The sequence below is a fragment of the Eucyclogobius newberryi genome, unplaced genomic scaffold, assembly GCF_026437365.1.
Source record: "Eucyclogobius newberryi isolate DKJ021-1_F unplaced genomic scaffold, fEucNew1.0.hap1 SCAF_19, whole genome shotgun sequence".
Classification (NCBI taxonomy): domain Eukaryota; kingdom Metazoa; phylum Chordata; class Actinopteri; order Gobiiformes; family Gobiidae; genus Eucyclogobius; species Eucyclogobius newberryi.
Genome location: NW_027315823.1, coordinates 33847661 through 34136018, shown reverse-complemented (window position 1 = coordinate 34136018; position 288358 = coordinate 33847661). Strand labels below are relative to the sequence as shown.

General features: G+C 41.1%; 10 protein-coding genes and 1 pseudogene across 15 annotated transcripts in view; 5 read left to right on the top strand and 6 right to left on the bottom strand.

Moving 5' to 3' along the window:
• The window catches only part of LOC140366087 (uncharacterized), a 3027-nt gene extending 1988 nt beyond the window's left edge, over window positions 1–1039 (top strand). For both annotated transcript variants that reach the window (XM_072452761.1, XM_072452760.1), the window contains one exon: window positions 50–1039. In XM_072452761.1, the coding sequence (XP_072308862.1) occupies window positions 50–936 (887 nt within the window). In that variant the 3' untranslated portion in view covers window positions 937–1039. The remainder of the gene's footprint in view (window positions 1–49) is intronic.
• A 28802-nt stretch (window positions 1040–29841) lies between these two features.
• Window positions 29842–90460, top strand: LOC140366086 (zinc finger protein 385A-like). Its single transcript, XM_072452759.1, has 8 exons — window positions 29842–30241; window positions 54526–54671; window positions 61073–61183; window positions 86327–86474; window positions 87132–87413; window positions 88482–88663; window positions 88934–89020; window positions 90036–90460. Exons 1-8 carry the CDS (start codon window positions 30232–30234, stop codon window positions 90252–90254), a joined length of 1185 nt encoding a protein of 394 aa, XP_072308860.1. The 5' UTR covers window positions 29842–30231; the 3' UTR covers window positions 90255–90460.
• Window positions 90461–106908: 16448 nt separating this feature from the next.
• On the top strand, window positions 106909–109252 carry gpr84 (G protein-coupled receptor 84). The gene is made up of 2 exons (XM_072452758.1): window positions 106909–106971; window positions 108064–109252. Exons 1-2 carry the CDS (start codon window positions 106952–106954, stop codon window positions 109208–109210), a joined length of 1167 nt encoding a protein of 388 aa, XP_072308859.1. The 5' UTR covers window positions 106909–106951; the 3' UTR covers window positions 109211–109252.
• Window positions 109253–118965: 9713 nt separating this feature from the next.
• On the bottom strand, window positions 118966–179894 carry stat2 (signal transducer and activator of transcription 2). 3 transcript variants are annotated; one of them, XM_072452752.1, is made up of 23 exons: window positions 179890–179894; window positions 131660–131791; window positions 131426–131570; window positions 130825–130920; window positions 129999–130091; window positions 128944–129022; window positions 128769–128848; window positions 127961–128112; window positions 127461–127619; window positions 127028–127117; window positions 126889–126948; window positions 126674–126694; window positions 126496–126589; window positions 125193–125237; window positions 125022–125105; window positions 123621–123933; window positions 123487–123539; window positions 123319–123404; window positions 122686–122822; window positions 122102–122290; window positions 121548–121602; window positions 121306–121385; window positions 118966–119939 (listed from the first exon to the last, which is right to left on the bottom strand). In XM_072452752.1, the coding sequence occupies exons 2-23, from the start codon at window positions 131788–131790 to the stop codon at window positions 119737–119739; spliced, it is 2445 nt and encodes an 814-aa protein (XP_072308853.1). In that variant the 5' UTR covers window position 131791; window positions 179890–179894; the 3' UTR covers window positions 118966–119736. The 3 variants fall into 3 exon arrangements, with proteins under 3 accessions (XP_072308853.1, XP_072308852.1, XP_072308854.1); XM_072452751.1 differs by lacking the exon at window positions 179890–179894 and adding an exon at window positions 132054–132264; XM_072452753.1 differs by lacking the exons at window positions 121306–121385; window positions 179890–179894 and adding an exon at window positions 132054–132264 and having other exon boundaries at window positions 119737–119939.
• Window positions 135894–137234, bottom strand: apof (apolipoprotein F). Its single transcript, XM_072452750.1, has one exon. The coding sequence runs from the start codon at window positions 137213–137215 to the stop codon at window positions 135980–135982; it is 1236 nt and encodes a 411-aa protein (XP_072308851.1). The 5' UTR covers window positions 137216–137234; the 3' UTR covers window positions 135894–135979.
• Window positions 142736–143917, bottom strand: LOC140365783 (NF-kappa-B-activating protein pseudogene; annotated as a pseudogene).
• c1galt1lb (core 1 synthase, glycoprotein-N-acetylgalactosamine 3-beta-galactosyltransferase 1, like b) lies at window positions 160676–169697 on the bottom strand. The gene is made up of 4 exons (XM_072452756.1): window positions 169440–169697; window positions 165953–166617; window positions 161076–161288; window positions 160676–160970 (listed from the first exon to the last, which is right to left on the bottom strand). The coding sequence occupies exons 1-4, from the start codon at window positions 169660–169662 to the stop codon at window positions 160911–160913; spliced, it is 1161 nt and encodes a 386-aa protein (XP_072308857.1). The 5' UTR covers window positions 169663–169697; the 3' UTR covers window positions 160676–160910.
• On the bottom strand, window positions 171710–182552 carry os9 (OS9 endoplasmic reticulum lectin). Of its 2 annotated transcripts, XM_072452754.1 has the most exons (15): window positions 182364–182550; window positions 181264–181446; window positions 180317–180380; window positions 180136–180212; window positions 179361–179459; window positions 178058–178259; window positions 177635–177766; window positions 176900–176979; window positions 176765–176819; window positions 176599–176681; window positions 175837–176010; window positions 174763–174970; window positions 173724–173894; window positions 172823–172932; window positions 171710–171917 (listed from the first exon to the last, which is right to left on the bottom strand). In XM_072452754.1, exons 1-15 carry the CDS (start codon window positions 182505–182507, stop codon window positions 171780–171782), a joined length of 1920 nt encoding a protein of 639 aa, XP_072308855.1. In that variant the 5' UTR covers window positions 182508–182550; the 3' UTR covers window positions 171710–171779. The 2 variants fall into 2 exon arrangements, with proteins under 2 accessions (XP_072308855.1, XP_072308856.1); XM_072452755.1 differs by lacking the exon at window positions 173724–173894 and having other exon boundaries at window positions 182364–182552.
• A 1233-nt stretch (window positions 182553–183785) lies between these two features.
• Window positions 183786–209413, top strand: b4galnt1b (beta-1,4-N-acetyl-galactosaminyl transferase 1b). The gene is made up of 12 exons (XM_072452749.1): window positions 183786–183947; window positions 191477–191568; window positions 195385–195610; window positions 196883–197059; window positions 197524–197630; window positions 197700–197737; window positions 204420–204600; window positions 204899–204991; window positions 205210–205397; window positions 206346–206486; window positions 207912–208149; window positions 209068–209413. Exons 3-12 carry the CDS (start codon window positions 195393–195395, stop codon window positions 209283–209285), a joined length of 1599 nt encoding a protein of 532 aa, XP_072308850.1. The 5' UTR covers window positions 183786–183947; window positions 191477–191568; window positions 195385–195392; the 3' UTR covers window positions 209286–209413.
• A 3794-nt stretch (window positions 209414–213207) lies between these two features.
• Window positions 213208–273266, bottom strand: arhgef25b (Rho guanine nucleotide exchange factor (GEF) 25b). 2 transcript variants are annotated; one of them, XM_072452748.1, is made up of 17 exons: window positions 273032–273266; window positions 271026–271130; window positions 245405–245673; window positions 244395–244499; window positions 236492–236616; window positions 236353–236419; window positions 235338–235441; window positions 235165–235234; window positions 228496–228585; window positions 228296–228388; window positions 228166–228216; window positions 227896–227973; window positions 225090–225284; window positions 224106–224286; window positions 214520–214719; window positions 213943–214020; window positions 213208–213419 (listed from the first exon to the last, which is right to left on the bottom strand). In XM_072452748.1, the coding sequence occupies exons 2-17, from the start codon at window positions 271087–271089 to the stop codon at window positions 213342–213344; spliced, it is 1848 nt and encodes a 615-aa protein (XP_072308849.1). In that variant the 5' UTR covers window positions 271090–271130; window positions 273032–273266; the 3' UTR covers window positions 213208–213341. The 2 variants fall into 2 exon arrangements, with proteins under 2 accessions (XP_072308849.1, XP_072308848.1); XM_072452747.1 differs by lacking the exons at window positions 271026–271130; window positions 273032–273266 and adding an exon at window positions 266921–267232.
• Window positions 273267–276166: 2900 nt separating this feature from the next.
• Window positions 276167–286962, top strand: ankrd33ab (ankyrin repeat domain 33Ab). The gene is made up of 4 exons (XM_072452745.1): window positions 276167–276516; window positions 279760–279889; window positions 281132–281272; window positions 285926–286962. Exons 1-4 carry the CDS (start codon window positions 276253–276255, stop codon window positions 286753–286755), a joined length of 1365 nt encoding a protein of 454 aa, XP_072308846.1. The 5' UTR covers window positions 276167–276252; the 3' UTR covers window positions 286756–286962.
• Window positions 286963–288358: the final 1396 nt, after the last annotated feature.

The following is a 288358-nucleotide window of genomic DNA, read 5'->3' as shown; positions in this document are numbered from 1 at the left end:
TTATTTTTATGTATTTTATAATATTCACTGGTGTCTTTGTTTGTACCAGACCGTCCCTCCATGGGTCTGTTGGAAGATGAAGACGGCGAACACCCACGCCGCGAGTGGAGCCCAAGCATGGGCCACGAGGAGCGCATCCCTGTTCAGATCAAGGACAAACGCGACCATCGACAGAACCCAGGCCCTGACCCTCACCCACACCCGCACAACCAACACAGCTCCTCCTGCAGCGCCTCCGAGAACCTCTACCCCCCGCAACGCCCAGAATACCCACAGGAGGCGCCCCACTCTTCTAATCTACAGCAAGGAGTCGAGAATAGGGAGCGAGACGTTCCCAATAGAAACCCAGTTCGTAAAATCGAGCCCAATACTAACCCTACTCCACAGCCTCTTGCGCCTGTCAACCCAAATTGCTCCAACAATGAAAACATTGACATTATTGGCGTTGATAATGGAAGCGGGATGGTGAAAGGTAGATCAACCACTAGGGGGCAGGCTTCTCATATGAGTAACCAAGCGGCGGCCAGTAACAACGTGGAATGCCCCCATCAGAAGTCGCCAATTCAGGGGCACATGTCGTCGTTTTGTTGTAAAGTGTGCGGCGAGGCGTTCAGTCACATGGGGCATCTGCACGTCCACGTTCAGGTCCACACCCGCGAGAAGCCGTACAGATGCGGCGTTTGCGGTAAGTGTTGCAGCTCGTCGGGGCGGTTACAGGAGCATCAGCGTAGCCACACAGGAGAGAAGCCGTTCAGATGTCAGATCTGCGGGAAAGGCTTCACGCAAATGGCCCACCTGAAAGTGCACATGAGAATCCACACAGGCGAGAAACCTTACAGCTGTCCAGTCTGCGGCAAGTGCTTTAGCCGCTCAGACAAAATCAAGCGCCACCTCCAGACCCACAACCGTGATGGGCAGTACTTCTCAGGTCAATAAAGGAGTCAATGTTAGTGTTACGCCACTTGGTGTTAACCAGTGTGGGTTTTTTTTATATGGCGCCTTTTTTGTTTTGTTTTTACTGCAAGAAAACCAGAAACGGCACACGGTTCCCACCGCACCATCACTCTGTGCCATTAGGAGAAATAGGGCTGGGTGACATAGTAAAATGTATAGTTTTAGATTTAGTTTGAGGGAAATCCCACGTATGATCATGTTTTATAGTCCTTTTTAGTAAGTAATTAAAATGTATAAAAACTTGGATTAATATTGCGCTACTGTCGGCCATTGTTAAATTAACTTTCCACACAAAAGTATTCATAGAAATTATGTCCTTGCTTTGGTGATGCTGGTTAATGCCATGAATCCAAATTGTGCACATGGACTACACTTGACAAGTTTAACCCTAATGATGATGGACACATTTACCTTCTGGCACAGTAAAGTCAGCTTTTACCGTACCAAATGTCCATCTTATCTAAACAGGCACCAATTTCAATCTAGTACCAGAGATGGAAGTGCATGGTTACATAAAAGTTCACAAACATCTAACATACTGAACATGATTTAATCAGAGTGTGTGAGTTCAATTCTCGACTGCTGTCAAGTTAGTGCAAAATACTGTAATTTAGCCTTTTACAACTATGTTTTTAAAAGAAATGATTAAAATGTGATCTGCCGCCCAGCCCTATTGGAGAGAATTTCAATGCCCTTAATGCCAAGCTTTCTATTTTTTTTTTATTTTTTATGGTTGGTACCGTTTGAGACAATAACTACTTTTTCGATTAGTCTTCCTTGTTATTTTTGACACTTGACACACAGTAATAACTCCAGTGTTTAGCAGCACAATGTGTATCTTTATATCTGTTTTTTTATTTTAGACTCGCGGGTTTAGCAACAGTTTAGATGATATTTGCATGGACTAAGTGTGTAATTGATGGATGGACACAGTTGCCAGTTTTTATGTAGATGAACTTGTCATTATTTTGTTACAAGACGTTCTGGCACTGGTCACAAATGTATTATTATATTTTTAGATTTATTGTAACTATTACATTACATTGGCTTACAATAAAACGTCTGTACGTCAAATATAGCATCCTGAGTTTTTTTAGGCTGCATTCACTCTTACACAACATGTCAAGATTCCGACTAAACAAAGACAAGTGTGAACTAATTAAAATCGAGTTTTGATTATGCCGTTTTTGAAAGTGGAGTGTCTATTACTTTTGAGTAGATTATTCATGGTTTTACAGAACTAACCAAATAATTATATAGATATTGCTCCAAGAAGTAACTCGGATTTCACCCCATTTTTCATTCACCCAATTCAAATTTTTTGCAAAACATACTACAGAAAACTAACAGACTTGCGCTAAGAATCAGAAATCTATAAATTCATATGATCAAATTATATTCAAATAATTTATTCTCTTGAGTCTTTGTGTTTTTCCAGCTCCTGCAAAAAGATAATCACTACTATTGCTTGTGTACTATTGCTACTACTTCTGAAACTATGACTAAATGAGGGATAGACAACAATAACCTTAGTTATACCGTGGTTTGTCTGTTTTACCTTTAACTGAATTAATTCATCAAACCTAATCTGGTTACAAAAACTTGCAAATGACTAAATGATCAGACACTGACACACAGCAGGGAGGGAGTTTGTTTGAGTCTCCTGGTTAATTAAAGACATTAGGCAACTAAAATGGTTAAATAATGTCAGTGTTTATTTTAGCTTTTTATTTTTTGCATCCAGAATAATATGGGGAAATAATTTGATAATTTATGTCTAAAATAGTCTCTAGATAAAGATCAGCTTTTCAATTTTCAATTCAATTTATTTTTGTAAGGCCCAAAATCACAACAACAGTCGCCTCTGAGGGCCGAATCAACAATGTCTGTGGTGGCGATGGAGTCAGACAATGTCTGTGGTGGCGAGGGACGATGTCCCAGGGTCCTCTGTCCTTAGACTCTCCTCGGCCAGGAAAAACTACAAAAAAACCTCCTTGGGAAAAAGCGTAGAAACCTGGAGGAGTTCCAGTGAAGGAGAGCTCCGACTCTCACAGACGGACACGAGGAGACTAGAGCTGGACCCACTCTTCAGGAAGATGAGGGACCGTCTGAGTTGAGCTGGACCCACTCTTCAGGCAGATGAGGGACCGTCCACACGGGGCAGGGACCACTTCACCAGGAGAGGGGCATCTGGGTCTACAGGTCCTCAGGAGTGGGAGAAAAAGAAAAAGAAGGCGGTGAACAGTTTGCAAGTGGAATTAAAAAATAAATATTGTTTGATAGCATAAGTAGTCAGAAGAAGAGGATAGTGCTCAAGCTGCCATACTTCCCCCAGCACAGTTGCTCCTAGGGCAGCGTAACTAAAGCTGTGGGTTTATATTTCTGTTCCTAACTGGTCTGACCATAAGCGATTTCAAAGAGGAACGTTTTAAGCCTGGACTTAAATGAAGAGACTGTGTCAGCATATTTAACATGGGTCGGGAGCTGATTCCATAACACAGGGGCTTGGTAGCTAAACGCTCTACCTCCTACAGTACTTTTAGAGACTCTTGGGACCACCAGAAGGCCAGCATTCTGAGAGCGAAGAGCTCTGTTTGGATGATATGGTTCTATAGCATCTTTGAGGTAGGATGGGGCCATGTCATTTATTGCTTTGTAGGTCAGGAGTAGAATTTTAAAATTGATTCTAAACTCGACGGCAAGCCAGTGAAGAGACTTCAGCACTGGCTTAATGTGCTCTCTTATTTTTGTTCCTGTTAGTAATCTTGCTGCTGCATTTTGAACCAGTTGAAAGCTTTTTATGGAGCTTTTAGGGCACGCTTGCGAGCAGGGAGTTACAGTAGTCTAATCTAGTCGTTACAAATGCATGGATAAGTTTTTCAGCATCACTTTTAGGCAGGATTCTTCTGATTTTGGCTCTTGTTGCGCAAATGGAAATAGGCTGTTTTACAAGCTTGATTTATATGAGCTTTAAATGAGAGCTCCTGGTCAAATAAGACTCCTAGATTTCTTACAGTAGAACTGGAGGCTACACTGACATTGTCCAGTGTGACTATCTGAGTGTCTCGTAGATGCTTAGGGCCAAGCACAATGACCTCGGTTTTTTCAGGGTTAAGAAGCAGATAGTTAAGCGTCATCCAGGTTTTTACATCCTTCTCACAAGCAAGTCTGTCTACTTGATCGCTCTGATCAGGTTTCATTGATAAATACAGCTGAGTGTCGTCTGCATAGCAGTGGAAGTTAATGCCATGCTTTCTGATAATGTTGCCTAACGGCAGCATATAAAGAGTAAACAGAATTGGACCGAGTACCGAACCCTGTGGCACACCACAAGTTACTTTAGAGCAAGGTGAGGAGCTCTGGTTTACATTAACAAATTGGTACCTATCAGATAAATAGGAGTTAAACCAGCTGAGGGCTGTTCCTCCGACACCTACATCACATTCTAACCTCTGCAGTAGAATGTTGTGGTCGATGGTGTCAAACGCTGCGCTGAGGTCCAACAGAACCAGGACTGAGACCAGTCCATCGTCAGCGGCTAATAACAAATCGTTTGTGACTTTAACTAGTGCAGTTTACTGGCTCTGAACCCTGACTGGAAAACTTCAGATAAGTTATTGTCCTGCAGGTGGCGACAAAGCTGTTTTACTACAACCGTTTCAAGGATTTTAGAGACGAAGGAAAGATTTGAAATAGGTCTGTAGTTTACCAATAGGTCGTGATCTAGATTAGGCTTTTTCAGAAGAGGTTTAATGACTGCATGTTTGAAGGACTGTGGAACATAGCCACTTTCGAGTGAAGTATTTATTATATTAAGAATAGTGTCTATAATTCGGGGGAGAATGTATTTGAGGAGTCTGCTTGGAATGGGGTCTAGGACTCAAGTTGAGCTTTTAGAGGACATAATGGCTGAAGTTATCTCTGCTTGATCAACAGCTGTGAACCTTCTAAATTTACAGGTGGATTTATTTGGGACGTTAGATTTACAGCTTGGGCTAGTTCAGGGCGAATAGCGGGGGTAATTTCATCTAATTTATCTCTGATCGTATTGTTAAAAAATAGGAGGAAATCATCAGAGTTGAGAGAAGCTGGGATTGAGGGCTCTACTGCACTGTGACCATTTGTTAGCCTGGCTACAGTGCTGAAAAGAAACTTAGTGTTACTTTTGTTGACTTCTATTAGATTTGAATAATATCTGGTTTGGGCCTTACAGGACAGCAGGCAACTTTTCCATGCTTTTAGGGGTTCTTCTGTGTGGGTGCGGCGAAATAATCCTTCTAGCTTTCTAATCTTTGTTTATGTGAACGCAGTTCTTCATTGTACCATGGGGAGGCGCGCTTTGGCCTAATGACCTTCTGTTTTAACGGCGCGACAACGTCAAGAGCAGACTTCAGAGAATTCATGGTCAAGTTGACAAATTGATCACTTATACTGGGACTAAAACTGTTCTCAGCAGGATCACATGACATGATCACTGAATATTGGCTCTATTATTTCTTTGAATTTTGAGATAGATTTTTCAGATATTGTCCTTTTCATTATAACTTTATTCTGTGGGGCTGGATGATCTTTAAGAATAAACTGAAAGGTAATTAGGAAATGATCTGACAATATAGGGTTTTGAGGGAAGACAATGAGGTCACTAATCTCTATTCCATACGTTAGGACAAGATCCAGGGTGTTCTTATGGGTGTGAGTCGGTTTATTTACATTTTGAGTGAAACCAATGCTGTCTAACAAGGCGCTGAAGGCATTACTGAGAGCGTCATCACTCATGTTCATGTGGATATTAAAGTCTCCAGCTATAACTATTTTATCCCAGGCTAGCACTAAGTTTGATATAAAGTCAGAAAACTCTGTTAAAAACTCTGAGTAGGGACCAGGAGGTCGGAAGATAACTATGAACAAAACTCCTTTTTGGTTTATCATATTTGGACATGTGATCGACAGCATAAGGCTTTCAAATGAGTGAAATGCATTGTTAGTTTTAGGGCTCATGAGTAGGCTTGAGTGTGAGATCACTGCCACACCACCACCTCGGCTTGTGCTCCTGGCAGTCTGAAAGTTAACATGGGTGGGTGGTGTGGACGCATTTAGTCTGACGTAGTCGTCTTGTTGAAGCCACGTTTCAGTTAGAGCTAGAAGATCTATGTTATAGTCATTAATTAATTCATTAACTAAGAGCGATTTGGAGGAAATTGCTCTAATGTTAAGCAGTCCACATTTTACGTGTTTATTAATTTGGATATTTGTGATTGTTATTTTCCTTAAGTTATTTGGTCTGACGCCTGAAATAGTTTTTCTGAGATGTGACTTTTTGGCATTATTTGTACGAGGGACACGAGGGACACACACAGTCTCTATCTGTCTTGAATCTGAACACCTCGCATGTGACAGAGCGGGCGAGAGTTCAGCGACAGAGGAGCGTCTTAAACTGCTGCTCTGCACCTGGGGCTCATACCTAGATGGTCACTTAACACGACTAAGACTATTGGTCAAATTCCGAACTAATAGGGATGTACCCTCCGAAGTCGGATGGATGCCATCCCTGCGTATGAGCCCGGGCTTACCCCAAAACGCACTCCAGTTATCAATAAAGACTACGTTGTTTTGAGGGCACCATCTAGATAACCAGCTGTTGAATGCTGAAATACGGCTGTACAATTAAGCATTGATCCGATTGGGCAGGGGACCAGAAAATATTAGTGTCTGACATCGACTTCGCTAATTTACACACCGCGGCTACTTGAACTTTGAGCACCTCTGATTGTCTACGTTGGGCGTCATTACCGCCTGCGTCGATCACCATTCGACGGAAACGGTCCCTACTCTGCTTTAAGATCCTAAGATTTCCTCCGATGTCACCCATTCTGGCCCCCTGGTAACACCTAACGCTAGAACTCCAGATTACAAGAGTTTCTCTAGTGTGTTCAACGGGCGTGTGATCGTTGAGGGGAGAAAACCTATTATAGACGTGAAGCTCACGGTGCGTTAAGGTTCGACATTTAGCGCCTTGTCCCCTCCGAACTGTCACAAATTGGTCCCTATTCTGTTCCTAGTCCCGGCTGCACGGGAGACGCTGAGGGGCTGAGCTCAGCCTTACTGCTACTGCTAATGCTAATGCTACGCCCTGTAGCGCGGTCCGGTAGCCCTCGAGCTAACACCTGACTGTAGCTGGACTTCAGCTCCTCTAAACAGCGGATCCGCGCTTCTAACTTCGTAACCCTGGCCTCCAAAACTACCACTACACAGCACTTCACGCACCTATCATCAGAGAAGGAGCCAGGGTTCTGACTCAATATATGACAGCTTAAACAGGTAAAGGTAGGTCCAGCCATGACGCTAGCGGCTTTTATTGTGCAGTTCTACATTTCAAAACCCTTGAGCAAGTTAAAATCGGAAATTCCAAGAGTGATGGCATCATAAAAGTAGTGTTACATGTTCACACATCCTATCACATGAATAGATCAAATGCTTGAGTTGAGTAAGCTTGAGAATACTTTCCAAACGTACATTTGTCCCAGAGTTGGTGCGACTCTTAAGTGCTCCCAAGTGGATAGAAAAATCCTTCTTCAACATTGACCACAAGGGGTCAGCATTGGACCACCTACAGGATGTGACGCCATTATCTGTTTATGCTTCCACGTGTGGCACAGAGAGGCTTCCAGGTTTTTCGATTGGTTTAGCCAAGTTTCTGAAATGGGTTTAAAATAAAAGATTACAGGGGTGGGTAGAGTAGCTAATATAACTCAAAAGAGAAGAATGTTACTACTTCAAAATATTGGATAGGACAAAACAGGAAATAATGTACAAAAGCTGGTACTTGCAAAGGATAGACTACACATTTGTGGTTAACAGGGTAGTCCCAAAACACATGATAATGATGAGCCCCTTGACAACCACATATTCTCCAGCAGTTAGCAGGTCCCGCTGTGTAGTGAGCACTTTGACATGGAGTTATAAAGAAACATGACACAGTTTTACAACAGAATTCCCCCCAAACATGTGATTTTGTGATCCTCCACTGGGATGTACCTATATTTTCCCCTTCTTCATCTGTCGAAGCAAAATTACCTTCTGTTTCCCATTCATTTTTAATATAATTAGTAGATTGGATGTCCAGATTATTAATGCCTTGATATAGTTTATATATTTTTCCCCTTGTGAGATTTCACTCAGAGGGTTACAATGATCATTACTTTGTTTAATTTATTGGTTATAATAACTCCTTATTTGTAAATACCTATAAAAGTCATGTTTCTCCAAGTCAAATGATACTGACAACATGCCAAAACTTTTCATTTGATTTTCTTTCATGATCTGGTAAAAAATAAAACGTTATACCTTTTATCATACAGACCTTATATCTCAGATTGGTGCTGTTTGGTGTAAAACCTTGATCATAGGGCCTAGGACAACCAGTTTGAGATTTTAACATCTTTAATTTGTATGTTTTGATTACCAGGTCGTAAGAGCAGATTTTATCCAGGGAGCAGTAGCATGCTGTGACTTTTATGGATGTGGAAGCAGCCCTGGGTTATTAAATATTCATCAATATTTAGTGGATATAGAAAAGTGAAACAAAGTTTATTATGTGAGAGTGGGCTTTGGACTCAGCTCTGCCGCATGAAGGGCGAACACCTATCCTACTGAGCTAAACTCCCATACCGTATTAAAGTGCTAAATGGATAAAAATAATCATTACACAAATTAGCATATTATCTTATTGAAATATAGGACCACAGTGACCACTCAGACTCTCTGAGTCAAATCATGGCACTATTGAAAGAAAATTAAACATATGGGAATATATCTTGAATTGACACTGACAATGACGAGCCACTCTGTCCACTCTTGTTTATTGTATTTTTATTTTATTATTTATTTATATCATATGTGTGTGTGCATGTGGGGTGTTTCTTTCATTCATGTATTGTTATTGTTTGTTTTTTCTTGTTATTGTCCTTGTTGTACAGTATGTAAAATAAAAAATGTTTATAAAAAAAAAGAAAAAGTTCGAGCACCAGATAGAAGACCAATGTGTTAGAGAAAATGTCAATAACAGCTAATTGTTTTTGGAATGAATAAATGCTTCATACCAAATCGGAAAAGTTACATAGTGCAACTTTTCTGTATACCATGTCCAAACAATTGTCTTGTATTTCTTATTACAGAATGTGGTCAAATAATTCCTAGACTATTATGGCCGTTTTTAATTTTTTCTTTTTATTAAATACTTATTAATAATCCTTTAAAATATATATATATATATATATATATATATATATATATATATATATATATATATATATATATATATATATATATGTATAGGCAATCATTTCTAGCTAACATCTAATCATTGGAAACATGAACAGAGCCTTAGCTACAAACGAAGTTTTTAAAAATTATAGTTTTTAAAGGTCCCATATCATGCAAAATTGACTTTTCAGAGCTTTAACCTTCTTGCAGTGCTATTGGTCCTCATATCTGTGCCCAGATAAGTGTTTTTTTGATCGATTCCTACAGTCTTTAGCTAGAGAACAGTCTCTATCCTTCCCCTTGGATGAGCAGACGGCCTACTCACCAGGACGAGTAATCCTGGTGAGTGCCGCAGCACGCTTCCCTGTTTCAGCCCATCCTCCTGTATTTGTAAGTCTGTTTGTTGAAACTTGGCGCTGCTGTTGCTTCTCTTCTCCTCTGCACATGCTTGATTCCCACACAGGTTTATTCAGTGTGGTTTGAGCATAGATCCATGGATTTGAGACTGTGTGGTCCTCAGAGCGCATGTGCAGACCTCTAAAAGCAGCTGCTGTTCTAAAAGCTCATGTTATAGAGCGGAGCATGAACGGGCCTCTCTGGCCACAGACTGAGCAGCTGCGGCAAAATAAGAATCATGCTTCCTACACAGTAATGCCCAGCGGCCTATGGCGGGGAACAGGCTCATTTTAGAAGAATTCATATACAGTCATTTTATATTTTAATGGCCATTCACTAATTGCCTTGATTGCTCTAACCGCACGCCACTGCCAGAGAGTAAGGCCTGTACAGGAACCTCCAGCACCACATTACTCTCAACAACTTCTACAATTACACATCAGCTACTGACACCAAATCTTAAACATAGTACATTTCATTACAATTCTACTAAAATGTATTCAAAGCAGTTAAGTCTCTGATGAGACTGTTTCTATTTAAAATGTCAATGTATAGGCTTTATAAATACACTAGATTTTCTGGTCCAAAGGTTTTATTTGACGGAACAGCTGCAGAATGACCATTGAACCTTAATTTATTACAACAGTGTTTCCTCTATTTTACTGTTGTGTTTGCATGGTAGAGTTAATCCTGTTTTTTCTGCTACTGACTCTCGGGTGCTGAGAAAATTCCTGTTTTCACCTACCCCCTATCCCCGCCCACATCCCTGTACTTAGTTGAGATTATTTATAAATGTACAACTCTGAGTGACACATGTAGAGTTCTAAAATGTCATGTAGCCACTTTTCTAAAATAATGTAAATTACTATCTGCTGCATGTTACATTGAAATCACACCCTGGACAGGGGCCTGCCCCCCACAGGGCCAACACAGAGACCTAAACACACAGACAATCATTCACTCTCCCATTCATTCACTAGAGGCGGTTTAGAGTTGCCAATTTTACCTAACACATGCATGTTTTTGGACTGTGGAAGGAAGCCGGAGAACTCGGAGAGAACCCTCAGTGACACGGGGAGGACATGCAGACTCAAACATGTGATGTTGGGTCTGGCCCGGGAATCAAACCCACGATCTCCTTCTTGGGAGGCGAGAGTGCTGCTAAATAAGTATAAAATATAGCAGTGCATTTTGACGTTTGACTGGGATTTGCACATGTTCAGTGAGCAGCATTTGGCGAGAGTCTGACTGGAGCAGAGGCCGAGGAGTGGGAAAAGACATTTCCATGTGAACGAACAGATCTGTAATGAGGCTAATGAAGTCAGCAGATTGCGTTTGATCAGGAATCCCCCTCTGCACGTCTACTCGGTCCAGCCGCAACAAACTCCTCCATGAAAAGAGTCCAAAACAGGATTAAGCACGATCGAGTCTGCTGCTTATGTGTTCAAAGGATCAGGGGCTGGAGAAGCCAAAACTGGAATGTACAAGAGCTTTTATCATTGAACTGGAAGACACAGGGCTGTTCTTATTATCCAAAACATTTAAAACTCTGGATCATACACAACGCCACTATGAAGAAGCAAAAAAAAATCTTCTGTTATTAAGCCGTTTAAGATCAACATTGTGGTTTGTAATAAACAAAATGTGAAATGATAATCTTTGTAAAAAGATTTGTTAAAAGATGATCATTTCACGTTATGTGTTTTGAATGTTTAGCAGTTTAGCATCTGTTACTATTTGCATAGTAACAGATGGGTCAGGGTTAGTTCCGGTCTTGGGTCTGGTTCAGGGACTCTGAGGACAGAGCCGTCAGCAGATCTACACAGTGCTACAGTTACAGAGCAGGACGAGGCTCAGGATGATGGATTAGATTGTACTGTGATAGGGTTTATTTCCTGGAGGCAAAGCCACAACACGCTTCACTCATTGAAAAAGAATTTTGTCCAACAAATACATTTTTTAATCCACTTTTCATGTCTTTCCAAGAGCAAGGAAATGGAAAGAGAAGATTTCTGTGTGTTATTTCAAAACATTTTAAATAATTAGAAGTGAGAGATATGTTCTCTATCTGCTCTAATTAAATAGTAGGTAAAAAAACACTGGCAGCTTTTACAGTCAGTCGACATTTAAATTATCTTTGAGCTGTGCTTTGAGAGGATTGTTGTGAATTGAAAGATTTTGTCTGGACACTTACACTGAGCCAGTATCTCTGAGCTGCAGAAGGAAGTCCTCCAAACATGATCTGGATATAAACGTCCCTGAGGGAGATGTGGTTGTCAGACAGAAACAGAGGACTCAGCAGCAGTGGATGTGCAGAACTCCTCTTTAAGTGTTCTGTAAAGATGAGGCCCAGCTGCTCTGTCCCATCTGTGAGTTCCCTCTGCACACACAACACACAGTGGTGTCTGTGGAAGAGGCAGAGATGAAGCTGAAGATGAAGCTAACTTCACACTTTCAGAGACAGAGCTATGAAGAACAGCAGAAAACCGATGAGCGCCTGAAGCAACACTCAGAGGATCAGGTCGTGTCCTGCACCTGTCAGATCAGAGCTGTGTTTCAGGAGCTGCATCGGTTCCTGGAGGAGGAGAAGGAGAGAGCTTTTCACCAGGCGGAGAGGAGCAGCTCCGACAGACACAGCGCTGCAGAGTCTCAAAGAGAGACTTTGAGCTCCAGCATCCAGGAGCTGGAGCAGCACACACAGACACATTGAACTTCTTAAAACTGCCACAGAAACCCACAACAAGGACCCCAGCATCACAGAAACCCTGCCATGCCCAAAGCAGGACTCCTCAACCAGGCCCAAGAAGACGAGGAGTGTGTTCCACTACAGCCCTGTGATTCTGGACCCAAAGACCACAGAAGAAAGTCTGTGTCTGTCTGAGGATCTAAGCAGAGTCAGACATATTGTGAGGTCCTTGATCATCCAGATCAGTCACATGTCTCCATAGAGATACACAGTTTGCCATACTTTGAAACAATTCAGGTAAAGTAATAACATCTCCATAGAGACAAGCAGGTGACAGATCCCCTAATGCAGGCATGTCCAAACTAGGGCCCGGGGGCCAAATGCGGCCCTCAGACCAATTTTTGTTGGCCCTCCAGCTTCCTGCTATGTTGGCCCAGACAACAAAAAGCTGTACTTTTTACTGTGAAATTTGGAAAATTCAGGCATATTGATGTTATACCAACCCACTATTAATGTTCTACGTATAATTAAAGGTGTGGAGGCTCATCGCAATTACGTCAAATGCAAAATTTCGAATGATTCACTTCACTTCGTCATTCAACAAATTCAACCTTGTCAAGTTGTTTGTGGCCCTCTGCACCGTATAAGTTTCAAAATGCGGCCCTTGGTGAAAAAAGTTTGGACACCCCTGCCCTAATGGAAAGGGTACATAGTACAAATTTAATATTGATTTTTTTCTCCCGCATATCCACAACAACTGGAGACAAAATGGCTGCCTCGTCCTTGTGACTGACACATTGTCGTTTCATAACTGATTAGTGAATGTATCTGACGCACCAGAGCGACGAGAGCCTTGTCACACACTTACAAATCAAACAGAAATAATAACAGACATCTGCAGCGCTCCTCACATTTCAACCCTTTTACTGAGCTCACATCTGGGTCCCATATCAACGACCTGCCACCTCTCCCTCAATGTTACCGGCTCGAGTCCCCTCCCACTTCAGAGGGCAAGTCAGGCCAAAGAATATATGGAAATGTGTCCTTTGACTGTGACCTCTGAATGTGTCCTCTGAATGTGACTTCTGACTGTGACCTCACAATGTGTCCTCTGAATGTCCTGTTTCTTCATGTCCTGAACATGTGTCATTCAGCTTCAGAATCATGTGCAATACTGTCATAGTCATGTGCAATACTTTGACATAATGTCAATCATCTTGGTGCAATATTCTCTGTCCATATAACAGCTGTAAATAAGAGTGTCACTATTGTTATTATTATATAGCATAAGAGGTTTTTTATAAGATGTTTATAAGAGTTTTTCTATAAGAGTGTTTTTATAAGTTTTTTTGATAAGTTATCTGTTTTTTATTATTTACTTCTGTACCTACTTTGTGTTACAACACTGAAATTTCCCCATTGTGGGAAAAATAAAGGCTTATCTTATCTTATGTGTCCTCTGAATGTGTCCTCTGACTGTGTCCTCTGAATGTGTCCTCTAACTGTGTCCTCTGAATGTGTCCTCTGAATGTGACCTCTGAATGTGTCCTTTGAATGTGTCCTCTGACTGTGACCTCTGACTGTGTCCTTTGAATGTGTCCTCTGACTGTGACCTCTGACTGTGTCATCTGAATGTGTCCTCTGAATGTGTCCTCTGAATGTGTCCTCTGAATGTGTCCTCTGAATGTGTCCTCTGAATGTGTCCTCTGAATGTGTCCTCTGAATGTGTCCTTTGAATGTGTCCTCTGACTGTGACCTCTGACTGTGTCATCTGAATGTGTCTTCTGAATGTGACCTCTGAATGTGTCTTCTGAATGTGTCCTCTGGCTATGACCTCTGACTGTGTCATCTGACTGTGTCCTCTGACTGTGACCTCTGAATGTGTCCTCTGAATGTGATCTCTGAATGTGTCCTCTGAATGTGTCCTCTGACTGTGTCCTCTGGCTATGACCTCTGACTGTGTCATCTGACTGTGTCCTCTGACTGTGACCTCTGAATGTGTCCTCTGAATGTGATCTCTGAATGTGTCCTCTGAATGTGTCCTCTGACTGTGTCCTCTGAATGTGACTTCTCGTACAATGCGTCAGGAGCAGATGTGCAACTAGTGAAGAGCCTCAGTTTTGGTCATTTATCTGGAAAAATCAAAAGCTCTAAGGAAATCTACTGAGACACAGGAAGAACAAGCAAACCCTTTTCATCTGAAGTGCTGTGAATGAAGTATCATCAACGAAAAAATCGGTGTCGTAAAGCTTTGGGCTTTGATGATGATGATGTTTTTTCCACAGAAGTTTACACTGACGGAATTGTAAAAGTTGTAAATAGATAAAAACGTGTGACAAAAGTAAATAATTATTGATTTTATGTTGTTTTGGTCTGGATCCAGTGACGTTTTCCTTTGTTTGTGTGTCAATTTTTGCATAAAAAATATAAATAATATTTTTGTTTCGACTCATCCTTGAACCGACACCTTAACGTGGTGGAGGGGTTTGAGTGCCAGAATTATCCCAGGAGCTATGTTGTCAGGGGCTTTAAGCCCCTGGTAGGGTCTCCCAAGGCAAACAGGTCCTACGTGACGGGTCAGACAAAGATCGGTTCAGAAGCCCCCTATGATGACTAAAAGAACAAGGCCGTCACCGGGGCCCCATCCTGGAGCCAGGCCTGGGATGGGTGCTCGATGGCGAGCGCCTGGTGGCCGGGTCTTATCCCACGGGGCCCGGCCGGGCACAGCCCGAAGGAGTGACGTGGGGCCGCCCTCCCGTGGGCCCACCACCCGCAGGAGGATCCATAAGGGGCCGATGCAATGAGATCTGGGCGGCAGTCGACGGCAGGGGCCTCGGCGACCAGATACACAGAGACTAACTCTGAGGACATGGAATGTCACCTCACTGGGGGGGAAAGAGCCTGAGCTTGTGCGGGAGGTTGAGCGATATTGACTATATATAGTCGGCCTCACCTCCACGTACAGTTTGGGCTCTGGAACCCATCTCCTCGAGAGGGGCTGGATGCTCCACTTCTCTGGTGTTGCCCGCGGGGAGAGGCGGCGGGCTGGTGTGGGCTTGCTTACAGCCCCCCAGCTCAGCCGCCACGTGTTGGAGTTCACCCCGGTGGACGAGAGGGTCGCGTCCCTTCGCCTTAGGGTGGGGGACAGGTCTCTCACTGTTGTGGTGGCCTACGGGCCAAACAGCAGTGCAGAATACCCGGCCTTCTTGGAGTCCTTGGGAGGGGTACTGGACAGTGCACCGACCGGGGACTCCGTTGTTCTACTGGGGGACTTCATCGCCCACGTGGGCAATGACAGTGACACCTGGGGAGGGGTGATCAGTTATTGGACTTCTGTGCTAGCCACGGATTGTCCATAACGAACACCATGTTCAAGCACAAGGGTGTCCATCAGTGCACATGGCACCAGGACACCCTGGGCCGGAGGTCAATGATCGACTTTGTTGTCGTGTCATCTGACCTCCGGCCGCGTGTCTTGGACACTCGGGTAAAGAGAGGGGCAGAGTTGTCAACCGATCACCACCTAGTGGTGAGTTGGATCCGCTGGCGGAGGAGGAAGCCGGACAGACTTGGCAGACCCAAGCGCATTGTGAGGGTCTGTTGGGAACGTCTTGCGGAGCCCTCTGTCAGTAGGGTATTCAACTAACACCTCCGGGAGAGCTTCTCCCATATCCCGGGGGAGGCTGGGGACATTGAGTCCGAGTGGACCATCGCGGCAACCCCCGAACCCGGTGGTGGACACCGGAAGTAAGGGATGCCGTCAGACTGAAGAAGGAGGCCTATCAGGCCACTCTGGCTTGCAGGTCTCCTGAGGTCATCGACAGGTATAGGCAGGCCAAGCGAGCCGCAGCTCGTGCTGTCGCAGAGGCAAAAACCCGGGCCTGGGAGGAGTTCGGGGAGGCCATGGAGGAGGACTATCGGTCGGCCCCAAAGAAATTCTGGCAAACCGTCCGGCGCCTCAGGAAGGGGAAGCAGTGCCTCACCAACACCGTTTACGGTGCGGGTGGAGACCTGTTGACCTCGACTGGGGATGTCGTCGGACGGTGGAAGGAATACTTTGAGGACCTCCTTAATCCCTCAGTCACGTCTTCCGAAGAGGAAGTAGAGACCAGGGACTCAGAGGCCGGCTCATCCATCACCCAAGCTGAAGTCACTGAGGTTGTTCGCAAACTCCTCGGTGGCAGGGCTCCGGGGGTGGATGAGATCCGCCCTGAGTACCTAAAGTCTCTGGATGTTGTAGGACTGTCTTGGCTGACACGTCTCTGCAACATCGAGTGGCGGTCGGGGACTGTGCCTCTGGACTGGCAGACCGGGGTGGTGGTCCCTCTGTTCAAGAAGGGGGACCGGAGGGTGTGTTCCAACTACAGAGGGATCACACTCCTCAGCCTCCCCGGTAAGGTCTATTCCAAGGTACTGGAGAGGAGAATCCGACCGATAGTCGAACCTAGGATTCAGGAGGAGCAGAGCGGTTTTCGTCCCGGTTGTGGAACACTGGACCAGCTCTATACTCTCCATTGGGTGATGGCTGTCCGGTCCCTGTATGACCGGAGCAGGAGCTGTGTTCGCATTGCCGGCAGTAAGTCAGACCTGTTCCCAGTGCATGTTGGACTCCGCCAGGGCTGCCCTTTGTCACCGGTTCTGTTCATAATTTTTATGGACAGAATTTCTAGGCGCAGTCAGGGGTCAGAGGGTGTTCGGTTTGGGGACCACAGGATCTCATCTCTGCTGTTTGCAGACGATGTTGTCCTGATGGCTCCATCAAACCCGGACCTGCAACATGCACTGGGACGGTTTGCAGCCGAGTGTGAAGCGGCTGGGATGAGAATCAGCAACTCAAAATCCGAGGCCATGGTTCTCGACCGGAAAAAGGTGGCTTGCCCTCTCCAGGTGGGTGGGGAGACCTTGCCCCAAGTGGAGGAGTTCAAGTATCTTGGGGTCTTGTTCACGAGTGAGGGAAGGATGGAGCGTGAGATCGACAGGCGGATCGGTGCAGCGGCTGCAGTGATGCAGTCGCTGCATCGGATCGTTGTGGTGAAGAAGGAGCTGAGTCGAAAGGCAAAGCTCTCAATTTACCAGTCGGTCTACGTTCCTACCCTCACCTATGGTCATGAGCTTTGGGTAATGACCGAAAGAACAAGATTGCGGATACAAGCGGTCGAAATGAGTTACAATTGAACAATTAAAGATAAATAGAGAACTTTATTGATTGTGGAGAAATGAATCTGCCAAGGCCGCCCATAATAGAAAAAAAAACTGCATATAGCAAGAAAAGTGTGCAGATGCATTACCCCCCAAAAAAGAAGAAAATATACAATTTGTGGTAGAATAATTACACTTCTAATGTCCACTATCGTATCAAAGGAACCTGTCAAGCTGCTGTGCACACTTTTATATTAAGTCAAATCAGACATTCTGGGATGAATCAGGGTCATTCAAAAACATTTTAAAAGGACTTTTATATTCCGTAGATTCCACTTGGACTTTTTGTTTTCCCTAAACCGATTGTTTTGTGAAATTAACTTCAGCTTTCAAAGAAGAAGTGTCAAAACCCAACAACTGGTCAAACTGGTGTCATCCTCAGACAACAGCTTTATATTTAAGAAAATCTGAAGTTCCTCTGCGCAAAACCTGATCACACTTAGAATCAGAGTCAATCAAACATGCGCGTCTCAGCTTTACAAAGAGTCCAGACATTTGTTTGTTCTCCAAAAGGTGAGAACAAACAAATGTCTGGACTCTTCAGTTTTCTCATTTTAGTCAGACATTGAGAGAAAAATCAGACACAGCATGAACAAAGAAATATGTAACTTAATTAAAACGCCATAATGGAATACCGTGTTTTCCGCGCTATAAGCTGCACTTAAAAGCCTTTAATTTTCTCAAAAAACAACAATGCGCCTTATAATCCAGTGCGTTTTATGTATGAAAAATTATCAAAAATCGACCATTCATTGACAGTGCGGCGTATAATCTAGTGTGCCCTATAGTGCGTAAAATACGGTATAGTGTCTAAGCCTGAATCATTCTTAATAAGTCTTTGTTCATGCTTGATTCTAGCGATCCTCAGTTTGTGATTATTAACACACTAATACTGAAAGTATCCCTCTCCTGCACCCGCTGGAGCTCTGTGTGCCTGTGTCGTGCCTGTGTCGTGCTTGCGTCGTGCCTGCGTCGTGCTGCACAGTTGTCACATATTAAGTTGCCCTCGACCGGAGCGGCAGAATTAGCAGAAGGAATCTCGTGCGCTTGTTTGCCTCGACTCCCCAGAGGATAAAGACCACCGGCCGAGAAGCTCTACAGACAAAAACAGGATTCAGATTTGGTTTAAAGGTCTCAAGAGTCTATTTTGGGGGGGTTTTCCGGAGAAGGAACAGTGACAAACTTCTGTTCAAGTCAGCAAAAGGTGGAGAGAAACGAGACACTTTCACCGATGGACATTCAACACTTTTTGTGACAGAAACTCGAGTAACTTCAAAACATTTCTGAAACCATGACTCTAGCAAAGTCTCGCGGTCTGAGTTATAGTAGCCTTTAAACGTATGATATAAGTGTAATGATATGATTAGTGGAAACAGTTGTTGCATTTTACTTAGTTTGATTCCACACTGATTTAAAAGTCAGTTGCAGATTTTGCTCTGTAGACTCTTTAAGCGCTATTATAACTATTTTCTCCTCATTCCACTGCAGTGATACTGTTTTGTAAAAGATCAGCGTGTTATTTTTGAGCACTTCTTCCACCTCGAGCCGACGACGCCTCAATGTTGTGACAAAACCTTTAGAATTGTCAATCTGAGGAACGCCTCTGTGACTTTTGGACAAGACTTGAAGAACTGCAGCGACCAATGTGGAGCTCAGGTGAGTAAAAATATGATTATAATACATACGAGGAACGTGAAATGTGTACAAAAAGTAAGAAGGTACCACTTTATAATAACTACCCTTCGATAAAGTGTGACAATCCATAATGACATTTTTAGGGCTGATTTAAGCTTTGTAAACACTTACTTAAAGCGTCTGGGTATTAATTATGTATAAAGTAGTTCAGCAACAGTTTTAAATCACTTTCTACATCACTGCTCTGTCAAAACAGCAAGAGAACAAATGCTCGACTCCATGTCAAAGGCAGAAATAACTTGTATCTCACGTTGTCAGAGTCACAGCTGAACTGTGGCTGAACTTTGTGGCGCCTCGTTGTTTAATGCTTGCGTAAACTATTTGTTCATTATGAATTAAGTCCTTGTTCATGCTTTATTAAGGCTGTTAGAAGTATTGTTATAGTTAAAAACAAAAAATAAAGAGTTGAACATTTGTTCTATATTAACTTTTACAGGGAATACTTTTTACTCTTACTTTACTACATCTGATCGCTTGAATCTGTGCTTTCTACTCCACTGCATTTATAAAACCACTAAAACGCAAAAATTACTTTTCTTTACAGTTTGAAAGACCTGAGATAATATCTTATGGCTCACGTTTGGCACGTCCACGTCCCAATTTTGGGCAAACAAAAATATATAAATAAAACAAGGAAATCAATTCACTTTCTGTTGAGTAAAAATCAGCACCTTTTTAAAATCCAGATCACTAACTTTGAACCCTTAATAGTTTTCACAATCGGTCTGAAATACTTTTTTTAACGGTAGTTCAATACTTTTAGATTTTTTCATTCCATATTTTTGTATTCACTTGAATAATTCTTAGCTCCTCTATCTAGACATTTACTTAAAATCTATATGACATTTAAATATTTGTCCCCAGTTAGACAATTTTGATCAAGTTTATAATTGCACTTCCTGGTTGGACATGAGCAGCAAATATGACATAGGAAGCGGTAATTTTTCAACTGTTACCAAGCAACCATACTGTAAATAAAAGCCATATAAAATACACAGTTATGATTTGACAAACATTCTCATTTTGTTGAATGAGAATTTAAAGAAAAGTCAGAAAAGTGTGTCAGTTTAGTGTAAATTGTCTCTGTGGCTGTGTCCGAATGTCCACACTGTTCCCTACAGAGGACACTATTTAGGGCTCACGCCATTAGTGGTGTCCGAATGTCCAGCAGGTGAAAAACTTGTGTACTCAAAATTGAATGAGAAAAAAAGTGTCCAGCGATGGTCACTAGACCGGTCAATATAGACCACAATGCATTACGAGAGTCGCAAAAACAACAGCGGCAGGTCTTTAACTGGACACAACAGACTGAATGAAGCAGAAGAGCAGTTTAAACGCACTGTTGACTCGAGAATATGAACAAAAACACACAAATAAATCATTACACCGCAAAGTTGCTAGCATTAGCTGCTTACCTTAGCTTGAGTCACCATCACTGGCAAAAAGTTGAACAATCCAGGCCGTTTGATGTTGAATGTGAGATCCGTGATTTGTATGGGGATTATTAGTCCATAAATATGTGCGTGCATGCCAGAAGGATTTGACCAATATTTATTACACACATCTATTTTTATCTGAGTTTTGTGGACTTTTTTCACTAAAACGTCGTGAGGAGTGAGCTCAGCGTCCGAATCGCTCTGTGATTGAGTGAACTTTGTAGTCTGCTAAATAGTGCAGGACTTTCTAGTGAATGACAGGTCAGGGGACGAGTGGACGTTCATACACAGCCTGTGTTTTCAGTGACACGTCTCATATATTGATGACATCACAGAGGGATTCTGCTCAGCTCTAGCCTACATCCGTCATTTCAAACTTTTATTTTTCAAAATTTCTTCACAACCTGCAACTTAATGGAAATAAAACTATGATAAAAAAATTAGCACAAGTGTCCTCACACAAAACTAAGTCATAATTAGAAAAACAGAAGAATGTGTCATGTAGACTTTAAGTAATAAAACAAGCACTTCTTCCACCACTTCTTTCTTCTCACTTTGCTGAAACTTCCGCAAACTCATGTAGTCTTTGATCAGGTTCAGTTGAAGCGTATTTAAGTCTCATTACTGCGATATCGGGCAGCGGAGTAAAGCGATTGTGATTGCACCAGCTGCTTTGAACTCCTTTGTCTGTGATAGGTCTTTTATGGAGGGATCGCTTGGGCTAACGTTAGCGCTCGCTACCAGACGCTTCGACCCGCTCTGACCTTTGACCTTTCACATGCGTTAGTCAAAGAGAGTAACAAGGAGACGATGAAAGAGAGACAAGAGCGATCGCCGTACGGAACATGGAGGATGCCGTCCCCACTAATTAGTTTAAATGAGAAGTACTGTGAGGAATGACTTAAAAATAGCTCTGTCACAATATATCGACTTATGGTTCAGTAAACATAAGCTGGAACAGTGTTTTTTTGGGGCTCTGTATTTATTTAGACAATATCGTGATTATTGTTTTGAAGATGTGCAATATCTGAATATTAAGTTTATCGTTTATAGCAAAAACAAATGAAAAAGAACTGATTAAAAAATAAAAATAAGCTTTGTTGTAAACTTTTTATTAAAATGTTGTGTTTTGAGTGATATTTTTGTGACACTTTACATTTATCTGATAATTCAACCTTAACTAAAGCCTTCAAAACATGTTTGAACATTTCTGTTGGATTGACTGAATATTGTCTGACATTGTTTTCGAGATTTTTGTGTGTGGAAAATGTTTTGTAATATTTTTGTATTTGAGCCGCTGAGAGTCAAATAAGTAACTTCTACGTAGGCCTACGTAGAAGTTACGTTTTTTTAACTATGTAATTCATTTAGAAATGGTTTAGTGCTGATCCCAGCACTAAACCATTTCTAAATAGTTCTATCAGTCTTTGTTGTTATTTCAATATTGGCGTTTATCATGATATTTTTCTAGAGCAATATAGAACAGAATACAGTATGGCATTAAATGTAACTATTTAGTCACCATCAGCTGTATCTGAGGGCCGAATCATGGAGTCATCTAGTAATTTCCTAACATTTCATATCCGCAAATACATAGAAACACATTTCATAACGATGATATTGAAGTAAGAGCGACGAAGAGGGAATATCCTTTATGATCATTAAAATAGACCACAATCTAGTTTGGTCGTCTGTAGTCAGATTGTTCTTTCATGGCTCTATATGTAGTGTTTTTGTTTTGGCCCTCAGGATGAGAAACCGACCCACGTTTTGTGTTTATTGCAGGTTTTATCTGGTCTCTTGTTGCTCTTCCAGATTGAATACATTTAACACAACCAAGACGCATGATACGGATAAAAAGTGAAAGAGGGTGACTTATCTTCACAGCTGTGTTGTATTTTGCGTTTGAGAAAAGGTTTAATTAGATTAGTTCATATTTGCCATTTGCAGTTAAAAACCACATCGAAGACTAAAAAGTGCACAGCAAAACATGAGATATCACGGGTTTAGTCAGAGCTTTCAGCCACCAAAACCGACGCTCAGAAACAACAAAGTGCAAGCTCTGTTGTGTTTCTGGGTGCGACACTTCACACTTGGCCCTCGTACATGAATTTAAAATTATTAATTATTAATTATTATTAATCCTAATCATTTGGCAATATCTTCAAATTTTGAATATCAATAGTCCTTCCTGATTTACACTTATTGTAAAACCTATTTCGAATCGCCCGAGCATGAAATGCAGTCTGACTTCCCTTCCCCAGCTCACTTCACTCTCTCTTTAGTAGCTGTCTTGTACCCATAAATGCCAAGTTTGTCCATAAAAGTTTACAACGTTTTTCTAACAATATGCAGCAACGTTATCCAAGTATTTATGACTTTTTCGAGGTAGAGCGGAGGGTATTTTAAGCCCACAGAGTGGATCAGGATCACTGTCCAAGGAACTTATTTTAACCCTAGAGACACAGCTGCCTCGTGTCGGGAGATTTACTGCACAACAAGCTGCAGCACGAGAGGCGTTTGTGGTCTGTGCAGAAACAGATGGGAAAATGCACTATTTACAGCTTTAAGTCCCTCTCTCAGATGCGGACGGGACATGACATTCTTTTATTAGATTATTATACAGTGAAAAATAAATAAATAAATATTCAGAGGAAAATCAAAATAGGGCTGTGTAATTAATCAGATTCAGATTTTAATTGGATATTAGATTAACTGTTTCAGAACCCTGCGACAAGTTGGCCACTGTCCAGGATGTACCCCGCCTAAGGCCCGAAGTCACTGGGATAGGCTCCAGTCACCCGCGACCCCGAAAGGGAACAAGCGGTAGAAAATGGATGGATGGATGGATGTTTCAAACCATAAATATATATTTTTTTTACATGAGACATTGAGAATAAACTGGACTACTTTTATTTTAAATGGCTCTGATCAAATGTCTGTCTTGTTGTTGTTGTTGTTGTTGTTGTTGTTGTTGTTGTTGTTGTTGTTGTTTTATGGCGGTTGGCATCCAATTGTTGCATTACCGCCAGACTTTATTCCTCAGACTTTTCGTAGTCCTCAGACTGGTTGTTTTCTGACCATGTATTTAAAGGTTGAATGGACGATTTTTTTGGCCCAAATCTGAGTCTTATTTCCTCGTGTCGTGGACTGCCGATTAGTCCTGCCATGTATCAATCATAAAACGCACCTACTGCTCACCTGCAGCCGCGTGCGGTTCGTCCCCACGCTTCCGCGTGTCTAAGCGCATTGATCTATCATAATATAGTTCCCTCAGTGTACGGGACAAAATGAAGACGGAAAAAGACTGTTTGAGCTGACTCTCTCTGAAATCTACGGGAGACGAGAGACGCGATGTGATCCGTCGCGCTAATAAACAAACGCACGTGTGTTATCAGTCCGCACAGGGGAACCTGCGTTCTCAAATTGCCAAAAAATCGTCCATTGCGCCTTTAAGATTGAAAAGCATTTTTTAAATTGGAAAATCTTTAAAATCGTGATTAACTTTATTGCCATAGTAGTATAGCCCTAAATCCAAGGTAATCTGATTGTTTATACAGTATTAGTGACAAATGTTACTTTAAAGCAAGGGTGTCAAACATGGGCCACATCTGGCCCGCCAAATGTTTTCTAAATTCTATATATTAACCCTTCGGGGTCGACGCCCGCGCCAGCGCGTGTGAAAACATGGTCGGCTTTAGGACCCTGTAGCCGTTGACGTCATACGGAAGTGGAGACCCATAGCAACATCTGAGTTTTTGTTTTATTTGAATCCACCAGATAAAACCAAAGTTATGAACGTTTCAATTCCATTAAAAATTTTGAGTAGTTTTGGAGAGTTTTAGTATTTCAAGTATTTCATTGTCAGTAATATAGTTGTTGTGAAGCAAAATGAGGGGCACACTTCATGTTGATCAAGTTTAGACCTGGTTTAGACCTGCTTTAGTCCTGGTTTAGTCCTGGGTTAGTCCTGGTTTAGACCTGGTTTAGTCCTGGTTTAGATTTGGTTTAGTTCTGGTTTAGACCTGGTTTAGACCTGGTTTAGACCTGATTCAGACCTGGTTTAGTCCTGGTTTAGTCCTGGTTTAGACCTGGTTTAGACCTGGTTTAGACCGGGTTTAGTCCTGGTTTAGACCTGGTTTAGTCCTGGTTTAGACCTAGTTTAGTCCTGGTTTAGACCTGGTTTATACCTGGTTTAGTCCTGGTTTAGACCTGGTTTAGACCTGGTTTAGAGCTCCTTCTGATGTGGCTCTCTGTCATTTTGGACAGAAACTGTTTTGAGAAGTAGCGCGAATAGAAAAACGCCTGAGGATTTACCTACTTTTTATTGTAATTAGTTGTTTATTGCTTGTATATTTCACAAGAATACTTGTATTTGTATTATATGTTCATATTTGCACCTTGTGGTTCAGTTTTAACCTTTTTAAATGCTTGGTTGAGCATGTTTGAGGGTTTTACAATGAAAAAAACATAATTTTTCTAGACGGACTTTGTGTTTTCTGTGTGTGTTTAGGTCCAGTATGTTGAAATAGTATGTCAAAGTGAAAAACTAACTAACTGATCATATAGGTGAGGTTGTGCTGAAAAAAAGATACCCAACATTGGTCTGGTAAACATTTCTTAATGTAGTATATCAGGGCAAAATTGAAGGTACCCAAAAACGGCCAAAAAAGCTCCGGACCCCGAATTTCCAATAACCTTTTTATTGCTAGAACAACAAGTCCATTATCCTTTGCAGTAGCCGCCCCTCCGCCGCGCTGCTCAGTGCTGCTGTGTGCTTCTGGCGCAAGATCCAATGGTTGAGAAGTGCCGACATGTGTCTCGTACTTTACAGACTTGAGCAGAGGTCTGAGTGGGGAAAGAAACTTGTGGAAGAAAGAAAGGAGACAGTTTTGTGGACGTTAGAGTTGTGCTAAAAGTGGCACTAATGTGGAACTAACAACAATAACACAATCTTCTGTGATGACAGCTCTGTGAGGAAAACATCCAAACCAGTGCCAACCTGGACAGATCTGGTGTCACAGGTAAAAACACAGGTCAGAGTGTAAAGTATGAACATGACAGAGTGAGCACTCATCTGATTCACACACTTAAACTATAAAAATAGTGAGCTCATATTGCATTTGTGCAGCAACAGCACCAGGTCTGAGTTATCAACATTTCATATCAAAAATAATATCACAAGTCCATGTTCCTGTTCCTGCCGCTGACTCTCACCTGCTGGATTTGTGCTACAATGTCCAAATATAACTACAGGTATTACTAGGCTTTATAAAGCTTTATATCATATTGTATTTCTAATATTTTTTATTTCTTTATTTTTTTCGTTATGTCTGGCCCCTGACCCAGCCCGAGCGTCGAAATTCGGCCTGCGTCCCAAAATGAGTTTGACATCCTGGCTCTAAACTCACACAAAATGCAGCCTGTGAAATGTTTGCATCAAAAGTTCTAAATGCAAAAGATATACTATACTATACTATACACGATGTGTTCCATACATGTACAGGAATAGAATTAAATGAAGTAAACATTTATTACATTTTTGAACATCATTTTTTTATTTTATTTAAAGACTTTCATTTGTGTTTTCAGATTCAGTCAAACCACCAAAACCCTTTTCCAGACAAACCATAATCGATTTTTTCCCCCCTTGATATATTTCAGATTTTAAAGAAAATGTATTTGATTTTCTAGGGTAATAGTCTATAGTAAACAATGTATTCTTAAACATTAACTATTGACAATTGTTTTTACATTGTGCACAACGTCTTAAGTCTGGTCTTTACCTGTCCCTCCCGATACACTCCGCCTCTCGGCCTCTCAGCAGAGGCAGCACATATGTTGGATGGGTGTCACCTGACGCCCCTGGTCCTGTTTCAGTTTCCCAGAGAGACATCTATTAAAGTCATGCTCGTCCTAAGCAGACAGACACATTAGCACCTGGGCCATTGCTCTCAACAATACACCAATGTATTATTCAACCAGGCTCTACTAATGAGGAAACACTATACCTGCTTCACCGAAATGTGCTGGGTTTAAGAGGACATGGGAAAAGGCAAAAACAGCAGCAGACAAGAAGTGCAGATGGCTTTGACAATGTAATTTAAATGTTGGATTTTGTCTGTGTGGGAACCAATTCAAGACTAATTTCCCTTGTAAATTTTTTATGACACTTAAAAGTATTTCAAATGTGTACTACTTAACTTTTCTGGTCTGTCACTTGCTTTACTCCATAGAGATGTTATTGCTGGAATGTTCCACTCTTTTGGTTATCAAAAATACCTTAAAAAAACATGCATTATTTTTACATTGAGTGGGCGGCCCTCTCCACAGATCTGACCACAGACTGTATATATCAGTGAACAAAGCGGCGTACTGATATCGTAGCTAACAGTTTTAGCGGCTAATGTGGAGTTACATGTTTGAAAATCAGAGTGCGTGTTTCATGGTAACCGCAGAGCCAATCAGGAGCGAGCTTGTAACAGGTACATGCCCCTTTCCGCACACACACTGCTGGTTTCCATGGGGCGGGCACCTAGCTGGAGAGGACCTCGGGCAAAGAAGGCACCGGATTGGTCAGTTATTATTGTTCATATTTTAATTTACAAAGACAATAACAAAATAAAAACATTAGGAACATGTAGAGCTTTTTAAAAATAGAAAGAAAGAGCCACAGATGTTTCAATAGAACGTGAACGGGAGCCAGAGCTGGAGGAGCACTCACTTCCTTTTTGGAACGTGTGGGTCAGCAAGCTACGTCCACTCCTATACAGTCGAAGGGTCTGACCTGTAACTTTTCCCTGTCCCCATAGAGAAACATGACTTATACTTTTACATGTATTGCTTTGGTCAATTGTACAAACAACACTACAATCAAACAAGTAAAAAATCCAACAAACAGAAAATAACAAAAACTCACTGGACATGCATTAAAATATACAAAACATAACTGTACATTCTTCAAAACATACACATATTACCAACAAACAGTTCTATTGTCAATCATTATTATTCTAACTTGTAATTCTATTGCCACTCTCTTAAAAGTGAACTTCATGAACTGAAAGAGTTTCATCTGTTTTAGTTCATCGCAGCCACTGTTGAACGCCTTTCTTTTAGATATGTTCAGTTTAATGTCATATTGTGGAACATTCCAGGCAAAGCAATAACATCCGTGTGGAGATTTACACTAAGCCTGTTGTTGACGTTGTAAAAATTTAGAAAGTCGAGGTGTTAATGACCTTTTCCCATTGAAGTCTGACATTTGTTGTTTACATGCGTGACCTCTCCCAGAATAAACCCAAAGGTCGTGATTATGTGATGTCATAACATTCTTAAGTGCATTTATAGTTTAAAATGTGAACTGGAGCAGGTCAAAATGAGGCTAAAGATTCAAATGGGAACAATACAGAACAAGAACAAGACATAGAGAGGGAAAATAAAGCAAAAAGTAATAATATGAATCATCAAAATGTCTGGCAAATGTCACTTATGTCCTCTTCTACAGGAGTTTTACAGGAGTTGTATGCCCCAGATACATAGTTCTAAAGTAAAATTGGAAGTGATTAGCAGTGCTTTATTAATCTGTGTTGCACAATCTCAAATATTTAATGCATCTTCAATTAGAGTTAATTAGAGACTATTATTCACAAAAACTAGCACCAAGTTTAACGTCACTCTCAGAATTAATGATGATGATTTTTTAATTTTTTACATTGTTGTCAAGAAGTGGTGATATTATTCGATATCACTGACATATTTGTGATCAATAAAAGAGGGAAAGTTTGGGAATTATATTGCTTTAAAATCTTACGTTTTTTGTTAGCCTGTACTTTACCCAAAAGACAATGGTTTTGAGAAATTTCTTCAACATATTATTCATCTTAAACATGCACTAATTTTCAAATAAGATAGTCCAAACTCTCGTGATTTCACATTATTATGGATTGTAGGTGGAACTCTCTCTTTGTCAGGTATTTTATTTTCCTTCCCCTCATACGGCACATCATGAAATATTTACAGTAGGTGTAGTTTATGGTTAAACCTGTTCCTGTGGCTGTCCATCTTTCACTTTTCCTCTCTTCACTTTTATTTTCAGTCCGACCACAGCGCTCCTCCGCTCTGTGCTGCCTGAACACTCTCTGCACCTGTCAGTCTCCCTTTGTCCATTTTACCCTGCACTTTGTCTGGAATAGCAAAGACTTAAAGCTTCAGCTTTTCCATTCAAGTGCAATTGTGGCAGTAATAAGTACAAAATATACCCTCACATCGTTTAAGTCCAGTTTTAGGTTTATTAACCGTAACCTCTCTAATGTCATTTTTACTGAGCCCAGCTGAGCTCATGTTTTTGTACTTTTTAGACTAAATGTTAATTAAAAATACATCAGATATCGATCATATCCAGGCACTGTATAAAAAGCTGTTCTTTGGTTATTGTGAGCACCAAAGAAGCACAATATCTCAAAAGTGTCCGGTGCTTTTTGCATTGAGGGGGAAGGGGAAACTAAAGTCACTATTATCCCCAAATTTCAGCAAACTCACTCTTTTCTCCCTTCTGTTGGGGTCCATTGATACACAAGCAACAAATGAAATAAACAACATGTATATATGTCTATACAACAACCACACAATAGAATATGTGCATCAACATTTTCAAAAATCAACAGAAAAAGCAACTGAGATTTCAAGTCACATTTACTAGGATTATTATTTGATCATTTATGTCTGTATGGCATTGCAGTTAGTGAGCATTGTTATAATTTTTGAAGCCTTGCACGCTCCACTTCATTTGATAAAACACAAACATGTATCTATGCAAAACAATACATTAAAAAACGTACATCTTATGTCACCAGTTAACGATGCAATAGCAGTTTGACAGGTCTAGTATGAATGAAACTTCATGTAATTTTAAGCCCACAAAACGGCCCAGTGAAGTAGATTTTGTTACGCATAGACAAAAGGACAATGGGCTTTGAGTCAATACAAACAGCTGAGAACACGGCGGAGGAGCAAGAGCTGGAACTGCACTGACAGAAGCATTAGAATCATCAGTGAATCCAGTGCAACGGAGGGAGCACTCATTGGCTAACGCTTCTGCCAATCAGAACGAAGAAATACAAGGTGCCTTTTGGTTATACCCAACCCCAAAATACACAAGAGAGAGAGAGAGAGAGAGAGAGAGAGAGAGAGAGAGAGAGAGAGAGAGAGAGAGAGAGAGAGAGAGAGAGAGAGAGAGAGAGAGAGAGGGGAGAGGAGGGGTGTGCTGCTGAAGAGGTCTCCTTGCTGTAGTCTCTGGTGCTTCCTCGAGTGAAAATAGCTGGGAATAAATTAGCCTCGCACCAGATAGAGTGTCTAGTGCGTACAGTGAATGGGGCTGCAATAACTGTGTGGGATTCTGAGCAAGACGCAGAGGAAATTCAGACGAGAATCCCCCCCAGAAGGCGACATGATGAGGGCAAGCAGTGCGCATTGGATTTGGACAGTTTTGTGAAAAGAAGAGGTTAAGCTTGGTGGCTGCTGCTGTGTTTGAAGGAGATCTTGTGTGTATACAAAAGAAAAGACCATAAGAAAAGCAAGAAGAACGAAAGAGACGGACTCAACATGATCCTGGGTAAGATCTCGTCACAAACTTCCATCTTTCGTCTTCTGATTCGCACAAAAAAATGACTTAAACTTGTGCAGCTGTGTTTATCTGTGTTCATATCGATCACCTTGTAACACATCATTCAAATGTTTTTATTGCACAATACTTTTCTACATTGCCATAGTAAAAGGCAAGGCAAATGTATGAATAAAGCACAAAGCATGCACAAGCCACCCAAAGTGCTTCACAAAAAGACAAATATACATTACAGTAAAATAACTCACAACAGCTTGCCATACAGGACAATAAAAAAGATGAATATTTAGATTTGTTTTTATTGTATAAGTTGTATTAAAACACTGCACACTGACTGATCTAACTGCGCAATTGTTTTTACTAGAGCAAGTCAATGATTTTGCAGCATTCGTATCCAATATTAGATGTTCAAGAGGGAAATGTGGACAATAATACAATAATGATAAAATAATAGGTAAATGTAGTGCTGCATTACCACAAGCTTTTGCAAAAAGTAAATTAATTTCTGAATAAAAAGAATATATAATTACACAAGCAATTATCTTGAACAGAAACAAGTTTGTAGTTTATTTTATATTTAGTCGATCACATATTCTTTTGCATGGCAATAAAACTGCTGAGACCTAATTTATACATATGGATAGACGTGAGCTTGTCATTCAAGGTTAAAACATTGATGGCAATGTTTAAAAGTTAATCGTGTTGTACATGTAAGATTCATTCTTATAATAAATGATTAAATGTGTCTAAATTAGATTCAGTGGCTGTCCAACTTCTTGCACCGAAAATCTGCAGCTTTATGGATTAGTTTCTTTATTGGGTTTAATTAAGGGCTGCGCAGTATTTCAATGTATATTATACATAGACGTGCAAAATTAGATATCGCAACAAACTAAACAAAACAAAATATCGCAAGGATCTTCATCAGACAGAAATATACTGTTTTTACAATAAAAGGCAGATTTTATTCATGATTTTCCTTATTCAGTATAAAGTAGCCTTGATTTAGTCCCGGTTTTGTTGCAGTTAAGTTTTGTTTTGAGCTTGACAAACGCATTAAAGTAATATAATGTAATAAAACCAAAATCATTGCATCAAAAGTCAACTAAAGCATCGCAATAATATCAACATCGTAATTTCCAATATCATGTAGGTATAGCGCTAGTTCTATTAAAACACTGAAATGGAAATAAAAACAGGGCAGAACCAGGACTAAAGAGACAGACTTTCTCCTAGGACTAAACCAGTACAAAACAGGTCCAAACCAAGACTAAACCAAGACTAAACCAGGCCTAAACTGGTAATAATCAGACTTTGTTCACCATTCTGATGCACAGCCTGAACTTGCCATGAAAATGTACAATACTTTTCTACATTGCCACAGTAAAAGGCAAGGCAAATGTATGAATAAAGCACAAAGCATGCACAAGCCACCCAAAGTGCTTCACAAAAAGACAAATATACATTACAGTAAAATAACTCACAACAGCTTGCCATACAGGACAATAAAAAAGATGAATATTTAGATTTGTTTTTATTGTATAAGTTGTATTAAAACACTGCACACTGACTGATCTAACTGCGCAATTGTTTTTACTAGAGCAAGTCAATGATTTTGCAGCATTTGTGTCAAATATTAGATGTTCAAGAGGGAAATGTGGACAATAATACAATAATGATAAAATAATAGGTAAATGTAGTGCTGCATTACCACAAGCTTTTGCAAAACGTAAATACATTTTTGAGTAAAAAGAATACATAATTACACAAGCAATTATCTTGGACAGAAACAAGTTTGTAGTTTATTTTATATTTAGTCGATCACATATTCCAGGAATATGCTGTGAGTTTCATGTTGAGGCAAAGCAAATTATTTTGTGTAAAAGGATGTAATGAAATAATGTGCAGCACGCTCATTCAACATAAAATATTCACATGGAAACAGGTGGCATAATGTATTCGAATAGGGTCACCTTTTTGTGTGTGTGTGTGTGTGTGTGCTGTGTGTGTGCTGTGTGTGTGTGTGTGCTGTGTGTGTGTGTGTGTGTGTGTGTGTACGATATATAAAAGTAAACGAAGGAGCCCTGAAAGAACCTCATTAACTGATGGGTCACTTCTGGCAAATACTTAAACTTAACAAAATGTCGTCGAGAAACTGATTGAACACTGAAGGAAAATCAAGCGGTTCCCGTCTCCATTAGTTTCCTCTTAAATGTGTCACGGTGACGACACGATCTGCAGCTCGCTCGCCTTTGGTGTCGTCTCAAACAATATCATATGCAAATTAACGCACACGAGGCCATTTGCTGCTGTGACGCCAAAGGAAAAAGACTCAACTCTTCAGCTCCAGTACCAATATCGATAGTTACAATACAAACAATACCTTTCAACACAAATTATGTGTCAAAAGAGTACAAGAAGAGCTCAACTGGTGAATATTCTTTTGGCGTCAAGGAAGAGGCTCAGATTTTTCGACATGTTGGAACTCGCAATGTCACAGTATATAGTGTTACAATCAATAATAATAAAAAATTTAGCCGCAAGCGGCAATGATCGGCCCTCGCTACGCCGCCGCCACGCCGCAAGAGGAGGGGGGGCTAACGCGCCCCAATTGTCCTTTTATTACGCCTACTGCTGAATCTGTGACGCTGTCACATCTTCTCCCCTTTGTTTTACCATCAAAAAGCAATTTTATTTTGAATTCTTGGCAAAATGTGCGGCTTTGCCGCACAGACACCGTGACTCTTTGAATAAAAATGTGGATAACTTTTGATGGTCCACCCCTGAAGATGAGTCTCACCAAATTTCAGGTTAATAGGGCTGACGCCCTAAGAGGAGTTTGTGAAAGTCTAAAGTGTAAACATGTTCTGGCGATTTCCCCATTGGAATAACATGGAAGGTTTCGGTCATCGTTACGGCAACGCCATAACAATTATGACATGGGTCTCATTGACTTTTTTGATGGGGATGCTAAAATTGAGTTCTGTGTCAAATTTCATATAATTTCGCAAAACTAAACATTTAACCTCCATATAAAATCTGTAGGGGGCGCTGTGGCGCCAAATTAATTTATTTCACTTCGTGTAGGTTTAGGGCAAAGAGTTTAACAACTGATTCTAATTTGACGCAATTCGGACTTTATCTGCGCAAACGGCAGAAATGTAAAATTTGGGAGATTTCTGAAATTCTTGCTACAGTTTGCGGCTTCGCCGCACAGAGACCGTGAGAGGTATCAATGTAATTTGGATAACTTTTGATGTCCCACTCCTCAGTAGCATTTTCACCAAATTCCAGCTTTTTAGGGCCAACGCCCTGGGAGGAGTTCGTAAAAGTACGACGTTTGGAAAAACTCCGAAGTCATGTTTAGCCATTTTTGAAGCAATATGGCCGACATTTGGTTGGTATTTTTTACTTCTCTTGTCACCATCTACCTCTGCGCCAAATTTCATGATTCTACAATCAGATTTTTTTGGGGTCATTTCCCATCTCGCGCCAATTTTTTAATTTTAGAAAAAGGAAATAGCCAGAATGTAGAGAGGCACGATTTTTAGAGGTGTACTATTTTTTGTGACTTTTCGTCAATGTTCACTGGGTGAAAAATAGGGGGGTTGGTCCCGAGAAGAAGAAGAAGAAGAAGAAGAAGAAGAAGAAGAAGAAGAAGAAGAAGAAGAAGAAGAAGAAGAAGAAGAAGAAGAAGAAGAAGAAGAAGAAGAAGAAGAAGAAGAAGAAGAAGAAGAAAGAAAGAAAGAATAATATTCCGATGCGAAAACAATGTTTCCCATTTTTCAAATATCATGAACTATACATTTTCGGAAAGCGCTCGCGCTTTCCTACCTCATGGTGTGGGTCTCTGGTCACTGACGGGTACTTTCGTTAATTTTGAGTGGGCTCCGCCCACTTTGTGTTTTTGGCCCTCTATACAGTAATAATGTTCAATTTTTGCATTACATGCTTATATGCACGGAACATGCAAGAGATGGGGAACGTATTCGTGACCTACTTAGCGCAAATGAGTGCTTCGCGGTCGTCATCCCAATTTAAAGTGCTCGTTTAGTGCATACTTTTGCACGGGCTTCGCCCGTTTACAACGGTAAAGTTCCATTTTCCTACTACTAATTAGTATGCACGGGGCGTGCGTGAGTGAAGGAGTGCGTTAGTGAGTGTTTGGAAGTGGGCGAGCGCTTTGCGCTCGATTTCGTGCGCACTACGTGCGCACTTTCGCAGCCGTGCTTCGCACGGCCTTACGAGATTAATAGGCCTCTCGCCAGCTTGTGGCGCTCGGGCCTAATTATAGATTAACCGAATAATCTTGACATCACTTCTTGGAACTGAAACCTAATCCAGCCCATATTTCCGACTTCCATACTTCCAATATTTTCATTGGAGCAGGTGAACCTAATAAAGAGGCCACTATAGCTTCTGTCTGTTATTTACCTTTGAGACCTGCTGATTAATTAGATTAGCCGTGGTAGACTTCGCACACTCGCTCTCCATATTTACCCTCTTCGTTTGGTGTTTGTTCGCTCTTAGCTTCGCCGCAGTTTCTTGTGATGTGGTGGTTGACTTGATCTCCTGCTAATCCAGCCTCTGGGCACCACCAGACTCAATGTTACTCGAGCTCGGCCCTATTCATTTCAATAAGATTTGCACGTCACAGAAATAGTGCAGCTTTATTATCCACATGCTCGGTTTTCAAAGTCATGTATACAATATTTGAATGATCAATGTGAATGGAATCGCAACTGCAGCTGAATGGTGAGGAAATGTTGCTAAGGAAGTGTTTTGTGCAACTAAATCTCATCAGAAGGTTCAAAGATCCAGAATGGAGGCGACTGGATGCAAAATGAAATAAACACTTTTTCAATATTTGACAGGTTAGATATGTCTGTTAGTTTGCAAAGGATGGAAAAAATAAAAAAGAATCCTCAAAAGTGTATGAGAAGTACATTTTGTAGATAAAATGAAAAACTATTGGGTCAACATTTCTTTATTAGTCCAGTACAACCAAGAAATCTAGAAAAAGAAAGAGTAAATTAAAAATACAATTGATATTTTCTGATATTTTCTCCATTAATCACATTATGTTCCACCTCCTCACCGCCAAAAATGTAAAATGTTTTTGTTTACAGACTTTTAAAGAATAGATAGAACACAATAGGGCTGCAAAATTAATCAAATCAAAATCACAATTTGAATTATTGTAAATCTAAATCTAAAACCTACTAAATGTATTTTAAACCTCACAAACATGTTCTCAAACGTTAACACTGTTGATTTGAATACATACATATATTTTTAATCACAGCAGAACATTTTGCAGCCAGCGTGCAGGGCCATATCAGCAGCAAGGAATGAAAAGAAGATAAGCTGAAGCAGGGGCAGCGGGGGACGCAGCAACTTATGTGATTTTTATGATAAATATTTCAAGATATCGTGGTTTGCGGTCATATTCTGTTTAAAAATAGACCGAGGCTTCTTCTATTAATCAAGGACCACACTCAGCAGAGAGAAGAGAGAAGTCTGAGGTGAAGGGTTTTCAAATAGCACAGATGGTCGCAACTTCAACTTTTATACTAGTGGTGATTTGTTTGTTTGTTTGTTTGTTTATGTCAGATGCCCTTCTTGTCTTAACCAGCCTCATAAAGTGATTGCAGTACAGTGTGGGTCAGTGAAAGAGTGAACTTCTAAACTGTAAAGTGCACTCCACCTTCTTGTCTTCATGGAAATGTTATTGCTTCGCCTAAAATGCTTCACAGTATGGCATTAAACACTTGTATCGCCATGGAAACAACTGGTTAAAGGTAAATTTTGTGGTGAGCTAGTTTTGGTTTCAGCAATAAAACTCATGTGAGCCAATAAATGCAAGACAGATCACTTAAAACTGGGGTACCTGCCTATTCTGTGTAAAGAAATAAGTGCATTTTGTGTTTTCCCCAAAGGTATTTATTGTGAAAGCAGAACTTCAAAAGGCTAATAATAAAGTATTTTCTTCTGGTTTTGGTGTGTGAAAATAAAATCCACGAAGACAGGTGACAAACTGCTCACCAGAGGAAAAAAAAAAGTCACAGTGCAGCTTTAAATTTCTAACCTCACCACAGTGGGTTTTAGAGAGTATAACATTTCACAATTACTGGTACTAACATAAAAACAAAGAGAGCCTCGGGGGATGTTCAACGGTCCAACTCTCTGCTGAAGTTTCCAACATATATTTAGAAGTTAAGTAAAATATAGCTTTTTATAGTCAATTTCAAAGTATGTCTCGGCCCTTGAATAACCATCAATTTATTTCAAAATCAGCTCAATGTCTAAATGAGTTTGATGTAGAAGACTGAGGAATAACTCACTGAAGTCTGCAGTCTCAACAACCTTCAAATACACTTTAAACTCAAATCTAATGATAGAGACTAGACGAGCGGTCTTGGTTTGGTCTTGTTTAGTCCCAGTTCTGCTGTGTTGAATGTACAAGTGTGATCGCAGATTTACTTCATTTATATTCATGCCTGGCAGTTTTCATCATTTAATTTAACTAATGTGTAACTACAGAGCTATTAACAATATCAAAAACACAACATTGACAGTCTGTTGTTGTTGTTGTTGTTGTTGTTGTTGTGTTACTTTTGATGACGGTTGGCAGGCACTGTAGTTGTACGTCTTCGAAGTATGTGTTTACGCTATACTGTAAAAAAAAAAAAGGAGACAGAAAAAGAAAGAGAAAGAGCTCGACAGTTTGGCTTGCCTCAGTTTTAAACTAAATGAGCTCTTTATGATGTTATGATGTCACATGAACTCAATCTAAAAAAGCAGCTGAACCTGTTCTCGGATTCAAACTTAACCTTTTGTCTGAGACGGCCGTGAAGGTGAAGAGTATTGACATTTGGAGCGAAGGTCTGTCTGTGTTTGACAAAATGACTTGCTTTCCTTTTGTCTGTGAAGTAGGAAAAATCTATGGAGCTCAATAAATACATTCCCCTAGTTTCCTCACGGGAGCGTCATGTCCTGGATGTTTACATCTCCAGACAGAGACAGGTTTTAGAAAGGACTAGAGTGAAGAGAGGGAGGCATATTTATCTCCTTTATCCAGTCTTAAATATCATTATTATTCTCACTTTTTCAGTACCACACCATGATTTCTTTGTGATCCATAGAACACAACAATTGCGATTTTTGTTGTTGACTGAAAGACATTCAAAATATTATTTTTTAATTAATTAATAATTATCCCTGAAAATGGCAAAAACGTTTATTCTGAATCTTGTGTCCTTGTTTGGTCCTGGTTTGGTCCTGGTTTGGTCCTGGTTTGGCCCTGGTTTGGTCCTGGTTTGGTCCTGGTTTGGCCCTGGTTTGGTCCTGGTTTGGTCCTGGTTTGGCCATGGTTTGGTCCTGGTTTGGTCCTGGTTTGGCCATGGTTTGGTCCTGGTTTGGTGCTGGTTTGGCCCTGGTTTGGTCCTGGTTTGGTCCTGGTTTGGCCCTAGTTTGGCCCTGGTTTGGTCCTGGTTTGGCCCTGGTTTGGTCCTGGTTTGGTCCTGGTTTGGCCCTAGTTTGGCCCTGGTTTGGCCCTGTGTGGGCCCTGGTTTGGTCTTGGTTTGGCCCTAGTTTGGCCCTGGTTTGGTCCTGGTTTGGCCCTGGTTTGGTCCTGGTTTGGTCCTGGTCTGGTCTGGTCCTGGTTTGGCCCTGGTTTGGTCCTGGTTCATTTTGTGTAATATTGTAGTAAGTCCTGGTTTATTCCTTGTTTATTCTTGTGTCATAGTTTTTTATAGTTCTTGACTTGCATGAACACAGTAATTAAGATTTAAGTAAAGGTAACATAACTATAAACAATGTATTTATGGTCCTGCAGCCATTAAAATGCACTTTAGGAAAGCAAGGACAACGTTGCCCTGAAAATCAAGCCGTGGCTCTGTAAGTGACACAGAATTCGACGAGTTTCTTAGCCTTACGTCTATTTAGTGGTTTTGATGATCGAGGGGCCCAAGGGCAGAGGCTAAGTATGAAATGCCTTTGTTGCTTGGGTTTATGTTGTTTGGAGACGCGAAGTTATGCGGACCACAGCGCCGCGCCTTCACCCAGACTCACCTCGGCTAAAGCCGGAGACCACACTGCCCCGGAGTTGAGGCCAAAAATACAACCAGGAATTAGACTCTACCAATCATTATGTCAGCACGCAGTATAAGCAAGCCTTAATTGAATATAGGACCAAAAAAAAGCAGCTTAAAATTAATTTAGCTACTGTATATCAATGGGTTAGAGGGTCAGGGTTAGGTGAGAGAAGAACTCAATTTTCAAGGGGGCAAAAAAAAAACGTAGCATAGAAAAAATCTACTTAAGTAAGAGTTTTGAAGCATCTGTTTAAAAGTGTACTTTAAAATGAAAAGCAAAAGTATTTCATACAAAATTTGAGAAAGAAAGATTTGTGCTGATCTTTGGTCAAATGTTTGCAATTCCAATAAATTTCCTAATTTGTCAAGTGAGTTTTATATGCTTTAGTTTGATCAAAGTCAGCGCTTGAATTCAAATCCTTCTCGCTGGATGTCAACATGAACGTGCTAAAAATATCCCCTCAAACCAAATAAAAGTACTTTTACTTTGCAGTCAAGCTCGAAAATAGACCGGAGCAGAAAATATGATCTACTCAAATAGCTACAAATTTTTACTTAAGTACATTTTTACCTATACATGTAATTACTGGATTTTAGAATGATCATTTGAATTTAATTACAAGTTGATGTTGTGAATTTTTTGTACATGTGTGTGCTCCAATGACCCCATGTCATCTCACATTATATCAATAGAAAAACATGTTTCTTACATAACTGATTATTCTGAGTTAGATCGTATTAGTCCATTTAAGAACGCTAAAAACAAATGTATCGGAAAACATAAATTGTAAAACCTGTTGCTTTGCTGTTATATAGTGCACTTTATAATCCAAAGCTGGTTGATGTGTTTATTGACTTCACATTTATCAACTCTTTTGTGCGGCTGGAGTTTGGGCGCGCTCAGGTTCGTGTGGGCAGCAGGTGAGCAAACAGAATAACAGTTGGCTTTGTTGACATGCTAAAGGACAAAGCGTTATCATTTTGTGCTTTTCTTCATCTGTTTTGACCTTTACTGCTGCTAACTAACTGGAATAAAGCTGCAAAATAACGTGCTTCTGGATCTAACCAAAAAGTTGAGGAAAGAGGTAAAATAAGTAAAATAGGTCTTATGTTTCTGTTTGAAGACAACTTTAAATCTGATCTCAAGCCAGGTGACCACACGGTTTTGTCTGTTTTACTTAAGATTACTGATCGTGGAGAATCTTAGGTCGTGGCTCAAAATCGTGGCTCAAAATTGTGGCTCGTCGCTCTGATATCGAGACTGGGACAAAGATTAAACGTAGAACCATTGTGCAACAAAAGACGAGCTGTGAGGTGTATCAAATGTGTTTTTACACAATCTTTTTACAAATCTTTGTCGCACAGTGAGCGCTCCTCTCTCTGCGTCTACACAACCTACCCAAACATGTAACCGCAGGTAAACACAAACATGTGACCGTAAATGAACACAAACATGTGACCGGCAGTAAACACAAACATGTGACTGAGAGTAAACACAAACATGTGACTGTGAGTAAACATAAACATGTGACTGTGAGTAAACATAAACATGTGACCGTAGGTAACACAACATGTGACCGCCAGTAAACACAAACATGTGACTGCCAGTAAACACAAACATGTGACCGTAGGTAACACAACATGTGACCGCCAGTAAACACAAACATGTGACTGCCAGTAAACACAAACATGTGACCGTAGGTAACACAACCATTTGACGGTCAAAAAACACAAATCATGTGACTGAGAGTAAGCACAGATATGTGACCGGAAGTAAACACAATCATGTGACTGAGAGTAAGCACAGATATGTGACCGGAAGTAAACACAATCATGTGACTGAGAGTAAGCACAGATATGTGACCGGAAGTAAACACAATCATGTGACTGAGAGTAAGCACAGACATGTGACCGGAAGTAAACACAATCATGTGACTGAGAGTAAGCACAGACATGTGACCGGCAGTAAACACAATCATGTGACTGAGAGTAAGCACAGATATGTGACCGGAAGTAAACACAATCATGTGACTGAGAGTAAGCACAGATATGTGACCGGAAGTAAACACAATCATGTGACTGAGAGTAAGCACAGATATGTGACCGGAAGTAAACACAATCATGTGACTGAGAGTAAGCACAGACATGTGACCGGAAGTAAACACAATCATGTGACTGAGAGTAAGCACAGACATGTGACCGGCAGTAAACACAATCATGTGACTGAGAGTAAGCACAGACATGTGACCGGCAGTAAACACAATCATGTGACTGAGAGTAAGCACAGACATGTGACCGGCAGTAAACACAATCATGTGACTGAGAGTAAGCACAAACACATGTTTTCTTGGGAAGGGACCCTCAAATCCTCCTTTACATATGCAAAAATGTAAATGCTGAATGAATGTGACCTGCTCCATCAAAGATCACAAATCAGTTTTTCTCCTCAGTCCACTTCTGATTTCTTGTCTTTATTTTATTATATTCCATAGTTATGTCCAATTATTTGAACAGTGTGCCGTTTGGTCGGCTACACCAACGTTTTGTTTAGGGCCTCCAAATGTCTTATCTCCCAAGTATGCATTTTTTTAAAAAAGATTTTACAAGCACATAACACCACTAGCATGTAGCGCTAGCCTCAGTTAGACAGTGCAGCTCAGTGACTTCACCATACGGCGCTAGAGCCTGATGTATGCTCAGACAAACTCGTCGCACAAACCTTTACACTCAGGGGTCCCCAACCACCAGGCCGGGGACCGGTACCGGTCCGCAACGCGTTTGCACAAGAACTGGAAATAATCTATCAGTGACAGCATCTTCTCCGACGTAACTTTGGCCTGTCCCTCATGACAGTAATAGGCTTGTCTGAGGATATATCATGAAAACCCTTATAGGAAATTGCCAATGAAATCCATTAAATATAATGGCAAGTATATTATATCTCTTCTCTTGTCCTGCGTGATAACATAACTGATACATGCGTTATACGTGACACGTCATCGCGGATGCGTCGCATCAAACGCGCTGCTCAAAAGTAGACCCAAAAGCTCGCGAAAATGAGTAAAAAACAAAAGTCTTTGGAGAGCGTTTTTGCAAAGGGCAAAAGGCCAAGTGAGGAGCAGAAGAGGAGCCAGACGATGATTTTGGAGGATACGTCTCCTGGGCCAGCATTCTGCAACTGCTACGCGATCACCTGTTTTTACTTTGAGTTTGAGCGCTACCTCCCGCGCCGTGACGGCAACAAGACAAAACTACGGAGCAGACAGGACTTAACACACTGCGGGTGTCATTGTCTCCATAACTCCTAGATGGGACCATCTCATTGCACAGAAACACGCGCAGGGCTCCCACTGATTCGGCGTGTGGTGAGTTGTAATTTTTATGCACTTATTTTGCCATTTTTATCTGATGAGCTTCCACCAGTCAGAAGAACAGTGAGGACACGTGTAACTGTACGTTATGTTGTTGTTGTTGTTGTTGTTGTTGTTGTTTTATGGCGGTTGGCATCCAAGTGTTGCATTACCGCCAGACTTTATTCCTCAGACTTTGTCGTAGTCCTCAGACTCCATCGCTCAACCTGCTTTTAACGTTTTTTATGGCTTTATGATGAGTAAGCTAGTGCGTCATCAAGTACTGTGCGCATTTGTTTTTTTTTTTTCAAACTAGCCAACCACAGTCTATTTACAGCCCATTACGTCACAGACCGCCATATCACACTAACGGTCGCCAACCATGAAATGTTTAGAATCATACCTCATATAAAAATATATATATATATATTTCTACATTACTAATCAGGTCTACACTTAAGGCGTTTGTAAAGCTAAACCGCTTACTTTGGTTACTATGACACTGATGCCAGAGGTTACAACGGCAGAATAACTCATTTAGATCAGCGAAATAAACTCATTAACTTCATAAATTGACGGCAACAAACAAAAACTCTCTGCTAACAGAAGAATTATCTTGACCCTTTGATCTAACGTTAGGCCTACGAGAGATTTCAAAACAGCACTAAGTCGCTTAACTATAACCAACTCAGATATTAAAAAATAGCCTTGTAAAAAGATAAAAACCCTATCCATATATCGACATTCTCTTAACAAATAAAGCTGACTAACCTAATAAAAAACAAATGTATAAAACCTGCGCCTCAAAGGCAGTTGTCGTGTACGTTATGTTACTCCAATTCGGATATTTTAGTATGGCACACTTATTAATGACGCGTCTTTTCCGAGCGGAATCGAATGGAAGCCTAAGCTCCGCCCACTTCCGAGCAAGTTAACCTGACCACGATATAAACTGGCACACCGGTCACAGTATATTTTAGTAGTTTATTATTTTAACTGACCCACTTTAACTAAAACAAACAGTTTTCAATAAAAAAAAATAATAGTAGATGTAATACAAGTATCATAATTTCTAAATTACATCATGAAATCATCTCGCGACCTCTTCCCACTTTGGGAACCACTGTGTCAGTGTGACATCCGTAAATGTTATAAGAAAAACAGGCTTTAAAGATACTACGTTTTCCTATGCGTGTCATCTGCTTGTCTCCATGGAGATGTTATTGATTTACCGGGAATGTTTCTACAGTCAGGCATTAAACTCATCTGAAAAGTTACACAGCGCACCTTCTATAGTATAGTAAATTATAGTTTTTGCTCATACATTTTTAGATGTCATAAAACAGTGCTTTGCTTTCAGTTATTACTTTAAACGTAACTGTGAGTGGTTAGCACTCTTGCCCCTTGAAATCTTTATTTTGCTGGTATACTAATAGACCTATGTTATTGGTAATTTCTTTAATTATCAATAATTTAGATTTGACCTTGACCTACAGTAACTCTTGTTTACAGTAGGGTTGCTAGGTAACAGCTCCTCCATCTATGTCACATCTGCTGCTCACGTCCAACCAGGAAGTGACATTATAAATATCACCAAAATTGTCAAAATGGAAAAAAAACCCCTCTAACCTGTCATATGCACTGAATATCCATACAAAGTGTTATTCTATATTTCATTGTAATATTTATTTCAAATCCCCTCCTAAACCGGAGCACCCCACCCGGGGATCAGGTTGACAGAGCAGGAAACATGACCTGACGAGGCGACAGGTCGTGGGCGGAGCAGCAGAAATAGCCTTAAACTGTTCACTTTCACTTAGGACATTTCATCTGACAGCTCGATGTGAACTCCCACAACCCACAACCCACTGCACAGGGACCAGCGGCGAAATATCTGAAAAACGCCCCAAAACATGACATAGTTAGAGCAGAGAAAGTAAATATCAGGGAGACGTGTGTTTAATAGACCACAGGCAAGAACTATCACCAGAGAACACTGTTTATCAAGCGGAATAGTGACATGATGGAAGAGTTACTGTGCTGCATCAAGCTACTTCTATATTGTAGTATTCATTTCTTCTTTAAGGGGGACATATTATGCTAAATCAACTTTATTGAGGTTTAGCCTTGTATCAACAGTGTTTCCTCATCATTAGTTTGATCAAAGTTGTGTTTAGATTGATTCATCATCCATCCATCCATCCATTTTCTACCGCTTGTTCGAGTTAATCCTATTTTGTCCTGCAAAAGAGGCTCACGTGCTCTGAATCCTGTTTTCACCTACCCCCTAGCCCCGCCCACATCCCTGTAATTGGATGTGATTGTTCGAAAAAGGAAGACTCAGAGTTACACATGAAGAGTTCTAAAATGTCATGTAGCCACTTTTAAAAACATAATTGACAATGTAAATGACAATCTGGACAAAACAAATAAATTCAACCGAGATTGGACCAAGTCTTACAAAATAGAGCTAGAAACTACAAAATACTGCATTCTTCAAAGAAAAAAATAATAATTGTTGAATCAAATAGTCGGATAAATACAAGATTATATTAACGATTGCTCCTGTTGATTTCACCTGAGACACAAAGAGCTGAAGAAAGGCATCATTTTTTTTGTCTGCGGTAGTTTTTGTCACAGATGGTTTTCTCTGGACATTAACCTGAGCGTTAACCCAGCTCCGCAGCAGCAGCAGCAGTGTGGTCACCTTGGGCTCACCTCTAAATGCACAGACCCCCGAGACATACACACAAACACACACACACACACACACCCGACAAAAGCTTTCTCTCCATCTCCTCGCTCACACCATTTCACGCACTTAATCAACCAGCAAATGCCTCGGGGTGTTTTTGTACTGGAGCACCACATCAAAATTTGGAATAAACTGGGACTAAAACCGGATTTTAACCAGGACTAAATTAAACCAGGACTAGAACAGGATCATACCATGTCTGCACATGGAGTTAACAGTTTAAAACACATAGTAAAGGTTATAAACGCTGCATTTGTTCAATATTGTTTGTCTGATTTGAGGTTTAGTTTCTATTGGAGCTGCAATTCCTGTTCACATAGATTTAATTTGGACATTTATATTAAAGACAGGATCCACTATTTTACTGCTTTGGGAAAATAAGAGATTTGGCCCAAAATGAGTACATTTTAGTGTAGCAACAGCAAAGTAAAAGAATAGTATCATTAAGTGCAAGACAAATAAGAATTCATACATTTTAGGGGTTACATAAACCAACCAATTGCATAATATAAATTCAGACTAAACCAGGACATAACCATTTCCAATACAAGTTCAAATCCAGGATCATATCAAGACTTTACTCTGGAACAAGCAGCAGATTTTCATGGGCATTTTTCATATTTTCATCAAAATGACCATGCAATATTTTTGAACAGTATGTGAGTCTTAGTCATTCGGAGACGGGGGTAGGTAGAGCACTTGTGACTCAAACATACATGATATACAACTGTGAGTGAAGATATGGATGAGGGAACACGGGGCAAAAGCTCATGAAAGTAAATTCTGTTCATCAAATTTACAGCAGTATTTCATTTTACAACCATCATTTGAAGTTATTATTGAAATGGTTTGCGGTTGTTTTGGGAAATTGTGCTTGTCGCCACCACCGTTTGAGAAGTGAATGTGAGTGTACATTTTTGATAGTCGCTGCAAGTCCCTGGGCTCAGTTCAGAACGTCTGCCTCTGACTTGGGGGGATCAGGCGCTGCGCAGTAAATTGGATTTCACACACACACAGCCCTTCACGCCGCAGGCCTCATCTCCGCCATCTTCACAACAAACTTTTAAACTGTGTTACTTTAAAGGTTATAGAGCCACGGCTGCATCATAGCAGCCCCGGGGGACTAGCCTCCTGTATACAGATATTTACAGAAATGTCAAGGCCAAAACCTGCACCACTCATAATGTCCTTTGTCCTGGTACCGACCGCGAACAACAGCAAAGCATTTCAAGTGCAATGTGACAGGTTAAACGGCTCGTTTCAATTAAAAAACAATACTAAAAGTTCCTAGTTTGACAATTTCCTGCTTCCTGGTTTGATATTGATTGCATTGAAAATAAATGAGGTAATTCTATATCTGTTACCGAACGCAACTAGACTCTAAACAAAGGCCAAAGCTCGTCTAATTTACATAATAATTATAAAGTAAAATCTGTTTTTCCCAGAACAAATCAAGCATTTGTTGAGACCAAAGCGGTTTTCCTGCATTGAATTATAAAGTGTTTTTCTCTCTGCAAAGCAAGAATTGTGTGTTATTCATTGCTCTGGGCTCAGAGAGTTGTGAAAAGTGCTTATAAACTCGCACAGATTATTTAAGATGCTCAGAATGCATTAGGTCAGTGAGCGATACATGTTGACAGCTATAAACAGTTTAAAATTAACTAGTTCCGCTTGAAGCCGGTAAATATCAGCAAAAGCGCCTTTAAATGTATGTGTAATGGTGACACGTGACCTGCCTTCATATTAGTGCTAGCTGCTATGTACACAAACTTAAACTATGGCTGATGTAATAATCAATATGACAACAAGCTAAGCCTATACATATATCGCAGTAACAGCAAGTTTCTCCATCAAACAGAAGTTTTCTGTTTCTGAAATTACAAAAAGGCGAATTTTTATTTATGATTTTCATTTTTTCAGTCCAAATTACCATTGATTTACTGTTGGGGTTGTTTCTGTTATGTTATAACAGAGTGTGACATTACATTAGGGTATGAATATATTTGGTTTGATATAGATTCAATTACTACGCCAAAAAGTCTGTTCAATTATAGCAAAGATATGATTTGAATATACTTAATTTCTTAACAGCCATATCACATATTGCAAAAAGGAAATGTCAGGTTTTAAACTAGGAATGGTTTTGAATTAGTTTAGAAGTAAGAAAGTCCATAAAAAGTTATGTAAAAACAATTTTTAAATACAGTATAACACAGTATAGACGTAAGCAGGCAGAAATACTGTCCTTGCATTTTAGTTGGAATGTTGTGTATTGATGACATTGACTTGACCAATATTTACCACAGGAACTATCCCACCAAACACAGTAATTATGATTTATTTTGTCTTTTGCGTTGTGTTGTCACGCTGCTCTTCTTTCTTCTTCTTTATATACGGCTCAGCTAATTGTATCATGGGTGTTTTTCTATTAAAATGCTTGATAATAAAGCGTATGGTTAACTGACACTCAAAGGTCCCGCAGATTATGCCAATATGCTGTTAGCTGATTATCCAATTTCCCAGCATGCCTTGTAGATGATAATGATCACACCTGCATGAAGGACAAGGGAGCAATTAACATGTTTTCTAACTGAGTGATTGTCATTCTGCTGCAGGAGAGGATCGGCTCGTTGTGTTTAAAACTGTCAGTAACAATGCCATTCACAGACTTTTGTTTAGGATAAGAGCATTTTTGAAATATATTACACTTATTTATTGAACACTTTTAAACTTTTTGGGTGGAGGTCTGCTACCTGTTCTTTGCTTTTAATAAGAAAATAAAAAATCAAATCAAATAGCAAATTGTCATTAATATAAGGGGATCTTTTTTGCCATATCTATCCAAAATAAACTCGCTAACGTTTCAATGGAACTGAACAGCCAAAAAGTAAAATCTACCATCATTTGTCGTGTTGGTATGTTGGCGTCAAGATATGTTTAAAAAAAGCTCCAACTACAGTATGATTTTGCCAGTGAATAATACAACGTGTGTCTGCTGAAATAACCCGGTGCTGTGCGTTGTCGAGGTGCAGAATACTGAGAGGTTCCTGACATTGGCTTTACCTCTGTGATCACTACAGATGAATTGGTTTAATGAATTGCCAATTTGGGAGGCCGTAGACACAGCATACCGGCGCGTGCATGTTGCCGCGTGAACCCTCGGCTTCATCAAATCTGTTGTAGTGACGGGTTTAGAGACGACGAGCGGCGCAGCGGACGGGACATTTATATTAAGTCGTACCTACGTGGGAAACAAAAGGCTTGAGCTGAGACGAGACGATCTTTGTGAGGGCAAAACAAAAGTCCTTGTCTAAATAAATGTCTGCGTTCAATAATAAAGGTGCACTATGTAACTTTTCTGCTGCTGGTTATGGGTTATCACCTGCTTCTTTCCATGGAGTTTAGAATGTGCACACAGTGTTAAACTTATCTATCCTACATGTATTCTCACAGTAAGCGTATCGCCTCACCACAGATCTGACCTTTAACTTTGCCTTTGTGGCCCTGTCTCCATGGAGATAGTTGATGCCATACTGTGAAACATTCCAGGCAAAGCAATAACATCTTCGTGGAGACAAACAGACCTTTCACTTTCTTTTGTTTTCATCAATAGGTTTAATTTGACGACATCATCGGATTATAATTCTGCACCATTGCGAGATAGAGTCAACGATACTGCCTCCAACCACAAGGGGTCAGTACAGGAAACAGTGAATTCTTGAGCTATAGATCCTTTACATGATAGCGCCCTTTACATGCTAGCGCCTGGTTGGCTTTAAAACTGGCAAGCGCCACTTCCTGATCCAGTCAATCCTTATGGGGAATTAGCCAAGTCTCGCTACAACAAAACAATAATGAATAAACACAAAGCGGAGAGTGAATTACAGATGGATAATCACAGGCAGCATTAGGACCTTCACGTACCAGGTAAATACTTCACCAGGAGACATCTGTGTTTGTAAAAGTAAGTGGTGAATGTAAAACACAGTAGGTGAAAAGGGCCTATGTTGGGCTTTATTGATGATTCACCTTTTTACAACCATAAGAGCCACTTTGAATGTATGACAAGAACCAGACAAAAACTTTACATTTGGACTAAAACCAAGTCAAATCAATCACAGTTATATCCAATCGCAATGAAAAAAACAAAAACGAGTGGACCCTGAAGTACCACAAATCCATCGTCTGAGACTGAGAACAAAGACCCCAGAACCAAAAGATCCCAGGGCCGTGTCATAAGCTACAGTATTCATGGATTTCAGTTTCCTCTTCTTCAAGGTACCTTCTTGAGAACTTTTGGCCAGCAAAAAGATAAAATATGTAGTTTTGACTTGTTACTTGTCATGACGACAGTTCTAATTTTCTTTATATCACTCTGAAATTGATGGATAGAGTCAATACTGTCTCTATTTGCGGTTGCGTCCAATTTGATGTTGTTCTAATTTTATGCAGCACAAACTCTCTGTCACAAGCCAATGACCAAAATCCAATAAGCCATTACATCCAGATTGATCTTTTCTCCAACCAACATTTGCATTTCTAAAGAGAGAGAGAGAGCGAGAAGAAGAGAGAACGGAGAGGGGGAGAGGGAAAGAATAAGAGGAAGAATGAGAGAGTAAAGAGAAAAAGAGCAAAAGAAAAAGAACAATGTGGAGGAGAGAGAAAAGGAGAGAGGACAAGAGAGAGGAAAAAGAGAGATATATATGTAAAGGAAAGGCGAATAAGAAAGAGAAAGGGGGAATGAGAGTAAATGAGAGAAAGACAGCAAACAATGATATGGAGAGGAAAAAGAAAAAAGTAAGAGAGAGGGATGTAAATAGGAAAAGAGGGAATAAGAAAGTGGCAGGGAAAAGAAGAGAGAGTGAGAAAGAGAACAAGAAAAAGAGAAATATGGAGAGAGAGAAAGAGAGACAAAGAATACGAGACAAAGAAATGGAAGGAAGAGAAAAGAAGAGATAAAAATGAAAAGAGAACATATGGATAAAAGAGAATAAGAGAGAAAGTGAGCCAAAGAATAAAAGAAAGAAAAATGGGCAGAAAGAGGGGGGAAAGAGAGAATACGAAAGAGAAAAGAAAAAAGGAAGAGAGAAGGAGGAGAGAGAGGTGAGAAGAAAAGAGTGAAAGACAGAAAGACAAAGAGAGAGAAGAAAAAGGAAAAGAGAATAAGAAAGAGAGAAATCGATAAAGAAAAAGAGTTAGAGAGTAATAAAGTAAGAGAGAGAGAGGGCTAAAAAGAATTACAATAAAGAAAAAGAAAGAGAAAGAAAGACGGCAGGGAGGGAGAAAGAAAGAAGAAAAAAGAGTGAGAGTAGAGAAAAGAGAGAAACAGAGCCCGGCTGTTGTTGGGGCGAGACTGGGACTTGCTCTTCCTCTCGTGCGTCTGGATTTATAGAGTTTGGCGGCGCCTCGACACATTCACACTCCTCTTTATGTGTCCAATCAAGGCTCCGTCAAGCGTGGCCGCCGCACACAGGACGGCCCTTCACTGCTGATCTGAGGCCTCTAAAAAACACTCTCACCGGTGCGGGGCAAAGCCAAACCCAGAGCGTGTTAATCGATCGTGAACACTGAAGCAGGTCGCGTTTGTTTGTTTGTATGTTTGTTTGGGTCGGACCTGTTCGGTTTAGCAGGGCTAAACCGATCGGTTGTGGGTTTATTTATACCTAGTTTACAACTTTAGTCTTGGTTTGGATCTGGTTTAGTTTAAAAAATATTAGGGGAAAAAGTAAGATAGAGAGATTAAAAAGGAAAAGAGAAAAAGAGAGAAAGGTGCATTGTTTTGGGATGGTTTTGATCTGGAGCGACCTCATTTTAGTCCTGGTTTAGTCCTGGTTTAGTTCTGGTTTAGTTCTGGTTTAGTCCTGGTTTAGTCCTGTTTATTTCCGTCCATGCCCTGGCTTTGAGGTCATTTATTGCCTAGTTTCGTCTTCTATGACTTGGTTTAGAGCAAGACTAGATCTTATCCTGGTTTAGAAATCGGTTAGACCTTTCAGTCGATAATTGTCCTGATGTAGACTTGGTTCGGTCCTGTTCTAGTCCCGGTTTAGTCCTGATGTAGACTTGGTTCGGTCCTCTTCTAGTCCCGGTTTAGTCCTGATGTAGACTTGGTTCGGTCCTGTTCTAGTCCCGGTTTAGTCCTGATGTAGACTTGGTTCGGTCCTCTTCTAGTCCCGGTTTAGTCCTGATGTAGACTTGGTTCGGTCCTCTTCTAGTCCCGGTTTAGTCCTGATGTAGACTTGGTTCGGTCCTGTTCTAGTCCCGGTTTAGTCCTGATGTAGACTTCGTTCGGTCCTGTTCTAGTCCCGGTTTAGTCCTGATGTAGACTTGGTTTGGTTCTGTTCTAGTCCCGGTTTAGTCCTGATCTACTAGTTCAGGTTTAGGTTCAAGGTTTGTCCAAGTTTAGTCCGCAATTTTGATGTTTGGAGTGGACAAATCAAAGTAAATATGCCAGGTATTTTTGGTTGATGGTAAACTATTTATTACGGTAAATTAACAAATCATTATGTTTAAAAATAGCAAATAAATGACTTGGGTGTAGAGTCCGTTGTTAAAAAAAGAACATGCAAGTCAAGGGCTGAAGAAAGTGTTTGTGTTATGACTGGAGAAAGAATAGGAATAATGTGGGCCTCGGTTTGACCTTTGAAATGTGTAAAATGAGCTGCAGATTTACCAGAACCATGTTTAAAATGATATTTGATACAGCTCTTATTGTCTCATGAACGTGCACTCTGCAGTTTTAATCCGTATGTTTGGGTTTTGTGAGCGTTATTCAGGATCACCTAAGAAATTATTGTGTATTTCCACGTTTTTGTCGCTCTCTAACTATCGCCCTAGGCCACATTTTATTTTTTAATTAAGTGTAATCACAGCAAGTAGAAGGTGTCGATAATTACTACATCGTGTTACGGAGCTCCATGTCTTTACTTTTTCTTCACAGTAGAATTTTTGTCACCTTTTTATTGCACATTAATGAATAATTAACTTTAAGGACACACTACAGACGCTAATGCTTCTTAGTGTTATTTTTTCCTTACAATATTTACATACATATATTTATGGAGAGGCGAGTCCGCTCACAGCAATAAAAAAAACAACAACACTGTAACTGAATGAAAAGATATGAGTTTAATGCCATAAAACAAACCCCCCATCTGAAAAGTTACATTAATTATTTAAGTTTTTTCGTATTTATCACCGGTAGACTCTGGTCTAATGTGTCAGCGTGAGACAAATCTCGCTCCGATGGTGTATAATTGTCTTCCTTTCTCTGTGATGACTGCTTAATTTCTGTCTCATCTCCAGAGAAAAGCCGGGCACTTGTCAAACGGAAACATGGGAAGAATAAGCTATTTCTGTGACGTGCAAAGAGAAGAGATGAGGCTGCGATGGGGGGAAACGGATGAGCTGCCAGGGACGGGGAGAGAGGGAGAGGTGAGGGAGGCGAAGGGGAGAAAAAACACACATTCTTTCCCACAATAGGTTTCAGGATAATTTATTTGGCCTTTATTAAACCAAATCATGCATGGACAAGGCCTAATTTTCATCCACACAGAGTTTAGACCAGACATGTATGAAACTATGGCCCAGGAGCCAAATGCGGCCCTGAAACCAATTTTCCTTGGCCCTCATTCTTCCTGGTGAATTGGCCCACATTGTCCTGAGAAGCACTTTCCACAGCACGTTTCACATTTTCGATAATTATAACTTAAATAACAATGAAGCGCAAGACATAGGGTGACCAGACGTTCCCTTTTACCCGGGAAAGTCCCTGTTTTGAGCCCTGTGTCCCATGTCCCAGCAGATGTATGCAAAGCCATTGATTTGTCCCAATTGTCCCAGTTTTTGAGCCCTTTGAGACCTGCCAACAGTGAATATATTGGTGTATCTTTAACAAGAAAATAAATAAAATCCGTCTTTAGAATAACCAGAACATTAAAATTGCACTCAGAATATATACGGACGCACAAGTGAGCCATAAAAGTGGTGTGAATGAGCCATGAATTTACAGGGAGCATTAAAATGTCCCTTTTTACCCTCACTATTTACGATTTTATTATCACCCCCCCATTCCAACCCGAGTATGTCCCAGTTTCTAATTTTAAAAATGTGGTCAACTTATGCAAGACAGACCTGATATTTGAGACTTTTAGACTGAATGTGTGTGTGATCTGCACTTAAAACATCAGATAAATGCTACTTATGATTGTTCAACTCTAAAATGAGCTGATTCGAAAATTAACCAAAACTTGCTGCCGTGGTATCTGCAAACAAGTTATATTTCTGCACTTTATGGGGGTAAATTTTACATTAGTCACGTTTTGTGCAATACTTGCATATATTTACACAGAGGGAAAGGGGAGATGGGGGAGATGGAAGCGGAGAGACAGATGGCGGTGTCAAAAGGCTATTGTCACGAGTTTGTTTCCTTCATGGCGTTTGCTTCATTCATCACTCTCCTCTTCTTTCCCTGGGATTCTGTAGCGTCGCAGCAATATTAATTTTGACATAAATGTTGTAAGATTGTGTCAGAGGAGTGGGTTTTCTAAGTGTTGTGTCTTTTAACAGTTTTAAAGGTTTTTTCGTGTGGTCCGGCTGAGCGGTTAAAGCAGCAGCACATTGTGGATCTGTTAAGATATCTGATCTATTGCGAGCTTAAACCTATCATGATCCATGGTCCATTGGAACTGCAGCAAAAAAATACGTATTGGTCAGATTTTTGGCTAAACTGGCAACATATTTGTGGACTCACAACAGCAAAATATATATATATGGATATTGAGAGATTATACAGACAATCTTTTATTTATTTCATTATCGCTTGACACACTTATGATGGGTTGAGTTAAACTGTGTCTGATGTTTGATTTGATGTTTTAGGTTTTGCAGGCTCTTTTCAGACACAACGTTGACATATGGATTTGTTAAGAGTAATTAGCTGTAGACATCTGATGACTGTAAGTGTTGTAGAAACTGGGAGAATGAAGGCGTAGGAGAGACGTAGCAGAAGTGAGAAGCGCTGGCACACTAAGGACGGAGTGAGAAAAGCATGGAATAAGTGACAGTCCGCTATCTTTGCTCCCCAGCTGTGAGACTTAAGCTGCTTTACTGCTCTGCCCATCAGAGAGGGGGAGAGAAGGAGAAAGAGAGGGAGAAAGAGAGGGGGAGAGAGGGAGAAAGAGAGGGAGGGGGGAGAGGGAGAGGGAGAAAGAGAGGTGGAGAGAGGGGGGAGAGAGGGAGAAAGGGAGGGGTGAGAGGGAGAAAGAGAGGAAGGGAGAAAGCGAGGGGGAGGGGGGAGAGAGGGATGAGGGAAGGGGGAGAGAGAGGGAGAGAGAGGGGGGATAGGGAGAAAGAGAGATGGGAAAGAGGGGGAGGGGGAAGGGGGGAGAGAGGGGGGGAGGGGGAAAGAGAAAGGGGGAGAGTTGGGGGAGGGAGAGAGAGGGGGAAGAGAGAGGGGGAGGGAGGGGGAAGAGAGAGGGGGAGGGAGGGGGAAGAAAGAGAGAGAGAAAGAGAGGGGGGGTAGAAAATGAGAGCGAGATGTGAGAGAGAGAGGGTGAGAGAGAGTTTGGGGGGAGAGGGGGAGAGAGAGAGGCAAACAATAGTGAGTGAAAAGGAAAGCGAGAGTCATGCAGTGTTCCAGTCGTCCTTGGAGGTCGTTCTCTCTCTCGTGTTCCAGTTGTTAAGTCGGAAAAACTTTGAGCTGAACATTACAGTTCATAAACATTAACAACATTAACGATTCAAATAATAAAAAGCAAGAATGTCCAAACACAGGGCGCAGCCATGTTGGATTAAATAAAGTCATTTCTACACTTCTGTGGTTTATTTGACTTTCACCTGAACACCTGAACTAAGACATGTACATTTTTGATGGCTTGCAAGTTGCAAGAGGGATTCGGTTTTATTTTTCAAAATGTCTTCACAAACTGCAACTTCAAGGATGTGAACAATATTCACCACAGGGGCAATCTTACCAAACCAAACCAAAGTCATCATTAGAAAAATATCAACTCGTTTGTCGTGTTCTTATTTTAGTTTTAAACTAAACCTTCCCCTCACATCTGGTCTTTGACGCAGGAGGAGTGAACCGTCCTGGGCCGGTCCCTGCCTTCCTCCGGAGCCCCGCCGTCCTGAGTCCAGCTCTGGATATGAAGCCCTTTCTTCAGTTTCCCCTGGAGACTCCTCATCCCGCCTCCATTGGCCTCTTCCACAACTTCAGCACTGTGAGTCGACACCTCAACTTTATTCCACTCACCCACTACTCCTTCCACTCTAAGATCTTGCTTTTTTTTTTTTTTTGCTATTTATTACCATTTCATTTCCATCTTGTTACCATCTTATTACAGTGTTGGTGTAATCCCTCATTTGTCCAGGCGTGTTCCATAGTAGAAAAAGCTTCAGTTGTAGTCATCTGGACTCAGTTAGAAAAAATAGACGTTTCGACTCTCATCCAAGAGTCATTGTCAATAAAAGAATTTAGATCGAGAACTCCAAAACTCCGAACTCGGAGTTCTCGATCTAAATTCTTTTATTGACAATGACTCTTGGATGAGAGTCGAAACATCTTATTACAGTGCTATAATGGAAAGTGCTACCTAATTTATAAATGTTAAACTGCTGAGTAACTGTGACCAAGAAGTCTAAAATCCTGTGTAAGTTTAACTCTATTTTAGTTTATCTCATTAAAAACAAATTACACTGGTTTTCTATTTGAATTTCCTGAACATAAACGATACAGAATGTTAATAACTGCAACTTTACATAGTAATAGTCAAGATTTCTTCCTTTATTTTCTGACTTCTCACTGACATTAGATCTAAAAATACTAATGGTTTGAACTCTCTATAACCAAACATAAGCAACATATTATAATTTTCAGCACATGTTAATTTGCTTTTCAGCTGACGGATGGAAAAATACACATTTCTAGCTTCAAAATTGTATTTGAACTGCTTCACATAAAGTATTTGTGTTGTGTCTGTTGATACAATTAAAAACTATTGTGGGACCAACATTTTTGTGTGTATTTATACTCTCAGTCTCTGTCACAATCTCAAATAAAATAAACAAATTATGCAAAATACAACTGTAACTGTCTTTAGACCAGGCTCTGATATCACCAATCGTGAAAAAACACCTTGTTTTGTCATATTCTGTGGTCAATCCCAGTTTCTCCATTGAAATCACATTACACTTCACTTTTCCCTCAGGAACTTCAATGTTTTAAAGCTCCTATTAGCGCTGAAGAACATCTTGACATCACACGAGCACAATCTAACCCTGCAATTGCACCATTTGAAGGAATTATACAGATGTTATATAATATCATATTTTCAAATATCCCTCATAATTTGCTATTTTGCTCGCAGCGCATGCACAAACCCATCTTCCACGCCGTCGTCTTCACAGTTTGTCTAAAATAATAGGCTGACGGCTGTTGACTCTTTCTTCGCGGTGGTAATTGAGCCAATGCCGGGCGAGTGTTTTACTGCAATAAAATGACTTACAGCTAATCGATGCTATAGGCCCACACTGCGTCCCCCGCGTCAGCACTTTCAGCTCCTCTCATTTCCAGATTGGGTTTCACGTGAAGGTCAACGCGGCGACACACCAGGACGGCCGCAGGAACACACTGTAAAAACACATGAACCTCAGGCACGGCTGAAGCTGCGGCAAAGCTTAAGAAAACCAACTAAACACGGTCAAATTTAGTGTTTTCATGTTGCTGAATGTTACGTTGTCACGATCTCAGATAAAGGGCTTAGTGAGACACGGTTATTGAAGCAGAAAATACACAAACATTTCCCCTGATCATTGTTTGTTAGAGATTGCCTCCACAAACACAAAGATGCACCAATTCAGCTTTTTGGGTTCCAATGTCAAGACTTTGGCTTTAAAGGAGAGACATTGTGCTTTTTACAGGTACTTAGTAATGAACTGTAACATACGTAGATCCTCAATTCACATTTTGTTATATTTAAACAACAATGTTGATCTAAAACAGCTTAACAATAGAAACAGGTCCTCTTCAGAGAATCTTGACTGTAACAAACTGCACATTTTCATTTACATGTTTTAATTTCATAAAAGTGGCAACGTGACATTCAAGAGCTCTACTTGTATCACCCAGGGTCTCATGGGATACCCAGGGATGTGGGTGGGGATAGGGGGTGGGTGAAAACAGGTTTCAGAGCACTGGAGCTTCAGTTGCAGGACAAAACAGGATGAACTCAAACCTGCAGGAATCAATCACAATGCAACGTTGAGGAAACTAAAGATCAGGAAACATTGTTAAAAATGTTTTTTGCATAATAGTCCTCATTTAAGGGTACGTCAATAGCCAATATCAATCTAAACTAGAGCTTGACAGAAAATAGCATGTATTTCCTTGAAACAAAACGAACCTTATGTAATGACTTTAGTCGCTGTAATGAAACATTTCTATTATTTATTTCCTTAAAGTAACTACAGAACAGCTTTGTATGAGTGGAGCATATGAGTTAATTTTCTGGGCTATTCAATTGCTATTATTAAATCAGTTCATAGGCCAAACCAAATTCAGCTGATTTATTTGGGGATTGGCGCTATACTTGAGATCGTTATTATTACAGAATCCGTGGCTTAATTAGCTGCCTATTGTCTCTAAGCTACAACCTCTTTAATTTTTGTCTCTTTCCAAAACTGTACAATAATAGATTTTATGGGATGTCATGTGAAATCCACCACAAGCTCCAACTTTTTGCTTTGCAAAAGACCTTAAAAAACAACTTAAATTATTTACCGTTCGAGATTAAGTCAAGGTCTCGCGACATAAACAGCTCTGAGGCAATTTTAGGTTTAACTCAAATGTACATCAGTTACTGCAGTTGTAGTTCTTGTACGTCTCAAAAGATCTTTTCATAATTCAAAACAGAGGTGATATCCACGTTGCTGTTGCAGAAGAAAAGGTCCTGATGGAATGTGAACCATGAGACAGCAACACTCGCCTTTAAGACCCTCAGCACTGCTGCCAAAATCTATATGTTCTCCCTCCTCGGGACAAGCTGTTTCTCTACCAAGTTCTTAAATTTCTATATTCCACATTCAAACTGACTCCATGTTCCACTATGTGATCTAAATTTGTAACTAAACCATGTTTGTTAAACAGATGCCTTAAGAGCTGTAAATGTGTAACGTTTATGCCATATTTGCCATAAACGTTACACATTTAACGTTTATGGCAAATATGGCCATAAACGTTATGGCTATATGTATTTATTGACTACATTGTCAATCATCATTACCTGCTCATGATGAATTTATTGACAATGTTGTAATATCTTGTTATGGTCACATATGTCGTTGTGCTAGTTTAAGTAAAACATTTCCAAATTAGTATGTTTGCTTGCAGTCTTCAGGTCCCTCCCACTTAAAACCCCTCTCACTCTGTTGTCTTGCTGGACTTTCGACCCCCAGAACTCCTGGTCTGTGACCTCTAGGTGCCCCTCCCCCATGGGGGTAGTGTGGGCCCCTTTGTCAGAAACTTCGGCCCGCATTCAGGCAATGGCAAAATTGCCATTTCTAACGAAAGCACAAGTCAGCAGATCTCTAAATCTGCTCCTGAAAACACCTTCTCGGAACCATGCTGCTTTGTTGTTCTCTTCAACACACATGCGGCAGACGGCTCTAAGTGTCCCAAAAAGCCAGAGGAGGCCCTGATCCTTAAAAATAATAATTAACAAGAACTAGATAATATGCAATGGCTGAAGCCATTGCTAGTGTCTGCGTTCTTGTATAAAAGTACAACATGTGTGTAAGAGGACTACATGTGTGTAAGTAGTACTGGTGGTACTACTTAAGATAAAAAGTCAGATTTAATTGACAACAAATTACATTAAAGCTGCGCTAGCTGCTTCCCGCACGACCCCCTTCCCACCCGTGTATGTTTTCTGCTGCGTTTTGCGGTAATTCACCGTTGATGATTGCATAGTTTGCGATTCAAATAGTAGTTTGTCCTGACAAATTGCAAGATTGTGCTGAACACAGACCTGAGCAGGGAGAAAGAGAGAGAGCCTCGGTGACCTGCGACCTTTCATTGATATTGAGGGGATCAAAAATACCCTAGTTGTGGCAGAAAGAATAAAGTCTAAAGAATAAAGTCAAAAGAATTTAAAGAATAAAGTCTAAAGAATAAAGCCCACCCGGCCCCACCGCGCATCCCGGCCACCGTCGCCGTACAGAACGGCGCTGGTGCACAAAGGAACATGCGGTTGTGGCGAGACCGTCACCCCAGTTCAGGAACTATGCTTCCTGTTCCAAAGGAGGAACTCATGAAACTGAGGGGGAAACCATCGTCTTACCCGGAGATTGTCACGTTATCCCGACGGAGATCCTAATTTTTCCCCTCCATCCTTTGTTGGGAAATGGGAGGTTTTGTCTATAGGAGTTTTTGTTTATAAGAGTTCTTCTAATAATAGTGTTTTTTAAACTTCCTATAATCTGTTATCTGTCTTTTTCCTCTGTATCTACCTGCGTTGTATCAATGAAATTTCCCTGTGTGTGGACAATAAAGGATTATCTTATTCTTATCTTATTCTTATTTCAATGGGGAAAAAGTACTACCGTATTTTGCGCACGAAAAGGTGCACCGGATTATTAAGCGCACCATCAGCTATTTGTGTACCATGTGTACTGGTCCATACATAAAGCGCACCGTACTATAAAGCGCATAAGATAAACAAAACAGACAAGTCAGAGTCAGTTGAGCTTTATTAAACGCGTTCAACTCATTCAGATCAACATTGTTCAACATCAAAACACACTATGCTATCGCTAACAGACACGTTAACATATCCAAATCAATTCCCAGTCAAGATCACTTGTAAACACGTAAAATACAAACACAGAACACACTCTGCTACCGCTAAAAGACACGTTAGCATATCCACAACAACTCCCAGCCTCGTTCAGTTGCAACACGTAAAATACAACACAATACACTCACTTTTTCAGTTCATTCCTCGTCCTCAAATCCTTCAAATGCCGCCGTGTGCATCCCGCATAGCTATGACCAGACGTCCCGATTTACCTGGGACAGCCCCGATTGTTTACGTCCCGTGTCCCGTTTTAATGTCTGCTGGGGCGCATAATGGTAAAAGCAGCCAAAGCGCAGATGGTGCTCCGTGCTAAAATCTCTTTGGTCAGTGTGATCCCGCATCTCAGATCCATGCGGCAAATATTTTGCGGCAAGACTTTTCCATTGCTCAACCGAAAGTGTCAAAACAACAGAAGTGCTGATCCGAAGCATAAACAGCACTGATATCATCCATTATCGGGGGAAAAATAGTTTATATTTGGCGCTTTTGGCAGTGCCTAAGATTTGTCTTTGAGTACAGATGAAACTTGGCTGAACGTTTACACACAATTACTCAAAGTGATCTTTTGTGATTGTTATTTTAACTGAAATATTGGTATCAGAAAATATTGGAGCAAGACAAAGATCCGATATTGGTGTTGGCTGAAAATAGAAATTCATATTGGACCTTCCCTAGCATGTACAATTAAAAGTATATGTATATAAATGATTAATAAATTGTTCACGCACTTTCAAGTTTGCAAAAGCCTGACAATGAGGCACAGCGTTGATAAGATCTAATTGCAGAAAGACCATATTTAAACATGTGTGTTGGGGTAGTGACCTTGACTGTCTGACAATGACCTTCAGTTTTGTCGCACACAGCAGGTTGTTGAGTGCAAAGCCTGTTTAACCCTCGGACCAGAACACATCAGTGGATCTATGAAGCCTGTAATCACGAGCACAGCATGAAACAAACCATTTGAACCGAGCCCAAGAGCACAGCTGCAGCTCAAGCGCCCATCGCCGCACGCCCCTCAGTCTGCTGGAGAACTGTTTCATGCATGTGTAAAAATAAGCTTAACTTGAACCTTTTACAATTTCGTGCATTATTCATTAACTCCACATACTCTACTTCTGAAACCACAGCTGCTGCATGTGGCTGGACCGAGGGCAACGAGGCACGATTTTATTTCCACCGATACAGATTATTAAACTTCATGATTAAGGCTGCCACTATTATTTTAGAGGTCGACTAGTCAAAAGATTATTTCTATTGTACATCGAGACCTTTTAAATGCATTATCAATCTAATAAATGTTGAAATCTGATGATTGAAAGATTCTAAATAGAGAATATTTACAAATCAAGTGCATTTTGATTTGATAATGCTACAGTCTTTGTAATAAAAATGTCTTTCCGTATGTGTTTTAGAGTCTGTATAGTATAATATAGTTCATAGATTCACTTTTCATTTTTGTAAACACAGATGACCTTTTCTCTGATATAATTTGCTGTGATTCGTTCGTGTGGACAGCATTCTACGGCTTCATTGGCATGGCACACGGGCAAAAAGAAACAGAAACAGGATAGATATGAACAATTATTGGTGCTAAATATCGGGAAATGTTTCAATATTGGATCGACATTTCCGATCGACAAATGAAAAAAATCTGTGGGGTGAACTTCACGAGCGCAAGTACAGACTGTGTGGAGTTGTCATGAGAACCTTTAAAAGAAGCACGTTCCTAAAGCTGCTCCTGTTCCTGAATGCTGGATGTCTCTCCTCAGATGGACCCGGTGCAGAAGGCCGTGATGACGCACACGTTCGGACCACCGCTGCTCAAAACCAAACGACCGATCATCTCCTGCAACGTCTGCCAGATCCGCTTCAACTCCGAGGTACAGAAGACACGGACACACAAATACTGCCCCATAACGCTTTAAAGTATGTGCTGTGTTTGGCCGTTACAAGGCAACAACATGTATCGCAATATCTATATAATTCTTTGTGTATTGATCAATCACAATTTGCATTTTGATTCAACCTTTTCTTATCAAAAACAAATAACTGTGACTTTCAGTTTGAATTTCATGAACATTACAAGACAGTGACGTTTGAATGAATAAATTGTAAAAAAAAATCCTTTAAAGTCCACAGTATACAGATGGATAGCAGTCTGGTTTTCATCTTTCAAAGTTCCGCTGGGCGTGATTGACAGGTGCATTAGCCAATCAGAGAAAGGCACAAGTGTCAAAACAAATATGGCTGTTCTTTTTTGTGTACATGAAGTCAGAGGGGCCGTCCTCACGTCCAGCTTTGCAAGTCATTTTTAGAAACGGTCTTGAACTGATTTGACTTTGGGTTAAGGTTAGTTTGCATGAGATACAGAATGTCAAGTCCTGCTCAGTTTCAGCTTTCTGAGCTGTAAATGAAAAAAGTTGTAAAAGTATTTTGATTCTTAGTTTAAGAATAAACTCTATCACATATATAAAGTCAACATAATAATATAATAATAATAATAATAATAAATATAGCCGCAAGCGGCAATGATCGGCCCTCGTCACGCCGCCGCCACGCCGCAAGAGGAGGGGGCGCTAATGCGCCCCAATTGTCCTTTTATTACGCCTACTGCTGAATCTGTGACGCTGTCACATCCTCTCCCCTTTGTTTTACCATCAAAAAGCAATTTTATTTTTAATTCTTGGCAAAATGTGCGGCTTTGCCGCACAGACACCGTGACTCTTTGAATAAAAATGTGGATAACTTTTGATGGTCCACCCCTGAAGATGAGTCTCACCAAATTTCAGGTTAATAGGGCTGACGCCCTAAGAGGAGTTTGTGAAAGTCTAAAGTGTAAACATGTTCTGGCGATTTCCCCATTGGAATAACATGGAAGGTTTCGGTCATCGTTACGGCAAAGCCATAACAATTATGACATGGGTCTCATTGACTTTTTTGATGAGGCCAAAATTGAATTGTGTGTCAAATTTCATATAATTTCGCAAAACTAAATATTTAACCTCCATATAAAATCTGTAGGGGGCGCTGTGGCTCCAAATTAATTTATTTCACTTCAAGTAGGTTTAGGGCAAAGAGTTTAACAACTGATTCTAATTTGACGCAATTCGGACTTTATCTGCGCAAACGGCAGAAATGTTAAATTTGGGAGATTTCTGAAATTCTTGCTACAGTTTGCGGCTTCGCCGCACAGAGGCCGTGAGAGGTATCAATGTAATTTGGATAACTTTTGATGTCCCACTCCTCAGTAGCATTTTCACCAAATTTCAGCTTTTTAGGGCCAACGCCCTGGGAGGAGTTTGTAAAAGTACGACGTTTGGAAAAACTCCGAAGTCATGTTTAGCCATTTTTGAAGCAATATGGCCGACATTTGGTTGGGCGGACGACGTTGCCGTAATAATATTTTTTACTTCTCTTGTCACCATCGACCTCTGCGCCAAATTTCATGATTCTACGATCAAATTTTTTTTGGGTCAGTTCCCATCTCTCAATGCATTTTTGGTACATTTGGGGGCGCTGACGCGCCAATTTTTTTTTATTTTAGAAAAGGGAAATAGCCAGAATGTAGAGAGGCACGATTTTTAGAGGTGTGCAAATTTTTGTGACTTTTCGTCAATGTTCACTGGGTGAAAAATAGGGGGGTTGGTCCCGAGAAGAAGAAGAAAGAATTAAAGCCGCAAGCGGCATCCAACGGCCCTCGCGGGCCGCCGGCCTTCCGACTCTGCGCTTTCGACTTGATAAAGATGGCGCCCTTATTGTGTGTTGAATTAAAAAAGAACTTGACAGACGGAGACACATTGGACATGGCCAATCCAGTGCAAATCAACACAAGTGTCAGTCAAATTTGCTGCGCCGCCGCACAGAGACCGTAGCACTTAGAATATAAATATGGATAACTTTTGATGCCCCGCTTGTGTAGATGATATTTCCCAAAGTAAAGCTTGATCGAGCTATTGCCCACGGAGGAGTTTGTTAAAGTGTGAAGCATAAATTTGAACATTTCATAGATTTAGCGTTTTTCCCATTTGTGACAGTATATTTGCAGCTCCACGGCACAGAGACCGTAGCACTTAGAATCAAAATATGACTAACTTTTGATGCTTCCTTTGTGTAGATGATTTCCCCCAAATATGAGCTTGATCGGGCAATCGCCCTAGGAGGAGATTGTTAAAGTGTGAAGCGTAAAAATGTGGTCATTTTAGAGATTTCGCTGTTTTCCCATTTCTGACATATATTTGCGGGTCCGCCACACAGAGACCGTAGCACTTAGAATAAAAATATGGATAGCTTTTGATGCCCCGCTTGTATAGATGATTTTCCCTAAATATGAGTTTGATCGGACAATCGCCCTAGGAGGAGTTTGTTAAAGTGTGAAGCGTAAGAATGTGGTGATTTGAGGGATTTCGCGATTTTCCCATAAGGATAACATGGGATATTTCTGTCATGGCTACGGTTACGCCGTACAAAATATGACTTTGTCTCTCATACTTTTATGATCAGGATGGCAAATTAGAATTTTGTGCAAAATATCATGTCATTTGGAAAAACTCTATTGTTTATAGGCCACTCTGAAGGCCAAATAGTCAGAATTCTGGGAAACGTTTGAGGCTCCGTCGCACAGAGACCTTAAAAGCTATCCTTAAAATTTTGATAACTTTAGATGCCCCACTTGTCTAGAGGACGTACACCGATTTTGAGGTCGGTGGGCAAAACGCACTAGGAGGAGTTTGTCAAAGTTTGAAACAGAAAAATGTGGATATTCGAGAGATTTAGCGGTTTTCCCATAGGGATAACATGGGAGATTTATGTCATCGCTACGACTACGCCGTAAAAATTAAGGCATTTGTCTGATTGGCTTTTTTGATCGGGACGCCAAAATAGAAATTTGGGTAAAGTTTAGAAAATTTTGGTAAAACAAATTTTTGACCTTCAATGTTAATTTAAAGGTCACTCTGTAGGGGGCGCTATCGCGCCCATTTCAATTTTGTCAGCCTAAACTGGTCCAAACTAGAAAGTTTAACAACTGATTCAAATTTGGTCCTAATCGGACTGGTTTTGATCAAATGGGAGCAATTTTTAGATCTGCAATATTCCAAAATAAGTTGTCCAACTTTGCGGCTGCGCCGCACACAGACCGTAAAAGGTATCTCAAAAAATTGGATAACTTTAGATGCCCCACTTGTCCAGAGGACGTACGCTGATTTTGAAGTTGGTGGGCAAAACGCCCTAGGAGGAGTTCGTCAAAGTTTGACGTGAACAAAATGGCTAACACAGCGTGTTTTCATTTTCAAAGGAAGATGGCGGCCATAGGGTAAGTCTGGGGGCGTGGCCACAATGATTTTTTTTGTTTGTCCTCACGAGAGGAATGCGTGTCCCGAATTTCGTAGCTTTACGTCAAAGTTGACCTCGGGGCGTCTCCCATAGGCGCAATGTATTTTGACTTTTGTCGGTGGCGCTGTCGCGCCATTTTTTACCGAAAAAAAAAATGGCCCAGAAAAAATTAAATTTTTCGCCGATTCTGAATTTTGGGCAAAGTTTGGTGAGTTTTTGAGCATGTTCAGGGGGTCAAATTAGAGTTAAAAGCGATGAAGAACAAGAAAAATTAAAGCCGCAAGCGGCATCCAACGGCCCTCGCGGGCCGCCGGCCTTCCGACTCTGCTCTCTGCATTTTACAGAGTTGGCGCTAACGCAATTGTCTAAGAACTAAGACAGTGACACATTGGACATGTACAATGCTGTGCTTAACCAGTGCAAATGAAGACAAATATCGGTCAAATGTGCAGCTCCAGCGCACAGAGACCGTGACACTTGGAATAAAAATATGGATAACTTTTGATGCCCCGCTTGTGTAGATGATTCTCCCCAAATATGAACTTGATCGGATAATCGCCCTAGGAGGAGTTTGTTAAAGTGTGAAGTGTAAAAATGTGGTCATTTTAGAGATTTTGCGGTTTCCCCATAGGGATAACATGGGATGTTTCTGTCATCGCTACGGCTACGCTTTACCAAATATGACTTTGGCTCCCATACTTTTATTTTGGGAATGGCAAATGAGAATTGTGTGCAAAATGTCATGTCATTTGGAAAAACTCTTGTTTATAGGCCACTCTGAAGGCCAAATAGTCCAAATTCTGCGAAAAGTTTGCGGCTCAGCTGCACAGAGACCGTAAATGTTATCCATAAAATTTGAATAACTTTTGATGCCCCACTTGTATAGAGGAGGTACACCGATTTTGAGATCGGTGGGCCAAACGCACTAGGAGGAGTTTGTTAAAGTGTGAAGCGTAAATGTGAACATTTCAAGGATTTGGCGTTTTTCCCATTTGTGACAGTATATTTGCAGCTCCACGGCACAGAGACCGTACCACTTAAAATCAAAATATGGATAACTTTTGATGCCCCGTTTGTGTAGATGATTTTCCCCAAATATGAGCTTGATCGGGCAATCGCCCTGGGAGGAGTTCGTTAAAGTGTGAAGCGTAAAAATGTGGTCATTTTAGAGATTTCGCTGTTTTTCCATTTCTGACATATATTTGCGGGTCCGCCACACAGAGACCGTAGCACTTAGAATCAAAATATGGATACGTTTTGATGCCCCGCTTGTGTAGATGATATTCTCCAAATATGAACTTGATCGGACAATCGCCCTAGGAGGAGTTCGTTAAAGTGTGAAGCGTAAAAATGTGGTGATTTGAGCGATTCTACGATTTTCCCATAAGGATAACATGGGATGTTTCTGTCATCGCTACGGTTACGCCGTACAAAATATGACTTTGGCTCTCATACTTTCATGATCAGGATGGCAAATTAGAATTTTGTTCAAAATATCATGTCATTTGGAAAAACTCTATTGCTTATAGGCCACTCTGAAGGCCAAATAGTCAGAATTCTGCGAAACGTTTTCGGCTCCGTCGCACAGAGACCGTAAAAGCTATCCTTAAAATGTGGATAACTTTAGATGCCCCACTTGTCTAGAGGACGTACACCGATTTTGAGGTTGGTGGGCAAAACGCACTAGGAGGAGTTCGTTAAAGTGTGAAACATAAAAATGTGGTAATTTGAGAGATTTTGTGGTTTTCCCATAGGGATAACATGGGATGTTTCTGTCATCGCTACGACTACGCCGTAAAAATTAAGGCATTTGTCTGATTGGCTTTTGTGATCGGGACGGCAAAATAGAATTTTGGGTAAAGTTTAGACAATTTTGGTAAAACTAATTTTAGACCTTCAATGTTAATTTAAAGGTCACTCTGTAGGGGGCGCTATCGCGGCCATTTCAATTTTGTCATCATAAACTGGTCCAAACTAGAAAGTTTAACAACTGATTCAAATTTGGTCCTAATCGGACTTGTTTTGATCAAATGGGAGCAATTTTTAGATCTGCAATATTCCAAAATAAGTTGTCCAACTTTGCGGCTGCGCCTCACACAGACCGTAAAAGGTATCTAAAAAAATTGGATAACTTTAGATGCCCCACTTGTCCAGAGGACGTCCGCCGATTTTGAAGTCGGTGGGCAAAACGCCCTAGGAGGAGTTTGTCAAAGTTTGACGTGAACAAAATGGCTAACACAGCGTGTTTTCATTTTCAAAGGAAGATGGCGGCCATAGGGTAAATCTGGGGGCGTGGCCACAATAATATTTTTTTTTTGTCCTCATGAGAGGAATGTGTGTTCCGAATTTCGTAGCTCTACGACAAAGTTGACCTCGGGGCGTCTCCCATAGGCGCAATGTATTTTGACTTTTGTCGGTGGCGCTGTCGCGCCATTTTTTAACGGAAAAAAAAATGGCCCAGAAAAAACAAAATTTTTCGCCGATTCTGAATTTTGGGCAAAGTTTGGTGAGTTTTTGAGCATGTTCAGGGGGTCAAATTAGAGTTCAAAGCGATGAAGAACAAGAAAAATTAAAGCCGCAAGCGGCATCCAACGGCCCTCGCGGGCCGCCGGCCTTCCGACTCTGCGCTTTCGACTTGATAAAGATGGCGCCCTTATTGTGTTGAATTAAAAAAGAACTTGACAGACGGAGACACATTGGACATGGCCAATCCAGTGCAAATCAACACAAGTGTCAGTCAAATGTGCTGCTCCGCCGCACAGAGACCGTAGCACTTAGAATATAAATATGGATAACTTTTGATGCCCCGCTTGTGTAGATGATATTTCCCAAAGTAAAGCTTGATCGAGCTATTGCCCACGGAGGAGTTTGTTAAAGTGTGAAGCATAAATTTGAACATTTCATAGATTTAGCGTTTTTCCCATTTGTGACAGTATATTTGCAGCTCCACGGCACAGAGACCGTACCACTTAAAATCAAAATATGGATAACTTTTGATGCCCCGTTTGTTTAGATGATTTTCCCCAAATATGAGCTTGATCGGGCAATCGGCCTAGGAGGAGTTCGTTAAAGTGTGAAGCGTAAAAATGTGGTGATTTTAGAGATTTCGCTGTTTTCCCATTTCTGACATATATTTGCGGGTCCGCCACACAGAGACCGTAGCACTTAGAATCAAAATATGGGTAAGTTTTGATGCCCCGCTTGTGTAGATGATATTCTCCAAATATGAACTTGATCGGACAATCGCCCTAGGAGGAGTTTGTTAAAGTGTGAAGCGTAAAAATGTGGTGATTTGAGCGATTCTACGATTTTCCCATAAGGATAACATGGGATGTTTCTGTCATCGCTACGGTTACGCCGTACAAAATATGACTTTGGCTCTCATACTTTTATGATCAGGATGGCAAATTAGAATTTTGTTCAAAATATCATGTCATTTGGAAAAACTCTATTGTTTATAGGCCACTCTGAAGGCCAAATAGTCAGAATTCTGGGAAACGTTTGCGGCTCCGTCGCACAAAGACCGTAAAAGTTATCCTTAAAATTTGGATAACTTTAGATACACCACTTGTCTAGAGGACGTACACCGATTTTGAGGTTGGTGGGCAAAACGCACTTGGAGGACTTTGTTAAAGTGTAAAACATAAAAATGTGGTAATTTGAGAGATTTTGTGGTTTTCCCATAGGGATAACATGGGAGGTTTCTGTCATCGCTACGACTACGGCGTAAAAATTTAGGCATTTTTGTGATTGGCTTTTGTGATCGGGACGGCAAAATAGAATTTTGGGTAAAGTTTAGACAATTTTGGTAAAACTAATTTTTGACCTTCAATGTTAATTTAAAGGTCACTCTGTAGGGGGCGCTATCACTGCCATTTCAATTTTGTCAGCCTAAACTGGTCCAAACTAGAAAGTTTAACAACTGATTCAAATTTGGTCCTAATCGGACTGGTTTTGATCAAATGGGAGCAATTTTTAGACCTGCAATATTCCAAAATAAGTTGTCCAACTTTGCGGCTGCGCCGCACACAGACCGTAAAAGGTATCTCAAAAAATTGAATAACTTTAGATGCCCCACTTGTCCAGAGGACGTACGCCGATTTTGAAGTCGGTGGGCAAAACGCCCTAGGAGGAGTTCGTCAAAGTTTGACGTAAACAAAATGGCTAACTCAGCTTGTTTTCATTTTCAAAGGAAGATGGCGGCCATAGGGTAAGTTTGGGGGCGTGGCCACAATGATTTTTTTTGTTTATCCTCACGAGAGGAATGCGTGTCCCGAATTTCGTAGCTTTACGCCAAAGTTGACCTCGGGGCGTCTCCCATAGGCGCAATGTATTTTGACTTTTGTCGGTGGCGCTGTCGCGCCATTTTTTAACGGAAAAAAAAATGGCCCAGAAAAAATAAAATTTTTCGCCGATTCTGAATTTTGGGCAAAGTTTGGTGAGTTTTTGAGCATGTTCAGGGGGTCAAATTAGAGATCAAAGCGCTGAAGAAGAACAAGAAAAATAATAATAAATATAGCCGCAAGCGGCAATGATCGGCCCTCGCCACGCCGCCACGCCGCCGCCACGCCGCAAAAGGAGGGGGCGCTAACGCGCCCCAATTGTCCTTTTATCACGCCTACTGCTGAATCTGTGACGCTGTCACATGTTCTCCCCTTTGTTTTACCATCAAAAAGCAATTTTATTTTGAATTCTTGGCAAAATGTGCGGCTTTGCCGCACAGACACCGTGACTCTTTGAATGAAAATGTGGATAACTTTTGATGGTCCTGAAGATGAGTCTCACCAAATTTCAGGTTAATAGGGCTGACGCCCTGGGAGGAGTTTGTGAAAGTCTAAAGTGTAAACATGTTCTGGCCCCATTGGAATAACATGGGAGGTTTCGGTCATCGTTACGGCAACGCCATAACAATTATGACATGGGTCTCATTGACTTTTTTGATGGGGATGCTAAAATTGAGTTGTGTGTCAAATTTCATATAATTTCGCAAAACTAAACATTTAACCTCCATATAAAATCTGTAGGGGGCGCTGTGGCGCCAAATGAATTTATTTCACTTCAAGTAGGTTTAGGGCAAAGAGTTTAACAACTGATTCTAATTTGACGCAATTCGGACTTTATCTGCGCAAACGGCAGAAATTTTAAATATGGGAGATTTCTGAAATTTTAGTTACAGTTTGCGGCTTCGCCGCACAGAGACCGTGAGAGGTATCAATGTAATTTGGATAACTTTTGATGTCCCACTCCTCAGTAGCATTTTCACCAAATTTCAGCTTTTTAGGGCCAACGCCCTGGGAGGAGTTCGTAAAAGTACGACGTTTGGAAAGACTCCGAAGTCATGTTTAGCCATTTTTGAAGCAATATGGCCGACATTTGGTTCGGGGGACGGCGTTGCCGTAATAATATTTTTTACTTCTCTTGTCACCATCTACCTCTGCGCCAAATTTCATGATTCTACGATCAGATTTTTTTTGGGTCATTTCCCATCTCTCAATGCATTTTTGGTACATTTGGTGGCGCTGACGCGCCAATTTTTTTTATTTTAGAAAAGGGAAATAGCCAGAATGTAGAGAGGCACGATTTTTAGAGGTGTGCAAATTTTTGTGACTTTTCGTCAATGTTCACTGGGTGAAAAATAGGGGGGTTGGTCCCGAGAAGAAGAAGAAAGAAAGAAAGAAAGAAAGAATAATATTCCGATGCGAAAACAATGTTTCCCATTTTTCAAATATCATAAACTATACATTTTCGGAAAGCGCTCGCGCTTTCCTACCTCATGGTGTGGGTCCCTGGTCACTGACGGGTACTTTCGATAATTTTGAGTGGGCTTCGCCCACTTTGTGTTTTTGGCCCTCTATACAGTAATAATGTTCAATTTTTGCATTACATGCTTATATGCACGGAACATGCAAGAGATGGGGAACGTATTCGTGAGCTACTTAGCGCAAATGAGTGCTTTATATGGGGATGACGACCGCGAAGCGGTCGTCATCCCAATGTAAAGTGCTCGTTTAGTGCGAACTTTTGCACGGGCTTCGCCCGTTTACAACGGTAATGTTCCATTTTCCTACAACTAATTAGTATGCACGGGGCGTGCATGAGTGGAGGAGTGCGTTAGTGAGTGTTTGGAAGTGGGCGAGCGCTTCGCGCTCGATTTCGTGCGCACTACGTGCGCACTTTCGCAGCCGTGCTTCGCACGGCCTTACGAGATTAATAGGCCTCTCGCCAGCTTGTGGCGCTCGGGCCTAATAATAATAATAATATTTTTAGCAAAAACAATATAGCCGTTTCCACTATAACAACAAATTATACATCGTTTGAAAGCTCTAAGCCTTCCCCATGCCGCCATGGGGTGGAATCATCATTACGAGCGCTTACGTGCTCGTCACTCCCTATTCCGTCGGGATGCCCCGCCCACTCCCCATAGACTTCCATTGATTTGAGCAGATACAAGCATGGCCCATGCCTGCGGCATGGATTCTCGCGTACGGGACGATGCCAGGAGGGTTTTTGGAGGAATGCAGCGCTTCGCGCTGCTGTTGTCAACAATTAGTGAATGGGCTACGCCCATTCACTAATTGTTGACTATTTCTGTCATAGCAGGAGTAAGTATGCATGATCCATGCCTTCGGCATGGGCTAGTTCACTGTACTTGCCAGGGGCGACGGGGCACCAAACATGTTTGGTCAGACAGTTGCAACGCTGCCTTCGGCAGCGTTGCGGGAGCAATAGGCCCTCCGCCCTGCTGGGGCTCGGGCCTAATAATATTCCGATGCGAAAACAATGTTTCCCATTTTCCAAATATCATAAACTATACATTTTCGGAAAGCGCTCGCGCTTTCCTACCTCATGGTGTGGGTCCCTGGTCACTGACGGGTACTTTCGTTAATTTTAAGTGGGCTCCGCCCACTTTGTGTTTTTGGCCCTCTATACAGTAATAATGTTCAATTTTTGCATTACATGCTTATATGCACGGAACATGCAAGAGATGGGGAACGTATTCGTGAGCTACTTAGCGCAAATGAGTGCTTTACATGGGGATGACGACCGCTTCGCGGTCGTCATCTCAATGTAAAGTGCTCGTTTAGTGCGCACTTTTGCACGGGCTTCGCCCGTTTACAACGGTAATGTTCCATTTTCCTACTACTAATTAGTATGCACGGGGCGTGCGTGGAGGAGTGCGTTAGTGAGTGTTTGGAAGTGGGCGAGCGCTTCGCGCTCGATTTCGTGCGCACTACGTGCGCACTTTCGCAGCCGTGCTTCGCACGGCCTTACGAGATTAATAGGCCTCTCGCCAGCTTGTGGCGCTCGGGCCTAATAATGGCTTGGATTGATATTGTCTTATAGCAGCCCGTCGACGTTCTGTGTAATAACAGAGACATTAACAATATAACGTTTGGACTTTCTTTGCACTAGTGACAAACGTCTTCTTCTTTTTTGCTGTGCATTAACATTTGAGCTGTGAAGGGTTGAATCCTTTACATCTATGACTCATAAATGTTTTATTCTGAAATGTATTTATTCATTTATTGCATGCTCTTTACGTTATGGTTCATTTAGAAAAGCGTTTTGTCGGATTATCCAGGATTAGCGTTGGGAGTACTTTCATGGTTCATTGTGATGCTTTTTGGAACAATACGTTACACTACAAAATGTTGTTGTCGTGACAGACCAGCAGCCACAACTGCCCTGGGGCTGACAGACGAAGTAAGGGTAAAACAGCTGAAAATTGTCTGTCCGACTTCAGCGAAAACCAATTGCGTATTCTCATATTTCTTTACCGAACCACAGTGCTGCGACGTGAACCGTCTTCGTCGCTGTCATCTCATTTTTTGTTGAACCGTTGACACACAGTCGTTTTTATTAAAGCACATTTGGTTGATTGGGGGTCGTGTTTGTTGAAAGAAGTCGTTTGAACCGAGGGGATGAACTTGATCTTGTTCTTAACGCCGTCGATACTGACGACGAACATTTGTGGAATTCGGTTTTGACAGCCAGCGCTACTCGAGGACGTGTTAAGGACAGGACATGAGGGGGGAATGGAGAGGGGGAGAGAAAGAGAGCAAGAGGGAAGGAGAGGAGAGAGAGGGGAAATAGAGGTTATGAGATAGAAGAGAGAGGGAGAAGGAGGAGAGAAACAGAAGAGGGAGCATGGGGACAGAGATGTTTTTTAGGATAGAGGGAAATATAAGGGTAAGATGAGGAGAAAGATAGAAATAGAGAGAGGAAAGACAAGCAGTGAGCAGAGAGAGGGAGGAAGGTGTAGGGAAGAGGGGACGACGGTAGAGGGTGATGGAGGGAATGGAAAAGATGAGAGCCAGAGAAAGGAGTAAGAGGATTTGAAAGACGTTGAGAGGGAGGGGAGGAGGAGAGAGAAGAGAGAGAGAAGCAAAAGGGACAAGAGCAGAAGAAGGAAATGAGAGAGGAGAGACAAAAGGGAGGCATAGAGGATGAGAAAGAGTTACGAGATGAACAATAACCGACAAGAAAGAGGGATGGAAAGAAGGGTAAAGGTGAGAAAGGGGGAGAGAAGAGGAAGAGAGAGGAGAGAGTAAGACAGAGGGATAGAGATCAAGAAAAAATAGAGAAAGATAGAGAGAGGACAGTGGAAAGAAGAGGATGGATGAAAAAGGGTGAAGGTGATAGAGGGGGAGAGAAAAGAAAGAGAAGCGAGAGGTGATAGAGATCAAGAGAAATTAGACAAAGGACGAGAAAGGCTGAGAGAGACAAGATGAGAGAGAGAGAGAGAGAGAGAGAGAGAGAGAGAGAGAGGCGTGGGGAAGAGGGAAAAGGGGGCACAGATTAGTTTGCAGTGGTGAAACATTGGAGCTGTGATTCAAGTGGCCTCATTAAAAGTTTGCTGGTGTAAAGTGAAGAGCAAAAACAAATACATCGTAAGTCATGATGTGGACATTGAAGATCCGCTCCTGGGTTACACTCCCCCACTGGAGCCGATTCAGGGCAGCAGATTGAAAGTGTGAATCCATTTGGAATTTGTAGAGGGCTCTTAAATGTCTCCTTGGCTCTGCACGGGTTGAGCGACTAACACATCCTCAGCATGTATTTAAATCGGTATAATCCCTCATTTGTCTACAAATGCTATGAAACAGTTTCAGAGGTAGTGATTTTGAAACTGAGAGGTTTTGATGTCAATCTGGACGTCATTTTCGATCTAAAGGTCTGAGAAGCAAGAATTATACTACCCTGAGAGATTAGTTAGGAGTTTATAACCTGAAACTGCTTTGCCTATTGTTTTTGTTTTGTATAAATTTACTGTCAAAGTAGCCATTTTGTGTCAAAATCAGACCACTGGGGGCTGTATTGATCTACTTGTAAAACATGTTATGAGCCATGTGAAAGCTGATAAGGGTAGTTGATTCATGTTTCTGTCTGAAAAGGGTTCTATTGGCCAAAAGATTTATACATGTGAATACGGTGAGAGAGATTAGCTTCCTCCTTTCATAGTTTCAAAATCAGGTACACCATCTTTAAGTACCTGATAGGCATTGGACTGTATTCATTTCTTACTTAACCAATGTTTGAGCAGACGGTTGTAAACAGAAGGTAGATTATACATAAAACCACCATTTCTGTTTAAAGAAAGATTTTTGTCTCTTTTTTATCACGACAAAAGCCTCATTCACACCTTTTTCAATCCATCCCTTCTCGCTGGGATTTGTGGCTTTAAGTTGAAGATGCACAGCTCATTGCAAACCTCAATTCGAGTGCCTTCTGTGTTGATACAGTTTTTTGTGCAGTTTGTTTTTTGTGTGGGCATCTTGTTCTTGGAATGAACCAGTTTGTGTCTTAACATGTTGAATGGTTTAAAGTCTAAAAACCTTTTGCAGTTTTTCAGACGGACCAGATACATGGAATAGATATCTTTTCTATAACTGTATGTATGGCAAGGTATCACATAAACTGCCCTAAGCTTCAAAATGGGAAAGCTAGTGCACCTTTAAAGTTTCAAAAAGTTTCAAAAAGTAGTCATTCCTTTTTGAGTTGAAGATTTTTTGTCAGTTCTTGGGTGAAAGGTTTAATGTCTGAATACATTCAATCACAATGTCTATTCATTTAAGGTTAAATAAAAGTTAGTGCTGAGCCTGGTGTGGAAATTAGAAACTGTTTCACACGGACAATTTATTTCCTCCGGGTCTTAAATGATTAAAGTGGTTTGTAATAAGATAATGTCAGCGCAGTGTCAGATTGTTTTTCACTTGTGTGTAATAAGCATGATATGGGTAAGGGATTATCTCAAAATGGGTTGAAGCGGGGGGGGTCTTTTGTTGCTTTGAAGCTTCAATACTTTGAAGTCATTGTTTTGAAATGCTAAAAAACTCTCTCAGCAACGAACATTAGGCCAACATTAGGCGGCGAGCGCGTGCGAGGAGTACGCGGGTGCGTGAGGGGGAGCACGGCACGCTGTGGCCCGCACAGGCGCGCGCGGTGGGCGTCGCCGTCGCCAACGCGGCTGGTGCCGAAAAGTTGGAAAAGCTTTTTTGCGGCAAGACGCGGCGCAGCAAATGATCAAGAGATTTGGCTCTAATAACGTGCCTACGCACTGCCCGGAAGAAGGACCAACACAAACCCGCATGAGGTTTCGGCCAATCACAGAAGACGTGAGATTCTGCTTCTGTCAGTCTGACAGCAGGTCTAAGGTCTAAACGCAGGCAATTGACTATTACAGGTTTCTCAATGTGGTCATCTCACAGTTTGGGTTGAATGGGATGTGCCGTAGGGCCCGTAGACCATGTGGATTGAGTAAACAAACATGCGCGACAGGAGACATTATTTGGAGAGTTCATAACTTCTAAATATAAACTTACCAAAGGATGTTCAGGGATGTTCACTAGAGGTGAGCAGGGTCTATCAAGCTACTATCGTTTTATCAACGCGTAACATTTTATGTGAAGCCAGACAAAGTCTTTTGGGGGGGAGGGGGTCTAGAGAGAGACGAAAAAAATTAAGTATTTTCAGTTTCAACCCATTTTGAGATGATCACTAAGTGGGTTAGAACAACAAGAAAAACAAAACCTGAGGTAAATTTCATTCATTTCAATTTGCTTCACATTTGGTGATAATATGAGTGATTAATTAGATTATTTGCCAACATAGCTGAAATCTAATAGCCTGATTAACGGGCTATAAATAGTTCCACATTGCAGAGGTAAAGTGTGGAAGGATATGACCCTGAAGCAGCAAAGTGTGAAGGTCAGAGAAACTGAGAGGGGCACTATCTTATTTTACACCCAGTCCCACGCAAATATACAGAGCTCATTCTGTTGGCTAAAATCTTTGTTGAATATTTTGCAAGATATTTTTTGTTACTAGGCCTAATAAAAAAATAAAATATAACACATCTAGATCCATACTCCAAATAAATGTATGTTGTTTTAATTGTAATATGTTCAATCAAAGAGCACCAGACACCACCAGAACATTACATTTCACCAATGATCTAGTGTCTGAACAAGCGGGAGGAGGTCCATGAAGCTGTGCAATGTGATTCATATCAATATTCATTCATTTGGTAGACTAAATTAATTATAGATTTGATGATGAAATTTGCAAGACATTGTGTCGATGAAAAGTGGACTTAAACTAATTTTCAAAGCCTTAACTACAGCAAAAAGAAAAGTCTGACTTCATAAAACACAGCGCTCGGGATTCTGGAGAAACAATAGATATTTGTTGTGGTTTTATTTTAAATTTTACTCTCTGTTTTAATGTTAAAGCTTGAATTTGGTTAATCAATAATGTTATTATTCAGGTCACAATACAATCATAAGAGCTAGAAAAAATAACAATTGTGACCATTTTAGAGGCAAAAATAAGTTATTTTAATTCAATGTATGAAAGTAAACCTGTTAAATTAACTGTACTTTATCATTCATAAATCTTGATTTTCTTCATGTCACATAATTAGAGCAATGATGACCAATTAGAGGAGAATGAAAGTGAATAATGGATTTCACTGCTGTTTGGTACACATTCACATCCGTTGCATGTTTCTGCTTCTGACCATTACAGTATTTTACATTGCGTCTGCTGCTGCCTGTGTAGAAAGCCTTTAGTATCGAGCTGTTCGTGTCCAGACAAACTCGAGAGATGTGGACATTCTTAAATAATGTAGGACCTGCTCTTCTACTGAGGCATCAAGACATATACACACCAAAACATACAAACACTAACACGCTCAGGCATCACATTGTACATTGTCATAAATAAAACTGCAATGGATGTTTAGTTTTAGTTTGAATGTGGTATTTTAAATGTAAAAAATAACATGGTATTTGAATTGTAATAGCCTTATTCAAGTTAGCATTGAGGAAAAGAAGGTAAAAAGTCATTTTTACGGTTCAGACTTGTACAAACACTGTTCAAATTGGGACAAAACCTCCAGCTAAACTTAGACAAGTCTAAGCTCGACCAGGAATGGAACTGGACCAAACCAGGTCTACATCAGGACTAAACTGGGCTCAAACCAGGACCAAACAAGAGCAAGCCTGAACAGAGCCTTGAACAAATTGACTCTTTAAAAGTAGATCAAGAGCTCTGACATTTCTCTTCATCTTCTGCTCTCACTCACAGCTCCCCGCTCTCTTTTCTCATGTCTCTTCTTTCTTCTCTCTTCTCTCTTCTCACTTCTCACTTCTCTCTTCTCTCTTCTCTCTTCTCTCTTCTCTCTTCTCTCTTCTCTCTTCTCTCTTCTCTCTCTCCCTTAGTAAACCGCCACTCTTTCTGTAACGATGCAGTTCGTTATGAGGGGACAGATTAGCCGCTGCTTCTGCTGCAAACCTGACGTCATGCACCGCAGTCTCTCTCTCCTTCTCTCTCCCTCTTTCACCAATCCATCCCAATTCTCTCTCCTCCATCTTTTCATTTTCTCCTCTATGCCTTTCTTGTTGTCATGCCCTCTCTCTCTATCTCTTTCCCTCTCTTCTCCATCATCCCTGTGCTGTTTCTCTTTTCCCCATCTCTTCTCTCTCCTTTCTCTTTCTCTCTCTCTCTGTATACATATTACTACACTTTCTTTTGCACAATCACTTCCTCTAATCCCCCTTCTTTCTTCTCTCTCCTCTCTTTCTTTCTGTATCCCTCCCCGCCTCTCTCTCTCTCCCTTTTCAGTTTCTCTCTCTCTCTCTCTCTCTCTCTCTCTCTCCCTCTTCAGTTTCTCTCTCTCTGTCTTTTTCTCCTCTCGTTGACCATCTCCTCTGCCTCCTCCATTTTTCCCTAACTCTTGTCTCTCTTCCAGTCCTTTCCCCTCCTCCCTCTCCTGCATTTCTCCCTCTCTCCATCTGCTTCTCACTCCTGCTCTCTTCTTCCTCTCCTGAGGTCAACTCCACACCTCCACGTCACATTTGCCTTACTGTCCAACGTGACGTATCCGTTTGCTCACCTCATCATCTCTCTCTCTCTCTCTCTCTCTCTCTCTCTCTCTTTCTCTCTCTCTCTCTCTCTCTCTCTCTCTCTCTCTATCTATACGTCTGCGTGTACAAACAGGGAACACTGTATCATCTGCTTCCTTTCCTCTCTCTCCTCCATCGTTTCCTTCCAGGGCTCTCCCTCCACAACAGATTTGGCACTCGCTCTGTGTTCTGTGCCTCTGTCGCTCTATAGATAAAACATCAAAGCACATCTTGCTTAGAAAAAAAGAAGCTCAGAGAGAGAAAGAGGGAGGAGAGAATGAAAAAGAAAGACAGAGAGAGAGAAGAAGAGGTAGGAGAGAACGAAAAAGACAAACAGCGAGAGAGGAGAAGAACAGGGAGGAGAGAAAATACAAGAGAGACAGAGAGAGAGAAGAAGAGGGAGGAGAGAAAGAAAAAGAGAGACGGAGAGAGAGAAGAAGAGGGAGGAGAGAAGGAAAAAGAGAGACAGAGAGAGAGAAGAAGAGGGAGGAGAGAAGGAAAAAGAGAGACAGAGAGAGAGAAGAAGAGGGAGGAGAGAAAGAAAAAGAGAGACGGAGAGAGAGAAGAAGAGGGAGGAGAGAAGGAAAAAGAGAGACAGAGAAGAAGCGGGAAAGAGACACTTTTTACTTGTACACTCACATTTATTGACAGCTCATTTTTAAAAACACACACAGAATTTAGTTAAACATCATCAGTCCTGTTTTCACATCTCCAAAAGTAAAAGCGGCTCCCTCCTCACTGTCCACACACTCTCAAACCCCTCTGGCGCCACCACCAGTGTGCTGTACACAGTACACAGTACACAGTACACAGTACACAATACACAATACACAATACACAATACACAATACACAATACACAATACACAATACACAATACACAGTACACAGTACACAGTACACAGTACACAGTGTCGTGCTGTGATCAGTTTCTTTAAAAGTTCCACAGGGTCCGAGCAGCCCGACCCAGCTGAGACAGAGAGAGAGAGAAAAGAGGGGAGAGAAAGAATGAGAGAGACAGAGAGAGAGAAAAACACAGAGAGAAAGAGAGACAGAGAGAAAGAGAGCGAAGAAGAGGGAGAAGAGAAAGAAAGAGAAACAGAGAGAGAAGGAAAAATAGAGAGGAGAAGAAGGGGGTAGAAAAAATAAGAGACAGAGAGACAAGAAAGACAGACAGACAGACAGACGGACGGACGGACGGACGGACAGAAGAAAAAAGAAAGACAGACAGACAGACAGACGGACGGACGGACGGACAGAAGAAAAAAGAAAGACAGACAGACAGAAGAAAAAATAAAGACAGACAGACAGAAGAAAAAAGAAAGACAGACAGACAGAAGAAAAAAGAAAGACAGACAGACAGAAGAAAAAAGAAAGACAGACAGAAGAAAAAAGAAAGACAGACAGAGAGGGAGAAGAAAAAAGAAAGACAGACAGAATAAAAAAGAAAGACAGACAGACAGACAGAAGAAAAAAGAAAGACAGACAGACAGACAGAAGAAAAAAGAAAGACAGACAGACAGACAGAAGAAAAAAGAAAGACAGACAGAGAGGGAGAAGAAAAAAGAAAGACAGAGAGTTAAGAAAAGCGGGACAGAGAGGGCTGAGAGAGCAAAAGGCAGTGAGAAAGAGAGACAGGGAGAGAAGAAAAGAAGAGGGAGGAGAAAAAGAAAAAGACGTGAAAAGTGTGAATGCATCTCTCTATGTCTCTCTCTGTCTCTCTCTCTCAGTCTCTCTTTTTCTGTCCCTCTCTATCTCCATCTCTCTCTGTCTCTTTGTGTGTGTGGGTGTGTGTGCGTGTGTGTGTGTGCGTGTGTGTCTCTCTCTCCCTCTCTCTCTCTCTCTCTCTTTCTCTCTCTTTCTCTCTCTCTCTCTCCACATCTTCATTCTTAATCGTGGCATTTCTGTAGCTCTCTCTGTCAATGCAAACGTCAGACAGAACAGAGAGGACAGATTCTGGATAATGTGTCGCTGCTTCTATTGGATTGACACATTGATTTTTCTGGAGCCTGACATCGAAGGCGCTCAAAGTGTCAAGTGGAAGCATCAACATGACTGAGAGTTAGCCGCTCAAAAAGCAGAATACTTAAAGGCAATATCATGCATTATCTAGGCTTTTTAGACTACATTTGGCACCATCATTTTGGTATTTTCTGTGGTGAAACTTGAATCGTTGGAGCTCTACAACACAAAAGTCAAAACGGACCAGCGCAGTAAGGTAAGAGTATGGTGTCAGAATACTTAAAGGCAACCATCATGAGCAATCTGGGGGTGAAAGTGGACCCAGACCTTAAACTGGACAGCCAGATAAAAGCTGTCGTGAAGTCAAGCTTCTTCCAGTTGAGGCAGCTGGCAAAAATAAAACCAGTCCTTCAGAGACAGCATTTTGAAACCGTAATCCATGCCTTTGTCACCACTCGGCTGGATCACTGCAATGCTCTCTATTATTATGAGGGTTAGTGGGTCCTCAATTGCTCGTCTCCAACTGGTCCAAAATGCTGCTGCCCATCTTTTAACTGGAACAAGAAAATATGAGCACATTTCGCCTATTTTAGCTACACTCCACTAGCTGCCCGTTCATTTTAGGATTCATTTTAAAACTCTTTTATTTACTTTTAAAGCCTTAAATGGTCTTGCCCCTCCTTACCTCTCCGAGCTGCTACACCCCTACACTCCCAGCCGTTCCCTCAGGTCAGCTGATCAGCTACTCCTGGCAGTGCCACAGGCTAGGCTAAAGGTCAGAGGTGAACGAGCCTTTGCAGTGGCAGCTCCAAAACTGTGGAACAAACTGCCACTCCCCATAAGAAAAGCCTCCTCACTGCCTCTTTTTAAATCGCTTCTAAAGACCCATCTGTTTTCTCTGGCTTTTAACACCATGTAGTGTGTTGATTGTATGTTTTATATGTGTTGGGAGGGCAGCACCTTTTTATTTATTTTATTTTGTTTATTTTTATTCCATTGATTTTAGTGTGTTTGTTTGATTAAATTTTCTATTTGATTTTGTTTTTATATCTTATTTTATTACTTTTATCCTATTTTACCTTGCTGTGAAGCACTTTGGAACCCTCTGGTTGTATAAATCGTGCTATATAAATAAAGTGGATTGGATTGTCAGAAAACTATGAAAAGTAGGTTTCTCATGTTGGTGCCACTGAGTACTGCCCCCTCTGCTCACCTCGTCCATGTGTGCTCGTTAGTGTGTGAGTCTCGCTGAGAAGTGAATGAAGAATGACCCCAACAGAAGCTCTTTGAGAGGAAGACCACCATCAAATGTTAAAGTCGGAATATTGTTTCTCTTAAAGGATGTACTTTGTCAAATGGACCTTTATGAGCTTTTGACCACATTACGTTTCCTTGTCATTAGTTTTCTCACAGTATTTCGATTTATTCATGCATGTTTGAGTAATCCTGCACTGTCCTGTTTACACCCACCCCGCATCCCCGCCCACTGCTCTATTCAGGGTCATACATGTAGGGTTCAAAAATGTCACGTAGACATTTTTCATCAATAAAGTCGGATCAATATTGCGTTTTACAATGAACGAAACAGAAAAAGAACAGTAGACGGGAGAGTTTGATGGTCCATTTGTCTGAAGAAGGTCAAAGGGCCCAAACGTTGCACTTTAAATAAAGCAGACTCCTTTTTGAATGAACAAAATGTAACTACATAATCTACGTTACAGTTTAATACTGAATACCAGATCACCAGATAATCTGTGCTTGGCCAGTGGTGCAGTGGTTAAGGGCGTTGCACATGCTTTGATTCCAACTCCCTCGACCATTTGCCCACCTTGAGCAGAATTTTAAACAGGAGAAGTTTGCGTGTGTACTTATGTTACATGTTGTGGTTGATCTCTGGTCTGATCGCAGTACATTGGCGGCAGCAGCAGCAGCAGCAGGAGTTGTGTTTCAGTGAAACTTGTGTATCTGTCAACACCAATAAAGACCGGGGCTATAAGGGTCTCACTCAGCGAATACTATGGCTCGCTCAGACCTCCACACTTGTACCCGACACATGCTGCCCCCTATTGACAACCTGAACAGCAGATAATCCATACAGCTCAATGGCACAGAGCACTTACTTCACATACTGAGGTATGAGTCCTGAGCAAATTTAAAGGGGCCATATGTAAGGAGCCATTATGTAAGGGTTAGTCCTGAGGGGGCTTAAAGGAGCCGTATGTTAGGAGCTGTATGTAAGGCTTAGTCCTATGGGGGTTTAAATGAGCCGTATGTAAGGCTTAGTCCTGGGAGGGTTTGAAGTTGAAGGAGCCGTATGTAAGGCATTAAGTCGTCTGTGTCCCAGATGAAATAATATGTTCAAATCAAATTAAATCAATTTATTTTTGTAAGGCCCAAAATCACAACAACAGTTGCCTCTGAGGGCCACAGGGCCATGTTCAAATCAAACCATTGCTAAACTATATTCTATATTCTATATTCTATAGTTGTATAGTCTATGTTGCTCACACTGATAACAATTATAATGCAGAATTATTCTCAAATACAAAAAGAGCAGACATGATGAGCTGATTGTAGAATAAGCCTAACGAGTCTCATTTGTGATAAACCTCTACTAACTATGATAACTATCTATCAGTCAATCATAACTTGAGCTGACCTGCATTAGCCGTCACATATCGAAAGAAACAAACACATTTTATCCACAGAAGGATAGTAATCTGACAAAGGAACACAGGGAGCTCATTCTGCTTTCTGCATACAAGAGAAATGCTAACACTTTTTTACACACCATTTGATTTTGTGCTGAAATATTTGACAAATCCTCAACAAGTACTACTTCTAACAGATGTGTTTCTATTTCTTTTTAAACATTGTCTAAAATCTAACTGTACATTTATACAGCCCTCTTCTTTCAGTCCAAGTTTTTGACCGACTAAAAGCTAGAATTTCATTTGCATCACTATTTATTTACTCACTCTTTTGTACACTATTGATTTACATCTAAATATGAAAAACAGTAGACAAACACTTGAAAATCTCATCTCGGTTTTCCTTCTTCAATTGTCACATTTCGCCATAAAACTGCATTTCCCATAATCCCTCCTTCTCCGCGGCCATCACGAGCACATCAGTGATTACAGAACAACTTGTCGACAAAAGCGAAATATAGGAGAGCCTAATCTTCATCAGAAACCCAGCGGACTCCTCCGGCCGCTCCTCTGCTGTGACTGAACCGAGACGGATTTAGCATTCTGGGAAAATCAAGCTAATTATATGGCCCTCCACAAGTGATGTAATCAAAGGAACGGCAGCTTGATTGTGAGAGTGGAGGTCTTTTCCAGTCACTTTGATGAGAGAGGAGATTTAAACTAGTGGATAAAAGTGGCTTGATTGTAGATATGCTGGGGATGATATTGAAGTGTTGATGTAAATGTGATTAACGGAAATTATTAAAGTGGCTGAAGTACGGAAATATAACCAAATGACTAAAATATTGGTCAATGTTTTTGTTAGTGGAGTAATTATTTTATTCAAATTAAAAAGATTCCTATGGGGCAGCAAAAAGGAGAAGATCTGGAGTGAATTAACTGAATTGAACTGAACTGAGGAGTGAGCTGAAGAGGATTAAAGTGAGGAAGGCAGCAGGACCTGATGGCATCAGCCCCAGGCGCCTTAAGTCCTGCGCAGATGAACTGTGTGGAGTTGTGGAGCATGTCTTCAACATGAGCCTGAAGCTGAGGGTGGTACCACAGGTCTGGAAGACCTCCTGTCTGGTACCTGTGCCTAAGACACCGCGCACCAAAGACTTCAACAGCTTCAGGCCAGTGGCTCTCACGTCCCACCTGATGAAGACACTGGAGCGGCTGGTCCTGGACCACCTCCGCTCCACCGTGAGCTCAGCCATGGACCCGCTGCAGTTTGCATATCGGCCTGGCATCGGAGTAGAGGACGCCGTCATCCCTGCTGCACCGCTCTCTCTCCCACCTGGAAAAGCCTGGCAGCTCTGTGAGGATCCTGTTCTTCGATCTCTCCAGCGCCTTCAACACCATCCAGCCGCTGCTCCTGAGGGACAAGCTGGAGACGGCTGGTGTGGAGTATGACCTGGCAGAGTGGATCCTGGACTACCTCACAGACCGACCCCAGTTTGTGAGAGCCCGGGACTGTGTGTCTGACACTCGGACCTGCAGTGTGGGCACTGTCCTCGCGCCCTTTCTCTTCACCCTTTACACTGCAGACTTCAGACACGGCACGGACAGCTGTGTCCTGCAGAAGTTCTCTGACGACTCTGCTATCATCGGACTCATCACGGACGACGATGACAAGGAGTACAGGGGACTGGCGCAGGACTTTGTGGACTGGTGTCTGCGGAACCACCTCCTCATCAACACGGGGAAGACCAAGGAGATGGTGGTGGACTTCCGCAGACGCCACCCCACTGCCCCCTCACCAGTGAACATCCAGGGACGGGACATTGAGAGAGTGGACTCATACAAGTACCTGGGTGTTCATCTGAACCACAAACTGGACTGGACTCATAACACAGACGCACTGTACAGGAAGAGCCAGAGTCGGCTCTACCTCCTGAGGAGACTCAGGTCTTTTGGAGTGACAGGGCCACTCCTGAAGACCTTCTATGACTCTGTGGTGGCATCAGCCCTCCTGTACGGTGTGGCCTGCTGGAGCAGCAGCATCACAGAGAGGGAGAGGAGGAGACTGGACAAAGTCATCAAGAAGTCCAGCTCCGTCCTGGGCTGTGCTCTGGACTCGGTGCAGGAGGTGGGGGACAGAAGGGTCCTGGCTAGATTCACATCTATGCTGGACCATGAGTGTCACCCCCTGCAGGACACTCTCTCCGCTCTGGAGAGCAGCTTCAGTGAGAGACTGATCCACCCTCGCTGTGGGAGGGAGAGGTTTCGTAGGTCTTTCCTTCCTGCTGCTGTCAGACTTTATAACAAACACTGTTAGTCCTGAACACTCGCAATACTGACCTAACCATGTGCAATTCCGTCATATGTGCAATTACTGTGAAATTCATGTGCAATCTATGTGCTGTCGTGACACATATTCATGTGCAATTACTGTCGTGATCACATGCAATGGTATTTATGTATTTATTTATTTGTCTATGGGAGTTTTTGTTTATAGGAGATCTTCTACTGAAAGTGTTTTTTAGACTTCCTATAAGTGATCTGTTCTTTTCTTCTGTATCTGCCTCTGTATCTACCTGCGTTGCATCAATGAAATTTCCCCATGTGGTGATAAAGGAATATCTTATCTTATCTTAAGATTTTGGAGTGAATCATGAGTTTAATCACGTTATACATCTATATATATACGCGGCTTACTAGTACTTTTCTCTAAAAATAGTTGGTTTGCATGAACTCCTGTGCAGTGGTATTATTTTAAGTACAGTTTGGGTCAGATACATGGAAATACTTCACACTTTTGACACACTCACTCTTTAGTCGACTACAGCGCAAGTGCGCAGACGGTTTTCATGATTATACAAAACTTACCACAAATCATTATTGTTTTTTATTGCTATTAGTCATTGTTTATTGTTTCATTCCTAGTTGTAGGGGAAGAGAATATTGTATTTTCCGGACCAGAGTGTGCACCTTTTTTCATAGTTTTGGCCGGGGTGCGACTTATACTTATATTTATACTTATATACTTATACTTATACTCCGGAGCGACTTAAATGTGATATTATTTGTTATTTTCACACTTGCAACCTTATTTCATACTTTATTATGCATTTTTTGGCTGGTGCGACTCTACTCCGGTTCAACTTATAGTCCGGAAAATACGGTATATGACAAAAAGTTCAGATCACAATTACATAGATTAGACTTTTGAATTGATCACGATTCATGTGAGCTTTGTAGTTTGACACTGTTTAACTTCTGCTTCTTCCGGAGATCACACTTCACTGTGATTGGTTACCGAGGCCAAAGAAGATGAAGATTAGTTGGCGAAAAGTGTCTTAAATGCTGAGAAAAGTTGGATAAAACAAACTATTACTGAATAACAAAATATCAGATCACAATTATATTTTTTTAATCATATGGCTCAGTCCTTGTGTGTATAAAGAGTAAGAACAGCCCATATGAAGATAATTTCTTCAGCAAAAAATAATGTATACGTATACTAATTTGTCATTGTGATCTTCTCAGTTTGCAGAATGTCAGTTGGAATTCAAACATATAGTTTGATTTAATTAGAATAAAATGAAAAGTGGAATCCAAGCAAAATCATGATTCCTGATATTTAAAATTGACCTGCATTTTGAAAGTATTCCGTTGTATCGTGTTCTTTCCAGAGTCAGGCTGAAGCTCATTACAAAGGAAACCGTCACGCTCGTCGAGTGAAGGGAATCGAGACGACCAAGAGCGGGCGACTTCAGGACGGCGAGCGACAGAACCCAGACGCCTCGCTCCGCCCCCCGAGCCCCGACCAAAACAAACAAGGTGAGCGTTACCTGGAAGTGTTTTACCAAAGAGAGGTTAGACTGCGATAGAACTGTGAGGTGACGGGACAGAAAACCAGAGGGGGAAAGTCATTTGAATTCCAATGTGATTTTATCTGAATGACGGGACTTGAGTGAACAGCAGGCTATTGTTTGATTACAACTGAGTTAAAATATGGGCTTTGGTCAGGTGACTTAGTTGTTGTCACCTCCATGTTGAAGACCTCACCTCATGGTGTTGCCACTCCGCTGTTAGATAGTTATGAAAAACAACTGAAAATGTCTCATCCTAAACTATAACATAGTTGGAAATGAGGCTTGAAAAAAACTGTCTGCAAGTAGGGTAACGTTTATTAGCATAGCCACACAATAATATGTAAACTAGCATTAGCCAGCTGCTAACTACCAGAAACAAACAGCTCAGCCTCAGTCTGGAGTAATTTCTGTAAGTCCTCTGGTCCCTCCTGACCCCAGTAACATTTCTTCTTTGTTTTGAGACTTTTTGTTGGTACAGCCCACAGTGAGCATGCAGCTGTTGTCCTGAAGATGGCAGTAGCAACAATTTTGTCACGTCACTTTGAACTAATGAATATTGTGATACTAAATTTGGTGAAATTTTATTGTACAGCCCTATAATTACAAATAATTATTTTCTCAGATGACAGTCAGTGCTCTCCCAGCTCAGACTCGCCCTCCACGCCACGTCTTCCGACTCCTCCGTTTAGCCCAGCAGAGAGTCCTTTACCCGGCTCCCCGTCACCGGCCGCTCTCCCCCTTGTGGACCCCCCTGCGGAGCCCCTTGCAGTGACAGAAACCCCCTCTCCGGCCCCCAGTCCCGCTTCTGCAGAGTCTGAGGAGGAGAAGGCCAAAAAACTGCTCTACTGCGCCCTCTGCAAAGTGGCCGTCAACTCGCTGTCACAACTAGAGGCGCACAACAAAGGCAATACAGCAAATCACACACAAGCTCCACATAAACTACACACAAGCTCCACACAAACTACAAACTACAAACAAGCTAAACACAAACTACACACAGGGCCAGGAATCACAGCGCTAACTTTGTTGACTCGTTCCCTATACATTTTGTCAGTGAAATCAATGAAGACCAACACTAAACTAAATGTATTGATATTTTGGTCGAATAAAAAAACGAATTAGCACGAGAGAGAGATTAAACAGAGATTAAACACTTTTAATTGAATCGCTTTTCAAATAAATGTATTCCTAAATCCAGGTAATAAATCTGGAGTCTGGAGTTTTCAACAAAAACTAGGATAAAAAAATAAAATTATTATTATAATTTTAGCAAAACACCAACTCTGAAATAAAACTGGTATTAGAAACGAAATCCAATCAAAATCTACAGATACAATAACTGACATTATTTGTACTTTAAAATAAATACATTTATACAAAAACCTTCAATAAAAATAAATAAATAAACTGAATATGCCTTGTCAAATCCGGATCACTTGTATAATACTGCCCCCTCTTGGATGTAGAGGGAACATCAGGAAACACAAAACACGACTTCCTCTTTAACTAGTGAAAGAACTCAAAATTGTGTTACTTATTAAATACAGATACAGCTGCAAAGTATCACTCAAGTAAAAGCAAAAGTAGCACATACGCAAATCTACTTAAGTGAAAGTATTTAAGTGCCTTTACTTTGCAAGTTTTTGGTCATCAGTATTAATTCGAATCAATTTCCTATTTTGCTCAATTTCCTATTGCTCAAAGCTGGGACTTGAACTCAAAACCCCATGAACATGCAAAAAAACCACACCTCAAATCAGAAGAAAAATGTAGTGGAGTAGAAACTATACCGGTAATTAAATGTTACAATTTGGTCTTGATATAGCTCAAGATGATTATAATACAATAATAATATATATTATAGATATAAAACTGTGCAGAAAATGTCAAATTTTGTGCTTTTAATATGTTTTTTATTATTGATATGTGAGTATATTGTGCTTCTTTACTTATCCGTATTATGTTTCTGCAGGTACCAAACACAAAACGATCCTGGAGGCTCGCAGCGGGTTGGGGCCGATAAAAGCCTATCCCCGACTCTGTCCCAGGACCGGTCCAGACCAGGACCCGGGCTCGGACCCAAACTCTCAGGAACGCACCTTCCACTGTGAGATCTGCAACGTCAGAGTCAACTCAGAGATGCAACTCAAACAGGTCCGCCATAACAATAATAACAGTGGTAATCAACACTTGGAAATGTACAAATACACAGTTAAAAAATTATTTTCTCTCGTCAAAAAACAACCAGGAAAGCTACATTTAAAAGATAAATTTAATCCAGTTCTTTTTGTATTTGTTTTTATTATAGCCACTGAAAGTTGTTGGTTCGATTGAGTCCAAGCCATTTCTAAATTATTATAGATGTATTATTAATTCTACCCATGACTATTATATTTGGTGTAAATTGTTTCTCTTTCTCCTCAGCATATATCCAGTAGGCGACATCGGGACGGAGTTGCAGGAAAACCCAACCCTCTTCTGAACCGGCACAAGAAGCGCACAGACTTTATGGTATTTAGTCCAATAAATAAATGTTCTTCTATTTGCATTTTTACTGTTTGTTCAAAAAGACAACTCTGACGCACTGAGCACAAGCTCGGAATGACACAGAGCCTGGGGCAGTGCAGAAAGCTAAATATATTTGACCAATACTGATATTTGGAGAAACCCTATGATCCTTGTGATTCTCCGAGATTATTCATCCCAATCACATGCATTTGATATGTTCAAGTCTCAGCAGGGTTCGCAGGTTTTATATAGGATGGGATATTTTGTTTGCAGAAGACATTACGCTACATAACGATGCACTTGTAACTCGTCTGGTGCTTGTTTAATGCTATTGTTCTGCAATGCAGTTATGCATCTTGCATTTATTTAATTAGGGTAGAGTATTTTAATTGCTCAAAAATACCTTGAAAAACAGGTATTCTTACTCTGTGTGGGCTCGATGCGTTTAAGGCCATACTGTAGAACATTTCTGGCAACAAAATAACAACAACAACAATAACAACATTAAAAATATCTGATAGTACTAATCAATACTAAAGTTAGTATCGAAATTAGATACTAATTTGAGCAAATAATAATAATAACAATACTAAAATAATGACATGAACAGGACAAAATGTGACCTTTCCTGAACCGCTTTAGAATGATCTTGAACACATCTTGAAGAAATAACTGTTCATTTGAACTTAAAATGTCAGTCTATTATCTGAAACTGTGACCTAAAAGAAATCCTTTTTGAATTATCATTGTGATATCGAAATTGGTATCGGGAATTATCATTGTGACCTACAACACATCAGAGACTCCTCCACACGCTGCATCTTCAAAAACTCCCTGAAAACTCATCTGTTCAAAACTGACTTCTTCTTTCTACTTAATGCCTCTTGTTGCTTCATCTGTGTTTTTGTCTGTCCTGAACCGTGTCTTTGAGTGTCATAAGAAAGTGTTTTGTATAACAGTATTATTATTATCTACTAACAATAAACCACATTAAACACTGTGATGTTTCGTTTCAAAGGACCTGGCCAAACCTCTGGGCGCAGGCCTCTTGCCCAGCCCTCTGGCGGTCGCAGCAGCGATGGCGGCGGCGGCGTCTTCAAACCAGCTGACTCTGCGTCATCCGTGTCATGCAGCGCACCACCACCACCTCCTGCAGGGGGCGCCACTGAGCCTGCTGCGGCCTGCCCCGGGACCCATTCGCACTACACACGGACCCATCCTCTTCGCGCCGTACTGAGAAGGACGAGAGGACGAGGACACTGTGAAGAGAGACAAGAGACACTTTGATAAGGCTGTGAACTAAAGCCACTCCCTCAGTCACGGCTAAACCAAAAGAGGGAAAGCATTCTCAGTGTGTAAGGGGTTTTAATGTTCAGTTGTACGCGCTGTTTTTAGGACTTTTCACCATTCAAAAGATGGTATTGAATTGCTTTATTCAAAATATTTCTTCACACTCATAGACATTCTTATGCCATTCGAAAATGGTCTTTCATAAGATGAGCAGCTGAAACATTCTGATTGCAATATATTTATGCAGGGTTAATCAAATACACATCAAATCTTACTTCTCAAACTATGCTAATTGGAATTGTATAATACAAAAAAATACAATTAAAGAAGCTGAATTCGTCCTGTTTGGGAGCAAAACTGCTCAAAAGAAAGTCCAGCTGCTCAGTCCAGTGTTTGTTTGATTCTCGATTAATTACACGCCTTAAATCCATTTAATAATACATACACATTTTGTCAAAAAAATATGCAAACAACGTTTCTGCCACTCGCATCTCCTTGAGACAAGCATGTGGCAGACCTCCACCAGAAAAGTACATCTTTAAATGTAGGCTACAAATAAACAGTAAAAATTAGCTTCATGAGCGTGTTTCCATATGTTCGAATAACCCAGTTATGAGCCGTATTCCGGCTATGATGTGGTTTACATGTGCTCAGAGAATCCAGAATACTCATATCATTGTTTACATGCAACATCTGGATATTCTGGATATTTAGAGTGGTAACTATGGCAACAATTACACAGATTGGCAAGGAGCTAAACTTGTTAGCAACTTTGCTTACTTATGTCTTTGCAGCACATGTTTTTAGCTTGCAGAGACAAGATACATTAAAATAAGAGCAGACCGCCACAGAAGTCAGTTTGCTGTTAAAAGATGCCTGTAGTATTGTACATTAGACAAAATAATACAAATTAATGAGTCCTGGTAGAAGTTTGAGTCCTTTTTTAGGAAATGAGGAAACTGAGCATGGCTCAGTACAGCAGCAGCGTACTGGGTTTACAGGATACTGCGTTTACAAGCCGCAGTATTCTGAATACTATCAGAATATCCCAATGAGAACAATCCGGTTTTTCATAACGGGATACTGTCAAAACCGGGTTATTGAAATCAGGATATGGTGTTTACATGGACACACACAAAACCAGGATAAAACAAACGTATTATTATACACAAACCCACTAAACTAATAATAAGGCTGTCAAAAAGCAAAAGTGTAGATACTGGTTATGGTTTAGTATATTCTAAACACATAAATAAGACACATTTTGACATTTCCATAGCTTTAGAATGGTCTTGATCTATAACAAAACAAAGACCACTGATATTTTGAATTGAAAATGACATTACGTCGTATTAAAAAATGAGTGTTTATACTATGGTTTCTGAAGTAGTATTGAGTATCTAAATCAAGATTAAAAAAAGGATTGTGACAAAGGGAGTGGATTTAGACACAGCTTTGAATGACGAATATCTGTGTTGCAAACTGTGGACGTCTACTGCTGCTAACAGGGAAAAAGAGACGAGACAAAGAGCAAGACTTTATAAAATCTCCATGTTTCCCTTAGATATCAATGGACAAATGAGAAAAAAAAAACTCCACGGACTCCACGAAAGTCAAAATATCTAAGAAAAATGCACCCTACCTCTCCTGTTTCCATCTGTAAGGACTTAATACATATCCAAAGCGACAATAATATCAAAACACATGCCTGCTGGATTATTCAAAGTAGCTGGTTAGTAGCTGTATTATGATAATGGACTATACACTGTTAGAAAAGAAGGGGTTTCGAAAATGTGATGGCAATTGTTCCCATGTACTGTATGTATTTAGAATTAGCTGGAAACTGTGGACTGTAATTACATGTGTTCGTTGAGACAGGAAGTTAAGCAAGGAACTCAAATTTGGCAAAAACTACATCAAAACGGTTGTTTTTAGAAATAACCGCACATGAAGCCACCCGTGCAAAGTTAGCAAAGTTGTGAAGTTATACGGCTCAATTCTGTGTGTAGAAGTCTGAAAAAAAAACACAACAACATAGTGAAAGTTATAAATGAAATGCTGATGTATTCTTAGACTAAATTATTTGTCCATTTCTGTGTCTGCACTTTACGGCTCAAAAACTGGTTTGTTTCATGGGTGGAAATTACTAGTTGTATCACTGTGAGTTAGGGCTGCACAATATAGTAACTGTATTATTTGTCTAAAATTGATTTAACTACAGTCTTTAATGTCACTGAAATGTGTATTTAAGTAAAAGTGCAGTTAACATAGTTAAAATGTACTGTGCTGCTGTCAAAAATGGGCTTAATTAAAATTGTGCATGAAAAATACTGTTTAAAGTACTATAATACTGTATTAACACAGTTTTAACATAATTTTAGATCAACTTTTATTCAAAACTTGATTTTTTAAACAGTTTATAGCTGAATTAAGTCGTTTGTAACTCAAACCACATATTATCTGAGCTCTGTCTAATCTTAAAGGAGAAAGAAGATGACACTGCCGAGAATTGGAACAATTTGTACTTTAACTGCCCTCAATAACTGGAATGTAATCAATTACAAGTAAATGTTTAATAATCTGCAAAAAAAATTAAATGAGGCCTATAAATCTAAAGGCCCTAAACCTCACTTTTACTTGTTCTAGTTCAGCAAAAAAAAAAAATGAAAAGCTAAATATATGGCCTATGCATTTTAAACATAATTTGTGTTGGTTGTGACCCATAAAATAAGAACTTAGAAATAAATGTGTTTATTTTTTTATAATCATGTTAAAATATTACATGATCTACATTTTTAGAGCTCCTGAAATAGATTTAGCTGCCACAAACAATTATGTTTTGGGTTTTTTTTCTCAATTGACCTCGATCATACTGACCACATCATAAGATTGTATACATTTGAAACTTTATCTTTTTACTTAGCACAACATTATGGGACAAGTATAAAAAGTCTGCCTTTTGTCATGATTAACAAACGTATACCGCGGTCAGTGAGAATTCCAATGCTAGCTGCCAAAGCTAACTGTTGATGCTAACTGCCTTAAATATAATTCCGGCAACAATACATTCTATATCACTGCTCTGTGGCCATCTCCATAGCAACAGATAAAGCAATACTCAACAGTTGTGAAGGAACTAGCTTCATGTAAAACACAGAAATAACTGATATCTCAGACATAACAGACAATAAACAACTCTAAATGCACTTCACAGAGGAAGCTGTTTAATGCTTACATTAAATACAAAATGTCTGCGATCTAGTTATCAGAAGAAACTATACTTTTGCCATATATTTTGCAGCCCTACCATTATAATATTTCTTGGCAGGTATTTGAATATAATGTAAATTATAATCTCCCCAAATCACTCCATAATCAATGCTTCAAAACAGTGGCATAAAATAAAAGACACCAGCATTTCAGCAGTAAACAACAAGCGACACTAAACTCTAAATGAATGAGTGGGAAATGTGACGAATGTAAAATCCAATCATGATCGGATGTGAAAATGCCTGTTCAAAATTAGATAGCCTTAGTTAGCATCTTAAAGGCGCTGTACCTGATTTTACGCTTGTTAAAAATGTGTTTGCGAATAATTAATGTCAACAATTGGTTTATAAGCATTTTTCACAACTTTCAGAGGCCAGAGTAGAGTTTTGCCATCACAATAATGCTAACAGCTAGCATTCGAACAGCACTCCAGCTCTACTTCCTGTTTTTTTAGACAGTAAAATGCTCTATTTACCTCATTCCGGAAGTCCATCATCCTTCTTCTGCTTGTATTAGTTAACTTAGGGCTGCCGACCTCCAGAGAAAATAAGCAATAATCAATATGTGGTTTGCACGCCACCCAGGGATTCAATGCATTGTTGACTTGTTGGTCACAAGAACATAGGACGTTTTACACGACGCTCCCACTCGCCCGCAAGTACAACTGCTGATCCATGGAAAAAAAAAGGCAAAAGTAGGCGGGGCGGAATAAGGTCAACAATTAGATGCAGACAGCACACATTGGTCTCATTTTGACCCTAAGAGCTGCTTTCACATAATATTTGTGCTGGAGCAAAACAAATTATAACATTTGCTCAACTACATAGTAAAATTGGCACAGCCTCTTTAAAGCAACATAGCTATCAAAAAACAACACAGAAACACATTATTAAACTGACATCCCGATCGATAGACTCGAAGAAAATTATGATATGGTTTTGTTTTTTGCCATATTTGCCACTCCTGAACATATGCAAAGAAAATCCTTAATGTAGCTGAAAATATCACTGCTAATTTAGCTCTGCTTTAGACAAGTGTGCAATGGTTTCCCGAATCAAAAAGACAGGTTTTGGACTTTGAAGCAATACTCTGAGCACTCCTGAACTTTAATGGCAATAAAGAAACTGTATAATTGTTATAGTCTATTGTAAATGTAGATCATTTGAGAAATGTTACGTGTTGGGGCTTCCTTATTGTTAAACAGGTCTATATACAAAGTCTCTGGTTGTAAGCCATGTTTGCTGATTTGGTCATTTTTTCATTTTCTTTTTCAAATGTATTAATATATTACAATAAACTACAAACATGGTTGTAACAGTATTCTGATGTCTGAAATGCATAAAAAAAAATCCCATGCCAATTTTTTGTTATGGTTCAGATAAACACCCAGGTAGTTGTACGAGTCCACTCTCTCAATGTCCCGTCCCTGGATGTTCACTGGTGAGGGGGCAGTGGGGTGGCGTCTGCGGAAGTCCACCACCATCTCCTTGGTCTTCCCGCGTTGATGAGGAGGTGGTTCCGCAGACACCAGTCCACAAAGTCCTGCGCCAGTCCTCTGTACTCCGCATCATCGTCGTCCGTGATGAGTCCGATGATGGCAGAGTCGGCAGAGAACTTCCCAACCAGGTTTAACTCTCATTTTAGACCTGGGTTAGCCCAAATTTAGGCCTGATAAAGTCAGTGTTTAGATCTGGTAGATCTCAGAAAGTTAGGTGGTTCTTGCAAAAACTTTGAGAACCACTAGTCTAGCAGAAAATACAAAAAATCTGTAATCTAGTAGTCTAAATTACATTAGTCGATATTAACATGCAAAATACTTCTTTCTCATGCAAGATAAAATATAGAATAATTCATTTGGAGAAACTTTATTCCAGTAAACACAAAGTTGTACTAAATTTGGTATATTTGAAAGAAAGTTACGGTATACCAGAAATTTTCCACTTCTCCTTTGCATTTCACTGCTGCGCCTTTTCTATTTACTTCTATTTCCTTTTGAAGGTTTCAGTTACCACTTTCCGAGAAACAAAGCTGCCTGCTACAAGTAATCAATTCAATTCATAATGTACCAATACATCCCAAAATATGGCAACACCAGCAATATCAAAACAGAACTACTATTAATAACTTTATATTATTTCATACTGTGGGCAGCAACCAACAGGAACTGTCACAACTTCAGCCAGGCTTTAGTTTTCTTTCATTGGTCAATCCCCTTCAGTGCCACAACAACCAATCAGAAAGCTTGGAGTGTTCAGCATCAGGCAGCCAATCAGAGAGCAGACTCTGCCACTCTCTCCTGCTCTGCATTAATTGCTGAGTACATTCACCTGACCTGCCCATGGGCCTGCCCCACCTCAGTATATGCACTGGTCCATTTCACTCAGTTCTTTGCCAGATTGTCTAGTGTGTTTCCGTAGCTTCCAGCAACATGTTGTTCTGATTCTGATTCTGATTCTGATTCTGATTCTGATTTGACCTGCCCTTTTGACCTTCTCTTTTGCCTGCTCCTACTGGATTTGTATGCTACGCGAGTTACTATATTGTTTGACCTCTGCTGGTAATTAAAACCCTATTTCTACACCTGAACTGTTTCCTGTGTTGTGCTATTGGGTTCTTGCCTGCAGTTTTGTGACACCTGACAGGAACCGCAAGAAGTAAACTTCCTTCCTTTTGATAAATGAGTTAGAGGTAAACTGGACTCAGCCTGTTAGAATGTGCAAGTTAGCAACTAGTTGTGTTGAATCATACTCTTGTGAAGAATAACAAAAGTTTATTACCAAAGTCTTTATTGATGAGCCACACAAGATGACAACACACCGACAAGACCGCCGATAGTTACATGCCATTATATCCCTCTTGATTCATGAGAATATTGGGCCCTGTCACACTTTTGAGAGAACCTATCCAATAGACTCCTTAGTTTAGGGACACGTGTAGCTCTCCCCCCTATTGGCTTCATTGTTATTATGGTTTTCCCCTTGGTGAGACCCTAAACCCAAAGATTCAATAGTTCTTCTAACCCATCTTGACATTTTCTTCGTTCTATCCTTTCCAAGTTTTAGATTATTAATGATGCTTCCGTAAATGTGACCAATTATAATGTAAATCCTGTTTTCTTGACACAATGACTTAAATTGTTACTCAAGCTGTTCTCAGTTATTACTCTTGTTGGCATACTTGGCACAGGCACTTCCACCACTGTAGACTGACCTCACCACCCCAGCAGCAGCAGCCCCACAATGCCACGGTTTCTCTGCTACAGTTTGCCGCTGCCCATGGATCTTCCATCTTTTCCCTTGTGGCAGGCTCCAGGTGACATCTTACCGGAACTTTCCAAGCGTAACATATAAATCAAGACTTTCCTACTCTGTGCTTTTTCTCCTTGGATAGTGTTGTAATTAAGAAACATTTAATATTGTAATGCATTAATAAACATTTCATTGTTATGCATAATGGACACGCACGCACACACACTGGACATTCTTGCGCTGCTTCTCCCCCCAACCAACTTCTGTCTGGGTCAAGGGTCTCATCTCACGACCATATTAGAAACGAGCATGTCTGCGATGTCTCTGAGAGGTGGTCCCCGAAGATCCACCTTTTTATGAATATTCATATCCTTTGTGTGAGAGAGACCGCAGCCAGACCAGGAGCAGGCATCTGGTGGGAACTTGTGAGGGACAGGACATGCGTTCTTTAATCTGTTAGTTTTGTAATTGTTAGGAAATAAATGATTTTGATTCAAACTATCATATCCTGTCTTGTTGTTCTCCTTCGTTATATTAGAATCTAACAATATAGTAAAATTATAAATAAAATAAATCAGAATCAGAAAAAGGTTTATTGCCATTGCCAATGAACATAATTCACAAACAGGAACTTGCTTTAGTGATTCGCTGCAACATAAAACAAAGATCAATGATAAAACAACCTATATAAAATCAAAAATGCATTGAAGCATGCATTAAAGAAACTATTTAATTCTGCTATAGGATAAAAATAGAAATAGGCTTACTATGTTCACAAAATGTACAGTTAAATTTACAGATGTATTGCAGAAAGTGAACAGTGCAGTGAGTGATTAAATTAAAGTTACAGGTGTTTAAGAAGTGTTCATGAGTTCAACAGCAGACATTAATAAACTAAATAATAACCATATTATCCTTTGCGCTAAAGTTTTAGCATGACCTATAATGCAAAATATAAATTACAAATTACAAGTAGTAGGTGTGTGAATTGGCAAAGTTGATGTCAGACACTGTAATATTTTCTGGTCCCCTGCCCAATCGGATCAATGCTGAATTGTACAGCCGTCTTTCAGCATTCAACAGCTGGTTATCTAGATGGTGCCCTCAAAACAATGTAGTCTTTGTTGACAACTGGAGTGCGTTTTGGGGAAAGCCCGGGCTCATACGCAGGGATGGCATCCATTCGACTTCGGAGGGTACATCCCTATTAGTTCGGAATTTGACCGATAGCCTTAGTCGCCTAAAGTGACCACCCAGTGATGAGCCGGGCGCAGAGCAGCAGAGTAAGACGCTCCTCTGTCGCTGAACTCTCGCCCGCTCTGTCACATACGAAGTGTTCAGATTCAAGGCAGATACAGACTCTGTGTGTCCCTCGAGCAAATAATGCCAAAAAGTCAAATCTCTGAAAAACAATTTCAGGCGTCAGACCAAATAACTTAAGAAAAATAACACTCACAGATGACACAAATAAATAAGCATATAAAATGTGGACTGCTAAACATTAAACAATTTCCTCCAAATCGCTTTTAGTTAATGAATGAATTAGTGACTATAACATAGATCTTCTAGCACTAACTGAAACTTGGCTTCAACAAGATGATTATGTCAGACTAAATGAGTCCACACCACCCACCCATGTTAACTTTCAGACCGCCAGGAGCACAAGCCGAAGTGGTGGTGTGGCAGTGATCTCACACTCAAGCCTACTCATGAGCCCTAAAATTAACAATGCATTTCACTCATTTGAAAGCTTCATGCTATCAATCACGTGTCCAAATATGAGAAACCAAAAAAGAGTTTTGTTCATAGTTATCTACCGACCTCCTGGTCCCTATTCAGTTTTTAACTGAGTTTTCTGACTTTATATCAAACTTAGTGTTAGCCTGGGATAAAATAGTTATAGCTGGAGACTTTAATATCCACGTGAACGTGAGTATAATACCTTCAGTGCCCTGTTTGAACCATCTCGGACTCTGAGGACCTCAGGGACCGGCCTCCTGCTGGTGCCAGAGTCAGGACTACATGGGGAATCTGCGTTTCAGTTTTATGCAGCTAAAATCTGGAACAGTCTTCCTGCAGATGTGAGACAGGCTTCTACTCTTACAATGTTCAAATCTAAACTAAAAACAGTTTTGTTTAGTTGTGCATATGACTGAAGGGATTTTTCTTTGCACTCTTCTCTTTAATTTCTTAAACCGTTTTGTGTAATTTCTTTATGATTTGAATGCATTTTTCCTGTTGTGTGAAGCACTTTGAATTGCATTGTGTATGAAATGTGCTCTACAAATAAGCTTGCTTTGCCTTGCCTTGCCTTACAACGAAGAGCGAAGAACGTTCACATAAACAAAGAGTTAGAAAGTTAGAAGGATCATTTCGTCGCGCCCACACAGAAGAATCCCTAAAAGCATGGAAAAGCTGCCTACTGTCCTATAAGCAGGCTCTGCGTAAGGCCCAAACCAGATACAATTCAAATCTAATAGAAGTCAACAAAAAACTTTTCTGCACTGTAGCCAGGCTAAAAAACTGTCACAGTGCAGTAGAGCCCTCAATCCCAGCTACACTCAGCTCCGATGATTTCCTCCTATTTTTTAACAATAAAATAAAACCAATCAGATAAAAATTTGATGAAATTACTCCCACTATTAGCCCTGAACTAGCCCAAGCTGTAAAACTAATGTCCCATATAAATCCATCAGTTAATTTAGAAAGGTTCACGGCTGTTGATCAAGCAGCCATTATGTCCTCTAAAACCTCAACTTGTATCCGTGACCCGATTCCAAGCAGACTCCTCAAACACATTCTCCCCCTAATTATAGACTCTATTCTTAATATAATAAATACTTCTCTAGAAAGTGGAGATGTTCCACAGTCCTTCAAACATGCAGTCATTAAACCGCTTTTGAAAAAGCCTAACCTAGATCATGACCTTTTGGTAAACTACAGACATATTTCAAATCTTCCCTTTGTCTCTCAAATCCTTGAAAAAGTTGTAGTTAAACAGCTTTGTCACCATCTACAGGACAATAACTTATTTGAAGTTTTCCAGTCAGGGTCCAGAGACCACCACAGCACTGAAACTGCACTAGTTGAAGTGACAAATGAAGCCTGCGTAAATTCAGCCTGGAAGACCTAACTCCACCCATCTACGTCAAGGCCACCATGGAAGGACCCCTCTCCCCAGCGCCATCATCGCACTCAAGCGGGCGCCCGCCTGTCCGTCTGAGAGAGTCAGATCCCTCCCACCATGGACTCTCCCAGGTTTCTGCGCTTATCCCAAAGAGGTTATGCAGTTTTTCCCAGCCAAGAAGGAGGGTGAAAGGACAGGGGACGTCTGCATCATGGCCCCCGCACCTGCTCCTCATCCCCAATCAACGCTCTCAAGTGACTCCTCCCCGCTCCCAATCAGCACCAGGCGGTCACATTTAAGCCCTCAGGCAGATGGCTCGGCCGCTCAAACCGTACTGCGACCCACCACCTCCCCTGCTCCTCCTCTGCATTCCCCTCATCCTCTACCTTCTCTTCACATCTACCACCACCAGTCTCCAGGCTCCGGGGGGAGACATCTAATACAAATAGATCACGGAGTGCCCATGATCGCAACGTCTTCCGCCAGGGTCTGAGCGCCAAATAACTCACGAATAAAGCTTGCTAAACAGTCCATTCTCGTGGTCTCTTTGTCTCTCCAGGGTGAAATGATTTGTTATTAGCTGCTGATGATGGACTGGTCTCGATCCTTGTTCTTTTGGACCTCAGCGCAGCGTTTGACACCATCGACCACAACATTCTACTGCAGAGGTTAGAATGTGATGTAGGTGTCGGAGGAACAGCCCTCAGCTGGTTTAAATCCTATTTATCTGATAGGTACCAATTTGTTAATGTAAACCAGAGCTCCTCACCTTGCTCTAAAGTAACCTATGGTGTGCCTCAGGGTTCAGTACTTGGTCCAATTCTGTTTATTCTTTATATGCTGCCGTTAGGCAACATTATCAGAAAGCATGGCATTAACTTCCACTGCTATGCAGATGACACTCTGACACAGCTGTTTTTATCAATGAAACCTGATCAGAGCGATCAAGTAGACAGACTTAGTGCTTGTGTGAAGGATGTAAAAACCTGGATGACACTTAACTATCTGCTTCTTAACCCTGAAAAAAACAAAGTCATTGTACTGGGCCCTAAACATCTACGAGATGCTTTATCTGAGCAGATAGTCACACTGGACAATGTCAGTGTTGCCTCTAGTTCTACAGTAAGAAACCTCAGAGTCTTATTTGACCAGGAGCTCTCATTTAAAGCACATATCAGCCTGTAAAACAGCCTATTTCCATTTCCAAAATCAGAAGAATCCTGCTTAAAAGTGATGCTGAAAAACGTATCCATGCATTCGTAACGTCTAGATTAGACAACTGTAACTCCCTGCTCGCAGCGTGTCCTAAAAGCGCCAGAAAAAGCTTTCAACTGATTCAAAATGCTGCAGCAAAATTACCAAAAGGAACTAAAAGAGAGCACATTACGCCGGTGCTCGAGTCTCTTCACTGGCTCCTGTCGAGTTTAGAATCAAATTTAAAATCCTACTCCTGACCCACAAAGCCATAAATGACATGGCCCCATCATACCTCAAAGATGTACCATAGTACCATATCATCCAAACAGAGCTCTTCGCTCTCAAAATGCTGGCCTTCTGGTGGTCCCTAGAGTCTCTAAAATCACAGTAGGAGGTAGAGGGTTTAGCTACCAAGCTCCTGTGTTATAGAATCAGCTCCTGTCCATGTTAAAGAGGCTGACACAGTCTCTTGATTTAAGACCAGGCTTAAAACGTTCCTCTTTGCTCCTCAATCGCTTATGGTCAGGCCAGTTAGGAACATAAATTAAAACCTACAGTTTCAGCTAGGAGCAACTATGCTGGGGGAAGTATGACAGCTTGAACACTATCCTCTGCTTCTGACTACCTATTCTATCAGAATCAGAATCAGAATGGAACATCATTGAACACTTAATGCAAAAACGGCATGATATGTACATTCTAAGTAAAATATAAAATACTAGATAATGTGCAATGGATGAAGCCATTGCGAGTGTCTGCGTTCTTGCGTAAAAGTACATGTGTGTAAGTAGTACTGGTAGTTTATTGAAGTGCGAAGTTGTGTAAAGTAGTTTAGCTGTGTAAAGAAGTGTAACTGTGCAAAATTTGTGGAAAAAGTACTTTTGTGTGTAAAAGTACTGCATGTGTGTAAAAATACTGCATGTGTGTAAGAGTACTACATGTGTGTAAGAGTACTATGTGTGTAAGTACTAATTTGTTGAAGTGTGAAGTTGTGTAAAGTAGTTTAATTGTGTAAACTTGCTGAATTTGTGTAAAAGTACGGCATGTGTGTAAAAGTACTGCATGTGTGTAAAAGTACTACATGTGTGTAGTACTTTTACGAGTACTGCACTAGAGTGTAGTACTCTTACACTCTAGTGTAAGAGCCACGGTGACCCGGCTGCACACCCTCCCCTCCTCCCTGTAGAGACGCTAATGCTAACACTAATTAGCATTAGCGGTAGCATTAGCATTAGCAATTTACTTTTGCAAATACTGAAAAAAGTACAAGATGTACAAATGTCAAAAGCAACAGCACCCCTAAGACGGTGAAAGCGATCGTAAAGAGGTATAACTTGTTGAAATCGGTGAAAGTGTTAAGGAGTTGAAATGCGTCAAAAATCCTGATATGGAAAGGTAAATGGGAATACAAGAACATAATAGTGTCTGCTTTATGACGCAGACACTCAATAAAGTCAAGTAGTGCAATAGAAGTGAACAGTGCAATGAGTACAAGGTGCTTAGGCAGTGTTCATGAGTCCAACGGCAGAGGGAAAGAAACTGTTCTTATGACGGGAGGTTCTGGTCTGGATGGACTGTAGCCTCCTGCCTGAGGGAAGTGGTTTGAATAGTCCGTGTGCAGGGTGAGAAGGGTCGGCTGTGATCCGACCTGCACATCCCAGAGCCCTGGAAACGTACAGGTCCTGCAGAGATGGGAGTTTGCGGCCGGTCACCTTCTCAGCAGAGCGCACAATGCGCTGTAGTCTCTGTTTGTCCCTGTTTGTGGCTCCAGCGTGCCACACAGTGATGGAGGAGGTGAGGATGCACTCAATGATGGCCGTGTAGAACTGATGATGGCTTTCTTCAGCTGCCGCAGGAAGTACATCCTCCGCTGGGCCTTCCCAGTGAGGGAGCTGATGGCGGGCCCCCACTTGAGGTCCCGGGTGATGGTGCTGCCGAGAAAGCGGAGGGAGTCCATAGTGGTGATGGGGGAGTCTGAGATGGTGAGGGGGGGGCTGTGACTGAAGTCCACGATCATCTCCACTGTTTTCTGGGGCGTTGAGCTCCAGGCTGTGACCGCTGCACCAGGACACCAGCCGGTCCACCTCCCTCCTGTAGGCAGACTCATCCCCGTCCGAGATGAGCCTGATGAGGGTGGTGTCGTCCGCAAACTTGATTAGTTTAACGGAGTCGTGGCTGGAGGTGCAGCAGTTTGTGTACAGGGAGAAGAGCAGGGGAGCCCTGTGGAGCTCCTGTGCTGATAGTCCTTGTGTCTGAGACATTCTTCCCCAGCCGCATGCACTGCGTCCGGAAGTCATGATCCACCTGCAGGTGGAGTCAGGCACGTTGAGCCTGGAGAGCTTCTCCTGGAGCAGAGCAGGGAGGATGGTGTTGAATGCAGAGCTGATGTCCACAAATAGGATCCTGGCATAGGTTCCTGGTGAGTCCAGATGCTGCAGGGTGAAGTGTAGTGCCAGGTTGATGGCGTCATCCACAGACCTGTTGGCTCTGTAGGCGAACTGCAGGGGGTCCAGCAGGGGGGAGGTGAGGGACTTGAGGTGGGGGAGGACCAGGCGCTCAAATGACTTCATGACTACAGACGTCAGTGCCACAGGGCTGTAGTCATTAACTCCAGTGATCCGGGGCTGAAGCAGGCTGGGACATGGCATGACTCCAGGGAGGAGTTGAATATGCATGTGAAGACAGGGGCCAGCTCGCCTGCACAGTGTCTTAAGGTGGCCGGGGTGACACCGTCAGGTCCAGCAGCCTTTCGTGGGTTGGATTTGCGGAATAGTCTGCTTATATCCTGTTCCTGGACTGTGAGAGTGGTGGGGGGACTGGGGTTGGGATGGCAGAGGTGGCCACAGTGGGGGAGGGGGTGTCAAATCTGCAGTAGAAGGAATTTAGTTGTTGCGCCAGTTTTATATCGTCCACAGACGGGGGAGCGCGGGGCTTGTAGTTTGTGAGAAGCCGGAGCCCACTCCACACAGAGACGGGGTTGTTGTTTGAGAACTGCTGCTTCAGACGTGTATTGTAACAGGCTCTAGCTCTCAACACCTCCCTGCTAAACCCGTACTTTGCCTCTTTGTAGCGTTCTCTATCGCTGGCCCTGTGCGCTGTCTCCTTCTGCTGTCTCAACTGCCTCAGTTTGGGTGTGAACCAGGGTTTGTCATTGTTGAAAGTGACTTTAGTGTGTGTTGGTATAATGCTGTCCTCACAGAATCGAACGTATGATGTCACAGTGTCCGTGTACTCATCCAAATTGTCTGTGGCAGCTCTGAAAACCTCCCAGTCTGTGATGTCCAAACACGTACGTAACTCCTCCACTGCCTCGTTGGTCCACCTCTTAGAAGTCCTCACTACAGGTTTGCAGAGCTTCAGCCTCTGTGTGTATGTGGGGATCAGATGAACCAATCACACAATATTTGATATTTAATTCCACCTTGCAATCTGTTCATTGCCTTTGCTTTTTCTTTTTCTCACTTACCTCAATCCCCGAGGGAGTGGGATAGACCCATTGATGACTTGTGGACCCAGATGCTCCTTTCCTGGTGAAGCGGTCTCTACCCCATATGGACGGTCCTTCATCTGCCTGGAAGATCTGGTTCTCCTCCTGACGAACTGTCTCTCCTTCTGATCCTCCTATCTTGCGTCCGTCTGTCCGTCTGAGGGAGTCAGATCTCTCCTTCACTCTGGAACTCCTCCAGGTTTCTACTTTTTCCCAAGGAGGTTTTTTATAGTTTTTCCTGGCCAAGAAGGAGGGTGTAAGAACAGGGGACCCTGGGACATCGTCCCTCGTCCCCACGGACATTGTTTGATTTTCACTGCAACTGTTGTTGTGATTTTGCGCAATAAATTGAATTGAATTTTAAATAACCCTTGATGTTACACTCTTATCATGTTATCATAATGTGTCATACATTTGTGAGGCTTTTGGAAATGCTTCATCAGTGTTGTTGTTGTTGTTGTTGTTGTTGTTGTGGTTGTAAACAATTAAAAATCAAGTTAATGTTAATGAAGAATTATTATGTGATATTATGTGAAGTATTGTTGTCGAAAACTACTAAAAACTACTGCTACCACTAAAATAAGCTGATTCACTTCTTTAATACTTTGGCCATATCAATAGGGCCCAAAACCTCATATTCTAATCTAGAAGGTTATATTAAAGGAAAGAGGATGAGACGGAGAGACAAAGGAGACGATGGAGACTGGACCCAAACATCTCTTGGGAACTGCAAGGCACAGGAGTCTGTGGAGGAAGCAAGATGTCCATGATCCTAAATGAGAATGGGAACAGGCAAGGCAAATACTAGCTACTGTGTGGTCGCCCCTCCACAGCTCTAACCTGCAACATCATTCTATAGAGTAATAATGCCTGACTGAGTTTCAGAGGGAGGACCACGCTTCCTCTCCAACAAATTACACCTCGCTTCAAACCAGACTTATTACACAGGCCTGTCCTGACAACACAGTCGGCTCTCGCCCCCATTGTCGCACTAAGGCTTTAGTCAAAATATCGATACGTTCATATACTGTGACAGACTTTTTGAGTATAAGGTCTCGTGAGTGCACGATTAAAGCCTGCAACGGCGCCACAACAGAATGGTCCTGAAACTACAGGGCTGACCACAAAATCTCTCTATCTAGACACATATTCCAACTATCCATTTCGTCAATCAATAAATATCTTCATTGCATACTTGAAGGCGATGACAAACACTTCAACAGAGAAGTTACATTATGCACATTTAACACTACCACTAAAACTAAAAAGGTGCTGCTGTTTGGAGTACAATTGTGTATATCAGGGGTGGGCAATTATTTTCCTCCAAAGACCATATTCGAATCCAGGGAAGTAGCGGAGGGCCGGCCTGCCATCATTGGTGTGATTTTTTTTTTTTTTTTAATATTACTTGAACAAGCTTGGCGGGCCGGATTGAAAGGCCCTGCGGGCCGGATCCGGCCCGCGGGCCGTAGTTTGCCCACCCCTGGTGTATATAGAAATATGGGGGGAAGCTGTCCAGAGCGGTGAAGTAGGAAGCAGACTCAAACATCCCTTACCATATTTATGGGCTTTGGTTGTGAATGGAAACAAAATATTAAGTACTGCAAAGTTCAAACGGCTATACAGGAAATAAGTCCCCCAAATGAGCTTTCTGTTGTGAGACCACAGAAGTGAAATACTTTACACTTGCACATTTTAAAAGCACAGTCACAGCACAGTTGTTGTTGTTTGTTTGTTTGTTGTTCAGCACTTTTAAGAAATAAAAGTTCTCTAGTTACATGTGACCTATGACCTCACGCATGGTTATAAAGATGGCTGACGTAGCGACACGCCTCCTCTGAGTTTGAGTCATGTGGTGATACAGGTAAGCTTGAAAGTGCCAGTGATGAACGTGAAACAAATGAAGTACATTTAAATGAACCATGCGCATGTGTGATAACTTCAAAAATTCAACAAAACAGGACAAAAATAAAGAGAACCAAATCATTCTGAGGCTGCGTTCACACTAACGCAGATTTTCAATGCCTGTGACAAACTTACCCTGAATGGTAATGCAGTTAAGTTTAATATTTACTTTTACATTTTAAGTGTAAAAAAACATTGGGGCAAAGTGACCACAAACCTACTCACACAACCACATATTACCACATTGATATGACACATTGGCGTAGGAAATTTGGCACTTCTCTATTTTCTTGGAAACCCCTGCAGCACAATCAGCACAAGTTGACACAGAGTGAGGCAACGCTCAGCCCATAAAAGTGATACTACAGCCAGGAAGAGACTCAGACCAGCCCACAACAGAGAGGAAAAACATGATGACTGCGTTCAACAGGTAAGAAAATACTATCTACTTCTACTGCTGTCTCTGCTGAAACTACTGCGACTAAAACTACTTCTACAAACTTTGTGCACAAATCAAATTGTGATCTGAGCCATGAATCAATAGTTAATAACTTGATAACTTTGCTGTGCTCAAAAACAGCGTTTGCAAACTACTGTTCCCACTGCACGCCTTGTATAGAGATCAGGATTGTGTTCAATCACTTGAATGATGTTATGATGTTATATTAATGATGTTCAAACCTGATCACTATTTGTCCGTCTCGCTCATGTTCTGAATGGTGAAACAGATTATTGTGAAGTGTGAATTTTCAGAGGACCTGACCCACCTCTTCAGAAGAACTTATTCCTTTATTTCATTTTCTCTGTGTGATTTATTTAGATTAGATCAACGTTATGGAGAAATTGAAATTGGACAAGCAATCGACTCAAAAACACGTCAAAATAGACAATCCAATCATACATATTGACATTTATAATACCAAGTACGTACAACATCGATCCTAAACATTATGTTACCATGTGAACTGAACAGATTCATCCATAGTGTCCAGTCTGAGATGCCTACAAATTGTCAGAGTCCTGATGCTAAAAAGACATACTGCACTGCACACGTCTCTCACAAGTGAGATTTGAGGACCATAAATTCTATCTTGAATCTAGAAGACAATTTATTGTTTTTTTTTCTACTGATCTGATTTTGACGGGTTTTGGGACTCTTGTTAGTATCTAGTTTTTTTTGTGTGTGCATAAAAATAGGACCATGGCATGTTTGCATCTATACAACTTAGAGTATCATCAGCTGCCATTTTCTGGTCCTTTTACTTACAGTTTTATATTTTCTTCATGGTTTGTTTTATTAATTGCCATCAGTTGACTGTTTTGTTATTGTGTGTGAAGCACATTTAAATGTCCTGAAGAGCACTATATAAATCAAATGTAATATTATTAGTTTCATCAATGTATAAAAAATTGGAAATTGTGTTCAAAATCAAAATTGTGTTCTTGGTTGTAAGATAATGTAGATATTGTTTCCATATGCCCACCTCTAACAGGCACAACTTCTTCCCTGTTTTTCTTTTAGCTCCGTCGCCATGAATTTCAGTAACCAAACCGACCCGTTCTCCTGCTCGTCCCCGTCCGTGCTCGGTTACCGCTACTTTGCCGTGGTGTGGGGCTGCTTCGTCACCATCACCGGCACTTTGGGAAACTTCCTCACGGTTTTTGCCTTCTCCCTGGACCCACACCTCCGCACGCGCTTCAACGTCCTCATCGTCAACTTGGCCTTCGCCGACCTGCTCTACTGCACCATCCTTCAGCCGATGTCGGTGGATTCTTACCTTCATCTTCACTGGCGCTCAGGAGAAATTTGGTGCAGGGTGTTTGGGTTCCTCCTTTTCGTCTCCAATTCTGTCTCCATCATCACATTATGTCTCCTTGCCATCGGACGCTATCTTTTGGTGGCAAAACGGCAACTATTCGACAAAGTATTTTCCAGATATGGAATTGTTTTGCTTGTGATCTTCGCTTGGGGGTTAGGTATCGCTAGTTTCGCGCCTCTGTGGCCTGTTTACGTTTTTGTTCCAAATGTTTGCACTTGCAGCTTCCATCGAACCAAAGGAAGACCGTATTCAACCATTTTGCTGTTCTTCTACTTCTTCATCGGCCTGGGTTGCGTTGGCGTGTTTTACTTGCTCATTTACAAGCGTGTAAAGATAGCATCCCTAGCGCTTCTTAAGTACAGGCTAAGTCGGAAATCGTCCAAAAGGAAACCAGTATCATCTCCTCCTGGGACAGATAGCGGATTAGCCAATACTTCTACCTCGGAACTGGCAACCCATGATGATACTGAAACATCTGGTGGAAAATCTAGCGAAACAACAGCTGATCCTCCCCAAGTTTGCGCCAAACTGAACCAGGACGAGCGACCGAAGCCGAAACCAACTTCTACCACTGCAGCAGACGACGGGGGCGAATTTAAAAGAGTGACTCGAATGTGCTTCATCGTCTTCATCTGTTTTGTCATGTGTTTTTTTCCTTTTATTATTCTAAACATTGTGGACAAAAATAATCAGGCGCCTCAAGTGCTCCATATGTTCAGTGCCAATCTGACCTGGTTGAACAGTTGTATAAACCCTGTGCTGTACGCCATCATGAACAGGCAGTTCAGACAGACTTATCGTGTTCTGTTAACCAAGCTGACCGTGCCATTCAGATGCATGTGGAGCTGAAGGACAAGCCAACTCTGTAAAAACGGGTTACACTGACACTTTCTCGTTTTTTTTTTTAATGGGCTACTTCTTCAATTTGTTTATTTAATTACTTTTCTTTTCATATATATTATGCTTCAAAATGACCATTAGCATTTACCTAAAAACGTTGTCAACTCCAACAAATAGTCCGCCATAAGTATTCAGCTCATTTATAACATCTTAACATATTGTCAGTGACATCTGCCTTGCAACTCACTGTTCACTGTCTGATTTAAGTATTTATTCATTTTAGCGTGACTCGGCAAAAACCCTGAACACTGAGCAAGCCGGCTGCGCTGTTGTGCACGGAGCAAATTCATACTAACTTCGGTGGGCTAGTCCCTGCAGTAAATATATAACTTTGTTTCACATCAGTAAAGTTGTAGTTTATGAAGAAAAACTGAAAAATAAAAGTTGAAAATTACAGGAAGTTGCGCGAAATTCTAAAACAGACTCCCTCTGTGATGTCATCGATATGTAATTTATATAGATTTTGGCCCTTGTTTGCGATATGGTTGCTGGGTAACAGCTGTGGAAATACCACTGCTTCTCATGTCCGACCAGGAAGTAACATAATAAACTGACTGTTGTCAAATTTTTTGGGAACTAGTCATATGCACTTATATTAATGACAGACCTTCGATAAGGGTTAGTTGAAAGTGGAACCAAACAAAGACAATAACATGTTTTTTATTTGACTTTGGCAGTGTGTTTTTTGTATATTAATTTAGATTCAAACATTGTGACACTTTTTTCCCTGAATTGATTTAATAGTTTTCCTTTTAGCTGTTTTATTATTATTATTATTATTATTATTATTATTATTTTAAATGTACATAATATGTATTGTATATACAGAAATAAAAAAACAAACATTTTCTAATGGCAGTGTGCTTCTTAAAATTTGACACCTAAGGCCTAGATTTTAGTTCATTCATAGCATATTGCCAGCATTATTAAAGCTAACTTGGAGATTCCTTTGTGACTCAATACGGTTTGCATCAACGCTTCAGGATGTTGACATGTCAAATCATGTCAGTCCAAGTTTAGTAACACAAAGGAATTAAGTAATTCATAGGTTGCAACATCAAAACTTACAGATCAAGGCGTATGTAGAAGAAAAAAACCTGATTGTACCATAGGGATGCTAATGTTGCTAATATTCTAACTGTTAATACTTATTATACCATCCATCCATTTTATTCCACTTATCCACTTATTATGGAGGAAGACTATCATTATTATACAGGTCACAATATAATCGTAAGAACTAAAAATAATTGTAATCATTTAAAAGCACAAATAATGTCATTTGAATTCAATGCACTACAAAAAGTAAACATGCAAGTTTTTTATCTGGCAGTTTATGCCACACAAATTATGTTTGATTGAAAACGGATTAAGGAGTTTACTGTTGTTTAGTTATGGTGTCAATGGTTGTGTATAGTGGTAAATAGTCATATGCATTTATCAAGGGGGGGTAGCAAGTAGTGTTTTGACATTATGGGAATTAACATGAATATATGGGAATAAACAGAGAATTACCACTGAAATGAACAAGCCTCATAATAACCTGAATTCACGTAAATACACTTAAATATTTGTGTCTTCTCAATCACACCTGAGAGAGTAGCAGCATTAAAAAGGCCAGATCTAGGGCAGATGAGGAACAGGTTTTAGGCAACATTTATGGAATTTAAACAGACAAACAGGATCTATATTACATGGAGTTATATCTGTCATATGGTCTCAAACATCCTCAAACTAATGAACATTAGTCACATCTGAGAACAAATAATAATGTCTTTGAGATCACAAACAAAACAAAGTATAGTTTGGTGATGCATCAAACGTCACATAGAATTACAACCGAAACACATTAAACAGTGACATTAAGAGGAGTGGGATGATTTAAGACTGAAGTCAGTGAGAGCAGACAAAGTTTAAACACGCTGCAAAACCTTCAAGAGAATCGAGCCTAAAAACACACAATCTTGTATATTTTAGTTTCACACAAATTGCATTAATTGTATGAGTTGGGGCTATATTATAAAAACAAATTGCTTGAATGTGAAAATAAGTAGGACATGGCTCTATAAAACATGATGTATTTTGAAAATGTTTTATTTATATTTTTTATATGGGAAATTGTCTGGGTTTTGCTTCCCCTTTGCAAGTTCCTACTTTTAGTCAGCCATGAATTTCATGCCATTTCTATGTGGCACCATATAACATTTCTGGTAAGGGGTCCGCCACCCGCTTGTCTCCGTGAAGCTGTTTTCACTTTGTCCAAATGTTCCACAATGTGGCATTAAACTTGCTATTTGGCCGCTTCTCCACAGACTTGACTTGAAAGTGGCATCACTGGTTTGTCTTGATATGTTTAAAGCAGCTGACGAACTCCCATCAGGAAAGTCACACTGCTCACTTTTAACATTCATATTTGCTTTTTCTAATTTGACATGCTCCATAGATAGTTGTTGTTCCCACCTGAAAATGTGCTATGTCGTCATCCAGAGGTGAAAACTGTGACCAGCTCCTGCAGCAGAGTTGATGAAAATACTGAAAAACAATAATACAATCAAATGTTTTAACGCTTTAATAATAGTTTGTACTTCTTTATTTGTAATAAAAGTTCTAATGCCATTGTTTTGAGCGCTGGATGCCTCCCATCCATGAGCTACATTGTTTACAAAGAGCAAGTCTTCCTTCAATTAGAATCCAGTGGATAAAACATCCATCCATCCATTTTCTACCGCTTGTTCCCTTTCGGGGTCGCGGGTGACTGGAGCCTATCCCAGTGACTTCGGGCCTTAGGCGGGGTACACCCTGGACAGTGGCCAACTTGTCGCAGGGCCAACACAGACATTACAGACAGTTCCATCTGACCATCTAGGGATGAGCCCCAGGTGCAGAGCAGCAGTTCAAGACGCTCCTCTGTCGCTGAACTCTCGCCCGTTCTGTTACATGTGAAGTGTTCAGATTCAAGACAGATAGAGACTGTGTGTGTCCCTCGTGTCCCTCGTGTCCCTCGTGTCCCTCGTGTCCCTCGTGTCCCTCGTACAAATAATGCCAAAAAGTCACATCTCAGAAAAAATATTTCAGGCGTCAGACCAAATAACTTAAGGAAAATAACCATCACAAATGACACAAATACACAAATGAATAAACACGTAAAATGTGGACTGCTAAACATTAGAGCAATTTCCTCCAAATCGCTCTTAGTTAATGAATTAATTAGTGACTATAACATAGATCTTCTAGCTCTAACTGAAACGTGGCTTCAACAAGACGACTACGTCAGACTAAATGAGTCCACCCCACCCACCCATGTTAACTTTCAGACTGCCAGGCAGGGCCGGCCCAAGCCTTCAGGGGGCCCTAAGCGAAAACATTTTTGGGGGCCCCTCACCACGTCATCAGAATCAGTTTTATTGCCATTGTCAGTGAACAATTCACATATGGGAACTTTCTTCAACGCAAACAAAGCGCACCAAAACTCCAGGGCATCTGTTTGCCAGTTAGTTTATTCTCAACACCTCACAAGCTCAAATATTGATAACTTAAATCCCACAATGCAACTTGGTATTCTGCTGACATCACCTCTACTCCCTGTACAAATAACACACGTTCCAGATGTTTTTGGGCGTATTTGTGGGCGTTAAGGGTCGACAGCCACATTAGCACATTAGTTTAAATTAATGAACAGGGGGGTCTGGGGGCCAGAGATTTTCAGACCTTTTTGGGTCTTCTGCTGCATTTTAATGTGGTCCAGCCGGCTAAAGTAAGAGTAAAATGTTGAGGTTGTAATGTTATAAAATGATGATGTGATGAAACTGTGCCAGGAGAAAATGACTAAAGCCAGTTATTAATACATTAGTGTACTTAATTACTCAATACAATATTGGCTATGAAAAATAATTATGGTCAAATTGATTCATTTTAACTGAAAATGTAAAAGTAATAGTTATCCTTACTAATTTATCTTTTACTGCTCCCAACTGTTCCTTCGTGACAAAACAAGTTATATTAAATTAAACAAATGGCATAAGCATTGCTTGATTAACAATTAACACTGATAAAACAAACATGTTATTCCCAGAGAATGAACAGAACGAGAAGTGAAGGTCTAAATCTAGCTATAGTGAAGCGACTGCGTTTCTGCAACTTTGCCACTTTTATATAAAAATATATAGTATTATTCTATAACAGATGTAATTGTAATGTGTCTGGTTATTTTTCACTATCAATTTATTATAATTTATAACAAATAGTCTAATGATGCTTTTTAAATAAATTGAAATGTTTTATTGCTCTATTAAAAGTGAATTACAATATAAATGTTTGTTCTGATCAGAACATCACACACTGGACTCCTGCGTGAAACAATGCTGCGATGTGATTGGCTGATGGACCTTACATGCATAAACCTTTACGTTCCTCTTATTGCACTTTAAGAAGTAAAACAGACATCACGAGTCACGATTGATCTCACACATGGTGATGTGAGAGAGAGGGACGCAAACTCAAACCCGCTCATCTCTAACACAGGGGCCTGGGACAGGGGCCCGGGACAGGGGCCGCACACTGTTCACTCCAAAGTCTCACATCAGAGGTTCTGGACGAGACGGCGCTCGTCCGGACCGGATCTCCGCCTCTTCGTGACCCGGACCATAGAGGCCCCTCACCGGCCTCACCTGCAGCTCACACGGGCTGGTGTAAATGTTAAGCTTATTATCTTTCATTCAGACACATTATGCGCGCGGGGCAGAGCTCTCGTCGCTTCCAGCCTGAGCGAACTAACGTGACAGACTTGTGTTGTTTCAAACAGCAGCATTAACCGTCTCTTTGTAAGAGAAGTTCAATACCTGGAGAGTGTTTTTGAGTTTGCAGTTTCTTTACATCGTCAAGAAGTTTCTTTTTTCGTTTTTCGGCATCGGGGGGATATATTCCTCTGGACATGAGGACCACGTTGTGTTGTGTTTATGTTTTGCTCTCGAGCTCCTCGCGCACAATGAAGTTGACCAATCAGCGCAGGTCTGGTGTCTTGGTTGCCAGATTGTCATTACAAATAAATGCGGTTTGTGCGTTATATGTTACCGCTGTGTGCGCTGCCGCGCCAGCAGCGCTACTACACTAGTGGCGCACGCTGCGCTTGCACTTCGCATAAAACGGGTTGCCAGATTGGGGGCCCTATTAACGCCTCGGGGCCCTACGCGGCTGCTTAGTTCGCTTATAGGCTGGGCCGGCCCTGCTGCCAGGAGCACAAGCCGAGGTGGTGGTGTGGCAGTGATCTCACACTCAAGCCTACTCATGAGCCCTAAAACTAACAATGCATTTCACTCATTTGAAAGCCTTATGCTGTCGATCACATGTCCAAATATGAAAAACCAAAAAGGAGTTTTGTTCATAGTTATCTACCGACCTCCTGGTCCCTATTCAGAGTTTTTAACAGAGTTTTCTGACTTTATATCAAACTTAGTGTTAGCCTGGGATAAAATAGTTATAGTTGGAGACTTTAATATTCACGTGAACATGAGTGATGACGCTCTCAGTAATGCCTTCAGCGCCTTGTTAGACAGCATTGGTTTCACTCAAAATGTAAATAAACCGACTCACACTCACAAGAACACTCTGGATCCTGTCCTAACGTATGGAACAGAGATTAGTGACCTCATTGTCCTCCCTCAAAACCCTATATTGTCAGATCATTTCCTAATTACCTTTCAGTTTATTCTTAAAGATCATCCAGCCCCACAGAATAAAGTTATAATGAAAAGGACAATATCTGAAAAATCTATCTCAAAATTCAAAGAAATAATAGAGCCAATATTCAGTGACATGTCATGTGATCCTGCTGAGAACAGCTTTAGTCCCAGTTTAAGTGATCAATGTGTCGACTTGACCATGAATTCTCTGAAGTCTGCTCTTGGTGTTGTAGCGCCGTTAAAACAGAAGGTCATTAGGCCAAAGCGCGCCTCCCCATGGTACAATGAAGAACTGCGTTCACATAAACAAAGAGTTAGAAAGTTAGAGGGATTATTTCGTCGCTCTCACACAGAAGAATCCCTAAAAGCATGGAAAAGTTGCCTGCTGTCCTATAAGCAGGCTCTGCGTAAGGCCCAAACCAGATATTATTCAAATCTAATAGAAGTCAACAAAAGTAACACTAAATTCCTTTTCAGCACTGTAACAAACTGTCACAGTGCAGTAGAGCCCTCAATCCCAGCTACACTTAGCTCTGATGATTTCCTCCTATTTTTTAACAATAAAATAAAAACAATCAGAGATAAATTAGATGAAATTACCCCCGCTATTCGCCCTGAACTAGCCCAAGCTGTAAATCTAACGTCCCATATAAATCCACCTGTAAACTTAGAAAGGTTCACAGCTGTTGATCAAGCAGAGATAACTTCAGCCATTATGTCCTCTAAAAGCTCAACTTGTGTCCTAGACCCCATTCCAAGCAGACTCCTCAAATACATTCTTCCCCTAATTATAGACCCTATTCTTAATATAATAAATACTTCACTCGAAAGTGGTAAACTACAGACCTATTTCAAATCTTCCCTTCGTCTCTAAAATCCTTGAAAAAGTTGTAGTAAAACAGCTTTGTCGCCACCTGCAGGACAATAACTTATTTGAAGTTTTCCAGTCAGGGTTCAGAGCCCACCACAGCACTGAAACTGCACTAGTTAAAGTCACAAATGATTTGTTATTAGCCGCTGACGATGGACTGGTCTCAGTCCTGGTTCTGTTGGACCTCAGCGCAGCGTTTGACACCATTGACCACAACATTCTACTGCAGAGGTTAGAATGTGATGTAGGTGTTGGAGGAACAGCCCTCAGCTGGTTTAAATCCTATCTATCTGATAGGTTCCAATTTGTTAATGTAAACCAGAGCTCCTCACCAAGCTCTAAAGTAATTTACGATGTGCCACAGGGTTCGGTACTCGGTCCAATTCTGTTTACTCTTCATATGCTGCCGTTAGGCAACATTATCAGAAAGCATGACATTAACTTCCACTGCTATGCAGATGACACTCAGCTGTATTTATCAATGAAACCTGATCAGAGCGATCAAGTAGACAGACTTAGTGCTTGTGTGAAGGATGTAAAAACCTGGATGACACTTAACTATCTGCTTCTTAACCCTGAAAAAAACAAAGTCATTGTACTGGGCCCTAAACATCTACGAGATGCTTTATCTGAGCAGATAGTCACACTGGACAATGTCAGTGTTGCCTCTAGTTCTACAGTAAGAAACCTCAGAGTCTTATTTGACCAGGAGCTCTCATTTAAAGCACATATCAGCCTGTAAAACAGCCTATTTCCATTTCCAAAATCAGAAGAATCCTGCTTAAAAGTGATGCTGAAAAACGTATCCATGCATTCGTAACGTCTAGATTAGACAACTGTAACTCCGTGCTTGCAGCGTGTCCTAAAAGCTCCATAAAAAGCTTTCAACTGGTTCAAAATGCAGCAGCAAGATTACTAACAGGAACAAAAATAAGAGAGCACATTAAGCCAGTGCTGAAGTCTCTTCACTGGCTCCCCGTCGAGTTTAGAATCAAATTCAAAATTCTACTCTTGACCTACAAAGCCATAAATGACATGGCCCCATCCTACCTCAAAGATGCTATAGAACCATATCATCCAAACAGAGCTCTTCGCTCTCAGAATGCCGGCCTTCTGGTGGTGCCAAGAGTCTCTAAAAGTACTGTAGGAGGTAGAGCGTTTAGCTACCAAGCCCCTGTGTTATGGAATCAGCTCCCGACCCATGTTAAATATGCTGACACAGTCTCTTCATTTAAGTCCAGGCTTAAAACGTTCCTCTTCGAAATCGCTTATGGTCAGACTAGTTAGGAACAGAAACATAAACCCACAGCTTTAGTTACGCTGCCCTAGGAGCAACTGTGCTGGGGGAAGTATGGCAGCTTGAGCACTATCTTCTTCTTCTTCTGACTACTTATGCTATCAAACAATATTTATTTTTTGATTCCACTTGCAAACTGTTCACCGCCTTCTTTTCTTTCTCTCACTCCTGAGGACCTGTGGACCCAGATGCCCCTCCCCTGGTGAAGTGGTCCCTGCCCCGTGTGGACGGTCCCTCATCTGCCTGAGGAGTGGGTCCAGCTCGCCCCCGACGGTCCCTCATCTGCCTGAAGAGTGGGTCCAGCTCGCCTCAGACGGTCCCTCATCTGCCTGAAGAGTGGGTCCAGCTCGACTCAAACGGTCCCTCATCTGCCTGAAGAGTGGGTCCAGCTCCAGTCTCCCTCGTGTCCGTCTGTCCGTCTGTGAGAGTCGGATCTCTCCTTCACTGGAACTCCTCCAGGTTTCTACGCTTTTTTCCCAAAGAGGTTTTTTTTTGTAGTTTTTCCTGGCCGAGAAGGAGAGTCTAAGGACAGAGGACCCTGGGACATCGTCCCTCGCCACCACAGACATTGTCTGACTCCATCGCCACCACAGACATTGTTGATTCATTTCTCCCTGTGGCCCTCAGAGGCAACTGTTGTTGTGATTTTGGGCCTTACAAAAATAAATTGATTTGATTTGAGTTCACGCTCACATTCATTCACTAGGGCCAATTTTAGAGTCACCAATTTTGCCTAACACATGCATGTCTTTGGACGGTGGGAGGAAGCCGGAGAACCCGGAGAGAACCCACGGTAACACGGGGAGAACATGCAGACTCCACCCAGAGAGATCATGTGATGTAGGTCTGGTCCGGGAATCGGACCCACGATCTCCTTCTTGGGAGGCAAGAGCGCTAACCGCCTTTGCCACCGTGCACCCCGAAACAGTTACATGAAAATACACTGTATATAAATATATATGCATAGGTACACTGTCTCAACACTGAGTTAGGCCCTGGTCTGCATTTAAAAACAAAATGCAAAGCTACCCCACATCATTTATTCATCATTCAGAGCATAGCATATTTGTTTCATTTTTAGAAGAATGGTTGAATATACTCTTAGTCAATGATATTAAATCAGCAAACCACAGACAAGAGGGCCTGGCTGGTGTAGGGTCGCAAAGACAGAAAATCAAATGGAGCACAACATCTGGTATTTTCACAGGATAGACATGAAATGAGCAAAAACAAATAAAACCTGGCAGAACGATGCAAGCAACACAAATCTTCAAATAATTTATTATTGTCGACATAATGCTTTTCTGACTAGATTTTACTCACAGTGAAAAGAAGTGAGGGAACAAAAACATTTCAATTTCAAGAGACTGCTGTTCAATAAAAATATTATTCAAATAGGAGTAACTGTAACAGAGTAAATATGACTGAGTATGTGTAACAGAGTAAATACAACTGAGTAAGTGTAACTGAGGAACTGTCACTGAGTTCTACCCACCTCTGCTTCTGACCCAAACAATGCTCCAGGTGCTGTCGGTAGCTCTGTTAAAGTGCAGTCAAGTCCTAAACACAGAACTAGACAGTCAGGTTCACTGAGCCACTTAACCTGCCTCGGCCCCAGTGTCTGGTGTCAAACTGGTGTGGGAATGTGTGAGTGAATGTGTGAATGAATGGGTGAGTGTTTCCTTGATATGTAAAGCTCTTTGAAGGTAGAAAAGTGCGTTATAATTATGACCATTTTAAAAAGTACTGTACATCGACAGCATAAGTAGCACACAATGAATCTCAATAAAAATGCAAGTTTATTTAAGAAAAAAGACATACATAATTATTCAAAGTCTGTTGTCTTAAACTCGTAACATTAACCTCTATAAGTTATTTTATTTAACGTAATTATGAGTCCAGCTCGATCACTTCAGGGTTAGGTGTTAGGGTTTATAATTTCTTAAACGGGGCAAGACATAAATAGAAATTATAATAGAAATTAAAACGTTGAGGGCTGCATTTTGAAACATATACGGAGCAGAGGGCCACAGGCAACCCGACAATGTCGAAGTTGTCCAATGACAAAGTGAATCATTACAAATGTTGTATTTGACATTACTTCGATGCCTCCACACCTTTAGGAAGACTTGGAACAATAATATTAGGTTGGCATAACATCATAATGCTTGAACGTTTCCAATTTTACAGTAAAAAGTACTACTTTTTGTTGTTTGGACCAACTTAGCAGGAGGGCCAACAAAAATTGGTCTGAGGGCCGCATTTGGCCCCTGGTCCATAGTTTGGATATGCCTGGTTTAGAGTCTAAACTTAGAAGACAACAAACATTTAGTTTTTGACAAAATATGGACATTTTAAGATAATTCTAGCATCATGCACATAAACATTTAGAACGTTACAATATTAACGTTACAAGAATCACATGCAAAACAAGATATGTCCTAATACTACTTTTTTTCCTTAACTTTTCCCCCAAGCTTTTCTTCACAAACTTGTATAAAAATATGATCTATATTTACCACAGGTACTTTCTTCCCAAACAAAGTAAAAATTAGAAAACCATCATATGCACTTCAAGCCTTTGCAACTCACTATTTGCTATTCAAGAAATTGCGGTTTTGATTAAAAACTACTGGAAGACGCCGCAGAACTGAGTGGGGAGACTGTGAAGGTCCTGGAGAATGAAGTCAGACGAGGGCAGGTCACAGCTCAAGAGGCTGGGGTCGTAGTCAGAAACCAGGAAATCCACTGGAGATTGTGAACCACCAGGGACCAGGGGGTCGGCCAAGAACGTCTCCAGAGTGAGCGCCTCGGTGTCAATAGTGCTTTGTTCTGAGGGGGAAAAACATCAAGGGGATAAGAGATGATAAGGAACATGAGATTATTAAGGCCTGAAAGGAGTGCAGAAATATGTTACGGAAAAGGAACACTAGTGTAATTTTATCATAATATCTTACAGCTCCACTAAATGTAATGTACACACAAACAATGATGCACTATGTAACTTTTCTGGTAGCGGGTTTGCCACCAACTTTCATCCATGGAGATATTAAAATGCTTTGTCTAGAATATAACACTTTGTTACAACTGGAGTTCAAATGACTTGATTTCAACAACCATAGTGTATTGTGTCTGGTGAAAGAAAAGATAGACAGATTCAATGCCACATTGTGGAACATTCCAGGTAAACATCTCAACAGAGACAAGCATGTTGCAGATTTTCCACCAGAAAAGTAACAAGGGGCACTTTAACTAATTATCTCACTAATTATTCTAGTTGAATTGAAAGTTTACATTTTAAGAAATTTCCACATAAAAAAAAAACTAAATTATTTGCCTTTTGTTGCTCAGTAGTTTTAACAATCAAATTGATCAGTTTTACTATGAACAATCACATATTTAGCCAAACTAATTTGATTGTTGTCTCAGACAACAGTGAATCATTTGCTTGAAAGGACATTCTTTCTCCATTCACACACGTAGCTTTACAAAGGACAGGAACTGATTTGATCACACATTTTCCTCGCTCTGGCCTGGTAAAATGACTTTGCAGGGAAGGTTATCTGTTTAAATGTCGTCTTGTCTATCAATTTATTTTATAGTACTGAACATGTCACTGTCTATGGCACTGAAACAAATACAGATTTCCTCCTTATTCACAGTCAACAAAGGAGTTGTAAGTGATTCAGATGTTAGTTAAGCCCAAGATTCATGCACAGTGTCATAAGAAGCACCAACACTTACTTTATTCATAGCATTGAGCACCAATTACACACCTTTACAAACCAATACGAGCCAATGGAAGTGACAGTTAGAAGGGCCAATAGAAATAAACTTTGTACATATTTAAATAGTTGTGCATAATATAATTCTAATCTTACACTGAACACATAAATCTGGAGGAGTTTTTGTCCATCACAGCTGCAAATCTATAAATATAAGCTATAAGAAGCTGATAACTTGTGAAGAAACTTGTGGGAGCTTTTATTTTCATACAAAAAGGAAATAGAAGCGCCTGGCTTACTTGGCTTGAGTCGAAACATTTTAAAGACTATTCTCTATTCTTTTACACCCATTTAAACATTGTAATTGATGCACAACTATAAACAAAAATGTACATGCAAAAGAGATTGAATAAAAGGACAGTATATGTTTGACTGATTAGTATATTTGGACAGCAGGGGGAGCTATAACTCACCGGCTGCATCTCCACACAGAGCACTGACTGGCTGCAGCCCTGGGACCTGAGCCACTGCAGAGTTAGACTCCAGAGAGTTCCTAAGCAACAGACAGCATCACAACACTGTCAAAAGCCCAAATACCCTGCACACTCACGGAGCAGGGCCACTGTGTGTTGCGGCTGAAATTGTAATTCCTTCAGGATCCATGGAGTATTTATCTAATGTAATTCTAAGTTTATATTTTTCAACAGCGACTTACTCAGTGGTGACGAACATGAGCTTGGTTTTGATGTACTTGATGTAAGGGCTGTTTTCTGAAAGAGAAAAGACAATGAAACGTTTCAATATTCATGCTCGGACAGATTGAAGTCATGCAGTCTTTTCCTTGTCCCACATTGGCTCACACAAACACTCTCCTGGAGGCGATGTGGGAGAAGCGTCTTGCCCAAGGACACAACGACTTCTGCACCTGATCATCTTTACTGACTCTCATCCAAGTACTAACCAGGCCCCACCCTGCTTATCGTACAAGACCAGACGAGATTGGGCCAAACACCATCAACAAGTATTTAATATGGTGCGCGGGACTAGTTTGTACAAGTGCAATAAACCCAATCAGAAACGCTGTTGTTTTAATGTAGATTTCTGCGAAGCTATAGTCGACTAAACGGGCTGTGGCACAAGTTCTCTTGGCACTGAACCTGGTAAAACCTTTGCAGACAGAGAAATACTAGTTATCAAAACTCCAGCTAACTCACAACATGTCTTCTACTTTCTCCAAATAAAAATAACCAAGGCTTCACGCGCGCTCACCTCCGGACTTCTCGCTGTAGTATTTGCTGAACGCCTCGTCTTTGGGCGTGTTCGGATACAGGTAAAGCAGAGGGTTTTCGGGAACGTTGTCCTGCTCCATCAGCTGAAAGTTTCGGATGATTTCATGGAGAGGGATCTGCTCCAGGTCGTTTTTGGTGAAAGGTCGGACTGTTTTGATCTCAGGCTCGCCTACGACACACAAACGAGAGAGTTCATGAAGAAGGATCGGGAAAAGCTGAAAAAAACACATAAAATATCGCACACAAAAAATGAAAAGATTCCCTTATTTAGAAGATTACTGAACAAGTTACTTTTTAAAATACATTTTCTTATTGGAGAATATACAATTTTCATATTACCTTGAAGAAAATGTTGTCCACCTCCAGAATGTATTTCAAGGTAGTTTTTTGACTGAACATGTAATTTCATTTGGGTTAAAAATGTCATATTAAAGCCTGTGTTTGAGTGGAGGATGAACACAAATGGCTTTGTTTTGGCTGGTAATCAAACCTCATGGCAGGAGTGCGATAGTGTCACATGCCCCGCTCACTCTGTTGTATATTAGTATTTAAAAGGTGTCTTACCGGTGAGTGTGGTTTCGACCCAGGAGAAGGTGATTCCCCCGATCAAACTCTCACTGAAGCGCAGTAAAAACGTTCCTCTCTGTTTTTTCCTCAAAAAACATTTCTCTTTTGCTTTAGTCACAAAACCCATGATCAGACTGAAAGGAAGAGGAAAGGGAAGAAAACAACAACTCCATTTAGAATACTTCGAGGATAATTTTCACTGGAAGGTTCGTTTTCTTTGGAACAGTGAAAACGTAGTAAAGTATTGATTTAGGTCTCCTTTGAAAATAAATGTATTTTTAATACATTTTATAGCCATGAGTCCGTATTCATTATTAATGTGTCCATATTAATACTACTACTGTTTTTCTGGTCACAAAAAAGGCCTAATGGGTTATGAATATTACCATCAAATAAAGTAGAAAGACACATTTTTTACCATGTCATTACTTTAAAGAAAAGTGCATCTAATCTGTAGTGTACTAAATGTTTGACCTAAATTAAATATTCTACGACACTGTTTTGTTGTGAATTCAAAGCAAAGCATTTAGATTTTAAGTTGCTTCCTTTAAAATATGACTGACCATTTAATGTAAAATATTTAAATGGAAAAACATTGATTTAGGGTCAACATTCCCTTTAAAAACGTACCCATCTCTCCACAGATCTGCCAGATATTGTTTCACCATCATCAAAATGCCATCAAACCACACCCAGAACGTAAAAGGTGCATTTTCCTGTCAGCAGCAGAAAAGAAAAAAAGAGAAATATATTATTAACAATAAATAAAACAGACTATTCCAATGAAATTGAACTCACTTTACAAAATTTTGACCAAGACACTTTCTGGTGGTTATAGCTTTGCTGCTTTCCTGCAATTGAATCAAAAACAATAATTACAAAAAAATATAAATACGTTCTAACAAATATAAAACATCCAAAACAACATTTACCAAAAAGTCTAAAGGCGATCATTTCAAGTTGCGCTTCGTTCAGTCCGAGTTTTGTTGCAGAAAGAAACTGCCAACTCAACATTTCTGCAAACTGAGGCCACAGCGCCAAGGGGGACCTGGCCAAGAAATTGACGTCCTGCGAATATGAAAACGGAGGATGTAAAAAGGTCAAACGGTTATGGCGTGGAGGGTGTGTTTCTGTGACGAGACTCGCTTTGGTGTCGAGGCTGAGCATGTTGAACCAGAGCACCGAGGCCCAGGCGCTCTGCTGCTGACTGGAGTTAGAGATGATCACCATCGGCAACGACGACGCCTGGAGGAAAAAGCACACATAATATTACACTGTTAAAATAGATTCTACAGTGTTTACACCTGTCTGTGGTTTTATACATGAAATGACCCTCAGGTATTCTCCAAGGACACATAATGAGCCAGTATTTGTATTGTTAATGTCCTTTAAACGTGCTCTTGAGGAACTTCAGATAGAAAATCACATGAAACAAAAATGTACATACCTTAATTTACTAGTCAAAATAAAAAAGTAAAATCCCAAATTATTATTTAATTCGGACCCAATTTGAAAATGGACACTTTGGACTAATTGGGACAGATTTGCTGGACTAAATATACAGGAATGATTTTATGTCAATTGCTTGTTCTCTCTGTGTCATAGCCTTTGTTTTTCTTCTGCTGACATGTTCAAAACTGAAAATAAATAATAATATAAAAAGAAAGAAAGACAAATATGACTTAAAATTATGTATACATTGAAAAGTAAACGCGTTCTCTGATCAGGATTGGTGTTAGCACCCTAGCTACTGGAGCAGAAGTAATTAGAAAGGGGAGATAAACAAAAGCTTGCCCCAACGTGCTAATGCAAGCACGCATTTGTAATGAACCCGTTAGACGTCAGAAATGCTCAAAACGAGTCTAAAATAGCACAGGAGAAATCCAGAGCTCAGCATGAAAGAAGCTAAATGCTACTCCAGGTATGTTTTTGATGAGGGAAAACATTTCAGAAGATGGTTAATAGGTTAATATGTGTCCTTTAAGTGGAACATGAATACAATTGTGAACTGGCAGCACTGCGAAAAACGAATCACAACTGAATCAAAAGTACAAACTGCATAAGACGCAATTGATTGGTCATCTTTTCTGCAGTGGATTTAATGTGTTCAAAATGTGACCTGAGAATTTAATCTTGATCTTAAATGTAACTTGCAAATCTAACCACAAGTCCGAGTTTTACACGTCGAATCCGAAATGAAAGCCCGTTTGTACATTGTGAAACAGCTGCACCTTTTAAACTAATCTCCGATGACACGGCTCAGTCTACCCGCAGTCGCGCCGCTCTGAATTTCACACGGGAATAAAAAAAAGTCAGTGAAGTGTGAACTCTACCTGCAGCTTCAGCGACATCTCTTTATAATCAAAAACTGTGTCAACGTTGATGACATGGAGCTCTTCTGTGACGCTCAGAGAGATCTAAAATTACACAAAAACAAAGAAATCTGTCAGATAAATGTGCTTTTGTCTTAAATACTTGAGAGCATGTATTTATGTTGTACTCACGTCACTGGCTCCTTTCCCTCCACCACACTTCTGCTCCTTCAGAGTCTACAAACAAGACACAACATCAAAACCACTATATTTAGTATATTTTACAAAAAAACTACAAATAAAGCAAAAATGGAACAAGATTTGAATTTAAAAGCCAAAAAAAGACTAGTCAGCTATTATTTCTATTCCACATTGAGACTGTTTAAATACATTTTTATCCAAATAAAAGGTATAAATATTGTGATTGAAGACTTTTGGATAGAGAATGTTTACAAAAAGTGTATCATTCATGAAAATCAGAAATAGTTTGTTCTTTTGACATTTTGATTCAATAATGCCACTGTCTTTGATATAAAAGATCCTTTTATATCTATATTTAAACTTTGCATAGCCCACATAACAATTACGATGATCAAAATACCACAACAAATATTTGTCGACAAGTCACGATCAGTTGATTAATTCATAAATAAAAAGTAGTGCAGCACATTCTTTTATCGAGAGACCTTTTTCTGCTGAAGGGTCTGATACTTTAATGCTTCCACAGAATCAGATAAAACTTGAGTACCTCCACAGAGACAGGCAAGTGACACACTCTCAGGCCAATTACTGGTCAGGTCTGTGGAGCGGTGACCCCCCTCACATGTTTTGAGCAATAAAAGCATACATAATGAAATAAATGCGAAATATATCGGGATTTATATTTTTACAGCCTCTTATAAACAGAGCAGAGCATTTTTCTTTCACTAAACTAAAGCACTACTTTAGCCGCAGCTGCCCTGGGGTAAAAGTTACACCGTGCACCTTTTACTCTTATTATTCATTGTTCTTGCTTCATTGCTGACATTAAAGCACATTTGGTCCATATTTCACTCTGAAATTCAAACAGTGACCTGACTCTACATTAAAAAAAACATCAATGAAAGATTTTGCCATTTCCCTTCCACAAATAATCACTAATACGTTCATAACAAAGAAGAATCACGACCATAGTTTATTTATTCAGGCATTTTGGTAAAGTTGCATTCTTCTAAAGTAATTCCTACAAAAAAGACACACACCGCAGAACACGGAGAGGAACGTATTTTGCACTTCACTTGAAATTGGACAAATGGGACGTTTATTTAGGAGTTTGCGTGCTTTAGTTTTGTATTTTATAGTGGTTTTCTTTTGTCTATGTTTTATGATCATGGATGGATGCACATTTCAAACCCTGTTATAGTTTCCATGACAAAAATAAAGAAATCACTACTTTCTGCACGTTAGATAAAGGCATTTGCGTGTTTATTTGATACATTTCTGAATACTGACTGACCAGATGTCTGAAGTCGGCCACCATACCCCCGTTCTGGCTCTCCGTCATGTTCAGAGCTTTACTTTTGGTCCCTAAAACATTAAAGCGCCGGTATCTGCAAAACAAAAACACTTGAAAACAAACGCGGCGCACAGAACGTTCAGGGGGGAAACCACACGCTGCGAAAGAGGAAACTTACCCTTTGAGTTGAGGCGAGTCGCTGAGTCGAGACGGGAACAAAATCACAACGTTAACCGCAGTTTACAGAAACCTGAACCATCTAAACCATATTATACAAGCCTGCGTTCTGTTCTAGGCCTGGTTTAGTATTACGTTTAATACTTGTTTTTCATCCTTTAAAGAATGTAAATTCAAAAGCGTGTCAATTTAAAGGAGATCGTCTTGAGAACTTACTTGTCCATAGTCACATCCACTTTCATCAGGTGATTCAGTTCGGCAAACTTAACAAGAAGCCTGAAAACACCATTAGCATGAGTGGATATTTTTGACTAGTTATGAACATATTTACAGTATTATTTCTGTTGCTTCTGACCTGGCTTTGACTGAGAACTGCACATTTGTCCGGAGCACGAGAGGACCTTTCCCCTGAGGCATCGACGGCTGAGTCTCCACCACAAACGAACTACAACGACAACAGCAATTATGAGAACTATATGCAAAACATAACTGCATTCCTATAAATATGATTGGAAGCCATATATCTATGTGTGGTTAAAAGTTAATTAGGAGGAATAGATTCATAGTCATTCATAAGGAATGTTTTGTGATTCATGTTTTAAAGCCTCTGTAAATCAGACGAGTGGCTTTGCTCCGGGTTTAGAGCAGCAGAACAAACACCAACGCATTGAGAGAATAACTGAAGGAACTGTTTTGGAATACAGCACTTGAGAGAGAGATTGGAGCTATTATCACAATTAAAATGTTATTGATTGCACAGTGCTGGGTCATATAAAGTATGTATTTACTTGAGCAGCAAATTGGTGAGCAGCGCGTCGGCTCGCACCAGCAGCACTGGTTTCTGAGTCTTCAGAGGATCATTTTCATAAGAGACTTTCCCCGACAGCTCCTCCAGTTTACTCAGAAACTCTCGCACTTGGAAGAGGCATGCGGCCACACAAGTGAACCTGAAGAAATAGACAAAACATCAGGATCTACTGTACATTATTATATATTTATTACACATCATTACAAGCTCCTTTGGGTTTCCAAATGTCCAAATGTTTTATTTACTTATTTTGTGAAACTGGTGACTGTCTGTGTTTGATAAAACTGTTCATCATATTTAATCTGTTTCAAGAAGCTTTACAAATGTTTTTCACCTCACAGTCCCCCCTTGGACCCTCACCCACCAAAATGAGCAGAGAAATGGTGATTCTACTGAGCTGCACGATGCGATTATCATTATTGTGCCGTATTGTATTACAGCAGCTGCACACGAACACATTTAAATGAAACACACATTTACCATTTCTCGAGTTGGTCCAGACTGACGTTATCTGGAGCTCCGATGCAGGACTTCTGCTGCCGGCGCTGCCAGTCCAGCAGCTCCTTCCTCACCAGGGTCTCTATCAGGTCCCCAGCTTTGTCCAGGATCTTATGTAAACCATCCAACGTCCTCTGAGCAGACACAGCAGGGGCAAGAGCGTCCGGTTAATCCATAACTGTGGCTATTCTGATCACTACATTATCATAAGAGCTAAAAACAAGAATAATCATGACCATTTTAGAAGCAAAAAAGTAATTTGGTTATATTTTCATTCTTTTTAAATCCATAAAATACTCTTCTACTATACATACGAAAAGAATGGAAATCTAACAGACAATTTGAGTAAAAGAATGGATTTCACTGTTGTTGTTTTAACACTGTGACTGTGATATTGTGACATCTCTACAGTAAATACATTAATTTCAGAGATTAACAGAGAGATGTTACACAAGAATCAGATGGTGTTTTTGCAATCCAAGCTTTAGGGCGGTAATGCACCACATTAACCCCCGTTGAACAACCTCAAACAGAACAAATGTGCTAAAACACGCCAGTAAATGTCTTGTTTGAGCTCAAGTGTCACACTAAACATGAATAGACAGAATTAACCATTAAAATGCAGAAATATAACACCCTGGTTTTCCTTTACAAAAGTCCATCGAATATCACTTTAGTTGTCTTTAGTTGTTAAAAACGATTTTTTTTTTCAATCTTTTCATGTATTAGTCAACATATTGCCCACCTCTTTTCGTGTCGAAACCACATGGAAACGGTGGGCCACTCTTACCTTTCTACAAGCGTTCAACTGATTCACGAGACTCTGGAGAGTTTCCCATTGTTTCTGTTTTTCTTTGTCGTCCGCCGCAGCTGCACCGTGGAGGCAGACAAGTTTCCATGGAAAAAAAAAAGAAAAACACATAAATAAATATGTGACTCATAGTGCAAAGCTGTGGCCGTCTTACCCTCCATCTGGTGCGTCTGGAATTTGAAATCAAACTCATCTTGCTGATCTTCCAGACAAACAATCGTGTGCTCCATGCACTGCCAGAAGAAAACGAGGAACAGTCACTTCCAAATAATGTCACTGAGATAGTAGAAAAAGCTTCAGTTGTAGTCATCTGGACTCAGATGACTACAACTGAAGCTTTTTCTACTATGGAACACGCCTGGACGAATGAGGGATTACACCGACAATGTCACTGAGAGTCAACGTATGTTTTTGTGTTGTTCATCAACACAACTTATTTTTACACATGCCTCATTTTATCAAATTTTATTTTATTCTCATTATTCATTGTTCATTGCTTCATTGCTGACATTAAAGCACATTTAAAACACTTAAAACACTACCTCAACTAAAGAAGGTCTAAATCAGGTCTGAACCGGGTCTGAACCGGGTCTGAACCGGGTCTAAACCAGGTCTAAACCAAGTCTAAACCAAGTCTAAACCAGGTCTGAACCAGGTCTTGATTGTGGGTCGACTCTATACAAGAAATATAACTTCTAGATTACATAAAGGAGGCAAAAGTGAAGAGGAACATAATGTGAGTTTAACCTCAGAAAATCACAATATCAAAAATCAAGGTGGTTTAAGTAGATGATAAAAACTCAGCTATGTGTAAATGACATCAGTATGAGTTTGGTTTAAAGACATTTGTATTTGTCATTATTTGTTTATTTAAAGGGAGATCATGAAAGCCACTAAGCATTTTGTATGAAGATTTTACTAGCTATAAAAGACTATTTTTCAATGCTCTGTGTTAGAAAAGTAAACTAACTGATAATACTATTCATAATTCTTGCTTATTTTTTGTTATAAAGACTTAAAACCATTAGCACTTACACCGGTTATCAGTTTAGCATTGAAAACGTGCTACGCTTTCCTTAACTTTGCTTCCAGTCGCCTCCGTTCTGGAACTGTGAACATTCTTATGACATTTTAAAGGGTCTGCAGGATCATGGGTTCAACAGAGTTTTTACTGCCAAAAAAGCCGCACAACACGGTGATGAACTGCACCTGCATGTCATTCCTGAAGCCGGCCATCCTGCGTTCAAGGTCCTGCTGACTGTCCATCTCTATGGCCTCCTGCTCCACGCGCAGCTGCTGGACCTGGCACAAAGAACACACAGAAGAAGAGTCCGTGGGAGTCACACCAAAGGCCTTGGGAGCGCCACAAAACAGCACAAATCATTGAGCGAGGGGAGGTCTTCAAGCAGGTCAAAATAATGGCAACGTTGGAACAAAATTTGTTGTTGGAGTCAGTGTGATTTAATAAGGGAAAGAAAACGTGGTTGAATTTATGGTTTGAACATACAGGATGAATAAAACAGTTAAATTACCAATAAGAAGACCTATCGCACTTGTCTGCTGTCTGAACATTTCAAGTCTTGTAACGTAAAAGCCACTGGATTAAGTAAACAATTACATTTCGTGTAGCTAATATTACACACAGGGACAAATACTGTGTTCGTGGCTCTGAGAACGATGGAAAAATAGGACTTTTTCCACAGCGGTTATAGATTTAAAACAAAATATTACATATTTTCAATGTGAAAAAGTTCTCAAAATGCAAACAGCATGCATGGAAATAATCTAAATAATAATTATATGAGCTTCCGAATTGTACACAAGGTTTGAATAATTCAATTTGTGGGTTTCAGCTTCCTGTTTTGCAACATTTTGAGAACCTTTTCCCTTGATAATCCCTACTGATTGAGTGCTTTTTAATCATCAATTTTGACAAACTTTTGTGAAAAAATATTTATTAAAAAACTTGCAATTGTAAAAAAAACGTTGACGATAATTGAACGTTATTGTACAGTCGCTAAGATGTTTCTCAGACCTTTTCCTCCAATTCGGCACTGTGCAAAATCTCCTTTTCTTTCTCCAAAAACCATGATATCTTACTGGCCAGCATGCACGGCTCTTCTTGGTACTTCTGTGAGAAATAAGATAAGAAATGCATGAGGTCAAAATTATATTAAATTCAGTATTTTAGAAGGTCGGGGGTGGGCGATATGGTAAAAAAAAACAAGATCTTGTTTTTTTTGGAGCCAGATCACAATTAGGATTTTTCCATGATTCACATTCACTTTGTATTTTTCTATTGCCTTTGAGAGGTAAATAAAGTCCTCGGCCGAGTAGCCAACAATAAATAATGATGTAAAAAAAAAACATCTTACTAGTTAGTCTTATTAGTAAATTACTAAATTGTATTAGTTTAGAAGTTTAAAATGTGAACGATGAATGGAATCAAAACTTAAACCTCAAATGTAATTACGAACACGCTGCTTGCCAAAAAACTAAATATTTCCAAAATATCGTTCAGCCCTAGTTGATAACTATTGACTTTTTGTTATTTTGAAAGAGTAATAATGAATCAAAATTTGATTTGTTTTTGTTTTATTATCATCATATCGCCCAGACCCTGTACAGGTATTGACCTGAAAGTTGTTCTTATATCGTCTAATATTGTGTTGCATCAGAAAGGATTCCTCAAAAACAAAGCGACTGTGTTGGATGTCTAGATTCTCCAGAAGCTGTTGAAATAGCAAAATGGCCAATCCATAGTCTTTGGCAGCTCTTTGCCTAAGGACAAGCAACACAACATCTCTTAAATCATTCTTTATCAGATGTTTTGCAGACTAGAAACAACAGGGAAGAAGGAGGTGACTTACCAATCTTGCTTCTCTATCCAGACGGACAGGTAATGCCGCACGTCCATGGGCAAATCATCTCTATCATAAAGCTCATGTAGTTGTTGACTGTAAACAGGGGCCAGTTTCCCGAGGCTCTCCCACTGAGTCATGCTAAAGAAACATAAAGATATACAAACACAAATGGGTGTGGGAGATATGTGCAGTATTCAAAGTGCTTATTATAGCTGTGTCATAATAAGGAACAAAGTGCAAAGCAGTTTAGCTCACGTTAGCCTTTACACAACTGAAATACACGACTAATAAATGTTTATAGCGTTGCAACGATGTGTTAATCTGCATTCGAATAAGCAAGCAAATGTGTGCTTGGCAGTCAGATGAATAAAATAAAATGAAAGGAACTTAGTTAACATACCTGGTTGTACAAGATGTCGCTACACACTTCACACTAATTTAGCGTTAGCTTAAACTGAAAGCAACAGCATGAAAGTCGCGTGTTTCCAGGGAAATGACACAAAAATGGAAAGTAAACAACGCTCCGGTTCAGTGTCGACCGCAACTACAACAACCGGCAGTTTTGTTTCCTTTTACCTTGACCTCGATTTCATTGGCTTGTCATATGACCGCCCTCAGGGAAACGCAACTAGAAACAACGGACGCCATTTTGGCTCTGATAAAGAGCAGTTGAATGAAGCTTAAGAGCCAGAATGTCCGTTTCCCGGTATACGGTTTCTTAGCAGTCTAAATAGAGTCGTTGATTGGTCTAACGCCACACCTTTTTCTAGATTTCATTGGTTTGTTCTTGTGTCAATCTTATGTATGGGGCGGGATTACAGGAAAACGAAACGTACTGCGCTCAGAGAGTACAATTACTTCCAAGAAATGACGTTGTGAAAGTGAAAAAGCATGAGATATTGTGACAAATAAAAACATGAGAATAACGGTATGTGATCGGGGATTTACATATAGTTTTAAACTTATATATTAATTTATTTAGAAAAGGTTGTTTAATACACAATTCTTAGATGACCCCGTATATATTCTATAAAAGTAGCATGAATAACACTACTTTTGGTATTTGTAGCTAATCCTTGTAGTATTTGCAACATTTGTAAAATCATTTGTAATTTCCCTTTTAATTATAATGAGATTTCCCAGGCCATATTATGAGTTTTAACCCTTTCAACTACTTCTACCACTTCTACTAGGTGATAAGTTGTTTTTAATTCCCTTTTCTTTTCTTTTTTTTTTTTTATTAAATTAAGTCAATATTGTTTTCTTTAAAAAAAACAAAAAAAAATTATAAGATCCTGGATATTAGTTGAGTTCTAAATTTAAAACTCTCCCAAACCAAGCCAAAACTGAGCCAATATCCAAGTGTTAACATAATTATAAGCCTTTATTATTAGCATTATTATTTATTTATTGTATTTAAATATTATGAAGAGGCACGGCATCTAGCGGCTGAAATGTGAACTGCAAAATGCGCCATCCATGGTCATTATGCACATTTCTGCCGCTAGATGCCGTCCCTCTTCATAATATTTGACAGTGAAAGAGTCTACAGTGTTTGGCCTATTGCAAACAACATGACTAACGTGGAAAAGATGACCACAACGTTTAAGTTTGGGTGCTGAAAATAGTTGGGAATGGAAACAATAACAACAACCTAGTTTGTGAGGTTAATATTAGATTTTACTTAGAAAAATCATAGGCTTACAGTACAAAATACAAACATTGTGCCATAAAAAGGAACAGGAATCATCAAGCTTGTTCACTTTTAATATAGCTTTATCATAGTTTTGTCTGTACATTTTCAGAGCTATTTTGGAAATGACGGTAGGAGAAGAGCCAATACCGCAACAAACGTTGTACAGCTATTTACACACAAGATAATTTGATTTCTCTGAACCAGTTTTAGCAGTTATAACACATCAGAATTGTGAGTATGCAGTGTGTAAATTAGGCAAAAAATAAATTTTGTGCATATTTGTATTTTTCTGCTGTTTTATGGTGATTTTTGATTTGCGTGTGGTGCTTGAAAGAGAAATTAGATGTGTAACTTTTCTGGTGGGGGGGTTTCTTCCTGTTTGTCTCATGGGAGATGCTATTGCTTTGCCTAGAATGTTCCACAGTAAGGTACTAAACTTATCTCCATTGAGACAAGCGGGTGACGCCAGGTCTGATCTGCGGAGAGGCGACCCAGCTCACAGAAAGAATACATCTTTTTCAAGGTATTTTTCAGCAGTAAAATACACCTATGATTATTATTAGAGGTGGGCAATATATATCCAAATGTAGATAACATTGTGAATGTTGTTTTGAAGACATGCTAAATTTGAATATTGAGTATAATAAAAATGAAAAGTTATGTTGTAAATATTCTAAAAAGGTATAAGGTGTAACTTCTGCACTTTTGTTGTGAGACAAAATGTTTGACCTTTGTCTTATTATTAAACCTCTACTAATATGTTTAAAGACATGTTTAAACCTATTTATGTTGGATTGACATAATATTGTCTAAATATCGTTATCTGGAAATATTGATTTAAACAATTTTTAACATCACCTACCGCAACTTGTGACTGAATAAATACAAGATAAAAGGTAAGCTAATCTCTATGGAGACAAGCAGGTGGTGGGCAAAGGGCCTTTAAACATACTTTATTGTCCCCAAATAGAAAACAGCACTGCCTTGTGTTTGTTTATAAGGCTCTTGTTGGAATTCGTTGCAAGTATTCACTGCTTGAGATCTCAGGAAATAGCAACTTAAGTAAATGCCTTTTAATGATTTTACTACTCACAGTGCCAGTGCTCTTGTTTTACGTGATTTAAAAATATAAATACAAATTAATGTGTTGGCATTTTATCTGGATATACTGTTTGTTTAATCTGTTTTTGGTTTTTAACAGTGCACCTTTGATAAAGAGGGCTTTCATCATTATTTTTGTCCTGTATAAATAAATGGAAAAAATAAACTTTGTCCTCTGTATTAGACAAACACTCCTGTCCAGCCGTTTATCACGAGTAGCAACTGGTTGGACAAAAAAAAACAACAACCACGGTGTCTTGGAAGTCAAACTTTACACAAACTTGATGTGGAAATGCAGGTTCACACAGGATAATTTACAAAACCGTGCTTTACTGAAGACAAGTAAAAAAAAAACTATCAAACACAATAACATACAGTAAAGATGCATTAGTGTTAATACTATAGATTGCTAGTCTTTTAAACCTGAACAGATGATTTTTCAGTTAGACAAGTGTTTAATTGTTGATTAGTCTGTTCACGGGTGGTATTGTATTTTTGATTTTTTAAAATATTTTTACATTTTTGTTTTTAGAAAATCTTTGCTTGTAAGCTGCAAGATTCCCCGGAAAATTTGACGTAATCTTCGCAATCCATAATAAATGTGCTGAATTGTGCAGGTATTTATTTTTTTTGGTTGGGGTTCAATTAATGCACAAAAAGTAAAAAAGAAAAAAAAAAGAACCACAAAAGTCCATCGAATATCACTTTAGTTGTTTGTAAGATTACATTGCAAAGCCATTTTTTTTAATCAAAAGGAAGCAAAAACTGTATTTCACTAGCAAGGACCACAACCCCGACTACAATGCAAAGTGTTTATTGGCATACGAGAAACATGAACAACACAAAAGTACAGAAATGTATGCAGTTTTGGGGCTTTTAACGTTGAGGGCTGTAGGCTCGAGGCCTTGATACCCCCATCTAGGAGATAAATTGGAATAATTAGAATAATCATAAGAGGGTGGGAGGGAAGGTCACATCATGAACGCTGACCTATGTGACCTGAATGCTTAAATAGTGTAGCCCCAGGAAGGGGCGTGAAAGGGGCGTGGTCCTGCTCCCCAACTTAAGAACTTCTCGTCATTTGATATTCTAATTTTGCATTTCTTCAATCAACAAAGGTTTTCTCCTTCTGCCGCCATATTGGTTCTAGTTGCAAATGTAAACAGGTATGAATATGCATTAACTGCATTAGTATTAAATCCGTTTTTGAACTTTTAGTTGTTAGATTAAAAGTTGATTCAGTATATCTAAATTTAAATGATTCTGTGAATGTTGTTTTTGAAGATATGCTAAATTTGAATGTTGAGTATATTGTAAAAGTTGATTAATTTTACAGACATTTCACCTTTGTCTGATAATTAAACCTCAACTATGTTTAAAAGACAAGTCTTAACACATTTCTGTTGGATTGACATAATATTTTTTGAATATCATTATCAGCAAACAAATCTGAAGATATTTACTTTTGTCAGTATCGCCCACTCCTGTGCATGGTCCCACCATATAAAAATGTATGTTATTTTCTCCTGTTATGGCTGAAACACGACAGTATCATCGTCCCATCTAAACCGATTGACCATTATATCGTCCTGCTCCTTCATATTTGTCATCATGTACTTCACCCCGGCTTTGACCCCAGTTTTCAGCCCTGCCCCGAGTGCGTACCCCGCGACGCCGGCAGTGCCCCCCGTCACAACCATCAACGCGTCCGTGCCCAAGTCCACGGCTGACAAAATCGCCCTCTCTTTTGCCGTTTCCGAACAGTTCATCGAAGCGTAGTAGACGGCCGTGCCCAAGTTGTACAAAGTGCTCACGGCCGGAATCCACTCCATAACTTTGTAAACTCGCTGTTCATTTCTGTTGATACAGCTTCTCCGGGGGCTTCGCTTCGCCCGACTTCCCAAATCTCGGCATTGAAGTATCCACGATTCGGAATCAGACGGTAAAATTCGGCTGCCCTTCTTTAACACCGCTTGGTAACTGCCTGGTTCGTCTTCGCTATGCGCTACACCAGCACACAGCACCCCCATGTGCTCGCACTGTTGCACTGCCTCTTCAAGACCGCCATCATGGCCTTCCACGACGGATCCAATCAACACCGTGCCGTTCAACTTTGCCCAATCTTCGCATTGCTCTCCCGTGTCCTCGTCTTGTGCTAGTTGCCTAATATTAAACATCACAACGTCAATATTTTGTTCGATTTGATTTCTCTTTGCGGAAGACGCCGTCATCTTGGATAGCTTCCTTTCCATCAAGGTTTCAAGGTCAAGAAGTAGCTGATCTGTGTCGGACATCCCGAGAAGGTTGTACAACTTCTCCACTAAAGACTGTGCCTCTTTTTGACAGTTTGCCACCACCAAGACTGGCACCAAACTCAAGCCGAGCAGTTCTTGTGGTAAGTCATAGGAAAGTGAGTCGTCCACAGTGCTAGCCGCCATTAGCTCGTCGCAGCTAACTTTGCCTTGAATGTTTAGGTAATCCTCGTTTTGTCCTTGGAGTTTTGCCTTGAGTTGTGTTATTAGGCGGATGGCGGACTGACTTCTTTCCTTTTTGGATGATAAGAGATTTAAGATGTCTGCAGATTGGACAGGTGGTTGTGGTCCCAAAATAAGATTATTTAGCTCAGGATTGTTGCTAGCTTCCTCAAAGGGATGATTTGTATTTTCTAGCTTGTATGTTAGTGTCTGGGGAGGCGCAGCTCGACTCATGGCCTGGTCAGTCAATAACAGCTGGATGAAAATGAGCCATTGGAGTTTGGACGTCATCTTTGCGCCGTTTAAAAACCTGCAATGAGAAAATACAGCTGTTATTTAGGCCTTTGATGCGACAGTGGTTCAGTTGTTCCGTTTAGTTTGGAAATTGCTCAAGATGATTAGGTTATTTGATAATCTTGATTATTCAGGTCACAATTTATTCGTAAGAACTAATAATCGTGACAATTTAAGAAGCACATTTTATCCTTTTGGCGTCCCATGGGTGGGACAGGCCCAGTGTGCCACCACGTACTCATGTGCCATCACGCTCCCCAGTCACAAAGCCTGACAATCTACACGTCAAATTAAACCTTCTCGCCTTTTTGAATATGTAATCCATTTTCACGTGCAATAATCACAGCCCGAACACACGGTCTTTGTACAGAAAAGCACAAAGTTAAAGTTTCGACTTTCCTTTCCTCCTTAAGGATCTGTACACGTCAAACTTCAATATTTCCCCACAAGATTAGGCTCAATCCGTTCGTAATGGTCCAACGAATAAAATCCAGTAAAACAATAACGTCCAATACATATGTTAGATCCATGAAGGCCTCCATGTTGCAGAAAAAAAGTTTTAGTCAACTCCATTTTTCTTTTTCTTTTGCCCATATCAAAGAGAATAGAATTTTCACCGCAATGTCCTTGCTACAGAAGCTAAGAGGAAGCGTTAACTTTTGATTGACACCAAGATTAGCCAATCAGGACAGTTTTTGGCAGTTCTACGGCCCAGTAAAGCCAATGAAGTGTCACATAGAGATGCAAACTACGCACAAGTCCCACCCTTGCTAAACCAACTAGTTATTTTTACAGAGCCGTGCAATGGTTTTGTGCGCAAAACGTGCTCACATAACACTTATTTTTGTCTATTTTTATTGTGAATTTATTTATTTGATATGATTTTTTTATTTATTTATGGAATATGAATTTCAATAACATATAGTGTATCTGCATAAAGAAATGGATTCCCCTAGTTGTAAGCTTTCAATAGAGCCCTCATTGATGTATGTAGGTTGAAGAAGTCAAAAGTGATCAAATGTTTTCTAAATGTGTCCAATTTGGATAGATTTGGTCAAGGGAATGGTCCTTTTATCCAACGCCTGGATAAAATATTATAAAAAGTGTGGTAAAATACTTGTTTCTACAGATAATGATCTCACATTTGAAACTTAAGTGGTCAACTAGTTTTTGTAAAGATATATAGTGTATTTCAGGCCTCACATACAAACAGCAGCTATAAACACCCTCATTTTTAACAAAAAAACTTTTGTTCAGTCAGACTTAGAATAGTTCTGACTGTTGAGGGTCAAAATAGAGAATGTTACCTTTACACAGAGACCGAGTTTTTGTATATAATCCACATACTTAAAAAACAAGTATGGTTTTAATTTGGAGAGGTGTCTTTAGAGACAGTTGGGACAAAAATCTGCCTACGGATAACCGGTTAACACTAAAATGTGATATAGTGTCATCCCTAGCGTATACTGCAGTTGTAGGCAAAACACCTCACTAGGGCTATAAATATAAATATATATAAGACATTTGTTTGAGCATGTTTGGGAGGCTGTGGATTGACGTTTGCGACAGCGTGTTTCAGTTCGTGCCAAAGTCCAGAATGTCACTCCAGACACTTCCCAATGAAGCAAAACCAAACATTTCAAAGAGAGGCCAGCCTCAGGCACACCTGTGATATATGCATGCTCTCATCAGCATCTTGTTTCATAAGTTTCATATCTTAGAGTTTAGCTCATGAAAAATGGGAGCAAAAACAAAAGTGTTGCGATTATATTTTTATCCAGTGCACATGTGCAACAGTCTTTCACTCCTGGCTCCACCAGAAAATACTTTGGAAACACATCACAGCTTCAGCTTCCTTTCACTGGCTTCCCATGCATTTTATAAGATAAGATAAGATATTCCTTTATTGTCCCACATGGGGAAATTTCATTGATGCAACTCAGGTAGATACAGAGGTAGATACAGAAGAAAACAGATCACTTATAGGAAGTTTGAAAAACACTCCTATAAACAAAAACTCCCATAGACAAAACCTCCCATTACCCAACAAGGGATGGAGGGGAAAATAATAAAGATTAAATAAATAAATACATACATAAATACCATTGCATGTGATCATGACAGTAATTGCACATGAATGTGTCACGAAGGCACATGGATTGCACATGAATCACGACAGTAATTGCACATATGACGGAATTGCACACGGTTAGGTCAGTATTGCGAGTGTTCAGGACTAACAGTGTTTGTTATAAAGTCTGACAGCAGCAGGAAGGAAAGACCTGCGAAACCTCCTTCACACAGCGAGGGTGGATCAGTCTCTCACTGAAGCTGCTCTCCAGAGCGGACAGAGTGTCCTGCAGGGGGTGACACTCATGGTCCAGCATAGATGTGAATCTAGCCAGGACCCTTCTGTCCCCCACCTCCTGCACCGAGTCCAGAGCGCAGCCCAGGACGGAGCTGGACTTCTTGATGACTTTGTCCAGCTTCCTCCTCTCCCTCTCTGTGATGCTGCTGCTCCAGCAGGCCACACCGTACAGGAGGGCTGATGCCACCACAGAGTCGTAGAAGGTCTTCAGGAGTGGCCCTGTCACTCCAAAAGACCTGAGTCTCCTCAGGAGGTAGAGCCGACTCTGGCTCTTCCTGTACAGTGCGTCTGTGTTATGAGTCCAGTCCAGTTTGTGGTTCAGATGAACACCCAGGTACTTGTATGAGTCCACTCTCTCAATGTCCCGTCCCTGGATGTTCACTGGTGAGGGGGCAGTAGAGTGGCGTCTGCGGAAGTCCACCACCATCTCCTTGGTCTTCCCGGCGTTGATGAGGAGGTGGTTCCGCTGACACCAGTCCACAAAGTCCTGCGCCAGTCCTCTGTACTCCGCATCATCGTTGTCCGTGATGAGTCCGATGATGGGAGAGTCATCAGAGAACTTCTGCAGGACACAGCTGTCCGTGTCATGTCTGAAGTCTGCAGTGTAAAGGGTGAAGAGAAAGGGCGCGAGGACAGTGCCCTGGGGCGCCCCCACACTGCAGGTCCGAGTGTCAGACACACAGTCCCGGGCTCTCACAAACTGGGGTCGGTCTGTGAGGTAGTCCAGGATCCACTCTGCCAGGTCATACTCCACACCAGCCGTCTCCAGCTTGTCCCTCAGGAGCAGCGGCTGGATGGTGTTGAAGGCGCTGGAGAGATCGAAGAACAGGATCCTCACAGAGCTGCCAGGCTTTTCCAGGTGAGAGAGAGAGTGGTGCAGCAGGGAGATGACGGCGTCCTCCACTCCAGGAGGTGCCAGGCCGATATGCACTGCAGCGGGTCCATGGCTGGGCTCACGGTGGAGCGGAGGCGGTCCAGGACCAGCCGCTCCAGTGTCTTCATCAGAATCGGACGTGAGAGCCACCGGCTTGAAGCTGTTGAAGTCTTTGGCGCGCGGTGTCTTACCAGACAGGAGGTCTTCCAGACCTGTGGTACCACCCTCAGCTTCAGGCTCATGTTGATTTAAGAGTTTACTGATCGCTTTTGAAGCACCAAGTTACATTTCTGAACTTTAAACCCTCCATGAGCTGCCTTGGATCCTCAGGCAGGTTTGTGTTGTTCCAAAGTTGAGGCTCCGGACGAAGTGAGAACCTTTTTGGTCCGGGCTCCTCGACTTTGTTACAACCTGCCTCAGGATGATTTATGATTTTGATACAATGTACTATATGTAAATCAACTTTCCATTTTACAGACAATATATTTTTTATCTTATCCTATTATCGTTTAAAGGCGTAATGGATGTTTTTTCGCCGATTTGAGAACTCAAGCCGAGTTTATTAGCGCGACGGATCGCATCTCTCGTCTCTTCGTAGATTTCCGTCTCTTCTGAACCAACTCGAACTGTCTTTCTCTGTCTTAATTTTGTCCTGTACACTGAGGGAACTATTATGATAGATTCATGCGCTTAGACACAGGGAAACGTGCTGCTCTCCTGGGGACGAGTAGGTGCGTTCTATGATTGATACGTGGCAGGACTAATAGGCAGTCCACACCACGAGGAAATGAGACTCAGATTTGGCGCACAATCATTGTCCATTACGCCTTTAAATCACTTCTTAAAACTCACTTTTATCTAATGGATTTCTTTTAACTGTCCTTATTGTATTTAATTAAGCTATTCGTTTTATTTTCCTATATCCTCTGTTTCACTGCCTCGTTCCTGTATTTGTTTCTTTACTGTCTTTATTATCATTTTTAATAATATTTTTATGATTTTACATTTTTAAAAAGTGCTTCATTAATAAAGATTATATTCTTAGTTTAGACTTGGCTTGGATCATGTGGTACTAATCTGAAGGCAACACTTTTTTGTGTGTTTCGAAGTTTGAGCCACTGATCTATGATAACAACATTTTACCAAGTACAAACTACATTTAAAACAACACAAATGTCTAACTGCTGTGTCTGCAATAAGAAGGGCAGTTTATTATTGAGCGTATAATTAAACATGCATTGAGAAGGTAATAAAGTAAATACTACCAAAAATGAACTCAACTTGTGTTAAAATGCACATCTTGCTTTAAATTCTTCTACAGGGCAACTTTTAATAATAATAGCACTTATTTCAACTCACTGCAAATGTCAGGCTCGTCCCTCCAGAAAACACTTAATCGCGATGTACTTTCTTTAAAACATGAATTCACCAGAACTAAAAGATCAGTCTCCATCCACTCGCGCTGTATAATTCATCACGTCTTTACAGCAAGTTACACACATGTATTCACACTTACCTTTGAAAAAAGCCAATACAGGTCCGTTGTTGTTGGTTTGGGACGGGATAAAGATGTCCTCAGTCCTTCTGTCCCTGTTTTGGCCCCTTTTTCTCTCCTAAAACATGCAGAGTGCCCGGCTTTGTGTTTGGTCCAATCAGATCGTCCCGTTTAGAGATGGCCTCATTACTTTACATGGATAGCTCAGGGCTTGAATATTGATTCTGGTGGGGAAAAGTCCATTGGGTAAAAATGGTTTGTTTGTCAGTGGCGATGTTTATATGTACACCAAAATCTGATTATTATCAGATTTTTGGACATTTAAGATGATTTAAATGACATGCAAAACACAAAGTCTGATGGGAGAAATCATTGAGAGAACGAAATCAGACAAATTTGCTGTTTATATTTGTCATTGTTATTTTGTCATTTTAATCTTCTTTGAACACAAATAATAATAATAATGAAGTTGTTATTTTGTGCTTTAATTCATGTTTTATTCTGCGATATTGACAAAAGTTTTAACGATATTCAGACGATTATGTCAATCCAACAGAAATGTGTAGAATATGTTTTTAAAACGTATTAGTTGAGGTTTAATTATCTGAAAAATGTGACGTCGGTAAAACTATGCACTAAAGTGCAAAAACATCACCTCATAGCCTTATCTTAAGGTTTAGAACATCAGCTCTTCTTGTAGCTTTTTTTACATTACCGCCACCTACTGTAGTTGTGATTCTTGGAGTTACATTCGTTGTTGTCGTTGCTTTCAATGTGCATTTACCGCCATCTATTCTCATCTTAGCCTTTTGTTTTTCTGTACACCATTTCTCTGAAGTTTGACAGGATCTTGCTCTCTCTCTTCATCCTTCCTTCGTGGTTAAATGTTGCCAGAGCTCCCTTTTCATCCGCACTGTACATCTGGTTTTCCTTCTGTAGACGCACAGCTTCCTTACGACAATGTCTGCTGCCACTCATCACATAGCCAGATTTTTCAACGTATGCAATCTCATCACTAGTGAGTCCAATTTCTCCTCTTCTTGGAATACGTTTGCCAGATTTGACATATTCTGCCATAGCGGCACCTTCACCTGGCAGCAGTGTGTGCCCAAAGTCCAGTGGTTTCTCATCCCGGGACAGATGTGTGAGGGGAGCTTCGGAACCAATGACTTGCTCATCCTTAAGTTTTCTCCACCCACATTACAGCTCCAGTATCATCCTCCTCTTTGTCCCCAGACTCTTCACTGCTCGACGAGCTGGGCTCCCTACGGTTCTTTTAAGTCTTCTTTTTCTTGAACTTTTTGGACTTTTTGCACTTCTTTTTCTTTTTCCTAAGTGTTTCATCAGAATCAGATTCCAGGTCGCTGTCCTCAGAGTGCTTTTTTTTATTTATTTTTCTTCTTCTCTTCCTCTTTAGAATGTGATTCAGTGCTGCTATTTTTCCCATCAGCTTCAACAGGGGTAAATTCATCAGAATCTGGTTCTTTGACTCTTGGCGAATATCCCCAAACTTCGGGACAACCCAATTCGCCAATTCTTTCTCTTTATTGTAGTCGCCTGGCGATGAAAGCTTCTGGTCTCTGCCTCTGTGCATCGTCTCTGAGCCAACCACCATGCTCCCGCTGCTGGGTGGTTATTGGTAATTACACGACGCTCCCTGGACCTCGACCCAGATCTGGACTGACTTCCGTGTGGGGTTCCGAGTTTGATTCACTTGAGGGTTTTCGCCTCTCGGAATCGCCGTTCACGGTCCTCCCGCTCCCATTCTCTGTCCCCTGCTTTAGGGAGTTTGGGGCAAAAGGTATCTGGAGACAAACTGTGATCTACTACAACTTCAAGTCTGCGGTTTCCGTGGGCCACCGTAGCTGGACCGGTCCGAGGACGGCATGTTGTTAATATGTTGCCACGTGTGTTCTAATCAACAAAAAAGTTAAATAACAGCTTCACACTTGAAGTTTACACTAGTGATGGCCGTACTGAAACAGGCCGACTTGACTAATTAGGCCCGAGCGCCACAAGCTGGCGAGAGGCCTATTAGTCCCGTAAGGCCGTGCAAAGCACGGCTGCGAAAGTGCGCACAAAGTGCGCACGAAATGGAGCGCAAAGCGCTCGCCCACTTCCAAACACTCAGCAACGCACTCCTCCACTCATGCACGCCCCGTGCATACTAATTAGTAGTAGGAAAATGGAACATTACCGTTGTAAACGGGCAAAGCCCGTGCAGATGTGCGCACTAAACGAGCACTTTACATTGGGATGACGACCGCTTCCATATAAAGCACTCATTTGCGCCAAGTAGCTCACGAATACGTTCCCCATCTCTTGCATGTAACACTGGTTAGGTGTTCTGTGGGTGCGAGTCTGCTTTGATTACAAAACAAGTCAGTCAGTGTGGGTCAAAGCCTTGAAGGAAGCTTTTATCTAAAACACTATAAACAGGTCTGATAAAGAGTTGGTGATTGTCCACTCTAGCTGGGGAGGGAGAGGCAAACTACAAGTGACAAAACAAACAAGATTAAAGAAAACAAACCATTACCATAACTTTACTCTGTGCCACCATCACCAATAACTATAAATAAAATCACCCACTAAAGTGAGCCATTACCATTACCATTACACCTATAGTTAATGCACATGACCGCTGTTTACCAGACGAGCTCGGGAAGCGGTGAAGGTTGCGGTGTCTGGCCATTTGTTGTCCATTGGTGCTTTAACCCAGCTGGAGGAGGGCCAACAGCCCCCGCCGAAGGTGATCAGACATATCCTGGGCTGCCCTGGTCTGGAACCTGTACCACACATCTTTAAACATGTCCCAGCATTCCATCCTTCACCTACTCCACCAACTGGTTCCTCAGCACAGTTTGTGGATATGGGACAGCATCAGGGACACTGTCAGATACACAGTCCATTAAAGTCATAAACACAATAAAAAAAAAAACATTTCCTTGGTGAGGCACCACCTTTCTGCCATAAAACTGCTGTACCACCACCATGCGTTTTTTTTTTTTTTGGTACAATACAGTTTTTAAAAAATGTCCACAATTGTGTCCGGGTCTTCACTTTTCCTCATTATGAGGCTCCCATCCCAAGTCATCCAGCATCCAAATTGCCATCTTTGTCTGAGAGGTGTCTGCCCTTACGACAAGCCAATCCTCAAGACGACAATTATCTGATGAGCCTTTTACGGCCATATAACTTGGGACACCTTCATTCTCATGGACTATACAGTTCAATTTACCCTGGGATTTACTACAGGGGGATCATCAATACTCCTAAGCTGCTCATTTTCAGCTTGCAAAGTTCTCAATTGGTCCTGTATTGCTTGCAACTGCTCTTCAACAGTGGTCATTGTAGTTAAAAACACTTGGTCTCTGCAGACTTCTCTGTAGGCTTAATTGTAGATCGGGAGAAGTAGGTCTCTCCAATTCTGTTCAGATTGCCGTTTTCATATAGTCAAGTCCAAATTAATTTAGTTTAAAAACAAAATAAATATTAAAGCCGCAGGCGGCGTTGATAGCTCTCGCCACACGCGCGACTGCCTTCCCGCGCATTTGTGTTTTTATCGCGATCGCGAGACTGCATTCTCGCCGTCCGACCAACATCCAGAAAAAACAAATATTGTGTGGCCTTAGTCACGAGCAGTGTTACAGATGAGAGGGTTTTAAGTAATTGATTCAAATGAACTATGAATTCCTTTGTGTCCCCCTCTCTCTCTCCAGAGACCTGCTGTTAACGCTAATGCTAACTCTAATGCTAACGCTAATGCGCGAATACTGGTGCTACTGCATGAATGCTAACGCCAAAGCCAACACTAATGCTAACGCTAATGCTAATGCTAACGCTGATGCGCGAGTGCTAGTGGTAATGCGTGAATGCTAATGCTGACGTTGATGCTAGTGCTAATGCTAACATAAATGCTAATGTGCAAATGCTAATGTGCAAATGCTAATGTGCAAATGCTAATGTGCAAATGCTAATGTGCAAATGCTAATGCTAACGCTAATGCTAATGTGCTAATGTGCAAATGCTAATGTGCAAATGCTAATGTGCAAATGCTAATGTGCAAATGCTAATGCTAACGCTAATGCTAATGTGCGAATGCTAGCGCTAATGCTAACGCTAATGTGCAAATGCTAGCGCTAATGCTAATGCGCGAATGCTAGTGCTAATGCGCGAATGCTAACATTAACGCTAATGCTAACGCTAATGCATGAATACTAGTGCCTCTCCCTCTCCCTCCCCTCTCCTCTCTCCCCTCTCTTTCTCCCCCTCTTTCTCTCTCCCTCTCCTCCGCCCCCCTCTCTCTCTCCTCCTCTCTCTCTCTCCCCCTCTCCCTATCTCTCTCCCTCCCCCCTCTCTCTCTCCCCCTCTCTCTTTCTCTCTCCCTCTCCTCTGCCCCTCTCTCTCTCTCCTCCTCTCTCTCTCTCCGTCTCTCCCCGTCTCCACCTCTCTCTACCTCCCCCTCCCTCTCTCTCCCTCCCCCCTCTCTCTCCCCTCTCTTTCTCTTTCTCCTCCTCCCTCTTTCTCTCTCCCTCTCCCCGCCCCCCCCCCTCTCTCTCCTCTCTCTCTCTCTTCCTCCCCTTCCCTCTCCCCTCTCTTTCTCTTTCTCCCCCTCTCTCTCTCTCGCCCCCTCTCTCTCCCTCTCTCTCTCCACTCCACGTTACACAGCTCATGCTGCGGCGCAGGCCCGGAGCAGGCCTGTGGCACGAGAGGAAATTATCCCTTCAAAACAAAAGAAGAAGAGGAAGTCAATATTCAATGTGCTCCTGCTGGCCAATAGTGAAAAATACACATTTTCTGTAATACAATTTTTTTCATGTTGTCTCTTTGTTGTCTTTAATTATGTAAATGTAATTGAAGACAGTCTTATCAGAGACCTTACTACAGCAGTGGTGGACATAGAGAGAATAACAGGTTTATTAATTATCTCCGTAGGAAAACATTATTCTTGACGAGATTGTTGTATTATTGACTTTATTATTTTAGTATTATAATTTACCTTGAAATTTGCAGTACCCTCGTGTACCACCAGAGGTACCGTACCTGTATGAAGAAGACTCGGGACACAAGTGTCTTACGTCTTGAAGCACGTTTATTCCCATAACCCAGGAAGTCCCAACAACCTAGATGCGATGCATTCTGGGAACAGTAGTCTACCGCTACACCTCCTCCTTTTAGCTTAAGGTATACTCTTTAAAGTAAACACCAACATTTCGAAGAAACATAAAGATACAGCATATTTTAGTATAAGCATTTCTTTTCACATTAGTATTGAACATAGCTGTATTTTACCTTAACATGTCTTTAGAACAACCTTTTATGTGAACATTAGAATCTTTACAAATTCAGTCTATCAGGAGGTCTCACCAGACGACCTGAACTAGTAATAGTCCCTGTCGGTCTGAGGTGCCTTCTGTTTCTCCTCAGGAAACCCCTGTCAGTCTCTACCACATACGATCTGGGAGCATTGGTTGGTCTAACTACAGATCCAGTGGTTTCCTCAGTGGTAATCCACACTTTCTGTCCAGATGATAGTTTTGGGAGTGATCTGGCACGGTGTCTACGGTTGTAATGTTTAGCCTGCTCACGTCTCCTTTCCTCATCCTTTTTTCGAAAAGTCTGTAAATCCGGCCACGTAGGATCCAGCTTGGTTGTGTGTTGAGGTAGAGTGGTGCGCAGGTTTCTTCCCATGAGCAGCTGCGCTGGCGAGAACCCATGTTCCAGTGGAGTGGCCCTGTAAGCCAGCAGCGCTCTGCTGTAGTCACTGTCCTTTTTCCACAAGTCTTTAATAGTGCGAACAGCACGCTCTGCCTCTCCATTTGCTTGGGGGTATCTGGGGCTGCTCGTGACATGTGTGAATTGATACTCTTTTGCAAACTGTCTGAACTGCTCTGACGAAAACTGCGGCCCATTATCTGAAAACACAGTCTCTGAAACTCTGTGTCTTGCAAAAGTCTCTTTTACAGCTTTAATAGTAACTTCTGCTGTTGTGTGTTTGAGTTCAACTATTTCAATGTATCTGGAGAAAAAGTCAACAAGAAGAAGATACTGCTTCTTTGACCATTCAAACAGATCCATGCCGACCTTCTGCCAAGGGCGGTTAGGAACAGGTGTTGGCAACAGAGGTTCACGATTCTGTAACCTGTGTTTTTGACATGTTTCACAATTTTCCACCATTTGACCTATTTGTGCTGAGATGCCAGGCCACCAAACGGCCTGTTTTGCTCTGGCCCTGCACTTTGAAATGCCCTGGTGTCCTTCATGCAGACGTTGAATAATGTCCGCTCTCATTGAAGGTGGTATCACAAGTCTCTCCCCTTTCATGAGAAGACCCTGAGCTACGTGAAAGTCCATTCTGTGTTGCCAGACCCCTTTTACTTCTGGATCTAGTTTACATTTTTCTGGCCACTCTGTCAAACAATAGTCAGTTACTTTTTTACACAGTTTGTCTACTTCCTGTGCTGCCTTTAGCTCCACCAGCCTTTTTTCTGTGGCTGGGATTTGAGACACTACACAGTCCACAAAAACCTCTACCTCTTTCTCCAACTGGAGGTCACTTAATGACGGCGGACCCGCCAGCGGAGCTCGTGACAGGGCATCAGCGGTGACGAGGTTTTTTTCAGGCACATGGACAATGTTGAATGAGAATCGTAGCAGCCTGAGGCGGAATCTCAGGATGCGTGGAGGTAGGTCATCCAGGCCTCTTGTGCTCAGAAGAGGGACCAAAGGCTTGTGGTCCGTAATCAGTGTGAACTGTAGTCCCATGAGATAAGAAGAAAGTCTTTCAGATACCCATGTTGCAGCGAGTGCCTCCTTTTCTATTTGGGCATAACGTCTCTCTGTGTCGGTTAGTCCTCTTGAAATGTAGGTCACCGGCCGCCACGAACCGTCTGACTGTTTCTGAGAGAGTACGGCTCCAATACCGTATGGCGATGCATCCGCAGCTACTCTTGTGTCTGCATTATTGGAGTACTGAGCGAGCACTTCCGGAGAACTTAAGATTTCTTTTATTCTCTGAAACGCCGTTTCCTGCGGCTGTGCCCAAATCCACTCGTTTCTCTCTTTCTGCAGCTCCTTAAGCGGTGTGGTGACTGTGGCTAACTGCGGCATGAACTTGGCAAGATAGTTTGTCATGCCCAAGAGACGGCGCACGTCCTCCACACTTTGGGGCTGTGGCAGCTGCTGGATCGCTTTTACCTTGTCTGGATCCGCCTCGATGCCTTTTGCAGAAACTTTGTGTCCCACAAAAATGATTTCACTTTTTGCAAACTCACACTTCTCGTTAAGTGTGAGACCTTCTTTTTGAAACTTTTTAAGCACACAATGTAGTCTCTGGTCGTGCTCCCGTCTGTCCCTGCCGTACACCATCACATCGTCGGCATGACAGATCACACCATCAAAGTCCTCCAGCATCTGTGACATTCTCCTTTGGAAATGTTCAGGTGCTGATGCTATGCCGAAGGGAAGTCTATTGAAATGAAACCTCCCAAAAGGTGTAATGAAAGTTGTGAGAGGCCTTGACTCTGGCGTGAGAGGGATTTGCCAAAATCCGGAACGAGCATCGAGCTTTGTAAACACTTTAGCGTCTTTCATCATAGCTAATGTTTGATCCACTGCTGGGAGAATGTGACGTTCCCTTTTTACAACTGTGTTCAGGGGTGTGAGGTCCACACATATTCTGGGGGGCTTCTTTGCCGGCCTAGGAATCACCACAATGCCTGAACACCACTCAGTTGGTTCAGTTACTTTTGAAATAACTCCCATTTCTTCCATTCTGAGCAGCTCTGTTCTAACTGCATCTCTGAGGGGAAGGGGGACACGTCGCGGGGCAGACAGGGCCACAGGTATGGCACCCTGCTCTAGCTCTATGTGATACGGTTCTTTCAGCTTGCCTAAACCCTTAAACACATTGGGGTAAGCTGATCTGAAATCTGTTTCAGTTTCGCTGACTGTGTCTACTCTGTACACCAGTCCTAAAGCCTCACATGCTGGTCTACTTAACAATGGCTGTACTAGACCTGACACCAGATAGACATCTTGTGACGTAGTGCGCCCTTTTACTACCAACTGCGCCCCAAAGCAGCCTCTAACTTTAAGAGGGTAACTGCCTGGCCCTAGTAGTTTCTTTGTAGGCTTCTGCAGCTTTCCGTCCCTGTCTGGCCTGTACAGTCTCTCTGGAATAGATGTAACATCTGCCCCTGTGTCAAGTTTAAACTCAACATTTTCCCCATTTAATTTGACCTTTTGAACCCAGGGTTCTGACCTGTTTGTTCCTATTTCCCCTAAGAACACAAGCTCTTCACTGTCTGTATTACTTAGATTTTCAGTTACTTCACGTAAACCTGCTGCTTCACTACTACGACAAGCTACCGCAAAATGTCCTTTTTTCTGACATTTACGACACTGTGCCTCTTTAGCTGGGCAGTCTTTCCATGAGTGCTTATTCTTTCTTCCACAGCGACTACACTCTTTTTCATTTGGCTTGGATTTATTTTGTTCCTTCTTCTGCCATGTCTGAGACTTGCCTCTTTTAATATTTGTTCGTATAATGTCCATGTTCAGTGCTTTTTCTTCTGCAACGTTGCTGTATAAAATAGTCTGTTGTTTCTTTACAGTTTCACTCTGCCTGACCTTCTGAATCGCTTTGGCAAGTGTTAATTCTGAGTCCATTTGTAGTTGCTCTGACAATATTTTATCTCTTATGCCAACTACAACTCTGTCTCTTATAAGTTCCTCTTTAAGCATTCCAAATCCACAATTTTCTGAAAGTTTGTGTACAGCTGTGATGAAAGATTCTGCACTCTCACCATCTTGTTGACGTCTGGAGTTGAATTGCGCTCTTTCAAAAATGACATTGTGTTTTCCCACATAATGTTTATCAAAAGCCGCTTTGACCGCACCATAGTTCTTTTTGTTATCATCACTCAGTGGTAAAACAGCCAAAACGTCATCAGCTGCATCTCCCATTGCATACAGGAGTGAATTCACCTGATATTCCTCTGGTTTGCTGTTGAGGGCTGTTGCAATGCGAAACCTTTCAAAACGTCTGATCCACTTTGGCCACTCTGTAGGCCGTGAAAAATCAAATGTCTCTGGGGGAGTTATTTGTACAGTGGTCGCCATCTCTCTGTGTGAATCCCTGGCGTCGTCGCGTTCAGGATCCGAGTTTTCTGATGCACCGTCGCTCTGCACTTCTTCCTCCGCCGACATGTGGATGGGGCTGCGCGCGCACACACCTGTTAGTTTGCGCTGGTTGCGCTGGTTGTTGCAACACAGTAGATCCAGAGGAAAAGGACAGAAAACTTATAGGAAGTTTAAAAAACACTCTTAATAGATCGATCTTAATAGAAGAACTCTTATAAACAAAAACTCCTCTAGACAGAACCTCTCATACCTTAATAAAGAATGGAGGGGGAAATAAAGATAAAATAAAAAACAGCGTAAGACAAAATAATACTAATAATAATGGTAAAATAAACACTCTTTTTACATCAGTTATATGCACATGAATGTGACATTATTGCGTTAAATACTGAATATCTCAGTATTTAACAAGACTTTGTTTCCATGGCTACGCAGTCTTCTGTACTTCAGTAACTGCACCGTTCAGCTCCATCGTATGACTGAGAGAAACAGAACATGTCACAGCTTTAGATTATACATGTCATATAACATACACTTCATATGTTTAGATTATACAAGTCATATAACATACACTTCATATGTTTTAGATTATACAAGTCATATAACATACACTTCATATGTTTTAGATTATACAAGTCATATAACATACACTTCATATGTTTAGATTATACAAGTCATATAACATACACTTCATATGTTTAGATTATACAAGTCACATAACATACACTTCATATGTTTAGATTATACAAGTCATATAACATACACTTCATATGTTTAGATTATACAAGTCATATAACATACACTTCATATGTTTAGATTATACAAGTCATATAACATACACTTCATATGTTTAGATTATACAAGTTATAGAACATACACTTCACATGTTTAGATTTATAAAAGTCATAGAACATACACTTCACATGTTTAGATTATACAAGTCATATAACATACACTTCATATGTTTGTCCTGAAGCTGCTTCACAGACACATGTGACACATCAGTGTCTCTTTTGAAGAACAATTATCATTTAGTTTTTTTGGTCATAACAAAACAGACATTTTATAAATTCAAAATACTGATTCTACACTGTTTACTTTTAGTCGAGGCACAAGTTATTATTAAAATACCTTTTGCTTTGGAGTCGTCAGGAGTTTACTTGAGATGACTCTGTGTCTGCAGTGATTAGGTCTGCAGTGACCTGTAGTGACCTGTAGTGACCTGTAGTGACCTGTAGTGACCTGTAGTGACCTGTAGAGCTCTGGACAGCACAGACAGACTAAACTCACTGGTCAGCACTCTGAAGATGAGAAAGGTACTCATTAGAACGTTGATATATTCTGCACATTTAACAGAGAAAAGCTGGAATATGTTATTGACAGATTTACATTTCGCTCTGTAACACAAAAGTTCCTCTTTTCACATTAATTTTTAAAGCTAGAACCAAAAGTCATTTATTTATGCATAAGTTTAAACCTTAGAAGTTAGAAACAAAACAAGCGTGTGCTTTGTTTAAACACAGCACACGTCATTATGAAATATGTAATAAAACCTCAAATGTGGTCTCAGCCCCTGTAAGTACAGCACTGTCACTTTTAAACACCTTTACATTTATATATGTAAGATATGACCCATTATTGCAGGTTATATTTGAATTATTGGTTGTTTTTTATAGCACATAATACAAACATCACTTTATTTCCCTTCTTTCTCTAGTTTTCCTTGATCTGTGCATAACCTCTTGTCTAATAGAACATTTAGTAAGAGAAATAATTAGTTATTTATTTGCAGAAGCACGAGCCATCACGACGTGTTGTTGCATCTTTGTGTAGCTAAACTTTAGCTTACGTTAGCTCGTGTTAACTTGTGTTAACTCGTGTTAACTGTGTAATCGTTGTTTTACACTTCATATGGAACGATGTGTGAAACGTGAGGAATGACATACAAACACAACTTACGAGTATCGTGGTCTCGTCTGGTCACATTCTTCTGCTTGTGTTTAGTTTCCGTCACGTGTTCTCCCGAGGCTCGTTCATGAGGGTCACGTGCGCGCTCGGTGCGCGTACCGTTCACCGGAAGGTTAAAAATGTATTTTTTAAGTATTTTAGAAACAGTTGAAGAGTGAAATTCCTTCTATTTTATTTTTAGACTAAAAACAATTTAGCATGTTTGGTAATTTTAGAGGCCGAACTCCTGAAATGGTCCGACCAAAAGGCTGCATTCTGCGAAGTGGCCACTACTCAATTTGGAGCCAGAGGCAGAGGGGGCGTACCCTATCCAGATATTATAATACATCCATGGTTTATTCCCATAACCCAGGAAGTCCCAACAACCTAGATGCGATGCATTCTGGGAACAGTAGTCTACCGCTACAGTACCCAGGTTGGGAATCACTGGTCTAGAGAACCATGGCTTATAGAGTGACAATGTTTGTGCCAATTTTCAGATTTAGCACGAAATATGTTTTGACTTTCTAAATAGATCTGACAAGTCTGATAGGATTTATATAGGTCATGTATAAATGTGTCATTACGCTCAGTAATGACACATTTAAACTAAATATGTCTTCATTACTTGAAAAGCACAGTGTTAAATGTGTAGTTTAAACCACTACAAAGATGTTCAGACATATGTGATCCATGTAACAGTATAGCAGTTTGTGTCCCAGTCTTTGCACAAATGTTATTGTGACCATGTGTTAAACATGTGTATCGTGTGAACCAAATCATACAGTTCAACCTTACCTTTTGAGGACAGCAATTAAAAATCTTTTTTTTTTGGAGAGGTGGTCCACATTGCAAATATGTGTCTTTGTCTTTGATGGGCAAAAGTTGATATTTTAGCTTTGTCAAACTTTACAAAATCATTTTAGTTTTATACATAACGTTTTTGAGGCACATTCTAGCTTCGCTGCTGTTGTCTGGCAGAAGTTTGAAAGGTTTATCCCTTTAATTTCCATCTTTTTGAATGGCCCCTGTTTTATTCCAGGGCAGAAGTCGGATAAATGTGACTTGCCTGTTCAGAGGGGTCACTTTGCAAAATATCAGTCAAATCAGATGTATTGGTTCCACATGATAAAGTGGCCTGGGGGGGATAGATTTGACCTGCGATGCCATTTGTCTAGTCATTTTTTGATTTAATAATCAAGTGATTATTTCGATTATACACACATTTTTAACCAATTAAAAGGTAAAACATGGTGACTGAGGACTTCCAGATAGATGATTTAGATGATATAAATCACTGATTGTTTCTGCCTTTTTTGCCATTTTGAGTTAAAAATGTTGCCTTCTTTGTGATAAAACATCTTTTACCATGTGTTGTAGTTCAGTTTTGTTATTGTCCAGAAAACTGACAAATAATAAAATAGTCAAAGATTACCTTAACAGTGCTGATTATTCTGATTAATTACTTCAAATTGTATGGAAAAATGTATATGTAAAACAGCAGCAGTCCAAAGTGTCATTTGAATAACTCGCAAAGACAAAGCCGTACAATAAAATATGCATTTATTAATAGTGATTAAAGTACCGTTCACTTCAAAACGTTTCGGCTCACACTGGTCAAGGCTTATTTTACACAATTAAGAAAGTCCAACATAAATACATTCCGATTTCATAAATACAAAGCTGTACACTTTCCCTTTAAACCAAGACTTTAATGTTGAAGATTGTCGCACTCTGGACACTTCACACACACGCTCAAAACGCTCAAAAACAAACTGGAAAAAAATCTGTAAGCCAAAAAACACAAAAATAAAAGAGTTCAAATGACTCCAATTGGAGTAGATTAATCCATTATATTGGTCTCCATGTTTGGATTTCATGTTTAAGACAATTTATCTGTCCAAGTTGTATTTTAATTTCTTTTTACGCATTTAAATTAATAGGTGCAACTTTCTTACTCTTACAAGTCTCAAAACCAACTCGCTAAATAAATGTAAAAAAGTCCAAATTATTCAAAACAAAACATCATTCTGAATTTAAGTTAAGTAGATTTCTGTTCAATCAGACAAAACATTCGACATTACCATTTCCAAAAACGTGCAACAAACTGTATTTCACATTGTTTTATCTGAATTTGCATGAACTTGTTCAGTAACTACAGCTAAAGTCGTTTGTTGGATAAGACCAAGTATCACGTGCAGGTTCACAACGAAACCACAAGAGCAGGACTAAACCAGGTCTGACCAAGGACTAAACCAGGACTAAACCAGGACTGACCAAGGACTAAACCAGGACTAAACCAGGACTGACCAAGGACTAAACCAGGTCTAAAGAAATGCAATGAGCCCGCTCTAACGCAGGACTAAACCAAGACTAAACCTCCTCTGATAGATCCTGGGAACACTACACAAGCTCAATTACTAAACCCAGCCCAGAACTAAACCAGGTCTAATGTAGGACTAAACCAGATCTAATGCAGGACTAAACCAGGTCTAAAGCCCCTGCTTACCGACTGACAACTGCATTTTGGGAAAACTTGACAAAATGTGACCCCGTTCACTCAAACCTTTACTGAATGTTCTTATTTTAAACATAAAATGTTACCTACACATAAACGGATGCAATGGTGATCATCATGTTTTGTCTGATTGGTCTCCAAGCAACTGTTTTGGTTTGTCATTTGTGTTTATTTTCTGACTGAAAATGTCCAAAAGAATGTTCTAGTTTTAAGGACAAAAAAGCTTGAGTGGTTAAAATAGTTATTACTCAAAACTCAAAAAAGTGCACTGAATGAACACTTAAGTTATGTAACTCTTGATTAAAGATTCCTTTAAAGAACCGCCACAATATTAGGTGCATCTGCTCTAAATGCCACTCTATGCCAAAATATAATCAGCAAATTATATGAAAGCAATTTCCACTCATTTAGTTCCCCATCGAAGAAAGTCTGAGCAATATATAGAAATGTAGATGATATATATCGAGTATTTAGTTAAGAAATGCAACAAAGAGTTGATTAAACATGGATATTTCTGCACTTTTGGGATTAATTTTATAGACAGTTCTATCAAATTGTCCAATAATTAAACTAGTACATTTAAAGGCATGTTTTAACACATTTATGTACACATTTCATCTAGATATTACTTTTGTCAATGTCGCCCAACCTTATTTTATACAACACAAATTATTAGTGGCTCAAAAGTATGTCTTCAGAACTAAATGTGTTTTCAAATGATTTGGTGATAAGATATTTGAACTAAAGTATTACAGCTGATGCACCAAATGATCGTGGTCAGGCGTTTGGTTACAATACAACAAGGTAAAGTTATATCACAGCTGAACACACAATATATATGAATAGGTCCAAGAAATAACATTGTTGACCCTCCCAAATTTAAAATGATCTGTATAATAATCCACACATATATTCTTATTTCAATAAGAAGAGGCCATTCACAGACTTTCTCACAAGGCAATAGTCCAAAAAAAGATGTTATTTTCAAATGTTTCAACATCACAGTGCAAAGTCGTATGTGCAGCGTCTCCGTGTTCAAGGCACAAGCTAAACAGTCCACCTGATAAGAAGCAGAAAGTAGAGACAGGAAGTACAAAGCGTTACTGATGATGCAAATCCAATCCTCAGTTTGTGGAAAGTACAGGCAGAAAGCCCAACCCTAAATAAAATGAAGGGTGTGGCAATGTTTTCAAGTCAAATGTATTAACATACCTTGATAATTACACTCAAAAAACAAAAAGTATTTTAAGCCTATTGAATTAGGCGTATTATTATTTCTAAAAATTAGGGATGGGCAAGCACATTAGAAAGACAAACGCACCGGACGCGCGTTCTCGACGTGCCGGACTCATGTCAGTAGAATACACTCAGCAGCAGACGTGTGTCCGAGTCGTCCTGCACATGCGCAGTGGAAGAGTGTCGTCCTGCACATGCTCAGTGGAGGAGTTGTGCTGTGTTGCTTTTTCTCGTGGTGTAAATGGAGTTTAATGGCAGATCATGGCTTTGGTTTATTAACTTTACAAAGTCAGCGGCTATAGGCGCCAGCCGAGGCAACCCGCCGGGGGCCCGCGTGAGCAGGTCCCGCCGGGCGCCGTAGCTGGGGAGATCCGCGAGAAGGCCCCGGGGAGCACGTCTTGAAAACGTGAATAATCTGGCGCCTTAGCAACTGGCTTAGTGCAGAGGAGTAAAAAAACACCCAGTTTTAGAATCTACAAATTTTTCTGGTTCTTTTCAATGCCCTGGCAGTGGCAATAAACTTTAGTTTTGTGTTTGATAACATTGTTTAAGTTAAAATGTACACAATGTATTTATTTGTATTTAACTGGTTAAGTGTTTGTTTGCACAACTAATGTTGTGGCGCTTTAGTGTCAAGTTCTAAGAATTTACAAACTGTACTGAACTGTTTTCTGGTTTAGGGACATTTGGTACTAGACTGGTTCTGCTGCTCCTAAAATGTGTTTTGAGTGTAATGTTTCATGAGATTACAATGTTACTGACATTACCTCTGAAGTGGCCTGTTCATCTTTAATGATTGTGGCTCAGGATTGAATGATTAGAGGTGAATGATTAATATTTTACTTAACTGCTACTGAATAAAAATGCTGATGCACTTTACACTTCTTTTGAATTCATTTTGAATTTTGCACGTAAAAATGCGATTAATCGCGATTAAAAATTTTAATCGTTGCCCTAATAAAAATCTAAAAACACTCGAGTTCAAAATGTAATTAAAAAAAGAAAACTAATTTAATGTTTAGGCTCTGACATAATATACATAATATAGTCAAAAAATAAACGAGATGTGGCGTTCAAATAATAGGTTTTAGACGCGTTTCTAAATTTGAACCTGAATGTATTTGCAATAGTTTCTCATATTGTGCAGCCATAATCTAAGGTTGCTGTACTTGATTTTTCCCATGTAGTTGAACAAAATTTGTTTTGATACAATACAAATATATTGTAAAAGCAGCTCTTAGGGTTCAAATGAGACCTCAGAGCGTTCTGCATCTAATTATAGAGCGTTTGATTCTTGGCGTTAGCGTGAAAAGTTGTTATCGTTAGCTTTAGTGTCACGGCAAAAATCACTCAGTCCTCTGTAAGTAATGAAAAGCACTCATACAAACTCATTGCGGTGAATAACCAACCTCGTTAAAGCTTGTTAATCTGATTAAACTGTGTAGCGTGCCCAAAACCACAATGTGACTAAAGCAAACATCCGCAAACGAAACGTGTTCCAGTTCAAAAAGAAGAGAGTGCTTTGTCAAGATCCATAAATGACTTAAAGGTTGAATGGACGATTTCTTTGGCCCAAATCTGAGTCTTATTTCCTCGTGGCGTGGACTGCCGATTAGTCCTGCCACGTATCGATCATAAAACGCACCTACCGCTCACCTGCAGCCGCGTCAGGCTCGTCCCCACGTTTCCGTGTGTCTAAGTGCATTGATCCATCATAATATAGTTCCCGCAGTGTACTGGATCAAATTAAGACAGAGAAACATAAGAGACAGAAATCTACGGGAGACAGTGATGCGATGCGGCCCGTCGCTCAAATAAACAAACGCACGTGTGTGTTGTATCAGTCCGCACGGGGGAGTGGCATGCGCACTTCCGCCTGCGTTCTCAAATCGCCCATTGCGCCTTTTTTAAAGATTGGTTGAAAACGTCATCTTTTTCTTCATTTAAAGCGGCTCTACACAGCGCCCCCTGGGTCAGCTCTACGCCTGGTGTTTTTCTTGAATAAAGCACCCAAAAAGTTACAGAGTGCTCCTGTAAAATGGAAGATTGATCCCTTTTCAGCTGTGAAACCAAAGCTGTGTCCACAAAGAGTTTGGAATCTTATTCATGACAGCCCGAGACAATAAACGACTAATTATTTGTTTTAATGGATTCTTCAAAATGTTGCTTATTATTAGTTTGATTTCAGTTTGACTTTGGCTGCTGTGTCTGTAAGTGCTGGGATGTCGGCTCAGGTTTATTCCCGGTGTCATACTTGACATCTTTCTTTTATAGACAATGTACCCAGAGGTGAACACATTGACATTTAGATAATACTGTGAATGATGATTTGAATATCGAGTTTATCGTTCATAAAAAATGCTGCAAAAAGAGCGGATTAGAAATAAAAATGAAATAGTGTAAACTTTGAAAGAGTGTAGAAGATAGTGATATTTCTGCCCTTTTTATGAGTCGTTTTATAGACTTGTATCAACATTCAAATTAGCATCCGACGGCGATATTATCTATAGTTATCTTGCTGATACAATAAGTCTTTTCAAAAACATGCCCATTGTATTCACAGCTCCTTTGGTTACGAGCCAAGAGTAAATGATAAACGATAGTCACACCAACAGACCTGTCCGTCTGCAAGTCAGAACTACTACTAGAGGTGGGGAATGTATATCCAAATGTAAATAAGACATGCAAAATTTGAACTGCGTGTATTTGGTTAATAGTAAAAAAGAAAGTGTAATATTGGGGTAATTACTGCTTTGGCATAAAGAGTCAAGTTAAATCGATCAATCGCAAATAATTGACAATTTAAATAATTGTTAACTAATTTAGTAATGGAAGAATCGATCAGTGTAAATGCAGTGTATTTGATGAAAACACTCTTTTTTTTCTTTTGTTCCTCCCTCAGGATCCTCAAACAGCTTCAACAGTTGCAGTTCATCAGTCGCGGCCCTAAGTAGGTCAAACAATTATTAGTTTGTCACTAAATTTGTTGACAAATGTTAAAAAATAAAAATTCTTTGTCCTTGGCATGAACTCTGTGGGTGTTTCTCATGTGTTTTTAAAGGTGCAGTACGTCAATTTTCGGGTGAGAAGTCTCCATGGAGTTAAGTTAAGGCGGTTGCAGGTCACAGGTTTTACATTGTCCCCAGAACATTGCAGTGAAAATGTCATCGATAAGCGGCAGTTGAGAAGTTTTAACGGTAAACGAGCCGAGAAGAAGTGCTTTTGATAAATGACTACAACACCGTCATGAACTGATCAGGAAGGACCACGTAAGCCGCTGATGTGCAAGTTACTTTTCAAACAATCGTCTCACAAAGAAACGTAATGCTGGAGTATTATGAGGGGTTAGTTATCTTTAAGAGATCCTGATGTGCTACGGCAGAATGCAGATGCGCAGAACAGTCTTAAATGTTTGGTCCTGTGAAGTGTAATGTATAATGTATATAATGTAAAAGCTTCTCCGTACTTTCAGGCAAATGTCAGTACATTATAATGTACATGATCCGGGAAAAGAATCTCATTGCGATTATTCTGCTCAGTTCACATTGTAATGCGTCAAAAAGACAAATACAAGAATCGCATGTATTTAACAAGTGTGAACACATCTAAACTACAGGGTTTGCTTTTTTTGTTGTTTGTGGGAGATTTGCTAATTGGGTGGATTATAATTGCAATTTGGATTTGATTGCAGCCCTAGTCAGACCCATATTATACTATTCAATACATGGAAAAATTATATAAAATGTTAGCCAAATTTTCCTTTCCGTTGACCACAATTTTGAATTAAACACATAAATTCTCCTTAGTATTTCATATACGTTATGTCACAAAAAAAAAAATCAGCTTTATAAATTTAAACTTAACCACAAAAATGTCTCTTATAATGTCCCATTATAAGTTATTGACATGTGCCTTGTGTGAACAGAATATAAAATTGCGTATGACAAATTTTACTTAGAATCACTGGATAAGTAGGTCACAATTCACTGTTTTCAGATAATCTTTTTCGTTTGAGTTGAACTCCTGATAAAAGAAGTCTCAGATATTAAGCAAGGTCAAAAGATTCTAAACTAAACTAAAATCCTTGGGTTCAGTTTTGCCCTACTTTGGTCAATGGCCTTGGCTGTTGTGCTCCTCCTCTGCCTCCCGGGCTGGTTTTTTGTCCTGGACCTGGTCTGGTTGGGCCTTGACCTGGTCTGGTTGGGCCTTGACCTGGTCTGGTTGGGCCTTGACCTGGTCTGGTTGGGCCTTGACCTGGTCTGGTTGGGCCTTGACCTGGTCTGGTTGGGCCTGGACTTGGTCTCGTTGGACTGTGTCGGAGACGGGGGCGGCGTCCAGGACCCCCTTGTACCCAGACGGGACAGGCGGGTGGTAACGGTACCCGTATCCAAAGGCACGGAGGTGATAGGTGTAATACTCCATCAAGTACATGAGCGAAGCATCGACGTAGTGGAAGGAAACGGAGATGTCCGAGCAGCAGTTTGGACCCTGAAGCAAGAGAAAAAAAGATACAAAAGTGAATTATAGTCAATGCAATATAATATAATATTTTTTTCTTTCAAAGAGAAAGTGTGAGCGGTCACCTCCAAAGTCTCACTGGAAAAACTACAAATCAAGTTCTGGAGGTAATAATGGACCCATACATGAACTTTAAACAGGCCTCCTGCTGGTGTCAGAGTCAGGACTAAACATGGACCGGCCTCCTGCTGGTGCCAGAGTCAGGACTAAACATGGACCGGCCTCCTGCTGGTGCCCAGAGTCAGGACTAAACATGGACCGGCCTCCTGCTGGTGCCAGAGTCAGGACTAAACATGGACCGGCCTCCTGCTGGTGCCAGAGTCAGGACTAAACATGGACCGGCCTCCTGCTGGTGCCAGAGTCAGGACTAAACATGGACCGGCCTCCTGCTGGTGCCAGAGTCAGGACTAAACATGGACCGGCCTCCTGCTGGTACCCAGAGTCAGGACTAAACATGGACCGGCCTCCTGCTGGTGCCAGAGTCAGGACTAAACATGGACCGGCCTCCTGCTGGTGCCAGAGTCAGGACTAAACATGGACCGGCCTCCTGCTGGTGTCAGAGTCAGGACTAAACATGGGGAATCTGTTTCAGTTTTATGTCTTCCTGAACATGTGAGACAGATTCTACTCTGACAATGTTCAAATCTAAGGCGAGAGTTTTTTAATTTGTTGTTTCACCGGACTTTCCTTGGCATTTTTTAAGAGGGGAGGACGGAATAAAAATAAGATATTATTTTCACGTTATCAGATCACATCTCTACCATCCAGAAGTCAGAGTTGAATTTATTACATTTTATTCTAAATAAATGTCTTGGATTTTTAGAATATAAGCCCTACTACCACCTCTCTACATTATCTACATAATTATAGTTATCAATGCAAGAAATGTGTATACAAAAAAAACATGCCTTCAAAAAAGATGGCTCCAGCTAAATGTCAATGATATAAGATAATAGATGCACCACTGTGTGCAGCCTGTTCACTATATTTTTGATTAAATGTTGGCCAACTGCACAATAAAGTAGACTACATAAAGTGATTGCCTGGTGAATGAATTAACTTCACCTTTAATATGGAGTTCTATGATGGCTTGTATTCATGTTTAACACACTTACATTCATTGTCATTTGTTTTTAAAGTAAACATTCCTTCCATAGGTTTCAGAGATGGACCGCTGCTGTTGCAATATCATAAACTAAGGTGGAATTCACAGTGATCAGACAGAAAGTAGTCCCAGACTGACAGCTTCTCAGAAAATGAATCATCCCGTGACCAAACAAGTCAGTTTGATAAACTTTATTGAGTCTTGACAGGAACACAAACTGTGCAATGAATGAAATGTCTTATTGAGCTAAGCTTAAAAGGCGCAATGGACGATTTTTCGGTGATTTGAGAACGCAGGCGGAAGTGCGCATGCGCACTCCCCCGTGCGGACTGATACAACACACACATGTGTTTGTTTATTAGCGCGACGGATCGCATCTCTCGTCTCCCGTAGATTTCCGTCTCTTATGAGTCAACTCGAACTGTCCTTCTCCGTCCTAATTTTGTCCCGTACACTGAGAGAACTATATTATGATATATCAATGCACTTAGACACGCGGAACCGTGCTGCTCTCGCGGAACCGTGCTGCTCTCGGGGGACGAGCCCAGATGCTGCTGCAGGTGAGCGGTAGATGCGTTTTATGATTGATACGTGGCAGGACTAATCGGCAGTCCACGCCACGAGGAAATGAGACTTGGATTTGGGCCAAAAAAAATCGTCCATTCAACCTTTAAAAGGTCCCATAACATGCAAAATCGACTTTTCAGAGCTTTTAACCTTCTTAGATTGCTATTTGTGCTTCATACATGTACCCAGAGTGTTTTTTTGATTGATTCCCGCAGGTTTTAGCTATAGTACAGACTATCTCCTTTCCTTGAACTGACGGGGGGTGGGTGCAAGACCGCGTCATAAGGGCAGGCAGGAGTCACCATCCCCCCTCCCCTTTTATTTTTATTGAGGTTTTGGCCAAAATAACTACGGAAAATCCGCAAAAACAGAACAAAAAAATTGGAAACTCCATTTTTTGACGTTCGCAAAACAACTTATTAAAAAACTCTCGCCTAAGCTAAAAAAAAATGTTTTTAGCTGTGCCTTATTTGAATTGCACTCTTCTCTTTTAGGTCTTTGTGATTTTAACTGCTCTACAAATAAACCTGCCCTGCCTTAAAGAGGACACTTAATTAGCCTTTATCTTGTGCATACAGTGTTTCCTCATCATTAGTTTACTCAAAGTTTTATTTGATTGAGTCCTGCAATTACGCATGGGGCGAAAACCAGACTTTACCCTCCTCTTTCTATTTTTATTCATTAGTCTTTTCAAAAAGACATATCTGTTGAAAATATATTAGCAAATAAATTGCTGGTTTACTCAACAAATACTATGAACAAATAGGATATAAGCTGAAGGGACTCTTAACTGCACTGGAGTGGTCAGATCTTGTGGCCACTCCAACATTTCTCTAGGGAACTTGCTCTGAGCCAACTTAAGATCACCTCATTTGTTCTCCATTTTAGGGCTCTTTGTAACACTATCCTCATGAATGCACTTCTTGTCTAATAACAATAATAACAATCATAATCTTTATCCGATTCTTTATTAGTAGACTGCATAGCACCACAGGACACTTTGATACTAAGCCTCCCAGCTTTGAGTTTCCTTCAGAGGCCACAACATTCAACTCATTTATGCCGACTCGTAACTGCACCACATTATTACAGTAATACAGGTTTTACAAGGGCCCCGCCGCAGACGGTCCACAGGTCACATGACAGGAAGTGACCCGGGAAGTGCAGAACAACAAATGCGTTGAAAATAAAAGTATGATCTCACATTTTATTGATTTGACGGTTATTATATTTATGCAAATAGTGAGATTCAACCAAAGGCCAAATACAAAACATAAATTAAATTTTGGTTCTGAGAAGAATTTGAAAAATTACTGTCTTTTTGCTGTGTAATTAAAAAAACTGTTAATTCATGTTGACATCATACGTAACAGATGGAAATGAGCCCATTACTACAATCCGGCGTGTTTATGTATGCATTTCATGTGAGCTCATTAACATGCTCTGTCCTGACCAAATAAACTCATCTCCTCTGGACTAGGCATGACTATTGCCAAAATAATGATAAGATAAGATATGCCTTTATTTGTCCACACAATGGGGAAATTCCGATGTTGCAACGCAAATAGATATAGTAGAAAAGAACAGATAACTTATAGGAAGTTTTAAAAAAACACTCTTAATAGAAAAAAAACTCTTATAAACAAAACTCCTATTAGGCAGAACCTCTCATATCCCTAATAAGGAATAAATAGAAAAATAAAATAAAATTAAAAATAAACACAGCTGTCCGTGTCGTGTCTGAAGTCTGCAGTGTAGAGGATGAAGAGAAAGGGTGCGAGGACGGTGCCCTGGGGCGCCCCCACACCCCCATCATAATGATTCAAATTGCAGTTAGAATTATTATTCATGTTATGAATAAGTTCCAAGTTTCATAACTATTATATAAATGTACTTCATTAGGTGAAATCAGCTGCGAGCACAGTGGCATGTGACACACTCCAACTCAAACCTTTGCAACAAGACCTCACTTACTCCAAAGAATGCATTTATTAAAGATCTTAATTAGTGGTGCTTAGGGTTAGGGTGTTAACCCGTTCCAGATAGCGATGTCATGGCAAAAGCTTGGGCCAATAACCGATGTGTTCTATACGGTATTTAGGCAATTTAAATAATTGTATTTTTTTATTATATATATTTTAATCAAATAAATATTACTGAAATCGAATTTGTTTTTATTCCAAAACAAGGATCAAATCTATATATATGCATAGAACCAGTTAGAACACATAATAACCGATTTGGAGTAACTGAGTAACTCTCGTGTTGGCGAATATAAACTTTCTTTGTCGACTCTTGAATGAAACCCTGAGCCTCTGACAATGCAAAACTGTTACTAGAATCCGGTTGAACTTTCTCTGTTCAAACATGGGTGAAAGTTGTGGCTCATGCACATTTCTACAATACTGGAGGCTTTTTTTGTGGTACAATAAGATCTGATAGCTGTCAAATAAGTAACATCTATAACTAATTATTCATAGCGACTGAGTAAAAAGGGGTTCAATTTAGCCATTTATTGATTTGCAACTCATGATTTGTTATCAATATTACATATTAAGAAAAGGATTTAATCTGCTTTAGGGGTTTTACGTTAGTGTAGTTTCAATATGATCGTTATCGTGATACTTTTCTGTAGCGAGTAGCAAAATGTGTCATAGATACAGGTAGAAGCTAAAGTAAGTAAATAAACATTTAGATAATATTGTATTCAACATTAGTATATTTTTTATATTTAAAAATAAGCTACAAAAACAGTAAACTTTCAAATTGTATAACGTTAAGTGATATGTTTGCACTTTAGGGAATAATTTGACTAAGATTCCACATTTGTCTGATTTGTCTTAAACCTCAATTAATACATGTTTTAACCAAATTCTGGTGAATTTACATAATATTGTCTGAATATTGCTATCGGGATACTAATTTTTGTCAATAAAGGGTGACAGTTCAGCGAGCCTCTTACCTCCGAGATGGGGTAGTAGCAGTAGCTCCAGTACCAGAAACTTTTGGGGAACTTGGAGGTGAGATGTTGCTCGGGCACAAACGGATGGAAAGTCTCCCTCAGCGTCGTGTCTCTGGAGTCCCCTGCGATCACCCCGACCTTCTCCATGCACTGCCCCATTGCCAAGTCCTCCACAGAGGTCGTGTGCGTGCATGTTTTACTCTTAAACCCCTCAACAAACCTCTTTAATGCCTCTCTGCTCAACACGTAGCCCGCACCGCCGCTCATGTAGCCCTGTTTTGTGTAAGGTTTGAACCTCCTTCCGAAATATATGGGCTCTTCTGGCGTGTGATTGGCCAAAAGCCATCTCAAATTGTCCACGATGACATAGGTATCATCGTCCGCCTTCAGAAACCAGTCGGCTTCATGCGCATGGTGCTCGTAGGCGTACTGGAAAGCGCGAATGGTTTTCCAGTAGAGTTGGTCGCGGCCCTCTTTGGTGTTGAGGCCAACGGTAGGGAAATCGGGGTCGTCGACGGAGCTCATGAAGACGACGATGTTGCAGTGGCGGCTCCAGGTGGCTTTGACGTGACGGGCCTTCTTCTCCAGGTTACTGGGTCTGGTCATCACCCAACATAAGATGCGCACCTTTTTGTAGAGCTCGTCTGCCATTCGACTGTCCTCACCTGCAAGAGGGAAAAGCAGACTAAAGCCCTTGTCCAAGCTGTGCACTTCATCCTCAAGTGCCAAAACAACAGAAATTTTCACAGATATGGACGAGACGCTAGTACAATTTACCTGAGGTCCCGGGGTAAAAAATAATCCTGTCTAAATAGGGCTTGAATGCTTGCAAGTCAAAAGTAAGCCGTGGAGGATCAACACCTAACATTTGGAACGCACTATCACTGACGCTGTGTAAACAGGCAGATGAATAGTTACGCAATTCAAACACTCATCGTTAGCCTATTCAAAACTCCACGCTATCCAGGAGGAGTTGGGTCAACCCACGAAGCGCTTGCTTAAAATTCCTTTTGTCTGTTGATACAGATAGAAAACCTGCTACTTCTCAGCAGAAGTAAAGGATGAGGTGAAAAGGGTGCTTCTGAACATGCTAGACACAGTGGACACCAGTGCCAGCAAACCCACACCTGAGGAACCTGCAGCCAAAAGGGCAAGTCCACTGCTTTCGGTGCATGCTGAGATACTGAAGGAGAGTGCTAGCAATGAGGAAGAGCGACTGCTGAGCAGCCCTTCATCTGTGCAGTTACATCGTTACCTGTCCGAGTTGCCCATCAAGAGATCTGAAGATGAAACTGTAAATGATGTACTGAAATACACATTACCCTGCACTTGCCCCGCTTGCCCAAGCCTACCTCTCTGCTCCATGTACAAACGTCGATAGCGAGCGCTTGTTTAGCTTGGCTAGTAATGTCATAGATGAGAAAAGAAACGGGCTTTCTGGTGAGAAATCACCAGTGATTGCATTGGGAGTGGGATGGAGTACTTTGTTCACAACCTAAAGCTACCTGTTTGTATTGATGTTTTTTTTTATCCCATATTATGATGCACTTTTTTATTAAGAGAGGTCAAAGGCCTGAAGAACCAGTTTTCATTTTCAGTACATTTATTGCACTTTATCTTTAGTTTGTATTAATATTTACATTATATGCTGCACCTTTTATTTTGAAATATTAAAAGAGGTGGTGCAATTTACTTTGAGCACCAGCTTTAATATTCAAGTACAAAGATTTCGTTGCACTTTATTTTCTTTAGATGGACTTAGTTTTCTTTTGTCTTATAACTGCTGCTTGTGTTGAGGTGTTGTTGAAAGCCTCAAATGGGGGTACGAGTCCCCCGAGGAGTACCCAGAGGTACTGGAGGGGTAGTCAATAAATAACATTGTACCAGACAACTGCTGGGATGTTTTTGAATGTTGTTGTTTGAATGCAAGTAAGAAAATTGAATGCAAGTTAGAAAATTGGTATCGGTTTTGGCAGGTCAGACCTCCTTAAAAAACAGAAATCGGTATCGGCCAAGAACTTTGCAATCGGTGCATCTCTAGCCCAGATGCCACAATGATAATAGAAACACTCTTTAGTTAGACAATAAAAACTCAATCTGGTCTAATTCTGCTATAAATCTAGATAATTCTGAAACTAGGTAAAGGCAAGGTCAAAGAATCAAGACTTCTTCAAAACAATATCTAGTTTGGATATTAGGTTCTGCTTGAATCAAGATCAGGGAGTTGACAGTTGGCAACATCCAGGTCACATTCCAACTTGACAGTGCAAATTAGAGACATACCTGAAATACAAGACAGACCTGTAATGAAGGCATCTACAGTACTGTACAGTAAGTGACACTATTAAAATGGCCAACTACTGTACTCAGGTCTGCACCGTCAACCACTGAACACAATTCCTTTAACAAGTTTCAGCATGTGACGAGCATTTATCAGCGGGCGGCAGTAGCTCAGTGGTAGAGTGCTCGTCTTCTGATCTTGGTGGTGCGATCGCAGCTGCCTCATGTGAATACTGCCGTTGTGTCCTTGGGCAAGACACTTAACCCAACTCGCCCTCCAGTGTCTGCGTATATCTGGGGTGTGAATGTGTGTGTGAATGGGTGACTGGTTCCTTGATGTAAAGCGCTTTGAGTACCTTGACGGTAGAAAAGCGCTATATAAATGTGACCATTTACTACTACTACTTCTACTACAGCAGTAACTTTTAGCTACCACTCTTTAACAGCTAAAATTACTGTATTACTTCCAAATTCACACACAACTAGAACATGAAAACCATCCATCCATCCATCCATCCATTTTCTACCGCTTGTTCACTTTCGGGGTCGCGGGTGACTGGAGCCTATCCCAGTGACTTCGGGCCTTAGGCGGGGTACACCCTGGACAGTGGCCAACTTGTCGCAGGGCCAACACAGAGACACAGACATTACAGACAGTTCACTCTCACATTCATTCACTAGGGCCAATTTAGAGTCACCAATTTTTACCTAACACATGCATGTCTTTGGACGGTGGGAGGAAGCCGGAGAACCCGGAGAGAACCCACGGTAACACGGGGAGAACATGCAGACTCCACCCAGAGAGATCATGTGATGTTGGTCTGGTCCGGGAATCGGACCCACGATCTCCTTCTTGGGAGGCAAGAGCGCTAACCGCCTTTGCCACCGTGCACAACATGAAAACCCTTTGCCCTAAATATTGCACGAGATTTATGTTAATTACATGTGGTTGTGTAAGTAAAGGGCTATTGTAGTCAGTGAAAGGTTTAAATTACACACCACATATCACCTTGAAATATTTGCACAAGGATTATTTACCCAAGGTTTGTTGTGTGTTCTTGTTCTCTGCCCTTTGACTCATGTAAAACAATGAATATTTACCACAGGTTCTATCCCACCAAACTAAGTCATAATTAATGTCATTAATGTCATTAGTAACACATGTAAAGCTGTCATTTGCACTTTAAAGAGCATTTCTGGGACATACCTTTGTGGTGTGGGTGCTCCAGGTTAAACAGCGCAGACCTGTCCTTCTTCCACACTTTCCTGTCCTGCTCCAGCTGAAGTTGATAGTCGTGTATTTTGTCATAATTAGTGGAATATTCCTTGACAGCCCTTTCGAACCAAACCTGCCGCAGGAACACGTACAAGGAGAAAGTCCCCACCACAAACCCGGCATAAAAGGAAAACTTCGCCCCCAGCGCCTTCATGCTGCTGCCTCCGTCCCGGTTGTAACGGCTGTTCTGCGGCTGTCACTCCTTCAACGTCGTGACATGTACTGGAGGAGAAAAGGCGAGAAAACGGGACAAAAATCAACATTTAAGCTTCGAGCAGAACCAGGGCCCCGCCAGGAAGAAGTGGTCTCTGCACAGCTGCAAACAAACACGACCCGTGCACCGTCACGAGTATGTGCTGAAGTGAGAAATGCACGATGTCACCCGACAAGCGGACCACAGCCTCCAAAGGTGTGGTTTACTCACCAGGCTCATCCCGGGCTCCATCTCACAGAGTTTCATAGCTCGCTAACTCTGCTGCGGCGCTTGCGATTTACTGCGTCCGCGACGGAAAATAAATAATTACACACTTATTTTTGTACACAGAGATTAGCTGATCAGTTATGTCATGTGGATAGAGGGACAGTAAACCCGTTTTATTCCTCCTCTGGGCCTAACGTCGTGTTTGCTGAGCTGAGGATGCTAACTAGCTTTCCCGTTAGGTCCACGTCATACGGGAACTTTTGCTGTGTCACTGAGTCCCGCCCACTTTTCGGTGAAAACAGTTCCGTTTCGTTCAATGGCGGAAGATACAAATCATGGATATATTATTACTGTTATACAAATGGACAGGTCTCTCCTTTTAGTCTTGAACTATTGAGAACCAGCCACTTATTCTCACGGTTGTATGTATGAATATATATTTGATCTAAACAAATAATCAAATGAGAAAAAAAATTATATTTTTTAGTATACTACACTTGACTAAGAACATGAAAGAAATGTTTAAAACCTCATAGATATAACTCCACATAACCTGGCGCCAATGAAACTTGCATAATTTCTAAATAAAACAGTAAACGCAGAAATGGTCCACTTTGTTCAAAAAAATAATAGCTATGGAAAATATGAGATAATTTACAATGATAAAAAGGCCTAGTGTGTGCTGAACACCTGGGAAACCCTAAGAAAACTAAGGCATTGTAACCTAAACCTATTCAAAGGTTTATAAAGCTGCAATGTACAATGCTTTGAGAATTTAGTAGTTATTTATAGATATTGTTACAAGTAAAAAAAGTAAACCAATGACAATTAGGATTGTAAAACTTGTGCTTGTTTTAATAAATTAAATACAGTATTTGGCCATACAATAGGTCATCAAGAGAATGTTGCTTTTCTTGTACATTCACAATGAAATTTTGAGCAAGGAATATAAACCAAAATATATGTTAATATTTTAGAAATATCAAGTAATATTTTACTTTGATTTGTTCAATCTATATTCTCATCTATGAAAAACAGTCTAATTACTGAGGCATGCACAATTCTTTAGACTTAAAGAAACACAAGTTAAGGTAAGGTAAGCTTTTTTTTCCAAGTTAAAAAAACAATCATTAACTCACTTAAATGTGGATGTTTCAAAATTGTACAACTCAGTCGCTCAATGTTTATTAAAACCAACTCCAAAAGAATAACAGCAAATAAACAAATCGTGCCTAACTAAATACACATTGTATCCCATTTGCAAGATATGCAATCTTGAATGTGCCAAAATATGAGCTATCAGTTATAGCCTGGCCAAGTCATTTTAATGACAAAATTATTCTGTTGTCAGGTCCCTTATGGTTTGAATTAGTTAGGGCAGCAATTATAATGTATTATTCTAGCAATGAATCAATGAGTTGTTTGGATAGCAAAATACCCGTGAATACCATTTTAATTGACTAAATTTGACCCAGTTAAAGCTAAGTTGATGGCGTTTCAGTACATTTACAGAGAAAGTAAGTTTTGATTAAAAAAATTACAAATGTGAATGTTTCCCGTGTCTTTTTGAAGTAACTCCTGCTTTGTACGAGTCACAAATCCTCTTTTCTCAGCACGTTGTGTGGTCTGTATACAACCCGGATGATGATTATTCAATTACTAAGTTTAGACCATTAGTTTACACACCAGTTTCCCTTCCATTTTATGACACTTTAATTCTGACTGGCCAGGCTATAGATTACAATTATCAATAGCAACAATCACACAAAGTTGGTTCGTATTATTATTTGAGGCAGTATTTCACAGTCTCTTCTCCACAGGAGTTTACTGAAGTTCGCCGGGCTTTGAGCTCAGATGTCCACGTCGTCGGAGTCCGAGGCGCTGGAGGCCTGGCTCTCTTCCTGGGACTGGCCCCACACAAACCTGTAATTGTCCTCGAGCTCCTGCTGTCGCTTCTGCTCTTTGTACACCTCCTCCGTGCCGCCCGTCTGCAGGAACAAAGAAAGTGCGAGTCTAAAATGTCACCAGTAACACGAGATTCACACAAGAGAGCCAGCATTCAATTTGTCTTAATACACCCTCATCAACGCTATCATTTATCTACATTCAATTTTTGGTTGGAAGCTAAGATTTGAGCCCTAAGCAACTTCTATGGCGATTTGTTGCAGCTCAGGCCGCGGTTATTTTATGACTTGGTTTACGGATCTGCCGCACTTAGATTATTGATTTCTACAATATAAATACAATAAATTATTATAAAAAATATTTTTTATAAAGTACCGCCGACAACGCAAAATGGTATTAAATGAAATATAAAAAGCGGTATCAAGTCAAAAGATAAGAGCGCGTGAAGCAATTTTTTGTCAAAATCCTGCAGGAGTCATTTATTTTGCATTGTTGTGACGGAGCGGCACCATCCAGCGTGCGGTCCCGGAGGAGAGCATGTGAAGACGTGCATGTGAGGACGGGGGAGGACGGGGCAGGAGCGCAGCATTGATCAACTCAAACCTAGCGCAGAAATAAGGAGCGTGCTGGTTGTCTCTGCGCGGTGTATTCGCTCCAGGTTTTGAACCTGGTTCAGTTTTAGTCAGGCAGACAGGGAAAAAGCCCACGGACACACACTCTCCGTGCTGACCGCAGGGTGTGGCTCTGTCTTCGCGCCCTCCAGACGCAGCATCTCACCAAGCATTTAGGAAGTGAGTTCCGCAAAGCCTAAGTTAATGCTAAGACCGGGGGCAAAATATGGTCCTCAAAGTTGTGATTCCTCCATGTAATATTTATTCTTCTGTGTTTTGTTTCCTGTTTTCGCATACCCCCCAGACACGCCCACAGCTCTGTGGTGACTTTATGCACAGAGTTTAAAGACAGTTAAAGAAACATTGTAAATTATTACCAAGAGGTTTATGAGCAGCTCCCTGAAGGATTTTGTATCTTCCTCCGTCAGCCACTGGTCGCCCACTTCGTCTGCATTTTTACGAGTCAGGATTTTAACCTCGATTTTACCTGAACAAAAGAGAGAGAGAGTACAAATCAGGTTAAACTTGTTACTATACATGTTTGAGTGTGGCGCAAGAAATGACAAAGGCAGAAAGAAAAAGAAAGAATGACAAAGGCAGACAGTGAGCAGAAAAGAAAGATGAATGATTTACTTCAAATATAACGGTAGAAAGTGTTTACAAACTTTATATACATACGACATGAATGTGAGATTTTCTGTTGATGTAATGTCACTACTTTTTTTTCCATTTGTAATAAAAAGTATGCATTTACAATTTAACCTCTTATGAAAAAGTGAGGCCATTTGAAATCGGGCAAGTTCAATTTCGTTCATTTTTTGCAACAGCATCACGTTCGTTTTACATTTTTAATATGACAAAGGCAGCATAACATTTTCAGTTTATGTTCAGGACAAGCAGAGAGTATTTCATAAAGGGTAAAAACAGGTCAGTTAATCATAAAGAACAAAGTAAGCACATTGTCTGTATATAAAACAAATAATCTGTTTCTGTACGTTGAAATAAGCAAGAAAAAAGATTGACAGTTTTCAAAAAATGCAAGCAAAAAACTAAGAAAAATATAAATAAAGTTTGTTTTTACTTCATTGTAGCCAAAACAAAAAACATACAAATAATATGTATATATACGTGTTTTTCATAAAATGTAAGAAGAGCTGTAACTTTTTTAATTAGACAAAGGCAGGAACAAGAAGTTAGGTAGTTGAATTTGACAAGAAAAATGAAGAACTAGAAATGACGGTATGCACATGTGAGAGTAGAAATGGGCCGTCGGTGTACCTTCGGCCTTGAGTCCTGCCTTCTCTAGCTGCTCTTTTACCACGTCCTTAATGTGTTTCCACTGCGGGTCGCCTTCGCCCAGCTCCTGCACTTTGAGCTCTCCATCATCTGGCCTGCTGCCCGCCTTATACTTAGTAATTTTGATCTTAACATGGTCCTCTGCTGCTTCGTCTACGGCGGCGAGACAGAAAAACAACAGCAAAAGTCACCTCCAAACTACAAGAAGACCAACATGACATGATTTGTTTTCTTTCAAATCTGTATTTTTCTAGTAAATTGTATGAACTCTGCTCATGTTTGCGTTTTTGGATGTATTTTTACTTTGTGCGCCAAGTTGTATGACTAAACATAGGCCAGTCTTTGTAAAAAAATAATAATAATAATAGATCCCATCATCTATGTTACAAATATAATAAACATACTTGTAAATGGCCTTACTGTGCAATAAATAATATATTGCAATTGAGCTTTTCTCAATAGGATTTTGTAAAACTGAAAGAGTGAGGGTTGTAACTAGACACTTAAAAAAAAAAAAAAAAAAAAGTTGGTTAATCATTTGAAAAACACAGAAAGGTACTGATAAAATGCCACAGTAATGGAAATTTTGATATTTGTTGAAACTACACTTTTTCTGCAGTATTTGAACTTTCCTTGTGCTGTAATGTAATATTCAAAATACCTGGGGTGAACAAAAACTGGAGGACGTTGTGAATGAATGAAGATTAATGACACAAACCGTGCAGAACAGAAAATGAATTGGTAAAACAAGTTAAAATTACTTCAGAACATTCAGTAGTTTGCACATTAATTTACTTAGCAGATTTTTGTGCTTGCATGGTACTTAATTAACGTATTCAGTGCAATTTTTCATCTAAATGACGGGGAAAAACTCTAAATCGGACTGAATACTAACCAATAACCAAAACATAACGTCTTAAATCCAGGATATGGATAGAGTCTGAAGTCATTGTAACAGTAGTCACTCTGTTTTGCAGTGTGAACGTAATGGACTTTTAACATTTTGTGTGTCGTGTTGCACCTGGATGTTTGGGCGCCAGGCTGGGGCTTCCTCGCGTAGGGTCGCTGCCTCTCGGTGCGCCCCCTGCTGGTGACGGCCGCTCCTGTTCCTCACCCTCTTTGTCTTCCAAGTGATCCAGCAGTTTGTCCAGTGTCGTTTCTAAAGCCTGCGTGGCCTGAGAGCGGTCGAACTCCCCTTTAAGACCCTCCGTTTCTAATTCTTCTTGTGCCTTCAGAAGAAAAAGCAACACACGCGATTCAATTCATTCATTCTTGTTTTCTCGTAAGTTTGGTTTTCTTTTTTTTTTTTTAATTAAGAACAGTCAATATGAATGATTTAAAGATGTACAAAAAATTATTTATTTCATATAGTTATACCCATTTAGTGTTGTTACTTTTTACATTGTTTAGTTTTTTACACTTCTGTTTCGTTGTTTTATGTATTGTGTTATATAGTTGATTTAGTTTCTTGGAAACGACTTTGTGAACTGTGCATTAGAAATAAAGTGGCTTGGATACGACTAAATTTAACCTCGACTATGGGAATTAAAGGAACATGGCGCAACTGATTTGACGTGTTGCTGCAGAAGTTACAGATAAGATCTGTGGAGAGGCGACGTCACTGACGGTAAGAATTCAAAATTTTCCAAGGTGTTTTTAGCACTCTAAACATCTGCAAGTGAACAAATGTAAGATTGAACAGCTGGCCGATCTTCCACTAGAAATGTTACATGGTGCACTTTAATATTTAACGAATTGGAGAGAAAATATCACTGACATCGCAACTTGGACAGTTTGTACTGCTCTTTTTGTCATAAATAAGAGTGCACTGAGCCAATACCGGTATTTTGGCTTTAAGCATCCGCAGAGTCTCGATATTAACCACTGTGTTATACCTTCTAACGCAAGTAATTTACAACAAAAGTTATTCCAAATGTGGTATGTAACTTCTATCCTATCCCAGTATCGGTGTCGGTGCGTCTCATTAGTCAGAAACCCATAAGAGCTTGTATATATATCCATTGCTGCACCTTCGCCACTTTTCCTTGAACCGAACCACCAGTTTCCTCAAACTCGAGCTCTGGAAATCGCTCACCTCATCTATAATGTTGTCAAACTCTTTCTGTATTTCGTTTTTGATCCCATCTATTTCATCCGAGGGCACGGTGAGGTCAGACATCTCCTCCTCAAACTCCTCCAGAAGCCGCTCGTTCTCGTCTTCGTCCTCCTCGGTGACGCTCCTCTGTCTTTCCAGCTGTTTACGAGCTTTCTGAAAAATGCACAAATACAATGTGACAATCCATCCTCAAAATGAGTGTTCATCACAGTGTGGGAACTAAAATCTGCATATTATTTATGTATTATGTAGACAAAAAACAACTTCTAAATCACTGTCATTGTAAAAATCTATCCCTCCTGCTGATTCAATTCAATTGGTCCAAAATTGAGAAGCTGATTAACCAATGTTCACAGTAATTAAGCAAATGGGAACTGTCTCGGAGCATCCCCACTCCTATGCTTATTCCGCCCCGCCCACTTCTCCCTCTTTTTCCCGCAGATCAGCACTTCCGTTGTAATGCCACTTCCGGTCCACTTCTGTTGAAAACGAGGGTCTTGCCGCTAAATATGCTATAAAGTAGAGATTGGTTTGTGTAAAATATCCTGTGTTCATATGACCAGCAAGTCAACAATACACAGATTCCCTAAAAACAGATTTTTAGACTGTGTAGAACTTATTTTCTCTGGAGGGGGCTAACTAACGTTAACTAATACAACCGGAAGAAGGATTACGTCGGATGGCAGTGCCCAGACGGGCTTCTGGAATAACATTACTATTATTCATATAAGAACGACCAACCTTTCTGTTGCTTTCTTTGAGATGCTGAACAAATTTCATCAGATCTGCAGGGTCTGTGATGATTTTAAAGTTAAACTGCTCCGCTGCAAAATAGAAAAAGGTTACAGGACTGTAGAGCAAATTATTGGTACAATTTAAATTAAATATGTTTCAAATGATACAATACCTTCTTCACCCTCTTCTATAACTTCATTATCTGTAATTTGTTTATCCTCAGTTTCCTGGTAAAACAAACATTGAATGTTGAATTATTTTTGTATCTAATGTCATGGGAAGTCACATTAAATATACATTGTTGCACCTCTGGTTTAGGATCTGTCCTTTTCTTTTTCACTCCATCCCAGAATTCTGAATCGTCCTCTTCAAGCGTATCAGTTATATCTGTTTTAACACACAAGAGTTCAGACTTTTGACTATTTTTCATGTTGAGCACTGATAAAAAGTCTGTAATATTTATAAGGAATCAAAATGAAAAAAAAAAAAATCTTACTGCACACGCCTACTCAAAGCAAGGTATTCTCTCATAAAGCCGTCACTATTTCAGTAGTCGACTGATAAACTCCATCAGTGTGACCACACATGCAGGTTCTGTTTTTGTCATCTCCAGATCTCCGTGGCGTCCCCGGCCCGCCCCATAGAGCGAAGCAAAGCCTCAACCTTCCGCACTGCACCAGTGTCCACGAGTGCGGCGCGGAACAAAGCAAAGACGCCGCGAAGATCCGGAGTTGAACATGACGCACTCATAACCCTCGTGTGAGAATTAAAACTAGTCAAATGGGCCAAATATTTCACCAGACTACAATAGTACACTTGTACGTCAAGCCAACAGCAGCAGTTCACGTTTTGTCACCATCAGAGCCAGTTACACCTGCAGGTGGCATTAAAAGGCCTGGAGCCACAGGGATTAGTCACATTTACCAGAAATATGTGACCAGAGACCACTTAAGACAATTATAGTCTTGATAAAAAGTTTTAATCAATAGACAACATAAATTTAAAGACACCATTAGTTAGTTGGGATCTGCTGTACATTTACCTTCCTGTTGCAGCGACTCGTTGTCCTGCGTCGACTCCGGTGACGCCTCGGTTCCTTCGTCGTCACTTCCCAGAATCTCATCCAGGTTATTCAGCTCCTCAGAAATCTGCTCCACTTTACGCTTTGTGTCCACTGGGATCAAACGACAGGGACAGAAGACGCAACAAGAAAAACAAGTCATGATCAATGTATAAATAGTTGTGTTTGTATGGACTCCTGAGTAGCTGTAGAGTGTGCAGTTTGGATCAGATACATAATCAGGTTATTTAGAGCTTTAAGCTTTTTAGTCAACTAATGGATCGGCACAGCATGTTTTTAGTCAACCCACAACTTCTTTTGCAACATGGAAAGTCCCTTGTTGTGGGACAAATAAAGGTTATCAAATAAAAACAAAGACTGCTATTGCCTGAGGCTTTGACTCACAGACTTGAGCCTTGGCGTAGTCCATGTACTGCTGAGCGCTGAGTGCGGGCTGACACACGATGCTCTGAGGTTTGGCGGTGGACGGCGGTCGGAGGAATGGGTGCGGACAGGTGCGGCCCGTGTGCACCGTGAGCACGTAACGACACGACTGAGGCTCATCCACACGAGCGATGAAGTCCCCAGATCCCTCCTCACAAACGAACTAGACACAGGAAAGAGAGGAATGTCACAGCAGACATTAATGAAAGAAGCATGTTCACTTTGATAGCATGGGATTGATGTAGTTTTGCAGTTTTTTCTAGAATTTTCCAGGTCATTTACATCCTTCATACTGAATTGGATTAATCAAGTCACCCAAGTGTTACCAAAACTTAAGATCATATCATTTTTGGCTGTTTTTATTTCAAAATAGTGTTGTTTTTACTACCGTACATTCAGATATCTTGAAATAATTTTTATATATAAATACAAGGTGAATAAAGATGTTAGGAACACTCAAACTATCACTTACTCAGACCCTGAATCATAATATGACGATATCAGCTTAATAGCATAAGATTACAGTTTTGATCTCATTTTACAGCCCTAATTTAAATGTAAGCGAAACAAATTACATAATCTCTCTTATAAAACAGGGCACTGTAATTCCCATCTGCTATTCACCCCCTGCAGGACACTCTGTCCGCTCTGGAGAGCAGCTTCAGTGACAGACTGATCCACCCTCGCTGTGTGAAGGAGAGATTTCGCAGATCTTTCCTTCCTGCTGCTGTCAGACTTTATAACAAACACTGTTAGTCCTGAACACTCGCAATACTGACCTAACCGTGTGCAATTCCGTCATATTCATGTGCAATTACTGTCGTGACACATATTCATGTGAAATTACTGTCGTGATCACATGCAATGGTATTTATTTATTTTTATCTTTATTATTTTTCCCCTCCATCCCTTGTTGGGAAATGGGAGATTTTGTCTATAGGAGATTTTGTTTATAAGAGATCTTCTATTGAGAATGTTTTTCAAACTTCCTATAAGTTATCTGTTCTTTTCCTCTGTATCTACCTGCGTTGTATCAATGAAATTTCCCCATGTGTGGACAATAAAGGATTATCTTATCTTATCTTATAGCACACTGCAGAGTGAAGACAATAGAACTGAACAAATATAAAGAATGCCTATGGCAGTGGGCGAGTGTGAAGATGGAGATGTAGGATTATTGAATTATTGAAATAGCATAAATAAAACACCAAAACAACTTCATAAGACTTTTCCATCCATTAGACCAAACACGTGAGAGTCTTACTCTGACTTCTGTCTCTCTGGGACTTCCATTGAGGTCACACTTGGAGCCGTTCACATAAGTTTGACTGTGGTATCGCTTCAGTCTGTGCTGCTTAGAGGCCTGTGGAAATGACAGAAAATTAAATGATTTAAGATTTACGTTATTCAGTTTAGTTCGACTCATCATTTGGACTCATCCTTACTTAGCTTTCTGAAATATCAAATAATTTTTTGATTCTCTAGCTAGAAATAGAAGATTTGGAGACTTTGAGTTATTCAATTAGTTTAATTGTCTCTCAAATGGCTTTTACTCAGTGAATAATCAGTATTTTGGCAAACACAAAATTATCTTTTAATTGGCAAAGAAGAGACTAATTTTATGCTCAAGAGCAGTAAATAAAGTCCAAAATGATGGCCAATATTTTGCAATTAAAATACTAAATACAGAATTTAGTGTGTTTTAGTGTATATTTCTTGATTGCGTGTATACACACACATTTAATTATATTTTATAAATCTGATTCTAAAAATGATAATATCACTAGTGTCACCAGATTGTAACCCTTAATCCATGTATCCTTTAATTGGATTTAACTCTCAAAGAGATTTGAGAAGATTATTCCAGACTCAAACAAAACTACGATAATGATCAATAAACTTTTTGTGTTTTACGTTTTAACCAAAAGAAGTGGGCCACTTTGACTAAACTATATCTGGGAAGGATATGAACCTGTTTTTTGTAAAATGTCCTGTCTTCATGAGACTGTGTGATTCAATGTGTGACTGTGTGTTTTCACCTTTGCCGTTTCATTGCTCCAGTCAAAATCAGACTCGTAGTAACCGAGGAACAGAACATCCCCTTTGATTTCTGTGTCTAGAGAGATAAAAACAATGGTTATAACTTATAATCAGTGTTCCTACAGCTACTACTACAAATGTGACCAAAACAAATCATGTTTGAATCCTGAATCTCTTTACCTTCGAGGTGGTACTGTCTGATGTGTTTACCGTTACAGTACTCGTACGTCCACCAGTCCTTCGTCTACAAAAATATGATATTAACATTACACTTACTGCAGATGAATATATGAAGGCCTTGTTTTAAAAAATATGAAATGAATTCATAGCGATTTCATTTATTTATTTCGCTTTTATTACAGGTATTTATATAGAAATGGGAGATATTGAGAAATAAAATAAAAACAATTGAAAAATAACATTAAAAAAACAAATAAAAAATATCGAGATATGCAATATGTAGATATACATATGTACATTTCCCTCTAATTGCTCTGTTTCTTTATATTATATTATCAGTATTGTAATTGAATTGGTCATTTACATATTGTGTATCATGTAATGGTAATTTTAAAGACGAGCCCAGGAAGTCAAGCGTTCATTAAATGGGCAGCTAATGGGGATCCTGATAAAACAATGAAACATATTTTCCATTCGCGAGGTTCGGCTCACAATACATTGCAACATCTATTTTTCATCTATATTGTTTAGAACAGGGCAAAGGCGGTTAGCGCTCTTGCCTCCCAAGAAGGAGATCATGGGTTCGATTCCCGGACGAGCCCAACATCACATGATCTCTCTGGGTGGAGTCTGCATGTTCTCCCCGTGTTACCGTGGGTTCTCTCCGGGTTCTCCGGCTTCCTCCCACCGTCCAAAGACATGCATGTGTTAGGTAGAATTGATGACTCTAAATTGGCCCTAGTGAATGAATGTGAGCGTGAACTGTCTGTAATATCTTTGTCTCTGTGTTGGCCCTGCGACGAGTTGGCCACTGTCCAGGATGTTACCCGCCTAAGGCCCGAAGTCACTGGGACAGGCTCCAGTCACCCGCGTTCCCGAAAGGGAACAAGCGGTAGAAAATGGATGGATGTTTAGAACAGCACTATTTCATCACATTGAGCGTTCACCTTGATGAGGCAGGGCGCGTCCTGCATGGGGCTGAGCAGCTCTGGGATGTCGGGGCCACTGTAGCCCTGAGTCTCTGGCTCTGACGCTGGATCCTGATGGAAACGAACGGCCTGAGCAGGAAGTCGACACTCATACATCTGCTTGAACTTATTAGACACCATCATCACCTCCTCTTTCTTTATCTACAGGGAAAAATACAACAACAGGGATGATATGTATACAGATTATCGGAGGGTTTGCCAGATATTTGGCACCAATATTTTTTCTGCACTGCTCCACATTGTGTCAGCACCAGTTTGTCCTCAGTGCATCAGATTTACTTTTTGAACAGAATCATGAGTAAAAATAGAAAAAGGAGGCCAATTAGGCTAAAAATATAGTAAGTAATAAGTATTGTGACAAACCGGTACTACTATGATCAATATTATTTACATGAATACTGTCAACAGGGTTAGAATTTATACAAGGAGCTCACTGGCCACTGTGGCAAGTCTTTTGGAGGTGAATCTGTGAGAAAATTAACACTTCTTAGTTGAAAATGTTATGTCTGAACAGGGATCAACTAAAATATAGCTTATAATAAAGTAGAATGAATCAAGTTTATGAGAACTACATGTTAAATTCAACTGGTCACAGGTTCCAAAGGGGTAGTATATATTAAGTGTGTAAATGCCCCGCTACAAGTATTGGATTTACAAAAGTAAGCTGCGTTCACTTTGCATCATGGTCAACATTTAGAAAGCAAAGATCATGTTGAGATCTACAAGAGCTCATGGTTGCCTTTGACATTCCTCACTGTAAATAAACAAGCTTTGACTAATGCAAATCAATACAAATCACTGGATGGAATTAAATCGATATTATTTATACTTATGAGCAAAATAAATACCTGTTAATAAGTACAGCAAAGATTATAACATTTGTAGTAGTAGTAGTAGTAGTAGTAGTAGTAGTAGCAGTAGTAGTAGTATGAGGCAGTGGTAATATAAGTGTGGTTATTCCATAGCTATCAGTCGTATTTGCATAAAACCTTCTAAGCAAAACATAAAGATACGTTTATTATTAGCTAGCTACATGCTACTTTTTAGCCTTTACAAACCTGTCCCAAGATGACGGGATCGGGAAGGATTTGAATCCCATATTTCATCTCGTTAAGCTCTTCTAAATTCAAAAAAGCCGTTACTAAAAGGGGGCATATTAGCAAAAAAACGAACACCGTTTTGAACCATAAGGAAGCAGCCATGACTGACTCGAGACTGCGCAGGACAGCAACAAAAAACAGAACGCATGACATGGGAGCCGCTGATTGGCCCAGCTCAGTCACACCGTTCAGCAATTGGGCAATTTCCCTGTCAATCAAACGCTTTCCTGTTAATTGAGGTGCTTGTTTTTAAAATCAACGCAGGTTAAACGGGCGGAGTTAAAAAGTTTTAAAGCGAATCTATTCTACCAGTGAACTGTCAATGTTTATGTGTATAAAATTAAACGCACTGTAAAGGGCAAAACCTGCCTCATTTGGCTGGATTAAAAAGGCGTGTTTACAAGCAAATTTGGGGAAATATTTGGCGTTGAAGATGTGTGGGTTTCGTAAAGTTTAGTTTGAGAAATAATATTGATTTTAATTTGTAGAATGTCCAAATGTTATATGAGGGTTATCAGACCGTTTTATGGTAGCCTAGAAATAAGGCTGGGGAGCATGGATCTATTAGGTTCAGAGTGATGAAATCAAGCCCCGTTGCAAAAGCATTTAAAACTTAAAAAAATAATATTACATATTTTGCATGTGCAAATGTCCTCAAGATACCTATAATTCATGGGTTTCAGCATAATATTGATAGGTGATTTTTGGACTTTTGCCCATTGAAAAGATATAATATATAGCCTCTTTATAGTTTTGAATTGTTAATCACCAGTGTAGCGGTCCATATGACTGAAATGTGAAACAAAAGGATTTATTGGGGGAAAAGTACAGTGTAATAAATTACCATTACCATGAAACTAAAACCCAATGAATAGGTGATATTTTGATGACTTATAATGACAATTAAAACGATATCATATGTTTTTAAAATCACTATGGCAACGGTGGTAGGTTGTTGTTATAACTGTAAAACCTATGCATACAACAGGAAGTTGGAACACATGAACTGAGCGTTATATAGGTCAAAGCCAAGTGTGAAACAAAACAAAATTGCTTTCTTGTCATTGAAATTATTGCTTCATCTCATAATAGGAAATGTACAGCTGCCCAATACACCCACACACATTTTTCATAAATAATCTAATGTATGCATGTGGTCTTCCTGTGCTTGTTCATTCATTTGTGATGTGATGGGCGGAGGAGCTCGTTCACGCTGCCGCGGCCGTGATTGTGGAGGTGCGGCCCGCGTCTCTGCTGCTGCTGCTGCTGCTGCTGCTGCTGCTGCTGCTGCTGCTGCTGCTGCTGCTGCTGCTGCTGCTGCTGCTGCTGCTGCTGCTGCTGCTGCTGCTGCTGCTGCTGCTGCTGCGGAGGAGCGGCGTCCTAAACCTGCAGTGTATGGCCTCGTCCACGGATGCCTCCTCATTTTGCATCGACTGATTTGGTTTAACCGAACACATTCACCGCGAGCGACCATCTCCGAGGCCGCTGCTGCAGGAGGAAGAGGAGGAGACGCATCTTTGGAGAGAGGGGTTTTGTTCGGAGGTGAGGTCTTTTTTTGGATAATAATGGGCCTATACAAGGCACTAATGGAACACTGTCTATTCCAATTGCTTTCCACTACTCTGCTGCTGTAATACGTTATTATACGTTGTTATTATTATACACGCGCGCAGTAGATTTAATGACTGAAGGAAATCCCGTTATAGCTGCACATAATACGGCTCAAACGTGCGTATAACATGGGCCATGGCGTGGTGCATGCTCTTACTTCATGTCCAGAGGTTCATTATAAGGGCTAATAAACGTGATGAAATTACTAGAAAACTTACTTAAAGCCATCACGTCGGGGATTATCCTAAATTAGCCCAACATGCAGTAATAATAGTCCCAAAATGACTGCAACCAATGACTATGAGGTGCTGCTAGCCTAACCACAGACTCTGCATCACACACATCCTTAGCACACATGCTTTAGCACTTACATTCTGACATTTACCGGTACCCACATCCTTCGCTGTGTGAAGGACAGGTTTTGATGGTCTTTCCTTCCTGCTGCTGTCAGACTCTACAACAAACCCCTAGCCCTGAACATGTGTAACTGTCATACCCATGTGCAATACTGTCATAATCATGTGCAATACTGTCATATTCATGTGCAATTACCGTCATACTCATACACAAAATGTAATATTCATGTGCATATAACTGCTGTAAATAAGAGTGTTTACTTATTATCATTATTTTGTTTGATTTTCCTTGAACCGACACCTTAACGTGGTGGAGGGGTTTGAGTGCCCAAGTGATCCCGGGAGCTATGTTGTCGGGGGCTTCAATCCCCTGGTAGGGTCTTCCAAGGCAAACAGGTCCTAGGTGACGGGTCGGACGAAGATCGGTTCAGAAGCCCCCTATGATGACAAAAAGAACAAGGGCGTTTACAGATGGGTGCTTGTTGGCGAGCGCCTGGTGGCCGGGTCTACCCCACTGGGCCCGGCCGGGCACAGCTCGAAAGAGCGACGTGGGGCCGCCCTCCCGTGGGCCCACCACCCGCAGGAGGATCTATAAGGGGCCGGTGCAGAGAGATCTGGGTGGCAGTCGACGGCAGGGGCCTCGGCGACCAGATCTTCAGACACAGAGACTAACTCTGGGGACATGGAATGTCACCTCGCTGGGGGGGAAAGAGCCTGAGCTTGTGTGGGAGGTTGAGCAATATCGACTAGATATAGTCGGCCTCACCTCCACGCACAGTTTGGGCTCTGGAACCCATGTCCTCGAGAGGGGCTGGAAGCTCCACTTCTCTGGTGTTGCCCGCGGGGAGAGGCGGCGGGCTGGTGTGGGCTTGCTTATAGCCCCTCAGCTCAGCCGCCACGTGTTGGAGTTCACCCCGGTGGACGAGAGGGTCGCGTCCCTTCGCCTTCGGGTGGGGGACAGGTCTCTCACTGTTGTGGCGGCCTACGGGCCGAACAGCAGTGCAGAGTACCCGGCCTTCTTGGAGTCCTTGGGAGGGGTACTGGACAGTGCACCGACCGGGGACTCCGTTGTTCTACTGGGGGACTTCAACGCCCACGTGGGCAATGACAGTGACACCTGGAGAGGGGTGATCGGGAAGAACGGCTTCCCCGATCTGAACCCGAGGCCTGCTGACCTCGACTGGGGATGTCGTCGGACGGTGGAAGGAATACTTTGAGGACCTCCTTAATCCCTCAGTCACGTCTTCTGAAGAGGAAGTATAGACCGGGGACTCAGAGGCCGGCTCATCCATCACCCAAGCTGAAGTCACTGAGGTTGTTCGCAAACTCCTCGGTGGCAGGGCTCCGGGTTGGATGAGATCCGCCCTTAGTTCCTAAAGTCTCTGGATGTTGTAGGACTGTCTTGGCTGACACGGCTCTGCAACATCGCGTGGCGGTCGGGGACCGTGCCTCTGGACTGGCAGACCGGGGTGGTGGTCCCTCTGTTCAAGAAGGGGGACTGGAGGGTGTGTTCCAACTACAGAGGGATCACACTCCTCAGCCTCCCCGGTAAGGTCTATTCCAAGGTACTGGAGAGGAGAATCCGACCGATAGTCGAACCTCGGATTCAGGAGGAGCAGTGCGGTTTTTGTCCCGGTCGTGGAACACTGGACCAGCTCTATACCCTCCATCGGGTGCTCGAAGGTTCATGGGAGTTTGCCCAACCAGTCCACATGTGCTTTGTGGATCTGGAGAAGGCTTTCGACCGTGTCCCTCGGGGTGTCCTTTGGGGGGTGCTCTAGGAGTATGGGGTCCGGGGCCCTTTGCTCAGGGCTGTCCGGTCCCTATATGACCGGAGCAGGAGCTGTGTTCGCATTGCCGGCAGTAAGTCAGACCTGTTCCCAGTGCATGTTGGACTCCGCCAGGGCTGCCCTTTGTCACCGGTTCTGTTCATAGTTTTTATGGACAGCATTTTTAGACGCTGTCAGGGGTCGGAGGGTGTCCTGTTTGGGGACCACAGGATCTCATCTCTGCTGTTTGCAGAAAATGTTGTCCTGATGGCTCCATCAAACCCGGACCTGCAACATGCACTGGGACGGTTTGCAGCCGAGTGTGAAGCGGCTGGGATGAGAATCAGCACCTCCAAATCCGAGGCCATGGTTCTCGACCTGAAAAAGGTGGCTTGCCCTCTCCGGGTCGGCGGGGAGTCCTTGCCCCAAGTGGAGGAGTTCAAGTATCTCGTGGTCTTGTTCACGAGTGAGGGAAGGATGGAGCGTGAGATTGACAGGCGGATCGGTGCAGCGGCTGCAGTGATGCAGTCGCTGCATCGACCGTTGTGGTAAAGAAGGAGCTGAGTCGAAAGGCAAAGCTCTCAATTTACCGGTCTGTCTACGTTCCTACCCTCACCTATGGTCATGAGCTTTGGGTAATGACCGAAAGAACAAGATTGCGGATACAAGCGGTCGAAATGAGTTTCCTCCGCCGGGTGGCTGGGCGCTCCCTTAGAGATAACGTGAGGAGCTCGGCCACACGGGGGGGGAGCTCGGAGTAGAGCCGCTGCTCCTCCAAGTCGAGAGGAGCCAGCTCGGGCATCTGTTCCGGATGCCTCCTGGGCGCCTCCCTGGTGGCGTTCCTGGCATGTCCCACCGGTGTTCCTGGCATGTCCCACCGGGAAGAGGCCCCGGGGAAGACCCAGGACACGCTGGAGAGACTATGTCTCGCGCAGCTCCTGGACTTAACATACTGTTCAGCATATCTTTCCCTCTTGTATCACATTCTTTGGAGAAGTATCTGGGACAGTAAGTGAAACAGAATAATGATAGATTACACCATTTTACCACATTTATACACATTTATATTGTAAACATTACATTACATACCTTGCACATTTATTCCCCAGTCCCTTTGAACTTTAATAAGTTCTTCCTGCAAATAAGCAAGACTTCGCATATTTGCCTGCAAGCATCGGTCATAACGTTTCATGAGATCTAGGTGTTTTATGGACATTTCAAAAACGGCCTCTTGTTTGGTCCTCAATGCAATATGTGGATCTTGCATCTTGTACTGTAACAGACTACACGTTATACTTGTAAAACCTACATTCATGTATAGTGTCTATATTTAGCCAGTTTCAACAAGTTATACCTCATTACGATCGCATTCGCAGTAGTACGTGTGCTATTACTTTTGACATTTGAACAACTTGTACTTTTTGCAGAATTTTCAAAAGTATTAGTACTTTTTCCCCATTTGTTGTTGTTGTTGTTGTTGTTGTTTTATGGCGGTTGGCATCCGAGTGTTGCATTACCGCCAGACTTTATTCCTCAGACGTTTCGTAGTCCTCAGACTCTGTCGTAGTCCGTAAAAGTACTCCTCCCATCGCTTTGGCGTTACAAAGCCCATGAGGTCATGATGTGTTTTTGTGACTAGAATAGTTGTTGTGTCAGAGACCAACCGGCTTTATTCCAGGGAGACTCTTCTTCACCTTCCTCGCCCTCTTTGACGTTCGGTGCTTTGGAAGTACAAAGCCCATGAGATCATGGGACGTCTTTGTTGTTTTACAAAGCCCATGAGGTCATGGGACGTCTTTGTCGTTTTATCCTTTAGAAGTCCTTCTTCCATCACTTTGGCGTTTCTAGGCCCATGAAGTCCAAGCGCGTTAGAACATCCTCTTGCTCCTCATCCTCGGCTCAGTCTCCAACACCCCCCAAAATTTAAATGAATTTGGGCATTATGAGTGCGGAATTCTTTAGACTTTATTCTTTAGGCTTTATTCTTTAGAATTTTGTGACGGAGCCAGTCGAGCGAGAGAGCGAGAGAGAGAGGGGGGGGAGAGGGGGAGAGAGGGAGTGGGAGGGAGGGAGAGGGAGGGAGTGGGAGCGGGAGGGAGAGAGAGAGGGAGGGAGAGGGAGGGAGAGAGAGGGAGAGACGCAGACAATCCAGCAATGGCTTCAGCCATTGCAGATTTTCTAGTTTTAAAATGTTCTTTGTCTGGAAGCCTTCGACATCTAAAATGCAATATCAAGATTTTTGCAATATTATAACAACTTTTTTAGACAATAATTTCAGTCAAAACAAAAGATTAACACTGACTAAACCAAGATTAAATAAAGGCTAATTTGGTATTTTGACAGTACATTCTGGCAGATGGAGAACCTTGGAATTATTGCAATATATTTAGTTTGTTGCAATATCAATACTTTTCCAATAAATGGTGCAACTATTAATTCTAGTACATTGTCCCAAAATGTGACACTCAAAAAGACACTCCTGCCCATATCTACTTATTCATTGTAAATATTTTCAATTTTAATTGCCAGTTATATTTGGATTGTTTAGATTTTAAAAAAAGCATCGTCTTTCTAATTTCATACCAGAACAAGACTCAGGTCCTATATTCAGAATCATGAGGTTCCTTCCACTTGTAGGGTAACATACTAGTACAAGTACTGTAAGGTTCTGAATGTCCACCCACTTGTGAAAGAGGGGGGGCATTCAAGGTTGATATTGATTAAAGAATTGTTCAAGAATTCAAACATGACACTCTGCATAAGTATGGGTAAGTTTGAATCGTATTTTTAAGAGTAGAATGGGGCATCAGCCGGATAATCGGCAATTTTAACAACTCTATAATCAGATATCTAAATCAATTAATTAATTAGAAATTAATTTGCTCGTTGATCTAAAGGTTTGAGAATGTAACCGTGACATTGACCCCTTTTCTGGAAATGAAGGAACACTTAACCAAATGTGGGTTATGAAGATTTAATGACCAAATAATTAAACAAATAAATATGAATTAGGAATATGCAAATGAGTCGGTTTACAGGTGGAAAACACTAGACATGATGGTTCTAGATCGATCTAGTGTGTGTTAGAGTTAAGTCTAAAATGAGATCATCAGACAGCCTGTGAAGTGCATTATACGAAACGGAACCAGAAGCTGTGAACCTGAGGAGACGGGCCTGTGTGGGGTCCAAGGGCCTGCGTGGGGTCCAAGAGCCAGCGTGTCGTTCGTGTCGCCTCCAGGCTTCACTCAAGGGGTCACGCTGCAGCTCAGTCCACACGCTGGCCAGAGCAGGGCTGCTCTGGAGCTCGGCTCTGACGTTGTCTGGCCACAGAAGGACTGGGTCAGGTTCTGCGATCTGCGTTCTCCTTGGCTCTGAGGCGTTCCCAAATGAAAAGGCCATAGTGCTGCTCCACCGATGTGGCTGGTCTTAAAGGCTGTGGACTTGAAAAGTTGCAAAAGGTCCTTGCTTGATTTGCAAGATGCAGTTTCAATCACGTTTTTAAAAACGGGCACAGGTTTCTTAGTTCCAGGAGGGAACATTAGCTTCTCTTGGAAAAGTCTTTGTCCCGTAGCGTAGCATCGCTCACGCTAGCTAGGCCTGAGGCCTGCTCCCAAGGCCCGGTGTCATGGACCTTTCTGGTGGGACCCTGAATGGAGGGTCGAGCTTTGAAGGAAACTCGGATGGAACTCCTGGATGGAGCTCTGGATGGAACTGGGTCTGTAACTCCCTGCTCTTTCCTTTTGTCTTTCCCCGCGGGGGGTTTTGGCGCCGTGGCTTCAGCCAATCAGCATGCACGCTGGGGTCAGAGCTGATAAGGAGACGAGATCTGGCTTTGGGCCACAAGAGTTACACAAAAAGGTAAAATTGTCCACACAACAAGTTATGAAACAGTTAAAATGACATGTAAAACACGATGACACAATATGTACATGTAAAGTCATCTGGTGGACAATTTTTTGCAATCTGATGATTGTCTATTAAAATCACTAAAACCGCATAGTCTGTTTAGCATTTTAGCTCTTTGTCTTGGAGAGATCATTACTCTCTGTAATCCAAAAGGAGTCATTTGATGAAAAGTTATTTTCAAAGTTCAGAGCGTCTCTGTTGTCGCTATAACACGCCCTCTTTCTTTTGAGGGCCGTAAAACTCCACACGGACAGCTGATAACGCCTTTAGTACACATTCCTGTCACCATGGCAACAGGGGAGGACATCTGCATATTCTACACACTCATCCAGGCCTCAATGATAAGCAACGCTTTTAAAGGGACCACTTAGAGAAAGCCCCTCCTCAGAAAGGCTTAAGTGCCACCCTCTCTCTCCTTTTTCTCAATCTCTTTCTCTCTCTCTCTCGTACTCAGTCTCTCTTTCCCTCTCTTTTTCTCTCCCTCCCCCCTCTCCCTCCTTTTTCTCCCTCTCTCTCCTTCTCTCCCACCTCCCCCTCCCGCTCTCTTTTCCCCTCCCTCTTTTCCCCTCTCTCTCCCCCCCTCTCCCTCTCAGCACATTATTGATTTATGTAAATGACCAAAATAACACAGTAATATGGCGCCTGGGCTCGGGTCTGTCCTATGGGGGCAGGGAGATCAACCCACCATATGTTCTTCCACAGCAGGGGTTATTTAGTCTGAAATCCAGAATAAAAATAGAAGAATTTAGAACAGTGTTGCAGCTTGCCTTTCCTGACACCAAATGTTTTTGTTAAATCATTTCTTTTAGGTTCACTCTGATGAAGGTTGAGGATTTGGCAAACGTTCTATTTTTGTTTTTGTTTGTTTTTTGCAATAAACTTGTTTATTTCATTCTAGATTTTACATAATAGAGTGACATTTTCAACACAAATGTTAGCTCTTTCTTTATTAAACATTCACTTCTTCTGGTGGTTTTTTGTCTTTTACATTATAGCGTAAAACACATACTTTGAAGGCATACAACTACAGTTGTCTCTATCTCTTTCTATCTCTTTCTTTTTATTTATCTCTCTTTCTCTCTCTCCTTCTCTCTCCTTCTCAATCTTTTGCTCTTTTTTTTTCTTTTTATGGTGTTGCGTAAAACACATACTTTGAAGATGTACAAATACAAAAGACGTACAACTACAGAAGACGAGACGTACAACTACAGAAGACGTTGCTAAAGAATAAACTATAAAGAATAAAGTCAAACGTCTTAGACGTACAACTACAGTAGGTGGCGGTAATGTAACCAACACCAAAGAAGAAGAAGAGCTACAGTTACTACAGAACTACAAGTGGTGGTAAATCATGGATGTATTGTGGTAAATACACCTTTTCAATTACAACAGTGTACAACACAAACACATGGTCTTATTTTGTGTTCAGACGTGGAAGGATCTCGTTGGTCTGAAGACAGTGTCTTTCTGGAGATGCAGGTGTCAACAGAAGATGTCCCTTCACTGACTTCAAGGAGGAAGGTTTGTGCAGAAACGTGTTAGCAGTGTAAGCAGTACTCAATTTTGTTACTTAAGTGAAGTACAGATACAAGAGCAAAGAAATACTCAAGTAAAAGTAAAAATAGCACATACTAAATGTCACACAGGTTTTCAGAACAGTTGAAGCGTTTATTGCAGTGGCGGCTGGTCCATTATGGGCAATGGGGCGATGCCCCTCCAGGCAATCAGCCAATTATGTCAAATGGTATTCAATAAATGGTATTTAATAAATAAATAATATTTCAGTGTTCTTGCTAGGCTGAGGTTGGAGGATGGTTTGTCCCACCGCCTTAGGCGGCGCTCGCAAAAAGTACTTAAAAAAATTGCCCACGGGGCTCTATATGGAAAACCAATATGATCACACTCCGCCACTATTTTCCGACGCTTTTACAAAATAAAGCGGTGCTTTTAACGCCGTGCGCCATCTGACGTTACGCCGTACGCCGTAAACGAGCGCCACAATTTACGCCAGTTTGTAATCTAACTGTTTGGATTAGCAAGGGTGGGACTTGTGTGTAATTTGCATCTCTGTGACACTTGATTGGCTTTACAGAGCTGGAGAGCTGCAAGACTACATCCTAATTGGCTAATCTCAGTGTTAATCAAAAGCTAACACTTCCGTTTAGCTTCTGTTGCAAGGACATCGTGCTGAATTTTTTTTTTCTATGAAATGGGCAAAAGGAAAGAAAAAAATGGAGTTGACGAAAACTTTTTTTCTGCAACATGGAGGCCTTCATGGATCTGACATAATGTATTGGACCTAATTGAGTGTCTGCATTATGATTGTATTTTAGGATTATAGGAGCTTTGACAAGTTTCCACTCCTTGACATTTTCACCGATTTCAACAAGTTATACCTCTTTATGATCGCTTTCACCGTCTTATTGCTGCTGTTGCTTTTGACATTTGTACATCTTGTACTTTTTTCAGTATTTGCTTATATTTTTTCAACTCCTTAACACTTTCACCAATTTCAACAAGCTATACCTCTTTACGATCGCTTTCACAGTCTTAGGGGGGCTATTATACCAGAATATTTTTAAGTATTTGCAAAAGTAAATTGCTAACGCTAATGCTAAGCCTAATGCCTGCCTAGTAAGGTGTTCATTGGGTACATGTGCTATAGCGTCAGGCCATATGTTCCACCGGCCCTGCGTTGCTTTAAGTGCCAGTACTTTGGGCATATTGCAGCGGTCTGCAGAGGGAAGCAAAGAAACTTTTACTTTGTGCTTTTCTGTACAAAGACCGTGTCTGTTCGTGCTGTGATTGTCACACGTGGAAATGGATTACATATTCAAAAGGCAAGATTTGATGTGTAGATTGTCAGGCTTTGTGACTGGGGAGCGTGAGGGCACACGAGTACGTGGTTGGGCACACGAGTACGTGGTTGGGCACACGAGTACGTGGCTGGGCACACGAGTACGTGGTTGGGCACACGAGTACGTGGCTGGGCACACGAGTACGTGGCTGGGCACACGAGTACGTGGCTGGGCACACGAGTACGTGGCTGGGCACACGAGTACGTGGCTGGGCACACGAGTACGTGGCTGGGCACATGAGTACGTGGTTGCACACATGTGTGTGTCTCACCGATGGGACGCCCTATGCATATTAGGTCCAGTTGTAAATGCGTATTTAAAATGTGTATTTATAAAGTTAATGTAAAATATTTACTTTTGGACAATTCAAAAAGCAAAACAAAACAAAACGGCGATGTCAAACAGCCCCCTCTATATTTTGTAATTTGTAATATTTATCATCATTTTGATAAAGATAGGTGCAGATTTTTGTTCAAAGCTGGGCTTGAACTCGTGCAGAAGAAAAAAACCCTCCTCAAACCATATAATACTTTTTACGCCACTAGTGCAATGTACAGATATCTGTTCTCAAATGTAGTGAAGTAATAGTAAAAGCTTCCACAGACAAAATACTTACATAAATAACTTTTTACGTAGGCAACAGTACTTTTGGACTTTGATACGTTTCATCACCACCAAAGATAAATAACAGGTACAACATACTTTATTCTATCAATTTAACAAGAATAGGTTTCCAAAAAAAGAGTAAAAAATAAATAAACAACTTAACAGCCTGGATGGATTTTTATTTTTAATACTGAGACAAGACATATTTGACTGTATTTCAAAATAAATTAACTGTTTCATTGTACATTTTCCTGCCAACAGTGGCCAAACAGTTCTGAGTACTACTGATAAATAGTTTCTTCTCCCTAGTCGAACGAACAATGAAAATGCACATCCTTATAAAGGCAGAGAGAACAGACGTTTACATCAAACCAGTGTAAACCAGTGCTGACATGCCGGAGCCCAGAGGGATGCTGGACTCTCAAGGTCTCAAGGCCCCTGACATCACAGTCTATTGTTCGTTATGATTATAAAGACCTTAACTCAGTGAAAACTAACCGTGAAATACATTGTTGCATGACGTTTTTGCATTACACCACACACAGAGCAGAGCATGTCGTTGTGTCCCTGAGCAAGACACTTCACCTTCTCTAAGTGAATCAATAAATAATGACTTTAGTGCAGCATCTGATAGTCTAACTTGAAAGCACTATAGAAAAAAAACACTATTATTCTTCTTTTTTATCCATGAGGTTCTGCTTCTCTTCCGTGAATGAAAACAGACGGAAAAAGGAATTGCTTAGTGGAACGTTTTTCTGTGTCTGTTGGCAGCACGTTCTCTCACTCCCCAAACACATCTCACGAACTGGAAAGGTGTGTAAAGACAAATGTAACATGCCAGGCTAAAAAGATCTCTCTTTAACAACTTTGAAACCTGTTATTTATGGCAGAAAAGGCCACGATTTTACCGTGAAAGTATGAAATTAACTGTGCAGTGGGGGAATAGACACATTTTTTCCCAGACTTTTCAAAATACTCGTAGTCCCTTTATACTTTGGTGAAGTTATTTGTGTCTTGCTCATTGAGAACTGTAGATTTTGAACCCCCAAACCCTTAGAAACAGGACAACATTTCTACCTGCTGAGTAATATTGAATTTGATTAACATCTGGAAAACCTCTGTGAATCTCTGCTAACTCAAATCCAAACTTGTGAGTGGATATCAGACTTTTTTTCTATTCAAAGAAATATGGTACCAATTACAGAACATTCTATAGCCGTGAATCATGAACCAAGCTCAATGCATGTATTTATATGCTATAGGGAGTGAGATTTCCTTTTCCGTTTTTGATTCTGGTCCAGGTTTTATCCAGGCCAAAACATATCATTGCTGTTTGCTCATGATTTAGCTCTGTAATTTCGGCGAGTGTTTGTTGCTGTTCGAGCGCTGGTCTAGTTTTAGTTTAAGTTTAATCATGTGATCACTGCTGCTCAGTCCTGGTTTTAGGAAAAGGAAAACGTCCCAAATGATTTGGGAATTGAAACCTCTTTAAAGTAACTGCCAAACAATTAATTCAGAGCTTTATACTGTATCTACAAATTACTTAAATCATTAATGTAGCAGTATGTAACTTTCTGGAGCTGTTATTGTCACCTGTAAATAAAAGTTAAAATAAAGTTAAAACCATATTTCTAAACATTCTGCATGGAGATATATGAGTTTAATGCCATATTGTGGAATATTATAGCTAAAGGAACAACAGTTCTATGGAAACAAGCTGGAGGAGGCTCCCCAGGTCAAGCATGACAAACGCAAACAACCAAAAAAGAAAAACATGCTATTATATTAGTTTTAATATACAGACAGAAAAGTTACAAAGTGCATGTTTAAAATGCTAACTAACCTGGACTGATGTTGGTTTCTGTATGTTCAGGTTTAAGGATGCGTTCTCTGCGGAAGACCTTGTTGTTGGCCGTCGTGGTGTCGGTGGTGGTGGTCCTGGCTCTCCTTCACTCGTGGCCCACCCGAGGCTACCCGACGGTGGATGTGTGGCAGCGGCGCGGACCCTTGCTGTCGGACAGGAGCCTGGAGGACAAGCTCGCCGAATCGGACCACCAGCTCAGCTCCATCCCCATACGCGTACGGGAGAGCGTCGCCAGGTGAGCGTGGGCACCAATAAGGGAGATTGGAATGTGAGGGAATCAATGGGTGGTGATCACTTTCTGTATTTGATGGTGTTATAATATCAGATGGAGGGCACAAGTGTATTTATGGGTTTCGTTGTCCTGTTTGTTGGTGATATTTGAGGATTATTGCACATTCAGCACATTCAAAATATATATTATTTTGTATGTGTGGCAAGGGAGCTGAAACCCTTGGATGTAACACTAGAGATCCACTATTTTTGAACGCAATATCTAAATTTGTGATAAACCAGGGTTTAACTGGGGCTAAATCAGGCTATGGTTCTCAACTGGAAAAAGGTGGCTTGCCCTCTCCAGGTGGGTGGGGAGTCCTTTCCCCAAATGGAAGAGTTCAAGTATCTTGGAGTCTTAGGAGTGAGGGACGGATGGAACGTGAGATTGACAAGCGGATTGGTGCAGCAGCTGCAGTGATGCAGTCGCTGTATCGGACTTTTTTGGTGAAGAAGGAGCTGAGTCGAAAGCCAAAGCTCTCGATTTGCCAGTCAATCTCTCACCTATGGTCATGACCTTTGGGGGATGACCGAAAGGACAAGATCGCAGATACAATTGGTCGAAATGAGTTTCCTCCGCAGGGTGGCTGGGCGCTCCCTTAGCTTGGAGTAGAGCCGCTGCGCCTTCACGTTGAGAGGAGCCAGCTGAGGTGGCTCGGGCATGTGATCCGGATGCCTCCTGGGCACGTGTTTCGGGCATGTCTCACTGGGAAGAGGCCCCAGGAAGACCCAGAACACCCTGGAGGGACAATAGTTTGGTTCCCACTTGACCGGACTAAACTGATCCGGCTCAGTTGGCGGCCATCCTTAGACCGGATCAAATGACTGAGACTCAGATAAGGGGAAGAAGATGGATGAAAATCAGGACTAACCAGGGCTAAATGAGGACTAAATTAGGGCTGAACTGGGGATAAACTAGAGTTAAACCAGGACTAAACCAGGGCTAAATGAGGACTAAACTGGGGGTAAACCAGGACTAAACCAGGGCTAAATGAGGACTAAACTGGGGATAAACCAGGACAAAACCAGGGCTAAATTAGGACTAAATCAGGAAATCTGTGAAAAAACAGGGTTAAACTAGGGCTAAAAGGAGAACTAAACTAGGGCTTAAGCGGTTTAAAAAGTTGTGTTTTTTTTTGTATAATGTACTGACAAAGCCAATTATTTTATGGTGTTAAAGGATTAAGAGTCAGATCATTTTGGTCTGATTATTTGTGTTTCTATCTCTGGTCCTCAGTCTGTTGTCCCGTAACAGCTGTATATGTGAAGGCGACAGTGGAGGGTTAAACCTGCCGTTCTCTCAGCTCTTGTTCCCCCGAGTCTCTGCTCACTCGCTGCACACCGCTTTCAAGCCCTCGGAGCTGGAGGAGCTGAAGAGGAGGCGCGCCCAGGAGTACCAGAGCTTCCTGAAGAGGTGAGACACACATGCCCATCACAGTGAAATATGACATAACTGTATGTAGTCAGCAGTGTCTGGGTATTTTATTTAACCTTTATTTAACCACAAACACCCATTGAAATCGAAATCTCTTTTTCAAGGGGGACCTGGCCAAGAGCTCAGCAGCACACGTCAGGAGCATTCAAAGTTTACACATTCAAAACAATTCGGAATAGTTGAACTCATATAAAGTGCAAAAAAAGTGCCATAGTTTCACAGTAAAGTAAGTTCACATAAATAGATTCAAGCGCACAAGCACTGAGAAATGGAGTTCCACCGACTTTTTTTGTAAAAAGGAACAAAATGTGTTAAAGGAAAGATCAGACCATTGAGTGTTCCAGTGTTCTTCTGTGCGCAAGTATTTTTTACAGCCCAAACCCTTTCGGTCATGTCTTTGGTATTGTTATTCCCTCCTGTATCCCGAACACCTTCCTCTTCAGGTCCCAAACTCCTGCAGACGTCCTGATCATTGCCGAGGCAAACAACCCTTTACAGTTCCCCACACAGGGGGTTGAGGTGCGCCCGCTCAAAACAATCATCATCCCAGGTACAGCACATTCTAAGAGGAATTCAAAATGTCCTCTGATCAATCAAAGTCAACACTGTTTTCTCACAGGTTTGGCCTTACACGACAGCCCCAGAGAACGCTACACAGTAAGTGTGTTCTTCACTCTTTTACGGGCCATTATTAGTTGGCACAACCTTCCTGTCACTATGGAGATGTTATTGTTTTGCCTACAATATTGTTTAGTTTTTTTCTATGGAGACAAACTGTCAAGAAATCACACATGAATCAATGCTATTCCTTAACAGTCAGAGAACATAATTCAACTTAGAATATTAAACGACACAGAAATATCAGACGTTTGTATGGCAAGCTTGGGAGAAAACGCCAAGACGGGGTCACGCAGGCTGTTGTAAGCAGCCTGCGTGATCCTCCTGCGTCTCACACGTTTTTTTCTCATGCTGGTTGGTTTTATTAGATATTCTGGAATAGGCGGGTCACATTTCTCATTGGTCAGCTTCACATCAAGGCACTTGTTTTACAACAGCTGGTATTTTTCCTAGAGATCAAGCCCCCCCCCGGGGCAACATTCTTTACGACACCTTCACAAACAAATGCTGTCACACACCCGTTTTTCTCTTAGACTGAAGATGTAGATCATCTATCACTATTATGCAGATAAAATACATCACAGAAATATAATCATATATTCACATTTTATCACATTTCCCTCCTGTTTATCAAAGCATTAGTCTACTGTCTCATATGCCAAACACATTACTCTTTTCAGTTTTCAACATGTCTTTCATATTGTTGTTAAAATGACACTTTTACACTCAAAAAGTGATGCACATTTCTCAACATTGAACACACTCCTTTTCTCTCGGCCCACAACATGTCTACTGCATTACTGTCCTAAATTTTGAGTCAGATTGGTCAATCTCTGTAATTTGAAAAACAGACAATTTATTCTGTCTATAATTTTGTGCGGTGTGATGGGAAATATAGAAGTACAAGTGGAAGGCCCTCAAACCCGCTGCTCTCTGGTCAGTCAGTTTGACTCGTCAGGGACCTCTCTGGACACCCCAATAGAGTCAAATACGTAGTATCAGGTGCTACTGGAACCAGATTGTCCACTAACCTCTCGACCTTGACCCTGCGGTATGGTTCTGGGTGATGCTGGTCTTTGTTATGACCATGGCTGGCCACAAAAGGGATACATAGGCACAACGTCCCACAAGTGTCCCCACACCACCATACGCTTGGTTTCTTAAGCGAGCTCCTTCCGCTGCTCGCTTCGGTCACACCTTTGACACAAATGAACTGGTACATTTCCCATCTCAATTCATAATCTTATTAACATTGCATGTAGTTATGTTGTAGCAGATAAAAAAAGCTCTCTTAGTTAGTGCAAACAACAGTGGCTGTATAATATGCCATTGTGTTTCTTCAGCTACTGTCATGTCAATTATACATTATACATTATACATTTCATAACCTTTCAAGTTGATCACTTATTTTCTTCCCTCTATTTTCCCTTTACCGGTATATACAGTTGTGTATGTTGATCGATTGTCCCAATTGTCCCGATTGTCCGGTGCATAATACAGGTGTTCAGCACCCATATTACCGTCATCGCCGTGATGATGATAACTCGTTGATTCTTTTCTTTTCGCAGAGTATGGTACTCTGCGCACCGTAGACTCTGGCTCTCGTTCATCGTAGCAGAGTATAATGCTTTGCGCATCGTAGAATCTGTCTCCTGTCCATTGTAGCAGAGTATCGTACTCTACCGTAGACTCTGGACAAAACTCATACAAACGAAGTCCTGCGTCCTGTAGATTGCTTATGGATCTGGTGCTGTGTTGTCCAGACATTTCTCTTAGAGCGATGCACCCATGATCTCGTCCTTCCACTGGTCGGTGTGTGGCTTCGTCCACTGGCTGTCCCACTTTGCTCGTCTCTGTAAACACCACATCTCCAACACGTTCTTGCTGCGGTGATAAACAAAGTCTTTTCGACATTATAATGTATTTCAAACAGTTCTCTTGTTTACAATTTTTTTTTAGTAATTATTGATTCAGAATATTTGTTTACTCGTATATCCCTCCATTTGAGAAATGGCCTTGCCCATTTCTCAAACTTCTACATTTAAACAAAATTCAATAATCCAGATAGTTTACAACGATGTAATCAAGGAAGAGATGGAATTGCGTCTGCCACTCCACTCCGCAATGTCACCTCAGTCCTTTCACAGTTCAGTGGTCACACATCCCTGGCTGAGCCCCTCTCCCTCCAAGCGCTGGCCCCCATGTGTGTCTAATCCGACACTGCCAAACCTGTAACTTGTAAGTCTGTTTTACCACCATTTGTTTCAAACTCTAAATGTTTCAAACCCTAAATGTTTCAAACTCTAAAAGTTTTGTATCCACGTGTGCGCGCGTATGTATGTATGTATGTATGTGTGTGTGTGTGTGTGTGTGTGTGCAATACAAATACGTCAAACAATAATAATTATTGATTATAATTCCCCCGTTGAGCTGGCCTTAAGGGTCAGTTCACAACTTTGAATATTAACATCAAATTTCACATCTCCTCTGTGGGTGTGGCCTGAATAAGGTCACACATCTAATGTAATATGTGCTAATCTTCTATATGTGCTTCAGGTGAGTTTCAAACTCAATCTCTCACACCTGCTCATGTGATGCTTTACAAACATTGTGTATTAGTTTGTTCTAGCAAGTCTATATGCGTATTAAAAAATCAAAATGATTCTAATCCTTCCCCTTGTTCATAAGGCACGTCTCTTTTATCAACCTGTTTTTCCCCTTGTTGCCTACTTTCTTGTCTTTTCTTTGTAACATCACATCTTCCTCTCTGTCTTCTCCTCTGTTTCTCTCTGTCTTCCTCTCTATAACGGAGGAAACACCCATTTCCAAATTTCTAAACCTGCTTTTTCTTTCTCTCTTCACTTACTCTTACTTTCACTTGTAACCTGCTTTTACTTTCTCATTGCTGCTGATATAACTATCAGACGCGGCATCCCTGGGATTCCAATGTTTAAATATCCCTGTCATTTTGCTTCTAAACTCATGTATTGATTACCCATCCCCCTGTTTAGTTTTCACTATTTACAGGTAATCTGCGGGTCTCGTAAAATGTATTCTTCTCCTGCATTACGCTGCTCTACACTCCTCCCGTTATCAATGGTTTCATAACTCCTATAGCGTCTAATTTTAGATGATATTGTCTTATTTAAATCTATTCAATTCTTGATTGAATCTCAACAATCCTTCAGGTATTTACTTTAGAATGTCAAATTCTTTTATTACTCATCACGTCAACCCCCCCTGAGGTGTTGCTCTTGGTGTCCCTGTGATCCAATGAAATTTCCCCATGTGGGACAATAAAGGATTATCTTATTTTATCCGTAAAGATAACGGCATCTGCTCCATTCTGAGTCCTCCAGATTCTTTCCCAGTCAATAGCCCTTGTTATCTCGGACTATCTTTTATGACCCATATTCTCCCATGTCCCACCACTTGGTGTCGTTTGCCTTTAGTTAATGACACATTCATGTCTTTCCAAGGAGGACATTGGACGTCACTATTTAACTTATTCCCTCACTTACGTCTACATCGCAATACGAGGTTTCCTCATGATAATACAAATAAGTAAGTTACTGATATAACTTTTACTATCACTTTACTTACTGCCCGTTCTACTCCTATGTCCAAAAACTTCAGTAGTCACTCATTTACCCATATTATCATTCCCAGGCCGGTGCCTGTATTTGATTCTAAATTTAAAAACACTTCTGTCTTTTCGTCCTGTACTTTCATCTAGTCATGCATTAAGTCCAAAAAGATAATTTTGTCAAGTCCAAAAATAAAACAAAACAAAACGTAGCTTTGTTTGGTGCACACAAAAAACACAATGCCGTAAAAACACAACTTTTGTACTATGTCGGGGACAGGAAGTGTCCTGTCATGTGATCACGTTCCCCAATATATTGGCCATCTATGAAAATCTGAATTAATCTTCATCTCTTAGCAAGTTTAATAAAAACTTTATAATTGATTGTTGTCAATCAAAACAAAACCCTTAAAATTTGTTAAAATACTAAAATTTAAAACCAGCTGGGTTTAGTTCCTAATTCATTCACGTTCAGAGTGTCCTCTGAGCTGCTTTCCCTTCTCCTGCCTTGTTGACCCCCCTTATCTCCCCCTCTCTGCCACGTCATCTGAGCATGCTGGACAAGTCTCCCTCCAAAATCCTCTATGACTTTTCCTTTGTCTTTTAGTTTGGGGTGATAATTCTGGCATTATGTGGTCTCGGTCGTCTGAGAGAAATGCTACATGCTTTACAGACAAATTCACCCTCGTCTGCAAATTTTAGATCTCTCAGAATAACGCCTTGTGACCCTTGTATGATTAATTGTGATTCACACTTGTTAGTTAATCACTTATTAATCCTCATTCACACATTCACACTTTCTTACTTCGCTCGTGCACAGCGCTTACATTCACACTTCTTTATGTCAGTAACAAACTCGTACATAAGGTTTCATGACTTTCTTTCGGTGAGAAACTTAACTCATGATGAGCAATTTAACTCCTTTATGTGAGAAACTTATCTACACAAAGCCAACCAATAACCTTTCAGCAATATTGAACTCCCTGCTTATGTGAGAAACTTATCTCGTACATAAGCCTACAATATTTCCTCAGTAATATCAAACTGGGCAAAAAAGCCTACAATATTTCCTCAGTAATATTAAACTGGGCTTTAAAAGCCTACACTATTTCACAGTAATATTAAACTGGGCATCCACCGACAATATTTCACAGCAATATTAAACTGGGCATCCACCAACGATATTTTTAAGAATGATCAAACTAATACATAAAACGTTTTATGGCTAACTCTTTTTCACACACAAAAAATGTTCTGACCTCTTTGTCGTCTGTTCTCCGCTGCCTCGAAACGATGCGCTCTCCTCGCGGAGAATGAGGTGCGATGGGCGGCCACGGGAAAAGTGGACTTCTTTCTGCTGTGCACACAGACTTTCACCGATTCACCCGTCAATCTCCGCGAAGGGCAGCTGGTCGTCCGGCTCGATAGGACCAGAAAATGTCAAGAAATGAGACATACACCGATGCTATTCCTTAACACATAGAGAACACAATTCAACTTAGAATATGAAACGACACAGAAATATCAGACTTTTGTATGGCAAGCTTGGGAGAAAACGCCGGGGACGCAGGAGGATCACGCAGGCTGCTTACAACAGCCTGCGTGATCCTCCTGCGTCTCACACGTTTTTTTCTCATGCTGGTTGGTTTTATTAGATATTCTGGAATAGGCGGGTCACATTTCTCATTGGTCAGCTTCACATCAAGGCACTTGTTTTACAACAGCTGGTATTTTTCCTAGGGATCAAGCCTTGGGTAAACATTACCCAAACTCCTCTGGGCTGTCACACCCCCCCTGGGGCAACATTCTTTACGACACCTTCACAAACAAATGCTGTCACACACCCGTTTTTCTCTTAGACCAATGATGCAGATAAAATATCACTATTATGCAGATAAAATACATCACAGAAATATAATCATATATTCACATTTTATCACACAAACAGGTGACGCCGCAAAGCAAAGTTACTGGTCTGATCCTTGGAGAGGCGACTCGCTCTCTGTAAATATATAAATGTACGATAGATCAGTTTAATGCTATACAAGTGTTCTCGCTGAGGGGTTTTAGCATGGTACTTTTTTTAGTACTTTTTGCGAGCGCCCTCCCACCGCCATCCTTCAACCTCAGCCCAGCAAGAACACTGCATACTCTGAAAGCAATGACATCTCCATGGAGACAAGCAGGTGGTGGACCCTCATCAGAGAAGTTACATTGTGCTTCTTTAAGATCTCCTTGCACATTTGGATAAAAGTTGTTGCTCGCAGATTATTAAACTCAAGAAAACAAGATAAGATAAGATAAGATAATCCTTTATTGTCCCACATGGGGAAATTTCATTGATGCAATGCAGGTAGATACAGAGGTAGATACAGAAGAAAAGAACAGATAACTTATAGGAAGTTTGAAAAACACTCTCAGAAGAAGATCTCTTATAAAAATCTTAGGATGTCTGTGACGATCTCCGGGTAAGACGACGGTTCTCCACAGTTTCATGAGTTCCCCCTTTGTGTAAACGCCAACCAGTTTTTGACCTTAATCCATAAATAAATGTAATTATTTAATTATTATGTGTTGAAGTTCATTTGGAGACAGCAGCAGAAGCTGGTTAAACTTCACAAACGGTTTGAGTCCCGTAAGAGTGCGCTCACACTACAATCACCACAACAAAATGGTGACTAAACTGGGACTAAACCCTGAACTAACTCTGGTTTCAACTAGAACAAAATCAAAAGATATTTGTTTCCTAGTGTTACGAGTTTAGTGTTGTGAGAAGATACATCACGATACAATGATTATTGTCACAAAACAAAAGTGATTTCATTCTAATACATTACTGTTCCAATAGTATGTGAGCACCTTCATGAAACAAATCAAGTTATTGTGATACAAACAGCTAGATCAAACAACTATACATTTAGGTGTGCTTTTTAGATTTGAATGACTTAATTTTGCATCTAAAATAGTCATGAATATTTGTTTATATTATGAAATATGAACAAATAAATAAATAATCTCGACATCCTCACTTCAGACACATGACCAGAACAGGATCAAACCAGTTCCACGCCAGGACTAAACTCTTCATTACAAAGTTTCCAATGTGGCGGTTCTAACTGCGTTTTGTGTCCTCAGGTAAACTTCACTGTTGCTCTGGGGACCCTGAGCGTAGCGGCGGAGGTGGATGGCGTGAGAGTGAAGGGCGACGGGGAGAATCACATGACAATAACGAGCCTCGCCCTAAACAGCTTAAACAGACAGCTGCAGTTTGTAACGTACACAAACACTCTGTTCCACCCGAGCACCGCCGACACAGGTGACCACCACTACAGCCTGTAGTCTTATGTCATATGTAAACGCAATCTTTTTTCCTCCCTATGGTAAACTAAAAGCATTAGCCGACCATAATTTATATAAAAACAGCCATATTCTTTCATAAATATGTTTAGATATTGAATGTATTTACAGATGAATCCCTGGTAATGCTATAGTCACTATCTTTAAGCGATCCATCGACCCGTAATAATCCTAAATGTGATCCCTAAAATGAAAAATAAGAATAATGTTACTGAATAGTATTCAACCTGTTTACGTTTGTATATCATATATTTCAGTGCAATTTGAAACAGACCGACATCAAGCCTCTTTTGTCATAAAAATACGTCACAGTACGACTCCTAAACTCTACAACACTGGATCCAAACAAGGTAATAACTAAATAAAATGACACATTTGTTGGTTTTGTCTTCCAGTTAGGTAACATTTTAAAGACTTTTTCCCATTCAAAAGATGTAATATTTAGTTTTTAATAATGTTCTCTGTGGCAACTGCCTTATTGCTCATTATTCTCATCAAACTCGTGAATACAAAAAGATCATTCAAGAGCATTAAAGTGACCCCAAATCCCTTCCCTGTCTGTCCTCAGGGTATAATGTGAGTGCCCTGGTGACCATCGCCACAAAAACGTTCCTTCGTTACGATAAACTTCAGGATCTGATCGACAGCGTCCGCAGGTTTTACCCCACGGTTACCATAGTGATCGCTGATGACAGCGAGCAGCCCAAAAGCATCTCGGGACCCTTCATCGAGCACTACATCATGCCCTTTGAAAAGGTGAGGGCGACCTGGTTAAATCTTTATGTAGACCTCATTTAGTCCTGGTTTAGTCCGGGTTCACTTCTGCTCTAGTCCGGGTTTAGTCCTTTTTTTAGTCTGGGTTAAATCCTGCTCTAGTCCGGGTTCACTCCTGCTCTTGTCCTGCTCTAGTCCGGGTTTAGTCCTTTTTTAGTCCGGGTTAAATCCTGCTCTAGTCCGGGTTCACTCCTGCTCTTGTCCTGCTCTAGTCCTTTTTTAGTCTGGGTTAAATCCTGCTCTAGTCCGGGTTCACTCCTGCTCTTGTCCTGCTCTAGTCCGGGTTTAGTCCGGGTTGAGTCCTGCTCTAGTCTGGGTTAAATCCTGCTCTTGTCCTGCTCTTGTCCTGCTCTAGTCCGGGTTTAGTCCGGGTTTATGTCGGGTTTAGTCCTGCTCTAGTCCGGGCTAAATCCTGCTTTAGTCCGGGTTGAATCCTGCTCTTGTCCTGCTCTAGTCCGGCTTAAATCCTGCTCTATTCCAGGTTTAGTTTGGGTTTAGTCCTGCTTCAATCAGGGTTAGGTCCTGCTCTAGTCCGGGTTAAGGCCTGCTCTAGTCCGGGTTTAGTCCTTCTTTTGTCCGGGATTAAATCCTGCGCTGGTCCGGGTTAAATCCTAATCTAGTCCAGGTTTAGTCCTGTTCTAGTCCGGGTTAAATCCTGCTCTTGTCCGGGTTTAGACCTGCTCTAGTCCGGGTAAAGTATTGGGTTTATTCTGCGTTCCAGTCGTCCTCAGAGGTCAGAGGTCGGAGCTCTGAGAGATGTTTTCTCTGAGTTTCTGTGTTTTATCATCAAATCAGAGAAACTATGATCAATACATTATAATCTGTGTCCAGTAACGACTCAAATCAAACAAAAATAGAAAGCTGGAAAGCTCAAATAAACCTTCAAGTTCTTGTCATGGCTCATGAAACCACTTGTGGTGGTGTTTTCAGGGCTGGTTTGCTGGCAGAAACCTGGCTGTGTCGCAGGTCACCACTAAGTATGTTCTCTGGGTGGATGATGACTTCATCTTCACAGCAAACACCAAACTGGAGAAACTTGTGGATGTTCTAGAGAAAACTACACTGGATCTGGTGAGTAAACGTGTGTTAAGCACCTCCTGGAGAAGGCTTTGTGCAGTGGTCAGTCTCACTTCATCAGTACAAGGGGCTGTGTGAAACATAATGCAACACTGGAATTAAATCAATATTTTAACATTGCAGAATCTTATTCAAACAAAGCCACAGAGAATGTGTGCTGTGATCAAGGGCAGGCAGTCACAGGCAGTGTATCTACAGTTTAATTCTATAAAAAAAACAAAATTGTGCCTACTTTAAAACTAGGCTTTCTCCAGAGGGCTTTACACTTCACTGCAGGACGAGAAATGTTATTAACATACAAGTCTGTTTAATGAGGCAAAATTGGTGAAAGGGGCGAGCACTTGGACCAAAGAGCAGGGCTATTCAATTGGCGGCCTGCGGGCCAAATCCTGCCAACTAAGTAATATGGTCTGGCTCATCATGGTAAACTGGGCCATGGGCCGGACCAAATTGTCTGGTATCCTTGGTGTTATCTGTGTTATTCAATACCACTGTTCAATGCTTAATATTAACTGAATCAGGTCTTATTGTCATTTATATTTAACACCTTATTGTCCTGTTCAGATTCTATGGTCTAGTCCTGGTTCAGATTCTGAGGTCTAGTCCTGGTTCAGATTCTGAGGTCTAGTCCTGGTTCAGATTCTGGTCTAGTCCTGGTTCAGATTCTGAGGTTTAGTCCTGGTTCAGATTCTGTGGTCTAGTCCTGTTCAGACTCTGTGGTCTAGTCCTGGTTAAGATTCTGAGGTCTAGTCCTGGTTCAGATTCTGTGGTCTAGTCCTGTTCATACCCTGTGGTCTAGTCCTGGTTAAGATTCTGAGGTCTAGTCCTGGTTCAGATTCAGATTCTGGTCTCGTCCTGTCCAGACTGTGGTCTAGTCCTGGTTCAGACTCTGTGGTCTAGTTCTGGTTCAGATTCTGGTCTAGTCCTGTTCAGACTCTCAGGTCTAGTCCTGGTTCAGATTCAGATTCTGTTCTAGTCCTGTTCAGACTCTGAGGTCTTGCCCTGATTCAGATTCTGGTATTGTCCTGATTCAGATTCTGGTCTAGTCCTGGTTCAGATTCTGGTCTTGCCCTCTGGAAAATATAATTGAACGGCCTTAGATCCTCCGGAGCCGCTAGTCATTAAACATTAACATTCACTATTAATATCCCCCTGATATAACAAAAAGCACTGACCTGCACAATAAGTAGTATGAATTTCTGAATTTCACGAATTACTTAAATCTAACTGATAGAACAATGGTTAACATTCCTGACTCACTAGACACAATGTCCTAAAGCCATGAGTTTCAGAGTGATTCAAGCCAAAATATGATATGAAGCTGAAACATGATGCACATATAAATCCACTTGTGCAAATTTTCAGCAGTTGCTTTCAGTTTGAGAACAGTGATCCCACAGTCACATTTTATTTGTGCAGGTGGGTGGAGCCGTGCGCGAGGCCACGGGTTACACTGCCACCTACAGGCAGACCATCTCCATTGAGCCTGGGGAGGAGGAGGGCGACTGTTTGCACGTGAGGAGGGGCTTCCATCACGCCATCGAGGGATTTCCAAACTGTGTGGTGACAGACGGCGTCATAAACTTCTTTCTGGCTCGAACAGATAAAGTCCAGCAGGTGGGATTTGACCCCAGACTGGCCCGGGTCGCACACTTAGGTGAGTCTAAACGATCTGTGAATCTGAATGGATGTAAACGTTAAAGGTGCACTTTTGTGGCGGAGAGTTCGACCGTCTCCATGGTAATGCTTTGCCTGACATGTTTCACTGGAAGGCATTAAGTTTATTTATCCCCATGGAGACAAGCAGGTGATGCCACCTGGCCAAGTTACAGGTCAAATCTGTGCAGAGGGGACACCGTTCACAGAAAGAATGTTTTTAGCAATGTTTTAGGAATTAAAACACCTTTAATTGAATTTTGCCACACATTGAAACATTCCTGGCAAAGCAATAACATCTCCATGGAGACAGGGCTCTAAAATATCAGGTCACAGTCATGTTTGTCATGTTTTCCAGTCCAATGACATTGTTTACCTAAAAAAACATTGTTAATGTAGATCCCAACTCGGTAATAAAGCTCAAATCGAGTTTGTTAGCTTGGCACCTCAACTGTAACGGTGCAATATTTAAAGGTGCACTATCTAACCTTTCTGCTTGTCTCCTTGGATACAAGATGATGGCATTAAAGGCATATCTATCTATCTTGCATTTATTCAATTACAATTACATGAATTATTGCTAAGATTAAACTGTGAAAAGCCTGCACCTCTCCACAGATCTGATCTGTAACTTGGCTATGGTGACACCAGCTTGACTCCATAGAGATAGATATGCTTAATGCCATACTGTGGAACATTCAAAGCAAAGCAATAACATCTGGAGACAAGCGGTTTAAAAAGTTACACACAAAGATAATCATTTTTTTAAACTTTTCTTCATAACAAAACAGAAACAATACAGTTCACAAATGAATCAACCAGTTTCAGATTATAAGTGTTCCTCTGAAAACACAACTAAATAACACATTTAAAGTACATTGTGTCCATTTCCTCAAGTAAAGCTCTGATTATATTTCAGAGTTCTTCATAGACGGCCTTGGCTCGCTTCACGTCGGCTCCTGCGATGACGTCATCGTGAACCACGCCACCAAAATCCGACTGCCGTGGGTCAGCCAATCAGAGAGCGACAAAACCTACGCCAAGTTCCGCTACCCTTCGGCCTCGTCGGACGCCACGCAGACCAAGGACAGACTGCTGTACTTCAAAAACCGCTTTCAGTGTTTGACTCGTAACTAAGACTTGAGCGCCGCCATCTTGAACTCTTCTACTCTTCCTGAGTTGCCAAAGACGTTTTTTGTGTACGACCATTCGCAGCAGGAACATTCACTGCAAAATCAGAACATCATCTGGATTCCAAACAACGAGAAGTTTTACACGTTTAGATTTATCAACTCACATGAAATAGACACTTGAAATAAGAAAATAAATGAGTCAGAAAACTTTATTAAAATGATAATAAGTCTAGTCTTAAACAGAATACACAAATATTTAATACTTATTTGTGATTTAAATTTCAAAAAACTAAACAAAAAACCTTCACAATTGGTGTTTAAGCAAGTCAGTGTATCAAGTAAATGGGTCTAAATGAGTCAAAACTTCTCAAAGGAAGATTATTAGGTGATTTTTCTTGCAGTTTTTGCTTTTTCGGGAGTCATTTCGGGACTCATTTTCTTGAATGAACTGAACTAACATGTTTACATTGTTATTTTTTGTCTCGTTCTCATCAAAACCCGGGGCCTTGTGCAGCTGAGATAGTGTAACGGCTACAATGTGGGACGTTTTACTCTGGGTGAAAAAGTTACATAGGGCACCTTTAAATTATGTGTCGATGTATGAACTATGTTTATAATAACAAGACCATTTTCAGATTGTAATTTAACTGGTAATTTAACTGATGGAGCTGATTCCATTTGACAGATTTAAATTAAATTCTATCAGGAATTGAGAAATTACGAGTTTGGAATCCCCATTTAAAACTGTATTTACTTTTTAGTACTGGTTTAGTCTGGGTTTAGACCAAGTTGACATTTACCTGGATTAGACCTGGTTTATATCCAATCAAGACCTGCCCTCATAGTCCCCCATTGTATTAAAAGATTTTGTGTAGATTAATATTTTTGGTGTAAAAAGGTCGAAAGCCACTGAAACCGCAGCCTAATGAACTCTTGAAGGTATAATTTGTTTTTTGTGTGCGCCGGCAAAGAAATTCTCCATCAAATCCATTCAAATGCCTTGAAACCACTTTTTGTTGATCTCCTAACGTTCATCTTCTGCTGTCTGGCACTCTCCACTTTCTTCTGACACTATTATAACTGGAATGGACAAAAAGACTCCGCATTTTATATATAAAAAACTGCCTTGAAGAAACGTGGGATGAACCAAAGTGCATGTTTAAGCTTACGGACGAAGGGGAAAGCCAAGCCTGAACGTTGTGTGGACGTTTTTGGGAGAAAACGGACAAAAACTGCGATCATTTTTGACGATGCGGCGCTTTTTTATACCATTGGCCACTAGAGGTCGCTCTTCTACCACTGTATTCTTTCCTATTATAGTTTTTACGTGATAGCAACGAGGTGCCACATAACTGTATTCATTTATTTATTTGCTAAAAGGGAATTATTTCTTTTGAGATTTATGCATCGGATTGTTATTATTAAATTAAACGTAGCCGTTGTATCCCTGATTAAAAAAACCGAACAAATTTTGTGATATTTTGTAATTGCTTTTTCAAACTGTTCAATTCAAAACTATAAAAATAGTATTTTTATTTAAATTTCAAATGAGGAGTGCAGTAAATCGTTCCCGGAGTAAGTGTCACCGAGTGTGTGAGTTTGAATGGGCAAATAAAGAATACTGAAAATTGCTGTTTTTCTTTTTTCTTTTTTTTCTTTTGTAGTTAAGTATAAAACACAGAACAGAGAGAGCAGGAAAGAGAAATGTTCTCTTTCAAATTTGTCCAATTTCAAGTCTAATCAGAATGATATTTTAAATTATAGATCATTGTTTAATTTGCCTTGTGTATTTAATGGTAAACCTCTGTTGCCATTGCTGCCCAGGGGCTGATTGAGTGGCTGCCAGTCTGCGCCAATTACCAACAACTACAGTTAAAATGTTTAGATATTCGTACATATTCGCACATTTTACATCACATTTCCCTTCATTAGATTTGACAGCAGTATCTGTACTTTGTGGACTATATTTTTGAAAAGGACTGAAAAGTAAAAGGCACTTTCTGCCAATGACATCCTGATAAAGGTCTTGAGCAAATAAAAACATTAACAGTCTTGAAACATTGAGAGAATTATTACCGGTACCTTGAAAATCAGGACATTTCTTTAACAAGATCACAACATTTTACTCCAGGAGCCAGGAGTCCAGGAGCATTAATATTATCATTATTAATATTATCATCATTACTATTATATTTTTATTTTTTAAGCAGAACTAAAATAATAAAAAAAAAATAATACACATTTTACAATATGAGAACATTGAGTTTTATAAATCAGGTTTATACTAAAATTTGAACATGACAGGAAGTAGAGTAAGCCATTGAAAACACAGAGACAGACCAATATTATAATAGATCCATCAGACAGATGCACCGTGCAATCTCAATCACACACAGTATTTGAAATCCAGTCCAAGTTTCTTATCAGTGCTGCACGGCTTGAAAGATAAAATCCCCTTTGAACTTGGCTCTGATTGGCAGAGCTTTTGGGTATTTCCCTCAAGGTCATCTCTCTCTTTCTCTCTGTCTCCTTTTTTTAACGGTATAGTGTAAAAACATACTTTGAAGACGTGCAACTACAGACAGCGTACATCTACAGTAGGTGGCGGTAAATGCACCTTTTTATTTGGCTGCCAACCGCCATCAAACAACAACAGGAAGTACAATAATGAACTTTACAAAAATGGTCAAACGAGACAAATAGACAAAATGTCGCGCTCACTACGTTTTAGTGAAATGTGTCGTTTAACCTGACATATAGTATTTGAGTTAAAAGATATCACCTGGCCATCATTTCTTGGTAAAACAAAAAAAAGGATTTTGCCTTCATTGAAAATGCTTAATGTCTGTCATAATCTCCTTGTAAATAAACCATATATTCAAACCAGGCTAGTGCCTGGTTATCTAAGTTTTTTTAGATAATCTAAAAATACATTGTGATCCTCTTTCTTTTCTCTTTGGGCCCCGAGTGTAAACGTGTCACTTTGCAAACATGCTTCACCTCGATAACGCTGCAACAATGGCTGAACTACAATGGGAAAGCTGTGCGGTTCGCACTTCAGCCTGTCTGCAAACGTGATCTACAGTTTACGCATAATGCAAGGATATAGTCGTTTAAGGACTCGGGGAAAAGCCTGTGGTTGGTTTCTCTGGGGAGGAGCCCGGTCCCATTGGAGAATATTTGCTGCTAAAATAAAACGTGGAAAGAGAGTAGAAAATATTATAAGGTTAGCACTCATCATCAGTGCACTCAAAGTTGTATTTTGAGTGATTCATGCATGTTTGAGAAATCTTGTTTTGCTCAGATAATTTAAATTTGACGAACTTTCCAAATATTCATTCATATTTCCAAAAATAACAGAAGATGACCTGATAACGACCTTGTGTGCACGATGTGATCGTCTCTTTTTCACACTCTGAGGAAGGCACTAGTTATGACTATAAGAATCGTAAGGCGAGACGCTACAGGCAAAAAAAAATTATTTTGTTTTTTGATCAGTTTGCTCTCTCAACACTGACTGCACGCACTGAACGATTTGTTGATATCTAATTCTGAGCTAAGTTTAAAGTCTAAAACATTTCATGAAAATTGAAATTTTAGGCCAATTTTAAGTCAGATCGAGTTTAGATAAAGACATCTAAATCTGGCTCTGTCTGTTTTTCAGATTAAATAAATGTCCCAAATAGGAGCTATATTGGGCTTTTTTGCACATAAAATGCCTTACATGATAAAAAAAAAAAAAACACAAGAGAAGTTCAAAATTGATTTTTCCCTACTCACCTACAGCATTTTGCCTTAAACTTATTAAAATGTGAAGACCAAATGAACCTAATCTGATTTATTATTTTACTATTTAAAATGAAAGAATTCCGCTCTATCTATAATAAAAATGAAGGCCTTTATCTGAATATTGAGAAACACAGTAGTGGTTTTATAGACCTTTAATCTCTTTGCAAATTCACACACGGTAAAAGAATATCAGCTGAAGTCAGAACAATGACAAACAGTGAAATAAAGTGGGAAGTTTGAACATGACTTTAAGCACGGAAGATAAAATCATTCATTTTGTGTCCACAGATTGCTGCTGGTGCGTTTTCCCGGTCTGAAATGTGTCTTCCTGGAAACTAGAGGTTGTTTCCTGTCAAAACAAATAAAGAGAATGAGTGAATGCTCTAGATTTAAAGACAATGGCTCATGTGATAAAAACAGAGTCAGTACACTCAAATGTTCTTTCTTTCCATTGAAGCCGTGACACATTAAATACGGTTGGTTTCAATACAATACAAAGATAGAACATTTTGTTTTGATTTGTTAATTGCTATGGCAACGGTCTAATCTTTTCATCTAGCTATGGGTATGCAACACCATCCAAGTTACCTACGATACCGGAAGGTCTTTTTCCAACCGTTTTTCTTTTACAGAATAAAAAATATTGTCTGAAATTACCTAACTTCTCAATTTTGAGCATGAATCAACATACTGTACATGTAGGAGGGCTGCCTGAGTATTTATTTACACTGAAGACATTTTACAGATAAAATACAGTCAATGGACTAATCAAAACAGTGAATACTACAACAGTGTTACAGGAACAAGTCTACGACATCCAAAGGAGCATTGACCCCTCTGCCAGTTTTTAAACTGGCAAAGTCTTTCCGCACCTGTGCTGAAGGTAACAGTCCACAAAACATTTGATCTGACGAGGAGAGCAACCGATGGGCTTCACACGGGGTTGAAATCTAAAGGGGAAAAATATAAAAAGGAAACAAAATCAATTAAAAAAACAAAAACAAAACACGTTTTTAGTTATTTTGATGCTTTGCAATGTATAAAAAAACATTCTCTATATTTTTTTTGGACCAGATTTGCCTCATTTAGCTCAGTTTAGATTAGAGTTTTTTCTTAAATCTACTCCATCTTTATCACTGAGCAACTTAACAGCGCTTCAAGTTTGTTTTATGGCTAAGCAATCGGTAGGCTAATGAAAAAAAATACTCTACACTGCAATTATTTAACAAATATCCACTGCAAAGAACAAAATATCCAAAATATTTTTTTAAATAGAGTCGATATTTTGACCTGTACAAATGTTCAGAAATGCAAGAGATTCTTGTATCAGTTTTAGTGTTAAAGTGTTAAAATTGTTGCTGTTCCTGTGTACGCTCTCAACAGAATCACAATTAGATTTTCCCCCCGCTCAAAATGGCGCACCCCTGATTGACCCCCGCAGACCCTCACAGCTTTGGCGGCGTGGCAGTGCTTGTGCGGGTGCAGGGTGGGCAGAGACGCGTTGTAGAACAGGAGGCTCTGGTGCCGGTCCATGGAGCTGGACGAGTGGGGTCTCAGGTCCGAGGCCGAGGCCGTCTGAGGCTTCGTGCTCCGGCCCAAACTGCACGACTTGCCCTCGCGACGCTGGTACTCTATCGGCGACTGCAGGGCTGGACGAGACACAGAAGCACGTGAGGGAAATATATCCAACGTGACACAGTAAATGCTTTGATTTGGTCTGATCTTATGGCGTTAGACATTAGGGATGGCCACAACATCTCATGCCACAAGATCTCTAAAGCTAAAGGTTTTTCTGACATATTTTTCCCATGTGTTTTATTCATTTATTACTCTTAATCATTGAGCAACAACGTTTAGTTTTCGTCAAATCTAAGTTTAGTTTAGTTTAGTTTAGTTTATTAAGAACCCCAGTTGCTATTATTCCTGGGGTCTCCTCAAATTCATTACATACATTTCTTTATATACCCCACCCACACGCACACATACCTCACTCACTCACACACACACACACACACACACGAAAGCCCAAGGTCTTATATATATCTACCTACATACATACAGTATATATACATATACATATATATATAAATATAAATACCCTCACATAGATACATATACATACATACACATATACAGAGTGAAAAAGAAAACAGCAGAAATGTGATTCATATTCCCTGTGAAAAGATAAAGCCCAGTCCCACTGAAACTAGTCTGAAACTTGCTGTGCTAAATGTCAGATCCTTATGTAACAAATCACTCTTAATTAATAATTGTATTTCTTCTTATAACCTTGATTTTATGTTTTTAACTGAAACATGGCTTGACAAAAACACAGGAACTGTAGTTCTGATAGACTCTGCTCCACCTAACTTTAAGTTTGAATCTGAAACATGAGAAAACAAAAAAGGGGGTGGAGTCTGTGCTGTCTTTAGAGATGAAATAATTACCCGCAGGTTGTCTTTTGGGGTGTTTTCATCATTTGAGTATGTATCCTTTAAAATGGAGCTAAAATGGTCTCCATCCATTCTCTTCATTGTTTTATACAAGCCTCCCCAGCACTGCCAAAGTTTTATTGATGATTTTACTGAGATGCTTTCTGTCGTATGCACAGACTTTGATGGTTTGGTCATTACAGGTGATTTCACTGTTCATGTGGAGAATATTTGTGACAGAAACGCTAAAAACGCTAAAGAGCTTGATGCTGTCCTTGAAACCTTCAGTCTTACTCAGCATGTGAGAGGCCCCACCCACAGCAAAGGACACACTCTAGATCTCATAATTACAAAGGAGGTAAATATTTCAAATATTAACGTGATCGATGTTACTCTGTCTGATCATTTCTGTGTCTTCTTTGACCTGTCCGTTTCTCCCAAACCACCGGTTGGTCCTGCAGTTATTCAGAGGAGACACATACGTGATGGCACAGGTGCACTGTTTAAGAAAATGACAAACTTTGAAAATGTCTCATGTTCTAATGTAAATGATTTGCTGAACTCTGTTACATCTAGTGTTTTGAATGTTCTGGACACCATCGCCCCTATGAAGGCTAAAATGGATAAAAATAAGCAGAAGGCGCCATGGAGAAATGATGATTCGGTCAGGGCACAGAAAAGGGAGTGCCGCAGGGCCGAACGGAAATGGCGCAAGTCAAAGCTCCAGGTTTAAAAAGAGATTTACAAAGAAAAGCTGAACATGTACAACCTAATCTTATGTAGAACTAGGGAAAGATATTTCTCTGAAATTATTGGAAGCTGCAGTAACAACTCGCATGTCCTGTTTGCCACAGTAAACAGATAAACAAACCCTCCAGCTCAGCTGCCGTTAGAACTCATTTCCACATCCAAGTGTAATGAGTTTGCATTATTCTTTAATGACAAAGTTCAGGGCATTAAAAATGCTATAAATCCCACAATGCAAAAATTACCCTAAAACCACCAAGACACAGCTAACTCACTTTGTATCAGTAACTGACAAAACTGTCCATGAGATCATCACCAGTCTGAGTTCATCTACATGCTGCCTCGATGTGTTACCCACCAGATTTCTAAAGTCTGGGCTGAACAGTTTGTTAGCACCACTCACTCACATAGTTAACATGTTGCTTCAATCTGGAACATTCCCAATGTCTTTGAAAACTGCGGTCATAAAGCCTCTCCTAAAGAAGAGCAGTCTTGATGCCGCAGTACTGAGTCATTACCGGCCCATCTCTAATCTGCCATTTTGGGGCAAAGTCCTTGAAAAGGTTGTTTACCAACAGCTCACAGATTTCCTCTTAATAAACAACTCATGTGATGTTTTTCAGTCAGGTTTTAGACCTCATCACAGCACTGAGACTGCTCTTGTCAAGGTGACAAATGACATCCGCCTGAACACTGACACGGGCAAAGCTTCAGTCTTAATTCTGTTAGATCTGAGTGCTGCTTTTGACACTGTCGATCATGGGATCCTCTTACAGAGACTAGAGGACTGGGTGGGCATCACTGGCACTGCCCTAAACTGGTTAAGGTCCTATCTGGAAGACAGGAAGTACTTTGTTGAAATTGGTAGCTGTGTCTCAGACCACATGACCCTGACCTGTGGAGCGCCCCAAGGGTCAGTCCTGGGTCCCCTTCTGTTCAACCTCTACATGCTGCCATTAGGTCAGTTGATACGCAGTGAAAATGTGTCCTATCACAATTATGCAGACGAGTCAGATCTATGTTTCACTGTCGGCAGGTGACTATGGACCAGTAGATTCACTCTGTCACTGCATCCAACAGATCAGTGTGTGGATGCAAAACAAAACTTTCTCAAGCTGAACTGTCAAGATAAGACTGAAATAATCGTTTTTGGCCCACAGAAACAAAGAGAAAGTGTTAGCGGTCACCTCCAGAGTCTCGCTCTAAAACCTACAAACCAAGTTAGAAATCTGGGGGTAATAATGGACTCAGACTTGAACTTTAATAGCCACGTCAAATCAATAACATCAGCAGCTTTTTACCATCTAAAAAACATTGCCAAAATCAAAAATATAGTGTCAAAACCAGATTTAGAGAGCCTTATCCATGCGTTTGTCTCCAGTAGATTAGACTACTGTAACGGCCTGCTCACTGGTCTCTCCAAACGAGCTGTAAAACAGCTGCAGTACATCCAGAACGCTGCTGCTCGGGTCCTGACCAGAACCAGGAAGTATGATCACATTAGTCCTGTTCTCAGGTCTCTGCACTGGCTCCTGTGGCTCAGAGAATAGACTTTAAAGCAGCTCTGCTTGTGTACAAGTCTCTCCATGGCCTAGCACCAAAGTACATCTTGGATATGTTAGTGCCATAATAACCATCTCGGACTCTGAGGACCTCAGGGACCGGCCTCGCGCTGGTGCCCAGAGTCAGGAAAAAACATGGGGAATCTGCATTTCAGTTTTATGCAGCTAAAATCTGGAACAGTCTTCCTGAAGATGTGAGACAGGCTTCTACTCTGACAATGTTCAAATCTAAGCTAAAAACAGTTTTGTTTAGCTGCGCATATGACTGAAAGGATTTTTTCTTTGCACTCTTCTCTTTTGTTTGTGATTTTATTAGTTTAGACAATCAGTTGGATTGATATTTTTTAATTTAGTTAATTTTATTGTATTTCTGTTTCTGCAATTTCTTTGTGATTTGAATACATTTTTCCTGCTGTGTGAAGCACTTTGAATTGCCTTGTGTATGAAATGTGCTCTACAAATAAACTTGCCTTGCCTTGCCAGTAAATAGATCATTCATTAAAACAAAAACAAAAAACAAGAAAAATAACAATTACATAATATTATTATTAGTTATACTACCACTATCATTACCATAATTAGTAATCAAATCTTAACTCCATCCCTGAAGCGCATTATTGTGTAAAAAGGAAAAGCTTTAACTGCTTTTGAAATAACTTATTATTTTCAAGCAACAACAAAAAACAATGCATTCCATGCATCCATGGCCTGATAAACAACAGAGCGCTGCATTCTATTGGTTCTGCAAACAGGCAGCACGCAGCTTATATTTCTACTTTGTCGAGTTTCATAATTGTGAGTATCTGAGAAAAAAGTCAGTTTATCATAAATTACTGCTGGACTTTTGGTTATAATGACATGTCTAAATAAATAAATAAACAAATAGTACTTCAGTCTGCTTTTGACCGTCAACCAGGGCAGTATGGGCAGCCCAAGACTATTCGTGCCGTTTTGTTCTGTGCGACTTGTAACCTGTATAAATTATTTTCAATTGTGTTTGACCAAACATCAGATTCATAATCTAACTGAGAAAGTGTTAATGACTGAACTAATTGTTTGGTTAACCATTTTGGAATACATTTCCCACAGTGTTTGATCGTGCCCATACTCCGACCCATGTTCCTCAACACATTGTTTATGACTCCATCCATCCATCCATCCATCTTCTGCCGCTTTATCCGGGGCCGGGTCGCGGGGGCAGCAGTCTGAGCAGGGACTCCCAGACTTACTTCTACCCAGACACTTCCTCCAACTCCTCCCGGGGGATCCCGAGGCGTTCCCAGGCCAGCCGAGAGACATAGTCTCTCCAGCGTGTCCTGGGTCTTCCCCGGGGCCTCTTCCCGGTGGGACATGCCTGAAACACCTCCCGAGGGAGGCGCCCAGGAGGCATCCGGAACAGATGCCCGAGCCACCTCAGCTGGCTCCTCTCGACGTGGAGGAGCAGCGGCTCTACTCCGAGCTCCCCCCGTGTGACCGAGCTCCTCACCTTATCTCTAAGGGAGCGCCCAGCCACACGGCGGAGGAAACTCATTTCGACCGCTTGTATCCGCGATCTTGTTCTTTCGGTCACTACCCAAAGCTCATGACCATAGGCGAGGGTAGGAACGTAGACCGACCGGTAAATAGAGAGCTTTGCCTTTCGGCTCAGCTCCCTCTTCACCACAACGGTCCGATGCAGCGACTGCATCACTGCAGCCGCTGCACTGTCGATCTCACGCTCCATCCTTCCCTCACTCGTGAACAAGACCCCGAGATACTTGAACTCCTCCACTTGGGGCAAGGACTCCCCACCGACCCGGAGAGGGCAAGCCACCTTTTTCCGGTCGAGAACCAAGGCCTCGGATTTGGAGGTGCTGATTCTCATCCCAGCCGCTTCACACTCGGCTGCAAACCGTCCCAGTGCATGTTGCAGGTCCGGGTTTGATGGAGCCATCAGGACAACATCGTCTACAAACAGCAGAGATGGAATCCTGTGGTCCCCAAACCGGACACCCTCCGACCCCTGACTGCGCCTAGAAATTCTGTCCATAAAAATTATGAACAGAACCGGTGACAAAGGGCAGCCCTGGCGGAGTCCAACATGCACTGGGAACAGGTCTGACTTACTGCCGGCAATGCGAACACAGCTCCTGCTCCGGTCAGGACAGCCCTGAGCAAAGGGCCCCGGACCCCCAAAGGACACCCCGAGGGACACGGTCGAAAGCCTTCTCCAGATCCACAAAACACATGTGGACTGGTTGGGCAAACTCCCATGAACCCTTGAGCACCCGATGGAGAGTATAGAGCTGGTCCAGTGTTCCACGACCGGGACGAAAACCACTCTGCTCCTCCTGAATCCGAGGTTCGACTATCGGTCGGATTCTCCTCTCCAGTACCTTGGAATAGACCTTACCGGGGAGGCTGAGGAGTGTGATCCCTCTGTACACACCCTTCTTGAACAGAGGGACCACCACCCCGGTCTGCCAGTCCAGAGGCACGGTCCCCGACTGCCACGCGATGTTGCAGAGACGTGTCAACCAAGATAGTCCTACAACATCCAGATACTTTAGGTACTCAGGGCGGATCTCATCCACCCCCGGAGCCCTGCCACCGAGGAGTTTGCGAACAACCTCAGTGACTTCAGCTTGGGTGATGGATGAGCCAGCATCCAAGTCCCCGGTCTCTACTTCCTCTACGGAAGACGTGACTGAGGCATTAAGGTTGTTGGTGAGGCACTCCTGAGCCGCTGGACGGTTTGCCAGAATTTCTTTGGTGCCGACCGATTGTCCTCCTCCATGGCCTCCCCGCACTCCTCCCAGGCCCGGGTTTTTGCCGCGGCTCGCTTGGCCTGCCAATACCTGTCGATGACCTCCGGAGACCCACAAGCCAGAGTGGCCTGATAGGCCTCCTTATTCAGTTTGACGGCATCCCTTACTTCCGGTGTCCACCACCGGGTTCTGAGGTTGCCGCCACGACAGGCCCCAACTCTGCCCCTCTCTTCACCCGAGTGTCCAAGACACGCGGCCGGCTGGTCAGATGACACGACAACAAAGTTGATCATTGACCTCCGGCCTAGGGTGTCCTGGTGCCATGTGCATTGATGGACACCCTTGTGCTTGAACATGGTGTTCGTTATGGACAATCCGTGGCTAGCACAGAAGTCCAATAACTGAACACCGCTCGGGTTCAGATCGGGGAAGCCGTTCTTCCCGATCACCCCTCCCCAGGTGTCACTGTCCCCCAGTAGAACAACATCCCCGGTCGGTGCACTGTCCAGTACCCCTCCCAAGGACTCCAAGAAGGCCGGGTACTCTGCACTGCTGTTCGGCCCGTAGGAGGGACGCGACACTCTCGTTCACTGGGGTAAACTCCAACACGTGGCGGCTGAGCTGAGGGGCTATCAGCAAGCCCACACCAGCCCGCCGCCTCTCCCCGCGGGCAACACCAGAGAAGAGGAGCGTCCAGCCCCTTTCGAGGAGATGGGTTCCAGAGCCCAAACTGTGCGTGGAGGTGAGGCCGACTATATCTAGTCGGTATCGCTCAACCTCCCGCACAAGCTCAGGCTCTTTCCCCCCCAGCGAGGTGACATTCCATGTCCCCAGAGTTATTCTCTGTGTCTGGAGATCTGGTCGCCGAGGCCCCTGCCGTCGACTGCCGCCCAGATCTCTCTGCACCGGCCCCTTATGGATCCTCCTGCGGGTGGTGGGCCCACGGGAGGGCGGCCCCACGTCGCTCTTTCGGGCTGTGCCCGGCCGGGCCCCGTGGGGTAAGACCCACCAGGCGCTCGCCATCGAGCACCCATCCCAGGCCTGGCTCCAGGATGGGGCTCCGGTGACGCCGATCCGGGCGACGTAAACGGCCTGGTTTTTGTTGTCATCATAAGAGGCTTCTGAACCGATCTTTGTCTGACCCGTCACCTAGGACCTGTTTGCCTTGGGAGACCCTACCAGGGGCTTGAAGCCCCCGACAACATAGCTCCCGGGATCATTCGGGCGCTCAAACCCCTCCACCACGTTAAGGTGTCGGTTCAAGGAGAGGATTGTTTATGACTCTTCCATGTTAATTTAGAATCTAATGTTACACCCAATAATTTAGTTTCTTCCACTTGTTCAACTACAGTCGTTCCAACGGTTAAGTGTAGTGTAGGTATTGTTTTTAATATGTGTTGTGACCCAATTAACATACATTTTGTTTTTTCAATATTGATTACTAATTTGTTGGGAGTGTCTACAGAGTCTACTGAAACTGCTGCGCTATTTGACCACGCCGTTTTAGACCGTGCCGGGTTAAGGTTAGGGTCAGGGTTAGGGTTAGGTTTAGGGTCAGGGTTAAGGTTAGGGTTAGGGTTAAGGTTAGGGTTAAGGTTAGGGTTAGCCATGAGGCTATATGGCAGTGCTGCGGTTCCTGAAACTGCTGGGCCATTTGACCGCGCCGCGGCTCTGCAGCCACTGCCTAATTTATTAGTAATCAATTATTAAGTAACTAAGTAAATAGTTCTCAGTACTCAAATCATAATTTTATAATGACCATTCTACAAATTTTATATTGCCAATTTAATATATCTGCCCGTGTAACTCATCTAATTTATTATGCTAATATTTATTTGTGATGGTACAATACACTGCTAAATTATTATTATTACTTCTGTGTGTTTGATTGTAGATTGGTCATGGAGCACTCGAATTAAGGTGCACGTCGGGCTGTACCTGGACGGGTGTGGAGTTAAAAGTAGGTCAGCCACGCCCACTCATTGTGTTGAGTGTGGCCCAGGTGTGTTCAGAGTGTTGTAACCCTGCGTGCCTCAAATGTGTGTATTCTGAAACGTGGACTTATTAAAAGTTGCAAAACGGAATGTATCATTGTATCATTCGAGGGTGCAACACCCACTCAACATTCATTATAATTAGGGGTGGGCAAGTTAACGCGTTATTATTGCATTAACTCATCACTTATTTAACGCGATCAATTAGTTTAACGTGCATCAACGTAGGTCGGATTCCCCTGGTCCGCACCAGTTCTAAAGCCTCGTACAAACCGCAGCACCCGACGCAGAATTTGAGCGCATGTACATTAGAAAGACAAACGCACCGGGCGCGCGTTCTCGACGCGCCGGACTCATGCAATACACTCAGCAGCAGACGTGCGTCTGAGTCGTCCTGCACATGAGCAGTGGAGGAGTTGTGCTGTGTTGCTTTTCTTGTGGTGTAAATGGAGTTTAATGGCAGATCATGGCTTTGGTTTATTAACTTTACAAAGTCAGCTGCTGTAGGCGCCAGCCAAGGCAACCCACGGGGGGCCCGCGTGAGCAGGTCCCGCCGGCCGGGGGCCCGCGTGAGCAGGTCCCGCCGGCCGGGGGCCCGCGTGAGCAGGTCCCGCCGGGGGCCCGCGTGAGCAGGTCCCGACGGGCGCCGTAGCTGGGGAGATCCACGAGAAGGGCTCGGCGCGCGTCTTTATGAGCTGAAAACGTGAATAATCTGGCGCCTTAGCAACTGGCTTAGTGCAGAGGAATAAAAAAACACCCAGTTTTAGGAATCTATAAACTTTTCTGGTTCTTTTCAATGCCCTGGCAGTGGCAATAAGCTTTAGTTTTGTGTTTGATAACATTGTTTAAGTTAAAATATACACAATGTATTTATTTGTATTTAACTGGTTAAGTGTTTGTTTGCACAACTAATGTTGTGGCGCTTTAGTGTCAAGTTCTAAGAATTTACAAACTGTACTGAAGTGTTTTCTGGTTTAGGGACATTTGGTACTAGACTGGTTATGCTGCTCCCTAAAATGTGTTTTGAGTGTCTAATGTTTAATGAGATTACAATGTTTCTGACTTTACCTCCGAAGTGGCCTGTTAATCTTTAATGATTGTGGCTCAGGATTTTGTGGCAAGTGAATACTTAATATTTTATTTAACTGCTACTGAATAAAAATGCTGATGCACTTTACACTTCTTTTGAATTCATTTTGAATTTTGCACGTAAAAATGCGATTAATCGTGATTAATCAGGGAAATAATGCGATTAATCGCGATTAAAAATTGTAATCGTTGCCCAGCCCTAATTATAATACATACATCATAATTCAATTCCTAAGAGAAAATGAGAAAGCCACATAATAAATAAATAACTAACTAACAAACTAAATAAATAAATATAATGGTTTCTATAGCTCAGGAGGATAATTCAAGTTTTAGTGAAACTTTGCACAGATCAAAAATGATAAATCCACATTTGATTTGAATGACATAATGAAATGGTTAAACTTTTTTCAAACAAATGTTGTGGTTGGAGTCCACATGTACTGAACAGCCGGTTCAATTACCGTTGAGGAAGTTCCTCTGAGTCTCGAGGATCTGGACCACGTCGTTCCTCCAGGCGATCTGAACCTCGGGAGACGGAGAGGCCATGATGAACCTCGTCACAGAACCATTTGTACCACGCGAGGTCAGCACCAGACAGCAGGCGTCTTCATCCGACGGCTGCTCCACGCCCAAACAACTCACCTGCAGCAAACAGAGAGCACAGTGTCGCTACTCACGCTGAAACTGCAGCTTTAGATGAGTCTTTAGGGAAACTGTGAAAGCTTTAAACTACTGAATGTCTGAGCTAAAACAAAGACAGTGAATCTTTGAGACATTTAATGGACTGTAATATAATAATAATAATAATAATAATAATAATAATAATAATAATGAATTAGTCTAAATGGGAAGATGATTGAAATATCAATATTATAGTGAATGTTGGTTGATTTGACTGTTTTTAATATAGTTAAAAAATTGCTGCACAAACAGGTGACTGAAAATGAAATGAAAATTATAATTTTAAAAAATTATAATAATACATTTTATTGATATAATGCTTTTCAGGAAACTCAAAGACGCTTCACAAAACAATACAGCTTTTACAGCTGTGGCACACGTTTTTGGTTGAAAGATTCTACACTACACTTAAATCTTAAAGGTATTATGTGTCAGATTATGTTTGTTTGTTTGTACGTACAGTTTTTTGAGGCACAGCTTGCAAAATCTCAAGGCACACACTTGTATTCAATGTACATTTGTACTATTGAATTTAAAGTAATATAATTAAGTAATACTTAGCTGTAAAATAATAAGCCATCAACACTTAAGTTGGATTAACCATAAATAAGAGTTGGTCCGAACAAAATGTTATATTTTTGTAAGCCCAAAGTAATTATTTTAAATTCTTTGACAGTAAATAAAAAAGTTGACGGAATACAATTAAAACATGATGTCATTGTTGCACACTGTGTAATGTCCAAAGTGAAGGCACTAGCTTGTACCTTGATGCTGTTCTTGAAGGTGTAGCCGGGCAGAGAGAGGCCCTTCTTCTTGTCGATGGGCTCGCTGAAGATGACGAGTTGTTCGAACAGAAACACTCGCCTCTCGCGGCTCCGGTTCAGGACGACGGCCTCCAGCTCCTCCGTCACAGAGAAAGTGTCCTGCTGCAGAAGCTTCCCCTGCGCCGTGATTTTTCCCTGAAAACAGGTACAAAAAATTAAAATTAAATTCACTTTGTAATTGAGTGTTCGTATTAAAAATGCATCAGGCGATGTGTGCTTTGTGTAGGGTTTGGATGTCAAGATTATTAGGTTGATCAATAATCGAGATTATTCAGGTCACAACATAGTCGTATGAACCAAAAAATACACTTAAATGTAAAGCACTTTTTAGATGCCCCATCTCACGACCCTGACCTGTAGATCTGGATGGACTCTCTCTACACTAGATGAACGGCTCCTCATCTGTCTGGAGGAACTCTCTCTACACTAGATGAACGGCTCCTCATCTGTCTGGAGGAACTCTCTCTACACTAGATGAACGGCTCCTCATCTGTCTGGAGGAACTCTCTCTACACTAGATGAATGGCTCCTCATCGGTCTGGAAGAACTCTCTCTACACTAGATGAACGGCTCCTCATCTGTCTGGAGGAACTCTCTCTACACTAGATGAACGGCTCCTCATTTGTCTGGATGAACTCTCTCTACACTAGATGAACAGCTCCTCATCTCTCTGGAGGAACTCTCTCTACACTAGATGAACAGCTCCTCATCTCTCTGGAGGAACTCTCTCTACACTAGATGAACGGCTCCTCATCGGTCTGGAAGAACTCTCTCTACACTAGATGAACGGCTCCTCATCTGTCTGGAGGAACTCTCTCTACACTAGATGAACGGCTCCTCATCTGTCTGGAGGAACTCTCTCTACACTAGATGAACGGCTCCTCATCGGTCTGGAAGAACTCTCTCTACACTAGATGAACGGCTCCTCATCGGTCTGGAAGAACTCTCTCTACACTAGATGAACGGCTCCTCATCGGTCTGGAAGAACTCTCTCTACACTAGATGAACGGCTCCTCATCTGTCTGGAGGAACTCTCTCTACACTAGATGAACGGCTCCTCATTTGTCTGGATGAAATCTCTCTACACTAGATGAACGGCTCCTCATCTGTCTGGAGGAACTCTCTCTACACTAGATGAACGGCTCCTCATCGGTCTGGAAGAACTCTCTCTACACTAGATGAACGGCTCCTCATCTGTCTGGAGGAACTCTCTCTACACTAGATGAACGGCTCCTCATTTGTCTGGATGAACTCTCTCTACACTAGATGAACAGCTCCTCATCTCTCTGGAGGAACTCTCTCTACACTAGATGAACAGCTCCTCATCTCTCTGGAGGAACTCTCTCTACACTAGATGAACGGCTCCTCATCGGTCTGGAAGAACTCTTTCTACACTAGATGAACGGCTCCTCATCTGTCTGGAGGAACTCTCTCTACACTAGATGAACGGCTCCTCATCTGTCTGGAGGAACTCTCTCTACACTAGATGAACGGCTCCTCATCGGTCTGGAAGAACTCTCTCTACACTAGATGAACGGCTCCTCATCGGTCTGGAAGAACTCTCTCTACACTAGATGAACGGCTCCTCATCGGTCTGGAAGAACTCTCTCTACACTAGATGAACGGCTCCTCATCTGTCTGGAGGAACTCTCTCTACACTAGATGAACGGCTCCTCATTTGTCTGGATGAACTCTCTCTACACTAGATGAACAGCTCCTCATCTCTCTGGAGGAACTCTCTCTACACTAGATGAACAGCTCCTCATCTCTCTGGAGGAACTCTCTCTACACTAGATGAACGGCTCCTCATCGGTCTGGAAGAACTCTCTCTACACTAGATGAACGGCTCCTCATCGGTCTGGAAGAACTCTCTCTACACTAGATGAACGGCTCCTCATCGGTCTGGAGGAACTCTCTCTACACTAGATGAACGGCTCCTCATCTGTCTGGATGAACTCTCTCTACACTAGATGAACAGCTCCTCATCCCTCGGGAGGAACTCTCTCTACACTAGATGAACGGCTCCTCATCGGTCTGGAAGAACTCTCTCTACACTAGATGAACGGCTCCTCATCGGTCTGGAGGAACTCTCTCTACACTAGATGAACGGCTCCTCATCTGTCTGGATGAACTCTCTCTACACTAGATGAACAGCTCCTCATCCCTCGGGAGGAACTCTCTCTACACTAGATGAATGGCTCCTCATTTGTCTGAATGGACTCTCTCTACACTAGATGAACCACCCTCTCTCCTCCTGAGTTCCATCTGCAGCCGGTCCAGGTCTAAGGACAAGGGATTGTTCAATTGGCTGCTGATTGTTTCTTTGTTTGATTCTCTAACCTTCTGTTGGTTAGATCAACAATTCTGGAACATACATTTCCAGAATTCCAAAAACAAATTGAATGTGTTTTTATTCAGAAAGTTTGATTTTGTCAAGCTGGTCACAAAAATGAGGAATAGTAACATGTTAGACAGTGGGAATGAAGGAACATTAAGGATTATCCTGTTTTGGTCACAGACTCAACAGTTGTGAATACTCGTTGAATAATTGTATAAGAAAGATTGGATATTATGACATCCCTAGTCACCAGTGCAAAGTATCAATAAACAAGCTTTTAACATTTCAAAAAAATGGATCTCTGGCTCCTGCCCCCCACTGAGAGAGAGACATCAGCACATTCAGGACACGTCTCTATCTGGACACGGTGCATTGTTCTTCAGATAAAATAATATCCTCCATCCTCACCTCGAAGCCCTGGAGCCGGCCCACGTTCATCATGTCGTTACAGCGTTTTGGCACAAAACATGTCACTTCCACAGCTCTCTGGAAACACACAAGCAGTTTTACCGTCTTGGCACACAACTACAGCAGAATACAACTTCTCCAGGTGGAATAAAGGCATGATGATTGTTTTAGGTGGAGGATACAATTTTCTTTTTTAACAGCATTTATGACAACACTCTAGTAAACATTCAATCAAAAATAAACAAATTCTCATTTTAAATAAACACGTACCTGTAACTGCTCGACATTTCTTCCTGCTTTGCTGTAGTGTTTCAGAAAATCCTGATGAGAAAGTTAGTTCAAGTTAAACACCCTTTATTATAATAATGCATGTATAAAACACGTGCGCTGTGAAGTTTACCTTGAGCAATAGTTGATATTTCATGATCCTCTGAACAGGTTTGATGAGGAGGTCGTTCAACTGCAGCCGGTGACCGAGCTGCTGCCTCAAATCCTGACAAAAGAGACAAAAATAAACCATTCTGTCCATGCAAAAATACCATAATATTTAGGTAAAAATATGTGTGAAATAAATAAATGTAAACTGAAAACAACATTTACCTCAAAGAAGGTTTCAATAAACTCTGAGACGATGTATTCAGACTTGGGTTTGTTTTGGCAGTAGACGACGTACATGTGGAGACGTCTCTCCTGAAAATGATGGAGAGTGTTTAATAAAGACAGAAACTAATACAAATGCAGACTGTAAAAGTGAACAATGTGGCAATCTGACAAGACAAAATCAAAGACCTCATCTGGAACTAAGTCAATCTGCCAAACTGGAGCGATGGGTATATTTTGAGTCAATGATTTTTCATAATATATTTCATAACTTTATGCTGAAAATGTGAGTGACAGACAGATTTAACCAATCACAGTGGAGTTTGAACTCATGGAAGCTAAATATGAGGGCTTTAGATACCTCTTTTTACGAACTGTGTAAACATTTATTTTTGCTTTCTTCATTTTCAGATTTGACTTTTTTCATAAGTCAAATCTGCTATGCCCCAGGACAGACTGTAACAGCAGCTACAATTTAAATAGCTCTTCCTCCTTTCATGGTTTGAAAATCAGGTACGCCATGTTTAAATTGACAATATTACTTTATTAGGCCCGAGCCCCAGCAGGGGGAGGGCCTATTGCTCCCGCAACGCTGCCGAAGGCAGCGTTGCAACTGTCTGACCAAACATGCGGGCGCAGCCCGCATGTTTGGTACCCCGTCGCCCCTGGCAAGTACAGTGAACTAGCCCATGCCGAAGGCATGGATCATGCATACTTACTCCTGCTATGACAGAAATAGTCAACAATTAGTGAATGGGCGTAGCCCATTCACTAATTGTTGACAACAGCAGCGCGAAGCGCTGCATTCCTCCAAAAACCCTCCTGGCATCGTCCCGTACGCGAGAATCCATGCCGCAGGCATGGGCCATGCTTGTATCTGCTCAAATCAATGGAAGTCTATGGGGAGTGGGCGGGGCATCCCGACGGAATAGGGAGTGACGAGCGCGTAAGCGCTCGTAATGATGATTCCACCCCATGGCGGCATCGGGAAGGCTTAGAGCTTTCAAACGATGTATCATTTGTTGTTATAGTAAAAACGGCTATATTGTTTTTGCTAAAAATATTATTATTAGGCCCGAGCCCCAGCAGGGCGGAGGGCCTATTGCTCCCGCAACGCTGCCGAAGGCAGCGTTGCAACTGTCTTACCAAACATGCGGGCGCAGCCCGCATGTTTGGTGCCCCGTCGCCCCTGGCAAGTACAGTGAACTAGCCCATGCCGAAGGCATGGATCATGCATACTTACTCCTGCTATGACAGAAATAGTCAACAATTAGTGAATGGGCGTAGCCCATTCACTAATTGTTGACAACAGCAGCGCGAAGCGCTGCATTCCTTCAAAAACCCTCCTGGCATCGTCCCGTACGCGAGAATCCATGCCGCAGGCATGGGCCATGCTTGTATCTGCTCAAATCAATGGAAGTCTATGGGGAGTGGGCGGGGCATCCCGACGGAATAGGGAGTGACGAGCGCGTAAGCGCTCGTAATGATGATTCCACCCCATGGCGGCATCGGGAAGGCTTAGAGCTTTCAAACGATGTATAATTTGTTGTTATAGTGGAAACGGCTATATTGTTTTTGCTAAAAATATTATTATTATTATTATTATTATTTTTCTTGTTCTTCTTCAGCGCTTTGATCTCTAATTTGACCCCCTGAACATGCTCAAAAACTCACCAAACTTTGCCCAAAATTCAGAATCGGCGAAAAATTTTATTTTTTCTGGGCCATTTTTTTTTTCGTTAAAAAATGGCGCGACAGCGCCACCGACAAAAGTCAAAATACATTGCGCCTATGGGAGACGCCCCGAGGTCAACTTTGGCGTAAAGCTACGAAATTCGGGACACGCATTCCTCTCGTGAGGACGAACAAAAAAAATCATTGTGGCCACGCCCCCAGACTTACCCTATGGCCGCCATCTTCCTTTGAAAATGAAAATACGCTGTGTTAGTCATTTTGTTCACGTCAAACTTTGACGAACTCCTCCTAGGGCGTTTTGCCCACCGACTTCAAAATCGGCGGACGTCCTCTGGACAAGTGGGGCATCTAAAGTTATTCAATTTTTTGAGATACCTTTAACGGTCTGTGTGCGGCGCAGCCGCAAAGTTGGACAACTTATTTTGGAATATTGCAGATCTAAAAATTGCTCCCATTTGATCAAAACCAGTCCGATTAGGACCAAATTTGAATCAGTTGTTAAACTTTCTAGTTTGGACCAGTTTAGGCTGACAAAATTGAAATGGCCGCGATAGCGCCCCCTACAGAGTGACCTTTAAATTAACATTGAAGGTCAAAAATTAGTTTTACCAAAATTGTCTAAACTTTACCCAAAATTCTATTTTGCCGTCCCGATCACAAAAGCCAATCACAAAAATGCCTAAATTTTTACGGCGTAGTCGTAGCGATGACAGAAACCTCCCATGTTATCCCTATGGGAAAACCACCAAATCTCTCAAATTACCACATTTTTATGTTTTACACTTCAACGAACTCCTCCTAGTGCGTTTTGCCCACCAACCTCAAAATCGGTGTACGTCCTCTAGACAAGTGGGGCATCTAAAGTTATCCAAATTTTAAGGATAACTTTTACGGTCTCTGTCGACGGAGCCGTAAACGTTTCCCAGAATTCTGACTATTTGGCCTTCAGAGTGGCCTATAAACAATATAGTTTTTCCAAATGACATGATATTTTGAACAAAATTCTAATTTGCCATCCTGATCATAAAAGTATGAGAGCCAAAGTCATATTTTGTACGGCGTAACCGTAGCGATGACAGAAACATCCCATGTTATCCTTATGGAAAAATCGCAGAATCGCTCAAATCACCACATTTTTACGCTTCACACTTTAATGAACTCCTCCTAGGGCGATTGTCCGATCAAGTTCATATTTGGAGAATATCATCTACACAAGCGGGGCATCAAAACTTATCCATATTTTGATTCTAAGTGCTACAGTCTCTGTGTGGCGGACCCGCAAATATATGTCAGAAAACCGCGATATCTCTAAAATGACCACATTTTTATGCTTCACACTTTAATGAACTCCTCCGTGGGCAATAGCTCAATCAAGCTTTACTTTGGGAAATATCATCTACACACGCGGGGCATCAAAAGCTATCCATATTTATATTCCAAGTGCTACGGTCTCTGTGCGGCGGCGCAGCAAATTTGACTGACACTTGTGTTCATTTGCACTGGATTGGCCATGTCGAATGTGTCGCCGTCTGTCAAGTTCTTTTTTAATTCAAGACACAATAAGGGCGCCATCTATATCAAGTCGAAAGCGCAGAGTCGGAAGGCCGGCGGCCCGCGAGGGCCGTTGGATGCCGCTTGCGGCTTTAATTATTATTATTTTTCTTGTTCTTCTTCAGCGCTTTGATCTCTAATTTGACCCCCTGAACATGCTCAAAAACTCACCAAACTTTGCCCAAAATTCAGAATCGGCGAAAAATTTTATTTTTTCTGGGCCATTTTTTTTTTCGTTAAAAAATGGCGCGACAGCGCCACCGACAAAAGTCAAAATACATTGCGCCTATGGGAGACGCCCCGAGGTCAACTTTGGCGTAAAGCTACGAAATTCGGGACACGCATTCCTCTCGTGAGGATAAACAAAAAAAATCATTGTGGCCACGCCCCCAAACTTACCCTATGGCCGCCATCTTCCTTTGAAAATGAAAACAAGCTGAGTTAGCCATTTTGTTTACGTCAAACTTTGACGAACTCCTCCTAGGGCGTTTTGCCCACCGACTTCAAAATCGGCGTACGTCCTCTGGACAAGTGGGGCATCTAAAGTTATTCAATTTTTTGAGATACCTTTTACGGTCTGTGTGCGGCGCAGCCGCAAAGTTGGACAACTTATTTTGGAATATTGCAGGTCTAAAAATTGCTCCCATTTGATCAAAACCAGTCCGATTAGGACCAAATTTGAATCAGTTGTTAAACTTTCTAGTTTGGACCAGTTTAGGCTGACAAAATTGAAATGGCAGTGATAGCGCCCCCTACAGAGTGACCTTTAAATTAACATTGAAGGTCAAAAATTAGTTTTACCAAAATTGTCTAAACTTTACCCAAAATTCTATTTTGCCGTCCCGATCACAAAAGCCAATCACAAAAATGCCTAAATTTTTACGCCGTAGTCGTAGCGATGACAGAAACCTCCCATGTTATCCCTATGGGAAAACCACAAAATCTCTCAAATTACCACATTTTTATGTTTTACACTTTAACGAAGTCCTCCTAGTGCGTTTTGCCCACCAACCTCAAAATCGGTGTACGTCCTCTAGACAAGTGGTGTATCTAAAGTTATCCAAATTTTAAGGATAACTTTTACGGTCTTTGTGCGACGGAGCCGCAAACGTTTCCCAGAATTCTGACTATTTGGCCTTCAGAGTGGCCTATAAACAATAGAGTTTTTCCAAATGACATGATATTTTGAACGAAATTCTAATTTGCCATCCTGATCATACAAGTATGAGAGCCAAAGTCATATTTTGTACGGCGTAACCGTAGCGTTGACAGAAACATCCCATGTTATCCTTATGGGAAAATCGTAGAATCGCTCAAATCACCACATTTTTACGCTTCACACTTTAACAAACTCCTCCTAGGGCGATTGTCCGATCAAGTTCATATTTGGAGAATATCATCTACACAAGCGGGGCATCAAAACTTACCCATATTTTGATTCTAAGTGCTACGGTCTCTGTGTGGCGGACCCGCAAATATATGTCAGAAATGGGAAAACAGCGAAATCTCTAAAATCACCACATTTTTACGCTTCACACTTTAACGAACTCCTCCTAGGCCGATTGCCCGATCAAGCTCATATTTGGGGAAAATCATCTACACAAACGGGGCATCAAAAGTTATCCATATTTTGATTTTAAGTGGTACGGTCTCTGTGCCGTGGAGCTGCAAATATACTGTCACAAATGGGAAAAACGCCAAATCCTTGAAATGTTCACATTTACGCTTCACACTTTAACAAACTCCTCCGTGGGCAATAGCTCGATCAAGCTTTACTTTGGGAAAAATCATCTACACAAGCGGGGCATCAAAAGTTATCCATATTTTTATTCCAAGTGCTACGGTCTCTGTGCGGCGGCGCAGCAAATTTGACTGACACTTGTGTTCATTTGCACTGGATTGGCCATGTCCAATGTGTCGCCGTCTGTCAAGTTCTTTTTTTATTCAACACACAATAAGGGCGCCATCTTTATCAAGTCAAAAGCGCAGAGTCGGAAGGCCGGCGGCCCGCGAGGGCCGTTGGATGCCGCTTGCGGCTTTAATTTTACTTCCTTTCAAACATTTCACCTCATAGACCCTTAATTCAGCGCATTTCTCTGCCGTGGAGGAAGACCGTTTGTCCTTTTGCTCTAAATCTTAACTCGCTGTTTCTCATCACGAGTTATTTTCGTGTTTGGCCTTTGACTGAACTTTTGGAGCTCTAAATGAAGAACGATCAGCTTCAGCTGCCAAATATGGAAGACGTTTATAAATCTAGCCTCGGAGCAGAATATTTAACCTTCAGAGCGGTCTTCAATTAAAATCTTCGCTGGTGCAAAAATGTTCTTCTCCTGCAATGAACCTGACCATGTTTTAAGATGATAGCGAGTTCAGTTGTTCAGTTAAATCACTAAATCGGAGCATCTGAAGATTTTATTTGTATCACAGCTCCCACCCCTCATTTTATTACTTACAATCAGCACTTTGCCTCTTTATATGTGACCTTTGAAGCTGGAGTTCCTGACTTCAAAGGAGGACATATTTATTTAAATATATCTAACGTGTTCCTCGTTCGCACAAACCCTTTGTCACATTGTTAATAATCACACGACTTTGTGCAACAGCTTTTTTCAGACGGCCAAGTGAAGCTGGGACGGACCACCAAAGCTCTGCCAATCAGAGGGCTGCTTATGGCTCTAACGTCCGGGTTTATGGGAGATAAAATACTTTGTTTTTAGCTGCAGACAGTGTGCACCAGTCACGTTTAGTCACACAGAGTTAATTTTACAAGATGTTCTATGGGAAGTAACCATTATTTTAGTAGTCAATTTGTCAAACAGTTATTTTTATTGCACCTTGAGACTTTTTGACACATTCTCAACCAAATGAAGGTTGAAATTCACTGACTAAAGAATATTTACAAATAAAGTGTATTATTGATGACAATCTGAAATGGTTTATTCTTTTTTGACATTTTAATTCAATAATGCCACAGTTTTTGTTATACAAAGATTGTCTGTTGTGTGTTTTAGAGTCTGTATAGTCCACATAACAATCATAATCATTTTTTCTAATCCACTATATCCAGTGTTGCAGGACGTGTGAACAGGAGAGTTCACACGTCCCTCACACAGAGCACGATGACAGTTGAACATTGGGGAAAGTATTCTGAGTTCTGAAATGGCTGTGATTAATACCACTGATACTCTTGAAAGTGTATGGCTCAAGATTCTTTTATCATTTTCTTTCATCATTTCCAAATGTTCACTGAGAACTGAGAATGTTCTCAGTGAACAAAGCCTGAAATCTTGTCCTAAATTCTTTCCTCCCTGAGCCAGCGCACAGAGGCAGGATATGAACGTCACAAACTGCAGTCTTCATGCGTAGCCTCAGACCTTTTGTCCAGAGTCCAAATCTAAACAGTATTTTCTCATTGACACTCACATGTTTAATGAAGAGCTGTGCCAGACTGTCCGGGTCAGACACACACTTCTGCAGCTCTCCCAGGAAGTAACTGCAACGCACAAGCACACCAACGGGGGCAGAGCGTCAGGAAACTCAGGGAAACAAACAATGGTGAGAGCGGAAGTGTGAAACGTGAGAAAATGAACGCTCACTCTTTGTGCCAGTCGTAAATCTGGTGGATGTTTCCAAAGATGATTCTGTCTTTGCCCTTCATCTCTTCGGGGATGCCTTGGTTTGTCATCGCTGTCATGTAGCCCTGGAAAAAGAGTTGTTGACAAGAAATGAAAACTCCACTGTGCAAATGTAAAGGTCACAAATCTCCAATAATTTAAAGAGCAGATACAGACATCCCTGAGTCTCAGCACCACGAAGGACTCAAAGAAGTAAAGTAGTCGACCTTCTTTCAACTAAACACTAAAAATTGTCTGCCCTCAATAGTTTATGTAGGAATCTGCTCCTTCAAAGACACCATGCTGAGGCAGTGCATGTTGTTGTGTTCTTTTCCTACGTCTGACTGTGGTGTGCTGGTGAGAGGGGCTGATGGTGCAGGTTAGCAGCCTCACTTCTGTCAGGTACTGGCCACCATACAGTCTGGAGTGAATAAATATTGCATCGTAAAGCGCTTTGAGTATCTAGAAAGACAATACACAAGTCCAAGGTATTATTATTATTATTAAATAAATATGGAAAATTGTGGTGAGTTTAATTCATTTTATCTTAAGCCGTTTGATTAATGAAAAGAACAACAACTTTCAGGAAGTAATGCACTAACAAAACTTTTATTATTTCATGCTTTATAAATTAAAAGGGACATCAAATGTAAAACATGAGCTTTTAACCATGTTATAACAGTGTTTTCATATAATTTATTAATACTCATATTTTAATTTTGGTTAATTCATGTTTGACAAATCCTGTATTCTGCAAAGCAAAGCTCGAGTGCTCATAAAATGTCTGTTTTAACCTACCCCCTTTCTCCACTCACATTATTATTCAAAACAATTGTAGGCTCTGCGTCATACATACAGAAATATCACAATCTTTATTTCTTAAAATGTATTTTTAAAAACACATGAAAAACTGGTTTAATACTAAATACAATACAAGTTTAAAACAACATTTTAAATTAGTATATTCTGAGATCTTTTATGTAAATATAAAACCCACCTCCACGATGAGTCCCAGGTCTTCCACATAAAGCCTCTCCGTCTCGATCAGCTCCGTCAGCACATATCTGAAACCACAGATAAAAGTGTCAGGGGGATTTATCTTATGAAGTGGTTTCCTTCCTCCTGGAGTCACCCACAGGCTTTTCTCGTACGCCGCCGCTCTGGCCTCCTCCGTGTCCGCTGGAGACGACCACGGGCTCGATAAATCATCGTTCCCCGAGCTGTTGTTTTCACTTGGCAGCGCGGAGAGGCTGGTGTGGCTCTAAAGCACAGAAAAGTGATTAGAATCTTGTGTTTGCGGGTTTTCATCACATTAGGGACTGAAATGTGTATATCTTTTGCTTTGTGGGGACCAAAAATCAGATTCCTACAAGATAAATTTGACCAATGACATAGTTTAAAGTTAAGATAATGCATTTATTTATGTTGAGGTTCTGGTTTAGGTGAAGGTTAGGCAAGGCATCCTGGTTAAAGTGCCTTCGACAGGTTGGACCATTCATTGAACTAAAAATGCAGTTAAGATAAATATATTTAGAATTTTGCAAAATATTATACAAATGTTATCCCAGAATAGCACATTTTTAAGGTTTATAATTTCACTTCCTTTTTGTAATTGATGACATCACACTAGGAAATCACCCACCAAACACTGGGCAAAAACTCATCCAATGGCACACATTTAAATTCAAATTCGACAAATAAAAATACATGTGAGAGAGCCTTTATTTTGCTTAATGAATGACATTCATTCAACAAAATAAAGGCTGTTTAGAATGTCCAAAAAGTTTTTCCTTTTGTGTAAATTATGCATAAACTTGGAATGAGTATTCTTGGTGCAATTGTCATTTTATACAGATGTTTCAGTGTTTTCTCCACAAATACATACTCGATTGGTGTAAAAGTATAATTTATATGTACAACAAGTATCAATACACCAAATAATATAAAAATAAGGAAATTGTAAAAACCTCATACACACTTTAAGGTTGGGATTAGTTTAGTTTATTTAGTTTTAGTTTATTTATTTTCTTTCAAGCATAGTCAAATTATTTTTATTTACAATAATCCACAATGATCAAGTATTCATCAAAAGCATTAAAAAACAACACATTAAGCTTGAAAAGGACTGAGATGAAGTATAACGTATTATCTCCCACCCCTCATTACTTTCTCTAAAACTAAATTAAACTGCTTCCTTTTTCATGCTCATCATGCAGCGTATCAACTAAATTTATACACTTAACAACCAAATAAAATTATTAAGCAAGGTCTGTCCTTCTTATACTAAGATCAATAAATCTGTAAAACTCAAATAAGAAAGATGTGGACAATTTTGGACAAAGGTTGATCAAAAAAATCAAACGCGTAGGTAAAAATAACTACAAAATAAGTCAAATGTGTCTCAACCCATGAAAAAGAAAGAAAGTATAGGACAAAAACCCAGACTAAACAAGGATCACACCAGTATTATGACTAAACCAAGATTTAACCAGAATAAACCAAGAATACTTCAAGTACGATCACGGAAATGAGGCACTAAACTCTAAACCTGTTCAAATACAAATTAAACCAGGACTATATCAGGACTAAACAAACGGTCTGATTATTGAAATACATTTTACAGTCATACAATCATAATTACTTTACACACAGTCATTTTCCCAGCTTTCACAGATGTATTAGCCGTTTACGTTGCATCATTCTCCTCGATGTTTGGAAAGGCAGATAATTATGGGGTTTCATGAAAAATGAGGTGGTGTAAAATCTAAGATGGAAAAGTCGTTAGTATTTGAAGATATTGCTGATCTCTGGAAACATAAAGATGGAAAGATGGACACAGTCTGTTGTGTGATGATGAGGAGCTTTGGGGCAATGATGAGTAACTTTATTTTATAAACTGGTTTGGTCACAATTGCACTTGTTTTTGGAAAAGGTTTTTTTTGAAGAAAATACAACAAAAAAACATAATTACAGATAATTGCGGAAAGGTTTTAGTCCAGTCTCTTTATTATAAGAAAATAAAAGCTGCTTTGGGACTTCAGTTAGACATGATATTTGTTTTAATACATTTCAGAATATCTTTGTAGAGGTCTATACAGTGGGTTAGTTAGGGATGCTTAAATTATTGAGATACATTTTTGCAACTATAACTGGCGATATCTAAAAGTGCAAATTTTTAAAAAATCTCCGGAATTAAGGCAAATGTGAAACATCATGTAAAACTTGATGGAAGAGTTGGGATTCATCTCAGATAATCGCAAAATATGACAAATCAAGGTGTTTTTTCCCCCCCAAATTAAAACAACTTAGACACAATGAGTGATACCAGAGCTCGGTTTGAAGACATTTAAGAGCCATATTTTACATTATTTAGATTTTACTAGACAATACTCAAATAATATATATATATAGCCTCAAAATTGTAGGTATTGTAGGTAAAAGATATGTATGATCATACATATCTTTTCTACACTGGAAATACAAACTTGCTTATTTCTTGACGTAAACCTTTAGCATTTGGATCTGATGGCAGTTTATCATTGAAATTGTATCATGCTCTACACCTCATTTTGCATCCAGTCACCTCCATTTCACATTTGGAACATTCTGACCTCTAAAGGCGCTACAGGTTTACTCTGTACCACCAGTGCATGATCAGTGCTTGAATGTCGTTTTGAAGCTCATCTTTGCCACTTTTGCCCCGTCACTAAAATGCCACTCGCTGCTTCTCACTTATATAACGATCACCTAAAGCACAGGTCTAATGTGAATTTACCCATAATCCTCTGGATTTAGCTTCGTCCGACCACATCGTGTTCCCTCTGCTCTGTAATCCCAAACGCTTTTCTGGGTCAAAAAACTAACCCAGCGTTTATTATTTTACTGCCCTCACTGCTCTACTCCCGACAGCGGAGAAAAACGAACTTTCATGTCTTAAAAGTAGGTTAGCAGGTAAAAAAGTCATCCTGGTATGACAATGTTTATGTACTCTTGACTCCTCCACATCGGCCTCAATTCTTAAGACATAAACAATTATTGCACGCACGCACACACACGCATGCACACACACACGCGCACACACACACGCGCGCACACACACGCACGCACATTGAGAGTGTTCCTATAAGTTATCTGTTCTTTTTCTCTGTATCTACCTCTGTATCTACCTACGTTGCAACAATGGAATTTCCCCATGTGTGGACAATAAAGGATTATCTTATCTTATCTTATCTTACACACGCGCACACAGATACGCTCACACACACACACACACACACACACGCACACACAAACACGCACACACACACACGCGTGCACACACACGCACACACACACCCGCACACACATGCACGCATAAACACACACACGCACGCACAAACACGCACACAAACACACACACACATACGCACACGCGCACGCACACAAGCACGCACACACGCACAAACAGAGAGACTAAAAGTAGACTGCAGCACAAAAACATAAAGATATTGTCAAAAAAATTATAATTCAGGATCGGACCAGGATCAAACAGGATCAAACCAGGAAAAGTGTGAGTTCAGTTTCTGTTTACTGGCGATAATTTGAGGACTTTTTCCCATTGAAAAATATACTTAGTTTTGAATTGTGAATTGGTCACTTTGAAAAGCATTGATAGTTTTGTACATCGTTTGATACAAGTGTAATGAAGAATAAACATCATAAAGGCTTTTCGACCTTTGACCCTGACCCAGTTCAGACTCCACTTGATCAACAACAGATGCTCCGACACACAGTCCATCTGACTGAACTGAGAACTGTGCAACTCCTACTACTACTATACTATAACTACTACTACTACTACAATTGCTACTACAGCTATTAATACAGCTACTACTACTACTACTACTACAGCTACTGCTACAGCTAATACTACAGCTACTGCTGTTACTACTACTACTACTGCTATTGCTACTGCTGCTGCTGCTGCTGCTGCTGCTGCTGCTACTGCTGCTGCTGCTGCTGCTGCAGCTGCTACTACTGCTACTACTACAGTTACTACTACTGCCATTAAATTGTAACTATTCTAGCCTAGTTTTTCCCTCGGCAGGTTACACAGAAGACAAATACAATAAACTATAAACTTTTGACCACTTGTACAGCAAAAATAACACGGACTATACTCAATTGATACATGAGAAAGTGTGGGTGTATATCTAATAAAAACATTCTAGACCTTATGTTCTAGTGAATAACTTATTTAAATCAAACCACTATAATAGAGAATATAAAGGTATAAAGATGAGGCTCAGAGTAAATGCAATGACTCTAAACTCAGAATCAGCTATTTGACTGGTTTGCTCTTAATATTGGCCTTAAATTGACGTCTGTCTACTAAAACTACTTCAACATTAGCTTCTAAATATACTGTACATAACACAAAATGAAGCGGTCAGGGTTATTCATCTATATTGTTAAAGGCGGTATGAACGATTTTTCAGCGATTTGAGAACGCAGGCGGAAGAGCGCATGCGCACTTCCCCGTGCGCACTGATACAACACACACGTGCGTTTGTTCATTAGCGCGACAGAGTGCATCGCATCGCTGTCTCCCGTAGATTTCTGTCCACTTCTGAGTCCGCTCGAACTGTCTTTCTCCCTCTTCATTTTGCCCCGTACACTGAGGGAACTATATTATGATAGATCCATGCGCTTAGGCACGCGGAAACGTGGGCACGAACCGCACACGGCTGCAGGTGAGCGGTAGGTGCGTTTTATGATTGATACGTGGCAGGACTAATGACTTATCCACGCCACGAGGAAATCTGATAAAAAAATTGCTGAAAAAAATTGTCCATACCACCTTTAAGGCACAGTTTATTCTTATGAATCTTATGTACGATGTAATGTAAACTGTCCAGAGCTGACAAAATGGAAACATCAATGTGATTTGTTTCGACAAGAATTAAACTATAAGAACAGCACTGGACGAACTCGAGCAAATGGAATTGGAAAAACTTACACGGCTCATATTTGTAGACACCATAGTCATTGCAGTATATAAGCACTATGTGACACTACTTGTCTCCATGGAGATATTATTGCGTGGCCTGGAATATTCCACAGTATGGCAATAAACATTGCAGGGCTCAGATTAAGGATTTTCACTTGTATAGCGGTGCTGCTAAACAATCCGTTAATTTTTCGAAATTTGCATAGCAAAACACGAAAGTGACTAACAATCAATATTTTCCATTGATATAACACGATTATTTATTTAAAATGTATTTGTAAACATTCTATTTTTAAAAAAAAAACTCTTAACAAATTAACTTTTGAACACTTTTTAAAAACATTTTTCTTTAAATAAAACAGAAAACTTGCAAATAAAATTAGTTGTTGAACAAATGAATCAACACAAAGTCAGATGGCCTTATTTACAACTTTCTTCCATATCATCATCAATCAGATTACTATTTGCAGGAGTCTCATTTACATATTAATAGTCAATACACTCACAAAAAATATGTAATAAGCTTCTGATGGAAAAATAAAGGTTGCTGTGGTGTCTATCATGGTGTATTTATTGTGTTATTCAAATTGTACCGCTCTATTTGACGTTCAATTCCATTTTTCGTTTTGCTATTTGATGACGGTTCCTAAGTACTCTCGACACCGCTCCGGCTGCACATTTGATGACGGTCCCTAAGCACTCGTCTCGACTCCGTCTGTACATTCGGATCAGTGTAATTCGCTGCGCCCAAAATACACATCTGATTGTTAAAAACGAGGTCTTAGTCACGTGGCAGTGTAAATATGAGTATTTTGGCATGTGTATGATCTGCAAAGACTTTTGCGTTTAGGAGCTATTGACCTCGGAAGTCTGAATCTGACGCTAACTTTACCGCACGTGGCTCCTCCCACTTTCAGACTCTGATCTGTGACAGCAGCGGGACTCGTCATGTCCACACAGCGTCCTACATGTGTCAGGCCGTTATTGACGATCGATTGACGAGTGATCAGTACTTTTAGGCGCTTTGGTTAAACAATGGAACACGCATTTTTGTATCGCAAAAGCTGCGATACAAAAGCCCTTTTTTCTGACGAACACATCGCATTTGAGAAAAATTGCGTCGCATTTTGCGATGCGATACCGCATATTCTGAACCCTGCATTGCCATAACAACTACTTTCTTGCATTTTTGTAATTAGACCTGTTTATATTGCTCAAAAATACCTTGATAATTATTTGTTTGTTACTATTTGCAGGGTCGCCTTTCCACAGATCTGACCTGTGTAGGGATCTGCAGATGACCTCTGAATGTTGCCATGGTGACAGGAATGCGGGCTAAGATGGTACCACGTACCACCCCCACGTGGTAATGTATGGCATCTCTGCAGGAGCAGAGACAATTTGAACGTTGGAAAGAACTTCTTCCATCAAATGACTTTTGGATTAAAATGAACTCAGAGAGTCATTTTCTCTCCAAAGCAAAAGCTAAAACGCTAAAAAGACTATGCTTTTTTTGTAAACAATCATCTGGTTACAGACTTTGTCCACAAGTGAATTTACTGTACATAATGTTATTGTGTTCTGCATGTTCATTTTACTGTTTTATAACTTGTCTCGTGGATAATTATTAATTTTACCTTTGTAACTATTGTGGCCTAATAGCCAAACAAAGAGCTGCATTATTCCAGACCTTCTGCCCTGATCAAGCTCTGACAGCGTGTGTGCTGATTGGTTGAAGTTCAACGCCCGCAGGGGTAAGTCAGAGAGAGAAAGAAGACAAAGGCAGTTCCATTCAGTTTTCCATCTGAGCTCCACCAGAGAGTTCCATCAAGAGGTCCATGAGATTGGATCCCGGGAGATGAGGGCTCATCTCTGGCCTAGCGATGCTAAGCTAAGCTACAGAACAAAGACATTCCAGAGACACGCCCGCGGAAGCTAACTTTTTTCTCCCCTAACTAAGAATTCTGTGCCCGTTTTTAAAAGTGATTGAGACTGCATCATGCAAATCTTAAGCAAAGGACCTTTTTGCAATTTTTAAAGTCCAGGAGAGTCTTTTTAGACCAGTCTAAGCGGTGAATCAGTGCAAAGGCCTTTTTTTCTGAGGAATGCCTCAGAGCCAAGGAGAACGCAGATCACTGAACCTGATCCAGTGCTTCATTGGCCTGACACTGTGAGAGCCTGGAGCTCCAGAGCAGCCGTACTTTGGGCAGCGTGTGGACTGAGCTGCAGTGTGACCCCTGAGTGAACCCTGGAGGCGACACGGACAAACAGGCCCTAACCCTAACCCTAATCCTAACCCTGGTTCCGTTCGTATAATGCACTTCACAGAATGGCTGATAATATCATCTTAGAATTAACTCTAACACACAATTAGATAGATCTAGAACAATTATGTCTAGCGTTTCCATCTGTTATTGACTCATTTGCATATTCCAAATGTATATATCTGTTTAATTATTTGGTCAATAAATCTTCATAAATCACATTTGGTAAAGTGTTAATTCATTTCCAGAAATGGGGTCAATGTCAATGTTTAGATATAGAGTTGTTAAATGCCGAATATACGGCTGGTGCCCCAACTTACTCTTGAAATATGATATAAAACATACCCACACCTTATGCAGTGTGTCATGTTTGAAATCTTGAACAATTCTTGAATCAATATTAACCTTGAATGTCCCCCTCTTTCATAAGTGGGAGCCAATGAATAACCTTACAGTACTTGTAGTAAGAATACCCTACACCTGTAACATGGCCTAGTGGCGTAAATCTTGAAATTACATCATGTACAAACTATGAAATTGATGTGTAGTTGTTTCAAAGTGAATGTATTTATGTGCATTTAAGGTGTGTGGCTACAATTAACATTAAATTTATGTCTTGAGGATGTGCAAAATTATAATGTTTTTAACCCAAAAACGGCCAGAAACATTTACTGTCAAGATTTAATTTAGCACATTTCTACGGAGAGTAAAAATATAATCCGATTTTTGTGTCCCAAATAGAAAACAATTCAGAGAGACAAAAATGAGAGTAAAATGTGTCATTACTGGGCTTTCTGTGGCTGTTCCCTGCAGGAGGTCGCTGAAGTAGTTCTGACTCGACGTTTGTGTGGGAGAAGGAGAGGCTGGACTCAAGGAACCGTCTTTAAACATCTGACAAACACAAGAAACCAGAGAGAAAGTCACAAATAAAAGCCAAAATGTTTAGCCCAGAGATGTCCCAATACAATCATGTTAAATGTCTTAGAGGCATTTCAATCATCTAATCAAGATCAATGAGAATCAACCGTTTGCGGTCAATTGATTTTTACCAGTTAAGTTATTTTTTTGTCACTCTTTTTATACAATGGATTAAATTTCATAATATTATCAAACTATATTATCATTATTAGGCAATTACAATGTACGGCTCAGAGAATAAAGATGTTTTAAGTGAAAAGGTAACAAAAAAATAATATAACGCTGACACTTTCAATAAACTCCCGGTGAAAATAACTTATTCTAGATCAAGCATAATCTCAAAAACATTCACATTAAGACAATATTTACAATCAAATAAAAACATGTATTTCCAATGATGGGTTTTATTTTCAACATTGTCATTGAGACAAACATGACTTTTATACTCTGTTGGGTCTGGTTGAGTCATTACTTGTGTCTGTGAATATGAAATAGTAGATCATTTGTATAAGTTATAGGTTCCTGTTTGGTTTATCACTTGGCAATATATTGAAATGTCATGACTGTTGTTGTGAAAATATGCAGAATTTAAATAAGTATATTGTTTATTGAACAAAAGGTTTAAAAGAAAAATTGCAAAAAAGTTATGTTGTAAACTTTAGTATATGGTGAAATTTTAATTAATTTGACAGACATTTCACATTTGTCCGATGACCACAACTAATACTTTGAAAGACACATTTCTGTTGGCTTGACATAATATCATCTGAATATCATTATCTAGATATACATTTTTTGTCAATAACGCACACACTATTTGAAAGCATAATTGAGTATTGTAGATTCCCTCATTGCCACAGTAACGAGCGTCTCCTCACAGTGTCTCCAGACGGGATGATGACTGAATAGTTGTGTTTCTGGGTCGTTGCCTCCCCGTCTTCCTTCAGGCTCATTTGTTTCCCCGGCGACCCGGGCTGACTCTCCACGCTGAGCTTTCGGATGGGGTTGGAGAGCCACTTCTTCAGGGCATTGACGGGGCTGTGCGTTCCCCCCGACAGAGACTGAGAGCAGGGACTGGAGCTGCTCAAGGTCGGCGGAGCAGTGGAGGGCGCCATGCTACCATCGCTGCCCGCAACAGAGTACGATTCTGCCAGAAAGAGACAAACAGGCGTAAGTTGAAGGGGACATATGATAAATCTACTTTAATTAGATTTAACTTTGTGACAACAGTTTCCTCATCGTTGGTGTAATCAAAGTTGCTTTAGATTGATTACGGTAAATTAGAGTTAATCCGGTTTTATCTTGCAAATGAGGCTCATTCCTATTTTCACTATTTTGGACTTAGTGAGCCTTAACTTTCTCTCTGGTCTTGTCTTGTTTTTGTTGTTTTAAATTTTTTCAAAGTTTTGAACAGGAGTCAATTATAATCATTATAAACGTAATCAATTCATCTTCAGCTTCAGCTTCAATTCATTCATCATACAGACAATGAATCATCATGCTGTAAAGAATAGAAAAGATACCTTGATAACCTGAGAATCTGCTAAATAAAAAAGTAAAAATAAACAAACAACAATTATCCCACATACAAGCCAATTAGTCTTAAATGGTACTTTTTTGAAGTTTATTCTGATTGTTTTGTTTATATAAAATGCTGTGTAACAATGGCATCAAACAGCTGATCCACAATCGTTTGATCAATTGACAACACTTATGGTTAGTTATTTGACTGAAAGGATTTTATCTGCATTTTATAGTGATTCTTTGGATTTTTATATGTTCGTATTGTGAGTTTAATGCAACTTTCTTGTTCTCTAACGCAGTGGTTCCCAAAGCATAATTTAATTTTAAAATTATGACACTGTATTACATCTTCTTGAAACTGGCTCAGATAACATAATAAACTACTCAAATATATACAAGTATATCTAATTTACTGTGAGGGTACAGAGTCAGTTGTATGTTTATTTTCGGGGTCCCAGCCTGAATTATTAATTAGTTATTGAATTAGCCTGTGTATGAGTTGTGCTCTACAAATAAACTTACCTTGTCAATTAACTAAATAAAGAATCTGTACTGAAAGAATCCATATTAAAGACTCATTACTGACTTTGAGAAGAGAAATACATTTCTGCTGTATTTCTCCATCCAAATCCAACATTAAAAGCACCGGCCCAGTTGTGTTTTGATTTCAAACATGAACCACGCTCAGTAATCCTGACCAAGATCCTCACTCAATATGTATGTTTATGACCAATTTCACCAATTTCCAACATAAACAGAATCAAACAAGCAGCAGAGAGAGGACGAGAGAAAAACCTGTCTTGTTTTCTAATTATTCATTTGACATTTGTTTACCCAGGAAGTTGGCTTTGCAGAGGATTCCTTGTCCTGGGGGACCCTATTGTATATGAAATAGAGGAAATTGTACGCAGACAGACGGGGGTTGTGCCTCCCAGAATCGAACCTAGAACTTTCTTTCTGTGAGGCAAGAGCTGCACCAATGTGTTGCCGAAGTACAATATAAAATCTCCAAAGAAACATTAAAAATCACATACGTTTACAGTTAAAGCGAGGCTCATCTTATTCAGAACCAGTTTAAAACCTTCAATGTTTCACAAAGAGTCCGTGGATAATTGTCCTCACAAACTATTGGCAAATATTTTAAACATTTGTCCATCCCTTTTAATATCCAAATATTGTACACAAGGCAATTCAAAGTGCTTCACACAACAGGAAAAACATATATTCAAATCACAAAGACATGACAGAAAGAGGACTTAGGACTGATAATCATACTAAAAATCAAACCAACACGGGGCCCTGTGTAAAAACAGCCTCCCCTAGTGTTATTTCTGTTGTCACAATACACAGATGGGAAAACAAAATGCGAGTAAGGCTGCCCAATCTGAGAAATTTGATTTATATTCCATTTGAAAAGATAAGGCCCAGTCCCACTGAAACTAGTCTCAAACTTGTGTGCTAAAAGACAGATCCTTATGTAACAAATCATTCTTAATCAGTAATTTTATTTCTTCTTATAATCTTGATTTTATGTTTTTAACTGAAACATGGCTTGACAAAAACACAGGAAATCTGGTTCTCATAGAATCTGCTCCACCCAACTTTAAGTTGGTGTCAGTTTTTAAAGATGAAATAGTTACCCTCAGGTTGTCCTTTTGCCTGACCAGTCAGTCCCAACACGTTTTGACAGACCACTTTACAAAACCGTGAGGGTCTGGGATCCAACCCAGTCCCTCCAATTTCCAAAGGGAGTGATTGGCAGGCGGATTAACCAATCAGACAAACGCATTGTCCGTTCGTGTCTAAACAAACATGTTGGCTTAAGGTGAAAGAATAAAAATAACACAGAAGAAACGTTGCCAACTTCTGCTGAGTCAACAAGCGACGTACTAAACTCTGTAAATCTGAGGTAAATTAAGTTATATATTTTGTTCTGAATGTTCCGAAAATATTTGAGAGATGTCTTCCGCATTTGAGAGACATGTGACACAAATTAGCAGCGGTGGTTGGACCGGTTCATGATTGGAGAGTTTTTTGACACCCCCCAATGGTCCGAATCCAGACCCTTCTGCATTTGAACATAATGTGGGAGGGACTGTCTGGTCAGCTAAGTTGTCCTTTGGGGTGTTTTCATTATTTGAGTGTGTATCCTTTAAAATGGAGCAAAAACAGTTTCCATCCATTCTCTTCATTGTTTTAAACAAGCCTCCCCAGCACTGCCAAAGTATTATTGATGATTTTACTGAGGTGGCTTCAGTTGTATGCACAGACTTTGATGGTTTGGTCATTACAGGTGATTTAAATGTTCATGTTGACTGAAACGCTAAAGAGGTTGATGCAGTCCTTGAAACCTTGGGCGTAACAACAATGTACTCTTCAAAATATCAATATAAACTTCTGTGATATCAACAAAACATAAATATCAAAGTATGTTACACTTGAATGAACTATTTGGACTCTGGATTGAAAGTAAAGGTCTGCATTCACTGCTTGTGTAGTTCTGTCGTAGCTTCGATTTAATATTTAAATAATACATTGTAATATAAATTGCAGACTTCTGCATCACTCAATATTGTGATTGTATCGCAAAATAGTAATATTGCCAAACGTCTTATTGTGGCTTTTTTAAGCATTGACGTTGTGTTGGTGTTGTTACAAAAGCCTGCTTTAAAGGAGACACGTGATGATTTTTTGATGTACTTAGTATTGAACTATAACATAAGTAGATCATCATTTAAACATTTTGTTCATTGTAAACCGCAATATTGATCTAAATCTGCTTATTAATAGAAACAGGTTCATTGATTTCTTGTTCAAAACTGTAGATCTGATAAGCTCCGCCTCTTCACAGTGACATTTCACCATAATAAGCAACAGGTTGTCATGTATATTTTTTTATTATAGACTATGTGTGGCTACATGACCTTTTAGAACCCTACAGTTTTTCAAATGATCACACAGAGTACAGGGACGTGGGCGGGGATAGGGGGTAGGTGAAAACGACTTTGCAGACTTGAGCCTCAGTTACGTACAGGACAAACTGGATTAACTCAAAAATACAGGAATCAATCAAAACACAACTTTGAGTAAACTAATGATGAGGAAACACTGTTGTTCAAGGTTAACAAGGTTAAAAGCTCATTAAAGTTTTAAAGTTGATGTTGTATAATACGTCCCCTTTAACACCCAAGTGTCAAAATAAATATAAGAATGCTTTGAGATTATTTGGGTTTAGCTAAAAATGTGTCAAAATAAAAGGATCTGCATCTCTCAAACGACTAAATTGCTAGCATTAACAACCACGGACAAAACAAAAATAAGCTTCAGTGTTTAAAAGGGCTGTCATGATGTGTTTAATACGCGTAGGCTTTTCCAGTTTTCTGTCAGTCGCATATTATCTGAACATCTGCACTGGTCTGGCCTAATTCCACTGCTCTGGGCCACATCTGCATTTTGTTTTTAGTCCAAGTCTCCCAAGTGGAAACACTAAAAACCTTTGAACTGCACAGTTTCTATCACATCTTCTGCTGATGTAAACGCAGGATCATTTCAGAGGAGTTTTTACCCAGAAGCCTTTTGTGTCAGCGCATTTACATAAGACATCGCAACTCAGAAAAATGTCTTAAAGAGATCAGACAGACGAGAGCGAAGAGAATGAGTTTTTCCTTACCTCTTGTATGCGTAATGTGTTGCTAATGCAAATCACTGCCAAGATCATCTGCTGTTTGCAAGTTATAATTCAGTCATTTCTAATGGTCAATGATCAGCCTGGGTCGTGTTTAAATGGAGAGGTCAAGTAAAAGTTTGGAGTAGAGTTCTGACTTTGGAGGAAGAACTATTGACTATTAAACAGCAATATTTATTTGTGATGTTTGTGAAGTTCGAAGCAGCAGAGTTTGCGAGACTTGTGTTCAGAACAAAGTTGGATGTTTTGTTATTTGCCCGTGACGGTTCATAGATAATTACAGCTTTTGTGATTTGATCATTGGTTCAGTCATTATTCTGTTCTTGATTTAGATTATGATTCACTATTACAAAGTATTCCATTCTTCCTTAGTCCATTTCTGCCATTTCTATCCAACTCTTGTCTTTCAGGAGTACATATCCCATTCACGTTTCTCATAGACTTTCCCAAAAAACAACAAGTTGTCAAAAGGTTTTGCCGGTTTTAAATTTGTTTTTTGGAATGCAAACAAGTGTGTTTAAGGACATCTGTTGATTACCTTCCGTTGTCGTGTCTTAAATTGTTCCCTTTTGTGGACTCTTTTTGTGCATATGTTTTGTCTGCTGCTCATCTCTGAGTTGCCCGGGTCAGGTTTTCCTCTGGTGACAGCCCTAAGCCTCTGTGCACCTGAGCTTAATACTCCACAGCTCCATCAAATCAACACGACAAGCCAGGCTTTTACGTAAGGGAGCATCGGGCCTCCTTTCAGTTACACTGGCCCACGTTATATATGTCCACTGCATTTCAAAGCCACAGGGGAAACGTGTCTGGAGCGGTTCCCAGGGCTCGACTCCACACTTTAGGATGGTAAAGGAGTAAAGGATTAGCCAATTGTGTTTATAAAGGGACACTGTAAATATGAACCGCTGCATGGTCCATATTGTTGTTAGTCTGCCACCTTCGCTTTGCTGAAATGTGCTCGATTAATATGTTGATGATGTCTTAGTTGACCAATTGGCTTTTTTAAAGATTAGAGGGATTTAAATGGACCACAGCGGAAAGGAAAAGGCCTGGAGTTGAGTTTTGACAGGGACAGTTTAATTATTATTATTTTTTTGTGTTTAATTGTACTCACACCATTTTGAGTAAAGAAGCATACAAATCTACCTGGCAAACTTATGATGTGTATGACTTTTATATGATCATTGATATGTTGTTTTAAACTGTGAAGCCTGAGTGTGTGAGTCTTGTTCTGTCAAGTATGCACACGACACTGCTACACTGGGAGCACACATCGCCGTGATAATATCAAAACTCCACACTACACTTCACCGAACCATCTTCAACTCAATTATTTAAAAAAAACGTAATTGAAAATACAATTAAAGGCGCAATGGACGATTTTTCGGCGATTTGAGAACGCAAGCGGAAGTGCGCATGCGCACTCCCCCGTGCGGACTGATACAACACACACGTGTGTTTGTTTATTAGCGCAACGGAGCACATCGCACGTCTCCTCTCCCGTAGATTCCTGTCCACTTCTGCATCAGCTTGAACTGTCTTTCTCCGTCTTCATTTTTCCCCGTACACTGAGGGAACTATATTATGATAGATCCATGCGCTTAGGCACGCGGAAACGTGGGGACGAACCGCACGCGGCTGCAGGTGCGCGGTAGGTGCGTTTTATGATTGATACGTGGCAGGACTAATGATTTATCCACACCACGAGGAAATATGATTAAAAAAAATTGCTGAAAAAAATCGTCCATACCACCTTTAATTGCCTTCTGTTCAGAATTCTATGTCTTAAAACCTGGAGCAAAAAATACCCACGAGACCTAAAACAGATGTAAAACATACAAATGCCAGTTGAGTTGATTCAAGAAGGTCTCCAAAGTGTCCCACTAAAGGTTATCTTATCTTATCTTATCTTGTATTTGTGATAAAATGTGAATATATGAGTATATTTCTGTGATGTATTTTATCTGCATAATAGTGATATATTATCTGCATCATTAGTCTAAGAGAAGAACGGGTGTGTGACAAACTGCATTTGTGAAGGGGTCGTAAAGATGGGCCAAAGAATGTTTACCCGAGGGGGGGAGTTGCACCCCCCCTTGCAGGCTTTATCTCTACGGAAAAATACCAAGTGCCTTGATGTGAGGCTGACCAATGAGAAATGTGACCCGCCTATTCCAGAATATCTAATAAAACCAACCAGCATGGGAAAAAACAGGGTGAGACGCAGGAGGATCACGCAGGCTGCTTACAACAGCCTGCGTGATCAGTCCCCGCGTTTTCTCCCATGCATGCCATACAAATGTCTGATATTTCTGTGTCGTTTCATATTCTAAGTTGAATTGTGTTCTCTATGTGTTACGGAATAGCATCTGGTGTATGTCTCCATCCCAGGACATTTTCTGGTCCTATCGAGCCGGACGACAAGCAGCCCCTTCGCGGAGATTGACGGGTGAATCGGTGAAAGTCTGTGTGCACAGCAGAAGGAAGTCCACTTTTCCCGTGGCCGCCCATCACACCTCATTCTCCGCGAGGAGAGCGCGTCGTTTCGAAGCAGCAGGGGAACACAGGCGACAAAGAAGGTCAGACAAAAACTTTGTGTGTGAAAGAGTTAGCCATGAAACGTTTTATGCATAGGCTTTATGCAGGTGTTTAGTTACTCGCATAAAGAGGAGTTTAATATTTCTCAGTCAAAAATACAGGAGTTTAATATTTACTCATTAAAAAAAATACAGGAGTTTAATATTTGTCATAGACAAAAAATACAGGAGTTTAATATTTCTCAGTCAAAAATACAGGAGTTTAATATTTCTCATTTGACAAAAAATACAGGAGTTTAATATTTCTCAGTCAAAAATACAGGAGTTTAATATTTCTCAGTCAAAAATACAGGAGTTTAATATTTCTCATTTGACAAAAAATACAGGAGTTTAATATTTCTCAGTCAAAAATACAGGAGTTTAATATTTCTCAGTCAAAAATACGGGAGTTTAATATTTACTCATTAAATAAAATACAGGAGTTTAATATTTACTCATTAAATAAAATACAGGAGGTAATATTTACTCATTAAAAAGAAAAAATATTGGTTGGCGTTGTGTAGATAAGTTCTCACATAAAGGAGTTAAATTGCTCACCACGAGTTAAGTTTCTCACAGAAAGAAAGTTATGAAGCCTTATGCCGAGTTGTTACTGACATAAAGACGAGTGAATGTAAGCGCTGTGCACGAGCGAAGTAAGTAAGAGAGAAGTGTGAATGTGTGAATGAGGATTAATAAGTGATTAACTAACAAGTGAGAATCACAATTAATCATACAAGGGTCACAAGGCGTTATTCTGAGAGATCTAAAATTTGCAGTCACGGGTGAATCTTAAACACCACGTTATGTCCGGAGGAATCTAATAAGGAATTTTCTCTAGAAGCTTGACATTGACTGTGACTGTAAAGCAAGTAGCATTTCTCTCAGACGACCGAGACCACATAATGCCAGAATTATCACCCCAAACTGTAAAAAGACAAAGGAAAAGTCATAAGAGGATTTTGGAGGGAGACTTCCAGTATGCTCAGATGACATGGCAGAGAGGGGGAGATAAGGGGGGTCAACAAGACAGGAGAATGGGAAGAAAGCAGCTCAGAGGACGCTCTGAACGGATGAAATAAGTAAAACTAAACTCAGCTGGTTTTAAATTTTTAGTTATTGAGAGCTCTGTAGAACAAATTTTAAGGGTTTTGTTTGATTGACATCAATCAATTATAAAGATTGTATTAAACTTGATAGGAGATGAAGATGAATTCAGATTTTTATAGATGGCCAATATTTTTGGGGAATGTGATCACAGACAGGACACTTCCTGTCCCCGACATAGAATACAAAAGTTGTGTTTTTACGGTATCGTGTTTTTTGTGTGCACCAAACAAAGCCACGTTTTGTTTTGTTTTATTTTTGGACTTGACAAAATTATCTTTTGGACTTATTATGTAACCATAATGCATGACTAGATGAAAGTACAGGACGAAAAGACAGAAGTGTTTTTAAATTTAGGATCAAATGCAGGCACAGGCCTGGGAGTGATAATGTGGGTAAATAAGTGACTACTGATGTTTTTGGACATAGGAGTAGAATGAGTAGTAAGTAAAGTGATAGTAAAAGTTATATCAGTAACTTATTTATTTGTATTATCATGAGGAAACCTCGTATTGCGATGTAGACGTAAGTGAGGGAATAAGTTAAAGAGTGATGTGCCAATGTCCTCCCAGGAAAGACATGAATGGGTCATTAACTAAAGACAACAGGACACCAAGTCATAAAAGATAGTCAGAGATAAGGGGCTATTGACTGGCAAATAATCTGGAGAGGACTCAGGATGGAGCAGATGTTGTTATCTTTACGGATCACAGGGACACTAACAGCAACACCTCAGGGGGAGGGTTGAATGATGATGATGAATAGGAAAAGTAACATTAACAGGGAAATAATTTGAGTTTTCAATTTGAAATACCTGAAGGATTGTTGAGATTCAATCAAGAATTGAATAGATTTAAATTAGACAATATCATCTAAATTTAGACGCTATAGAAGTTATGAAAACCAGTGATAATAGGACTTAAACATTGGAGGACTCAGGACGGAGGCAAGAGATGGTTAGACTGATAAAATGATGTGCCTTATGTACAAGGGGAAGGTTTAGGATCATTTTGATTGTTAATACACATATAGACTTGCTAGAACAAACTAATACACAATGTTTGTAAAGCACCACATGAGCAGGTGTGAGAGATTGAGTTTGAATCTCACCTGAAGCACATATAAAAGATTAGCACATATTACATTAGATGGGTGATTTTATTCAGGCCACACAAACAGAGGAGATGTGAAATTTGATGTTAATACTCTAAGTTGTGAAGTGACCCTTATGGCCAGCTCAACGGGGGAATTATTGAGATAATTATTATTGTTTGATGTATTTGAATCACACACACACACATACATACATACATACATACATACATACATACATATGCGCGCACACACGTGGACACCAGACTTTTAGAGGTTGAAACATTTAGAGTTTGAGACTTTTAGAGTTTGAAACATTTAGAGTTTGAAACATTTAGAGTTTGAAACAAATGGTGGTAAAACAGATAGGTTTGGCAGTGTCGGATTACAGACACACAGGGTGGGGGCCCAGCGCCGTGGAAGGAGGGGCTCAGCCAGGGATGTGACCACTGAACTGTGAAAGGTCAAGAGGTGACATTGCGGAGTTGGAGTGACAGACGCAATTCCATCTCTTCCTTGATTACATCCTGGATTAGTGAACGTTGTAAACTATCTGGATTATTGAATTTTGGTTAAATGTAGAAGTTTGAGAAATGGGCAAAGCCATTTATCAAAAAGGAGGGATATACGTGTAAACAAATATTCCGAATCAATAATTACAAAAAAAAAAAAAAATTGTAAACAAGAAAACTGTTTGAAATACACTGAACTGTCGAAAAGACTTTGTTTATCACCGCAGCAAGTTGGAGATGTGGTGTTTACAGAGACGAGCCAGGTGGACGAGCAAAGTGGACGGAGCCACACCGTGTCGTCCTCACACCGACCATTGGAGGGACGAGAACATGGGTGCTCTCATGGGGAAAGTGAGAGAAATGTCTGGACAACACAGCGGCAGATCCATAACATCGCAGACGCAGGACTTTGTTTGTATGAGTTTTGTCCAGAGTCTACGGTAGAGTACGATACTCTGCTACGATGAACGAGAGCCAGAGGCTACGGTGCGCAGAGTACCATACTCTGCGAAAAAGAATCAACAGTTATCATCATCACAGCGATGACGGTAATATGGGTGCTGAACACCTGTATTATACAATCGGGACAATGGGGACAATCAGGACAATCGATCAACATACACAGACATGGAATAGAGGGAAGAAAATAAGTGATCAACTTGAAGAAAGGTTATGAAATGTGTAATGTAATAATGTACAATGTATAATTGACATGACAGAGGCTGAAGAAACACAATGGCATATTATACAGCCACTGTTGTTTGCACTAACTAAGAGAGTTTTTTTTTTATCTGCTAACAACATAACTACATGTAATGATAATGAGATTATGAATTGAGATGGGAAATGTACCAGTTCATATGTGTCATAGGTGTGACCGAAGCGAGCAGCGGAAGAAGGTCTCTTAAGAAACCAAGCGCAAGGACGTATGGTGGTGTGGAGACACAGTGCTGAGAAAGCACTTGGAGGCAAAGGGTGTAGGATGATGTGCCTATGTATCCCTTTTGTGATCAGCATCATCCAGAACCATACCGCAGGGTCAAGGTCGAGAGGTTAGTGGACAGTCTGGTCCCAGTAGCACCTGATACTACGTATTTGATTCTATTGGGGTGTCCAGAGAGGTCCCTGACGAGTCAAAGTGACTGACCAGAGAGCAGTGGGTTTAAGGGATTTCCGCTTGTACTTCTATATTTCCCATCACACCGCACCAAATTATAGACAAGATAAATTGTCTGTTTGTCAAATTACAGAGATTAACCAATCTGACTCAAAATTTAGGACAGTAATGCTGTAGACATGTTGTTGGCCGAGAGAAAAGGAGTGTGTTCAATGTTGAGAAATGTGCATAAACTTTTTGAGTGTAAAAGTGTCATTTTAACACCTATATGAAAGACATGTTGAAAACTGAAAAGAATAATATGTTTGGCATATGAGACAGTAGACTAATGAAGCCTGCGTAAGTTCACCTGGAAGACCTAACCTAAATCTGCGTCGGCCTCCATGGAAGGACCCCTCTCCCCAGCGCCATCATCGCACTCAAGCGGGCGCCTGCCTGTCCGTCTGTGAGAGTCAGATCCCTCACTTCACCATGGACTCTTCCAGGTTTCTGCGCTTATCCCAAAGAGGTTATGCAGTTTTTCCCGGCCAAGAAGGATTGGTAAAAGGACAGGGGACGTCCGCGTCATGGCCCCTACACCTGCTCCTCATCCCCAATCAACGCTCTCAGTCACTCCTCCCCGCTCCAATCAACGCACAGGCGGCAGCATTTAAACGCTCAGGTTGATGGCTCAGTCGCTTCAAACCGTATCTGCGACTGATATCATGTCAGATTCCAAATCAAATTTCAAATCAGATGACCCTCCACTCAAGGCTCCCCGTCCTTTCAGGGCCCCCCCGGGCCCTCCCGCGGTCCTCCGGCGCATCCACCTGACCCGGCGGAAGAGCTGAGCGGCTCGCCGCGTTCTCTCATCACAGGACTCCTCACTTTCGCTCGAAACGCTTCCATCCACCAGCCGCGCGCCCCGCGGCAGGAACCAGGATATCATCAGCCGCTCCGCTCACGCTGCGGTGCCGCGGCGCCTCCTCCACAGCGAGAGTCGGGACGTCTCCTTCACTCACGTGGCTCCTCACGCGCCACAGCGTCTCTCCACCTGATCACGCTGACACCCGGGTCCAACTGCATTGCTCAGCAGCTCCAGAACACGCTCTTCTCCACGTCAGGCTCTACCACGATGTCAGCGCTCTCATCCTCTGCTCCAGGAGGCTGGCCCCAGGTTTCGCGGCCCGGTGACGCCCCCAGTCGAAATTAAGTATTCCTAAAATGTTTTATCTGAGTATATTGCACGAATCACAATCGTAGTGATATTTTCGAGTCTCAACCACGTCGTTCTTCATAGACGACCAGAGTTGTAGAGCCGCGTAGAGGCTTAAACTGTGTCTTCACGTTTGCGGCGCACGTTCCCCTCCCTCTCCTCATGAGCACAGAGCGCACCTGACACCTGACGGAGCGCACCTGACGGAGCGCACATCTGACACCTGACGGAGCGCGCACCTGACGGAGCGCACACGCGTTGGAGCGCACACACACACACGAGAAGGGAAACACAGCATACGGGTTCTCTCGTCAGCGCCGTGACGTCACATGGCTTTAGCGCCTGCGGAGCAACACCGCAAAACGATCAGTGCAAGCACCGCACAAGTCCATGCCATTCATTCAACCCCCCGGCCAAGCTGGCTCCCCCGACACCCCCGCTGCAGTCGTGCGGCCCTAATCGAATGCCCAACGCGCCGCCAGTCGAAATATTATATATATATAGTATTCTCATTGGGCGTAAAATCGCACAAGTCGCTCAGTTTGCTTCAACTGTTTTTCATGTTCGTGGCTGCGTGCTCTCCCTCCCCCAAAGGCGCGGGGGAAGTGCCAAACGGCGCAGGTTCTCCCTCTTAACCAGGGATTTTCTCATTACCTGTCCCCTTGTTTTCTAGGCCGCGCTTGCCCCGCCTACTCCCCGTCCATCCCAATTTGTAATATCTATACCCGCTGTCCCGCTCCAGTCTACATCCCACAGTCAGCCTCTCCGGCCAGCTCCCGTCTGTAACTCAAGTCCCAGTTATCCCTCGCCTTCCCCGCTGCCCATCTCTGCTGTCCCGCTCCCGTTCATGTCCCACATCTCTCATGCACCCCTCCGTCCGCCTCCCGTCTGTGGCCCATGTCCCACAGGCACCCCTCTGTCCGCCCCCGTCCGTGGCCCATGTCCCAAAGGCAGCCCTCTGTCCGCCTCCCGTTTGTGGCCCATGTCCCAAAGGCAGCCCTCTGTCTGCCCCCCGTTTGTGGCCCAAGTCCCAAAGGCACCCATCTGTCCGCCTCCCGTCTGCGGCCCATGTCCCACAGGCACCCCCCTGTCCGCCTCCCGTCTGACCAGAAACGCGTCCAGGGTCAGATCAAGGGTCAGATCAAGGGTCAGATCAAGGGTCAGATCAAGGGTCAGATCAAGGGTCAGATCAAGGGTCAGATCAAGGGTCAGATCAAAGAGCCGGTCTGAAACCGCACCCTTTCGTCCGCCTCCAGTCTGTGGCCCATGCCCCACAGGCAACCCTCTGTCCGCCTCCCGTCTGTGGCCCATGCCCCACAGGCACCACTCTGTCTGCCTCCCGTCTGTGGCCCATGTCCCACAGGCACCCCCCTGTCCGCCTCCCCTCTGTGGCCCGTGTCCTACAGGCACCCCTCTGTCCGCCTCCCGTCTGTGGCCCATGTCCCACAGGCACCCCTCTGTCCGCCTCCCGTCTGTGGCCCATGTCCCACAGGCACTTCTCTGTCCGCCTCCCGTCTGTGGCCCATGTCCCACAGGCACTTCTCTGTCCGCCTCCCGTCTGTGGCCCATGTCCCACAGGCACTTCTCTGTCCGCCTCCCGTCTGTGGCCCATGTCCCACAGGCACCTCTCTGTCCGCCTCCCGTCTGTGGCCCATGTCCCTCAGGCACCCCCTTGTCCGCCTCCCGTCTGTGGCCCATGTCCCACATGCACCCCTCCGTCTACCTCCCGTCCGACCAGGGTCAGGTCCAGGGTCAGGTCCAGGGTCAGGTCCAGGGTCAGGTCCGACACGGCACCCTTGTCCTCCTCCCATCTGTGGCCATTTCCCACAGGCACCCCCCCCGTCCGCCTCCCGTCCGACCAGAATCAGGTAAGAGAGAGGAAGAGAGAAAAGAGGAGAGAAAAAAGAAAAGGAAGAGAGATAGATAGAAAAGGAAGAAGAGATAAGAGAGAAAAAAAAAAAAAAAAAAAAAAAAAAAATCCCGACTGCTACCCACGTCTCAGTCGTCCCTCTCCTTCCCCGCTCCCGTCCATGTCCCGCTGCCATCTCCCACATCCCGCTCCCGTCCATGTCCCGCTGCCATCTCCCACATTCTGCTCCCGTCCGCATCTTCTGCTCACCCGCGACCCACAGCTTAACTGCCCTCGCTCGGCTCCCCGCTATCTGCAGGCAAGCCCGACTCCCCTTCCCTATGCTGCACCTCAACGCTCTGCCGTTTGCCGGCGCCTCAACGCTCTGCCGTTTGCTGGCGCCTCAACGCTCTGCCGTCTGCCGGCCCCTCAACGCTCTGCCGTCTGCCGGCCCCTCAACGCTCTGCCGTCTGCCGGCCCCTCAACGCTCTGCGTCTGCCGGCCCCTCAACGCTCTGCCGTGTGCCGGCCCCTCAACGCTCTGCCGTGTGCCGGCCCCTCAACGCTCTGCCGTGTGTCGGCCCCTCAACGCTCTGCCGTGTGCCGGCCCCTCAACGCTCTGCCGTGTGCCGGCCCCTCAACGCTCTGCCGTGTGCCGGCCCCTCAACGCTCTGCCGTGTGCCGGCCCCTCAACGCTCTGCCGTGTGCCGGCCCCTCAACGCTCTGCCGTGTGCCGGCCCCTCAACGCTCTGCCGTGTGCCGGCCCCTCAACGCTCTGCCGTGTGCCGGCCCCTCAACGCTCTGCCGTGTGCCGGCGCCTCAAACGCTCTGCCGTGTGCCGGCGCCTCAAACGCTCTGCCGTGTGCCGGCGCCTCAAACGCTCTGCCGTGTGCCGGCGCCTCAAACGCTCTGCCGTGTGCCGGCGCCTCAAACGCTCTGCCGTCTGCCGGCGCCTCAAACGCTCTGCCGTCTGCCGGCGCCTCAAACGCTCTGCCGTCTGCCGGCGCCTCAAACGCTCTGCCGTCTGCCGGCCCCTCAACGCTCTGCCGTGTGCCGGCCCCTCAACGCTCTGCCGTGTGCCGGCCCCTCAACGCTCTGCCGTGTGCCGGCCCCTCAACGCTCTGCCGTGTGCCGGCCCCTCAACGCTCTGCCGTGTGCCGGCCCCTCAACGCTCTGCCGTGTGCCGGCCCCTCAACGCTCTGCCGTGTGCCGGCCCCTCAACGCTCTGCCGTGTGCCGGCCCCTCAACGCTCTGCCGTGTGCCGGCGCCTCAAACGCTCTGCCGTGTGCCGGCGCCTCAAACGCTCTGCCGTCTGCCGGCGCCTCAAACGCTCTGCCGTCTGCCGGCGCCTCAAACGCTCTGCCGTCTGCCGGCGCCTTCCCGTTCACGCTCTCGCATCTGCCGGCGCTTTCCCCTCTATGCCGTCCGCAGGCACCTCCCCTCTATGCCGTCTGCTAGCACCCCCACGTTCTGGCGGCGCCTTCCGTTCACGTTCTGCTGTCTGCTGGCACCTCCCCTCTACGCTCCAAGCATCTCAGTCATTCTACACGGCTCGGCCTGGCTAGCGCCGTCCCCTTCCCTTCTCGAAGAGTATTTATTTCTTCATGAAGAATCATTCAGTCTTCGATCCACTGCGCTTTTACACGGACGCTTCCGCCTCCTCTTGTTTTGGGGGGGTTATGTTAAGTCCTACTTTAATCTAAATTTCAAATCTCTTAACACCGCACGCACACCGGTCTCTCTTGCCGCCCCATTCCTAGTCGTTCCTATGTTCAGAAGGCCAGCCCACGTCAGCACCCCGGTCTTAGAACGCCCTAGGGCCACGTCGTTCCCGCGCATCTGTCCCCTCTACTCCGGGCTCGTTTAGATTAGGAGCCACCAGGGGTACATCGCCCCGACCTGCCTCTAACTTCTACAGCCTAAATTCCCTGCACCCCGGTGCAGTCTCAACTCAAATACTGGTGGTGGTTCTAGATTTCCTCATTACCGTCCCCCTTGTCTCTTGAGCCACGCTCACGCCGTCTACTCCCGGCCTGTCCTGATTCAGTCCGCGCCCCACGTTCACGGTCCAACTCTGCTGTCCTGCACCCGTCCCGCAGTCTACAGTCACTTCCCGTTCCGTCGACACTTCCCTTTCTGCCGTCTGCCTACACCTAGTCCCGCCGCATGCCGGCTTGTCCCGTCCTGCCGTTCTCCTGTCCACGCCTCGCCGTCTGCCGGCTTTCTCCACGCCCTGCCACTGCGGCACCTCCACGTCCGCTGGCATTTCCCTGCTACCCCTGCAACCTTTGACCGTTTTCTCTCAATTCCTATCCACTTCTAGGCTTTCCATTTCAGCCGCATCACTCAGACACTTCGCATCCACAGGGAGTTACCCTCACCTATACGTCAATAGGCTCCCCAGTATGCGCCCCTCCCGGGACACCACTAATCACGGCGTCCTCGCGTCCCTGCCGTCCCCCTCCGTAGTCAGCTTCTACGTCTGTTCTTCCGGCGCATCAGCGATAACACGGCGGCTCAGACCCCGGGTTTTTTGGGGGAAGGTATCTAATTCAATCAAATCATGGAGTGCCCATGATCGCTACGCCTTCCACCGGGGTCTGAGCGCCAAATAAACTTTGCAATAAAGTTCGCTAAAACATCTTTTCTGCTTTTGTGTCTGAGTCTCTCCAGGGTGAAATGAAGCCTGCGTAAGTTCACCTGGAAGACCTAACCTAAATCTGCGTCGGCCTCCATGGAAGGACCCCTCTCCCCAGCGCCATCATCGCACTCAAGCGGGCGTCCGCCTGTCCGTCTGTGAGAGTCAGATCCCTCACTTCACCATGGACTCTTCCAGGTTTCTGCGCTTATCCCAAAGAGGTTATGCAGTTTTTCCCGGCCAAGAAGGATTGGTAAAAGGACAGGGGACGTCCGCGTCATGGCCCCTACACCTGCTCCTCATCCCCAATCAACGCTCTCAGTCACTCCTCCCCGCTCCAATCAACGCACAGGCGGCAGCATTTAAACGCTCAGGTTGATGGCTCAGTCGCTTCAAACCGTATCTGCGACCCACCACCTCCCCTGCTCCTCCTCTGCATCTATTATTCTCTCCACATCTACCACCAGTCTCCAGGCTCCGGGGGGAAGGTATCTAATTCAATCAAATCATGGAGTGCCCATGATCGCTACGCCTTCCACCGGGATCTGAGCGCCAAATAAACTTTGCAATAAAGTTCGCTAAAACATCTTTTCTGCTTTTGTGTCTGAGTCTCTCCAGGGTGAAATGCTTTGATAAACAGGAGGGAAATGTGATAAAATGTGAATATATGAGTATATTTCTGTGATGTATTTTATCTGCATAATAGTGATATATTATCTGCATCATTAGTCTAAGAGAAGAACGGGTGTGTGACAAACTGCATTTGTGAAGGGGTCGTAAAGATGGGCCAAAGAATGTTTACCCGAGGGGGGGGAGTTGCACCCCCCTTGCAGGCTTTATCTCTACGGAAAAATACCAAGTGCCTTGATGTGAGGCTGACCAATGAGAAATGTGACCCGCCTATTCCAGAATATCTAATAAAACCAACCAGCATGGGAAAAAACAGGGTGAGACGCGGGGGTGAGACGCAGGAGGATCACGCAGGCTGCTTACCACAGCTTGCGTGATCAGTCCCCGCGTTTTCTCCCATGCATGCCATACAAATGTCTGATATTTCTGTGTCGTTTCATATTCTAAGTTGAATTGTGTTCTCTATGTGTTACGGAATAGCATCTGGTGTATGTCTAATTCCATGACAGTCTTGTAAACAAAATCATGACTTGTAACAATAATTAGGCCGACTCTTTCCCTACATGTTCATTTTGACACTATAGAAGTAAATAACTATAATTTCAATTATGAGCCAAAAATATTGTGATAATAATTGTTGCCATACTCGATCAGCCCGACATTTGAACCCACCATCGTCGGCAATATTACAATTGACACCGTTGAACACTTCAGATATCTTGGACTCACAATTTTCACAACAATAAACCAGTATAGCAACAAAAATCATTGCCCCGCCTACTCCGTTATTTCACAATCGGAAACGGTCTCATTCTTGCAGCCATTAACGCTCCGAGAAAACTGTAAACAACGTTCTTCTGGTCTCGATTATTGTCATCTGTATGCAGTTATGTCATGTAACTGTATGTAAGCGGTGTGTGTCTTCCCTTTGCAAATGTACATCTAATGAAAACTGTGAAAGGTGTTTTAATGCAAGATGCAAGTCATTTTGAGAGCTTTTGTCAGTGCCACGCCCCCTTTTGTGCAGAGCATGTTTCTTCACAGATTGGCAGCTCCCTCGTGATCAAATGAAATCAAAAAGCAATAAACAACTGAACCATTCAAGTTATTACTACTGTTTGATGCTGATCAAACAGTAGTAATAACTTGAATCCCAACGCATTGATTAGACATTATTATTAGATCTTGAGGAGGAAAAACCACAGCGTCCTCGACACAGGGCTGTTTTAATTTTCACATTTTGCACGTTTATTTAGAGAAGTGACCGGCGGAGGAGGGGCTCCATAAGAACCCCGAAAGCGACTGGAACGGAGCAGGATTTAACGGTCCGATTTAGAGACAAGATGAAACTAACAGAGAAACAGGACGACGTAAATATATTCTGTTTTCAAGGGGATTAACTGATAAAAGACACGTATAGAGTATAATTCTCACTGATATTTAAGTTTATCTTTATTTTTCTGCTGGTCGGCTGCATGAAAGTGATTCGTATCCCAAAGCAACCTGAATGAACTCCATACAGTATTGTTTCTAATTATTTTGAATTTTTTTTCAAGGGGGACCTAGGGGAAAATGGAAAAAATCAAATAATAATAATAATTAATTAAAGCCGCAAGCGGCAATGATCGGCCCTCGCCACGCCGCCGCCGCTACGCCGCCACGCCACAAGAGGAGGGGGCGCTAACGCGCCCCAATGGTCCTTTTATTACGCCTACTGCTGAATCTGTGACGCTGTCACATCTTCTCCCCTTTGTTTTACCATCAAAAAGCAATTTTATTTTGAATTCTTGGCATAATGTGCGGCTTTGCCGCACAGAGACCGTGACTCTTTGAATAAAAATGTGGATAACTTTTGATGGTCCACCCCTGAAGATGAGTCTCACCAAATTTCAGTTTAATAGGGCTAACGCCCTGGGAGGAGTTTGTGAAAGTATAAAGTGTAAACATGTTCTGGCGATTTCCTCATTGGAATAACATGGGAGGTTTTGGTCATCGCTACGGCAAAGCCATAACAATTATGACATGGGTCTTTGACTTTTTTGAATGGGATGCTAAAATTGAGTTGTGTGTCAAATTTCATATAATTTCGCAAAACTAGACATTTAACCTCCATATAAAATCTGTAGGGGGCGCTGTGGCGCCAAATTAATTTATTTCACTTCGTGTAGGTTTAGGGCAAAGAGTTTAACAACTGATTCTAATTTGACGCAATTCGGACTTTATCTGGGCAAACGGCAGAAATGTTAAATTTGGGAGATTTCTGAAATTCTAGCTAAAGTTTGCGGCTTCGCCGCTCAGAGACCGTGACAGGTATCAATGTAATTTGAATAACTTTTGATGTCCCACTCCTCAGTACCATTTTCACCAAATTTCAGCTTTTTAGAGCCAACGCCCTGGGAGGAGTTCGTAAAAGTACGACATTTGGAAAAACTCCCGAGTCATGCTTAGCCATTTTTGAACCAATATGGCCGACATTTAGTTGGGCAGACGGCGTTGCCGTAATAATATTTTTTACTTCTCTCGTCACCATCTACCTCTGCGCCAAATTTCATGATACTACGATCAGATTTTTTTTGGGTCATTTCCTATCTCTCAATGCATTTTTGGTACATTTGAGGGCGCTGACACGCCAATTTTTTATTTTAGAAAAGGGAAATAGCTAGAATGTAGAGAGGCACGATTTTTAGAGGTGTGCAAATTTTTGTGACTTTTCGTCAATGTTCACTGGGTGAAAAATGGGGGGGTTGGTCCCGAGAAGAAGAAGAAAGAATAATATTCCGATGCGAAAACAATGTTTCCCATTTTTCAAATATCATAAACTATACATTTTCGGAAAGCGCTCGCGCTTTCCTACCTCATGGTGTGGGTCCCTGGTCACTGACGGGTACTTTCGATAATTTTGAGTGGGCTCCGCCCACTTTGTGTTTTTGGCCCTCTATACAGTAATAATGTTCAATTTTTGCATTACATGCTTATATGCACGGAACATGCAAGAGATGGGGAACGTATTCGTGAGCTACTTAGGGCAAATGAGTGCTTTATATGGGGATGACGACCGCGAAGCTCGTTTAGTGCGTACTTTTGCACGGGCTTCGCCCGTTTCCAACGGTAATGTTCCATTTTCCTACTACTAATGAGTATGCACGGGGCGTGCGTGAGTGGAGGAGTGCGTTAGTGAGTGTTTGGAAGTGGGCGAGCACATCGCGCTCGATTTCGTGCGCACTATGTGCGCACTTTCACAGCCGTGCTTTGCACGGCCTTACGAGATTAATAGGCCTCTCGCCAGCTTGTGGCGCTCGGGCCTAATAATAATAATAATAATGAATAATAAAATGATAATAATGGGAATAATTAATAAGATTATCACGACTAAGTAAATCTATGGCCTTATCTTCCCATCCAGCTTCTCCCCATGATACTTCACTGCAGGTTTGCAGTCGTATTAAAGCAGGCATGTCCAAACTAAGGCCCGGGGGCCAAATGCGGCCCTCAGACCAATTTTTGTCGGCCCTCTGGCTTCCTGTTAAGTTGGTCCAAACAACAAAAAGTAGAAGTTTTTACAGTAAAATTTGAGAGATTGAAGCATTTCGATGTTATACCAACATAATATTAATGTTCCAAGTATTATTAAAGGTGTGGAGGTATCAAAAATATGTAAAATGCAAAAATTTGACATTTTCGGGTTGTTTGTGGCCCTCTGCTCCATATAATTTTCAAAATGCGGCCCTCTGTGAAAAAAGTTTGGACACCCCTGTATTAAAGGATGGGTCAAGAGCAATGTTCCTGATATAAATTCAAGTGCAAATATCACGTGACGAAAATATTTTGACTAAGTTTGACTGACATGAAGATGAAGTGAGGCAGTTTGAGGATCCCGATGCAGCACATTTATGAACAAAAGAGGGGTTTCATCAAATATCCTAAATTTACAAATTTTCTGTGTCAATTGTGGCTCAATTTCAGTCATAAAACGTTTTTTTCTCAGATCATGTAACGTCTTGGAACCTGGATAGACCATTAGACTGGATAGAACAATTATTCTATTGCAAAATGAGTGGACAATTATTTCAATAATCAATTGTTTGCGATTCACTGATGAACTTGTTGCAGCCTTAACTCACACTAAACACTCACATTGATGATTTCAAGTTTGAGATATGAGTTAAAACAGGGAATTAATGTATCTCAATGTTATGTCCTTGTTGGAATAAAACACTTGGATTAAAAATATACAAAATCTAACAAAAAATACAAGGAAAAAGTCTAATTCTTTTATATTATAAAAGAATCCAAGCGCTCGAGGTGGAAAAGACCACACACATGTATGTATTGTGGTTTTCTTGCCAATACCTAATCACTAAATGACTAAAGTGTCTTGCCCAGGGACACAACAGCAGACAGCCACCGACAACAGAGATCAAGTTCATTCGGCCAAACCTCTTTTTTGTGCCATTTGAATCCAAGCCATACCTGTGAGCGGCTCAAAGCAGCATCCACATTTGCTGAGGAGTTTTCTGGAGAAGTGCACGCAGCCGCAACCTCTCGGCTTCTTCTGACCCTTTCTCATAATGCGCCCCACAAAATATTACTGTCAAAAATATGAACTGCTGGAGCCATGATTGGGTCAACAGACAAAAAATGAATGCAAAAAGTCCTCCCTCTAAAAGTCCGTCTTTGATGCAAGATTCAACAGAGAGGAGTGTAAAAGGATAATCCCGGTGTCGAGGGTTGTATTCCGATTTGTGAGTGCAGACTAAGCGGGAGGATGTGGCTCTGTGATGTGGGACGGATTAACATGAAGCTGAGAGAGAGAGAGAGCGAGAGGAGGAGAGGGAGAGAGAGAGAGAGAGAGAGAGAGAGCCACGAAGCTGAGAGCAAGAGGGGGAGAGGGAGAGAGGCATGAAGCTGAGAGAGAGAGAGAAAGAGGAGGGGAGAGAGAAAGAGTGAGACACATGAAGCTGAGAGAGCAAGATGGGGGGAGGGAGAGAGGGGGGAAGAGGGAGAGAAGCATGAAGCTGAGAGAGAGAGAGCGAGAGCGAGAGAGAGAGAGAGAGAGAGAGAGGGAGTCAGAGAGAGAAATGAAGCTGAGAGAGAGAGAGAGAGAGAGAGAGAGAGAGAGAGAGTCAGAGAGAGAAATGAAGCTGAGAGAGAGAGAGAGAGAGAGAGAGAGAGAGAGAGAGAGAGATTAAAGGGGGAGGGGTTAAAATAAGACACTGCTGCTGTCTTCACAACATTCAGAATCAGAATGACTTTTATTCCCAAGAGGAAATTCCTTTTGTTTCTGAGGTGAAGCCGACCAGCAGACGAAACAGAGCGGTCAGAATAAGAATATCAGCATAAATACACTTTCAGATGGAGGTCGAAACGTTTAAAACAGAGTCCAGATGACAGCCTTTGAAACCGTTCCAAGGAAGAACTGGATACATGTAATTTAACGTATGTAAATATGTTGTAAGGCTACTATATTTGTATATTTACAGGATCATGTACAATTTTACACGTGAACTGGCAGTTGCACGATGACTTGACAAAGAGGATTTCACAGCTCAGAGTTCAGCACTTCAGTGGAAAAGGAAATAAATCAGGACTAAAGACTCTTCACATTCAATCCAAGTACAAGAGGAAAAAAAGACTCTATATTACAGGTTTTTTTACAATCACTTTGGTATATTTTCACAAATCTCACACACTTTGTAAAACTATTTACTGAAGTCCCAAATCAGTTGAGAATGTTACGGTATAACACAATATAAACACAATCATCATCTAAAGCATTATAAAAAATCTCCAACACTTCAGACGGGTGTGAGAGGGGGTTCAATCCTGTTTCTGTTGGTTTGAAAGTGAGTTTAATGCCATAATTATGAATGAAATATGACACAAATACAGAAAAAAGCTTTTAGCATCAAATATCACAACTGTTTCGGACTCAGACAGTGGACTCGATTCAGAACTTATTATCCAGAACCATTATGAGTGTTTGATCCCTGAACTTGATGCCAGAATGTAGACGTTACTAGACTAAACCCATGGCTGCCAAATGCCACTAGAGGGACGCACCCCACAGTTTGAGAACCCCTGATCTTCCCAGTTCAGAAATGACTCTGTTTGCGTGAGCGTAAACTGCCACACTGAAGCCAATGTGGAAATGCCCAGCTCTCACAAACGAGAGAAACTCATTTAATCTCAGAGCTAAGATTAGAGATTGACTGCAGGATTATGTCTGGAGCACATCTGTTCAAGGCCTGCCACATCTGGAGCCGGAGATGAAAGTCCAACTGAGGAAACGGCCAAGAAGCAGAAACGCCGACTATGAAGCCACAGGAGAAATGAAGCAGCGTTTAATCTGTATAATTAAGGTTGCAACCAATTATTATTTTAGTAGTCGACTAGTCATACATTTATTTCTGTTGCAAATCAAGATTCATTTGTAACCAAAAGACGGTTGAAATATTGTGACTGATGTCTTCTAGATGGAGATTATCCTCAAATGAATTGCATTATTGATGAAAATCAGACATTGTTTTTTGACATTTTGATTTAATAATTTCAATTTCTTTGTTATAAAGAGCTCTTTTCAATGACACAAAACACGGCGACTAATAAGGACTGGAATATTATAATGAGCATTTGTAATATGGAAGAAAGAAAATCACACTTCGACTCAATTTTAAAGTGGGACATTTCTTTGGGTTAATTTGTGTTTTAGTTTTGATTGATTTGAAAGATGCCTTTTGATTTATGTCTCTCTTTCTATCTCTGGTCTTGTTTTGTTTGTTTTTTCATGTTTGTATATTTTTTGGTTCTATGTTCACCATAAAGTTGAAAAATAAAAGAATCTTGATTTATTTAAAAAAAAAAAAAAAAAAAAAAACACTGTCACTTAGGAGGATCACTGAGTGTGATCTGCACGGCCGAGAGGCGCAGGCGGCGCGAGAGTATGGAAAGTCATTATGATACGAGGCGTGCGGGCGCCTCCGCGTTAAAAGCGCTGCTTTATTTTGTAAAGCGTCGGAAAAAAGGTCGTGATACACATATTGGGTTTCCATAGCCATAGAAAAATGTTTAAGCCCCCGGACAAAATTATTTGGACGGGGTGTTTTCAAATCCTATCTAAAATCCTGATCGGGACTTAACCAGATCTGGACAAAGTACTGCATTTCATTACTTGAATAGAAGAACATATACACTTATTACTCTCTCTATAGAGACTATAAATTATTACTTAAAAGTGCTAAAGTATGGAATACTGGACAAATTGTATCTACAGATACATTTCATAATTTACCACAATATATACTTTTTGGAAAGATCAGAATTAAAAACTTCCGGTACTAGAATTCAGATCTCTAGTGAAAAAGTGTAAAATTACCAAACTTTGACTTTTGACTTGAGTAACCGCTGGTTACTTCTGAAGACACCCTGAAAAACGTATTGTTGTACAAACTTAGATTAGAGAGACAAGAGAAACGTTGGGTTAGAATGGAGGGTCTATATTCTGTATATTTACTCTCTCCAAAACAGAAGCAAGAATCAGATAAAAAAAAACATAATTAACTATGAAAAAATGAAGATTAAAGCAGGTAATTAAGGAGTAGTAGGGTTTCAGTTGCTATCTTCTAGACAAAGGTGTTTAGTCCCTAAATCTAAAACTAATCGCTTTAAGAAATCTTTTGTTCCAGCTGCTTTTTCCTTGATGAACAAAATGATGAATTTATTTGTCCATAACACAAGGAATGATGTGTGAAGGACACAGTCTAAACAAGGACAAAACAAGATCTAAACAAGTAAAGGTCTAAACAAGGTCTAAACAAGGTCTGATCAAGGACTAAAGAAGGACTAAACAAGATCCAAACAAGATATAAACAAGATCTAAACAAGGTCTAAACAAGGTCTGATCAAGGACTAAAGAAGGACTAAACAAGATCCAAACAAGATATAAACAAGATCTAAACAAGGTCTAAACAAGGTCTGAACAAGGACTAAAGAAGGACTAAACAAGATCCAAACAAGGTCTGAACAAGGACTAAAGAAGGACTAAACAAGGTCTAAACAAGATCTAAACAAGGTCTGAACAAGGACTAAACATGATCCAAGCAAGGACTAAACAAGATCCAACCAAGATCCAAACAAGGTCTAAACAAGATCTAAACAAGGTCTAAACAAGGACTAAACCAGGTCAAAATAAGGACTGAATAAAGTCTAAACAAGGTCTGAACCAGCACAAAACCAAACCTAAACCAGAAATAAACCCGGAAATACTGAGGAACCAAGACTAACATTATCTAAACCCAAGACTAAAAAAGATCTAAACCCAAGACTACATCAGAGTCATTCCAAACGAAAAGCCATTTGGTAAACCAGGTCCAAACCAGGTCTAAACCAGGTCCAAACCAGGTCCAAACCAGGTCCGAATCAGGTCTAAACCAGGTCCAAACCAGGTCTGAATCAGGTCTAAACCAGGTCTAAACCAGGTCTAAACCAGATCTAAACCAGGTCTATACCCCATCGTTAGTACAAACACCTCAAGTGTCTCCTCTCTCATTTACGTTATGTTTAGTGATGTCATAAATACCAAAAGTACTTCTTCTCCACATGGCAGCGATGGACTTTCTCCGAAACTTCAGCTCCATCCTCATTTCCTGCTCATCAGACAGCAACTTATCTGTAAGTCAGAAACCTTTAACAAAAACACAAAAAGTAGGTTAAAAAAGCAAAGGAAAGTGAACTGTTGATTACATGTTGAAATGGTTCTCTGCAGAATCAACTCGGCAGCAGCAGGAGAATCTCCAGGGGCCGTGACCTTAGACCTTCAGACTCTATGTCAAAACAAAACTAGGTCATGGTTAAGTTTTGTACAGTTTATCCAATGAATTATGCAGATAAACTAAAACTACTATTGGACACCATGGCAATATAATGTTATAAATGTGTAATAAATACATGGTTGGTTAAGTAGTTCAGTACACTTGTAATAGTGATTATGTAGTATAAATATATTTATACACACAGGAAACAATAATTTGAATTATATTTGATTGTTTTAAAAATAAAACAACAATCAAATATAATTCAAATTATATTTGATTGTTGGTTAGCGCTCTTGCCTCCCAAGAAGGAGATCGTGGGTTCGATTCCCGGACCAGACCAACATCACATGATCTCTCTGGGTGGAGTCTGGTAACCCATGGTTACCCGCTGGTAACCATGGAGACACTTACTGCTCTGTTGTGATTGTTCCACAATATGGCATTATGTAGAGAGGTGACCCCTCTCACAGTGAGAAAGCATCAAAAACTATGGGGTGCACGGTGGCAAAGGCGGTTAGCGATCATGGGTTCGATTCCTGGGCCAGACCAACATCACATAATCTCTCTCTGGGTGGAGTCTGCATGTTCTCCCCGTGTTACCGTGGGTTCTCTCCGGGTTCTCCGGCTCCTCCCACCGTCCAAAGACATGCATGTGTTAGGCAAAATTGGTGACTCTAAATTGGCCCTAGTGAATGAATGTGAGCCCTGCGACGAGTTGGCCACTGTCCAGGGTGTACCCCGCCTAAGGCCCCAAGTCACTGGGATAGGCTCCAGTCACCCGCGACCCCAAAAGGGAACAAGCGGTAGAAAATGGATGGATGGATGGATGTTTTAAAAATACAAAAACTTTCTTAAATCTGTAATCTTGACTAAAACTCAATCAGAGGTGAAAGAACCAAAAATTATACTCAAATAAGAGTAAAGTTACTTCAAAATAATATTACCGCACTCAAGTAGAAATACAAAGTAGTGGTCCAAGAAATTACTCAAGTGGTTACTGTTTCAAAAAGTATTTGGGGAAACTGCGACTAAAGTAAGATAAAGTTTGTATTGTATGGATGTTGATTTTGTATTTCTAAATGTGTATGCAAATTAGCCTAGTATTAGCATTAGCAAATTGTAATAAATGCAGTTAAATTCAACAGAAAGGTAAAACATGTTGCCCTCACTTCTCCAATGTCTATTTTTGCTTCAGCCTCAGTCCTTTTTATTTATCTTATCTGAAGAATTTGTCTGGAGAAGACTCAAGACTTGCTTTTGTATAAAACATTTCAATTCTATATTGCTTCTTCCCAGTCGTAATTAATCATGATCATTAATATTACCTGTAAAACTACATAACAGGAAGTTCATCATGAATAAAATATATATATATATATATATATATATATATATATATATATATATATATATATATATATTATAATGAATAACTAATACAGAAACTAAACATTGAAATAATAAACAGTGTATGTACTTGTATTACCGCTTTAACTTAATAAACTTAACAAATATAGATCTACAAAAGTACCGTATACTTGTGAAACTACAGTCCTGATTTAACCTTATACTGGTCAGTAAGAGTTTCTGCATTTTTTTCCTTTACAATGGCAGACAATTTCGGTTGAAGTAAGAAATACATTTAAATGAGTTGAAACTGCTCCAATCACAACTAGGCTATACTTGCTGAATTAAAGACATTTGAACTAATATAGATATACATTTTAGAAGTGAATAAATGAAAAACCTGACATGCATTTTTTTCACGTACCTCTTGTGCTCCTGACGGTCCCAAACGTCTCACTTTTTCCGTCATAAATCCCACAAACAGCTGCGTTCTGCCCTGTACTTTGTCTTCATGTCCTCAAAAACACCACCTCCTTCGACCTCCGCTCGAAACTCTTTAAAGTTCAGTCCTGCTGCGGTCACTCGCATTCCTGGCGCAATTCTACAATCAGTCAAAGACAACGGGAGAGGTCGTTCTTCCACCTCCAGTGAACGGTCTGGACTCGGAGGGTCCTGCTTTGACTCCTCCAACATCATACACTGCAAAAAAGAAAGAAAGTTAACACGACTTGAATTAAGAAAGATAAATTTACATGTTCACTCAACATAAACATATTTAATAAGTAAGTGTATTACATTAATATTTCTAGGTGACAAAAACACATGGGAGAAAAAAATGTTAACATAAAATATTCTTAGTTTCAGTATTTTTACCCACCACTCCACAGATCTGACCAATAAAACACGACAAGAATAACCAGTGTTTTGCAGTTGGTAAAGTGGTATTATTATTGTTTGCCTTCCTGTTAATTAAATGAACAGAATAAATGTTGAATCACTGTATTTATATATTGAAAAGTCAGAATGTTACGTGCATTCAAACATTTCCCTCTAGTGGTCAACAAGAAAACTGCAGAGCCTCGTCACGTGGCCAAACATAGGATCGGATTAAGTGGCTTGGTTTACATTTATTATCATCTTAGATTTAACATTTAACAGAAATAAAGTTGGATTTTGAACCATTTGTGCACACACCAGGCAGTCTTGTGACATTTCGAAATATAATAGTTTAAGTTTATTTTGGTATTTTATACTTCACTTGTTTGTGCAAGATAAAATTTATTTCTTATGCATTATGTTTTAGCACAGTGTAGACCGAAGTTAAAAGACAAACAGTGAATTACATGGCAGTGAAAGCTGAAAAGATAAGCTTTAGATAATCTCTTGACTGAAGCTAGAGAGTTGTGTACGTGTTGATCCTACTCTTGATTTAGGCAGCGCTTCTTTTACTGTGGATAATTAAACTTTATTGTTAAGGCATTCTCCGCAGAAACATGATAAAGAAAAAAAAAACACATCACATAAATTCATAAAAGGATGAAGTGTCGTGCTCAGGGACATAATGGCAGTGCGCACTTTGGGGTTTGTAGGTTAAAACTCTTCCACTGATGCAATAATTTAGTACAAAATGAAACATGCCCATCACTGCTGAGTCACATTTTAGATCTGATTATGACACGGTTTAGTTCAGGTTTAGTTTAGTCCAAGGTGCAAAAAAGTGAACCTTTTTCTGGTGGAGAGTTTCCCACCTTCCCGTTTCCATGGAAATATCATTGCCTTGGCTGAAACGTTCCACAGTTTTGGCATTTGACTTTTATCTCAGAAGAACACCTTTCAGTCAATAAGTCTGTGTTGAGCGAACAAATGTTTTTATTTCATATTTGTGCACACATTTCTGTCATTTACATTCAATAAATGTTAGGTTTTCAGTGTTGGAGAGACAGAAGTGGGAGATACTTGTGTTCTCCTGCCCCTTATTAAAAATCTTATCCAGTTCAGGTTCAGTAGTTTCTATATATCCATAAAAACATAATAACAAAAGAGTTTTTGTCTTCAGTAGCGAAGAGGAAATAGAGATGTTTTTCACTTTTCTAAATAGAATGCAGTGTTTTTATTGTCTGATTTTCAGTGTATTTTTTATTTACCCAACAGACAACCATTTAAGTATTTTAAATATACATATATATATATATTATTATTAATTTAAAAAGAAAGTCTTCGCCAAAGAGCTCATGAATTTGGACTATATGTTGCATTTGTGAATATACAATTTTAGAATCTGAAAATCACCAATAAATACATTAAAGGGGAAGTATAGAAGCGGAAAGCTTCTTTCTCAATGGACATGATGTTTTGCTTGGAGGAAAGGTTTATTGCAGTGCTGGGAATTACTGGGATTTGCAATAATCGATATTCCACATGACATTCCACTGTTTTTAAGAAGCAAATGCAGCCGTATTTCTATGTTAAACCACAACTTGCACAAACATAATATGAAAAGCTTCCATTTTAATAATCCAAACAGTGATTTCAATTTTAAACAGTTGAGTTGAAAAGGGGGGAAATGAATAAAAGATTGCTCTACCTTCTGCTCCTTTTTATTTACTTAACTGTATGTTTTCTATGTTATGAAATAAATAAATGTAATACATTTAATAAATTCAATCCATTGTTTCTCTAAACAAGAAACATTGTAGCACTATCTGAAATTATCTTAAAATATAGGAGCAAATACTATTATTAAATTGATACAGCAGCCATGACATTGATATTTTGATACATATTTTGAGCATTCCAGGCAAAGCAGAAAACTTACAAAAATCAACAGCAAAACAAATGGCAATACAAACCATCAAACTGCATTCAGACTTATTTTGAACTGTGGAAACTCATGACATTTGATTCACAGCAAGAAATAAGTCACTTCTTTAATTCAAGCCAGAGCCAGACTGAACACAGTGTGTCAAAACATGGTGTTGGCTGGTCGGCATGTGACAGGTTTATTCTGAGGTGGGCTGTTCCTCTTTTAGACTTCCTGTGCGGGGCTTTTGGACCCTGATCCATTTAAGTCAGCAAAGCTCAAAAAGCCCCGCCCACCTCGCCATACACACAGGTGAGCGCTCGTAATCCTAAAGACAGCACTTGTGACTGTCTTCAGCTCATTTTAATCAACCTAAGGGAAGAAACCTGGAAATTGCATGTATACTTTGAGAAATATCTTAGATTTTTTTTTTGATTTATAAAGGCTTTTGGATAAAGGTTTCTGCTTGCTCATAATTTTATTTCTTAATTGGTTTGATTGATAGACTACTTAAATCAAGATACTGATTATACTTCATTTTGATTTAAAAATTGCATGTTTTGTTCTCCAATATTTATATTTGCTCATAGGGTTTTTTGTTGTTACCAACCTTTTTATATATTTTTTTTCTGAAGAAGGAGGGCTTTTAAAATTTAGACACTGAATATAGTTTATTGATCTAAAGTTTCAATTTCAAGTCAATCGCTATAGAAAATGTTATGTTTTTAAAGCTATTTAGAATGTTTGAAGGGATGTCGACATTAGATATAGTCGTTCATCTTTGTTTAAATACACTTTGAAACGTAGATTAAATATAAGGTTTAAGTCAGATTCTAACCTTTAAAATGGCAAGAGCAGCAGCAGACCCACACCTCGGCTCAGGCCCCGGCGAGGACGAGGAGGTCTCTCTGAAAGGCGACTCGGATTCCGACAGTATTCTCTCGGATGACTCGGTGCTGCCGGACCGGCCCTTGTCCCTGAGAGCTAACGGGGCCCCTCCGTCCCGTATGTATCAGGCCTGTGCCCGCAATGACCCCCTGTCCCTGATGCGGCTCCTGGAGAGAGGTGTGAGCCGAGAGGACGTGATGGAGGTGGACGCCAACGGATGGGTAAGAAGAAACTGAAAGGTTCAAGTTAAACACATTTATTCTCATGGCAGAGTCTTTGGCATCTCAGAATTTGTAAATTATTTATTACATTTTAATTTAGAATTTAAAATAATCTACTCAAAGCATTCTTTATCTGTGAGGCGTCACGTTTAGCTTTGTAATCTACTGGCTGCAGAAGGAAACAACAGTCAACAGGAGACAACAAAAATGCTCAGTCAAGTCTGACGATGACTTATAGAATTAAAAATAGCCCCTGAAATCTCAGAGCTCGACCTATGATGTCACAAATGTTGGAAATTTGGACCGGAGTGTTTTCTGAGGCTCAAAGGAGAGGACTTTGGCAGTAAAAACTACATTTATGATCAAAACACATACACAGATATCAAGAAGAAGATAGATTCAGAAAATGAAAAAAGCTGAACTACGTCACTTTCCACACTGTTGAAAATCAAGACTCTAAATAATACAGTTAAACAAATGAACTCAAGTTGAAAACAAGTTAACTCTAAATACATGCATCGTTACTTTCATATGTTAATTTTAAATAGCTTGAAACCTTTTCATCTTTTTAACCCAAAATAATGTTGGTGTCTTTGATAAACATTCTAACAAATCAGTGGTCCCCAAACTTTTTGACTCGAGGGCCACATTGGGTTCTAAAATTTGTCCGAGGGGCTGGGCCAGGAAAATATGGTGTGTTTGTGTGAACGAATGAATTATTATAAATTACACGCAAGATTTGACCTGTAACTTGTAACAACGCAAACAAATGCAAGGCTCAATGTACAAATTATTTTCCAAATGCATTAAATAATGATTAATTTAATTACATTTCAGTTGAATAAACACAGCAGGAAAATTGACCTTCAATTTCAGTGGGAACAGTGTTGTTGATCTCCCTGTTTTGCATCAAAGTCTGGTGTAAGTTTTGTTGTGGCAATTCTCAGGATAGATCCTTTGGTGTTGGTCAGTGAAGCTGGATCTGTGATGGGCTTTGTTCATGTTCATGACACTGAATGTCTCACATATGTAGGTCGAGCCAAACAAGACCAGCATCTTCTGTACGTCCTCCGGAGGTTTTGTTTCGTTCAGTGAAGCATAAAAGTCGTTAAGTTTAAGAGTGTTGGACCGTTTTTTATTAGCATTTCTTCTACCCATAAATTATCTAGTAGTAACAGCATGGAATGATTAATATCCATAAATAAAAAATCTTAATAAATGTCACCAGAATATGCAAACATTTTGACTTTAATGTTACATTTTTGCACTTCTGTCCTTCTCACTTCTCCAGTGGTTGGACACTTCGTCCAGGTTGATGCTTCTTTTGCTTCTTGCTGTGACTTTATGCTCATCAACTGCTCCAAAATGTGCCACTTCATGACCATTTCTGGATGATATTATTCATAAACTAACAGGCCGCACCTGTCATAAACCGCAGGTGCCCACGTTGTAACATGAGATATTTACACAGAAATAAACGCAGTTTTTATGCGTCTTTTAAACCGGGGGCCTCGTGGCGCACGCGGCGCACCCGCTGTCCGCTTTAGACCCGCTTTAGAACAAATCACAGCTGTCTCTAGTGTCCTCTCTGTCCTTGAAGACTCTGTGTGAGCTGATTTACCTGTGTCTTCACATCAGGATCATCTGCTCCTGAGCGCATACTCATCGAGTGAGTGTTACTGTGACATGAGATATATACACAGAAAATGGTCCAGATAATGATGCACATGTGTCTTTTGACCCGTGAGTCAGGTCTGGCCAAGAAAGTCTCATTTACACAATAGTGACACAGTTGTCTATTGAACGTGCCCGCACCCCGCGCTGCGCCTCGGGCCGCGGTCCGCCCTGCGCTGCGGGAATAAAATTGATTGTAATAAAACACGCAGCGTTTTGAAACTAAAAATGTAGAGAACACGACGTGTCCCCTGGACAGTGCTTCTACTGTCCACAAGATCTACAGTGTGTCAAACACTTGCGCTTCCTGCTTGATGGGCCCCAGTGGCCGTTTGTGGTGAATTTTGTTTTCTGCGCGCCATAGATCTTATAGAGGGAAGAGTGTCATCTCTTGGGGAAATGTGGGCATTACAGGCGAAAGGTAAAGTGAACGGCCAGCCACAGTATCATGAGTTTGACTCCGACATTTGCTTGAAAAAGAAATAAAATAATAATAATTAAATTATTTTTTTAATATAACTTGGACAAGCTTGGCGGGCCGGATTGAAAGGCCCAGCGGGCCGGATTGAAAGGCCCAGCGGGCCGGATGTGGCCCGCGGGCCGTAGTTTGGGGACCACTGTAACAAAGCATCGCGCTCTCAGGTTGCAGATAATCCTGAGAGTGCGAGGCTTTCTTTGAATTTTTTACACATCTAAATCTAAAGAAAGATATACACTTTCTTCAGAGTTTCTTTAATATTCCAATGTGGTGGCGCTCTAGCTCTATTATTAGATGAAGACCATTCTAAAACTATTAAGGAACGGTCAGACCAACCAGTGCCTACCGTAAGACACAAAGAAAGTATTTGATGGTGGTCACAGTGAATATAATTGATGTTTCTGTTAGTAAGCCCCAGGGCAGGTGTGGCTTCAGAAGTAGCTTAAACCACCACAGAGTTTTAAGCAAATAAACAACAACCATAATTAAAATCCACATCATTAATCTTTGTTTCATTACTGTCACTATCAGAAGTACACGTTTACTTACTGCGTTTGTACAATCTCCAACCTGACCCGGGACGTTCTGTTTATGAGACAATCTTCATGCGCAGCCGCCTAAGAGAGTAAAATATAATGTGTTGAGATTCATCTCAACAAGAGTAACAACCCACAAACACAATTATAACAAGAAGAAGTACACGCAGGTGATATCTGACCAGATATATAATGTACATAAAAATAGTCACAAAATAAAATAATGAAATCCGTAATACAAAATAATTATCTGCTGCAACTAATTTATTTTTTGTTATCAATTAATCTAGCAATTATTCTCTCAGTTCATTGATTTGTTGTTTAGATTGAGAAATTTGATTGTCACGTTATCCCAAATGAAGCTAAAGTGATGGCGCTTTCATCAAACACACTAAACTTGTCATACAAATGTTGCTTTGTCTAAGTTATGAAACCTCTTCTCTCAGCACATGGCCCAGTCTGTGGTCTAGAATACATTTATATACGCTTATATTAGTCATAAATAAATGAGCCAAAGGCCTAGTTGAGCATTTCTCTCGTTGTTCCCCTTCACAGAGCGGTTTGATGGTGGCGTGTTGTAAAGGCTACATTGACATTGTGCACGCTCTTCACGGCTGTCCCTTTTTAGACGTGAACCTCCAGGACAAAGAAGGAAACACGGCTCTGATGATCGCGTCGCAGGCGGGTGAGTCACGTGAATGTGTGCTATTGTCTATTAGTTTCAGTCTCTTATGTTTCATTCGTGATATTTTTGAGTTTTGGTTCACTTCATTGTGTATTTTTTTTAAAGACAATGGCAATGAAGCTTGTTCTGTTTCAAGCATTTTAAGGCAATTTATTTTTGAGCAAACAACAACTAAACGTGCTTTACAATAATAGGAAGTTAATATTAGGAAAACTAAACAAAGGAAAGTGAAAGCTGCAATCTCTGAAAGCAAACACAATATTTATAATTGAAACACATTCAGCGTTATAAAGTAAAAACAGATAATTTATTTGGTTTCAGAAAAAAGGTTTTAATTTGATATTAAAGCTGCACAATGTAACATTTCTGGTGGAGGCACATGCCACTTTATGCCTCATTGTTCATGATCTGGTTGTGTCTTTTCAATTTGTCATGATTTTCTGCTCAGTAAAAAGAGAAATTAAAATTACTTTGAGTTGAAGAAAAAACAGAATGGCTAGTGTCAATGTTGGGAGGTTTAAAAGCATGTTATAAATCTACATATTATATAAAAGTGAAGTATTATAGGATTTTTTTTTTTTTTTAAATTTGAAGCTAAAGTAGTGTTTTGAATCACAGCACACTTTTGTTAATAGTTGAGAATAATAGAGAGTAATAAATATCTGTGTCATTGTTTGCGTCTCTTTGCAATAGTGGTTGTTCTAGTGTCTATTCGGGATCACACATTTGCTCAGGACACTCCAAAATGCCCCAATATTACATAAAATTAACTCTTTTTTTTTTACACCAGGCAATCCTTGTTCCGCGGCACACTGCTTGAAAATAAAAAAACTGTTATAAATATATTGTCACCTTTATGTTGATTTAAAATAAATATAACCAGATATGCTGGGATAGGCTTCTAGGTAATTAGAGGTGTGGTTAAAGAATGGAGGTGTGGTTGCGGGAGGAGGAGGAGGAGGAGGTTGAGGCGTGGTCCACCTGAACCTCAGTCAATGATTAACAAACATTAACTACCTGTACATATGTGACATAAACAGCCAGATAAAAAAGTGCTTTACAATTACATCTATTGTTGGGCTGTATATTGAACAAAAAATACTTAATTTTGCTTCTAAAATTGCCACAATTATTAATTTTTTGGTTCTTATAATTATTTGTAACTTGAATAATCACGCTTATCGATTAACCTAATAATCTCGGGATCCTTACCTTGAACTAAACTATTTTCCTCCTCCTTAGGTCACGTGAACACGGTGATGTACCTTCTGAACTACTATCCAGAACTGGACATCGAAGTGAAAGACATGCGCGGCTTCACGGCTCTGATCAAAGCCACGATCACCGGCAGAGACGATATCGTAGCAGCACTGGTCATGGCAGGCGAGTAAAGTTTGAACGAGACTAAATTTAACCCTAAACTGGAAATACAATAGACTCACTGGCCACTTTATTAGTAGGCAACTATACAAATCTATAACTTAATAAACCAGTCATAAATCAGGAACTTATAACAGTTATAGAGACAAGCAAACAATTTTTATACTAATTCACTTTTATGCTTTTTATTTACTGTGTTAACAATTGTCTTTGTTATCTTCGTTTGTAAAATGTGCTATAGAAATAAAGTGGATAAAATGGATTAAAAAACATCCATCTAATCCAAACAAAATGTTCCTCTGCTGCCCATGTCCAACCACAAAGTACAACAATTATTAATATAAACTTCATCATTCATCTAGTCCAACCTGTCATATGCACTTCAATGTTGAACTGAGCATCGGATTAGAAAGATTATTTACTTTGAACGTGGCATGGCCTGGTCTGAGTATTTCAGAAATGTATAATCGATTGTTGTTGGTTTAAGTATAGTCTTAATCTTATGCCATTATAATCTTATGTTCAGGCACCTGCTCTGGACAACACAGATCAATATTTTCTTTCCTATGAGATCCATGCAAGAAATGAATGTGCAGCATCATCTTTACAAACATGAACACCAACGGAGATTTCAGAAATATAGCTGGTCACCCTTTGTCTACTCCACTTGCACTAGACCGAGTCCAAAAGGTTTGGTTTAGTCCTGGCCTGTTCTTGTCCACTTTCTTTTTTTCTCTGTTTTTGCATCCAGTTCATGTGTAGGTTCTCGTGAGCACCTGGAAGGCCTGGCCCTGTTATGAATGGCCATGTGAAGATGGAGTCTGGAATTCCGGTTAAAACTCTTCCCACAGATCGAACAGCTGAAAGGCTTCTCTCCCGTGTGAGTCATCATGTGCTTCCGCAGGCAGCCACGCCAAGGGAACAGTTTACCGCAGACTACACAGACGATTGGAGCCTTGCCTTGAGTTGGTTCCATCGTACTACTGCCGCCTTGTGGCTCACTCGATGCGCTTGTGTTTTCTGGAACGGTCCAAGTTTTATGAACAAACATATGACTATAAAGCCCAGTTTTCTTTTTAAATGTCTTCCCACAGACGGAACAGCTGAAAGGTCTCTCGTCGCTGTGAGATTTCATGTGTCTGTGCAGGAGATAAGTCAAACGGAACTCTTTACCACAGATCGAGCAGGGGTTTGATGCACTTGTGATTTCTTGAATGGTCTTATTTTTATGAACAAACATGTGTGCATAAAGATCAGATTTACTTTTGCATGACTTCCCACAAACTGAACAACTGAAAAGTCGTTCCTTGCTGTGACATCTCATGTGTTGCTTTAAGAGACTGTTCCTAAAGAACTCTTTACCACAGATTGAGCAGGCTTTTGAAATCTCACCACAGTTTTGTTTCACCAGAAGGCTGTCCCCTTGTGGCACATTAGCTGTCCCTGTGTTTTCTGGAATTATCAGAATTTTATGAACTAACAGCATGTGATCGTTGAGCCCGCGTTTGGATTTAAATGTCTTCTCACATACTGAACAGCTGAAAGGCCTTTCATTACTGTGAGATACCATGTGCTGCCGCAACAAAGAAGTCCAAGGGAACTCTTTACCACAGATAGAGCAGCTCCTGCATGAATCGCCCGGAGTCTGTTTCGCTTTAGTGCTGCCCCCTTGTGGCTCAGTGGCTGGAGTCTGAATCTTTACAGTGATGGGACTTTTGTGAACAAACATGTGACTGCAGAGCTCAGTTTTATGAACAAATCTTTTCCCACAGTCAGAACAGCTGAAAGGTTTCTCACCTGTGTGGGTTTTCATATGTTTCGTTAACCCAGTCTTCCACTTATAAGATTTGCCACAAACCCAACACAAATTGTGCTGCGCTTCAATACCTTGTTCATTTTCATCAGAGTCAGAGTGAGTTAAAGGTTTGTCCTGGTGGAGTTGAGGGCCTCCTGGAGGAGACAGTGGTGCTGCTGGCTCCGGGTGCCCAGATTCTGGACAGCCCTCTGTCTGTTCATATGGTTGGGTCCATAGCTCATCCTCTGTGGTTTTCAGAGCCATCTCCTCAGTATCTGGAACACAACACAAAACTGTCTGTCTTTGCATTCACAATTCGCAACAGAATTCCTCAATTTCTTCAATGCGAGTCGATTCAATGGCACTGCTTTTGGCTAGAACACAGGTTTAGACAGTTTAATGGGGGGAAAATTAACTTTTTAACCTTGTTATAACAGTGTTTCCTCATCATTTGTTGAATCAAAGTTGTGTTTGGATTGATTCATACATGTTTGAGTTTATTCTGTAGGCCACTGCAACTGAGGCTCAAGTGCTCAGAAAATGTCTGTTTTAACTTACCCCCTATCCCCACCACCCATAATCTGTAAATATTCGAAAATGAAAAACTCTAAATTCCAATTTTAAGGAATAAAAACGGAAAATCCCTGCTTGCTATGAAATGCCACCCTGAAGAGAAACGGCTGTTTTTGTAAGCACACTTTGAAAAAGCACACTGTCTCGTGCAAAGCGCACGTAGCAGCCTGTGCTTACCCTGGACGTGTGGACCTGTGTCTGTGTCGTGGAGGACACTGGGCCGCCGCAGCAGCTGCTCCAGCAGAGCCCGCTGTCTCTCGTCCTCTTCTTCATACTCTGTCAGCGTTTTCTCAAAAAGCGAGAAAATTTCCTCCGCCGCCGCACACAGGCGCTGCTTTAGCAACTCTTTCAACTGCGCTGGGACACGACACATTTTACAACTGGTTTAGGTTTAGTCCTGGGTTAGTTAGTCCTAGTCCGAATCGACCATAGATTCGTTTCTTTATGGCTGGACTTTAAAGTTCACATCTGACCCGAAACAAAACCTTTCCTCAAGCCGCTTTCGCATTAGAAATATTTAATAGAGCCACGATAATAGTTCCACGAGCCACAGTCAGAAAGCTTGTTTACGGCGCCATTCTGAAAAGCTTATGTTTACATCTTTCACTTCCGCTCTCACTTCCTGTTCGCCTTCATGGGAAAAAAAATACTAAATTTATTACATTTATTTTAAAAAATAGTCAACACAAAATTGATGCAAACTTCTATTCATGAGTTTCAGATTCGTGTTTATGTATCTGATATGAATTTTGCCTTTTCAAAAGATACAATATTTTCTTTTGAATTGTTTATTGCAATAGCAACGGTGCTTGATCTCCATCACTTTGAAACCCATGGATTGTACATCATTTTTACAAGTAAAACCCAACATGAAAACACTCACTATGTTCAATTAGAATAATTAGATGTCCCCAATATTAAAGCCAGTGGTAGCACCATTACACTATGACAGTGGTTCTCTACGGTTCTGGACATGGATTCTTCTCAATTTCTAGAATTTTTATATTTATTTAATACTTTGTACTTAGTACTTGTAAAGGCAAATATTTTACTTGCTGTGAAAAGTTCAGGAACCTCTGCTGTATGAGATAAGCAGTTATTTTTCCTCTGACTTTTGACTTTAGCTCAATACTCATATAATTATAGCCCGGGTTCATGTGCGCTGACCCTTATACATTTGATGCTCTGTCTCTCTCCTGCAGTGACGCTGCAGTGACGGACATTATCTCATCTTAACTACAATAATCTGAGACTTACTCGACTTGTGTGAAGATTAGAAGATTCCTTGGCTATTTAAGTCTAGGTTAAATTTAAACCATATAGCAATCACTACAGTGACTATGTGACATATATGCTCTATGATCAAGTTTGACCTTTTCCTCTTCACCTTCACACATTTTGTTTTTATAAACCCATCGGTGCAATACACATTTAATTGCGTTCACATGACATCTCGCTCATCATCGCTTTCAATAATCTCTATAGTTTCACTGAGTAGGACATGTTTCCTTGTGGAACTTGCCGTTTAACTGTTTTGTAGCGCTGGTTTAGGGTTAATAGCTCTGTAATCAACATCTCTATGTTAGCACAATATTTTGTGGTGCCCATATTCAACTCCAAAGACGTTGAAAGAACTTTAAGACATAAGATCACAACAAGTTTGTGGAGCAGATTGATCTTGTGAGCTATCAAGATCCAAGTCACGATCCAACTAATATCTTATGATGTCATACATATAAATGTGGCTGCAATGCAGTACAGTCAATACAGTACTATACATCTAAGCACATTTAAATTATTGTCGTTTTGCTTCAGTAAACAGGATTCTTTTCTTAATTACCATGGTACAGTGTAAGTGTGAGCATTCAGGATCGGCACCAATCTGACTTTGTTCTCTTCTGAATGTGCCAGTGCAGTGGTTTTCACCTGTGGTACGCCAGCTTGTTCTGGTGGTACAGGCACTCCTCTTTAGTGTTTATATTAACTAATTTAGAATAAATGTTATGTACATTTTCTCCTCCTTTGTCAGTCCTTGTTTAGATCTTCTGTAACAATGATGTTGACCTTTAGACCTGGTTTAACCCTATTATGGTTTTCCCCCAAAAATATTTTCTTAGGTGATACTTGATGTGAAAAGTTTGAGAACCACTATACTTGTATACAGTTTTCCAGGAATAAGGTCTTTTGCCACCAGGGGTATCAGCAAATTCTACACCTGTAAAAATATATATCTAAATACTTCAATAACTAATAACCAACCCTTATTGTTTTTTGTTGTTGTTTTTTAGGAGCTAATCTTCACGCCACAGACTCCACCAAAGGAAAATGTGCTCAGGAGTGGGCCCTCAAAACTGGCCGCTATGAGACCTTGAATCGCTTCAGACGCCTAAATTTACGACCAAAAGCTGAACAATTCTGTGAGAATTTTGTCCCGGAGTGGCCCGATTTGAAGGAAAGAGTTGCTAGAGCAATGGCTGAGAGGAGTCCAACGCAAAAACTCACTCAAAGTTTAATAAATAAGTTTGGATTTAGGTTACCTCATGATCCGAAAGACAATGGAGTAATGGACCACATGGTTAGGATCATGACAAGTATACACAGTCCACTGGTTACAACTGGATGTCGACCTCTTTGCCCAACCAGCCCTCCTCAAGCTGGGAAAAAGCGACTTGCTGTGCCTGATCTGGTGAAAAAACATAACAAAAAAGACTTGGAAATGATGACCGTATGCCACACAATATCACAAATGACACCGTCAATTCAATCTGCGGAGTCTATCGTGACAAAGTGTTGTGCAAACGGGGATAGGCGAGGTAGTATGCTGTCTATGGCCTCTGATAAAGTCACTTCTGCCTTCATCCCTCGCAGTATGGCTCGAAGAAATAGCATTTTTCCGTCTGGTTGTATTCCGAATATTAGCGTGAGCAGGCCTGTCGAGAACACGCCTAAAAAGAAGAAGAAAAAGAAAAAGGATAAGCGTTTACTGGAGCCACCAAATTGGAAATATAAAGAGGAGAGAGAGGAGAGAAAAAGAGAAGAGAAAAAGAAGAAAGAGGAGGCAGAGAGGCAGAAAAAGGAGCAATCCAAACAAAAGGAGAGTAATAAGAGCAAGAAATAAGTGGACACTTGTAAAACTGTATATAATGAGAGGGATGGGTGACATATGGGTTCAAATATTGCATAGAAGATGTTGGTTTTTCCAGATGTTGGTATTGGTTTGATATTGAAAATGTTGCAGATATTTCCAAATATTTTCTTTTCTGCACTGCCCAAGGCTGTGTGCCCATGTGTCAGTCCCAGTTTGTGCTCAGGGTATCAGATTTGTCCTTTTGAACAGACTAATGAGTAAACTACAATGCATCTCTCCTGATAAGGTTAATGTATATTGTGCACCGTCCCCGTCTCAAATAAATAAAATAACATGGAAATAGAACAGCAATTAGGCTAAAAATATGTCTGTAAATTCACAACTATGCAACAAATGATTTTATATCCCATTTAAATACATTTTGTTACTAGTTTTACAAAAGTGAAAAGTTATTTAGTTTACTATAACCTAACATACATTTCAGGGCCTAGGATTTTAAAATCAGTCATCAACAAGACAAAATGTTATATTTTGATTCACAAAATCCATATAAAATCCCTGTAATTATGTAAATCCTCAATATACTGCTGCTGGATTATAATTTATAGTGTGAAATGGAGGTGAAGAGTGGGGAGAGACATTTAGCAAAACTCTCAGAGTCGCAATTTTATCCGACACTGAGGCTGGCCCAGTGCAGAGCCTAATAATGATCATGCACTTACATAATGTATACAACACACTAATATTTGGTAGAACCTCCTTTAGCTTTTATTACAGCAAATATTCGCTGTGGCATAGTTTCAATAAGCTTCTACAACATAAAAATATTTATTTCCATCCAGTGTTGCATAATTTTCACACAGATCTTGTATTGATGATGTGAGAGAGTGACCAATGCACAAACTAGCTCGTCCCACTCCCAAACACTCTCAGATCTATAGTATATTAGTGTCTGCTTCTGCTTAGATGTTTTCTCTGCTCGATGCCAATCATTTGACCCTTCTCAAACACTTCTCTATTTGTCTTTCCACATGGTTGAAAAAAGCTTCAGTTGTAGTCATCTGGACTCAGTTAGAAAAAAATAGACGTTTCGACTCTCATCCAAGAGTCATTGTCAATAAAAGAATTTAGATCGAGAACTCCGATATTAATACTGTTCTGTGGTAAGACCCGCCCATTGGGAGGAGCCTTCCTGAAGTAGAAAGAGTTGTTTGTTTCAACAGAAACTCCCCCCTTGTATCTACCGAGCTAGCCTATTCAGAATCTTAATGGCCTATTAGAATCCTCTTTGTCTTTGTGAGACCCTGGCTCAACCACCCTGAGTACCTGATTAGCATCTAAGTGTCCTGGTCCTGGTCCTCTACCTTTCCAGGGGTTCAGTATTCCATTATAGATACCAGGAAGATTGAATCTTAGCCCTCCATTTCTGTTTAAAGAAGGTCTTTCTTTTTTAACAAAAATAGCTTCCTTGACTCCTCTTTCAAACCATATTTTCTCCCTGCTTAAAACCTTCACCTCACCGTCTTCAAACGAGTGATTAGAGGCTTCAAGATGGAGATGCACGGCACTCTGAGGTCCTGAACTTGTATTTCTTCTGTGCTGATAAAGCCTCTTGTGTAGAGGCTGTTTTGTC

Coding starts and splice junctions, on each gene's coding strand:
- b4galnt1b (XM_072452749.1), top strand. CDS start 195,393: ATGCGTTCTCTGCGGAAGACCTTGTTGTTGGCCGTCGTGGTGTCGGTG. Junction 204,992..205,209: donor CAACACTGGATCCAAACAAG/GTAATAACTAAA, acceptor GTCTGTCCTCAG/GGTATAATGTGAGTGCCCTG. Junction 206,487..207,911: donor AGAAAACTACACTGGATCTG/GTGAGTAAACGT, acceptor TTATTTGTGCAG/GTGGGTGGAGCCGTGCGCGA.
- c1galt1lb (XM_072452756.1), bottom strand. CDS start 169,662: ATGAAGGCGCTGGGGGCGAAGTTTTCCTTTTATGCCGGGTTTGTGGTG. Junction 166,618..169,439: donor GGAGCACCCACACCACAAAG/GTATGTCCCAGA, acceptor TCCCTCTTGCAG/GTGAGGACAGTCGAATGGCA. Junction 161,289..165,952: donor GCTACTACCCCATCTCGGAG/GTAAGAGGCTCG, acceptor CTCTTGCTTCAG/GGTCCAAACTGCTGCTCGGA.
- stat2 (XM_072452752.1), bottom strand. CDS start 131,790: ATGACTCAGTGGGAGAGCCTCGGGAAACTGGCCCCTGTTTACAGTCAA. Junction 130,921..131,425: donor GATATAAGAACAACTTTCAG/GTCAATACCTGT, acceptor TATTTCTCACAG/AAGTACCAAGAAGAGCCGTG. Junction 123,405..123,486: donor CTTGGTCAAAATTTTGTAAA/GTGAGTTCAATT, acceptor TGCTGCTGACAG/GAAAATGCACCTTTTACGTT.
- LOC140366086 (XM_072452759.1), top strand. Junction 61,184..86,326: donor AGATCCGCTTCAACTCCGAG/GTACAGAAGACA, acceptor TGTTCTTTCCAG/AGTCAGGCTGAAGCTCATTA. Junction 88,664..88,933: donor CAGAGATGCAACTCAAACAG/GTCCGCCATAAC, acceptor CTTTCTCCTCAG/CATATATCCAGTAGGCGACA.
- ankrd33ab (XM_072452745.1), top strand. CDS start 276,253: ATGGCAAGAGCAGCAGCAGACCCACACCTCGGCTCAGGCCCCGGCGAG. Junction 276,517..279,759: donor AGGTGGACGCCAACGGATGG/GTAAGAAGAAAC, acceptor TCCCCTTCACAG/AGCGGTTTGATGGTGGCGTG. Junction 279,890..281,131: donor GATGATCGCGTCGCAGGCGG/GTGAGTCACGTG, acceptor CCTCCTCCTTAG/GTCACGTGAACACGGTGATG.
- os9 (XM_072452754.1), bottom strand. CDS start 182,507: ATGGCTGCTTCCTTATGGTTCAAAACGGTGTTCGTTTTTTTGCTAATA. Junction 180,381..181,263: donor ACGCGCCCTGCCTCATCAAG/GTGAACGCTCAA, acceptor ATATTTTTGTAG/ACGAAGGACTGGTGGACGTA. Junction 173,895..174,762: donor CCTGGCGCCCAAACATCCAG/GTGCAACACGAC, acceptor TCGCCGCCGTAG/ACGAAGCAGCAGAGGACCAT.
- apof (XM_072452750.1), bottom strand. CDS start 137,215: ATGACGTCCAAACTCCAATGGCTCATTTTCATCCAGCTGTTATTGACT.
- gpr84 (XM_072452758.1), top strand. CDS start 106,952: ATGATGACTGCGTTCAACAG. Junction 106,972..108,063: donor ATGATGACTGCGTTCAACAG/GTAAGAAAATAC, acceptor TTTTTCTTTTAG/CTCCGTCGCCATGAATTTCA.
- arhgef25b (XM_072452747.1), bottom strand. CDS start 267,017: ATGAGAAAGGGTCAGAAGAAGCCGAGAGGTTGCGGCTGCGTGCACTTC. Junction 228,586..235,164: donor CACAGCTCTTCATTAAACAT/GTGAGTGTCAAT, acceptor CATCATTTTCAG/GAGAGACGTCTCCACATGTA. Junction 228,217..228,295: donor AATATCAACTATTGCTCAAG/GTAAACTTCACA, acceptor CTTTCTCATCAG/GATTTTCTGAAACACTACAG.